Genomic DNA, 288,358 nt, shown 5'->3' with positions numbered 1-288,358 from the left:
ACATTTACACATGAATGTATAAATGTCAGCGAAGACAAGGAGGCGGAAAGGGTTAATGGTGATAGTAAGATCCCACACATGAGTGTGATCCGAGGTCACGTTCATCCAGTTGAGGCCTAACCAAGATGTTGTTTGACAGAACACAAGTCAGAGAAAGAGATCGCAAATATCACGTTGACACAAGTTGACGGACAGTTGACAAGATTTGGAAGTGGGAAACAGGATGAAGCATCCCTGAGAAATTTGTTACATCCCTGAGAACATGGTCATCTTATCTGGTTGAATCCGGTTGAGACCGGCCGAGATGCAGGTGCAGTCTATTCTGGAAGCATTTGGGTCATCTGAGCCCAGTGTATGACGTCATGGAAAAAAACTGGTACGTGACCAAGGTGGCATAGTACCCACGAACTGAACTGGTATAAAAGGTTCATTCAGACAAAGAGCAGCTCTCTCTCTCTTGCGGGCTTCTGCCCGTGGGTCGAGGACGCCAATTAGAAAAAGATAGTTTTCATCCTTTCTGAGATTAACCCAAGGTCTCTTAGGATGAATTTATACTATCTTCAAATTGGACTTAGTCAAATTTTAAGCTCAAAGACAGGCTGGGAGAAGCAGACCTCGGTGCAGAAGAGAGGGGCCATTTTTAGGGCGTCGGCATCTCCATTCTTTAGGCCAGCCTGTTCTTTTAAACAGAATTCGGATTTTGGAACAAGGAGAACTGATCACTCGACTTTTCCACCAAACAGCATTTTAGACCTCTAGCCTCTTACCCTTTTTTCCTATATTTTTGACTTCTCAATCGAGAGAACTTCGAGACTGAATAATTTTTGCTCTATTGAGAAGAGTGAGTGGAAATTATTGTTCGTTGTTCAAACAATTGAAACTTGTAATTCTTTTTCTTGCTTATTCATTAAATTTCTACTTGATTGATTGATTGATTAATTGATTGATTGAATGATTGATAGCACTTTATTCATCCCACAGCGGGGAAATCCATTTGTCACAGCAGCGCATATGAGTGCAAGAATAATACAAGTGCAAGAATAAAACTAGTGCCAAAATTTCAAAAAAGGGTAAATAACAGACAAGGACAAACACAAGTGCCGCTAGTAGAGACGAAACACATTAATTTTATCAGGTGCCACGCATGTTGTAAAGTCTGACAGCAGAGGGACTGAAGGACCTGCGGAACCATTCCTTCCTACACTGAGGGTGCAAAAGTCTGCCGCTAAAGAAGCTGCTCAGGAACCGCACAATCTCATGAAAGGGGTGAGAGGTGTTGTCCATGATGGATTTGAGCTTAATCAACGTCCTCCTCTCATCCACAACCTTAATGGAGTCCAGGGGACAGCCCAGGATAGAGCTCGCTCTTCTGACCATCTTATTCATTCTCCCCCTGTCCCGGTCAGTACTGCCCTCACCCCAGCAGACCACAGCGTAGAGGATGGCTGAGGCCACCACAGTCATAGAAGGTCCGGAGGAGAGCCCTGCACACACCGAAGGACCTCAGTGTCCTCAGCAGGTGGAGGCGACTCTGGCCCTTTTTGTACAGGGCGTGGGTGTGATCAGTCCAGTCCAGTTTGTTGTTAAGGCGAACACCCAGGAATTTGTAGTTCTCCACTACCTCAATGTCCGATCCCTGGATGTTCACCTAAGTGAAGATGGTTGCTATCCTCCCGAAGCTCACAATCAACTCCTTCATCTTGCTGGTGTTCAGCTGAAGCTGGTTGAGCTCATATCAGCTGAAAAAGTCCTTGATGACCACCCTGTTTTCCAGATCGTTCCCCTCCGAGACATATCCAACAATGGTTGTGTTGTCGGAGAACTTCTGGATGTGGCAGTGAGCGGTGTCGTGGGTGTCTGAAGTGAACAGGGTGAAAAGGAAAGGAGAGAGCACCGTACCCTGGGGGACACTTGTGCTGCAGCGCACCACGTTGGACTCACAGCGATGTAACCCCACATACTGTGGCCGGTCAGTGAGGAAGTCCGTTGCCCATGCAGCCAGGCGCAGGCTCACACCCGCCTTCTCCATCTTCCTCCTAAGCAGTGACGGCTGGATGGTTTTAAAAGCGCTGGAGAAATCGAAGAACATGATCCTCCTGTTGTCCTCCAGGTGAAGCAGTCTTCTGTGCAGTAAATAAATCACTGCATCGTCCACCCCAACACCAGGCCGGTAAGCAAACTGCAGGGGGTCCTGCTGCGCTCCCACTAGTTAACGCAGGTGACCCAGGATGATCGTCTCCATAGTCTTCATCAGGTGGGAAGTCAAGGTAATAGGCCTGAAGTGGTTCGGATCCCTAGGGCACGGCACCTTCGGTACGGGGACCACACAGGAGGTCTTCCACAGTCCTGGAACCTTGTTCAGGCTCAGGCTCAGGTTGGACAGGTACATGACCACGCCACTCAGCTGGTCCGCACAGTCCCTGAGCAGTCTCGGCCAGATGCCGTCTGCATCCCTGCCTTGATCTTTCTGAGGTGACTCCTCACCTGAAGATCTATACAGGAGAGTGGGATGTCGGAAGACCAGGGTGATGGAGTGGAGACAGAAGAGTGACTCCGGGGGGCTGAGAGGGGGTTGGTGAGCTGGCGGGGGGCTGGACTGTCGAAGTTGGCAGAATGAAGTGAGGAGTGATGTGAAGGGGCGGTGGGAGGCGGAACCAAAACTGATGAAGAACATATTGAGTTCATCCGCCCAGTCCATGTCCCCATCAGCTGGTTTTCGATCAACCCCTTTACCATGGCCCGAGATGGACTGCAGACCCCTCCAGACGTTTCTGGTGTTGTTAAGCCCCGTTTGGTTCTCCAGCCTCCTCCCTTAGTTCTCCTTCCCCTGCCTGATCTTGAGCCAGAGTTCCTTCTGGAGTCTAACGCAGCTCCACCACATCCCCCGAACCAAAGGCTCTCTTCTTCCCATTAAGCAGAGCCTTTATCTCGGACGACACCCAGGGTTTGTTATTGGGAAAGCACCGGACCAACTTGGGGGGCACAGTGGTCTCCACACAGAAATTTATAATCATTTATATATATCATTTTATAATAATTCATAATTTATAATCATTTAATTTCGATTAATGATTATTTTTTATCTTTTATGCTTTAAATCTCTTTTTTGCTCTATCATAGTCATACTTTATACCGTTCAGTTCTTTTTTACATGAAGACAGCTTTAATCCTTGACATCAGGGAGTGTCAGAATCTGGTTCGAAACCGTTAACTTGAGCTCAGCTAGTGTTAGAGATTTGCTCACTCCAACTTATTTTGCAAGAACCACACGGGAGACAAGTAAGTCCTTTTAGACACCTGCAGGTGGAGAGTCCATTCGTCGCTGTGCGTACAGCGATGTTCGAATAGAGCTCTGAACCCTCCTTCCTGCAAGAGGATATTTATTAAGAGAAACAGAGTGGGGGTTTGAGTGGGCTGAGTAGAAAGCCCTTGTCCTCTAGTCTAAACATCTCAGGGGATGTTTTACGACCTTGTGATAAGGAGGACAAGGTAAGGTATTTATTACCTGTTGCATTCCAACATAATCCTATGATAAAGCTAACCTGGAAAACCCTATCAGCTAGTGTGGGTGCATGCTAGTGTAAATAAACGAGTTCCTGCGGTCTTAATAAAGACAGCGAAATCTATGCCGAGCGGTTAACAAAAGCCCCAATCAGTATTGGAAAGAAGAGCTGCTGAAATGGCCGCGATCAATTTGATCCCGGGTCTCGAAAAGGAATTACTCAACCCCGGGATCCTGTTGCTTTAAAAGGGACTGGCGTCCGGAAATGACGGAATTAATCTAACAATAGATTAGTTACCTGAACAGCGGTTAGACTCGGAACAAATCTTCTTTCTGTACCGGCTTAAATCAATTCTCGTCTCCCCTACATACTGCGATACTGCAGAGGGGCTAAAGTACAGAATTTTATCCTTTAAACGGAAAGACGGTCACTGACATCAGATAAGTGCACGATTGACATTGTGGCGCCCAATGTGACCAATGATCTCCTCATAGCTACGGATTCAAACACCATCGGTACTATTATTACTCGATCTTAGTGCTGCTTTCGACACTGTAGATTTCAATATTTTATTAGAGCGCCTTAAAACATGCGTTGGTATTTCAGGGTCAGCACTTCACTGGTTTAAGTCCTATCTTTCTGACAGGACCCACACAGTCCATGGCAACACGATCTCTGAGCTCACTAATGTTATGTGTGGTGTCCTGCAGGGATCAGTACTCGGACCAATACTATTTAGTATTTAGTGGTTCCGCTTGGGGACATAATACGTAAATACAACATTAGTTTTCAATGTTCTGCGGATGACACCCAATTATATATGCCATTATCGATGACAAATCCACACTTGAGGCGTGCCTTGCGGAGATGGCTGTCTCTCAATTTCCTATGTCTTCCATCCATTTTCTGTACCCCTTTGTCCCCACGGGGGGTCGCACACGTGCTGGAGCCTATCCCAGGCATCATCGGGCAGTAGGCGGGGGACATCCTGAACTGGTTGCCAGCCAATCACACAGAGACAAACAACCATCCGCACTCGCACTCACCCTACGTCTTAACCCAGATAAAACTGAGATAAAGTGAACTGCTCGTTATCACTTGTTTAAGGAAACCACTGTAAATATGGATAAATGTACAATTAATCAAAGTGATACTGTATCTAAACTCGGGGTTATATTTGACCAAACACTCTCCTTTCAAAAACACATTAAGAACATAACTAGAACTGTGCTTTTTCCACCTCTGTAATATTGCTAAGTTTCGTGCCATTCATTCAACTAAAACTATTATACATGCGTTTATTACGTTGCGCCTTGACTACTGTAACGGATTATTCTCTGGTCTTCCTTAGTCCAGTACTAAAAGTCTACAGTTAGTACAAAATGTTGCAGCGAGATTGCTCACACGGATAAAAAAAATTGATCACGTAACCCCAATATTAGCCAACTTACATTGGCTCCTCGTCCATTTAAGATGTGACTTCAAGGTTCTTCTATTAACCTATACTGGAAATCCCTAACATACATCACTGCATGGCTTAACACTTTTGTATCTCGTCGACCTAGTCGTTCCTTACGTTTTGTCCTGTAACCTCCGCTCGCAAAACGCTAGTCTTTTACTGACCCCAAGGGTCAAAAAGAAGTCTGCAGGGTATAGAGCATTTTCCATTCGGGCTCCAGAGCTTTGGAATATCCTACCGATAGATATCAGAACTGCTACCTCAGCAGAAATATTTAAGACACAATCAAAGACACTTTTATGCCCTAGGCTTTAATTAGTTTTGTGGCCGATTCAGCTGGAGTTTGTGTTTTCGCTCCAATGGCTGGGTGACACCCAAACTGATAATGGCTGTCTGGATTTCTCATCGACCAGTCGGGATAAGTGCACTGCGGCGGATTGCCACCCTCGAAGACACTGCCAGGACAATTGAGCGCACCACCTGCAGCTTTTCACTTTGAATTGGACATCCACTTTTTCTTTGGATTGTTTTATATTATGTGGTCTATGTGCCCTCTCTTCATCCATTGCAGCCTGGTCATCCTGAAAGGGGGATCCTCCCATCTGTGGTCTCTTCTCAAGGTTTCTCATTTTTCCCCCAGTAAGGATTTTTTGAATATTTCCTTGCCCTTCTGTGAGGTTAAGATCAGGGGATGTTTGAGAATAATTGTCAGTTTCGGAACATGTGAAGCCCTTGGAGACTTGCTTGTGATTTAGGGCTATATAAAAAAACTTGACTTGACATCAGTGGTAAAAACAACCTGGTTGCTGATGCTCTTTCCAGTGCTCCTCTACCTTAATTTGTTTTTGCTCCTTTTTGCCGTAAGGCCTGTTCCCCTGCTGTTTTTATTTATTTATTTTTATTAACCTTTATTTACCCAGGCAAACAATTAAGAACAAGTTCTTATTTACAACTGCGGCCTGACCCAAAGAACAATGGCACTTTGAGGGGGGTGGGGGATGGAGTACTAAAAAATAAATAAATACATAAAACAAGGTTATATAAATACACAATCAAAAAAAAAAAGAACAACAACCAGGAATAATAAAAGTATACAATATAACAACATATTTAAACTAACAGCTGCAAGAGTCGGTTAAAACTTGTTGCAATTTTTGTTTAAAAACTGTAAATGATGTGATAACAGCTAATTTAAGGGTATTTTGCATAGTATTCCAATCATAAGCTGCAGAGAAATAGAAGGAGTTTTGACCAAAAACTCTACGTACTTTGGGTATGGTGAATTTAATAAGATTACTGGACCTTAGATTGAGGGAACAATGATTACGGTGCAGGAGGGAAGAGAGATAGGGAGGTGACATCCCAAGTGTGGATTTGTAAATGAGGTGAAAACAATGGTGAAGTCGTCGGGTGTGGAACGATATCCAATCAATTAATTGATACAAATCACAGTGGTGAGTGGAAAAGTGCGCACCTGTGGCGAAGCGGATAGCGGAGTAGTGAAGAGGGTCCATCTTATTGAGAGTGGAGTGGGATGCCATCCTATAGATGGTGTCGCCATAATCAAAAATGGGCAGGATGGTCATTTTGACAAGAGAGTGTCTAGCTGCACGGGTGAAGGAGGGCTTATTGCGATAGAGGAAGCTAAGACGAGATTTGACTTTTGACTGTAGGTGTTTTATGTGGGTAGTGAAGGAGAGGGATGAGTCCAACCATAAACCTAGATATTTGTAACAATTTACAAAGTCAAGTTCAGTGCCATCTGCACAAAATGTTTTATATTTGCTTTGTGTTGGAAGCACGAAACCGGTTAAAAATCATGCATTTGGTTTTCTTAGTGTTAAAAAGGAGATGGCGATTATGGAAATATTGTTCAACGGAGGTGAAGCTAAGTTTTAATGAGGATGCTGCAGAATTGAGAAGGACCTTCAGAGTATACGATAGTATCATCAGCATGAAGGTGGATCTTTGAACTGCCGACATACTTGACTACATCATTAATGTAAATGGAGAACAGCACTGGGCCTAGGATCGAGCCTTGAGGAACCCCTTTGGAGATGGTGAGAGGGTCAGAAAGAATATTTTCCAATTTAATTTGCTGAAGTCGATTATTTAGGTAGCTGGCAAACCAATCACATGCTAGTGATGACAGGCCAATAATAGAGAGCCTCTGCAGGAGGATGGAATTGGTGACAGAGTCAAAGGCTTTAGTCAGGTCAATGAAGGCAGCAACACAAATTTGCTTGGAATCCAGGGAAGTAATGATAGGACCTTCGAAGTAGCTGTCGTGCATCCATAGCCAGGCCGGAACCCGGACTGCAGTTCGGACAGGATGTTATTTGAGGCCAAAAAATGACTGAGCTGTTTGCTGACCAGTTTTTCTAAGACCTTAGCCAAGCAGGGCAGGATGGAAATAGGTCTATAACAGTTGGGTTCAGAGCCAGAACCTCCTTTAAAGAGTGGAGTAATCAATGCGAATATCCAGTCTGGAGGAAAGACAGACAACTCCAGGGACATATTAAAAAGATGTGAGATGGGGGCAGCAATAATGAGAGCAGCAATTTTGAAAAATCTTGGGTCCAACTTGTCATAACCTGCCGACTTATTAGTGTCCAACTTAGAGAATTCCTCAAACAACTCTGAGGTCAGGATGGGTCTAAAGGAGAACCTCACTGGGCTAGAACACATAGATGAGTGTAAAATGGCAGCGGTGGGGGGTATGATTGGGAAGTTAATAGCTGAATTAACAAAATGTTGATTTAAAAGAGAGGCCATAAGAAATTTATTGGTAACAACAGTGTCACCAAAAGTCATAACACTGGGAAATAGGGGAGGTGTCAATTTATTTTCCATGGATTTGACTGTTTTCCAAAATGTTTTGGCATCAGAGGAACAGGATGCAAATTTATCCAGAAAATAGGTGATTTGGGTTTTTCTGATTGCCTGTGTACATTTGTTTCTATATTGCCGAAAAGCAAGCCAATCACTTGGAGACTGGGAGAACGGGCTTTCTGACATAAGATGTTCTTTTGACGGATGAATACAGCCAGATCTCGGGAAAACCAGGGACTGCAGCGGTCTTTGATTCGCAGTTTAATGAGCGGAGCATGTTTATTGATGATCGGTCCAAAAGTTGATTTGAAGTAGGACCACTACTACAGTAGAAAAAGTGTTAATATTTTCCCAGCGTACTGCAGCAATGTCCTGGAGAAATGCGTCTCGGTTAAACTTTTTCCGGGAGCGTTTATAGACCATCATGGGTGGGCGTTTAACCGAAGAACCAGAGCGTATGCAAGCAATCGCACAATGATCACTCAAATCTTGGCTAAAAACACCAGACTTATATTTAGAGGGAGCGTTTGTAAGGATAACATCTACCAATGTGGCAGAAGAAGGAGATTTCAGGTTATGTCTAGTAGGTTCAGATATAATTGCTGCACAACCTGCTGCGGTGGGTTAGTCATATCCCAATTTAGATCACCTAAAAGAATGAACTCAGAGGAGATATGTGGGGCCAAGAGTTCACTGAGGGTAGTTAAGATGAGACAGGGGCAGAAGGTGGTCTGTAGCAGGCAGCAACAGAAAAGGAGAAGTTATTAGACAGTTTTATCTTTACCACTAATAATTCCAACTGCTTAGGGACAGACCTTGATAGGGAAATAGTACATTGCAGATGGTCTTTTATATATAAAGCAATACCACCTCCTTTGGTGGCTCTGTCCTGACGGAAAACAGTGTAACCTGGTATAGAAATTACATCAGGAGTAGCAGTCGGAATCCATGAATTCAACAAATCAAATTTGGGTAACAGGCTGCGAATGTTAATATGTAAAAAATCCATAGATGTGCAATCACAAAAATCAGCAAATGACAAAATAGAAACATTCTGATTAAGAATAGCTGGACCTGAGTTTGGATGTATATTGCCTGAGATAAGCAGCATGATAATGATTAAATTGCGCCTGAGCACATAGATAAAAGTTTTTTTAGGAGTATTGCTGTTTTCTTTCAATGAGGTTTTAACATATCATAGAAAGGGAGAGTCAATGAATTGCTGCAATAGAAGAAAGGAATACAGTGGAGATTGTAGCCCAGACAGATTAGAAAGTCCTGTATTTCTAGTGATCCAGAAAGTGAGAACGTCTCTGGGCAATAGCCTGTAATCCATCGTGCCACCACCATAGTAGACTATGGCTGGCCTGTGCGAATGACTGCCAGTGGTCCTTCCGGATTGATCCAGAGCGCTCAGGTAGATAATAGTCAATATAGGCCAAAAGACCATAGGCAATCGTCTGTAATAATACATGTTAAACGGCTCCCCAGGTGCCAGGGTTGCTAGGTTGAGGTAGAGGCCGCTGGTGGAAGGATGCGGAGGGTGTTGTGCGCACGGGTATCATTGAAAAATTTTTATGTAAGTAGCCATGTTTGGATGAGTGTAGTACCCTCATTTTAAGGAGGGTGGTGTCATGGCCCTCCCCAACCTGTTGTGGGAGGTTTCCCATGGAAGGTCTGGGTGGGGTCACCTGATTGGTGGCACGTGGTGTTAAATTGCTTGTGCTGCGCTCATTCTCTCTCTCTGGTCTCTTCTACCACCGATAACTCGTTTGGTTTTGTCTTCAGTTCATCTTGGGTTCCAGTTATCTTTGATTATCTTCACATCCTCTCAATCATTAAAGAAGCCATAACCCACATCCTCTGTAGAATTGCACCCTCGTCAAACAACTATACAAACATGAAACCGTTAAACTTCGACTTTCTGACTCAGTATGTACGTGGGCGTGAGCTTTGTGAGACAGAAGGTAGTCGAGCTCTGCAACCCTTTTCCTGAGCCCAGAGAACAAATACTAACAAATCAGATCAAATTCAACCCACCTTGTGCGAGTAAGATTTTTCGTGTTGTTTTGAGTACCTTCCTTAAATAGAAGAAAAGCAAACACATATTGAGTTAGTGGGGCATAGACAATCGGTATTAGTTTTATGCCGCGGAGCGCGACTGGCGCACTCCCAATAGAGAAATCCAACAGTGGCTTAATTGGACAAACGGCTGCTGTGATGGACTAGTTGTCTTTGTCTGCCCCCTCACCGAGAGCTTCTTTGCCATGGGTGCCCCTGCCAGGGGTATAAAGCCCTAGATAACTTAGCTCCTAGGATAATTGGGACACGCAAACCCGTCACCATAATAAATGAAGAGCTTATGTCAAAATTATTCATACGTTATACAATTGTGATTCTTTAGTTTTTCACATTCACAAATAAATTAGTGATTTTCATCTGTTTTTAAGATCCCAAAATACCTTGTTCTAATGATATTTGGATGCATATCTGGTTTGTGATGTCCATGTATTTTTTTGGATACACAAATACAGTACATGCGCAATGTTCACATTTTGCATTGTGTGCATTTGTTATGACTTATCATCTGTGAATATTTAATGCCTGGTGTTAGTCATCAAATGAGTGTTTATAGATCAGCGGAGGTGTATTTATTTTGGACATAAACCAGATAGTCATGTGTTGTAATTGTCAGGAATGGAATGGAGCCAGGGCGACCAAATGCAGCTTGGGCCAGGGTTTATTGAGGAAAAAGGTGGTTGGAAGGAAGGATGAAGGGGAACAGACAAAGAAACAGGGGGGATAGAGACTCACCGGCCAGCAGAAAGACAGACAGACAGAAGTCCACTCAGACACCGGAACAGATTCTGGCCGTGAGCCTCCAGACAAGACCGGGGGCAAACAGACGAGCAAGACAGGAACACTAGGTGCAGACACTGACGGGAGACAACAGACTAGAACGACGAGAGACGTGAACAGACACGAGAATAATCCGACGGGGAGTGACACGCAGACAGGACTTAAATACATGACAGGTAACAAGAGGCTGTGATTACATAGATTGTGAGTAGACACAGGAGGGGAGGGGCGAGTACACAGAGACGCGGACAGAAACCATGACAACCGATACACAATAAAATATGAGATGAGTCGTGACAGTAATGCCATCCCTCCTTCATCCGTGGGGAGGTAGTGATGCTGTCTCCAACTCTTTTTTAAAAATTGAAAAACAGCCTTTCATCTTCTATTATTTGGTTATTTATGTAACAGAGGAAATAAAATGACATTTTTATTTCCCTCAAGCTTGTTTCCTCTTGAAGCTGGAAGACCTTCTGTTGCTGCTTCTACATTGCTACACCAGCAGGATTTTTTCATATTAAAACACAATTGTATATTTTATAACAACAACAGTACTTGAGCCAAACAGCTCAGTGAGCTCGCGTTGTGTGTCATTGAAACAGACGGCATAGCAAGCTCGTGGTCGGGGACGGGCCAAACAGAGTCCAGAGCAGATGATAAAAACATGCTTTCACTAAATAGCAAATCAGGAAACAGGCATTGTGCTACACATTGGATCAGGGAAATGGGAATCAAGTGGCATAGCAGAATCAGGTAGCAGGCATACGTGAATCGAGGCAGACGAGCCACCGTGTGTTTCAAATATCAGCCGGTAACAAGGGCATTGTTGGCAGCAATCAGCACCGATTCTGTCAGGTGCCTGCATCACCTGCCACTCGGCCCTGCCCCTCCCAATCAGCAGAATCACTTTCACCTGTCGCTGGCTCGTTTGCTGGACTATATTAGCACTGCCAGCGCAACACATCATTGTCAGTCTGTCTTGTGATGCCACCCGTGAGCTCACCAGTCCTTGTACGTATGTCCGACTCCCCTTGCCAACTTGGCACGTTCCTTGTTCCGTCTGCCTCTATCGCCCGCTTACGTGGTCAATCAATCCAATAGGTGGCTTCCAGCCCGCAGCCATCCAGCCCGCTCCGGTGAGGAGCGCAGCTGAACGCTACTCCGCCTGGTAAGTCATCCAGCCACCATCCTGTGATGACAACACCCTCGTCCGATCACCCCTCCAGCGCTCCACCATTTCCTTCCTCCTCCACAATAAAGTCTGTGTCGCTCTGTATTTGGTTGTACTGCCCGTTTCTATACAGTACAGACTGACCATCTCAATGCAGCCAGCGAGCAACCAGACGGCATTGTGCCGACTGGAGCGGACCAAGACCGCAGTCAGCTGTCTGTCGGCGGACATCCGAACTCTGATTGAGGTGGGTCAGCAACAGCAGCGCCAGCTGCAGCAACAGCAGCAGCAAATCGAGCAACACCAACAGGAGCTGGCCCAAGTCCTCTGCGCCCTCCGTGCACTATCGGCGACTAATCCATCCACCCATGCTCCTTCGGTTGCTGCTGCGCCCACTGCAGCACCCACACCCAGCCCGGTCACCAAGGCCGGGGGGCTCGTGGACATCCCGGAACCCTGTCTCGGCAAGCTGGAAAGGTTCGACAGAAATCCCAAGCACGTCAGGGCATTTGTGACCAACGGCTGCATCATGTTCGGCCTCCAACCTGTCACGTTTGCGACCGAACCGGCCAAGGTGGGGTTTGTCTTGACCCACCGCGGCTGTGGGGAATGGCCGAGTATGAGGGGCGGGCTCCGGCCTGTGTTTCATTCAACGCCTTTGCGGGCGAACTGTTGCGCCTGTTCGACTTGGGCTCCGCCGCCGAGGTCACCGCCGAAGAGTTGGCAACGCTACATCAGGGCAGACGATCGGTAGGCCTGAAGTTCCAGACATTGGCCAGCAGCAGCAAGTGGAACACCGCAGCGCTTGAAAGCACCTTCCTCCACAGGCTCGCCGAGTATATAAACGATGAAATGGTGTCCGATGAGGTGATGGACCTGGCGGCCAAAGTGGACCGATGGCTCAGAACCCGTCGGCGCAAGCGTGAACGGAGATCGCTGCAGGACTTGCGTAGTTGCTCTCTTCCACCTGTCCGAGATCCTCCAACCGAACCCATGGAGCTGGGGCAAGCTTGACTTCCCATGGAGGAGCGCATTTGATGCCTCACACAAGGCTTGTGCCTGTTCTGTGGAGAAGGGGGACATCAGGCAGCAAAGTGTCCATTAAAAGACCAGAGCTCACGTGGTGTCGGGGGATCTGCGTGAGCTCGACCGGCACCAGCTCCCCCATTCCCAGCACATTCACGCTGCAGGCTCAAGTTCTACTTGCAGTGGGGACCGGAACATGGCAGCCCTGGTGGACTCCGGGCGGAGGCCAAATTTATGCACATTGGTCTGGCCCGTCAGTGGGGCATCAAGTTCCTGCCTCTGGGCACCTCTATCCCGGCCCGCACCATTGATGGTCGGCTGATCGGCGAGGCGTTATCTATTACAGAGCCGGTCAGCTTACTCCTTTCCGGTAACCACCGTGAGATTATTCAATTTTATTTTTTGTCCCTCCCAGAACGGCAGCTCATCCCTGGGCACCCCTGGCTGCGACAGCAACATCCCGTTCTGGACTGGGAGGTGGAGGCTGTGCGGCGATGGAGCAAACGCTGCCACCGTCAGTGCCTGAAGGCAGCAATCAGCCCGCTCTGGAGATTCGCCCCCAACTCAAACCCAAACATCTCCAATGTTCCAGCACAATATCATTAACTCAAGGAGGTTTTCAGTAAGGCCAAGGCCACTTCTCTTCTTCCACACTGACCCTGCGATTGCGCCATCGACCTGTTATCAGGCATCTCGCCTCCCAAGGGCCACATGTACTCCCTGTCTGCTCCTGAGCGCAAGACCACAGTACATCCAGGACTCTCTTGCTGCCGGTATCATTTGGCCATCTTCCTCGCCCACAGGAGCCGGTTTCATCTTCGTGGGGAAGAAGGATGACACGCTCCACCCGTGCTATGACTACTGGGGAATAACTGAAATCACCGTCAATAGCCGCTACCCCCTGCCTCTCTTTTCTTCCACCTTCGAGAGTCTCCAGGGCGCCACCATCTTTACAAAGCTGGATCTCCGAAACGCCTACCACCTGGTGCGCATTCGGGAGGGGGACGAGTGGAAGACGACTTTCAACACTCCGAGCGAGCACTATGTGTCCCGTTTGGACTCACCAACGCCCCTGCACTTTTACAGGCCCTGGTCAATGACGTACTCCGAGACATGTTGAACAAATTATTGTTCGTTTATTTAGACCAGTGGTCCCCAACCTTTTTTTGCGCCACGGACCGGTTACGTGTTTTTTTTTGGACCGGCCTTTATATAAATAAATAATTCATGTCCATAAATAAATAATACATTTATAATAAATACATAACTACGATGAAATAAAATGATACGACTGGCATAAAAACAAGTATAAGCGACATAAAACTCACCATTACGTTGAATTAGTGGGAGCACTGAGTTTGTCTCTCAGAAACGAGCCGGTCCCAACTCGGCGTAATCGGAGACAATGACACCCGAAGTGGTTAAGGTTTGTCTTTTAATGCAGGATGCTTGGTCTCCATGTGCTGAAGCAGTTTTGAAGGCTTCATTGCCTCGTTGGCTAGCCTGTTGCCAGGCTTAGCGCGTCAGACTCACCTGGGGCGCTAAATCTATATTTTAAGTAGGACTCCAGAAATGTTCTTTTAAATGCAGCTTTCCTTTTCTTAGAAGTCGTAGCCTCTTCTTCTTCCGTCTCCTCATTGGGCTTTTTTCCCTTTCCGAAGAAGCTTTCCAAACATATGTTTCTTGCTCATATTTGCTTGCTTCACGGGCTCAACTGGGGTCGCCAATTTTTTTATAATTTTCAAAATAAATTCTTACTAATTTTTGCTAGCTTTGCGGGCTCGACTGGGGAAACATGTCACGTGACCGGGACAAGCGTCTTGACCTGAATTAATAGATCGTCGATAATTTTTTTTTTTTTTTCTGTGCGGTACCAAGTGACCCACGGACCGGTACCAGTCCGTGGCCCAGTGGTTGGGAACCCCTGATTTAGACGACATCCTCATTTTCTCCCGCTTGCTCCCTGAACACATCAGACACGTCTGGGCGGTGCAACGCCGTCTTCTTAAAAATTCCCTGTATGTGAAGGCAGAGAAATGCGAGTTCTACGCCCCGTCGGTCAAGTTCCTCGGGTGCGTGATACGGGAGGGGTCCGTCGAAATGGATCAAGAAAAGGTGAGGGCGGTTACGTCATGGCCCGTCCCCAAAACGCGTAAGCGGCTGCAACAATTTTGGGCTTTACGAACTTTTATCACCGCTTCATTCGCCAGTACAGTCCCGCCTCCCCGTACAAGTGGACAAAGCAGGCAGAACGAGCATTCCATGAACTAAAGAAGAGATTTACGTCCACTCCTGTCCTCCGAATGCCCGATTCCAAAAGGCATTTTGTGGTCTAGGTGGATGTCTCAAACGTGGGAGTCGCGGCAGTGCTGTCACAGCGAAGCAGCCAGGACAACTGTTAGAGTGTTGCTCACTCTAACTTCTTTGCAAGAACCACACGTGAGACAGTTTGGCTATTTTACGCTTGCAAGCGGAGATGCCATCAGCACTCTGTGTGGTTCAGAGGAGCTTTAAGAGCAGTCTGCCTTTGGTCTTTTGCAAGAGAGTATTTATTGAGAGAAAACAGGGTGGGGGTGAGAGTGGACAGGTTTGGTGAACCCCTGGCATCTGGTCAAGTCAGAGCAGAAGTCATTCTCATTTTTCATCTAAGTTTGCACTTATGTATCGCATTCTTCCCCAAGGTCAATGTGCACAAGCACAATCACAATCACAAGTACAAGTCATCTTCATCCATAAGCACATTCGTCTTTCCTTGTTAAAAAAACAGCAGCCCTTCAAAACAAAACGTGTCTTATTGTCTTGATGGTATTTATATATTGAAACACAATATTCCACTCCTTTCAATGTTACATGTGAATGCACATGCAGTGAAAAAAAAAATTCATTTTGATCAGGCTACAAGAAGCACAATACTGTATTGGCCCGCATATAAAATGGTGTTTTTTGCATTGAAATAAGACTGAAAAAGTGGGGGTCGTCTTACATTCGAGGTTTAGACATAACCATTCACAACGCTACATGGCGCCAGATACCTTTAAAGCGAAGTTATGTCACCGCGCCTTAAGTGTCGCGTGAGTTACCTCAGCTTATCCCGATTGTTGGAGCTTGTGCGCAGCGGTAAGTTAAAGGTTGCTGGTATCGACTGAGTATGTTACTGTGATTGTTCGCATCTTTGACACAAAGTGAGAATATACATTTCATTGTTACTACTGTCTACTGTTGTGCCGTTATTCTGATCGCGGTTTGTTTCATGTGTGCGTCGTTTGATTGATAGCTTCGGCGCACTCCTTTAAGTTTCCCTCGCATCGTACGAGTAGCCGTTAGGCAGCGGCACGGCGACTAACGGCCGCTGGCAAATGTATTTTGTTGTCTTGATGACTTATGTTTGGTGTGTTGCCAAGAGTATTTAATTTATGGTTATTTAGTATGGCGGAACCGTTACGCACAGTTAATTAAGTAATGTGTGCCATCTACTGGTGTTGTGTGACGTCAGAAGTTGAGCGTTGACTTACGTGCTGTATTTCTGTCTGTTGCAGAACCACACACAGAAACCACACACACCCTTCACACGTTTCACACAAGAATCACACACACAAGAATCACATTCACACACCCAAAGACTCACCCATGTACACTACACACACCTGCTCTCACATCCTTACGACCAAACGTGTGCCTATACCAGGGGTCACCAACACGGTGCCCGCGGGCACCAGGTCGCCCGTGAGGACTGCATGAGTCGCCCGCAGGACTGTTCTAATATTAGCTCAAATAGCGGCACTTGTCAGTGAGCTGCATCTATTTATTTTACAGTCAAACCTCAGTTTACAAAAATCCTGGTTCTCGAACAAATCGGAATTCGAACAAAAAATTCGAGGTTTTTTTGCTTCGGTTGTTGAACAAAATTCGGAGGTCGAACCTCGCGAGATGAGCCTCCGTTGTTATTGTATTTTCGTTACTTTGAGGATTGTATTAACCCCTAATCATGCCTCCAAAGAAAGCAAGTGGGAGCAGTAAAGCCATCCAAAAACACAAAGACGCTGTTAAAGCAATGCGACAGTGAGCGCCTGGCTCGCTGCGGTTGCGCGATCGGACCAAATTAAGCTCTCTGCGCACTGAGGTCCACTTAAATTTTGGAAAGTACATCAGGACTTTAGAAATATTTTCTAAATCTCAGCGACGGCTCTGTCACAATAATGCGACCAGCATGGTGCAGTTGCGCGGTGGGCGACGTGCTACGGTTGCGCGTTCGGCGGTGCGCTGCAGTTGCGCGATCGGACAAATATGCGCAAATGAAAAAAGGCGTTTTTTTCTGTCTTGAAACGGATTAATTTTTTTGCATCATTTGTAATGGGAAAAATAGATTCGGAATTTGATCGTTTCGTTTATTGGTGCTTCACACCCCTCCCTGAAGGGCATTTACGCCTCCCATCTCGCTCGCAAGGTGGCCATGATTGTGAGTGATGTGAGTCACCCTGCTCACTCTTTGTTTGATCTTCTGCCCTCTGGGAAGAGGTACAGGAGCCTGCGCTCCCACACCGCCAGACTCACCAACAGCTTCATTCTCCAGGCTGTTAGATCCTGAACTCTCTTCCCCCTTCTGCGTAGCGTCCTGTACTTATTTATTGTGTTATTTGTTTATTTATTATTTATTCATCACTCTTATTTACAGAGGCGTGTCCTTTACACTGATACAGACAGCCTCGTGTACACGGTGAAACCGGGCGAAAGTGTTCTCCCTCTAGGGCAGGGGTCTCAAACTCAATTTACCTGGGGGCCGCTGGAGGTAAAGTCTGGTTGAGGCTGGGCTGCATCAAATCGTAATCCACAAAAGTAATCCATAAAAAAGGTCAACTGATCCAATCTTCTCAATTTGAACAAATTAACAGTCAGAACATGCAGAACATGAAGAACAGGAACAGTTCTTCAGAACATAGGCTTCATTTCTACTTCCTCCTACTCCTTGCTGCCAGAGACTTGGCAGCGCTTCCTCTCACACAGCTGAGCCACATTTGGCTTGAGGGAGGAGGCAACTGAGACCCTCAGTATGGCTGTAAGATGCTCATCTTTAATTCTGGACCTGTACTTTGACTTACTGAAGTTCATTGTGGAGAAGAGCTTTTCACACAGATAGGTGCTGCCAAAAAGGCACATGGTCCGCTTGAACATCCTGGAAAGCTCAGGGAAGCTGGGGGGCAGTTCTCTCAAAAATTGTCCAAGCTCCACTGTTCTTCCACTCACTTCCCTGAACTTGGCTTTGAGTTCAGTATTGCACTGCAGGTCAATTAGCTCCATCTGCAGAACAGGGGGGGCATCCTCAACATCAAAGGAGAAGGGGTCAGCAAAAATGTTAAAAGTGGCTCTGTGTGTCTTGAAGTCTGCAAACCTGTGATCAAATTCTTCTTGTAGCTTCCCAATGGTATCAGCATACTTCTCACCACTGAATGCTGTGCCTGAATCCATGAGTGTCTTGCAAGCTGGGAAATGGCAGAGGTTTTTCTGAGAAAGGTGGGCTTTCCTGGAGAATGCTCTGACATTGTTATATGCAGCACTGACAAGCTGGCCCTGGCCTTGTAACTTCTTATTCAGTACATTCAACTCCTGTGTGACGTCAACAAGAAAAGCTAAGTCCATCAGCTATTTAGGATCACTTAGCATAGGAACAGGCATCCCATCCTTCTCGATGAAGGCTTTCACCTCTTCTCTCAACTCAAAAAACCTCTTCAAGACTTTCCCCCTGCTGAGCCAACATACCTCGGTGAAGCACGTCCTCATATTCCGACTCTATTTCTGCCAAAAAGTCGCGGAACTGTCGATGCTTTAAAGCCCTGGATCTGATATGGTTGATCATTTTCACGACGTCAGACATCACCTTGTTTTGACAAGGATTTTGTTGCAAAGGGCCTGCTGATGGATAATGCAGTGCAAAGCAATGGCATCCTCCACACCCTCCTCTTCCAGTTTTCTTTGAACAAGTGCTACAAGTCCGTTTTTTCTCCCCGTCATTGATGGCGCTCCGTCGGTAGTTATTCCGGCCAAACGTTTCCATTGTAAGCCGGCATCCTCAATGGAATCACACAGCTGTCAGAATATCTCCTGACTGGTGGTCTGGCCATGCATTGGAATCACTGAGAGCAACTCCTCCGTAACTTCAAAATTGTTGTCAACACCACGGAGATATATTGCAAGCTGCGCCGTGTCAGTGACGTCTGTGCTCTCATCAAGAGCCAGCGAGTATGAGTGGAAATGTTTAGCTTTCTCACGCAGTTGATCGTAAATGTTACCCGACAAATCAGAAATACGCTCTGCCACTGTGTTGGCGGAAATACTGATGTTACCAAATAGCTCCTTTTTTTCCGGGCAGACAATACTTGCAGCCTGGATTATGCACTGTTTTACAAACTCGCCGTCTTTGAAGGGCTTTCCAGCTTTTGCTATCATTTCACTCACAACATAGCTAGCTTTCACAGCCGCTTCGTTCTCTTTGCTTGTTTTTTTGAAAAAAACTTGTTGCCTCAGTAGAGATGATTTAAGTTTGGCGACCCGATCCTCTCGCTCATCTCCCAGGTATTTTGCATACTCCTCAGCATGTTTAGTTGAGTAATGACTTCTGATGTTAAACTCTTTGTTAACAGCAACTTTACCCATGCATATTAGACAGGTTGCGACGTTCCTGTGCTCAACAATAAAATATTCCGCCTCCCACTTCTCCTGAAATTGCCTATGCTCATCCGCAACTTTTCTCTTCATGGCAGGTTTTGAAACAGACATGACAGGGGCTGACAAACAATGTACAGCACTAGGTGACAGTGACAAGATATTTCCCTCCATTCGCTCATTCAAACATGTCAAAGTGCTAATTCGCCAATTAGCCAATTGCTAATTCGCCCAGTTGTCACGAGCCTGAGCTACGGGAGCCCATTCGTGTAAAAAAAAGTAAAACGGCCAGATGCATGTGCGAAAAGAAATGCGCGGGCCGCACTAACACACAGCTTAGATGTCACGCAGGGGGCTGCAAAATATTGTCCCGAGGGCCGCAATTGGCACGCGGGCCATGAGTTTGAGACCCCTGCTCCAGGGGATTATCTGGGTGATTTGACAGATGAGCTTTCGAATGACAGCATTTTAGAATTTGTCTCAGTGGGGCCAAAAACATACGCTTACAAAACACGAGGATCATCTCAGACGGTCATGAAAGTGAAGGGGATCACGCAGACTCACGAAAGCGGTCAGAGCATCAATCTCGATAGCATGCTCAGTTTGGTTCAAGGGTACATCGACACAGCAGGTGCAACCTCAGATGTGCTATACGCTCCTCAACATAATATCGTTCGCGATAAGAGAGGGTTTCATCTCAGAAACATGTCATTTTCTAAGCGGCTTCGTGTGGTGTACAATAAAAGAAGGCTGCTAGAGCGAGGCACCACTGAACCGTTTGGCTACTGATATTTCTATCTATCCACATGTGTGTCTGTGTGTGTGTGGAAATGGCTTTTAACCAGATTGAATTTGACCCTTTGAACTTCCTTTTTCATCTCTAGTAGCAGGGCCTTCAGGTTGTGGCAAGACTTTCTTTGTAAAAAATGTATTGGAAAATCCTGAACATGTCATGAGAAAAAAACCTGATAATATTGTCTGGGTTTATACTTCATATCAACCAATGTACGATGAGCTCAAAACCTGAATAAAGACATTCTTTTTATTAAGGGGCTGCCTGAATCTTTTGATGACGAGAAGCTGTTCCCACCACAGCAGCAGCATCTACTGATTTTGGATAACATCATCTTCCAAGCTTCAGATAATCCGGAAGTGGTCCGAATATTCACCCGATATAGACATCATAAAAATTTAAGCGTTATAATGCTAACGCAGAATGTATTCCATCAGGGCAAATTCAGCCGTACTATTAGTTTAAACAGTAATTATTTGATTCTGTTCAAAAAAACCCGCGATAAACTGCAGGTGAATGTCCTGGCGAATCAAATTTCTCCCAACAACCGGAAGTTTTTCCTGGAATGCTTTGAAGATGCTACAAGAGCCGCATGGGTATTTACTGGTAGATTTGACACCTTCATGCCCAGAACAATACAGACTACGTACAGGTGTACTACATAACCAGTGGCCTGTCGTTTATATCCCCAAACAATAAAACGATGACGGAGCTTTTAAAAATGAATGCTCCGTTACTCAAATCTTTGTTTACATCCAAACCAGCCAAATGTAAGCATTTGCTACTCAGAGGGCCGACGAGTTTAGTGAAAGCATTATGTGAGATTGCTCTAAATCTTCTTAAAGGACATGTACCCTTAAAATCAAAACTTTACAAGAGACTTAAAAAGCAAAAGAAAAATATCCGCTTTTTGGCTGATAAGAAAAATACTTTGAAGAAGAAAAGAGCTGTGTTAGTTCAGAAAGGTGGTTTTATATTGCCGTTACTGGCCGCTTTCGCACCTGTTCTCGGAAGTGTCATTCGTGGTTTTATGAACAAATCATAAAATGAGTTTGAAAACAGCTCAGAAAATGTTCCTGATTTCACCTTATCAGCTCGAGAGGCTGAATTGACCTGCTCCGACCATCCGTGATACAGCCGAGTATTCTTTGGATGAAGAGATGAAACAGGTTTTGGATAATAAAAATTTAAATCAATATGAAAAGATCAAAATTTATCAAACCTTAATGCAGCGTTACATGGGGTTGGTCAACCAAAAAGACTCCGAGCAAATTCCTATTACGATTCGTAACGAAGCCAATGAGGGGGGTGAAAGAAAGACGACAGATGAGATGACAGGTGAACATTATGGGGATATTTTGGACGCCATAGGTCCACGTTTCTGACGCAACACCAGCTATGTGCTGAAAAGACTGTCGAGATGTACGCTGGTCGCCGTTAAGTGAATTTATTTTTAGAGGAAAAACTGTCAAAGGTGGCGGCTCGGTGGCGCGCTGGGTAGCACGTCCGCCTCACAGTTAGGTGGGTGCGGGTTCGATTCCACCTCCGGCCCTCCCTGTGTGGAGTTTGCATGTTCTCCCCGGGCCCACGTGGGTTTTCTCCGGGCATTCCGGTTTCCTCCCACACCCCAAAAACATGCTTGGTAGGCCGATTGATCACTCCAAATTGTCCCTAGGTGTGAGTGCGAGTGCGGATGGTTGTTTGTCTCTGTATGCCCTGCGACACCAGTTCAGGGTGTCCCCCGCCTACTGCCCGTTGACGGCTGGGGTAGGCTCCAGCACGCCCGCGACCCCTGTGGGGACTAAGCGGTTCAGAAAATGGATGGATGGAACTGTCCAAGGCTCCCATATGAATGATTTGTTGAGACATTTGTGTGTGAGTGGGAAAAAAAATCAACGACCAACCGGTAGGATGGGGTGAATTTCTCTGAACGCTAGCCCGATTAAACCTACCGGAAACAAGCATCTCCAACCCCTTGGCTCGTGCAGATTTTAAACGTTTAAAATACGCTAGAGGTAAAGATGAGGATGTTTCTTATGTAGAAGATGTAAGCGTGATGAATAAAAGAAAAACAAAGAGGACATCGCCGGTAGTAAAATGGGTTAGTTATTAGATGATAGATACTCTATTGTTGTTAGTGGAAAAAAAAATGCATGACTATGTAACTCTCTTTAACAATGTTTATTGAATAAAAGAGATTTGTATAAAACATTAACACGGTTTCAGACAATGACATTTTTTAAATGTATGCAATGAACATGTTTGCCCGCCGCACATCCGGTCTGGCCTTCGACATTTTTTGACAAACTCACTAACCATGGCGCCGTTATGGAGAGGATCGGGATTGTAATGAGTCGTCACTTCATGATAGGTGAGCCCCCACCCACGTTGGCTTAAATAATACACGCAGTGTTGACCGCAGGTGCCTGTCAGCTCGTGTTGCCGCTGGCCGTTCTGATATTCGACCCGTTTAGAATGCTTCTTCAAAAATCTGTATATACTTGACGGCTAATATGGACTATCTGGTGGCAGACCAAAAGGATCAAAGAATGTGGCCGAACCGTCCGATTCTAAAGTCAAAGCGAGCCAATGCTCCCCGGGTAGATGTCTTGGATGAGTGTTGACAATGAAATATTTTGGAGGCGGGTCTCTGACGTCAGCTAACTCGTCCGATGCGAAAACACCTCCAAATAATGTTCTTTGCATCCGAGTCATAATCAAGTCCAATTCACGACCGTTCATAGCGTTAATAATAGTCCATCAATACTTCCCTCTTGGCGTTAATCTCAATAAGGGAACCGTATGCAGCGTATACAATAAGAGTTGCTGTGTGTGGTAATGCCGCTTGGAAATCTAGGCGTAAAACACCGTTGTTTATGGGTGTCAAGGCCCCAGAATCATCTGCCTAACGTAAATTGAAAACAAAAAGTGAGTAGCCTTGACTAAAATCCTGTTGATCGATACAAAGAGGTAGATATTCCAAAAAACGCCCTGTTGCTGTGTATAAATTAAGAAATTCACGTGTACCAGCTTCGAAATTGGGTTGAAAAGCTTTGGCAGGTATTTGTCGACCTTCGTGACTAAGCGCCAAGTACTCTATGTTATAATGCAAAAAATTAAACGGGTTTAAATCTCATGAAACTGTTGTGATTTACTAGGACTATTACAATTTGTTTAGGGATATGTCCGAGGAATAGGTTATCCTGATGGCAGATTCTTGAGTTTTGAGGAATGGAGAAAGTCTTCATATTGATTCTGGTTAATGCATACAATGCATTACCTTTCTGTAAAGTGGCGGCATGGCCTATTGCTACGGCCGGTGAGACTGTTACTTTTTTCACAAATAGGGATGCTCCTAGTATTTTGAGACACGAGTCGCTGTCTGGAGCGCTCATGAGACAGAAATCCTCAGAAGCTCTAGTTAACTTCAGGCGCAGATCCACATTATTCAATAGATGATGTTCAGAAAAGAAAATATCTCCATGAACCAGTCCTGTTAGGTGAAATTCACGTGAACCTGCAATCTGCTGCGCGCGACGCAAAAACCCAAGATTAATTTCAGCTCCTTTGACTGCGATGGAGTCCATGCGCCCCCTCGTGTCTTTTGCGAACATTCCTGCTGTGAATTGTGACTCCATAGAATCGTTTGAAAAGTTTAACAGTAACTCGATGCTGGACCGGTAGGCGTGTGTGGCGCTAGATTGAAACATCTAATTGACTAAAAATTGTGTTTATAGGGAAATTCACGATGCCAACTTGTTCTTGCGGTGGAATATTTGTCCCATCCCTACGCGTCACCTTTAAACTGAGATGTAGTAAAGTGTCGGATAAATCTAAATATTTTGAGCCGTCCCCGGGTATAAAAAATTCTATGAGGCCCTGGTCCACAATTGCGGACAAAGGTTGAAATTCGACATACGAACTATCTTCTATGGAGAGTTGCGTCAGGGGCGCATTAAAGATGTCCAAACTTGAGAGAACGCACTCTTGACTTTTAAAATGTAGAAGAGTCATTTTTAAGAGAAAATATCTGTCTTGCGTCTCCTTCGTTTTTTCTTGACAGCTGGCCTGAGACCGGTCGGGTGCCTTATTCTTTTAACGCTCCTTTTTCTCCGCCCACCAGGATGGAGTCCCCCACATGAAAATACAGCTAGCCCGGAACCTTGTTGATCGTCTTGTTTCCGGTGGATTTTTTGAATGACGCGCCCTGCTATATCCGTTGCTATGTTTTTAGCAGCGGCTTGAAGGTGCGGCTTCACCAAGTTAAACCCGTTTTTGAACATCGGCATCACGAAGCGGAATAGTTTTGCAAAAATAGACCCCCACACCACGTCCATATTGAACCGGCGCGCCACAAAATCCTTGAAATGACCCTCCGACTTGTGTTTCATAATAATCAACAAAACGATACAGGTCGGGATGTGTTGTTGACGTCATCATTATTTTTTATTGTTTCGATCTAAAATGCAGAATGAGAATGACTTTCCCGTATTCGAAATCTATCGGATTGTTCAGGTCATTTCGCAGGTAAACCGAAATAGTTTCAATATGGCTTCTGCACACATCTAAATAGTAAACAGGATTAAAAGTTTTGTTTATAATGTCGCCGTAACTACCCTCAATAGGTAGGGTCCTAAGCATTGGAGCGTAGGCGTCACCAATTGTCTGATGATGTATGACGTCAATGTAGACGAACATGAAATATGATCCGGCTCATCTGTCGGCAGGATGTTGTGCGTTTACGCCTTCCGGCTTGAGTGAGAGCCAATGTTCAGGGTTCATTCCAACAATGTACGCTAGAGGGCTCTTGAACATAATTCTCAAACCTTTTTTGCCCGAAAACAAGAACCTCTGTTTATGTTGATCAAATTGGACATCAATCTTTTTGTTACTCGCTTTAGTTAATAAAGTTTGAATGTCCAAAGCTAACGATTCATGATCGTCTGTGCTACAAGTACAGCAGGCAGGTTCTGCTTGACATCGGCAGAAGTGGGTTTTGCGGCGTTCTGGTCTTTGAAGCGTCGACATTAAAGGCGCTCGGACTGCTACGTCCTGAAACGTTGCCGACCTCACCCGCTATTCCTCCCCCGGTTGGGAGCCGTCGGAAACGGTGTGCGAGGAGGCAGAAGAGGGGCAAGCGCGGAGGCGTCCGGGCCAGGCTGGCGGCCAACCCAGCGCGACCGGCGGTGCCCTCCATTCTTCTGGCGAATGTTCAACCGCTGGACAACAAAATGGATTACGTTCGCCTGCTGAGGTCTACGAACCGGACGGTGCGGAACTGCTGTGTGCTCGTGTTCACCGAGACCTGGTTGAGTGACAACATTCCGGACTCTGCAGTGCATCTGGAGCGGCTAGCGTGCTATCGGGCGGACCGTGCCATTGTACGAGGGGGAAAGTCGCGAGGAGGTGGAATATGCGTCTACATCCGAGAAGAATGGTGCCGGGACTCTGTGGTGGTATGTAAGCACTGCTCGCCGCTTGTGGAGTTTGTGATCATTAAGTGCCGTCCTTTTTATCTGCCGAGGGAATTTACCGCGATTCTGCTAGTCGCGGTATACATCCCGCCTTCCAACATCGAAGGAGACAGGATCGCGGCGCTTGGTGAACTATACCAGGCTGTCAGTGAACAGCAAACAGCGCACCCTGACGGTTTCACCATCTTCGCTGGAGACTTCAACCATGCCAACCTGAAGTCTGTTTTCCCGAGGCTTCACCAGCATGTTCCTTTTCCGACACGTGGAGACAGCTTCCTGGACCTAGTCTACTCGGCGCAAAAGGGAGCTTTCAAAGCCACCCCCCTCCCCCATCTGGGGCTTTCTGACCATCTCACCGTTTTGCTTTTGCCCGCATACAGACAATTGGTAAAGGCATCCAGGCCGGTTCGGAGGCAGGTTCGAGTGTGGCTTGAGGGTGCCTCCGATGCACTTCGTGACTGCTTCGACATCACTGACTGGGACTTGTTTAAGCAGGCAGCCGCCTACAATGATTGGACGGACATAGAGGAGTATACTGACTCTGTTACCTCTTACATCACGAAGTGCATCGATGATGTGACTTGCTCGAAATCCGTCGTCACTCGCGCGAACTGGAAGCCGTGGCTGACGGGGGCTGTCCTCAGACTGTTGAGGGCCAGGGACAAGGCTTTCAGAGCGGGGGATGAGGCTGGCTTGAGGACAGCGAGGGCCGACCTGTCCCGAGGCATCAAAGAAGCGAAGAAGGCGTTCTCGTGCAAGGTCTCCACCCACTTCAAGGACAGCAAGGACGCACGTAGCCTTTGGCGGGGCATTCAGACCATCACGGACTACAAGCCCGCGCCGAGGAGCTGTGAGGGCGACGTCCGTCTGCTGAACGATCTGAACCGCTTCTTTGCTCGCTTCGACGCCCAGAACAGCACTTGCCCGCTGAAGACCACTCCCCCCCACACGAGCAGCCCCTGCGCCTCTCTGCCGACGGTGTGAGGAGGGCGCTTGCCGCTATTGACACCCGTAAGGCGGCGGGCCCTGACAACATCCCGGGTCGAGCGCTGAAGGACTGCGCTGGGGAGCTGTCGGGTGTCTTCACAGACATCTTTAACGTTTCCCTGCAGCAGGCCATCGTCCCCTCGTGTTTCAAGGCTGCCACCATCGTTCCTGTGCCGAAGAAACCTGCACCATCCTGCTTCAATGACTACCGCCCTGTGGCACTGACGCTCATCATCATGAAGTGCTTTGAGCGGCTGGTCATGGAGCACATCAAGTCCGTTCTCCCCCCCACCATTGACCCTTTCCAGTTTGCGTACCGTGCCAAGCGGTCCTCTGAGGATGCTATCTGCTCTGCCTTCCACTCGGACCTCACCCACCTGGAGAGAAAGGACTCATATGTGAGGTTGCTGTTTGTGGACTTCAGCTCTGCCTTCAACACCATTCTGCCCCAGCGACTCATCTCCAAACTCGACGAGCTGGGCCTCAGTACCTCCCTCTGCAACTGGATACTGGACTTCCTCTGTCAGAGGCCTCAGGTGGTGCGTGTTGGCGACAAAATCTCCGCCAGCATCACGCTGAGCACGGGGGCCCCCCAGGGCTGCGTGCTCAGTCCATTGCTCTTCACCCTGCTGACGCATGACTGCACTGCGACCTACAGCGACAACCGCATTGTGAAGTTTGCTGACGACACGACTCTGGTGGGTCTCATCACGAAGGGCGACGAGACTCGGTACAGGTCGGAAGTTGACCTTCTGACCACGTGGTGCAGGGACAACAACCTCCTGCTGAACGTCAATAAGACCAAGGAAATCATTGTTGACTTCCGGAAGGGTCACACAACACACCTGCCGCTGATCATCGACGGTGCTGTGGTGGAGAGGGTGAGCTGCATCAAGTTCCTGGGGGTGCACATCAGTGAGGACCTCTCCTGGTCCGCAAACACCTCGTCACTGGCAAAGAAAGCTCAGCGCCGCCTGTACTTCCTGCGGAAGCTCAGGCGTGCATGTGCTCCTCAGGCAGTCCTGTCTACATTCTACCGTGGCACCATTGAGAGCGTCCTCACCAGTTGCATCGCTGTCTGGGGTGGTTACTGCACTGAACAGAACTTGAAGGCCCTGCAGCGCATAGTGAATACGGCTGGTAAGATTATTGGTGCTTCGCTCCCCTCCCTGAAGGACATTTACACCTCCCATCTCGCCCGCAAGGCAACCTCGATTGTCAGAGATGTGAGTCACCCGGCTCACTCTTTGTTTGACCTTCTGCCCTCTGGGAAGAGGTACAGGAGCCTGCACTCCCGGACCACCAGACTCGCCAACAGCTTCTTTCTCCAGGCTGTTAGGGCCCTGAACTCGCTACCCCCTTCTGCGTGTGCGGCACTGTTGCGCTATTTTCGAGAATGTCTGCTGTACGCGCACTTGCTCCTTTTTTTTCTGCTCCTCTTATTTATTTGTTTATTTATTTATTTATTTATTTATTTATTTATTTATTTATTTATTGTTGTGTTATTTATTCATTATTTATTCAGCATGCTTTTGTTATACTTGTTTACTTGTTTGTCTGTTGTGAGCCATGTCTTGTCACTGTGGGATAGGGGGGAACGAAATTTCGGTTTCTTTGTGTGTCTTTGGCATGTGGAGAAATTGACAATAAAGCTGACTTTGACTTTGACTTTGACTTTGAGAGCTGAGCCAAAAGGCAAAGGTCTCAATTTACCGGTCGATTTACGCTCCTACCCTCACCTATGGTCACGAGCTATGGGTCGTGAATGAAAGAACGAGATCCCGGATACAAGCGGCCGAAATGAGTTTTCTCCGCAGGATGTCCGGGCTCTCACTTAGAGATAGGGTGAGAAGCTCGGTCATCCAGGAGAGACTCAGAGTAGAGAGGAGCCAGATGAGGTGGCTCGGGCATCTTATCAGGATGCCTCCTGGACACCTCCCTGGGGAGAAGTTCCGGGCATGTCCCACCGGTCGGAGACCCCGGGGACGACCCAAGACGCGCTGGAGAGACTATGTCAGAACGCCTTGGGATCCCCCGGGATGAGCTGGGTGAAGTGGCTGAGGAGAGGGAAGTGTGGGAGTCCCTTCTAAAGCTGCTGCCCACGCGACCCGACCCCGGATAAGCGGAAGAAGTAGGATAGATGGATGAATTAAAAATGCTTATAAAACCTAAACCAAACGTTGCAGGTGGTCATTTCTTCATGTGCCGATGTCAACTCGGCACTCTAAAGCCCCCAAGAGTACTTTTTACTATGCCAACCTAACCACAGTGACGGGAGGGGCACAATTCAGAAAACGTGCTCAGCTTGTCGAGAAAATGCGATTTAAGCAATAAAATTAAAAATGCGCCTAAAACCTAAACCAAATGATGCAGTTGTTGATTTCTTCATGCACAGTGGTCAACTCGGCACTCTAAAGCCCCCTGAAAACTTTTTATTATACCAACCTAACCACAGTAGCGGGACAGGCACAATTCAGAAAACGTGCTCAGCTCGTCGAGAAAATGAGATTTAAGCAATAAAATTAAAAAAAAGCGCAAAAAAGCTAAACCAAACGTTGCAGGTGGTCATTTCTTCATGCGCCGTGATCAACTCGGCACTCAAGCCCCCTGAGAACATTTTACTATGCCAACCTAACCACAGGCACAATTCAGAAAACGTGCTCAGCTCGTCGAGAAAATGCAATTTAAGCAATAAATTTTAAAATACTCATAAAACCTAAACCAAACGTTCCAGGTGGTCATTTCTTTATGTCCCGAGGTCAGATCGGCAGTCTGAAGCTCCCAGGACAACTTTTCACTATGCCAACCTAACCAGAGCGACGGGAGGGGCACAATTTAGAAAATGTGCTCAGGTCGTCGATTTAATGCGATTTAACGAATAAAATTAAAAAAGAGCAAAAAACCTAAACCAAACGCTGCAGATGGTCATTTCTTCATGTGCAGTGGTCAACTAGACACTCGAAAGCCCCCAAGACTAGTTTAAGTTAAAAATAGATATACAACCTAAACCAAACGTTGCAGGTGGTCATTTCTTCATGTGCTGAGTTCAACTCGGCACTCTAAAGCCCCCAAGAGTACTTTTTACTATGCCAACCTAACCAGAGTGAGGGGAGAGGTAAAATTCAGAAAACGTGCTTAGCTCGTCGAGAAAATGTGATTTAAGCATTAAAATTAAAAATGCTTATAAAACCTAAACCAAACGTTGCAGGTGGTCATTTCTTCATGTGCCAAGGTCAACTCGGCACTCTAAAGCCTCCAAGTGTACCTTTTACTATGCCAACCTAACCAGAATGACGGGAGGGGCACAATTCAGAAAACGTGCTCAGCTTGTCGAGAAAATGCGATTTATGCAACAAAATTAAAAATGCGGCAAAAACCTAAACCAAACGTTGCAGGTGGTCATTTCGTCATGTGCCGTGGTCAACTAGGCACTCTAAAGCCCCCAAGAGCACTTTTTACTATGCCAACTTAAACAGAGTGACGGGAGGGGAACATTTCAGAAAACGTGCTCAGCTCATCAAGAAAATGCAATATAAGCAATAAAATAAAAAATGCGCCTACAACCTAAACCAAACGCTGCAGATGGTCATTTTATCATGCGCAGTGGTCCACTTGGCACTCTATAGCCCCCAGACAACCTTTTACTATGCCAACCTACCCAGAGTGACGGGAGAGGCACAATTCAGAAAACGTGGTCAGTTCGTCGAGAGAATGCGATTTAAGCATGAAAATTAAAAATGCTTATAAAACCTAAACCAAACGTTTCAGGTGGTCATTTCTTCATGTGCCAAGGTCAACTCGGCACTCTAAAGCCCTTAATAGTACTTTTTACTATGCCAACCTCACCAGAGTGACAGGGGGGGAACAATTCAGAAAACGTGCTCAATCTCGCCGAGAAAACGCAATTTAAGCAATAAAATTTAAAAAGCGCAAAAAAACTAAACCAAACGTCGCAGGTGGTCATTTCTTCATGTGCCGTGGTCAACTCTGCACTCTAAAGCCCCCAAGAGCACTTTTTACTATGCCAACCTAACCAGAGTGACGGGAGGGGCACAATTCAGAAAACGTGCTTAGCTCGTCGAGAAAATGTGATTTAAACATTAAAATTAAAAATGCTTATAAAACCTAAACAGAACGTTGCAGGTGGTCATTTTTTCATGTGCCAAGGTCAACTCGGCACTGTTAAGCCCCCAAGTGTACTTTTTACGATGCCAACCTAACCAGAATGACGGGAGGGGCACAATTCAGAAAACGTGCACAGCTTGTCGAGAAAATTTGAATGAAGCAATAAAATTAAAAAAGCATAAAAAACCTAAACCAAACGTTGCAGGTGATCATTTCTTCATGCGCCGTGGAAAACTCTGTACTCTAAAGCCCCCAGGAGCAGTTTTTTCAATGCCAACCTAACCAGAGTGACGGGAGGGGCACAATTCAGAAAACGTGCTCAGCTTGTCGAGAAAATGCGATTAAAGCAATATAATTAATAATGCGGCAAAAACCTAAAGCAAACGTTGCAGGTGGTCATTTCGTCATGTGCCGTGGTTAACTGGGCACTCTAAAGCCCCCTAAGTACTTTTTACTATGCCAACCTAACTAGAGTGACGGGAGGGGAACATTTCAGAAAACGTTCTCAGCTCGTCAAGAAAATGCGATTTAAGCAATAAAATTAATAATGCGCCTAAAACCTAAACCAAATGCTGCATATGTCATTTTTTCATGCGAAGTGGTCAACTCGGCACTCTAAAGCGCCCAAGAGGACTTTTTACTATGCCAACCTAAACAGAGTGACGGGAGGGGCACAATTCAGAAAACGTGCTCAGCTCGTCAAGAAAATGCAATATAAGCAATAAAATAAAAAATGCGCCTACAACCTAAACCAAACAATGCAGATGGTCATCTCTTCATGCGCAGTGGTCCACTTGGCACTCTATAGCCCCCACGAGCACTTTATTACTATGCCAACCTAACCAGAGTGATGGGAAGGGGCAAAAATTCAGAAAACGTGCTCAGCATGTCGAGAAAATCGATTTAAGCATTAAAATTAAAAATGCTTATAAAGCCTAAACCAAACGTTGTAGGTGGTCATTTCTTCATGTGCCAAGGTCAACTCGGCACTCTAAAGCCCCCAACAGAACTTTTCACTATGCCAACCTAACCAGGGTGACGGGAGGGGCACAATTAAGAAAACCTGCTCAGCTCGTCGAGAAAATGCTATTTAAGCAATGAAATTAAAAAAGCGCAAAAAAGCTAAACCAAACGTTTCAGGTGGTAATTTTTTCATGCGCCGTGGTAAGCTCGGCACTCTAAAGCCCCCAAGTCCACTTTTTACTATGCCCACCTAACTGGAGTGACGGGAGGGGCACAATTCAGGAAACGTACTCAGTTCGTCGAGAAAATGAGATTTAAGCAATAAAATTAAAAATGCGGGTAAAACCTAAACCAAACGTTGCAGGTGGTCATTTCTTCATGTGCCGTGGTCAACTCGGCACTCTAAAGTCCCCAAGAGCAGTTTTTACTGTGCCAACCTAACCAGAGTGACGGGAGGGGGACAATTCAGAAAACGTGCTCAGCTCGTCAAGAAAATTCAATATAAGCAATAAAAAAAAAATGCGCCTAAAACTTAAACCAAACGCTGCAGATGGTCATTTCTTCATGCGTAGGCCGGAAGTCGAATGAGGCTCCGCGATCCCATCCGCGGTGCTTATAAAGTGCCGATCCGCTCGGCTGGAGCTATTTTCGGCCACCTGGCGCGTGTGCACGGCCTTCCGATGGTCCCGGGCGGCGTGCGTGAGTGCACCGGCCGCCAGAAGTCGAATGAGGCTCCGCGATATCTTCTGCCATGCTTATAAAGTGCCGATCCGATTGGCTAGAGCTATTTTCGACCACCTGGCGCGTGTGCACGGCCTTCCGGTGGTCCCGGGCGGCGTGCGTGAGTGCACGGGCCGCCAGAAGTCGAATGAGGCTCCGCGATCTCATCTGCGGCGCTTATAAAGTGCCGATCCGCTCAACTGGAGCTATTTTCAGCCACCCGGCGCATGCGCACGGCCTCCCGCTGGTGCAGGGTTGGCGTGCGTGAGTGCACCGGCCGCCGGAAGTCGAATGAGGCTCCGCGATCTCATCCGCGGTGCTTATAAATTGCCGATCCGCTTGGCTGGAGCTATTTTCGTTCACCTGGCGTGTGCGCACGGCCTCCCGGTGGTGCCGGGCGGCGCACGTGAGCGCACTGGCTGCTCCAAGTCCCGCGGAGGACCATCAGAGCTCCACAACGCCGGCCGGGTAATCTAATAGTAATCACCCGTGCCTGCTGGAACATTATTCGGCCACATCACTTTTGCGCACGGCCTCCCGGTGTTCCCGGTCACCTCCACGAACCGTTAAAAAAAATGTCAAATGAGCCTACCTTAAGAGAGTTATAGTTACTCCCACTGTTTGGCCGCTTAAAGTGTCATCGGACGCGGAGCAACGCGAGTGTGCGCTAAGTGCGAGAGGTGGTGTAACTTTTCACCGTGTCCGCCAGAGGGAAGTAATTCCCCGCCACAGCTTCACCGGCAGCTTCCGAATGTCTCCCTGAACGCTTGGAAGTCTGTGCGTGGGGAGAAGCGGGCCGTGCAAGGTGACAGTTGGAGCTGGACGGTCACCGGCGCCGGCCGTCGTGCGCGCGCGGCCTGCTGGAAGTCAAATTAGGCTCCGCAATCTCATCCGCGGTGCTTATAAAGTGCCGATCCGCTCGGCTGGAGCTATTTTCGGCCACCTTGCACACATCGTCCCGGTGGTCCCGGGCGGCGCGCGTGAGTGCACCGGCCGCCGGAGGTCGAATGAGGCCCTGCGATCTCATCAGCGGTGCTTATACAGTGCCGATTCGCTCGGCTGGAGCTATTTTCGGCCGCCCAGCGCGTGCGCACGGCCTCCCGGTGGTCCCGGGAGGCGTGCATGAGTGCGCCGGCCGCCGGAAGTCGAATAAGGCTCCGCGATCTCATCTGCGGTGCTTATAAAGTGCCGATCCGCTCGGCTGGAACTATTTCCGGCCACCTGGCACGTGCAAACGGCCTCCCGGTGGTCCCGGGCGCGTGCGTGAGTGCACCGGATGCTCCAAGTCCCGCGGAGGTCCATCAGAGCTCCACGACGCCGACCGGGGAGCCTAATAGTAATCACCCCGGCCTGCTGGAGCATTATTCGGCCACATCGCTTGTGCGCACGGTCTCCCGTGTGGCGCCCATGAGCGCGCCGGCTGCTCCAAGTCCCGCGGATGACCATCAGAGCTCCACGACGCCGGCTGGGTAGCCTAATAGTAATCACCCGGGCCTGCTGGAGCATTATTCGACCACATCGCTCGTGTGCACGGCCTCCCGGTGGTCCCGGTCGCCCCCACGAACCGTTAAAAAAATGTCAAATGAGCCTACCTTAAGAGACTTATAGTTACTCCCGCCGTTTGGCTGCTTAAAGTGTCATCGGACGCGGAGCAATGCGAGTGTGCACTAAGTGCGAAAGGTGGTGTAATTTTTCACCGTGTCCGCCAGAGGGAAGTAATTCCCCGCCAAATCCCCGGTGCTTATAAAGTGCCGATCCGGCTGGAGCTACTTTCGGCTATCTGGTGCGTCCCGGGCGGCGTGCGTGAGTGCGCCGGCCGCTGGTAGTCGAATGAGGTTCCGCGATCTCATCTGCGGTGCTTATAAAGTGCCGATAGGCTCGACTGAAGCTATTTTCGGCCACCCGGCGCGAGCACACGGCCTCCCGGTGCGTGAGTGCTTTGGCCGCCGGAAGTCGAATAAGGCTCCGTGATCTCATCCGCGGTGCTTATACAGTGCCGATCCGCTCGGCTGGAGCTTTTTTCGGCCACCTGGCGTGTGCGCATGGCCTACCGGTGGTCCCGGGCGGCGTGCGTGAGGTCGCCGGCCACCGGAAGTCGGATAAGGCTCCGCGATCTCATCCGCGGTGCTTATAAAGTGCTAAACCGTTCAGCTGGAGCTATTTTCGGCGGAGAAATTACCTCCCTCTGGCGGACACGGCGTCGTGGAGCTCTGATGGTCATCCGCGGGACTTGGAGCAGCCGGCGCGCTCATGGGCGCCGCACGGCACCACCGGGAGGCCGTGCGCACGTGCCAGGTGGCCGAAAATAGCTCCAGCCGAGCGGATTGGCACTTTATAAGCACCGCAGATGAGATTGCGGAGCCTTATTCGACTTCTGGCGGCCGGTGCACTCACGCACGCCGCCCGGGACCACCGGGAGGCCGTGAGCTCGCGCCGGGTGGCCGAAAATAGCTCCAGCCGAGCGGATCGGTACTTTATAAGCACCGCGGATGAGATCGCGGAGCCTCATTTAACTTCCGGCGGCCGGTGCACTCACGCACGCCAAGTTGCGCTTGAGAGACGGTAAAGGCTGCGTTGTGGACATGTTCCTGATGGAGGCGCTCTATGTGCCATAATCATCTTTTCTGTTAAATCGGCTACAGTGCAAGGAGCGACAATCATCTTCAAGGAGGGACAGAATCAGCTCATCTATAAAAATGGTACGGGTTTTGATATTCAAATGAATTTGTTTGCTATGACCAAAACAGTTCAGCATATCTTATTTTCTATCCAGAGACAGAGAAAGTAACCAAAAATAGACTGGTGAAGTTTTTTACAAAAAGTTTTATTGAATGTGACACTCAGACAGATGACCTGTATGAACATTTTGAGTCTAGAAAGAGGGTGGAAACCCCACAACCAAAACCGGATGAGACACAACCAATGCCACCTGATGTAAAAATAGAGTTTTGTGATTCAAACTTAAAATGTGATGGTGAGAGCAGCCAGAGTGGTCGTTATCCAAAGCGAGAGGAGAGCCCCTCAATATTATTCAGATTGTGATTATGAGGTCAAATGTGATGAAGCATTCACAAGTATTGATTATTGTTATCGTGTGACTTGTGATGTCCCACGAACCCCCAAAGAAGCTTTGAGCTCTTCTAAATCAAAGCAGTGGGCCACAGCTATGAAAGAGGAAATGGAGTCTCTAATAGAGAACGATACTTTTACTTTGACAAGCAGGTTACAGTCAAGTGGCAGGATTAGACTATAAGCAGTGGGCCAAAGCTATGAAAGAGGAAATGGACTCTCTAATAGAGAACGATACTTTTACTTTGACGACTTTACCAGATATGTAGCAAAAGGTTGTAGTCAACTGGCAGGATTAGACTATAATGAAACCTTCTCACCAACTGCTGATATGACTTCTGTTCCTATTTTGATGCAGCTATAAAAGCTATAAGAGTTGTGCTATAAAAAGCAAAATGTAAACTTGAAGCTTGTTGCCTATAGTGATGCAGACTGGGCAGCTGACCAGAATGACCGGCGCAGTGTTACTGGTTACTGCTTTAGTTTGTCTGAGGCTGGGGCTATTGTTTCCTTGAAATCTCAGAAACAGCCCACAGTCGCCTTATCTACCTGTGAGGCCGAATACATGGCTCTGCCTGCAACAACTCAAGAAAGCTTATATCTGGTTAACCTATTGAAAGAAATGGACAATACTTTGAACTTTATACCTGTGACTGTTTTTGAGGACAATCAGGGTGCTATTGCTCTCTCCAAAAACGCTGTGTGTCGACAGCGATGCAAACATATTGACATCAGATACCATTTTGTTCGCTCTGTTATTTCAGAAGGCAACATTCTTCTTCTCTATTGCCCTACGGGTGATATAGTGGCCGATGTTTTTACTAAGTCTGTTGATAAAGTCAGGATGGAGAAATGTGTATGTTTTCTATTTGGTAACTGAACTATGGACTATGGATATGTCATGTCCCTAATTGACCCTGTGACCCAGTGAGTGTGGGTGTGGTTACACACCTGTGTGCAATCCATAAATGGCAGGAGCTCATTCATAAAGGTGATCACATGCAGGCCAAACCAAATTCATGTCTATGCCTTATATTTGTCCTCCGTATTTATCCGTCTGCACCGGCTCTTACCGCGATGGCTGCGCCAAAAATAGTTCATGTATTATATGCTTATAAAAAGCATTTAGATTTTTGATGCTCCAGACAGTTATTTCTTTTTTTTGGAGAGGGGGGTCAATATGTCTCTTTGAACATTTTGGGTTGCCGACCCCTGATCAAGGCCGTCAAAGACACGCTCCAGACAGACAGGTCCGCCAGGAAGTTAACCAAGAATGAAGCCAAACAGTATCACATCCATCAAGGTTTTGTGGTTTAATGCAGAATGTGCACAATATCAGAGCAAATCTTTAAAGAAAATGACCGGAGAACAGCGGCAGCAAGACGCCCAGCGTTCGCTCACATCCGGTTCGCTCCAATATATTTACTGTTACAGTCAAACCTCGGTTTTGGAAAGTCCCGGTTCTCGAACAAATCGGAATTCGAACAAAAAATTCGAGATTTCTTTGCTTCGGTTGTCAAACAAAATTCGGCGGTCGAATCTCGCGAGTTGAGCTGAAAGGACCCGAGAAAATCGGACTGCACGGCCCGGATGCAGACTGACTCCGCTCGTTATTGTATTTTCGTTACTTTGAGGATTGCATTAAACCCCCATCATGCCTCTAAAGAAAGCAAGTGGGAGCAGTAAAGCGATCCTGAAACACAAAGATGCTCTTAAAGCAATGCGACAGATAGTGCCCGGCGCACTGCGGTTGCCCGATCAGACCAAATTAAGCTCCCTGCACCCTGAGGTCCACTTAAATTTCTGTTTGTACATCAGAACTTTAAGAATACTTTCTAAATTTCAGCGACAGCTCTGTCACAATTATGCAGTGTTGCCGTTTGGTGGTGCGCTGCAGTTGCGTGATCGGACAAAATAGCGCAACTTAAAAAATGCTTAAAAAAGGTGTTTTGTTTTAGTCTTGGAACGGATTAAATCTTTTTCCATTATTTGTGATGGGAAAAATAGATTCGGAATTTGACCAATTCACTTCTCGAACCGCCTTCTGGAACGGATTGTGCTGCGCTGAGACGGCGCTGCGCCGTGTTGGCCATCTCAGCGCAGCGCCATGTCGGCGGAGCGCGCGGGCCGTTTTGGCGCAGCGCGCGCACCCTCTCGGCACAGGGCCCTCTTGGCACTGCGTCTTCTCGGTGCCGGTAGGGTGCGCGCGCGTGCTGCGCGGAGAGAAGGCGGAGAGCGTGCCGCAAGGGCGCCCCGAGGGTGCTGCAAAGCCTGGAGGGCGCCCCAAATGGGCGACACCCTCATGGTGCAGCACCCTGCCGTAGTCCTCTCGGCGGAGCACCAACTCGGCGCGGCGTATTGTCTGCGGAGTGCGCAGGCCCTTTTGGCACAGCGCGCGCGCCCTCTCGGCGCGGGGCCCTCCTAGCGCCGAGAGGGCACGCGCGTGTGCTGCGCCGAGTCGGCGCTGCGCCGAGTTTAAGTTGCGCAGAGACGGAGATGGTGCCACGAGGCGCCCTGTCGGCGGAGCGTGTGGGCCCTTTTGGCGCATCATCCTCTCGGCGGAGCACGCGAGCTCTCTCGGCGCAGCGCCCACTTGGCGAAGCTCCCTCTCGGCGCTGTGCCAAAAGCTCTACGCCGAGTGGGCAATGAGCCGAGAGGGCGCATGGGCTGACCTGAGAGGATAATGTGCCGGGTCTCGCCGCGGCGTCCTCATGGTGCGGTGTGACGTGGTGCCTTTTTGGCGCGGCGCTTGCAGCTCGTGCTCCCTCTCGCCGCAGTGCCGAGAGGGCCCTGCGTTGAGAGGGTGCACGCGCTGCGAGCGCTGACCTGCAAGCGGTGCGCCGAAACGGCAGTGCGCGGCGGCGAGAGGGCGCAGCAGCGAGAGGGCCCGAGCGATGCGCCGAGGGGGTGCGTGTCGAGAGGGCGCCCTGCCGCACCGAGAATGAGCCGCACCGTGGCGATGGGCCTTGGGGCGAGAGACACCGCACCTAGAGGCCGCGCGCCGTGAGGGCGCCACGCTGAGAGGACGCTGCACCCAGAGGGCCCTGCACCAAGAGGGTGCTGGACCGAGATGGTGCGCGTGCTGTTAGCGCTGCGCCTAGAGGGCGGGCCCAGGGTGCGCCAAGATGGCGCACGCGTGTTGCACCAGGAGTGCACTGCGTCGACAGCACAGGCACTCTGTGCCGAGAGGGCACTGTTCTGACAGGTCAAGCGTGCTGCGCAGAGTGTGCGCTGCACCCAGAGAACGTGCGTGCGTTGCGCCCAGAGCGTACACGGTAATTAACACGCATTGTGTTTAAAGAGATTTACATTTGTGTAGTTTGACTAAAGTTGTCGATGTCGCTAGCGTTCACTGTAATAGCAACGTGTAGCTGAGGCGCTACCCTAGCAGAAGTGTAGCCGCGTTGCGTTGTACGTGTGAATATTGGTCGAGGCAAAATGTTAATGTTTAATTTCATTCCTTTAGGTTCCACGGTGTTTGTTGGCTGTAAATTTTCCACTGTATATTGAGTGTGGGCACTCTCAAGTTAACATATGTGATTATACTGCCTAATCTGTTAAAGAGTAAGTTGTTGCCAAGTAATGTAGAATAGATCCAAAGTAGTAATCCAGAATAGTTTTGAAAAGGCCATAAGAATAATAAACAAATCTAAATAAGCCACTCCTTCTCAAACAAGTAAACTCTGCCCATTTTGCGCAGTAGATGTTCTGTTAATATCTAGTATTTATACAAAGTCATAATTTAAATTGCTTTCAACATTCATTCATCGGTTCAACCAACGTTACTCGAACTTATTACCAACGTCTATCGATTTAACTAAGCGTTTAATACTTCTTATCAAATCTCAAGTCAAGATTTGGCAAAATACAATTTCAGCAAATCGAATTTTGCCAGGGAACAAAAATAGATCAATTAAACTAAATACCGTATTTGCCGGTGTATTGGTCGACCTTTTTCGATCCAAAATCGACCGAAAAAAATCGACCTCGACTTATACACCGAGTCATAAAATTTAACTTCGTATTCATCGCTTCAAATGTGATGGTAACCAAAGCCGTTTCTCATGCATCTCATTGTGCGTTGCACTTAGAAAATTTGAACCGGGCGGCGTGCGCGAGTGCGCGGCCCGCTGGAAGTCGAATGAGGCGCCGCGACCACCTCCGCGGTGCTTATAAACAGCCGATCCGCTCGGCGGGGGCTATTTTCGGCCACTTGGCTCGTGCGCACGGCCTCCCGGATGTGCCGGGCGGGTGCGCGAGCTCGCCGGCCGCTGGAAGTCGAATGAGGCGCCGCAACCACCTCCGCGGTGCTTATAAACAGCCGATCCGCTCGGCGGGGGCTATTTTCGGCCACTTGGCTCGTGCGCACGGCCTCCCGGATGTGCCGGGCGGGTGCGCGAGCTCGCCGGCCGCTGGAAGTCGAATGAGGCGCCGCAACCACCTCCGCGGTGCTTATAAACAGCCGATCCGCTCGGCGGGGGCTATTTTCGGCCACTTGGCTCGTGCGCACGGCCTCCCGGATGTGCCGGGCGGGTGCGCGAGCTCGCCGGCCGCTGGAAGTCCAATGAGGCGCCGCAACCACCTCCGCGGTGCTTATAAACAGCCGATCCGCTCGGCGGGGGCTATTTTCGGCCACTTGGCTCGTGCGCACGGCCTCCCGGATGTGCCGGGCGGGTGCGCGAGCTCGCCGGCCGCTGGAAGTCGAATGAGGCGCCGCGACCACCTCCGCGGTGCTTATAAACAGCCGATCCGCTAGGCGGGGGCTATTTTCGGCCACTTGGCTCGTGCGCACGGCCTCCCGGATGTGCCGGGCGGGTGCGCGAGCTCGCCGGCCGCTGGAAGTCCAATGAGGCACCGCGATCTCCTCCGCGGTGCTTATAAAGTGCCGATCCGCTCGGCTTGGAGCTATTTCCGGCCTCCCGTTGGTGCCGGGCGGCGTGCGCGAGCTCGCCGGCCGCGATCTCCTCCGCGGTGCTTATAAACAGCCGCATGCGCACGGCCTCCCGGAATTTGAACACATTTCGTCAATAAATTTCGCATATTGAATTTTGAAGTTTAATATAATGCAACAATTGAGCTCGACTTATACAAAGGATATATCATAAAATCGTAAATTTCCATCGAATTTTAGGGGGTCGACTTATACACCGAGTCGACCTGTACACCGGCAAATACGGTAAGTATTTTTCCCATTAAATAAATTAAAAAAGTCTGTCTTGTAACCAGTCCTTTTCAAACAAGTAAAGTCTGCCCATTTTGTGCCGTAGATTTTGTGTTTATGCCTAGTATTTATACAAAAATCAAAATTTAAAGGACTTCATTCCTTCATTCACTTTGGAAATTTGGAATTGCAGCACATCAAATTTTGCCTGGGAAGAAAAGTAGATTAAATAAATTTAATAAGTCTTACTACTTCCCATTAAATAAATTAAATGCGTCTTACTTGTTCCCACTCCTTTTCAAAAAAGTAGTTTAAAACAAGGGCCCTTCACTCAACCTTTAACCCTATTTATTCACCTTCTAGGCTAAGTGTTAAAGGCTAAGTGTTAAAGGCTAAGTGTTAGAGGCTAAGTGCCAGAGGCTAGGGGTCAGAGGCTAGTTGTTGTGGGCTGAAGTTTTAGTGGGGTTAGCGTGAATACAATCCAAAAGAATACAACAGAATACAATACAATAGAATAGAATACATAGAATGAATTCAATAGCTCTTACTACTTCCCATTAAATGAATTAAATACGTTTTACTTGTTCCCACTCCTTTTCAAAAAAGTAGTTTAAAACGAGGGCCCTTCACTCAACCTTTAACCTCAACCCCGCACGTCACATTGTATTGTGAGGCATGTTGCCACAATGTTGGTTGTGGCCAAACGATACTAGGTTCCACGGTGTTTGTTGGCTATATGTTTTCCACTGTCAGAAGGATGAAAATACAAAGTACAACGCTTGGACGTGGGCGAAGATGTCACCGGTGAGTCCTTCCTTCCTATTTATTCACCTTCTAGGTGCTAGAGGCTAAGTGTTAGAGGCTAAGTGTTAGAGGCAACACAATACGAACAACACAACACAATACGAACAACTCAACGCAATACGAACAACACAATATGAACAACACAACGCAATACGAACAACACAACACAATATGAACAACACAACACAATACGAACAACACAACACATTACGAACAACACAACACAATACGAACAACACAACGATACCTGACTGAAAAACACGATACCGCACTGAACAACACCATGCCGCACTGACCAACACCATGACACACTGAACAACACCATGCCGCACTGAACAATACCATGCCGCACTGAACAACACCACGCCGCACTGAACAACACGACGCCGCACTGAACAACACGACGCCGTACTGAACAACACGACGCCGCACATAACAACAGGACACCGCACAGAACAACACGACACCGCAAAGAACAACACAATACTGCACAGAACAACACAATACCGCACAGAACAACACAATACCGCACAAACAGTTTTAGATAATATTACGTCACAGTCATGTGACGCGGACATGACGTCAATAGGCGGAACTCAAGGCAAAATTATAATCCTTGGGCGTGGCTTGCCACAGGAAGTAGGAAAGTGGCAATGCTGGCAAACAAGACACAGCGGTTAGTAACACGACGACTAACAAGACAAATATTTTCGTTTTCAGCTTGCAACTTGACTGTCTAGAGCGTACAAGGTAATTACAACTCATTGTTTTGAAAAATACGTTTTTTTTTAGCCCTGAAAAGCGAGGGAGTGTGGCTTTTGGGAGGAACATCGAACTCGGCGTCTGCTTCCAGCCACAGACGCCAAATTTTGACGATTATTTTGACTGGTCAACGGTTGTAAATTATTGCGTTGATTAAAGACTTTATTTAACTCTACTCTTAACTTTGCCGTTTCAGATATGCGGGTATTACATCGCAGGCATGTGCCGCGGAAATGATGTCAATAGGCTGAACTCTCACCAAAATTAAAATATGTAGTCGCAATGGTGTTGAGCGAGACAGCGGATACAAACACGACGATTATCAACAGAAATATCTTTATTTTGTGCTTGCAAGTGGACCGTCTAGAGCGTACACGGTAAGTACAACTCATTGTGTTTAAAAAGATTTACATTTGTGTAGTTTGCGTTGCGTTGTATCTGTGAATGTTGGTTGAGGCTAAATGTTAATGTTTAATTCCATTCCTTTAGGTTCCACGGTGTTTGTTGGCTGTATGTTTTCCACTGCAAGAAGAGGCTCGTATCATTGACCAGGAGCTACAATGGTGAGTACCCCTTTCATCCTCAAATTATTTAAACACTTCCTATTTCATGTCTAACAGTACTCGATTTAACAAATAACCATAAATAAATACAGTGTGGGCACTCAAGTTAACATATGTGATTATACTGCCTAATACGTTTATCACAAATAAGTTACTAATCACTAATATGTTTATTTGTTTATCACAACACCTTTGGACCTTCAGCAATCGATTATTTCCCTTCATCTACATAGAGACAGGACGATGGTGTCTTAAACATCTCATTCATTTCACCAAATAACTTCACGCAGGTGGATAACGGCCGTCTCGGTCACGCTATGTTGCGTGATGCAGTTTTGAAGAACCAAATGCATTTATTCAATTTCAATAAATAAGTCAAGCTAGATCTATGTTTATGATGTTGTAAGTTACGGTACCGATTGAAGTTGAGTCCGAAGCCAGTGGCGCTGTGTTTGTGCTCTCCAGGTACAAATGTTGTGATCTCTGACTGACGACTGAGCGAGACTCGAGTAAGAGATCTCCAAACGAGCTCCAGCAGGGCGGGCCAAGGCGGAGCGAACGGACGCCCTTCAAGCCGCCAATGACGAGCTGAGAGCCAAACTGATGGACGTCCAGTTAGAACTTCAGCAGGAGAAGAACAAGGTGAAAACCTCAACAGACAGACAATGCCTGCCTCCCTGCCTGCCTGCCTCCCTCCCTCCCTCCCAGTTTTCCCGATGTAGATTTGACATGCGTGTGCCATGACTGTGTCAGCCTACATCAACAAATGCACCGAGGACGTCAGCACCACTAAGAATATCATCACCCGGGGCAACCAACGACCCTGGATGACTGAGGAGGTACGTCAAACGCTACGAGGGCGGAACTCTGCCTTCAAGTCTGGCGACAAGGAGACACTGAGGATAGCGAGAGCCAACTTGAACCGTGCCATCAGGGTAGCGAAGCGAGACCACAGTCGAAAAATTCAGGATTGTTTCCACGACGCCAACAACACCAGGAGTATGTGGCAAGGCATACGGGCGATTACAGATTACAACTCACCCTCCCCCCCGATGGGTGAAGTTGATGCTGACTTCCTAAATGGTCTAAATAACTTCTTTGGGAGGTTCGAGGCACTAAACAGCACTCCAGCAGTTAAAACTGTCCCCCATCAGGAATAGGAGGTACTCTGCCTTGACTCCGCCGATGTGTTGTAGACTGTTGGGTCTAAATACGATTAGACATTAAATCACTCGCTGGAATGAAGAGGATAAGACAACCAGAACAGGTTTACTCACGAGGAGAACGATAGAGAAAGCAATCACAGTTACAACCTCCATCAGTTCTGAGTCCTTACTCCATGTGCCCCTCTTTTTAATGTCATGGCTGCCCTGGTTACAGAGGTGTTGCTACACTAAGGGAGGGGAGATTGTGTCTGTAGCAACGCTGATTAGCTAAAGAAGGTAGTGTGGTGTGAATTAGCACGTCATTGTTGGCTTGTGACCCCCCGCAGAGGCCGTTCCCTTTCCTCAACCAGCCGTCTTCTCTCACAGTTGATTGACTCGTCCTCGACTGTGATCAAATACCTTGAAGCACGTTGATTGCTGCTTTGCTGTGGAACAAATGCAACTAAACCTTTGCTAACTTTATCTACTTGGTAAATTAACACACAATAAAAATAAGTAACTTGTCCTAAACACTTCAACACACCTTAAGCAAACGTGAGGTAATTGGTATGCAGTTCCTTAAACAAACATTGAGTAAATATGGGATAGCTTTTATGCAACTACTTCTAACTGTATATAACCCTTAACAAAGAAAAACAGGTCTGATAAACTACAATCTATGAACCAAACCTACAGCTAAATGAAAAGGAATGAAGTTCCTGTGAATCAAACAAAGAACATGTCACCTATGCAAATAAGCCCTGCTCACTGTTAGTGAAGGCCTCTTACGGGAACATAAACACACAGACAACATAAGGACAGGAAGGATACAAATGGCTGACAGGGATCAAAAGACATCCCTATCACATAAAAGGAAGAACCTAGATAAAAGGAAAGATAAACTCGTAAAGGCGAGGTCTGGCAGGCCAAGGCTTCACTTAAAATTAATCCAACAAAGACCCTGAGGAGAGTCAAACCCCGTAAGGCCCCTGGCCCCGATAACATTCCTGGGCGTGTGTTCAGGGAATGTGCAAGTCAGCTGGCTGGGGTCATCACAGACATTTTTAACACCTCGCTGGGCCAAGCCACAGTGCCAGCGTGCTTAAAGACTGCCTCCATCATTCTGGTGCCGAAGAAACCTCAAATCACCTCATTTAATGATTACCGGCCTGTTGCACTGACTCCGATCATGACGAAGTGCTTCGCGCTGCACCGCGCTGCACCGCGCTGCACCGCGCTGCACCGCGCTATGGTGCTGTAATGCGCTGCACCGCGCTGCACCGGGCTGCGATGACAGGGCGCTGCACCGAGAGGGCAACGTGTTGAGAGGGCGCGCACGTGCGCTGTGCGGAAGGGCACTGTTCCGAGAGGGTGCCGCGAGGCAAGAGCAGTGCCCACTCGGCACTGCTGCCTATTGGTGCGGCACCCTCTCGGTGCAACCCCTCGACACTGCGCGCGCGCCCTCTCGGCGCAAGGCCCTCTCGGCGCAGGGCCCTCTCGGCACTACGCCGAAAGGGCGCGCGCCGAATGGTCGCTGCTTTGCATCAAGAGGGAGCTGTGCCGCGGCAAAACGGGCCACACGGCGAGAAGGCACCACACCTAGAGGTTGCGCATCATAAGGGCGCAGAGCCGAGAGGGCGCCGCACCAAGAGTGCCCTGCACCAAGAGGGTGCTGGACCGAGAGGGTGCGCGTGCTGTTAGCGCTGCGCCTGGAGGGCGGGCCCAGGGTGCGCCAAGATGGCGCACGCGTGCTGCACCAGGAGTGCACTGCGTCGACAGCACAGGCACGCTGCGCCGAGAGGGCACTGCATTGACAGGTCAAGCGCGCTGCGCAGAGTGTGCGCTGCGCCCAGAGAACGTGCACTGCGTCGACAGCACAGGCACGCCTTGCCGAGAGGGCACTGTTCTGACAGGTCAAGCGTGCTGCGCAGAGTGTGCGCTGCACCCAGAGAACGTGCGTGCGTTGCGCCGGGAGGGCACGGTGTCTAGGGGGCTCAGTGCCGCACCAGGAAGGCGCCATGCTGCTCCGACAGGGCACCGTGTCACGCCGCGCCGAGAACGCGCCATGTTGCGTCAAGGGTGCGCCGCTCTGATTGGACACTGCGCTGAGAGGACGCCGCACCGAGAGGGTGCCGCACCGACAGGGTGCGAACTGCGGCGAGAAGACACGAGCGTTGCACGCGCTCCGCGCGCTGCGCCGGCAGAGTGGGCCGAGGGCGTGACGCGCCGAGAGGGCGTTGAGCTGAGAGGGCACCGTGCAGAGAGAGCGCTGTGCCGCGCCGAGAGAAAGCTGTGTCGCGCCGAGAGAAAGCTGTGTCGCGCCGATCGATTGACGTGAGGATGCCGAAAGGTTGCCGCGCCGAGAGGGCGCCCTGCTGCGCCGCGGCGAGAGAGAGCCGCGCTAATAGGGCACCGCGCCATGGTGGAAGGGTGTGGCACGGCGCCACGAGGTCGCCGTGGCTAGAGGGCACCGCTGCGAGAAGGCGCCTCGTTGAAAGAGCGCACGGCAAGAGGGTGCCGCACCGAGAGGGTGCATGCGCTGCGCGAGATACGTGCGCTGCGCACACTGTGCTCTGATGGCGGGACGAGGGTGCGTTGCGGCAAGAGGGAGCTGTGCGGCAAGAGCGCTTCGCCGAGAGGGTGTTGCGCCAAGAGGACGCTGCATAAAGAGAGCTCTGCGACGAGTGGGATCCCGCGCTGCGAGCGCTGCTGCGAGAAGCCGCGCCGAGTGTGCGCCAAGAGGACACGCACGCACTGCGCCGAGAGTCCGCTGCGAGACCCTCGGCGAAGCCTGTCGCAGCAGCGCTCGCAGTGCGGGATCCTTCTCGACGCAGCGCTCTCTCGACGCAGCGTTCTCTTGGCGCAACACCCTCTCGGTGCGGCTCCCTCTATCTGCGGCGTCCTCGTGGCGCCGTGCCGCACGCTTTCGCCATGGTGCGGCACCCCATCGACGCGGCTCTCTGTCGGTGTGGCGCAGCACGACACCCTCGGCGTGGCAACCTTTCGGCATCCTCGCGTTACTCTCTTGGCGCGACACAGCTTTATCTCGGCGCGACGCAGCACTCTCTCGGCACGGTGCCTTCTCAGCGCGGCGCCCTCTCGGTGCGTTACACCCTCGGCCCACTCTGCCGGCGCAGCACGCGAAGTGCGCGCAGGGCTCGTGTCTTCTCTGCGCAGTTCGCACACTCTCGGTGCGGCGCCTTCTCGGTGCGGCGTCCTCTCAGCGTGGTGTCCACTCAGAGCTGCGCTCTCTTGACGCAACACGGCGCCTTCTCGGCAAGGCGAGACGCGGCGCGCTGTCATCACAGCGTGGCACCTTCTTGATGCAGTGCGGCGCCCTATAGACACCGTGCCCTCCCAGCGCAGCGCGCGCACGTTCTCTGGGCGCAGCGCACACTCTGCGCAGCGCGCTTGACCTGTCAATGCAGTGCCCTCTCGGCGCAGCGTGCCTGTGCTGTCGACGCAGTGCACTCCTGGTGCAGCACGCGTGCGCCATCTTGGCGCACCCTGGGCCCGCCCTCCAGGCGCAGCGCTAACAGCACGCGCACCCTCTCGGTCCAGCACCCTCTTGGTGCAGGGCACTCTTGGTGCGGCGCCCTCTCGGCTCTGCGCCCTTACGATGCGCAACCTCTAGGTGTGGTGCCTTCTCGCCGTGTGGCCCGTTTTGCCGCGGCACAGCTCCCTCTTGATGCAAAGCAGCGACCACTCGGCGCGCGCCCTTTCGGCGTAGTGCCGAGAGGGCCCTGCGCCGAGAGGGCCTTGCGCCGAGAGGGCGCGCGCGCAGTGTCGAGGGGTTGCACCGAGAGGGTGCCGCACCAATAGGCAGCAGTGCCGAGTGGGCACTGCTTGTTAGAGATTTGTTCACTCAAACAATATCTTGCAAGAACCACACGGGAGACAAGTAAGTCCTTTTTGACACCTGCAGGTGGAGAGTTCACTCACTCCAGAATGAAGTCTGAACCCTTGTTCCTGCGAGGGGATATTTATTAAGAGAAACAGAGTGGGGGTTGAGAGTGGGCAAATGGCCGAAGCCCCTGGCTGATCAAAGCACAGAGTGGGGGACAGAGTAGACAAATGGTCGAAGCCCCTGACTGATCAAAGCACAGCAGGGGGTCCTTCACGATGTTGTGTGAACAAAACACTTTGGTTGCTTCCTCTGCAGCTAGTCAATCAGTTCAAAAGATCTTAGCACTTTGTTCTACTACTTTTGTTAAGACAGGACAAGCGAGTTTAATTATTACAGGTTACATTCCAACATAATCATAGGATCAAACTAACCAGAAAACCCTAACATCTCCCTCCTGATTTATCATGTGATTATGTCACCCCAAACAACAAAGACAAGCAAGAAAACATACATACGTATAATGAAGAAGGCAGAATGGTAAAAATAAAAACAAGAAACAATGATAGCAACACCTTCCAGTGAAGATGAGGCATTACCTCAATACCCCAAATCAAACTTAATGTGTAAGCGAAAAACCTGCTGGCCAGATGTTATTAGCAGGAAAATTCTTACACGGCCCCGTTGCCACAGGCGACCAGAATGCTATCAATAATAAAAAAAAATAAAAAGAAAAACACAGAAACAGTACATCATTGTATCCATCACTTGCGAAGCATTTTCGATGGTCAAATCATCAAGTTCCTGTAAAATATGCTCAACAGAACAGCATCTACGCAATCCATGTTTCATTATCATTATCACATCTGTCACGTCTAAGAAGTTGTATATGTGCTCGCGTTTTCGTCAGCTGATGATGTTCTAGTCTGTAGGTGTGTTCCGTCACACACACTGGCGCACACGCTCGTGTCCAGTTGGCGGGCAGCATCGGATAAACCTTGTGACCACAAAGCCACCAGCCATTCTGTATGAAGTATGTTCCGTTCGATGGTGTAGCCATGTTGGTTGGAGAGCCCTTACACCTTGAAAACGGCTCTCTCATCCTGGCACACAGCGGTGATGTCCAAAGCTCCCATCCAGTTCCCTCCTGGAGAGCAGTCGTCGTCAATGCATTTGTGGGTCCTGCAACCTTGGATGTGTAGTCAGCAAGACTTAGAATGGTCCCTCCTGTCGTGGCTGGCCCAGTTCCTTCTTTTGATGACTTTGATGTAGACCCAGTCTCCTGGATTGATGGGGTTGTCGACCTGTGAGGAGGAAAGATCAAGCGGCAGTAAATTTGTCTTTGACACAGTTTGAGCGTCCTGATCATATAATCTGCCAAGGACTGCTCTTTATCTGTTGCTTGCAACTCTCGTAGTCAATTGTAGTGCCCATTTAACTGGTAAATAGGAGTGTTTGCGGGAAGAGTTTGAACACCTCCTAATGATTCCCTTTAACCAAAAACTATTTATGACAGGGGCGTTCCCATTTATTGCCTCCTGGTTTAAAAGAGATTGTCTTACCCATGCCTTCTTTCTCCTCACATGCTCGCACCCACACAGGGTGTGAACACACACACACACACACACACAGAACACACAGACAAATAGATTCTAATCCATCTCTCATGTAGCTTCTTTTGATAGAATCTCCTATTGGTAACTGTATAGCAGACGTTTGAGCATATAATCCCATACTCTGCTCTCTCGCTTCTACTTTTTCCTGTCGGTGCAGTCGTATGTGGCCCCTATTGCAGTCATTGTCTTGTTAACTGTCGCCGTGTGACTCCTATGCATGATTGTGTGAATGTCAAAAATTGAACGTACCTAACTTTCTGACCATCAGACCTCCACTGTGGTACAAAAAACCTTACTGTTGTATTGAGTAGGTACATTGAGCAACCTAGCTCCCTCCTGACTGCCAAATGTCCTGTTCTAAAATTTATATAACTCGACCTCTACGTCTTAAGCTTGATGAGCCAAAATATCAGATCTTGCTCGTTTCCTACCGTTTTAGCCTATTTGTTTTATCCAAATCCGTTCAATCTCTGATTATAATGCTTTTCTCTGTAGCCCTACGTATTTTTCAAATTTTTATTTATTTATTTATCAAATCTCCTCAGTTCTGTCAAACTCAGTGCACAATGAATTTCCCTTCCACTTTGAACCAAGCTTCACCAAATTTGGTAACGCCGTAGCAAGGAGTGCGATTTGGTTGTCGGACGCTCCAAGTCCATATCTTTTTGCCGCACTTCACCCTCTCAAGTTGGTGTTCTTTTGTTGTTGCTTCAGAGCGACCCCATCCATCACTCTTGAATGAGTCCATTGTTCAAATGAGTCAATTTTCATCATTGTGAGTTCCTCCGCTTTTCACTGTCTTTTCTCGTCCCCGAGGATGTTGTCTGTCCTCCGGAGTGTACTTGCCCCTCTCCAAGCACAACAGTAGTCTTTTCTTGTCCTTCGCCAAAGGTCAAAGGTGCTTCAGAGCCAGGCACCATTTTGTAGTTGTTCACGGCTGCAGGTGAAGTCTCGGATTGGGTTTCAGGGACCCTGACACTGAGAATGACAGGCTGGGACATCAAACTTGTAAGACTATCTCCAAATGTAGCTGCTTCCATCAATTTGCTGGTAACGTTTGTTTACCAAACTTCAAATTCTTCTAATAACAGCGGTCTCGTTATTATATCGTAAATCCTGCAACTCATCCTATTTTTGAGCTACATTTTATCTATAGTTTCAATTTAATCGGACAGTATGTTGTCTTCAGTATCATTATTGAAAATCAACTCATCGATGTCTGCTTTCCACATCAAGCCCTGATCTGTATGTCTTGACCTCTCACATGTTATTGTCATGCTTGCTCAAAAATGTGACTTCGAGTATGGTGCTGTGAATTCTCAATCTCCCCAATGAAATTGGATCCCACCTCGTAGTTCTTATCGTTCTCATGTTCCTGTTAGCCTGCAATTGTCCAAATCAAAAATGTTTTCTTTTAACTGTCTTTCTTTTGAACCTCTAAATCTCCCGTGTTGCTAACCTATCTACACCAGAACAAAAAAAAAATTTTACCACAGTATAACACCAAATGTATTCGAAAATTCATTGTCATAAAGTGTTGTATTCTTACTATCTTCCACTATCTGTCCTACTCACTCCCTCCTTCTGAGGCTTGGCAACGCCCATGCCTCACACCTTGACAAACTTTTTGGGAGAATGCGTTCTGTACTACATATGATTCCATCATCATTTAATTTGACTTTCTTTCCAAAACGCTTCTCAATTTCTCAGTTCACACATCTTCTACATGTGTTACTGGTTCTCCAGTTTTTTCTCTAGTTAATTATCAATCCAAAAGCTACGTGTTTCTTTCTAACATTCAACCTGCTCAAAATCACTCTTTCATCAAAGTCGCTCTACTAATTTTCTATAGTAGTCGCCAACGACTTCAACCATTCAACCTTTCATTCAGGCAATCATTCATCAATGCTCATCATATGCATCTCACACAGTCTCCAAAAAGGAGTCATACTATCACATTGGTCCCAATTCATCCAAGCTCACCACACAACATTCATATATCATTTTCAACTCAGGTTTCCTGGTAGAACAATCCACCAATTCAAAAAAAACTTAACTAAAACAAACAACTGGCAAATTAATCTGAATTTTTCTTTGTTTTTAAATTTGAAGAACTCAATCTCTCAGATTTAGCTTGCATTTAGAATTTTGTATAATCTTATAACACAACCAATCAATTATTCCTATTAAATGTAGCATTGCAAAATCTTAAATTCACAATTTAGCTTCTTCCAATTCCTGAAAGCATGTTCTGTCGTTTTTTTTTTTTTTTCCTTCATCGAATTTCTCATGTGAGCTCGACACTTAACATGCACTAGTGTGGATTAGTTTCTGCTCGCAAACAGATTTCTCTCTTTTCCTCTCATTTTTATTTGTCAAAATTGTTTCTGTTCTGCGGTGTAAATTGAATAGACAACAGTCTAGCAAATTTCTTTATATTAAAAGTTTAGCCAATCTTCATCAATTTGGGACTTTAACTTTAACACATACGCACACACATGCACAGCTCTCGCGTGCAGAAGGTAGGTCTCAGCAACAATGATTCGTCACAGGCTGGCCATTTCCTGTGGTCGATCATGAGCTGGTCCCTCCCATGCACACGAGGACAGCACATTCTAATTTTATTTATTTATCTTCTAGAAGCAAGTTGCATTTCTTTACCACTTGATTTGCATATTTTAACTTTAGTGTAACACAAATTGAGCTCTAGTCATTTGTAATTTGGGCATACAAACAGCATTGTCATACTTCTTGGATGGACAAGACTTCTAATAATCTAAAAAAATTCTAACAATCTGACAATGACATGTTTTGCTGTCATATGGGCATCTATTCTTTCTTTCTCTGTATGAGCATAAGCGGTCAAAGAGGAGGAAGCTTGTCATGCTAAAAATTTGGCTTTTCCTCTGCCCCTTCCTGCACCCTTTGATTGATATTGCTTTGCAGAACGACACTCTCGTGCAAAGTGTCCTCGTCTCCCACAGTTCCAACAGTTGTCTGAATCTGATGGGGGTTTTGATTTGAATGGTGGCTTGCGACGTTGTTGGTATCTAACTCTTCCTCTGCCCCTTTGGGAACTTTGGTAGAAGATTGTTGTATCTTCATTTAGATCATTATCATCATCTAGATGAAATACATCAAAACTTCTGCCTTTCTCAATCCCTTTGTCAGCGTCTCTGGGCCACTGCATGTTTTTTGTAAACCAAGCAGTGTCCGCTTCCACCAAGTGTTTTCTCACCCAACTGCCCAAGTCAGGGGGGAAACCAGTGAGGAGCGGAATTTTAAGATGTTGCTGATAAGCACTCTCATCTGCATCATTGAATGGGATGCCACTATGTACCCAGAATTCTTTTTCAAATCTCAATTGAATGGCGGCTTCATCACTTTTCAACTTTCCATCTTTTGTCTTTTGGATTTGTTCTCTTCTTTCTTGTGAAGCTTTCAACCACATTTTAGCACAATCCAATTCTCTCTCTTTTCTTTTTCAGCCCATTTTTCTTTCTTTCCACACTCTCTTCTAAAACATCAACTACTATCTTCCACACTTCAACTTTCAATTTCCCTTCTACTCCATACTTTTTCTTCCACTTCGGCATATATTGCATACAATTAAGAAATCTCCTTGCCATAAACTTCTCATCTCAAAGAAGAGCAGAGCAAGAGATTTACCATTCTTATTTCCCATCTTAATTTTAGTAGTTTAAGGTTTTACAATTTTTTTTTCAATTTTTTTTTTTTTTTCTTTGAGGATCCTCAATGCAGGTTTAAATTGACCTTTCAAAAGATTACTAGCCTGTATTATTGCCGTGGATCAATGCTAGAACTGCTATTTAGTCAATTTATCCTACCAGTCACACTCTCAATCACACAAACTCCAGCGCTTTTTAGGCCTATCCAGGGATGAGTGTAAAACCCTCCCAAACAGCTTTGGAAAAACGGACAAAAGAAAAAATCTACGCCCTTCTTCAATTAAGAAAAAGAAGCTCTGTTTTCCTTAGCCCGTTTCTTCCACTGGGACTTGAACCCAAGCTATTCTTTGGCTTGGAAAAACATACCAAGAAAAATCTACGCCCTTCTTTGATTAACAAAAAAGAAGCTCCGTGTTTCTTAGCACGTTCCTTCCACTGGGACTCTAACCCAAGCCAGATCCCTCAGCTCGGAAAAACAGACAAAGAAGAGTCTACACACTTCTTCGATGAACGAAAAAGAAGCTCTGCTTTTCTTAGCCTGTTCATTCCACTGGGACTTGAACCCAAGCTGGCTCTCGTGCACCTCTATGTGTTACGCGTTTAACAACACAACACAACTTCAGGCCTTTAACTTACTTGTCACCTGGTTCGTTGCACTGCCGGGTCCCGTCAATCCACCTCTTTCAGACGAAGGCAGACCTAAGATGCTGGCCCAGCGAAGAATTTCCTTCCCAGGTCTTTCTTTACCAGGTCCGGCTAATGGACGCTGGCCCGTCGACGGTGTGCAGCGCGTCGTCCTCCGTCAGCCAGATGATGGGTATGAGGGTCCCGGGTTTCGGCACCAAAATGTTAGAGATTTGTTCACTCAAACAATATCTTGCAAGAACCACACGGGAGACAAGTAAGTCCTTTTTGACACCTGCAGGTGGAGAGTTCACTCACTCCAGAATGAAGTCTGAACCCTTGTTCCTGCGAGGGGATATTTATTAAGAGAAACAGAGTGGGGGTTGAGAGTGGGCAAATGGCCGAAGCCCCTGGCTGATCAAAGCACAGAGTGGGGGACAGAGTAGACAAATGGTCGAAGCCCCTGACTGATCAAAGCACAGCAGGGGTCCTTCACGATGTTGTGTGAACAAAACACTTTGGTTGCTTCCTCTGCAGCTAGTCAATCAGTTCAAAAGATCTTAGCACTTTGTTCTACTACTTTTGTTAAGACAGGACAAGCGAGTTTAATTATTACAGGTTACATTCCAACATAATCATAGGATCAAACTAACCAGAAAACCCTAACACTGCTCTTGCCTCGCGGCACCCTCTCGGAACAGTGCCCTTCCGCACAGCGCACGTGCGCGCCCTCTCGACACGTTGCCCTCTCGGTGCAGCGCCCTGTCATCGCAGCCCGGTGCAGCGCGGTGCAGCGCATTACAGCACCATAGCGCGGTGCAGCGCGGTGCAGCGCGGTGCAGCGCGGTGCAGCGCGAAGCACTTCGTCATGATCGGAGTCAGTGCAACAGGCCGGTAATCATTAAATGAGGTGATTTGAGGTTTCTTCGGCACCAGAATGATGGAGGCAGTCTTTAAGCACGCTGGCACTGTGGCTTGGCCCAGCGAGGTGTTAAAAATGTCTGTGATGACCCCAGCCAGCTGACTTGCACATTCCCTGAACACACGCCCAGGAATGTTGTCGGGGCCAGGGGCCTTACGGGGTTTGACTCTCCTCAGGGTCTTTGTTGGATTAATTTTAAGTGAAGCCTTGGCCTGCCAGACCTCGCCTTTACGAGTTTATCTTTCCTTTTATCTAGGTTCTTCCTTTTATGTGATAGGGATGTCTTTTGATCCCTGTCAGCCATTTGTATCCTTCCTGTCCTTATGTTGTCTGTGTGTTTATGTTCCCGTAAGAGGCCTTCACTAACAGTGAGCAGGGCTTATTTGCATAGGTGACATGTTCTTTGTTTGATTCACAGGAACTTCATTCCTTTTCATTTAGCTGTAGGTTTGGTTCATAGATTGTAGTTTATCAGACCTGTTTTTCTTTGTTAAGGGTTATATACAGTTAGAAGTAGTTGCATAAAAGCTATCCCATATTTACTCAATGTTTGTTTAAGGAACTGCATACCAATTACCTCACGTTTGCTTAAGGTGTGTTGAAGTGTTTAGGACAAGTTACTTATTGTTATTGTGTGTTAATTTACCAAGTAGATAAAGTTAGCAAAGGTTTAGTTGCATTTGTTCCACAGCAAAGCAGCAATCAACGTGCTTCAAGGTATTTGATCACAGTCGAGGACGAGTCAATCAACTGTGAGAGAAGACGGCTGGTTGAGGAAAGGGAACGGCCTCTGCGGGGGGTCACAAGCCAACAATGACGTGCTAATTCACACCACACTACCTTCTTTAGCTAATCAGCGTTGCTACAGACACAATCTCCCCTCCCTTAGTGTAGCAACACCTCTGTAACCAGGGCAGCCATGACATTAAAAAGAGGGGCACATGGAGTAAGGACTCAGAACTGATGGAGGTTGTAACTGTGATTGCTTTCTCTATCGTTCTCCTCTTGAGTAAACCTGTTCTGGTTGTCTTATCCTCTTCATTCCAGCGAGTGATTTAATGTCTAATCGTATTTAGACCCAACAGTCTTCAACACATCGGCGGAGTCAAGGCAGAGTACCTCCTATTCCTGATGGGGGACAGTTTTAACTGCTGGAGTGCTGTTTAGTGCCTCGAACCTCCCAAAGAAGTTATTTAGACCATTTAGGAAGTCAGCATCAACTTCACCCATCGGGGGGGAGGGTGAGTTGTAATCTGTAATCGCCCGTATGCCTTGCCACATACTCCTGGTGTTGTTGGCGTCGTGGAAACAATCCTGAATTTTTCGACTGTGGTCTCGCTTCGCTACCCTGATGGCACGGTTCAAGTTGGCTCTCGCTATCCTCAGTGTCTCCATGTCGCCAGACTTGAAGGCAGAGTTCCGCCCTCGTAGCGTTTGACGTACCTCCTCAGTCATCCAGGGTCGTTGGTTGCCCCGGGTGATGATATTCTTAGTGGTGCTGACGTCCTCGGTGCATTTGTTGATGTAGGCTGACACAGTCATGGCACACGCATGTCAAATCTACATCGGGAAAACTGGGAGGGAGGGAGGGAGGCAGGCAGGCAGGGAGGCAGGCATTGTCTGTCTGTTGAGGTTTTCACCTTGTTCTTCTCCTGCTGAAGTTCTAACTGGACGTCCATCAGTTTGGCTCTCAGCTCGTCATTGGCGGCTTGAAGGGCGTCCGTTCGCTCCGCCTTGGCCCGCCCTGCTGGAGCTCGTTTGGAGATCTCTTACTCGAGTCTCGCTCAGTCGTCAGTCAGAGATCACAACATTTGTACCTGGAGAGCACAAACACAGCGCCACTGGCTTCGGACTCAACTTCAATCGGTACCGTAACTTACAACATCATAAACATAGATCTAGCTTGACTTATTTATTGAAATTGAATAAATGCATTTGGTTCTTCAAAACTGCATCACGCAACATAGCGTGACCGAGACGGCCGTTATCCACCTGCGTGAAGTTATTTGGTGAAATGAATGAGATGTTTAAGACACCATCGTCCTGTCTCTATGTAGATGAAGGGAAATAATCGATTGCTGAAGGTCCAAAGGTGTTGTGATAAACAAATAAACATATTAGTGATTAGTAACTTATTTGTGATAAACGTATTAGGCAGTATAATCACATATGTTAACTTGAGTGCCCACACTGTATTTATTTATGGTTATTTGTTAAATCGAGTACTGTTAGACATGAAATAGGAAGTGTTTAAATAATTTGAGGATGAAAGGGGTACTCACCATTGTAGCTCCTGGTCAATGATACGAGCCTCTTCTTGCAGTGGAAAACATACAGCCAACAAACACCGTGGAACCTAAAGGAATGGAATTAAACATTAACATTTAGCCTCAACCAACATTCACAGATACAACGCAACGCAAACTACACAAATGTAAATCTTTTTAAACACAATGAGTTGTACTTACCGTGTACGCTCTAGACGGTCCACTTGCAAGCACAAAATAAAGATATTTCTGTTGATAATCGTCGTGTTTGTATCCGCTGTCTCGCTCAACGCCATTGCGCCTACATATTTTAATTTTGGTGAGAGTTCAGCCTATTGACATCATTTCCGCGGCACATGCCTGCGATGTAATACCCGCATATCTGAAACGGCAAAGTTAAGAGTAGAGTTAAATAAAGTTTTTAATCAACGCAATAATTTACAACCGTTGACCAGTCAAAATAATCGTCAAAATTTGGCGTCTGTGGCTGGAAGCAGACGCCGAGTTCGATGTTCCTCCCAAAAGCCACACTCCCTCGCTTTTCAGGGCTAAAAAAAAACGTATTTTTCAAAACAATGAGTTGTAATTACCTTGTACGCTCTAGACAGTCAAGTTGCAAGCTGAAAACGAAAATATTTGTCTTGTTAGTCGTCGTGTTACTAACCGCTGTGTCTTGTTTGCCAGCATTGCCACTTTCCTACTTCCTGTGGCAAGCCACGCCCAAGGATTATAATTTTGCCTTGAGTTCCGCCTATTGACGTCATGTCCGCGTCACATGACTGCGACGTAATATTATCTAAAACTGTTTGTGCGGTATTGTGTTGTTCTGTGCGGTATTGTGTTGTTCTGTGCAGTATTGTGTTGTTCTTTGCGGTGTCGTGTTGTTCTGTGCGGTGTCCTGTTGTTATGTGCGGCGTCGTGTTGTTCAGTACGGCGTCGTGTTGTTCAGTGCGGCGTCGTGTTGTTCAGTGCGGCGTGGTGTTGTTCAGTGCGGCATGGTATTGTTCAGTGCGGCATGGTGTTGTTCAGTGTGTCATGGTGTTGTTCAGTGCGGCATGGTGTTGTTCAGTGCGGTATCGTGTTTTTCAGTCAGGTATCGTTGTGTTGTTCGTATTGTGTTGTGTTGTTCGTAATGTGTTGTGTTGTTTGTATTGTGTTGTGTTGTTCATATTGTGTTGTGTTGTTCGTATTGCGTTGTGTTGTTCATATTGTGTTGTTCGTATTGCGTTGAGTTGTTCGTATTGTGTTGTGTTGTTCGTATTGTGTTGCCTCTAACACTTAGCCTCTAACACTTAGCCTCTAGCACCTAGAAGGTGAATAAATAGGAAGGAAGGACTCACCGGTGACATCTTCGCCCACGTCCAAGCGTTGTACTTTGTATTTTCATCCTTCTGACAGTGGAAAACATATAGCCAACAAACACCGTGGAACCTAGTATCGTTTGGCCACAACCAACATTGTGGCAACATGCCTCACAATACAATGTGACGTGCGGGGTTGAGGTTAAAGGTTGAGTGAAGGGCCCTCGTTTTAAACTACTTTTTTGAAAAGGAGTGGGAACAAGTAAAACGTATTTAATTCATTTAATGGGAAGTAGTAAGAGCTATTGAATTCATTCTATGTATTCTATTCTATTGTATTGTATTCTGTTGTATTCTTTTGGATTGTATTCACGCTAACCCCACTAAAACTTCAGCCCACAACAACTAGCCTCTGACCCCTAGCCTCTGGCACTTAGCCTCTAACACTTAGCCTTTAACACTTAGCCTTTAACACTTAGCCTAGAAGGTGAATAAATAGGGTTAAAGGTTGAGTGAAGGGCCCTTGTTTTAAACTACTTTTTTGAAAAGGAGTGGGAACAAGTAAGACGCATTTAATTTATTTAATGGGAAGTAGTAAGACTTATTAAATTTATTTAATCTACTTTTCTTCCCAGGCAAAATTTGATGTGCTGCAATTCCAAATTTCCAAAGTGAATGAAGGAATGAAGTCCTTTAAATTTTGATTTTTGTATAAATACTAGGCATAAACACAAAATCTACGGCACAAAATGGGCAGACTTTACTTGTTTGAAAAGGACTGGTTACAAGACAGACTTTTTTAATTTATTTAATGGGAAAAATACTTACCGTATTTGCCGGTGTACAGGTCGACTCGGTGTATAAGTCGACCCCCTAAAATTCGATGGAAATTTACGATTTTATGATATATCCTTTGTATAAGTCGAGCTCAATTGTTGCATTATATTAAACTTCAAAATTCAATATGCGAAATTTATTGACGAAATGTGTTCAAATTCCGGGAGGCCGTGCGCATGCGGCTGTTTATAAGCACCGCGGAGGAGATCGCGGCCGGCGAGCTCGCGCACGCCGCCCGGCACCAACGGGAGGCCGGAAATAGCTCCAAGCCGAGCGGATCGGCACTTTATAAGCACCGCGGAGGAGATCGCGGTGCCTCATTGGACTTCCAGCGGCCGGCGAGCTCGTGCACCCGCCCGGCACATCCGGGAGGCCGTGCGCACGAGCCAAGTGGCCGAAAATAGCCCCCGCCGAGCGGATCGGCTGTTTATAAGCACCGCGGAGGTGGTCGCGGCGCCTCATTCGACTTCCAGCGGCCGGCGAGCTCGCGCACCCGCCCGGCACATCCGGGAGGCCGTGCGCACGAGCCAAGTGGCCGAAAATAGCCCCCGCCGAGCGGATCGGCTGTTTATAAGCACCGCGGAGGTGGTTGCGGCGCCTCATTGGACTTCCAGCGGCCGGCGAGCTCGCGCACCCGCCCGGCACATCCGGGAGGCCGTGCGCACGAGCCAAGTGGCCGAAAATAGCCCCCGCCGAGCGGATCGGCTGTTTATAAGCACCGCGGAGGTGGTTGCGGCGCCTCATTCGACTTCCAGCGGCCGGCGAGCTCGCGGACCCGCCCGGCACATCCGGGAGGCCGTGTGCACGAGCCAAGTGGCCGAAAATAGCCCCCGCCGAGCGGATCGGCTGTTTATAAGCACCGCGGAGGTGGTTGCGGCGCCTCATTCGACTTCCAGCGGCCGGCGAGCTCGCGCACCCGCCCGGCACATCCGGGAGGCCGTGCGCACGAGCCAAGTGGCCGAAAATAGCCCCCGCCGAGCGGATCGGCTGTTTATAAGCACCGCGGAGGTGGTCGCGGCGCCTCATTCGACTTCCAGCGGGCCGCGCACTCGCGCACGCCGCCCGGTTCAAATTTTCTAAGTGCAACGCACAATGAGATGCATGAGAAACGGCCTTGGTTACCATCACATTTGAAGCGATGAATACGAAGTTAAATTTTATGACTCGGTGTATAAGTCGAGGTCGATTTTTTTCGGTCGATTTTGGATCGAAAAAGGTCGACCAATACACCGGCAAATACGGTATTTAGTTTAATTGATCTATTTTTGTTCCCTGGCAAAATTCGATTTGCTGAAATTGTATTTTGCCAAATCTTGACTTGAGATTTGATAAGAAGTATTAAACGCTTAGTTAAATCGATAGACGTTGGTAATAAGTTCGAGTAACGTTGGTTGAACCGATGAATGAATGTTGAAAGCAATTTAAATTATGACTTTGTATAAATACTAGATATTAACAGAACATCTACTGCGCAAAATGGGCAGAGTTTACTTGTTTGAGAAGGAGTGGCTTATTTAGATTTGTTTATTATTCTTATGGCCTTTTCAAAACTATTCTGGATTACTACTTTGGATCTATTCTACATTACTTGGCAACAACTTACTCTTTAACAGATTAGGCAGTATAATCACATATGTTAACTTGAGAGTGCCCACACTCAATATACAGTGGAAAATTTACAGCCAACAAACACCGTGGAACCTAAAGGAATGAAATTAAACATTAACATTTTGCCTCGACCAATATTCACACGTACAACGCAACGCGGCTACACTTCTGCTAGGGTAGCGCCTCAGCTACACGTTGCTATTACAGTGAACGCTAGCGACATCGACAACTTTAGTCAAACTACACAAATGTAAATCTCTTTAAACACAATGCGTGTTAATTACCGTGTACGCTCTGGGCGGTCCAGTTGCAAGCAGAAAATAAAAATATTTCTCTTGTTAGTCGTCGTGTTACCAGCCAGTGTCTCCATTCTTCAAGGGCTTTTTTGACCGCCAACAATTCCCGATCTCCGACGTCGTAGTTCTGCTCCGCGGGGGTCAGCCGTCGGGACAAAAAGGCGCATGGATAGAGCTTGTTGTCGGCCTGGGATCTCTGCGACAGGACGGCGCCGATTCCCTGACTGGAGGCATCAACCTCCACCACGAACTGACGAGATGGGTCAGGCAAGGTAAGGATTGGGGCGGTGGTGAACCGCCTCTTCAGCTCCTGGAAGGCGGCTTCAGCCTCCGCCGTCCAGCGAAACGGAACCGTCGGGGAGGTGAGAGCGTGCAGGGGAGCCGCGGTGGCGCTGAAGCCTCGTATGAATCGTCTATAAAAGTTAGCAAATCCCAGAAATTGCTGGACTTTTTTGCGGCTATCCGGTACCGGCCATTGGGTCACCGCGCTCACTTTGGCTGGGTCCATCTGGACCTTCCCTGGGGCTATGATGAAGCCAAGGATGTGTCTGCATGGAACTCGCTTTTTTCGGCCTTTACATAAAGTTGATGGTCCAGGAGCCGTTGCAGGACTGACTTAACATGACTTTCATGGGTCCTCAAATCTGGGGAATAAATTAAGATGTCATCCAAGTAAACGAAAACAAAGTGGTCTAAGAAATCACTCAAAACTTCATTGATCATGGCCTGGAAGACGGCGGGGGCATTGGTGAGGCCGAACGGCATTACCCGGTATTCAAAGTGTCCCCTGGGGGTGTTGAAGCCCGTCTTCCACTCATCTCCTTCCCGAATGCGCACGAGGTGATACGCGTTACGCAAATCTAGCTTGGTGAATACCCGAGCCTGCTGCAACTGATCAAACACGGCCGACATGAGTGGGAGGGGGTACCGATTCTTTATAGTGATCTGGTTGAGGGGACTGTAATCTATGCAGGGGCGCAGGGTTCCGTCCTTCTTCCCCACAAAGAAAAACCCGGCCCCTGCAGGCGATGACGACGGCCTGATCAGACCCGCTTTCAGTGACGCGTCAATATAGTCATTCAAGGCCTTCTTTTCGGGGCCCAAAAGGGAATAAAGTCTCCCCTTGGGGATCGAAGCCCCGGGCAATAGGTCTATGGCGCAGTCGTAAGGACGATGGGGTGGTAAGGAGCTTGCCTTGGCTTTGCTAAATACCTCTGCAAGTTGATGGTAGCATTTGGGTACTTGGTTTAGGTCCGGAGATCTGGACTCTGGTTCAGAAGACGCAAGGTCCGAGGGAGAAGTGCAGGTAGACTCGATCGAGGGGTTTGGTTTGACGCACGATACTTGGCACTGGGATGCCCACCCCTTTATCTCCCCTGACTCCCAGTTTATTGCAGGGTTGTGGTGTTTTAGCCGCGGATAACCGAGGATAAGCGGATTCAGGGGGGAGGTGACTACATGCAGTCTTACTAGTTCATGATGAGTGCCAAACGACAATGAGAGGGGTTCGGTTATATAGGATACGTCAAAAAGGGCTTGTCCGTTGAGTGCCTTAGCCTTTATGGTTGTGTTCAAGGGTTCGGTCTTTACGCCTATGCTGCGAGCAAAAGCCCAGTCAATCAAATTCTCGTCGGCCCCTGAGTCAATCAACACCCCGAGCTCGAGTTCCTTGCCTTGGCAGGTGAGCGTCCCGACGGGTAGAACCCTATTCTTCTGCCGGACCACGGAGAAGGTGCTTACCCTCAGCGCACTCCGCTCCGGGCAGGAGAGGAGGAGATGACCAAGCGCCCCGCAGTAGTAGCATCTGCCCTCCTGGCGTCGACACTGTCTTTCCTCTTCGCTCAATTTGGCCCGGCCGAGCTGCATGGGTTCCGTCCCCGCGAGTGGCCCTGCCGGGATCGATCTTGGGTGGTGCGTCTCGTGGAATGACCGCCCGCCCAATGATGCGGAAGGAGTAATGATCGCACCCCGGCTTGCGCGCTGCTTCCTCCACTCCTGTAGTCGGTTGTCCATTCGGACGGCCAACGCGATGAGAGCGTCGAGTTCCACAGGAAGATCAAGGGGAATGAGTTGGTCCTGGATGGTCCCGGAAAGACCCCGGAGAAAAGCATCGTACAGAGCCGTCGAGTTCCATCCGCTCTCCGCGGCCAGAGTGCGGAAGCGGATCGCGTAGTCGCTGACCGTCTCTCGACCCTGGATGATGTGGGACAGCTCTCGTGCCTTCTCTCGGTCCGTGGGAACTGGATCGAACACCATGCGCAGGCCTTCGATGAATCCGGAAAACGTGTGACAGGTAGCGGAATTCCTGGCCCATTCTGCGGTCGCCCACGTCCGGGCTCTTCCCGTCAAATAGGAGATCGTGTACGCCACCCGGGAGCGTTCCGTTGGGAAGTCGCCGGGAGCTCGCTCGAACTGCATCTCACAATTCGTTATAAAGGCTCGACTCAGCCCGGGTTCACCTGCATATCGTTCCGGGGAAGCCAGTCTGATCCCCCTCGCCAGAGGCGCGGGCGCCGGGGGGTCCACAGGGGGCGCCGCTGTGGAGCAGGGCGTCGCAGCTCGCCCCGTGGTCAGCAGAGTGAGGACGTCTTGCATTTGGCGACTCAGCGAGTCCACCTGGGCGGCCACCGCCTCTCTGAAGTCATCCTGGTTCTTCACCAGTTCCTGAACGCCAACATTCAGAGCGTCTACCTGCTTCTGCTGTTGGCCCAGTTGCGTAGTCTGGGAGCGTACTTGGGCGACCAGCTGCGCTGTCTCTGCCGAGTCCATGTCTGGCCAGTGCGTAATGTCAGGCGCAGAGCAGGAAGAGGACTCGAATGCAGAGATTCCAAGGTTCGAAAAGATGTTTATTGTCTCCACGGATGGTCGAACAAAAAACGCCTCACTAGGAGGGAAAAAAGGGGAAACTATGGCGCCTCGAACCGAGGGAGAAAAAGGGGAAATCAAAGCGCCTCGAACCGAGGGAAAAAAGGGGGAAATCAAAGCGCCTCGAACCGAGGGAAATACAAAAACAAGGGAGCGATGTAACCAAATTAACATCGGTGATCAATAACGTTCAGACAAGGCTTCTACGTGGAACTCGAGGGTTTCGTGGTCGCTAGTGTTCTCAACAAGGGAAGACGCACTGGCACTGGATACGAGGAAGGACGCGGGTTATATGGACACAGGAGGGAAACCCAGGTGAAGACAATTGGACATTGACGCAGGTGCACACACTTGGAATCAGGGTTTCACGTGACTGGACGCACAGGGGAAGGACACACCGACTGGAACGAGAGGACAGTTTCACAATAAAACAGGAAGTGATCCGGACGACACATGACAGCATGACACATCGCCGTTTTCCTACTTCCTGTTGCGAGGCCAAGTTCAGCGGCGCTCTGATTGGTCAGACTGAATTTGGGCTGAGGTAGGAGGCCGGCAAAGTGGCACTTAGGTTTTAGTTTTTGAAGGCACGTTTCACTCTTGAGGTGAGCGTGCGTTGCTCTTCTGTCACTGCCATAGTCACGCGTGTTTGGTCGAGTGGTAACATTAGTACCTCTGGTACGATGGAACAAGTGTTCGAGACCTGCCCTTGGGCTATACTGTGTCAATTTTCTCTCACTTCTGCATAAAGTTTGTTGCTTGTTTTTTTGGGGGGGGGGGGTTCAATTTGCTTGTTAAATACTGCTTCATGATTCGCTGACGCATCAGAAAGTGGGTGCGGCAATGAGAATGAAATCCGATTGGTTGGGAAGGGTGCGCGGTTATGGAGCCGAGGGGTCCTGTGATCGATGGGATGTAAAGTAGGCGTCGACGTCACGTCCGCGTCACGTGACCGCGACGTGGCTGACGTCATATAGCAACCGCTGTTTTGTTTAGTAGACTTACGTTGTTATGCATTGACATAATGGCGCACACTCCAAATAGATTTAAATAAATTAAATAATTCTTCTGCCCACTGCCTTTTAAACAAGTTAACTCTCCCCGCAGATTTGAATTCCGGCGGAAGTTCCGCCCATCGACGTCAAGTCTGTCACGTGACCACAACGTGGCAGATGTCATATAGCAGCCGCTGTTTTGTTTAGTAGATTTACAGTTGTTATGCATTGACATAATGGTGTGCACTCAAAATAGATTGAAATAAATTAAATATTTCTTCTGCCCACTCCCTTTTAAACAAGTTAACTCTGTCCACGGATTTGAATTTCGGCAGAAGTTCCGCCCATTGACGTCTTGTCTGCGTCATGTGACCACGACGTAGCGACGTCATATAGTAACCGCTGTTTTGATGAGCAGACTTAGTTATTATGCGTTGACATAATGGCGCACTGGTTAGCATGTCCACCTCTTAAGCATGATGTTGCGGGTTCGACGCCTGATCAATGTGAGCATGGAGTGAGCTGAAGTGCATGGCGCTGAAGATTTGAATCTTTGAAATGCGCTGAGGTCTGACATATCAGGTAGAATGGTTTGCCATCACGTTCAACAAAAAATAGAAACTTTCCCACTCTCATAAAAACGTCCTGTGTTCATCTACATATTTTCGTTTTGCTGTGCATCTTTTCCCTGCCATTTTGAGAGCCCAATTGACACTAATAGTTTACTGGAATGTGTTTGCCCATCCTACTTTGTGGAATTTCACCACATGCGCTTTTGACGAAAATACCAAATTGAACTCAAGTGAAGCCAACACGCACAGACACACACACAAATGTTGATATGAACATAAAAGAGCTGCATGAATCCAAGTAAAGAGCCGCATTTATTTGTATAAAATTTTCACAAAAGCTGTCACACAAACAAAGGGGAAAAAAACTGAAGACGTGTGTGTTCCGCCCACGCTGGATTTATTTGCACCTTTGAAAAGACACAGATGTGTCTTTTTTTCCGCAGATGTGGCAAAGAGTACTTTTGGGCATCTGAGACGGACGGCTTAAAAAGTGAGGAGGAAAGCACCCTGAGAACCGGCCGGAGGTCCTCTGGAAGCTCAGCGGGCCATGGAAAACGCTTAGCCGAGGCTCTGGAAGCCTCCTCGGGCCTCAAAAGTAGGGAGGAATGCACCCCCGAGAACCGGCTAGAAGTCCCCTGGGTCCTCCACGAACCGTTAAAAAGATGTCGAGTGAGCCTACCTTAAGAGAGTCATAGTTACTCCCACCGTTTGGCCGGCCGTGTAATTTCTCGCCGGGTCCGCCAGAGGGAGGCAGTTCCCCGCTACAGCGGCACCGGCAGCCTCCGAATGTCTCCCCGAGCGCTTGGAGAAGCGAGCCGTGCAAGGTATTGGATTGAGCTGGACGGTCACCGGCGCCGCTCGTTGTGCGCGCGCGGCCCGCTGGAAGTCAAATAAGGCTCCGCCATCTCATCCGCGGTGCCTCTAAAGTGACGATCTGCTCGGCTGGAGCTATTTTCGGCCACTTGGCGCATGCGCACGGCCTCCCGGTGGTGCCGGGCGGCCTGCGTGAGTGCGCCGGCCGCTGGAAGTCAAATGAGGCTCCATGATCTCATCCGCTGTGCCAATCAAGTGCCGATCCGCTCGGCTGGAGCTATATCGGGACACGTGGCGCGTGCGCACGGCCTCCCGGTGGTCCCGTGCGGCGTGCGCGAGTGCTGCACTCTAAAGCCCCTAAGAGTGCTTTTACTATGCCACCCTAACCAGAGTGACGGGAGAGGCACAATTCAAAAAACTTGCTCAGCTCGTCAAGAAAATGCGATTTAAGCAATAAAATTAAAAATGCACCTAAAACCTAAACCAAACGCTGCAGATGGCCATTTCTTAATGCGCAGTGATCAACTCGGAACTCCATAGCCCCCACGAAAACTTTATTACTATTCCAACCTAACCAGAGTGACGGGAGGGGCACAATTCAGAAAACGTGCTCAGCTCGTTGAGAAAATGCGATTTAAGCAATAAAATTAAAAATGCACCTAAAACCTAAACCAAACGTTGCAGGTGGTTATTTCTTCATGCGCAGTGGTCAACTCGGCACTCTGAAGCCCCCAAGAGTACTTTTTACTATGCCAACCTAACCAGAGTGACGGGAGGAGCACAATTCAGAAAACGTGCTCAGCTCGTCGAGAAAATGCGATTTAAGCAATAAAATTAAAAATGCACCTAAAACCTAATCCAAACGCTGCAGATGGTCATTTCTTCATGCGCAGTGGTCAACTCGGCACTCTCTAGCCACCAAGAGCACTTTTTACTATGCCAACCCGACCAGAGTGACGGGAGGAGCAAAATTCAGAAAATGTGCTCAGCTCGTCGAGAAAATGCGATTTAAGCAATAAAATTAAAAATGCACCTAAAACCTAAACCAAACGCTGCAGATGGTCATTTCTTCATGCGCAATGGTCAACTTGGCACTCTCTAGCCGCAAAGAGCACTTTTTACTATGCCAACCCAACCAGAGTGACGGGAGGAACGCAATTCAGAAAACGTGCTCAGCTCGTCAAGGAAACGTGCTCAGCTCGTCAAGAAAATGCGATTTAAGCATTAAAATTAAAAATGCACCTAAAACCTAAACCAAACGCTGCAGATGGTCATTTCTTCATGCGCAGTGGTCAAATTGGCACTCTCTAGCCACCAAGAGCACTTTTTACTATGCCAACTGTTGGGTTGACAACATTTATCTGAAATCAATCTCGGAGGCGGTAGGTCTTTTTGGCTTGGCGTTTTCTTCTGCGCAGAAGGACGCATCACAGACACACAGCAAGTGTGGCTGAGACCCGCGCTTTGCTCTGAGTTTTAGCCGTGCTTTTATTGAGAGAGAAACAAAGGGGCAAGTGTACATGGTCGAGTAGGTTTCCAGACAGGAAAAACATTCCATAGCTATATCCCATTACCACAGAACGCAGGGGGTACTCTTATGGACGGGGCAGTATGGACGTCTCATGACCATTAGTTCAACAAAGATGTAGTCTTTTTAGTGCCTCTGGGAATACATTGCTGTGCCGTACTCATGACTTCAACTTAAATAAGACCTTTGTCTGCTTCAGCCGTCCCATGACAATCACATGATCTGCACATGTCTAGCTAACTGTGGGGCTTATTGTATAGCGCGGCTAATGACTGCCATATGCCCCCAAGTCATTTTCACGAGGCCAGATACTGCGGAGAATCTTGCACATAAAAGTAGTTACATAGAATCCAATGATAAAAAGTATATCATTTCCAACACCAACCCAACCAGAGTGACGGGAGGAGCGCAATTCAGAAAAGGTGCTCAGCTCGTCGAGAAAATGCGATTTAAGCAATAAAATTAAAATTGCACCTAAAACCTAAACCAAACGTTGCAGATGGTCATTTCTTCATGGGCAGTAGTCAACTCAGCACTCTCTAGCCGCCAAGAGCACTTTTTACTATGCCAAACCAACCAGAGTGACGGGAGGAGCACAATTCAGAAAACGTGCTCAGCTCGTCGAGAAAATGCGATTTAAGCAATAAAATTAAAAATGCACCTAAAACCTAAACCAAACGCTGCAGATGGTCATTTCTTCATGCGCAGTGGTCAACTCGGCACTCTCTAGCCGCCAAGAGCACTTTTTACTATGCCAACCCAACCAGAGTGACGGGAGGAGCACAATTCAGAAAACGTGCTCAGATCGTCGAGAAAATGCGAGTTAAGCAATAAAATTAAAAATGCACCTAAAACCTAAACCAAACGCTGCAGATGGTCATTTCTTCATGCGCAGTGGTCAACTCGGCACTCTCTAGCCACCAAGAGCACTTTTTACGATGACAACCTAACCAGAGTGACGGGAGGAGCACAATTCAGAAAACGTGCTCAGCTCATCGAGAAAATGCGATTTAAGCAATAAAATTAAAAATGCACCTAAAACCTAATCCAAACGCTGCAGATGGTCATTTCTTCATGCGCAGTGGTCAACTCGGCACTCTCTAGCCACCAAGAGCAGTTTTTACTATGCCAACCCGACCAGAGTGACGGGAGGAGCACAATTCAGAAAACGTGCTCAGCTCGTCGAGAAAATGCGATTTAAGCAATAAAATTAAAAATGCACCTTAAACCTAAACCAAACGCTGCAGATGGTCATTTCTTCATGAGCAGTGGTCAACTCGGCACTCTCTAGCCGCCAAGAGCACTTTTTACTATGCCAACCTAACCAGAGTGACGGGAGGGGCACAATTCAGAAAACATGCTCAGCTCGTCGAGAAAATGTGATTTAAGCAATAAAATTAAAAATGCACCTAAAACCTAAACCAAACGCCTCAGATGGTCATTTCTTCATGCGCAGTGGTCAACTCGGCACTCTAAAGCCCCCAAGAGTACTTTTTACTATGCCAACCTAACCAGAGTGACGGGAGGAGCACAATTCAGAAAACGTGCTCAGCTCGTCGAAAAAATGTGATTTAAGCAATAAAATTAAAAATGCACCTAAAACCTAAACCAAACGCTGCAGATGGTCATTTCTTCATGCGCAGTGGTCAACTCAGCACTCTAAAGCCCCCAAGAGTAATTTTTACAATGCCAACCTAACCAGAGTGACGGGAGGAACACAATTCAGAAAACGTGCTCAGCTCATCGAGAAAATGCGATTTAAGCAATAAAAATAAAAATGCACCTTAAACCTAAACCAAACGCTGCAGATGGTCATTTCTTCATGCGCAGTGGTCAACTCGGCACTCTCGAGCCGCCAAGAGCATTTTATATTATGCCAACCAATCCAGAGTGACGGGAGGGGCACAATTCAGAAAACATGCTCAGCTCGTCGAGAAAATGCGATTTAAGCAATAAAATTAAAAATGCACCTTAAACCTAAACCAAACGCTGCAGATGGTCATTTATTCATGCGCAGTGGTCAACTCGGCACTCTCTAGCCACCAAGAGCACTTTTTAGTATGCCAACCCGACCAGAGTGACGGGAGGAGCACAATTCAGAAAACGTGCTCAGCTCGTCGAGAAAATGCGATTTAAGCAATAAAATTAAAAATGCACCTAAAACATAAATCAAACGCTGCAGATGGTCATTTCTTCATATGCAGTGGTCAGCTCTGCACCCTAAAGCCCCCAAGAGTACTTTTTACTATGCCAACCTAACCAGAGTGACGGGAGGAGCACAATTCAGAAAACATGCTCAGCTCGTCGAGAAAATGCGATTTAATCAATAATAATAAAAATGCACCTACAACATAAACCAAACGCTGCAGATGGTCATTTCTTCATGCGCAGTGGTCAACTCGGCACTCTCTAGCCACCAAGAGGACTTTTTACAATGCCAACCCAACCAGAGTGACGGGAGGAGCACAATTCAGAAAACGTGCTCAGCTCGTCGAAAAAATGAGATTTAAGCAATAAAATTAAAAATGCACCTAAACCCTAAACCAAACGCTGCAGATGGTCATTTCTTCATGCGCAGTGGTCAACTCTGCACTCTAAAGCCCCCAAGAGTACTTTTTACAATGCGCACCCAACCAGAGTGACGGGAGGAGCACATTTCAGAAAACGTGCTCAGCTCGTCAAGAAAATGCGATTTAAGCAATAAAATTAAAAATGCACCTAAAACCTAAACCAAACGTTGCAGGTGGTTATTTCTTCATGCGCAGTGGTCAACGCGGCACTCTCTAGCTGCCAAGAGCAGTTTTTACTATGCGCACCCAACCAGAGTGACGGGAGGAGCGCATTTCAGAAAACGTGCTCAGCTCGTCGAGAAAATGCGATTTAAGCAATAAAATTAAAAATGCACCTAAAACCTAAACCAAACGTTGCAGGTGGTTATTTTTTTCATGCGCAGTGGTCAACGCGGCACTCTCAAGCTGCCAAGAGCACTTTTTACTATGCACACCCAACCAGAGTGACGGGAGGAGCACATTTCAGAAAACGTGCTCAGCTCGTCGAGAAAATGAGATTTAAGCAATAAAATTAAAAATGCACCTAAAACCTAAACCAAACGTTGCAGGTGGTTATTTCCTCATGCGCAGTGGTCAACGCGGCACTCTCTAGCTGCCAAGAGCACTTTTTACTATGCGCACCCAACCAGAGTGACGGGAGGAGCACATTTCAGAAAACGTGCTCAGCTCGTCGAGAAAATGCGATTTAAGCAAGAAAATTAAAAATGCACCTAAAACCTAAACCAAACGTTGCAGGTGGTTATTTCTTCATGCGCAGTGGTCAACGCGGCACTCTCTAGCTGCCAAGAGCACTTTTTACTATGCGCACCCAACCAGAGTGACGGGAGGAGAACATTTCAGAAAACGTGCTCAGCTCGTCGAGAAAATGCGATTTAAGCAATAAAATTAAAAATTGTCTTGTAACATGGGGGTAGAGATGGTGCAAATGGTAGAAAATGGATTGTTCCCAGGAATAAATTGGCAGAGCTAAAATTCCAAATTTGTCCAAAAGATGGCGCCAGACCAAAACGTGAGACCAAAAGAGGGGCCAGAATAAGCTAAACAGGTTAAAATAGAAATAAAAGAGGAACACGGTGTCAGAGTGTGAGTCACGCATGGAAGCACAAATGTGATTTTTATTTTTTGATTTCTTTGCTTGGCTAAAAATGTATTCTGTAACCGCTTTAAGCAATATTATTTGTCAATTCGATCAAGAGACCCGTCACTATGAGAATAGTGGCGTGACATAAATTGTTTAGAGAAGTAGGTCAAGGGTTTGGATTTTTATTTCAGAGCTAATTGAAGCGTAACTTTAAAAAGTTATTTTCATGTAACAGGAAGAGAAGAAAGGGGGAAGTGAAAGGTTTTACCAGGGGCTAGCTGTGCATTTGGTGGAAAGTACTGCGTGGTCAGGGCGGAAACAGCTGCTGAAGGCCCCAGATGTCCAAGCGTGGGAAGAAAACTGGGCACTCCTACCCTTTAGTAGGCGTGGGAAAACTGGCCAGTTCCTTCTATAGGCGTGGGAAAACTGGCCAGTTCCTTCTATAGGCGTGGGAAAACTGGGCAGTCTTACCCTATAGGGAAAGTACAGGAGGAAAGAAAGGGGAGGGGGGGGACAGAGAAGTCTATAAAAAGTCCTGCAGGGGCAGCTTCAGGGCTTTTTCCCCCAAAAGAGCGCTCATACGTGAAGAAGCCCGGAGGAGTTTCAAGATTTTTTCCAAAGTCCCGAAGATCTTTGTGTGAGACGCAGGATCGCTGGACTGAAATTAACTTGGATTTACTCCCAAAAATTGGACTGGACAACTTTACAGGAGAAATAGGTGAGGGTTTACCATTTTCATGTATTTTAGCGAGAGGTGGGAATAGTCATCGGGCCGCCGGCACCCTCGGGGCCAGCCTGTTTCTCTAATTTGGATTTTAGAAGTAAGATCGAATTGATCACTCGACTTTGCTTCCACCAAAAATAGCACGCAGCTGGTATTTACCTCTTCCCTCTTTCATGAACTGTGTTTTGCAATCGAATTGTTCTGGGATTGAATGATTTTATTAACACGAGTATCAGTGAGTGAAATTGTTCGGTTTCTGGAGTAGTTGAGATTTGTAATTCTATTCCATGTTTCTTCAATAAATGTGTTTTGTATATTACTTACTTCGTTGTGCGCGGATTTGTACTGAATATGCAACCGATCGTTCGGGGCCGATTTAAATAAAATAAATTAACGGAAGTGTTTAAATCGGATTATTGGTTTTGTGTAAAACGGAAAGTTATTTAACTATTTGAAAGGCTCAGGCCCGCTTCCCCTTTTTGACGGGCCGCGTAAAAAGTAACTCCGAACAAGTTAGAGACTTGAATAACTTCCGTAGTTATTTGAGCCACGAGTGAATTTCGATCCGTTCGAAAGTTGTTTCGTCTGAAGAAAAAAACGAAACTGTTTAAATCGGATTATTGGTTTTGTGTAGAACGGAAAGTTATTTAACTATTTGAAAGGCTCAGGCCCGCTTCCCCTTTTTGACGGGCCGCGTAAAAAGTAACTCCGAGCAAGTTAGAGAATTAAATAACTTTCGTAAATATTTAACGGAAGAGTGGATTTCGTTAAAAGTGAATTCGGTTGAAAATTTTCTTCTTCTAAATAACATAACGACGACGGTTAAAATAAATCATTGGAGTTGGTGGAGGATAAAAGTATTTCGATTGTCCGTCGGGCGCGGCCCAGTTCCTAAATTTGTCGGGCCGCGTGAAAAGTTAAATGGGACACGATCAAAAAATAGACTTGCCTTCCAAATTAATTATTGGGCAAATCTAGACAGAGCACGACATTTTTATCCGGTTTAAGAAAGTTGTTATTCTTTTTAAAGCAATTAAGTGGGGTGAAGGACTCCAACGGTTAAGTGCTAGATCTACGTATAAGAAGTTGGAATGAATCATATAAAGGGCATTAATTTTCTTCTTAAATGCTATTATTTTATTAATTCGATTCTCTTTCGAATAAAAAAGTTGGTCGGCTCGCTGCATGAGCGACCAAGTGGAACGGACCCATATCAACATTTACTTCGGAAAAACTAGTGCTTGGGTGCGCTATACAAACGAATCCCTGAGGTCTTAACAAAGACATCTAAAAAATATCCGTAACAAAATAAGAACTTCAAACACTACCGGGGAGCCACCAATACAATGCGGTCACTTCGAAGTCTTGCCTCGAATTGAGTTACTCGGCTCGAGCTTCGGGTGACTTGAGAGGGATTGGCGTCGTACAGAAATTGGAGTGATTCCGGTGGAGTTAATTTAACTCGGGTGGTTAGATTACGGACGAATCCCCGAACCCGGCTAAAACAAACCCGTTACCGGGAAGCCGGGGGCACCTTATTGCAGAGGTGCGTTTGACAAGGTGGTTATTTCTTCATGCGCAGTGGTCAACGCGGCACTCTCTAGCTGCCAAGAGCACTTTTTACTATGCGCACCCAACCAGAGTGACGGGAGGAGCACATTTCAGAAAACGTGCTCAGCTCGTCGAGAAAATGCGATTAAAGCAATAAAATTAAAAATGCACCTAAAACCTAAACCAAACGTTGCAGGTGCTTATTTCTTCGTGCGCAGTGGTCAACGCGGCACTCCCTAGCTGCCAGGAGCTCTTTTTACTGTGTGCACCCAACCAGAGCGACGGGAGGAGCACATTTCAGAAAACGTGCTCAGCTTGTCGAGAAAATGCGATTTAAGCAATAAAATTAAAAATGCACCTAAAACCTAAACCAAACGTTGCAGGTGCTTATTTCTTCATGCGCAGTGGTCAACGCGGCACTCCCATGCTGCCAGGAGCACTTTTTACTGTGCGCACCCAACCAGAGTGACGGGAGGAGCACATTTCAGAAAACGTGCTCAGCTCGTCGAGAAAATGCGATTTAAGCAATAAAATTAAAAATGCACCTAAAACCTAAACCAAACGTTGCAGGTGCTTATTTCTTCGTGCGCAGTGGTCAACGCAGCACTCCCTAGCTGCCAGGAGCTCTTTTTACTGTTCGCACCCAACCAGAGCGACAGGAGGATCACATTTCAGAAAACGTGCTCAGCTTGTCGAGAAAATGCGATTTAAGCAATAAAATTAAAAATGCACCTAAAACCTAAACCAAACGTTGCAGGTGCTTATTTCTTCATGCGCAGTGGTCAACGCCGCACTCCCTAGATGCCAGGAGCATTTTTTACTGTGCGCACCCAACCAGAGTGACGGGAGGAGCACATTTCAGAAAACGTGCTCAGCTCATCGAGAAAATGCGATTTAAGCAATAAAATTAAAAATGCACCTAAAACCTAAACCAAACGTTGCAGGTGGTTATTTCTTCATGCGCAGTGGTCAACTCGGCACTCTCTACCTGCCACGAGAACTTTTTACTATGCACACCCAACCAGAGTGACGGGAGGAGCACATTTCAGAAAACGTGCTCAGCTCGTCGAGAAAATGCGATTTAAGCAATAAAATTAAAAATGCACCTAAAACCTAAACCAAACGTTGCAGGTGCTTATTTCTTCATGCGCAGTTGTCAACGCGGCACTCCCTAGCTGCCAAGAGCACTTTTTACTGTGCGCACCCAACCAGAGCGACGGGAGGAGCACATTTCAGAAAACGTGCTCAGCTCGTCGAGAGAATGCGATTTAAGCAATAAAATTAAAAATGCTCCTAAAACCTAAACCAAACGTTGCATGTGCTTATTTCTTCGTGCGCAGTTGTCAACGCGGCACTCCCTAGCTGCCAGGAGGTCTTTTTACTGTGCGCACCCAACCAGAGCGACGGGGGGAGCACATTTCAGAAATCGTGCTCAGCTCGTCGAGAAAATGCGATTTAAGCAAGAAAATTAAAAATGCACCTAAAACCTAAACTAAACGTTGCAGGTGCTTATTTCTTCATGCGCAGTGGTCAACGCGGCACTCCCTAGCTGCCAGGAGCTCTTTTTACTGTGCGCACCTAACCAGAGCGACGGGGGGAGCACATTTCAGAAAACGTGCTCAGCTCGTCGAGAAAATGCGATTTAAGCAATAAAATTAAAAATGCACCTAAAACCTAAACCAAACGTTGCAGGTGCTTATTTCTTCATGCGCAGTGGTCAACGCGGCACTCCCTAGCTGCCAGGAGCACTTTTTACTGTGCGCACCTAACCAGAGTGACGGGAGGAGCACATTTCAGAAAACGTGCTCAGCTCGTCGAGAAAATGCGATTTAAGCAATAAAATTAAAAATGCACCTAAAACCTAAACCAAACGTTGCAGGTGGTTATTTCTTCATGCGCAGTGGTCAACGCGGCACTCTCTAGCTTTCAAGAGCACATTTTACTATGCACACCCAACCAGAGTGACGGGAGGAGCACATTTCAGAAAACGTGCTCAGCTCGTCGAGAAAATGCGATTTAAGCAATAAAATTAAAAATGCACCCAAAACCTAAACCAAACGTTGCAGGTGGTTATTTCTTCATGCGCAGTGGTCAACGCGGCACTCTCTAGCTGTCAAGAGCACTTTTTACTATGCGCACCCAACCAGAGTGACGGGAGGAGCACATTTCAGAAAACGTGCTCAGCTCGTCGAGAAAATGCGATTTAAGCAATAAAATTAAAAATGCACCTAAAACCTGAACCAAACGTTGCAGGTGGTTATTTCTTTATGCGCAGTGGTCAACGCGGCACTCTCTAGCTGCCAAGAGCACTTTTTACTATGCACACCCAACCAGAGTGACGGGAGGAGCACATTTCAGAAAACGTGCTCAGCTCGTCGAGAAAATGCGATTTAAGCAATAAAATTAAAAATGCACCTAAAACCTAAACCAAACGTTGCAGGTGCTTATTTCTTCATGCGCAGTGGTCAACGCGGCACTCCCTAGCTGCCAGGAGCACTTTTTACTGTGCGCACCCAACCAGAGTGACGGGAGGAGCACATTTCAAAAAACGTGCTCAGCTCGTCGAGAAAATGCGATTTAAGCAATAAAATTAAAAATGCACCTAAAACCTAAACCAAACGTTGCAGGTGCTTATTTCTTCGTGCGCAGTGTTCAACGCGGCACTCCCTAGCTGCCAGGAGCTCTTTTTACTGTGCGCACCCAACCAGAGCGACGGGAGGAGCACATTTCAGAAAACGTGCTCAGCTTGTCGAGAAAATGCGATTTAAGCAATAAAATTAAAAATGCACCTAAAACCTAAACCAAACGTTGCAGGTGCTTATTTCTTCATGCGCAGTGGTCAACGCGGCACTCCCTAGCTGCCAGGAGCACTTTTTACTATGCGCACTGCTGGATTCTGTCCACAATTTTGGGAGCGCGTTATCTGCGCCTCACGGCAAAAGCCTTTGCCAATCACCTGTCATCCAATTTACTCACTGCGTGCTCGTTTGATTTCTTCAGATTTAGGAAAATGCAAAGACACTGAAGCAGAAATTAGACTTAGACAGATTGGTTGAGTTCAATCACAATTTTTGTTCAAAAAGCTCTGTTTTCAGGAAAGTGCAATACAGCGCTGGGCCCTTCAAGAGCGGAAAGTCTCCATTCAGAAAAGGCAAAGTCCAAGGTTTTTAGATCAGTTTTATATTCAGTAGCACATTGTGGGCCGGGATTGATGGGCGATGAGTCTTCGGGGTGGGGCAAGTTCGAAGAAGAGTCTGCTTGCATGGGAGTGGTGCTGATTATGGGCGATTCGGTGTGGAGGTGGGGGGCTGTTGGTGTGTGTGTGTGGAGGGGGGCTGTTGTCTTCCATCCCGTCTTTCGGCCTTTGCGATCATCTTTGGCCGAGTCTTTGGGTGGCTCCTTCTGGCACCTGCTGGTTTTATCTCCACGTGACCTTCCTGTGAACATTCTTCTCCAATCTTAGACATACACTGTCGTACTGCTGGATTCTTTTAATTTTGTCATTTTGTACGAAATTATGTTAGCTTTTGGCTGTGACATCATTAATCTATTGCTGTTCTTTTGATACATCATGTCTTTGCTTATTCTTAGTTTAATCATGCTTCCAACCGTATCTTTTCTTTGTTAGGCAAACTATTTCCCTCTGTGCAGTGTGTTCAGTAGTAATCAAAAACTGGCGTCTAGCATTAGTCAAAACATAAGATACAATCAAGTACTGAACGGTCAAGACGACTCTGGTCGTGTCCATGATTCAGAGAAAAAACATCAGGCATGCATTACACAGTTCCTTAAGGGTCATTAAGCTATTCAGGCAATATATCAAAAGTCATTTGTTATTTCAAAGTGCTCAGAAATATATCAGATCATAAAGTTATAAAAACCTTTCTCATCACCACTTATCAAAAATGTCTAGTTATGTCTTCTTTATTGATTTGGTGTGTAGGTATAATTATATGCTTAAAATTTTTCTTTTATTTATTTAAGATGTGAATATACGTGTCTGCTTATGTACTTTATTCAATGAGGTGTGAGCATATCTGTTTTTGTAGCTAGGCAGGACTTTTAGTATTTTGACCCCATTTCCTGCAGCACCCAACCAGAGTGACGGGAGGAGCAAATTTCAGAAAACGTGCTCAGCTCGTCGAGAAAATGCGATTTAAGCAATAAAATTAAAAATGCACCTAAAACCTAAACCAAACGTTGCAGGTGGTTATTTCTTCATGCTAAAGGGAAATATGCTTTCGGCAGTTTGCAAACATATTTTTAAGGTTGTGTTAAATTTATCATATTAATCATATTAATATAATATCTAGTATTGGAGCGCTCGTGTGGATTGGTGGGTGGCGAAGAATGTGCAGGCAAACTGCATGAACTTGTTTTCGTTGAAGTGTTGTGTATAGGCCCAGACAGGGAGTACCGGACGAGAACATCTCAAGGTCGTTGAGGAACGAGAACAACAGCACGTCTATGTGGCCCGGCTTCGCGGGGAAATCCAACCACCTGACCTCAGCGATAGCGCCGACGCGGGGAGGAGATGGCCGTCGACCAATCATCTCACAATATTTTGCATGCTTTAATATTCATATTGTGTTTCTTTAAAACTGGGCAACCCGGAAGAATGTGTTGTCTTTTGGTGGTCACAAAAACGCACGAGTTTTAGTGTGAGGGACCCGGGACCCAGGCCTGTATTAGTGCGCTTTGTCAGGAATAAATAATTGGTAAATTTGGTCTAATTGATCTACTGGTCTTCTCTTTGACAGAACGAACTCGCAAAATTGTTAGGTGCGCCAGTGTGTGGATTAGGACATAGCAATTTATGTGTTAAGTGTTGATCGCAATTTGGAGTCAGATCAATAACTAGAATCCGTAACCTAACAATTTCTTGGTGACCGCGGACGTGATGTCAAAAGAAGGGTAATTGACAACTCGTGGTCTTTAGCCAAGACACCGGACAGTGTCAGGGACACTGTCTCCCGGTCGGCGAACCGTTTGGAATAAGCGCACAACGTTGAGCTAGTACGACGTCTCCTCATCACCGATAAGGTAAGCAGAATACCTGTTACTATAAGTCGAAATGCTGCAAATTGAAAGAGGAAATTTAAGAGGAGACTGTCGTTCAGATCAAATAAGGTGTGCATGAAGTTAAGATACATACGGTGAATAAGTTTGGAACTTACGTGTGTAACGTGTACGGTAAAGTCAGGGACTTACGCGTACTACGGATAGGTCAGGGACCTAGTGCTTCGTCGTGGCGGACAAGGGTGCGGTGACGATCGTATTCAAATAGCTGGGGTTAATAAAGAGATCCCCGAGGGGAAGTGAGGCCTCCTCAAAAAATATCCGGTGGTAACAGTTCCTCCTGTGAGACATCAGACCGCTAAAATATCCAAAATGAACCAAATTGGGGGGAGAGTGTGTGTGCGCGCAGAGGATCCTCATGAGTGGGTGTGTATATCAGTGTGTGTGAGTGAGATGTGTGTTCTATGGAAGAAATCAGTGATGGAGAATGTTTAGGAGGCTTTTGAGCGATAATAGGGAAATTGAGAAGTGTACAATGGTGTGTTTAAGTTGGTTAGAGAAACTAAGATGAGCAAGGTGTGGCAGTAGAGAAAATAAGGCGTGTGACAAAAAGTTACTAGAACGGTGGCTTGATAGGATGAGAATAAGAGACAACAAATGTTGTGTAGAAGACATTGAAAGATGTCGAATGTGAACATGATGAAGGGCGCAACAGCAAAGTTGGCCTGCCCTTTGAGAGGTTGAGACTGATGAGCGTGCCTGCACTCGCGTGTAGTCGCGGGTCTGGGCTGTGCGCGTGGGCCTGTGCTATGCTCGTGCGGGCGGTGGGCCGGCATCATGATTGTTGCAGGAAATGGCCAGCCTGTAACCAGTCAACATTGATGCCGCGACCCCCCCTCGCACGGGGGGTGCTATGGCCCGGGCGGGGCAGGGACAGTGTGAGTTTCTCAGTGAATGTTTGAAGCAGTGAGATTGAAGGAATGTATATGCTGATGTGGAAGCGCAAATTGTGAGTGGTATTGACCGATAGAAAGTGGCAAAGAAGCTACATGAGAGATGGATTCAAATCACTTTGTCTGTGTGTGCGTGCGTGCGTGCGTGCGGATGCGTCCGTGTGTGTGTACGTGCGGTTGTGTGCGCGCTCGGTGTGTGCGTTTATGTGCACACCCTGTGTGGGTGCAGGCGTGTGAGGAGGAAGACGGCATGGATCAGAGAATGTTCAAGAAAGGGGGGCTAACTCGTAAATAATGAGGAGCTATTGGGAGTAATCTGTTTGTCCTTTCTTTCTTTAAGGTTAGGTTAGGTTAGGTTAGGTTAGGTTAGGTTAGGTTAGGTTAGGTTAGGTTAGGTTAGGTTAGGTTAGGTTAGCAACACGAGCGATTTAGAAGTTCAAAAGAAAGACAGTTAAAAGAAAATAACATTTTTGATTTGGACAATTACAGGCTAACAGGAGCATGAGAAAGAAGAGCTGAGAAGCCAATTTGATCGGGGAGATTGGAAATTCCCAGCACCATATTCTAAGGCACATTTTTGAGCAAGCATGACACAGGTAATAACGTTTGAGAGGTCAAGACATAGGTCAGGGACAGATGACACAGGCCGAGGTGCAGAAATATTGAATTGATGTGTCCGCTGGTGACCACATCGGGCGGTCAGCACTACGAGCCCATGGTGCTCCGTGATGTGACCGCGATGATGGAAAAGATGCCCCCACTTCACAGAGGAGGCAAGGTGTGGCTAAACAAATGTTTGGCTCTGATGAGTGGGCAGAGCTGTACACTCGGTGACATGCGCCAGATGTTGGCAGGAGCATGCTCCCTAGTGCAATCTCAGGCGATTGAGGAAGCAGCAGGCACAGCGAGACTGGGGAGGGAGGTGCCCTTGCCACAAGTAGCAGCGCCCCTGTTTGAAAACATTAAATTGACTTTCCCACAACCCACCGATCTGGTCCCCACTATGTTTCCTTATGATGTGAAAATGTCACCTGCACAACATTATGTAACATGTGTTGAGAGTTGGATTGAAACCACAGGTCGCCATCCGGCTCTCACGCACGAGGCAGAGGTGCTCTTCCGAACGGCGCTGCTGGATGGACTTCCGCCAGATGTGAAGAAGCAGCTAATGTCAGATCCTGACATTCTGGTTTGTGCCGAAGAACGATTTAAACGTCATCTTTTGCATCACTGCAGAATGTTCACTGAGTCACAAGCTAAAGTTGAAAACGAGACAGACGCATTATCTAAACAGTTGTTGAAATTACAGTTGGCAAAAATACATGGTGAAGCTAAACAGTCTAAATCACAGAAAAAGGAAATGCAAATGTCACAGGCTCTTCAGGTGGTGGGGCGCGGAAGGGGCCAGTTCCGGGGCGGATACAGAGGCCGGGGAGGGAGTGCACCTGCTTACCCGGGGAGGGCAGCATACAAACCCCATTCGCCCAACGCATGTTTCATCTGCGGCGAAACCGACTACTGGGCAAAAGAATGCCCACAGTATCGACCGCGCGGAGCCACCCGCCCACAAACGCACGGAGGTCAGTACTACCAACATGATGATCTCTGGTGTGGACAATTTGAATAGGGCTGCCCGGGGAGCCAGGAAAGCAGTGGCCCGGCGGAGCCAATGCTTCATGTGACAGTGGAAGGAAAACCTGTGAAGATGCTGGTGGACACAGGAGCAACTTATTCATCAATAAACACTGCCCTTCCTGTATCCTCACTGTCAAAGAAAACAACAACTTTAGTCGGCTTCTCGGGACAACCACGTACTCTGCCTTTTACCAAACCACTTGAAACTGTGATCACCCGGACAAGGTGTAGACTGTGGCACAAATACATCCATTCCACAGAAACTCCGATCAATTTGATGGGAAAGGACTTGCTGTCAGCCGTTCAAGCCAGAATTCTGTGTGGGCCAGAGGGAGTGACTATTCAATTTCCAGATGGCGTCAGCATCCAGTGCTCACAGCAGCTACAACAACATGGTCAGTGGCTGATGGCGCCCCTACCGGCAGAAGCAGAAACTGCAACCATCTACGGGGCCAGGCTGGAGCCAGAGACCCCTGCTGGTGGCGGTGTGTTCTCGACCTACCTACTGTGGAAGCCTTGGATCTGCTCACTGGCGCCATACCACCCACCTGTTGATCCTTTGCATTGCACTCTATATTATGACCGAAAAAGTGATGATTTGTTTGAAGAAATTGAAGGGCACATGTGGGATTTAACTTCATCATCCATTTTGATTGGTAAAGAGGGAGTCGCAGCGGCAACTGAATTGACATATAAACAAATGCAGTGGTTCAAAATGACAGAGAAAGGGGTGCCACACATTTTGCTGGCTCTTGCCCCAGGACACGAGGCCAGACAATTGGGCTCAATGGTCAAGCAGTTGTTGCAACAGACCGATTGGCGGAAAACTCACATTCTTAATTTGTACTGGTCTGAGTCTCAGAATGCATACCAAATTAAACAACCCATGGCAGACACAGGATTGCTGGAGATGATGTTGGTGTCCCGCACACAGGGTAGGGAGTTAACTGATCATGAGGATGCTGAAGTAATGCTGGCGGCCTTGCCCGACACACTGTGGTCCCAGGGTCCATTTGATGTCGGGTTTTGTCATTCGGTGGCCCCTATTGATCTCCAAATGGATGAGACGCAGCCTATCAAACGGCCTCAATATCGTTGGCCGAAAGAGGCGGACCAAGGCATGGAAGACACTCTGTGTGGCCTCTGGGACGCAGGGGTGTTGGAAGTGTCCGACGGCCAAATCGCACTCCTTGCTGTGGCGTTACCAAACTGGGTAGAGCTTGGGTCAAGGTGGACAGGAGCTTCATTGTGCACTGAGTTTGACAGAACTGAGGAGATTTGATAAAAAATTGAATAATGCGTAGAGCTACAGAGAAAAGCATCATAGTCAGAGATTGAACAGATTTGGATAAAACAAATAGGCTAAAACGGTAAGAAACAAGAGCGAGATCTGATATTTTGGCTCGTCAGGCTTAAGAAGTAGAAGTTGAGTTAGATACATTTTAGAATAGGACATTTGGACTAAAGTGGACTCAGTCAAGAGGAACAGGGGCATTTTGGCATTTTAACAGGGATTGACAGCAAGGGAGATTGAGGATAGAAGATCTGGACAGCAATGACGTAAATTACATTAAAAACTGCCCATTCTAGGGAGAGGTGATGGTGTGACAGGCAGGATTTTTAGGAAGAGAAAAAAGGGGGGAGTGAGACTCGCCAAGAGGGGCAATAAAGAGAAGCAGACTGAGAAACATATTTGAGCTAGACAACAGGAAAAAGGGGGAGAGACAAATGATGACGTAAAAATCCAGAGGGAATAGTCGGAGCCAAATGATGACGTAAAAATCCAGAGGGAATAGTCGGACCCATCTTTATTGAATTTAATTAGGATAAGTAATAGAGATCGAGTTTGTAGGAGCAATCTGAGGTTATGGAGGCTCCCCTGACACGCGGGTCCCACAGTCGGCCCCCCCAGATAGACATATATGACAATTTGCGATGAATCTGATGGGCGAGTTTATGGAAAATTGAATTGGAGATTTTACAATAGGTCATGTTGACAAGTATGTCCAAATGTGAAGAGTTACTATTAGGAGTCAATGTTTGCCTGCACACTAACATACTAACTTTGCTTAGTGTGGGAGGAGAGCTGAGTGATAGAGACGGATGTGTGTGTCTGCGAGTGTGTGGATGGGTGCGTGCGCATGTGATCATCTATGACTGTGTGTGCGCAGTATGATTGGCAAGAGAGGTCTGAAGTTGGGGTGATGTGTTTGGAATTGAGGATAAAATTCCTCTCACCTGAAGGGGTGGTACAGACCGGAGGGTCTGGAACTGGTAAGTGATGAGTTCTGACCGGAACCATGGCTCAATGATCAATCAGGGGCACCATCGACAACAAAACGGTGTGATGGAGAAGGCCCATTTCAGTGATATGGTCAGACAAGACAGAACTAGTATCGAACAGCAAGACTTTGGACGATTTGATGTGTGACGACTTTGAGGTCACCCGACGGGGTGACGGACTAGGTGGACAGTGACCAATTGTTTGACGCTTGAACGTGTTTGCGACAATAGCACGCTCTGCTTTGTTTTTCTGTGTGACTTGATTTTTTTTTTTGAAGCATCAGCCACCAGCCAAGGAGCGGATTGCGCGTTGCTTGCGTAACTTGTTTTCCTTCTTGCAGGTTGTCGATTGCATTCGTGGAAAGTTTGTGTTGGATTTACAAGAATATGTTAACCCTTGCCCTTTTGGTTTTTATGATGAACTTGTTGATGACGTGGTTTTCAGGACATGATCCGCGGGCGCCAGGATTCATTTTATGACTGTTTTAATTTTGATACTTGATGTCTGTTTTTGTGTGTACAAATGTCCGCTGTCAGCCGGGCTATAAGCTCACTGACAGGAGTGTGATGATTTTTGTTTGTGTTGCTGAGTGTGTGTGGTGGACAGTCAAGTTTCAAGGACTTGGGGTGATGGTCCCGGGGCCCAGATGGTAACTAGAGGTTCCGTGGGCCTGTCTACAATGAGTGTGGTGATGAGAGGGGACGCTTTGCAGGTTCCTTTTGATACGTAATGACACATTGGGTGAATGTGTCAAAGCGGGGAGTGGTAAAATAGAAATGGGTGAGTAGGTTTCAATTTGTAATTGTGATATACAAAGTTTTTTCCAAATTCACTTGTTTTCAAGCTTTAACAGGACATGCCAAAATTCACCCAGCAGTGATGGAAGGACCAGAGGAAGACCAGTGACATCTGGTTGTGGTGTGGAGATGACAAATTATAGGATCGCTTGCCGAAGAATGCATCAGGTATCTGTGCCCTTGTGTCGTTGATAATGCCTGTGGTGGTTGTCCCCATTGAAATACAGAATCTCAATTGGGACCTGGAGTCCCCACTGGCGGGGCTCCTGAAGCAAGCCAAAAGAGACGTTTTGCCCCCGTGGTTGAGCGACGACGATCCAACATATATTGACACTATAGGAGTGTCCAGTGGTGTGCCAGATAAGTATAAACTCGTTAATCAAGTGTCCTCGGGATTCGAAAGTATCTTCCTATGGATCACTCCCAATAAAAATATAGACCGTACTAATTACTGTCATTACAATGTCCAACGACTGGGTAATTATACAGCTGAATCATTTGCCGCAGTTCATGAACAATTGGCTGCAACGTCGTTAATGGCGTTCCAAAACAGAATTGCGTCGGACATGCTATTGGCTAAGGAACATGGTGTGTGTGGAATGTTTGGTGATGCATGTTGTACTTTCATCCCAAACAACACGGCACCAGGAGGCCGACTGACCAAGGCGTTGGAAGGGCTAAGGACACTGAACAAAAAGATGAAAGATCATTCAGGCCTACACACCGATATTTGGTCTGATTGGATGAAAACGTTCGGAAGCTGGAAAGGCCTCATCATGTCTGTGCTTGTTGCTGTGGCTATTTTTACTACAGTTATGATTTTATGCGATTGTTGTTGCATTCCATGTATTAGGTCACTCACTGTCCGGTTGATCGAGAAAACCGTTGGCCCGTTGCCACCGATGGGCCAATATACCCTGGTGACTCAACATGAGCAGCGGGGGGAAGGAAGGACCGACAGCTCGCTGGTATCTGTTTGCTAGAGTAACGGGTGATGACCTCATAAATGAGGTCATGAGAGGGAATAAAGGAAAATGTGCTTTCGGGAGTTTGCAAACATATTTTTTAAGGTTGTGTTAAACTTTTAATCATATTAATATCTAGTATTGGAGTGCTCGTGTGGATTGGTGGGGGCCGAGGAATGTGCAGGCAAACTGCATGAACTTGTTTTCTTCGAAGTGTTGTGGAATAGGCCCGGATAGGGAGTACCGGAGGAGACCACCTCAAGGTCGGTGAAGGAACGAGAACAACAGCACGTCTATGAGACCGGGCTTCGAGGGAAAAACCCAACCGCCTGACCTCAGCGACACCTGGACGGGGAGGAGATGGCCATCGACCAATCATCTCACAATATTTTGCATGCTTTAATATTCATATTGTGTTTCTTTAAAACTGGGCAACCCGGAAGAATGTGTCGTCTTTTGGTGGTCACAAAAACACACGAGCTTTAGTGTGAGGGACCCGGGACCCAGGCCTGTATTAGTGCGCTTTGTCAGGAATAAATAATTGGTAAATTTGGTCTAATTGATCTACTGGTCTTCTCTTTGACAGAACGAACTCGCAGAATTGTTAGGTGCGCCAGTGTGTGGATTAGGACATAGCAATTTATGTGTTAAGTGTTGATCGCAATTTGGAGTCAGATCAATAACTAGAATCCGTAACCTAACACCTATGATAAAGATAACCTGGAAAACCCTAACATTGGATATAAAAGGAGCCTCCCCAAACATGCTCAGTCATTCACAAGCAAGGATGGGGCGAGGTTCACCACTTTGTCCGCAACTGCGTGAGAAAATAGCAACATATGCTGCCATCCAAGCAACGTCTTTTTCATGGACGCCGCTGCTTATTTCAGCAAGATAATGCCAAGCCACATTCTGCATGTGTTACAACAGCGTGGCTTCGAAGTAAAAGAGTCCAGGTTCTCCCCTGGCCCGCTTGCAGTCCAGACCTGTCTCCCATTGAAAATGTGTGGCGCATTATGAAGCGTAAAATACGACAGGGAAGACCCCGGACTGTTGAACAACTGAAGCGGTTCATCAAGCAAGAATGGGAAAGAATTAGCTTTGCTGTTTGATTTGTTTGGCATAGTTCCTGTGCGTGAGTTTGATGTGGAATAATGAAGGCCAAGTGGATTTAGCAACCATAACATGTAACCCGAGGACTGGAGGAAGCCTTAGGGTGTATTCAGACCTGACTATTTGGTCCACTTTAAAAGGATCAGGGTTCGATTCTACCACTAGTCCGGACCTTTTATGCAAGTGTGAATACGCACAAATGAATCCTGGTGCGGATTAAAGAACTGGACCACTTTTTAAAGTGGTCTCGGTTCGCCTCCAAACGAACTCTGGTGTGGTTCGCTTCAGGTCTGATTAAAAACAGCGTAGATCTGAACCAGTAGCACAAATATGCAGAGCAGGAATGTGGCGCATAGGACTTACATGTTTTCTTCCATCCGGGTCTGTGCTCTGTGTGCCGCCCTGGTCATTGCTGTCCAATGGGAAATCGTCACAAGCGTGGATGTGTTTACAAAATATACTTCACTTGCAAAATGTAATCTGAATAGGAACGGCAGCAAATGAAAACAATTAAGTCCGTTTGTGACCCAGACCATACAAGTGGACTAAAGGACTTTTCTGGTCTGAATACACCGTTTGTGAAAGGTCAGTTGTCAGGCATACAAAGAAGTATAATTCACCCATGTCGGGTTGAAACTTTTCATATTCACATTTGCTTAATATAATATTTTCTTCACAAATGTATAGGATTAGTCAATCCCCACGTCTATGTTATTTTCACAAATTATTGACCAATCTAAAGTACTGAAATGGGCTGGCTATCTTTTGACGATTCAATGGTAATGGTTCACCAACATGCCTTCCACAGCTAGTGTCAACATTGTCACCTAACCTCTATTGATTATAAGCCAACAAACAAAGAACGTGAGTTGGAAGGATGTGTCAGCCTAGCCTCATTAGGCGTGAGGCTTCCACTCCTTCAGACAGTAGTAACAGATAGCAGAGGGCTGGGGCAGAGTTGAGAGTCCACCTCCATTCGAGTCCCATGGGTGAGTAGTTCTTCCACTGTTGTCCAATCATCAAGGAGCTTGCTGTTCCTCAATCGGTTCTGCTTCTTGTGGCTCAACTCCAGAACCATCTGGGATGACAACGAGCTCTGGCCTCCACCTACCGCTGCCTCTTCATTGCGTCGCTCTCTGTGTTGACGTGACAGGACTAGGTGACGTCCCCTTTCAGCTTGATTGCAATACCGGCCAGCCCAGGACCTGTCCACCCGTAGGTGACCCCCCAGTTGGTCCAATTCTCCACACACCTCCTCGTCGGTGGTGACCTCACTGCGTTCCTTTGCCAGCCTATAAGCTCTGGCCCTGAGCAGCTGATTCCTGACAGACTTTTGATTGGACTGGTGACAGTGGGGGTAAAGCGGAGAGCAGGGGTTCCAGTGTGCTCCCAGAGTGTTGTAATATGGACCAGCAGAAGGTTTTTGGATTCTGGTTTGATTTCCCAGAGTTTGAAATGCACGCCAGTCTGTTGGACCGCCACAAGAAACCAAACCATGACTCCTCGAGTCCTCTTCCCTACAGCCCCCTGCACTCTGGCCGGATCTGGTTGTGTTTGCGTGACTGATCAGGCTGGTTCTATCCATGTTGAAGCGAGAATGATAATTGGCCTGGCTGCTCAGGAACAGCGTGCTGTTGGTTGGATGCGGTTGGCTGCTATGGACCTGGTCTGTTACCAGGTTTGATTCAATATTCATAGGGTGACTTGTACTGCAGTGCCGCTGGGCGTCACTCAAATCCATTACAGTCTGACTGCGTCCTGGTACCTCGATGCTATGGCTCCCTCTTGCTTGGCGCTGCTCCAGCCACAGCGCTCTCCACTGGCAGGGCTCTGTTTGGCAACCTGGAGGCAGATAAAATCCATTAGCCTGGTGCGCGAAAGGTGGCACTCTGCTATACAGTAAAGGGATGCAAGATCAAAGCCCTATCATAGCAGTAAGGCTTGGTTTAGTTTGGGTGCTAATTTTTTACAAAACTATCTGACCTCTCCTGTCTGTTTGGGGTTTGTCAAAGAAAAAAACAGTGGGCCATGATTATGGCGCAATGGATTTGAGTCAGTAAATTGGAGCTGATTTCGCCTACATATTCCCTTGTGGAACTACATTTGACTGATTGTGGTTATTACAGATCTTATACTGTGATGTAGTGCCCGGTGGAAATGGGTTTCAGACCAGTTTGTGAATCCTTTCTGGATCTGCTGACATGTTAAATTGACTTGTTTGAGGATTCATCTGCATTTTGTTTTTTGTGATGTCAAACCCATTGGAAGTCTTCTATTTTGCTGGGCTCTGGGGGAAATTCATGAGTAGATTGACAGAGCTGTATACCTTTTGGTCCCACAGACCACAATGACATGTCTCATGTTTGTAATGCACTGATCACCACGCTGTGTATGTGTGTGTCTGCTCTTTTAATTTATTTTCTTTATTTGGCAGTGTGGCTGCTTGTGGAGCCGCTGCGTGTGAAATGGAAATTGTGGTCTCGCTGATTGGCTCATCAACGAGGACTAGACTGGGCCCATGTGGGTCAGGGACAGAAACTCAGGGACGAACAAACAATACACACCTCTGACTGCTACTTACTTTCGGTTTGAACAAAACATCAACGAGGCTTTAAACCGCTAGGATTTTGCCTTTGGCTAAAGATGCCAGTTTACTGTTCAGGTAAGCTGTTTTAAGACAAACTTTTACGAAAACTCTAATGTCATTTGCCTATGTTGTCACGTGCCTGTGGCACATGCCACTCGACCATGGCCCCTAATTTAAAAATCACCCACACCGGTCACTGGCTCGTTAGTCTCCCTACTTAAACCCTGCTATCCAGTCACTCCCTTGTCAGTCTGTTCCGTGATGCCATCCGTTAGCTCACTGTGCTCTGTCCGTCTGACTCCCGTTGCCGACCTTGGCCGTTCTCTGACCTGTCTCGCCTTGCTTGCCGCCCGTCCTGACCACATGCCCCTTACTGACCACGTCTTGCATGCCGCCCGTCCTGACCACCTGCCCGTTACTGACCACATGTTGCTCGCTGCCTGTCCTGACCACCCCCTCGTCCCCGCCCACGCCCTGCCCTGCTGCGCGCTCGCTCTGTTGCCTTTTCCACCAGGTGGTGTCCATCCCTCAGCCAGCCAGCTCCGGCGAAGGACGTGCTCGAACGCTACACCGCCCGTTACATCTGCTAGCCACCACCCAGCAAAGCCAGCGCACCTGCCCGATCACCGCTCCAGCGCTCCACCATCCCCTTCCCCTTCCCCTTTAACAATAAACTCTGTTCCGCTCTGCATTTGGTTGTACTGCCTGATACGAGTCAGATACAGATGTACTTGTACTGCAGTGGATGACTAACCGCTCCCTTCCCTCTGAACATAACTGTTTACTAACTGAGCACATTTAAATAACGTTCTGAGTTACTGAATATGGTGTTCAATTATTCAGAGTGGACAAAAAACAGAGTGCCGGTGCGTGGTGTAGGTGCTCCAAACGGGCACAGTGCATCAGAACACCTTTCAAGTAAGAATGGGTGTGTGAATGGGTGAATGTGAGACTTTCAAGACTGAGCACCTGATAAAAGCAAGTGCACTAAGTGCACTCCATTTGCCGTTCACCATTCCTACGCTGTACAGTAATGAACGTATAAATACATGGCGGTAGGTAGGTAGGTAGGTAGGTAGGTAGGTAGGTAGGTAGGTAGGTAGGTAGGTAGGTAGGTATAAATCGTGGCTGACACCCCCCCAAAAAATTTGCAAAACATCGAGGCCGCAAAAGGTGAACCATATAGCAAGGGAAGACTATTCAAGTTATGCTACTCGTACATCGGAAGACTTTGAGAAGATCTTGAAAAGCCCCTCCCTTCACACCTGCTCACATTTAAAGACAAGATTTAGCCTCGTCTCAGACTGAGATTTTACCAAGACTGTGCATTTTACATGGTTACAATTTACAAGACTACATTCATAGCCCCATTGTGTTCTGACACAGCAGTTTGGAGCAGCCACTTTTCTTGATGCACTCTAAATAACCAAACGGCATTATTGAACAACATTCTGTTTGGAAACACAGAATATTATTCAAATGTTCTGTCGGGTCAGTCAGTCAAGCCGTCTAAGCCAGTTAGAAAAACAGTTGTGTTCAGAGGGAAGGGGGTAAGTCACCCACCGTAGCATATGGACAACAACACACTGGGAAATAACTGGTAGTTTTTGTTACTTTGTCTTTAGACAGTTTACCTTAACTGTTAACCGGCAATTTCAGCCAAAGCTGCAATTCCAGTGGTTGAAAGCGTGCCTTGTTAATGTTATTGTTCAAAGTGAAAGTAAGATGCTGCAAGTACATCTGGGTTACGCTTCGTCTTCGTTATCCTCATAGAAGAGAGACTACACCACGGATTAAGAATGAATCAAAGGAGCAGGTGCAAGAATATCCTTCATGGTCGGCAACTTTTGTGTTGCGCAATAACTAGGGTTTAAAGTCGCATTAAACCACTGGGATTTACAGGGGCCACAGGGGGCTCGTAATATTGCATACATATACAGGACTGTCTCAAAAAAATTGAATATTGTGATGAAGTTCTTTATTTTCTGACATGCAATTAAAAAAACAAAAATGTCATACATTCTGGATTCATTACAACTCAACTGATATATTGCAAGCCTTTTATTATTTTAATATTGCTGATTATGGCATACAGCTTAAGAAAACTCAAATATCCTATCTCAAAATATGAGAATATCATGAAAAAGTATACGAGTAGGGTATTCAACTAATCACTTGAATCATCTAATTAACTCTTGAGCCTTGAAAAACACTCAGCTTGGTTCAGTAAACTAAATCACAAGTATGGGGAAGACTGCTGATCTGACTGCTGTCCAGAGGACCATCATTGACACCCTCCATCAGGAGGGTAAGACACAAAAATACATTTCTATAGCCGTATTCCTATGGTCAAGCCATTTCTGAACTCAAGACAACGGAAGAAGCGTCTGACTTGGGCTATGGAAAAGAAGCACTGGACAGTTGCAGAGTGATCCAAAGTCCTCTTTTCAAACGAAATTAAGTTTTTTATTTCCTTTGGAAGTCAAAGCCCCAGAGTCTGGAGAAAGACTGGAGAGGAGTAAAATCCAAGTTGCTTCAAATCCAGTGTGAAGTTCCCACAGTCAGTGATGGTTTGGGGAGCCATGTCAGCTGCTGGTGGTCTACTGTGTTTCATCAAGTCCAGAGTAAATGTAGATGTGTACCAAGAGATTTTAGAGCACTACCTGCTTCCGTCTGCTGAAAAGCTCGATGGAGATGATGATTTCATTTTCCAGAATGATCTGGCACCTGCCCACAGTGCCAAAACCACCAGTGTATGGTGTACTGACCATGGCATTACTATCCTCGATTGGCCTGCCAATTCCCCTGACCTGAACCCCATAGAGAATTTGTGGAATATTGTTAAGAAGAAGCTGTAAGAGACCAGACCCAACAATGCAAATGAGCTAAAGGCCGCTTTTTAAGCATCCTGGGCATCCATAACACCTCAGCAATGCCACAGGCTGATTGCCTCCATGCCACGCCGCATTGATGCAGTAATCCATGCAAAAGGATTCCCAACCAAGTACTGAGTGCATTAAGGGACATTTTCAAATGTTTGATTTTGTTTTGCTGTTATAAATCTTTTATTTTTACTTGGTCTGAGGAAATATTCTAATATTTTGAGATAGGATTTTTGAGTTTTCTTAAGCTGTAAACCATAATCAGCAATATTAAAATAATAAAAGGCTTGCAATATTTCAGTTGATTTGTAATGAGTCCAATGTGTATGACATTTTTGTTGTTTTAATTGCATTTCAGAAAATAAAGAACTTTATCACAATATTCTAATTTTCTGAGACAGTCCTGCATATATCTATACCATCTTCTCAAATGCTTGTCCGTCATTCATGAGTGAGTGCAGTCAGTCTTGGAACAAAGATGTGTTCCTTACTTCTGCCACATATATAGTAGGTGTAGGTATTAATATAGTAGATATTAATAAGGCTACAGCGTTATGCATAAGTGTACTGGTATTTTGAGGTATTTTGATACTATTCATTGTCACTGAGGAGAATTAGGAGGTTGTGGAATATATCCTTCTAGGGGAGCTGGCGTAACTGAAAAAAGCAAGTCTTGGAGTAATAATGTAAGACCAAAACAAAACAAAGAATCCTAGAAATGTGCTCAGATTTGTTAACCCATCTATGGGGTGGACATTGTACATTTTCACTGTTGGTCTAGGGCCGGACATGACAATACTGTAGTTATTTTGGTACCCTTTACAACCTTTCATAGTAAACAAGACAAAAAGGAAGATAAACGATAACTAGAGTGCAAGGACGGCGGTCCACTAACCGGAAGAAGGTGAAGTTGGTGAGTGGTTGCGATGCAAAGTGGAATTCCTCTCGCCTCGATGGATGTGCACCTTAGAGGTTGGGCTCTTGGCCATTGTGCAACGAGAAGACTGCTGTGCCCCCGAATGACTTAAGGGCATGGTCTCAGGGATAGACTCCAGATCCCAGCGGCCTCTCTGCTCATGAGGGGAGTGACCCAAGCGTAGGTGGTGTGCATATCTATGGATCTTCGGGAGAAACCGGTGCTCGCCAGTGCTAACACTGTGGAAACCTGAGTCGCTGGGTTCCGAAGAAATCAGAGACTCGGAGGAAGATGAGGACCCCTGTGAGGAGGGGGTGTGGCCCGGTAGTGACGACATAGCATCAGTCTCAGCCTCGGAAAGGGGCACCCGGTGATGTGGGCTGTTGGGGCTACAGCCCAGTCTGCTGTCCAGCTCATTGAGAGGAATGTAGCCCAAAGGACGCCAGGCGGGGTGGTAGTTGGACTGCATGTAAGAAATCAGCAACGTTAGTGTATGAGACCAAAATATTTTTGTCCTTGTTTGTCAAACATTGTTCATAGATGAAAATATTTGTTACAGGAAGAAAAACCTGTCTTGAGAAAATCTTATTTCCCATTTTCCCAGTGTTGTAACAGCTAAGCAGACAACTCTCAGATTTGGGCTGACATGCTGCCATTTCAGGAGCCTAGAACAACACAGAAGTAAATTTTTCCATATTTTGATTCATTAAAGGGATACTTGAACATTGACCCTCATACTGTATATACAAGCTATGTATGTAAAAATGTGAGCACTAAAAGTCATCCCCCAAGAACATTCTAGTGATTTAAGGGGCTTTTTATGGTGATTTTTGCCACTTTGGGTATATTTTTCATGTCAACTTTGTCTACATCATAGCAGGGAGGCAAGCACTGTAATACGGATTATTTCCTGGCTTGGTTTGTCACATTCTGTTATACGCCAGAATAATTCATCCATTTTCTAAACCGCTTGTCCCCACGGGGGTCGCGGGGTTGCTGGAGCCTATCCGAGCTGTCATCAGGCACGAGGCGGGGGACACCCTGAACTGGTTGCCAGCCAATCGCAGGGCACACAGAGACGAACCATTCGCACTCGCACTCACACCTCAGGACAATTTGGAGTACTCAATCGACCTACCAAGCATGTTTTGGGGATGTGGGAGGAAACCGGTGTGCCTGGACCTCAGACCTGAATATTATTGAAAATCTGTGGTGTGATTTAAAGCAGGTTCTCTATGCTTGGAAACCATGAAACCTGACTTTACCTTTGGATTGTCCATATTATGTGTACTATGTGTCCTCTCTGCATCCATTGCAGCCTGGTCATCCTGGAAGAGGGACCCTCCCATCTGTGGTCTCTTCTCAAGGTTTCTCATTTCCCCTAGTAGGAGTTTTGACTTTTTCCTTGATCTTCTGGGAGTTTAAGATCAGGGGATGTTTGAGAATAATTGTCAATTTTTGCACGTCGTCCTGAATGTTGTTCGCTACCAAAATGTGGGTACAGAGGCCGAGCTCTACCGGAGTCAAATTCCTTGATTGGCATGCTCAAACTTGGCAAATAAAAAAGATTGAGATTGAGAGACTGTTATTTCCACAAAAGGAGGATCTCCTAAATATTGCTGTCATTAAGTAATGATTGCACACTTTCTATAAATCCTATAAACTTAATTTCAATTCTCAAATATCGCTATGTTTGTCTGCTATGATATATTTAACTGAAATTGCTGATTCGAACAACCAATGATTTCTAAAGGAAAATCTTAAAAATGATTAGGGGTGCCCAAACGTTTGCATACCACCATCTGACCCTGGCTTACTGGTCATTTGCAAAGATTCACAAGTGAATGACACTATATTTCAGTTTCTGCACCCAGCCTGTAGTTGAGCTCAAATGAGCTGAGAAAATAATTGCTTCAAGTTCTGTTCAGACACATTCACTCAAAAGATTTGTTTTTTTTCAACAGAACATACATGAACGACACAACACTAGTGCGAAGGCACTCCAGACACACGACTTTGGATACATGCAAATTTGTATACGAGCTATTAAAAAGTCTTACAAAAAAAGCTTTACATTGCAGTATGTGATCCTTTGAAATAATTGCTCACCTGGTCATCCAGGCGGTCCAGATGGTCCAAGCTATAGGAAACACTTGGCAAGTAGTTGGTGGTGTGATGCTGGGTCCTGGAACCTCTGGACAGGTAACCATTGGTTGGAAAGATGTCAGGTGACATCATCAAGTTGTTATTGCCAGTATACATTTTGTCGTATATGCGTCTGTGAGGAGACAGTTGTCATAAAAAATGAATATTAGTCTTCAACTGTGCTGTCCTGTATCTACATATACGTAATTTCCGGACTATAAGTCGCGTTTTTTTTTCATAGTTTGGGTGGGGGGGCGACTTATACTCAGGAGCGACTTATATATGTTTTTTTCACAAATTTTTACTTGATCATTAAGACATCACTTACAAGTATAGTTGACCACTTCCCATGTTATTTTTAGTATAGTTGATCACTTCACATGCTTTTACATCTTTATCTTGAACATATTCAAAACATAAAAAAGAGAAAACATCAAATAAAGCAATTAACACTTTAAAGCACCATATCCAAGTCCACTGTCTGCTGTATGTACACTTGCTCCATTTTTGCTCCTCTTATATTTATTATTATTATTTATTATTATTTGTTTATTTATCATTTATTTATTCAACACTCTTATTTATTCATTGTTTGTGCCTTCTTGGGTTTTTTGTGTTGCTTGTATGCATGTGTGTACGATCTCACCGAAGGATAGTGGGAACGTAATTTCAATGTCTTTGTGTGTCTTAGTATATGAAAAAAAAATCGACGACAAAGCAGACTTTGACTTTGATAAAACAACCAAAGAAACAAAACAAAAAACTACATCTGAAAAAAATATATATTTTCAGACGAAACTGGATGAGGGCGCTCTAAATTTCACCGTTGGCCGTGACTCATCAACTGGGTGGGCTTAAGAAAAATGGCACCAAAAAGAAACTCATATTTTGTAGGTTACAAACTTCAAGTTGTAAAATATGCAGCTGAAAACAGTAATCGAGCAGCAGAAAGAAAGTTTGGAGAACCGTGATGTACCAATGGATTACTATTTCAAGTGACGTCAGTAGCACGGCGCGGCGGTTGTTTACATAATGGACAAACGTATCCACGTAAGGACAACATCGGCATCATTAGCGGTGATCATTTCTAAGTGACACGGAGGACAAAGAGTTTGAAGGAATTAAGGATTTGGAGTGACATAGAAGGTTTGAAAAACTATTATGGCTTTTACGCACGCCCGGTCCGACTCTACTGAGTCTGGGGCAGGTGTTGTGCTCGATTTGGTTCCCCCGTGAGATTTTGTTCCCCCTGCCGCGGGAACGCGCACGCCTTGTTTGGAAAGCGAAAAACCGATGCCGTACGGCGTCAGCACTATGTTGTTTTTAATAAAAACATGAAGAATTCACGTTTGCGTCAGTCAATTTTAATTTTGGGAACAAAATCTCACGGGGGAACCAAATCGAGCACAACACCGGCGCTCGGCCGAGTGGCTGTCCGCGAACGGTGCATGGGGCTCGGACATGGCCATTACGCACGCCCGGTCCTCTGCCATGGAGCTCTCGTGTGTGGAAGTCCACGCCGCCACACGCTTGGAAGTTTGTTTTGTTTAATAAAGAGCCATTTACCAAACCCACGTCTATCCTTTGTTAGGTTACGGATTCTAGTTATTGATCTGACTCCAAATTGCGATCAACACTTAACACATAAATTGTTATGTCCTAATCCACACACTGGCGCACCTAACAATTTTGCGAGTTCGTTCTGTCAAAGAGAAGACCAGTAGATCAATTAGACCAAATTTACCAATTATTTATTCCTGACAAAGCGCACTAATACAGGCCTGGGTCCCGGGTCCCTCACACTAAAACTCGTGCGTTTTTGTGACCACCAAAAGACGACACATTCTTCCAGGTTGCCCAGTTTTAAAGAAACACAATATGAATATTAAAGCATGCAAAATATTGTGAGATGATTGGTCGACGGCCATCTCCTCCCCGCGTCGGCGCTATCGCTGAGGTCAGGTGGTTGGATTTCCCCGCGAAGCCGGGCCACATAGACGTGCTGTTGTTCTCGTTCCTCAACGACCTTGAGATGTTCTCGTCCGGTACTCCCTGTCTGGGCCTATACACAACACTTCAACGAAAACAAGTTCATGCAGTTTGCCTGCACATTCTTCGCCACCCACCAATCCACACGAGCGCTCCAATACTAGATATTATATTAATATGATTATAAGTTTAACACAACCTTAAAAATATGTTTGCAAACTGCCGAAAGCACATTTCCCTTTACCTTGTACTTTGTTAACGCTACAATATAGTTATATACTAGATCTGTGGAATAAAGACGAGGCTGACGTCATGGCGCACGCGCAGCGATGTTGACAAAGGACGAGGAATTTGATCGATGGATTTAATGGATTTAAAGTGCACGGATGGTTTGATAATATTATTGGCTTATATTATAGTTATTTGAAATATAGTTTATCTATCGTTATATGAGCCTGTGGAATATTTTGAAGTGCAAGCGCCCTCAGCCGCGCGCACCCATTGTTGACAAAGAACGATCGATGGATTTAATGAATTGGAGTGACACTGATGGTTTTATAAACATGTTATTCATGTAATAGTTGTCCTTAATCACTCTATATGTTACGTCAGGCCCGTTCTCAGCTCTTTGTTTGTGTTTGTCACGTTAGCATACCTATCGTTTAGCCTGTTGTTGCTATTTAATGAATTTGAGTGACACCGATGGTTTTATAAACATGTTATTCATGTAATAGTTGTCCTTAATCACTCTATATGTTACGTCAGGCCTGTTCTCAGCTCTTTGTTTGTGTTTGTCACGTTAGCATACCTATCGTTTAGCCTGTTGTTGCTATTTAATGAATTGGAGTGACACCGATGGTTTTATAAACATGTTATTCATGTAATAGTTGTCCTTAATCACTCTATATGTTACGTCAGGCCCGTTCTCAGCTCTTTGTTTGTGTTTGTCACGTTAGCATACCTATCGTTTAGCCTGTTGTTGCTATCGTTTAGCCTGTTGTTGCTCGTTCATGACTGTTTTTGGTGTGGGATTTTGTCGAATAAATTGCCCCCAAAATGCGACTTATACTCCGGAGCGACTTATATATGGGTTTTTTTCACTTTTTGGGGCATTTTATGGCTGGTGCGATTTATACTCCGGAGCGACTTATAGTCCGGAAAATACGGTAGGTTTTAAGATGCTATACACCTTCACTGAGAGCCCACAGCAAAACGAGTGCAGACGCCCCTTTCTTGGTCAAACAGTCAGCGAGTTGCTCCTTAGTCGCTGACCACAGGATCTGCTGAATAGTCCCAGAACTAAGGAGTTCCTTCATACTGCTGATCTCGAGCCTGAGTCTTTTCTCTGTTACAGATTTGGTGTATTTGATGGCGTCAAAAAGAGAGTGGTTGTCGGTTACGCAAACAATAGGCAAATTGTTTCGTTTACAGTCACCTGTGGTGAGCTCTGAAAACAGTGTGGCTAAGAAGACTACACTGTCAATACCATCTCCAAGTGCCAAAGTCTCTCCTGCTAAAGTGCTTTGAACAACTCTCCTGATCCTCTTTGAGTGCCAGCATATAGGTGAGAATCTTCCAGTTTCTCCCATAAGCATGATGAGATGACCCGCTTGAGTGTCTCCATCTGGAAGATTTCCCATGGACGAACCACTGAACACCACCAGCTTTAGGGAGCTGTCTTTTCCCAAGTACTGAAACTTCAAAGTCACGTCCTCTGACTTAAGTTTCCTGATCAGTTTATTTGCACAATGCAGAGTCTGGACTGTGGCATGCTTTGTACTGGATGCTAGGATGGATATGTCACACATTATGTCAGGTCTGCTTTGTCTCACTACCCACAGTATCTGGGCAATCTTTGACTTGAGCATGTCATGTTCAGTGTCTCGCTGTGTGGCTCTGGTAGGGTCAATAGGAATGGGTTGAAGATTTTTTATGTACGTCCATTGTTGCACCTGTATTTCATGCTCCACAGAGAGAACCTCCATTCCAATGTAGCTGTGGCTGTTGTGTTCTTCACGTCCAATTTGAAAGACAGCTTTCAAGTGTGAAATAACTGTCATGGAGAATCTTTCTGAACCCCCCTAGATGAAGTCGTCCACATGACAAGCAAGGACTCCCATCACATTGCCAGAGTCATCTAACCAGTAAAACACTGCAGGGTCCACTTTTGTACGGGGGGGATGTAGACATTTCTGGTTAACTCTTTACCTTGCAAAAAGGCTGCTTTAATGTCCATAGAGCTCAGCTGCCATTTCTTTTGAGATACAACAGCCATAATCACTTTTAAAGACTCTGAGGCACATGTGGGTGAGTCTTTTGGGAGCTCGTCTGTGTTCATTTCCTCAAAGCCTCTTGCAACTAATCTGGCTTTAGGTACGACCCCCTGTGGTTTCACAATCAGTATGTCCTCTACATGGCAGTCTGTACATAAGTCAGCAGGCTCAGTTGGACCCAACTGAAGATTGTCCACTTGTCCTAAGTCCACTGATCCAGTTGTGCCAGCAATTTCCTCAGGTTCTGTATACTATAAGTTGTACCAGTTTTTGTATGTTCCAGTGGACTTTCCTGCCCGGCTGAGGATTTTTCTGGTTTGTGCTTGGCCACTTACACTGTATGTCACTACCTGTCCAGTTTTCAGCTTTAGTCCTTCAATAATAGTATGTGAACGTGCTGATGTGTGAGGGGGCTCATTGTTATCCTCAGCATCTTCATCGTTTGAGGGTGCCTCTTTTTCACTTTCATCTACAGTGCTATTTTCAAAAAGTCCTGTTTCTGGTAAGGTCATCAGCCATCAACCCTTCGAAGTCTGGATTGATGCACACGGACATAAGTGCCCCCGTGGCGAAAAAATATCACCACACCATCTTGGCCGATGACCACACCTGGACCTTTCCACTCTGTCGAATCCACCCGTTTATAGTAAACTTTATCCCTTGTTTCATATAGGTCATCAGTGGGTCACTGTTGTTAACGAAGGGCTCTTCGGATCCGGTCAGAGCATTCTGCTTCTGTGAATGCTTTCCTTGTGGCATGCAATGCTGAGATGTGCTGGGCTATCCAAGTAGACATGCTAGTCCCTTCCAGAGCTGGCGGCTTATCAGTGAGAACTGACGGCAGATTTGGGTTCTGCCCAAACACAAGTCAGTAAGGACTGTAGCCATGCACATTATGCATAGAGTTTTTTGCCATCAGGGCCCAGTCAAGGGCTGTCTTCCAATCACATCCGTTGTCTCTCTTTACTTTCAACAGGATTTCAGTGAGGGTTTGATTATGCCTTTCTAAGAGGCCATTGCTCTATAGCAGGGGTGGGCAATTAATTTTTACAAGGGGCCACATGAAAAACCTGAGTTTTGTCAGAGGGCCACACCTACGATAACTTAAACCTGCTCAATTTTCTTCCATTGTAAAATGCACTAAATTATTTATTTTGAATAGTTGGTACTGGTAATTAGAAGAATACAATTATTATGTTTATATTTATATTAAGCTATGTGAAATTGCGGTGTATAGGTCAAATAAAAAAACAATCATTAATCAGTGTAATTTATTCTTAACTTCTTTAACTTCCATGTTAAAGTTTTCAGCCAAGTCCCTCATTTCTTCATTATTAAATTCACCCCCATTGTCAGTGAACAGTCTGCGTGGAGGGCCATGAACACTTATCCAGCAATGAATAAAGTGCTTCACAATTTCTTTGGGTTTCTTTGTGGTAATAATGCTCCCTGCACTGAATCTTGTGAAGTGCTCAATGGCATGCAAATACCACACCCCTGGCTCTAGCTCATCTAAGTCCATAGTTACAGTTTCATTGTAGGCTGAGGCCATGGCTAGACCTACTGCTGGCCTTTGCTTTGGTTTACTATACCTGATGCATGTCTCACAGTTCTTCACAATTTCATGCAGGATTGTGATGCACTCCTCATCAGTATTACCTGAGCAGGTCAGTAGTTTTTTCAGTCTGTCAACTGAGGCATGTCCAAACTGTTTGTGCAATTTCAATAGCACCTTTTGTTTCTCTTGTTTTGTCATATGTTCTGTCACAATAAGGATGTCGGTTTCATTTAGGATGTCACTTCCATCTGGGGTATTTTTGTCCCTCAAGTTCACACAATAATGTCCTGATGATGTTAATTCAAGTTTCACTGGTTGCTTGAACATTATGGCCTTGTCATTCTCAATGTCCAAAACAGCACCAGCTCTTTTCAGCGAAGTCTTGCTTAAAAGCAAAGGGATGTCGGTTGGGACAACTTCTGTGTCAATTTGGCATATAGTTTGTGCTATCACAGCTGGGATTTTCACTTTCTTTGTAGAATGGACAATTTTCCCGTCACCAAACTTGAATGGTCTTGCACTTTTCACATCTTTCATTTTCAATAACTCATCCTGTGTTAGTTGACTAACATAATGATCAAGCCATTTTTCACCACACACTGTTCTGGTGAAAGCTGTATCAATTACAGCAGATCCTAGAGACTTCACCATGAAAATCTCTGTGTTAGTCAATGCATCTTTAGACAATAAGGTAATGTTGCATTCATCAACCTCCGTTTGTCTTTCTTCTTCTGTTAGTTTAGCATGTTCATTTTTGTGGGGGCAGTCTTTTGCCCAGTGATACACTTACAGTGATACAGGTTGCACTCGTCCTGTGGAATAATTGGAGCCGCAACTGACAACAAGTCTGACGTCTGATGTACTTCCGAGTCAGCAGTGGTGTTTTTTTTTTGTTTTTTTTAAGTGACACAGAGGACAAAGATTTCGATGGATTTAATGATTTGGAGTGACACGAATGGTTCGATAAAATTGTTATTTATGTTCTAGTTCAGGGGGGCAAATGTTTTGACTGATGGGCCGAATTTGGTTCTAAATTTAGACCGGGGGGCCGAACCAGGAGCAGATGGATGTAGTGTTTGTGTGAAGTAATAGAAATGACATGTAAAGGTCATTGCATAAAAGGTTTGTACTTTTAGTAGGTAGTAAAGCATGGATATTCAAAAAAAGCTTTTTGAAAACAAATACATTTATTAACAGCATTAAAAAAAATATTTCACCAAAAAACTACTATCAGTGTTTCTCATTATATACGACACTGTTATTATGAATACCGTATTTTCCGGACTATAAGTCGCTCCGGAGTATAAGTCGCACCAGCCATAAAATGCCCCAAAAAGTGAAAAAAAACATATATAAGTCGCTCCGGAGTATAAGTCGCATTTTGGGGGGCAATTTATTCGACAAAATCCCACACCAAAAACAGTCATGAACGAGCAACAACAGGCTAAACGATAGCAACAACAGGCTAAACGATAGGTATGCTAACGTGACAAACACAAACAAAGAGCTGAGAACGGGCCTGATGTAACATATAGAGTGATTAAGGACAACTATTACATGAATAACATGTTTATAAAACCATCGGTGTCACTCCAATTCATTAAATCCATCGATCATTCGATACCATAGCAACAGGCTAAACGATAGGTATGCTAACGTGACAAACACAAATGAGGAGTTGAGAACGGGCCTGACGTAACATATAGAGTGATTTAGGACAATCATTACATAAATAACATGTTTATAAAACCATCGGTGTCACTCCAATTTATTAAATGCATCGATCGTTCTTTGTCAACAATGGCTGTGCGCGGCTGAGGGCACTTGCACTTCAAAATATTCCACAGGCTCATATAACGATAGATAAACTATATTTCAAATAACTATAATATAAGCAATAATATTATCAAACCGGGCGGCTCGGTGGGGCACTGGGTAGCACGTCCGCCTCACAGTTAGGAGGTTGCGGGTTCGATTCCACCTCCGGCCCTCCCTGTGTGGAGTTTGCATGTTCTCCCCGGGCCCACGTGGGTTTTCTCCGGGCACTCCGGTTTCCTCCCACATTCCAAAAACATGCTTGGTAGGCCGATTGAAGACTCCAAATTGTCCCTAGGTGTGAGTGTGAGTGCGATTGGTTGTCTGTCTCTGTGTGCCCTGCGATTGGCTGGCAACCAGTTCAGGGTGTCCCCCGCCTACTGCCCGATGACGGCTGGGATAGGCTCCAGCATGCCCGCGACCCCCTTGGGGACTAAGCGGTTCAGAAAATGGATGGATGGATGGATATTATCAAACCATCCGTGCACTTTAAATCCATTAAATCCATCGATCAAATTCCTCGTCCTTTGTCAACATCGCCGCACGTGCGCCCTGACGCCAGCCTCGTCTTTATTCCACAGATCTAGTATATAACTATATTGTAGCGTTAACAAAGTACAAGGATAGACGTGGGTTTGGTAAACGGCTCTTTATTCCTCAAAATAAACTTCCAAGCGTGTGGCGGCGTGGACTTCCAGACACGAGAGCTCCATGGCAGAGGACCGGGCGTGCATAATGGCCATGTCCGAGCCCCATGCACCGTTCGCGGACAGCCACTCGGCCGAGCGCCGGCCCCCGACTCAGTAGAATAGGACCGGGCGTGCGTAAAAACCATAATAGTTTTTCAAACCTTCTATGTCACTCCAAATCCTTAACTCCTTTAAACTCTTTGTCCTCCGTGTCACTTAGAAATGATCACCGCTAATGATGCCGGTAGTCCTTACGTGGGTCGCGCAAACGCGGTGCGACTGACGTCACTTGAAATAGTAATCCATTGGTACATCACGGTTCTCCAAACTTTCTTTCTGCTGCTCGATTACTGTTTTCAGCTGCATATTTTACAACTTGAAGTTTGTAACTTGCAAAATATGACTTTCTTTTTGGTGCTATTTTTCTTAAGCCCACCCAGTTGATGAGTCACGGCCAACGGTGAAATTTAAAGCGCCCTCATCCAGTTTCGTCTGAAAATATATATTTTTTCAGATGTAGTTTTTTGTTTTGTTTATTTGGTTGTTTTATCAAAGACAAAGTCTGCTTTATTGTCGATTTTTTTTCGTATACCAAGACACACAAAGAGATTGAAATTATGTTCCCACTATCCCTCGGTGAGATAGTACACATATGCATACAAGCAACACAAAAAAACCCAAGAAGGCATAAACAATGAATGAATAAGAGTGTTGAATAAATGATAAATAAACAAATAATAATAAATAATAATAATAAATATAAGAGGATCAAACAGACAGTGGACTTGGATATGGTGCTTTAAAGTGTTAATTGCTTTATTTGATGTTTTCTCTATTTTTTATGTTTTGAATATGTTCAAGATAAAGATATAAAAGCATGTTACGTGATCAACTATACTAAAAATAACATGGGAAGTGGTGAACTATACTTGTAAGTGATGTCTTAATGATCAAGTAAAAATTTATTAAAAAAAAACATATATATAAGTCGCTCCTGAGTATAAGTCGCCCCCCCACCCAAACTATGAAAAAAAACGCGACTTATAGTCCGGAAATTACGGTAATCGTTTCCATCACTTCAGTGCCTGCAGGTCAGATTTATGAAATATGTTTATCTAATGAGGCGAAATCACATCAAACGGCAAACATTCTGACCAAAAACATCATCTTGAAGAATCTTTGAAAAAATACATCTAAATAAAGTAATAAAGAAATCAATAGTATTGTTGGTCTCCCTTTTTTGCAAGTGCATCATGGTCTGGAATAAAATTTGTTGTGGTAATTTTTGTCCAATCTTTTTTTAAACACTCGGCACTCAGTGTCCACCTTTGTTTTCCTCGGGCCACTCATTTTAATGGAAGGATTCCAGGGGAAGGTTTGTGGGTGGCATTAGCGTAAAACTGTATCTGAAAGCTCAGCGCGCGAATTACGAGAATGCTGACGTCACAGCCCACATTCGAAATTCAGCACTGATGGAAATAGAGCGCGGAGGGTCCGTACTACTTAGAACGTACACGCACTTGTGAGTGTGCACCGAGCTTTCTGACACGGCTTCCGGGAATAAATGCGCGGGTGGGCGCTTCCCCATCTATTGGGGAAACATACTAATTGCTGGGAAAATTACCCTAAAAAAAGTTTAATAATACAATTTATTCAGGTTTGGCGGGCCGGATGAAACGGCCCCGTGGGCCGGATGTGGCCCGCGGGCCGTAGTTTGCCCATATCTGTTCTAGTTATTTGATATATAGTTCATATATAGTTATATGGGCCTGTGGAATAATTAGAACTGCAACTAACGACGAGTCCAACGTCAGCTCCGCATGCACTTTCGGGGTCAGAAGCGGGGTTGTTTACACAAAGAAGGAAGATTTCGATGGATTTAATGATTTGGAGTGACACAGATTGTTTGATAAACGTGTTATTTATATTATAGTTATTTGAATAACTGTTAATGTTACGTCAGGCACGTTCTCAGCTCCACGTTTGTGTTTATGTAACGTTAGCATACCGTATTGTTTAGCCTGTTGTTGTCTGTTCATGCCTGTTCTTGGTGTTGGATTTTGTCAAAAATAGTTCTCCCAAAAATGCGACTTGTACTCCGGTGCGACTTACATAGATATATTTTTTTCTTCTTTATTATGCATTTTATGGCTGGTGCGACTTGCACTCGGAGCGACTTATCGTCCGGAAAATATGGTATTTACAGTATTTTTCCATAATTGTTTGAGCAATACACAGGCCATAATTTGGAACTAGATCCTGCAAGAAACCACAATAGAAACTTGCTGGAACATTAATGATGAGAACGGGGGCGGCAAGAAGGGGAAATCCAATAATTGCCTGAAACAAATCTTAACATACAGTACATTTTGGCTGTGTTGCTAACTTACTGTGTTGCCATAGTTTCTGTTCGCGTCGCCCCTCCCCTCCTGTGTCTGCTCACAATCTATGTAATCGCTGTCACCTGCCTCTCGTTACCTGTCATGTATTTAAGTCCTGTCTGCGTGTCACTCCCCGTCAGATTGTTTCTTGTTTGTCTAGTCTGTTCTCATCTTGTTTCTCGTTTCACCTTTCTTGTGTTTGTCTGTCAGTTCTGTTATCCTCGTCTCCAGTCTAGCCTCTAGTCCATTTCCTCAATAAACCCTGGTCCAAGCTGCATTTGGTCGCTCAGCTCCATTCAATCCATGACAGAACAATCCGACCAATTCAGCAACCAGCACTTGGACCAACATTTACCAGCTCCCGCAACAACGGCATGGTCGCCACAGAGCCCCACCCAGTTCCGACGGCGCGGATGCTGTGGCCGCCACCAGTTTCGGCGGTGCGGATCCAGCGGCCGTCACACAGTCGGCCTTCGGCGGCGTGTGACGTGGGAGCGTCACGTAGAGCACCGCAGCGTCACTAGAGAGACGATCGACATTCCTACAGCTTTTCTAGTTTTTCCTTGCTTTTTACATTTTTACATTTTTTTCTCACTCGTCGCCTCATCAAACCACGTGTCGGGTCAGAAAACTCGGGGTTTTGGTTGAGATGCAGTCACATATCCCATTACCTATCCGTGGTCTAATCTGGTGATGGGGTTTGAGTTTCTCCTTGTTTTTTACATTTTTGACTCCACTTTTGGGAGTTTACTTTTGTTGAAAGTCGCGGATCGTCAATCCTTGCCATTTTGACCACGTCACTGTCCGGCTCTCAGCGGAGGCGTCGTGGTCGTTTGCCGACTGTCCATCATCGGACACATAAAGTATGGCTGTGGATCAAGAGGTTTGTACGGCTTCGTGCACCAACTGCACCCTTCTCTTAGAGAGGTTGTCCCTTCTAGAGGGACGTGTCCGCCAGCTAGAGCAGAATAGTGCGATAACAGTAGATGTGGCGGACACAGACGCGGACTGTAGTCAGCCCACTAGCCCAGTTAGCATTAGCCCCAAGCGGCTTGCTAATCGCGATGAGCCAGGTAAGACACATAGCCGTCCAAAGTCATCTCGGTCTACTGGCCCTCGCACTTTGGTCATAGGTGACTCCATTACCCAAAATATTACGCTTAAAAATCCAGCCACGGTAATGTGTATTCCTGGGGGCAGAGCACCGACATAGAAGCTAATCTTAGGGAGCTGACTCGCAATAGGCCTAGTCAACAACGTAATTCCAACAACACTAGCAACTCGGACATAGTGATACACATCGGCGCCAATGATGTGAGGATGAGGCAATCAGAGATCACAAAGAAAAACATAGCGAGGACTTATGATCTCGCCAGAAAGATGAGTCGGCATCAAGTATTTGTCTCTGTCCCCCTGCCTGGGAGAGGCACTGATGAGAGGTTTAGTAGATTAGTCTCCCTTAATCGATGGATGGCTGGGTTCTGTAAAAAGCAGGGACTGTATTTTATAGATAACTGGTCCTCCTTCTGGTGCCGCCCCGACCTGCTGAGGAAGGACTGGCTGGGGCACAGGTGATTTGACCACCTGTCAGGATGGGTTTGGAGTCTGTTAAGATAAAGTTAACTAGCGCTAGGCTAGATTTCCAGCATGCGCATCGCTCCTTGTGTAGACTAGAGCGTCACAGTTTGAATAGTGCTACAGTACACGTGAACATACTTTCTACTGAGGTAGTAGACAAATCCAATCACTCCATCCCGACCGGTATCGATGAAACGGTGCCTGTTTCAGAAAATATTACATGTGTAACAAATATTTACTATCAAATTCCCACGGTCGTATCGTCCCACCGCGCTAACAAACATTTGAGAGGTGATGTCAGGCCTAGAGAACACAATCTTACTCGCATTTCGTTTAAAAATCCTTCGATAGATACGAACCCTGATCGACCGATTAAACTTAAACTCGGTTTTATGAATATTAGATCGCCTCATACGAAAGCAGTTCTCGTTAATAACCTCATCACGGAACATAATCTAAAGGTTTTTGGTCTTTGCGAGACCTGGTTAAAACCTAATAAACTGCTGCCGCTTAATGAGGCCTGGCCTCCAAATTTTGTGAGCTCGCATGTGGCGCGTCCTCGAAAAAAGGGTGGGGGTGTCGCCCTCATCTCAAATTCCAATCTTAGATTTAGGCCTCGTTCGATTAACGTATTTAAAACATTTGAAGTTCTCACTGTCCGATCCACCACTTTACCATCATTTTATCTTGCTGTTATTTACCGTCCACCCGGGGCTTACTCTGGCTTCCTGGATGAATTTTCAGAATTCATGGCTGATCTAGTGACAAATGCGGATAATATAATAATCATGGGCGATTTCAATATTCACATGAAGTTACCGTCAGAGCCACTTACTTTGGCGTTTCAGACTTGAACTGATACGTTTGGTTTTACGCAAGCCATACAGGCAGCAACGCATGAGAATGGAAATACCTTAGATCTGGTATTATCCCGAGGACTTGCAACCTCAAATATAACAGTACTGCCATACACTACTGTTTTGTCTGATCATTACTTAATAAAATTAGAAATTTTAATTCTTTGTCAAAGACAAGTGAGCAATCTTTATCATAGCAGCCGTAATATTAACTCCATGACTGCAACTGCGCTATCTGAGTTACTGTCGCCGGCAACTGCCATATTTCTCGCATATATCGGCTCTATTGATAATCTTACAAATGAATTCAATGCGACATTGTTAAATGCCATCGACTCTGTGGCGCCGCTACGTCTGAAAACTCGCCGTAGATTGCCTACTCCGTGGTTCACTGATGAAACACGTACGCTTAAGCGATTATGTAGAAAGCATGAGTGCAGATGGCGTTTAACCAAACTTGAGGTTTTCCATCAGGCATGGCATGACAGCCTCCTGAAATATAAAGATGCGCTTATCTTAGCAAAACCTCGTTTTTTCCATCCATCCATCCATCCATCCATCCATCCATCCATCCATCCATCCATCCATCCATCCATCCATCCATCCATCCATCCATCTTCTTCCGCTTATCCGGGGTCGGGTCGCGGGGGCAGCATCTTCAGGAGGGACTCCCAGACTTCCCTCTCCCCAGCCACTTCATCCAGCTCATCCCGGGGGATCCCAAGGCGTTCCCAGGCGTTTTCGCAAGTCATTAATCTCAATAAAACCAATCCTAAATACCGTAATTTACGGACTATAAGCCGCGACTTTTTCCAAAAATTTTGGACTCTGCGGCTTATATAAGATTTTTTTCGTGATTTTTGTGATGACTTGATCACTTTTACTCTTAACACTATTATATACAGTAAAAGCTACAAAACAAACTGACAAATAACTCGTTTTCAAATCAGACCAGTAAAATCTGGTCAAATATTAAAAAAAAAGATATTAAAAGTGAAGACAATTTGCAATTCTAGTAATGACACACAAATTTGATCCACAATTTGTCTTTGTGGGCCACATAGAATGATGTGGCGGGCCGTATCTGGCCCCCGGGCCTTGAGTTTGACACCTGTGCTCTAAACCCTTTCTCTTACTCTGCCATGTGACTCAGAGATTACACAAAGCAGTGGCGCTGTTTGGACCATCTGCATTGTATTAAAACCCAATCAATCAGCATTTAAATTCAATTCTTCTGACATTTTGCTCACCAAAAACAAGTGGTAATGAATGTGAACTTTTAATGCATTTTATTCAGAAGGTTACTTTGAACCTTAAACGGCGGCGCGGCGTACTTATGGATTTTACGGCCTCCGGCCTCCAGGGGACGCTCTAGCAGGAAGCAAGAGCGAGACAGGCGAAGAAGAAATAATGCGCCGAAGAAGACGCGCTAGTTTGTGTTTACATTTTGCGCATCACGCAGAACGCGATCAAGACGGACATTACTGAAAGGAAGCCTTTATACACAAACCGTCATCATGGGGGACAAAAGAAATGCATATGATGCCACTTTTAAGCCAAAGGCAGTCGATGTAGATGACATTATGTTGTGTCTACTCTGGAGCGTACTTATGGATTTTAACGGCCTCCGGTCTCCAGGGGGCGCTCTACAGGAAGCAAGAGCGAGACAGACGAAGAAGAGATAATGCGCCGAAGAAGACGTTCTAGTTTGGGTTTTGATCGTCTCGCGCATCACGTACACGCCCGCACTCACACAAAGAGACAGAACGAGATCAAGACGACGGACATTACTGAAAGGAAGCTTTTATACACAAACCGTCATTATGGGGGACAAAAGAAATGCATATGATGCCGCTTTTAAGCTATACGTGTCGCTCGCTAGTTTAATGTAATTTAGCGCTTCGTGCATGAATAAGATTAGCATCACACTCGAAGAAATGCGTAAAAGCAACGACGAAAGAGAGACTGAGAAAGTGTGAGGCGAAGGATATCTAACGCTATTCCAATCGGACACTAAGGAGGAAGACTTCGATGGTTTCAGTGCACAGGAGGAAGATGAAGACGATGAAGCTCTTTATTTTACTTTTACTAGTATGTTTTTTTAATCAGCCCTGTTAGTGCTGTGCTACCGTGTTGCTGCTGTGTTACCGCCGCGTCTCAGTGACTTTGCTGTGTTACTTCCGTGTTGCTGCGGTATTACTGCCGCGTCACAGGCAGTGTTTGGAAAGAAATGTTAAGGTATGTTATTAAAGCTTTAGAAAAACTTACTGTGTCCAGTCTTTCTTTGCTAATAACTCGCGTGCACACTTCCGCGTTGCTGCGCTACTACTGCTGAGTCACAGGCAATGTTTAGAAAGACATGTTCAAGTATGTTATTAAAACGTTAAAAAGGCTTTCTATGTACTGTCTTTCTTTGTAAAAAAACTCGTGTGCACGTGCGGCTTACAGCCCGGTGCGGCTTATGTAAGAAAAAAACTGAAATATCCCGCTCGAAAGATAGAATCCATTAGGGATGAGATCAAGATGACCATTCCAATCGCTGAGTCGAAACCGCCGATTACCGGCGCTGACGATCATGCAATAACCCTCTCAAATTTTAAAAGCGTGTCCCTTGAAAGGCTTACACAATTGGTTAGTGCGGCTAAACAAAAAACATGTTTACTCGACCCGCTTTCAGCCAAACTATTTAAAAAATTATTTCAAATTTTAGGACCGTTCGTCTTAAATAGAATTAATTGTCTGTCTCCCCTGGGATAGTGCCAACAGCCTTTAAAACCGCTATCATTAACCCGTTACTTAAGCGACCAAATCTTAACCCGGACTGTCTCAGTAATTATAGGCCAGTTTCAAACCTCCCATTTATAGCAAAACTTCTTGAAAAAGTAGTAGCACAGCAGTTTATTGATTACATGGTCACCAATAATCTTTTCAGTCTGGTTTTATAGCTAATCATTCCACTGAGATACCACTTACTAAAGTGATTAATGATCTCCTCATAGCTATGGATTCAAACACTTCATCGGTATTGTTACTACTCCTAGTGCTGCCTTCAACACTATAGACTTCGATATTTTATTAGAGCGTCTTAAAAGTTGTGTTGGTATTTCAGGGTCAGCACTAGGCTGGTTCTATTCCTATCTGTCAGACAGGACGCACCGAGTGGTCCGTGGCAGTACGTCCTCTGAGCTCTATAATGTTACGTGTGGTGTCCCACAGGGATCGGTACTCGGACCAATTCTATTTAATATTTATATGATTCCGCTTGGGGACATAATACGTAAATATAATATTAGTTTTCAATGTTACGCGGATGACACCCAATTACTATATATGCCGTTATCGATGACAGATCCGCAAGACTGTTGTAATCTTGAGGCGTGCCTTGCGGAGATCAAGCAATGGATGTCTCTCAACTTCCTTCGTCTTAACCCAGATAAAACTGAGATGTTGATAATTGGTCCAACTCGTTATCAACACTTATTTAAGGAAACCACGATAACTATAGATAACCGTACTATCACTCAGAGCGATACTGTAACTAATCTCGGGGTAATATTTGACCAAACGCACATTAAGAGTATAACCAGAATTACGTTTTTTCACCTTCGTAATATTGCTAAGATTCGTCCGATCCTCTCGACTGGTGATGCGGAAACTATTATACATGCGTTCATCATATCGCGCCTGGACTACTGTAATGCATTATTCTCTGGTTTTCCTAAGTCCAGCATCAAAAGTTAGTACAAAAAATTAGTACAAAATGCTGCTGCAAGGCTGCTCTCACGGACAAGAGAATTTGATCACATTACCCCAATATTAGCCAACTTACATTGGCTCCCGGTCCATTTAAGATGTGACTTCAAGGTTCTTCTATTAACCTATAAATCATTGCATGGCTTAGCGCCTTCATATCTCGTCGACCTAGTTGTTTCTTATGTTCTGTCTCATAACCTTCGTTTGCAAAACGGTAATCTTTATAGTGACACAGATGGCCAAGAAAATGTCTGCAGGGTCTAGAGCATTTTCTATTCGGGCTCCAGAGCTTTGGAATGCCCTACCAATGGATATTAGAACTACTACCTCACTAGAAACACGTTTAAAGACACATTTCTATGATATGGCGTTTAATTAACCTGTCGTGGCCGATTCGACTGGAATTTGTTTTGGCTCCCTCTCCCCATCGCCCCTCCCCCCCACCCCTCCCAAGCTGTCTGCGTGTCATTTCCTGTTGGATTGTTCTTCTTTCTCTTGTTTCTCTGGTCTGTTCTCGTCTTATTTCTCGTTTTGCCTTTCTTGTGTTTGTCTGTCAGTTCTGTTCAGTTATCCTCGTCTCCAGTCTAGCCTCTAGTCCGTTTCCTCAATAAACCCTGGTCCAAGCTGCATTTGGTCACCCAGCTCCATTCAATCCATGACACTTACTTCCAGAAAAATCTGTCTGAATTTTCATATTTTTCAACCTTTTGTGAAGAACAAGAGGAGCCTAGTACCGCAGTATTATCTGGATTTTTATATTTTCATAAATCGCTCTTACAGAGGGACATTGTGTGTACATTATTTATTGCACTATAATATTAATAGATTTGCAATAATAGTGATTGTGTATGAAATTATTATTTTTTCAACAAAGGCAGCACACTCCAAACATTTTAGTACCAGGTGTGTCTGACTTCATAAGACCACGTCGGGTTGTTGTGATGCGTCTAGTGTGTTGGTGGAGTGCCCAGTGCATGTCACTTCTCACTGTCAACCCTCACCGCTGGTTAGCAGTATGCGAACGGGAGAGCCGAGTGCGTAAGTCTCTCCCTGCCAGTACATAGCCTCTCTAACAGCAAGCCCTATGTACTGCCTCCACGCGGCGACACATGGTAACTAGATACAACACGGACCCAGGCAAAACTACAAGGGACTCGGAGGAGGTCTGGCCCCTTGACGTGCGGCACGCAGGCCCACCGGTGTGTGGACACGCCCTGGTGCCCACGAACCAGCCCCCAACTATGGGTTGAATAGTACCACTACCCAGTGGGCTCCTCGGGAGAGGAATGGGCTAAGGGAGTCAACCCCTACAGAAAATCAATTTCCCCTTGGGTTGGTGTCAGGAAGGGCATCCGACTGTAAAATCTTTTTGCTCCAAAAATATTTTCAGTATGGCTAGACAAACACAGAAGAGGCGGGGTACAGCCTTAAGTACCCCGTGGGCATTTTCAACAGCCTACGACAAAAAGAATAATGGAAAAGGAGGCCAAACCGCAGGTGGATATGACTGCTCTCAGCCCGATGGACTGCGGGGAGGCCTGAACCGGAATAGAGAGGGGCAGGAGGCACGTGTTAGGGTGGCTACATGGAACATCGGCAGCGTGTCGCACCGATCCGGGGAGGTGGTTGAGGCTCTACACAGGAGAAGGGTGGATGTCTGCTGTGTCCAGGAGTCGAGATGGAAGGGTGGAAGTGCAAAGATGCTGGGTGCAATCGGCAGAAGGTACAAGTTCTTCTGGCAAGGCTGCAATGAAGGGACTAGTGGTGTTGGAGTACTTATTGCTGAAAAGTGGATAGATCAAGTGCTAAGCATTAGCAGGGTAAATGAGCGGATCATCTTTGTGAAGTTGATCGTTGGGAAGCGCCTGACAAACGTAATTTCAATCTATGCCCCTCAAGTTGGCAGAAGTCAGGACGAGAAGGATGCGTTCTGGGACAAGGCCATCATGGTGCTGTCAGGGATCCCCCAGAATGAGGTCATAATTCTAGAAGGTGATCTGAATGGACACGTGGGGAGGGAGTCAGATGGCTTTGAGGGGGTACATGGGGGACAGGGGTACGGCATGCGGAACGCAGAAGGAGAGAGGATCATAGAGTTTGGCGACGCACTGGAGCTGGTGCTGTGCAACACGCTTTTCAAGAAGGACGAAGCCAAATTAGTAACATACAGTTCGGGTGGCTACAAGAGCACACTAGATTACACATGGTCAGAAAGGAGGACCGCATCCTGGTCAGGGATGCCAAGGCAATCCCCGGAGAAGAGTCTGTGTCTCAGCATCGCCTAGTCATCGGAGACCTAACTCTGCGAATCAAGAAGGTGGGGGCTAAGAAGCATCCTCCCAAGTTGAAGGTGTGGAAGCTACATAGCGCAGGGAGTAATAACGAGTTTAGGGAGAAGATTGAGCATATAGCAGAAGAAATGGAGGAGATGATGGAGTCGGGTGGTGTGGATGGCAAGTGGCAGGCAATGAAGAAGGCTCTGCTTGAAGCTACAGAGGAGGTGTGCGGATGGTCAAAGGGTAAAGCAAGACAAAGAGAGACATGGTGGTGGAATGACAGCGTCAAAAGAGCGGTGAATGAGAAGAGGAGGTGCCATAAAGTATGGAAGAAATCTAAAAGGGAGGCAGACCGAGCGCGGAATGTAGAGGCAAGGAGGGCGTCACGGACAGCAGTGTGGGAGGCCCAAGAGACCAAGAGGAAAGAATTTGCAAGTGAATTGGAGAGTGAGAGAGGACGAAAGAGCTTCTTCAAGATAGCAAAGCAAATGGTTAAGGAGAGGCGTGATGTGACCGGTGCAAACTGTGTAAAGGATGAGGATGGCAACATCGTGACAGACAACAGAGGAGTGAAGGAAGTATGGCGAAGGTACATGGAGAAGCTGCTGAATGTGGAGAATGACTGGGATGGAGAGGTGGGATGCAACGAAGTGGAGGGTGAATGTGGCCTGATCACGCGAACAGAAGTGGGGAAAGCCATGAAGGCCATGAAGGATGGAAAGGCAGCTGGACCATCTGAAGTGGTGGCAGAGATGCTAAAGGCAGCGGGAGACGTCTGTGTGCAGTGTCTGACTGACCTGTGTAACAGTGTCATCGCTGAGGGGCACATTCCGGAGGACTGGACAAGAACGTCCTGGTGCCGCTATTCAAAGGGAAAGGGGACCCATTTGCATGCGGGTCATACAGGGCCATAAAGCTGCTGGAGCATGGAATGAAGTTGTTAGAGAGGGTGTTGGAAATGAGGGTGAGGTCACGGGTAGAGGTGGACAAGATGCAGTATGGCTTCATGCCTGGTACAACAGACGCAATTTTTGTCATCCGACAGATGCAGGAGAAACACCAGGAGAAGAGGAAGAGGTTGTACTTCGCTTTTGTTGACCTGGAAAAAGCATTCGACAGGGTGCCAAGGGAGGTGGTGAGATGGGCCCTAAGGAAGTCGGGCGTGGAAGAGGGACTGGTTAAGGCTGTGAATACTCTCTACTGCAGAGCATGCACAGCTGTTAGAACAGGAGTTGGCGACAGTAATGGGTTTGAAGTAAGGGTAGGAGTGCACCAGGGATCGGTGCTCAGCCCATTATTGTTTGCTATCGTGATGGATGTGGTATCGAGGTTAGTGAGGGGTGGACTACCATGGGAGCTGCTCTACGCGGATGACCTGGTATTGATGGCTCAGAGTCGAGAAGACCTAGCTAGGAAGCTAGCAGCCTGGAAGACCTGCCTGGAAGTGAAAGGAATGAAGGCGAATGCGGCAAAATCAACGGTCATGGTCGGTGGTGCTGGCCTGGGAGTGGTACCACAGTCAGGAGCATGGCCATGTGGAGTTAGCGGGAAGGGGGTGCAAGCTAACTCTATCCAGTGCAAGGGTTGTCAGAGATGGGTACACCGGAGATGCAGCGGAGTAAAGTGCAAGTGACACCTTCAAATGCAAGCGGTGCAGGGGAGAAGTCGCCCAAGCAGACCCAGCTGAGCAAGAGGGGCTCATCGTAGATGGGGAGATGTACGAGGTGTTGGACAGCTTCTGCTACCTTGGAGACATGCTTAACGCAGATGGGGGGGGGGGGGGGGGGGGTGGACCTAGCAGTGACCACAAGGGTGAGAAGCGGGTGGAAGAAATTCAGGGAACTCATGCCCTTCTTAACATCTAAGGCCCCATCCCTGAAGATGAGAGGCCAAGTGTACTCAGCCTGCGTCAGAAGTAGTATGACGTACAGAAGTGAGGCATGGGCCCTGAAAACAGAACACAAAGAAAAACTAAACAGAGCAGAAATGAGGATGATCAGATGGATGTGTGGTGTGTCAATGAGGGAGAAAAAAAACAGTGCAGAGCTGACAAAGAAGATGGGAGTGGAGGCCATAGTGGATGTGGTGAGGAGAGGCAGACTGCGATGGTACGGACATGTAGTGAGGAAGGACGAGAACGACTGGGTGAAGAAAGTTATGTCGTATAACGTAGAGGGAACAAGACCCAGTGGCCGACCTAAAAAGTCCTGGCAGACGACCGTGTCAGCCGACATGAAGGCACTTGGCATCGAAATGGCCATGGAGATGGTGGAAGAAAGCCATATCAAGAACCCAGTCCAACCCAGCGGCGCCTGGAAAACGGACTTTAAACCAATGATGATGATGAGGAGGAGGAGACCAGGGGTGTCCAAACTCGATCCAAGAAGGCCACTGTGCTGCCTGTTTTCTATGTCATTCTGCTGCAACACACCTCACCTGATTCAAACGATCAAGAGTGTTACATCAAGCTTCTTCAAAGCTTGCTGATAATATTATTACAGCCTTTATAAGAAACATATCACAACAAAGAGTGCCATGTGTTCTACTGAGCATTAACATATTAGTTAACAATTTAGTTGACCTTTGGCTGAAGCTAAGACAGGTTAGTTTTACCCTACTGATAATGTGTCGTCGCAATAGCAATTTATCTGAAGCTAAGTGTACTTCCTAGCTTTGCTGCAGGAATGTGTGCAGGCCATAGATGTAAGATGACAAAACTGGCCAAAAAGTCATTTCAGATTTTTGTGGGAGACTCACGATTTTCAACCCTCTCTTCCGCCTGCCCCCCGATCTGTCATTCCTCCTGCTAATCTCTAGATTTTACAGTGAAGTAGACAGTTTATATTGTGGGAAATGTAATGCAACACAGCTCCCTCCTTGCGTTTCCCTCCGTGCGACCTGCTCGTCACTAAGCCTCCCCTCCCCTGCTCATATGTCCAGGAGTGCAAGCAGGTGGGCTCTCCCCAAACCGCTGATATTGGTCTTCCTCAATGACAGTACTCTAAAAATGTCATAGTAGTGAACAGCGGGGGGGGTTGGGGATTCCCCTACTGCCGGGTGTCGAAACGATCAGGGGCACGCAAAAAGAACATTTAAAAACAAACAAGAGGATGAAAAAAAGAACCAGGAGATGGATGTGAGTGTTTGATGTTACATAAAATTTCTGCTGCCCCATGGTTTCCGCACATTACTAGCTAAAACTAAACAGCACACCAGCTTTAATCTGTTTACAAAGACAGATGTTATGTTCCATTATTAGCCATGCTGCAAGATGACAAGTTCTCCTCTCAGTAGAATAATGTATGTGTTGTAAATTGCTAAAATTGATACCAAACAAAATTTTTATGTCAGCTCCAAACTGTGTGTGAATTTCTTTTAAGAATTTTTCTGTGGCCTGTTACAAGCACAGGGCCTCGGACCAGTGGTTGCAGACCGCTGTCGTAGGGGCTGAAATGGGATGAAAAAAAAATCCCTATTTTTTACAGCCCAAAGTTGGCAAGCATGTAAAGCAAGAAACCGGTTTGACAAATCACCCCTCCACCCCTGTCAGAAAGAAATCACACACAAAAAAATCTCCCTATTTTTCACGCTGATAAGAAAAAATCTCATCTCTCACAGCCCAAATTTGGAAAGTATGCATGTGGCAATAATACATATTGCTTACAAATAAAGCATTTAGGAACCCTAGACAACAATAACGTATCTATACATTCAGACACGGCTAAAGTCAGATCACACTCAGAACACAGCAGCACACCAAACGAGCTTGCAACATTGAATCACTGTCTGTTGCTTATCGGAAACCATGTAATGTCTCGCTAATTACTGAGCCATAGCAAACATAATACTATTGTATGTACATTACATATAGTAATAAAGAAAACAGGGCGGTACAGTGTTGCACTGGTTAGCATGTCCGCCACAATTCAGAGGTGCATGTTTCGATTCCGGCTCCAGCCTTCCTTTGTGGAGTTTGCATATTCTCCTTGTGCCTGCGTGAGTTTCTTACGGGTTCCTCCCAAATTCCCAAAATATGCATAGTAGGCCGATTGACCACTCAAAATTGTCCGAAGGTGTGATTGTGAGCGTGAAGGGTTGTCTATGTCTACGTGTGACCTGCCATTGGGGATCAATAAAGTATCCATCCATCCATCCATCCATCCATCCATCCATCCATCCATCCATCCATCCATCCATCCATCCATCCATCCATCAAACAGGGGAGAGAGAACAGACATGCTTTTTTGCCTTACAAACCAGACAAATTAATTTCTCAATGGTCATTAAATTAGTACAATATGAATTTGACTTTGGTAAATTATATATAGTGTAGGCATGTGTGTGTTCCGCCACTGCAGTTAAAGCATTACTTTTCTATTAGACAGCGCAATGACTTGAGTACAAAACAACCAACATTTGACATTTTCAGCAAATAACACAGGAAAGGTTCTAAACTAAAAATATGCATGCAACTATATGCATATAACATACCCACTGTTGGAACTGCCTCTCCCCTCCTTAACCTCCATCAGTCCTATGTTTCTAAGTGCTTCCCAGTGTTTCTCCGAGTGGCTTGTGTGCGCCATGCGTTTTCTCCGATGACTCCGCCCCATTTTGCCCTCCACCTGCATGTTGGTTAGTTGCAGGTCCACAAAGTGCTGCTGCTCATTTTGATGTCTGTGGTGGGTAGGTTGACGAGCCTGACAAGAAGGACGACACATAAACTCAAAACTACACTGGAAAACACTCTTACAGCCAGACATAGATCAGAAGGAAAAAAAGGCTACACAATAATATGTTTGTCCGTGTCCTGGCACAGTCTCGCCCTCGCCAGTCTATTCTGATTCAGAATATAATCGTCCCTCTGTCCTCATTATTTTAAAAGCAGTTCCGTCACCAGTCCATCACGCTATCCATCGTCAGTCCATGTATAAAAGAAAAAGTCATAGTCCAACAGATCCAATGATTTTCAACACCACTTATCCTGTTCAGGGTCGCAAGGGCTGCTGGAGCCTAACCCAGCTTTACAGCAAGTGAAAAGCAGACTACACCTTACATTGGTCGCCAGCCAACCACAGGGTATATAGAGAGACAAACAGCCAATCATCATTACTGAGCGGGGACTGATCCTCACACAAGTGAGGCGAGTGTACCCCGACACCAGGGGTGGCCAACCAGTCAGAGACTAAGAGCCACATTTTTTACTGTGTTACCGCAAAGAGCCAAATCATACACATGAGCACACATGAACATCACACCCCCCCCCCCCCCCCCACACACACACACCTCTGCTCAGCCAAATTTATTGTGTGACATTATCATGTCACGCTCCAACATGATGACAGAAATGGACTCCTACAGTACTAAGACCAGTCATTTTCAACAATGAACATTGTGTGCACTGTGTCACACACACAAACTCTCAGCTCAACAAAGTCCACAAACAAAAACATAAAAATTTACAATAACGTTTTTTCACTTACTATGCATGTTGCTTAGTGCATTCCGTGCCTTGAACAATCGTCTTCAAATCCGGCTTGTATTCCATTGTTGCTACTCGAGGCAATTCTTTTTGTTGGATGTCTGATACCGTCGTTTTAGTTTGTCGTTTTCAGGAGACAAGACTTCAACACCGTCACTGAGGCATTTTTTAACGAACTCCCCTTCATTGTATGGCTTTTTAGCCCGTGCACTGTTCCAAGTCAGTTGATGCGAAGCAAGTGTGACAGTCTCTGAGTGCTTCGTAATTTTTTGGAAAAACTGTACCTGTTTTTCTGCCTGACTTTTCAAAGTGTCCAACTTCTGCATGCGAAATTCAGTCCCTTTTGGAAAGTCCTTATCGATATTAGCATGAAGTGAGCTGAAGTGGCCCTGAAGATTTGAAGCTTTGAAATGCGCTAATGACGTCGACATATCAGGCCGAATGGCTTGCCATTGTGTTCAACAAAAAAAATATAAACGTTCCTACTCTGTTCAAAACTCTGTTTATGTTCTAGTTCAGGGGGGCAAACGTTTTGACTGATGGGCCGAATTTGGTTCTAAATTTAGACCGGGGGGCCAAACCAGGAGCAGATGGATGTAGTGTTTGTGTGAAGTAATAGAAATGACATGTAAAGGTCATTGCATAAAAGGTTTGTACTTTTAGTAGGTAGTAAAGCATGGATATTCAAAAAAAGCTTTTTGAAAACAAATGCATTTATTAACAGCATTAAAAAAAATATTTCACCCAAAAACTACTCTCAGTGATTCTCATTAAATACGACACTGTTATTATGAATAATCGTTTCCATCACTTCAGCGCCTGCAGGTCAGATTTATGAAATATGTTTATCTAATGAGGCGAAATCACATCAAACGGCAAACATTCTGACCAAATACATCATCTAGAAGAATCAGTGAAAGAATACTTCTAAATAAAGTAATAAAGAAATCAATAGTATTGTTGGTCTCCCTTTTTTGCTAGTGCATCATGGTTTGGAATAAAATGTGTTGTGGTAATTCTTAGGATAGAGCCGAGGTGTCGGTCTGTTAGCCTAGAGCTGTGACGGGCTTTGTTGACGTTCACGTGGCGGAACATCTACTCACACACGTAGGTCGAGCCAAATTGTCCTCTCTCTTTTTTTTTTTTTAAACACTCGACACTCAGTGTCCACCTTTCTTTTCCTCGGGCCACTCATTTTAGTGGAAGGATTCCAGGGGAAGGCTTGAGGGTGGCATTAACGTAAAACTGTATCTGAAAGCTCAGCGCGCGAATGACGAGAATGTGACGTCACGGCCCACACTCGAAATTTGTCACAGATGGAAATCGAGTGCGGAGTGCGCCGGGTCCGCACTACTTAGTACGTACACGCACTTGTGAGTGTGCACCGAGCTTTCTGACACGGCTTCCGGGAGTAAATGCACGGGCGGGCGCGTCCCCATCTATTGGGGAAACATACTAATTGCAGGAAAAATGACCCCCCAAAAAAGTTCAATAATACATTTTATTCAGGTTTGGTGGGCCGGATTAAACGGCACCGTGGGCCAGATGTGGCCCGCGGGCCGTAGTTTGCCTCTCCTCCTTTGTGAGATTTCCGCGCGTTTGACGGAAATACCATATTGAACTCAAGCGAAGCAACACGCCCAAAAAAACACAAATGTTGATATGAACGTAAAAGAGCCGCATGAAACCAGGCAAAGAGCCACATGCGGCTCGCGAGCCACGGGTTGGCCACCCCTGCCCTACACCGTCAGCAACTTTACTCCAATAGTTGACAAATACAATTTGATTAAAATGGTGGAGTGGATATATCAAAAATATTGCTTCAAAATATAGACAAATAGACTGTAAAACAGGACACAAATGACAAAAAAAGCAATACAGTAATCCCTCATTTATCGCGGACAATTGGTTCCAAAAACCACCCGCGATAAGTGAAATCCGCTAAGTACGGTCACCAACAAGAAGTACAGTCAAACCTCAGTTTTCGAACGTCCCGGTTCTCGAACAAATGGGAATTCGAACAAAATATTCGAGATTTTTTTGCTTCGGTTGTCGAAAAAAAATTCGGGGGTCGAACGTTGCAAGATGAGTCGAGAGGACCCGAGAAAATCCAACTGCGCGACCCGGATGCCGACTGACTCCGTTCGTTGTTATTGTATTTTCGTTACTTTGAGAATTGCATGAACTCTAATCATGCCTCCAAAGAAAGCAAGTGGGAGCAGTAAAGCCATCCTAAAACACAAAGACACTCTTCAAGCAATGCGACAGTGAGCGCCCAGCGCGCTGCAGTTGCTCGATCGGACCAAATTAAGCTCCCTTCCCACTGAGGTCGACTAAAATTTTGGAAAGTACATCAGGACTTTAAAAATAATTTCTAAATTACACCGGCCGCTCTTTCACGATAATGCGACCAGCGCGGTGCAGTTGCGCGGTCGGCGGCGCGCTACGGTTGCGCATTCGGCAGTGCGCTGCAGTTGCGCGATTGAACAAAAATTCACAAATGAAAAAATGCTTAAACAAGGCGTTTTTTTTAGTCTTGGAACGGATGAATTTTTTTTTTCCATTATTTGTAATGGGAAAAATAGATTAGGAATTCGAACGATTCACTTCTCGTACCGCCTTCTGGAACGGATTGTGGTCGAAAACCGAGGTTTGACTGTACTGGGCAGGCGAACGAGTTAGCGGAAAGATGCTAATTCGCGATAGTCTTAACACGTGAAAACGGACTTCTAAAGGAATGTAAACTAACAGTTGGAGCAATACTACATTGTCCTGAAGGTTAGACACGTTTCCTCAATTAAGAGGTTTTATTTTGACTTTTAAATGTTCTTTTAATTTAGAAAAAAAATCTGCGATGTAGTGAAGCTGCAATAAATGAAACGCGAAGTACCGAGGGATCACTGTATTATCAATCGATCCAAATATACAGAACCAACAAATCCACTATTTATCAAACGAAATATCATGAAATTCTCTGATCTGGTTGAATTTAAAATAGCACAATTAATGTACAAAAAAAATGGTGCTCTGCCACAATACTCAGAAGCTGTTCGAACTTAGAGAGTAGCTATAACTTAAGCTACAATAATCATAATAATAATAATAATAATAAGACAAAGGAGCTGGTCATCGACTTTGCGAAGTCTGGATCGAAACTCAGCTGGATGGTAAACTGGACTGGTCAGCACACACCAGCCACCTGCACAGGAAAATGCAGAGCAGGATGTACTTCCTGCGGTCGTTCAACATCTGCAAAAAGCTGCTAGAGATGTTCTACCAGTCTGCGGTTGCTAGTGTCCTCTTCTACACCGTGGTGTATTGGGGAAGCAGCCCATCCAAGAAGGATGCTGCTAGATTGCACAAATTTGTCAGGCGAGCCGGCTCTGTGGTCGGCAAGAAGCTGGGGGTGGCAGAGTTGAGGGCACTGAACAAATTGGGGACATTATAAACAATGCCAGCCACCCTCTGCACACCATAATCGTCACTCAGAGGAGCCTGTTCAGTGGGAGGCTGCTCCTCCCCAAATGTAGGACCAACAGATTACTGAACCCCTTTGTTCCTCATTCCATCAAACTGTATAACTCCTCAATTGAGGGAAGGTGCTCATAGGAACGGGGACAAAGGGAGACATCTCATGATTGGCATACACAAGTGTAATTACCTTCAATACTTTATCTATTACTTGATGATTATTATTTTTTATTATTGTCCTTTATTTCTTACTCAACACTTTTTCTTTTTTAAATTATTGCTATTGCTATGCGCTTTATTTATTACTCTCCTCTTTGTTTGTTACTAATGTGCAATGTTCTCTTATGTACTATTTCTGTGTGAGCTACTGAATTTGTTGAGGGAGCAATCCTAAGGGATGAATGAAGTTGATTCAACACAAGAGCCTATGATCCAAAAGAAAAAAGAAAGGTGCATTTCACAGTTAATACCGTATTTTTCGGACTAAAAGTCGCTCCAGAATATACGTCGCATTAGCCATTAGCAGGAAAATGGGGCCATTCAGAACAACTGTAACCAGTGAGGGATTTTACCCTACTGATAATGTGTCGTCGCAATAGACCGTCGTGAGACAGGTTAGTTTTACCCTACTGATAATGTGTCGTCGGAATAAAGTGAAAAAAACAAACATATATAAGTCGCTCCGGAGTATAAGTCGCATTTTGGGGTAAATTGATTCGACAAAATCCAACACCAATAACAGACATGAACGAGCGACAACAGGCTAAACGATTGGTATGCTAACGTAACATAAAAACAAACGAAGAGCTGAGAACGGGCCTGATGTAACATTCAGAGTTATTTAAATAACTATTACATAAATAACACGTTTATAAAACCATCTGTGTCACTCCAATTCATTAAATCCATCAATCGTCCTTTAGGTCAACAATGGCCGGGTGCGAGCCGCTGACGGCGGTTGCACTTCAAAATATTCCACAGGCCCATACAACAATACATAAATTATATATCAAATAACTATTATGTAAGTAATAATATTATCAAACCATCTGTGTCACTCCAAATCATTAAATCCATCAATCAAATTCCTCGTCCTTTGTCAACAACGCCGCATGTGCACCGCTGACGTCAGCCTCGTCGTTATTCCACAAATCTAGTACATACTATATTGTAGCGTTAACAAAGTACCAGGAAAGACGTGGGTTTGGTAAACGGCTCTTTATTTAACAAAACAATAGTTCAACGAGCCAACAACTACTGAACTGTAACGATAAAACCATATACAAGTTGCTACACAAAATAAAATATATCAAATAACTATAACTGGACACTCTGATGAAGGCGGAAGAAACCGCCGAAACATGTCAGGTAAAGAACCTAAAACAATTTGTTTGATATAAAAGAAACCAGTGAAGTGAAATAACTATAACATAAATAGTTCACCGCCACACGGCCCCAAGCACCGGCGTGGACTTCCAGGCGTGTGGCAGCGTGGACTTCCATCCCCGAAGGTGGCATTTCCAGCCACGGAGGTGGCTGGGACCTACGTGGAGGAGGACCGGGCGTGCATAGCAGCAGTGTTCGAGCCCCATCCACCGTCCCCGGGCACCCGGCTGAGCGCTGGCCCCCGACTTCCATCCACAGAGGTGAAAGAGAGCTTCGTAGAGTAGTACCGGGCGTGCGTAAAAGCCATGTCCGAGCCCCGTCCACCGTCCCCAGACAGTCACCCGGCTGAGCGCCGGCCCCCGACTTCCATCCACGGAGGTGAAAGAGAGCTCCGTAGAGTAGGACTGGGCATGCGTAAAAGCCATAATAGTTTTTCAAACCTTCTGTGTCACTCCAAATCATTAAATCCTTCAAACTCTTCGTCCTCCGTGTCACTTCCAAACAAAGCCGCTAATGATGCCAGTAGTACGTGGGGCCCTTCGTCATCTTCGTCATCCCGTGATCGAATCTTTGTCCTTTATGTAAATAACCGCCGCGCCGCTGACGTCACTTAAAATTCAGATTACAGTAATCCCTTGCTACATCGCGGTTCGTTTATCGCGGTTTCACTTTTTTTTTTTTTTTGAATTTTGAAATTTTTTGAAAAAATTCACATATGTCGCTCCTCAGCATAACCTAACCCCCACCAAAACTATGAAAAAAAAGGCGATTTATAGTCCAAAAAATACGGTACTAGAAAACACACTTGAAATATGAATTTACAGCAAGAGTTGAAACTCCAATAAGTCGATGCTTGTTATACCCAATTTATTAGAAATTGATTTTGATTCTTTTTTGGGGGGGTTTAATAAGTCAGAGGAATGTTTAGTAACGCTTTTATCTACCGTATTTTCCGCACCATCAGGCATACTTAAAAGCCTTTAATTTTTTCAAAAAACGAAGGTGCACCTTTTAATAAGGTGCGCCTTTTGTGTGGACCAAATTCCAAAATCTGTAAAGTTGTTTCAAAGCCAGTGTACATCTGTTACTATTACCATATTTTCCGCACCATAAGGCACACTTAAAAGCCTTTAATTTTCTCAAAAAAACAATGGTGCACCTTTTAATGAGGTGCGCCTTTTGTGTGGACCAAATTCCCAAATTTGTAAAGTTGTTTTGTGTGGCTTCTGTAATATACAAGCGCAATATGAAGACCCAATTAACCAATCAGAGGACATTACATTTTACGTAGATCGGAGCAAAAAAACAGAGGACTGGACGTAACACGTAGAGTACGTACCTCCGCCCCCATTGGTAAATAAGTACTATCGTTTGTGCAAATCTGTAAAGTTGTTTTGTGTGGCTTCCGCCACATGATAATATCGGCATCACAGTCTCGAAAGACCATAGATTTCTTGTGTCTGGAGGTTAGGTGTTCTTTGCACAGCGTCTGCTGTGGCTGGTGAGTCCTATCCGTGAGAGACAGACACGGCCGCAGATGTTACAGGTGTGGGCCGGATCCGGTGAAGGTGGGGGCATGGTGGCTTGCTGCTTCCTCAACTTCCTTTTCGTTTCTCGTTGTTGAGCCAGGGTGATTTCGTAGGTCTGCAGCCCGTTTCGGAGAGCCTGTTGCCATTTGTGGCGATCCTGGGCGACGTCTTCCCAGGTGGCTGGGGTGATGTTGAAGGATTTGAGGTCTTGTTTGCAGACATCCTTGTAGCGGAGCAATGGGCGGCCTACTTGCCTTTTGCCTGATTTTAGCTCTGCATATAAGATGTCCTTTGGCATACGACCGTCTTCCATCCGACAGACATGGCCCAGCCAACGGAGACGCCGCTGCTTCAGCAAGGAGAGGATAGTGGGGAGCTGTGCACTCTCCAGGACTGCACTGTCTGTGATCCTGTCCCGCCAGGTGATGCCCAGTATGTGTCTCAGGCAACGCAGATGGAAAGTGTTTAGCCTTCTCTCTTGATGTGCATAAGAGTCCAGAGAGAGAATTATAATGCGGCAGGCTTTGATGTCTATTCATATGCAAATGAGTTAGGGGGTCATAAAATTTTATGATCTATTGATGTTAAGATTTATGACGTATTTTATTGGGGGTCATAAATTCTTTAGCGGGTTGGTGGCATCAAGATGGCGCCAGTCGTGACGGCGCCATCTTTGACTGTCGCCATTTTGGTTTGCTGGCGCCATTTTTAAGATGTGGATATGTATGGGTATGTATTTTTATGAATCAAAACAGGTGCAGCACCTGAGCTAGCTTTGCTCCCAGCCCTCTGAGCTACGTGTGCTTACGTGCGTGTGAGATTGGAGGGGAGCCTTTTTGTTGAGAAGGCGAAGGGGAGGGGGGTGTTTGTGATTGGGGTGGGGTGTTTGTGACAGGGGCCAACATTATAGGTGTCAAAGTTGGTTGGAAGAGAGTCGCATATAATTTGAGAAACAATAGCTCAGCCAAAGTTATCTGAAAGCGAGAGACGCATGTAATTTGGTATGTAATTTGGTAAACATTGCTTTAGAGGATCAAAGGGCTTTTGTTGAGAAAATCACACTGTTACAAGTCACAAGTTATCTCTAATGTAATTTGACAAACAATAGTGGAGTCGGTATTACTGGGGCCAAGGATATGAGAAAGACCTCTTTGGTGCGTCATCAACATACGACCAAAGTTATCCGATTTCGCCCGATACGTGAGCTCATAGGCGTGGTCTTATCCCCGCCGAATTTAAAAGTTTGGGGAGGACGAGCATCATTTTGGAGAAGACAAGCCATCACTCTGACGAACAGAATCGAAGCGTGTCAAAAAGTTGTTTTCGAGAATGGTTAAAGGTAAGTCATTTTACTACATTTTCTCACAATAATAATGACAATAATAATAATAACAAATAATAATAATAATAATAAATAATAATAATAGGTTATTTTATAAAACAAGATGTATTGTTTATATAATATTTGCAGACAACATCGTTTTTGCCGATGTCCACGCATCTTTTGACGACGATTTTAGCGACGTTTACCTAACACAATCAGACTACGGTGAGTCAATAGCGCATCTAAGATAGTTCATATAGAGGGTATTAGTCACTGATTTTATTTTATGTTTGTATCAGATCTCGTGGCCGCGGCCACTAGAAAAAGCGTTCGGCCGACACAAGCTGCTTTCGACCGCCATATTGGAGCAGTCGAAACGACAGAGTCAGCGCGACCAGCTGTATCAGAGTCACGTGTTACTGTTGAAACCAATCCGATTGCACCCCACACCAACCGACAGGAGACAGCGACGGATTCTGAACTACTTGAGGCTCTATCTACTTACGAAGCTTTAAATCATCATCATCAAGAGTCGACAAACAAAGTTGGAGGTATTCCTTATATTTTTTCTCTCTTTATGTGCTATCATACTTGCTATTTTCGGTATTATAAAGGATTAATTTACAGGTGAACATCGTGACACGGAGGCACAGAGAGAGAGGAAGAGGAGGAGGAGGAGGGGGCACCCCTTCTACAACACCCACCACTCAAACAGCAGGGGGCCTCTCAGGTGTCGGGGTAACTGTAGCTACAAAAGACGCTTACAAGTGTGTTTTAAGATTATACGTGCTCTTACAGATTTAGCCGAATCAAAATAGGTTTGTGTTGTTTCTGCTGTGTCTTGTAAAAGAAAATATAATGGATCATACAAACCTTACGTCGACGGAGTCAGATTTCTTAGCAAACATTTCTGAAATAGATTTGCCGTCATCTAGCCATCGAAGCGACACACCAGAGCTAGATTTATCAAACGTTAACAATGCGTGTACGAGTCAAATAACAGATTTGCTCAACAATGTGACCGCTGCTTTGTCAGAGGGGGAGAGACCAGACAGTCCTGCTATTCTCACTCATTTACAGGCTGCCATAGACGAATTGAACAATCGAAGCCCGAATGAAGGTGGACAGAGTCCTACACAGATCCCGTCACAATTGCTAAACATGATAGCAGAATTAAACAACCATGCTAATGACAGCGACGGGCGTATCAGTCCTGACATTCCTATCCAGTTGCTAAACATCATCCAAAATCTAAATACACAGCCTCTGGTTGACCCGTTGACCGCTAACTCTCGCGATTCATCACCACCGGCTGCTATTGACGACGTTCGGCCGATATTTCAGCCTAACAACTGTTCTGTTATAACTGATCATGAAATAGACGTTATTGATGACAACACACCAGCGTTTCAACACACGCCCCAGCAATCTAACAACGGTTCTGTATTAGCTGACCAACGCGGCGGTTCGGTTGTAATCAACAGGCCGCATTTCAATAATGTAGAGGTGGGACGACAGCTAAATATACCATCGCAACAGAACATTAATGATTTTGCAACCTTCTACCTCCAGATTGAAGACAGAATAGATGATGTCTTGCAAGAGGTAGCTAGCAGGGCGCAAACAGGTGATGTAATTCAGATAGAGCTCGCGGCTGGTAACGATAGAGCTCACATCTACCAGCAAACTAGTGATATAAACTCTATCCGAGATAATGTATCAAACTTGCTTGAACGTTTAGCCCAATCAAATACAGAGCTTCTGGCTGATGAGGGCTTAGAGCTCATTGTACAAATAGTCACTCCATTGCGTGGTGGTGGTGGAATGCGTCGAAGGCTGTTGAACACTACCAACAGAGAGATTTTGAGGTTGAAAAAACGACACCTACACATACCTCGTAATAAAGACAATAATTTGTGTTTCGCTCTCTCGCTAACCTATCTGCTAAATGGCACACTGACAACAAAACAAGCCACAAGACATGCACGGCTCTTACATGAGAGTGTAGGATTGGATCGTCAAACACCTGTGAGTCTGGGCGATGTCCATAAATTTGAGAAAGTCCTCAAACGGAAAATAACTGTAATGTATCGAAAAGAGGACTGCCGCCCCATGACCTTTTTCGACACGCGTTACCCCAAAACAGATAACGACACTTTATTTGTCTTAAACCTTGAGGGCCACTATTACGGCGTGAAAGCGATTGAGGCATTTGTCGGCCACGCATTCTTCTGCAGGTATTGTTACAAAGGGCATGAGAATTGGCAACAGCATCACTGTGCAGGACACTGTGGCGTTTGTCTTGATCCATGCTGTAAACAGCAAGGGTTTAAACCTATCATCTGCCCCGACTGTAACAAATCTTGTCGTAATGAGGAATGCCTTATCAAACATAAAGAGTCCCGATCAATGAATCGTGTGAGCAACTGCACTTCATACAAAAAATGCTTGGAGTGTGGTCTCCAGTATTATCTGAAAGCGGATGGTACCGGTGCTAAACATCGCTGCCCCGTTAAAAAATGCGCAGTGTGTGATGAGATCATAAATCAAGATGACGCCTTATTGAACCCCCACATGTGCTACATTCAGCCCATCAAACCTCAACCACCGTGCAAAAATGTAGTCTACTACGATTTCGAAACTTATGTAGACACAGACGGTTTACACAAACCTTTTCTCATCTGCTGCAGATCGAATAGACTGACGAAGCATTGGTATGGCACAGATTGTGTTGATGAATTTCTCAGATTTTTCCGAATGCCACGGTTTAAACAAACTACGTTTGTTGCACATAATGCGAGAGGTTTTGATTCATACATACTGATAAGGAGAATGCTCGAATTAGGTCTCAAACTCGACATTCTGATGCAAGGGAGTAAAGTTCTATCATTTGTCGATTTAGACACAAAATCACGATTCATAGACTCTCTCTCATTCTTGACGATGCCTCTAAGCGCAATGCCTAAGGCCCTAGGGTTTGAAGACAAATCAAAGGGGTACTTCCCACACAAATTCAGCTCTTTAGAGCATCTAAACTACGTCGGGTCTCACCCTGACCCCACGTACTACGGCACCGAGCGAATGTCACCCTCTCAACGATCAAAGTTTGACGAGTGGTATGCCAAAGAAGCTAGCAATGTGTTTGATTTTGCTAAACAGGCAATAGCCTACTGCGAGAATGATGTTGATCTGTTAATGCAAGGGTGTGAAAAATTCAGGAGTGAGTTTTTTGAGGCCACCGGAACAGACCCATTCAATGCGGTAACAATTGCGTCGGCGTGCATGAAAGTTTTCCGAGCTAATTTTCTGACCCCTCAAACACTAGCCATTACACCATCAGACAACTATATGCGTCAGTACAAAGCTTTCTCGCACGATTCTATTCAGTACATGCAATGGATCATGCACAGTCAAAATATCCAAATTAGACACGCATTGAACGGTGGTGAAGTTAGGATAGACAACTACTTTGTAGATGGTTATTGTGAAATCGGGGGCGTAAAAATAGTGTTTGAGTATTTCGGTTGTTATCACCACGGCTGCGCAGAATGCTTCGACCTCTCTAAAATATGCCCGACAACCAAACGCCTTTTTCAGGAGAGGTTTGATAAAACACAAAAGAAAATTCAGGATCTACAGCTTAGACAGGATGTGTACCTTGTAATTATGTGGGAGCATGAATGGTTGCAAATGAAAAAGATGGACATAGAGGTGAAGGAATTCCTTAAAAAATCCAAATTTCCTGCACCGCTCAAACCGAGGCAGGCTCTTTTTGGGGGCCGAACAAACGCATTCGTTTTAAAATACACGGCAGAGCCAGACGAGCGTGTGTTGTATGTTGATGTGACATCATTGTATCCTTTCATCAACAGTACAGCCACCTACCCAATCGATCATCCAACGATTATCCACGGTGATTTTAAAGACCCTAGGTCGTATTTTGGTTTCATCAGCGCCACAGTCAACCCACCCCGTGGTTTATATTTTCCCGTTCTACCGTTCAAAACAGCTAAAGGTAAACTCGTCTTCACACTGTGCCGTACATGCGCCGAGTGTAACAACCAGCAGACGGCGTGTACACATAGTGATGAGCAAAGATCGTTGACAGGTGTTTGGACAACCCCTGAATTTGTTAAGGCACTAGATCTCGGGTACACGGTTGCGGAAATTACAGAAGTGTGGCATTACACAAGAACGAGCGACACAATTTTCCGTGATTACATGCGAACATTTCTAAAAGGTAAACAAGAATCTTCAGGTTATCCAGCTCACGTGGTCAACCAGGCTGACAGAGAAAGATACATAGAAGAGTATGCCATTCATCAAGGTATCCAACTCGATCCTTCCAAAATTGCTGTAAACCCTGGCAAAAGACAAGTGTCAAAACTCTGTCTTAACAATCTGTGGGGAAAACTCGCGCAACGTGACAACATGGCAAACACAAAAATTGTGACAAAATCAGAAGATTTTTTTGAGCTTCTGTTTTCAGGTCTGTACAATGTGAAATTCTTCCATTTTATCAATGAGAAGCTCTCAATTGTGCAGTATTGTATCAACATAAACAATGAGATCCCCGCCTCAAAAACATCAAACGTGGCTGCAGCGTGTTTCACAACAGCCTATGCACGCTTAAAAATGTACAGCTATTTAGAAATTTTACAGAGGCGTGTCCTTTACACCGATACAGACAGCCTCGTGTACACTGTGAAGCCAGGTGAAAGTGTTCTCCCTCTAGGTGATTATCTGGGTGATTTGACAGATGAGCTTTCGAATGACAGCATTTTAGAATTTGTCTCAGCCGGTCCCAAAACATACGCTTACAAAACACGAGGATCATCTCAGACGGTCATGAAGGTGAAGGGTATCACACAAAGTCACGAATCCGGTCGCAGCATCAATCTCGATAGCATGCTCCGTTTGGTTCAAGGGTACATCGATACAGCAGGTGCAACCTCAGATGTGCTATACGCACCGCAACATAATATCGTTCGCGATAAGAGAGGGTTTCATCTCAGAAATATGTCATTTTCCAAGCGGCTTCGTGTGGTGTACGATAAAAGAAGGCTGCTAGAACGAGGCACCACTCAACCGTTTGGCTACTGATATTTCTATCTATCCATACGTGTGTCTGCGTGTGTGGAAATGGCTTTTAATCAGATTGAATTCGACCCCAGATTAGAACTTCCTTTCTCATCTTTAGTCGCAGGGCCTTCAGGTTGTGGGAAGACTTTCTTTGTAAAAAATGTATTGCAAAATCCTGAACATGTTCTAAGAAAAAAACCTGATAATATTGTCTGGGTTTATACATCACATCAACCAATGTACGATGAGCTCAAAAACCTGAATAAAGACATTGTTTTTATCAAGGGGCTGCCTGAATCTTTTGATGACGAGAAGCTGTTCCCGCCACACCAGCACCATCTACTGATTCTGGATGACGTCATCTTCCAAGCTTCGGATAACCCTGAAGTGGTCCGAATATTCACCCAATATAGACATCATAAAAATTTAAGCGTTATAATGCTAACGCAGAATGTATTCCATCAGGGCAAATTTAGCCGTACTATTAGTTTAAACAGTAATTATTTGATTTTGTTCAAAAACCCCTGTGATAAACAGCAGGTGAGTGTCCTGGCGAATCAAATTTCTCCCGGCAACCGGAAGTTTTTCCTGGAATGACACCTTCATGCCCAGAACAATATAGACTACGTACAGGTGTACTACATAACCAGTGGCCTGTCGTTTATATACCCAAACAATAAAACGATGACGAAGCTTTTAAAAACAAACGCACCGTTACTCAAATCTCTGTTTACATCCAAACCGGCCAAACGTAAGCATTTGCTACTCAGAGGCCCTAGTAGTCTGGTGAAAGCGTTATGTGAGATTGCTCTAAATCTTCTTAAAGGACATGTACCCTTAAAATCAAAACTTTACAAGAGACTTAAAAAGCAAAAGAAAAATATCCGCTTTTTGGCTGATAAGAAAAATACTTTGAAGAAGAAAAGAGCTGTGTTAGTTCAGAAAGGTGGTTTTATATTACCGTTGCTGGCCGCTTTCGCACCTGTTCTCGGAAGTGTCATTAGCGGCTTTATGAGCAAATCATAAAAAATGAGTTTGAAAACGGCTCAGAAAATGTTCCTGATTTCACCTTATCAGTTCGAGAGGCTGAATCGACCCGCTCCGACCATCCGTGATACAGCAGAGCATTCTTTGGATGAAGAGATGAAACAGGTTTTGGATAATAAAAATTTAAATCAATATGAAAAGATCAAAATTTATCAGACCTTAATGCAGCGTTACTTGGGGCTGGTCAAACAAAAAGACTCCGAGCAAATTCCTATTACGATTCGCAACGAAGCCAATGAGGAGGGAGAAAGAAAGACCGGAGATGAGACCACAATCGAGGTGACAGGTAGACGCTATGAGGATATCTTGGACGCCATAGGTCCACGTTTACGGCGTAACGCCAACTATGTGCTGAAAAGACTGTCGGCAGAAGATGTAAGCTGGACACCGTTAAGTGAATTTATTTTTAGAGGGAAAACTATCAAAGGCTCCCATATGAGCGATCTGTTGAGACATTTGTGTGCGAGTGGGAAAAAAATCAACGAGAAACCGGTAGGATGGAGTGAATTTCTTCGGACGCTAGCCCGATTAAACTTACCGGAAACAAGCATCTCCAACCCCTTGGCTCGCGCAGATTTTAAACGTTTGAAATACGCTACAGGTGAAGATGAGGATGTTTCTTATGTGGAAGATGTTAACGTGATGAATAAGAGAAAAAGAAAAAGGACGTCGCCGATAGTAAAATGGGTTAGTTATTAGATGATACTCTATTGTTGTTAGTGAAAAAAAACCACATGACTCTGTAACTCTCTTTAACAATGTTTATTGAATAAAAGAGATTTTTATAAAACATTAACACGGTTTCAGACAATGACATTTTTTAAATTTATGCAATGAACATGATGTTTGCCCGCCACACATCCGGTCTGGCCTTCGACATTTTTTGACAAACTCACTAACCATGGCGTCGTTATGGAGAGGATCCGAATTGTAATGAGTCAACACTTCGCGATAGGTGAGGCCCCGCCCACGTTGACTTAGATAATACACGCAATGTTGACCGCAGGTGTCTGTGAGCTCGTGTTGCAACTGCCCGTTCTGATAGTCGACCCGTTTAGGTGGCAGACCAAAAGGATCAAAGAATGTGGCCGAACCGTCCGATTCTAAAGTCAAAGCGAGCCAGTGCTCACCGGGTAAATGTCTTGGATGCGTGTTGACAATGTAATATTTTGGAGGCGGGTCTCTGACGTCAGCTAACTCATCCGATGCGAAAACACCCCCGAATAATGTTCTCTGCATCCGGGTCATAATCATGTCCAGTTCACGACCGTTCATAGCGTTAATAATAGTCCATCAATACTTCCCTCTTAGCATTAATCTCGATAAGCGAATCGTATGCAGCATATACAATAAGAGTCGCAGTATGTGGTAATGGGGTTCTGAAGCGCAAATCGAGTCTCAGGACCCCGTTATTCACAGGTGACAAAGCCCCGGAATCATCTACCTGACTTAAATTGAAAACAAAAAGTGAGTAGCCCTGACTAAAATCCTGTTGATCGATACAAAGAGGTAGGTCTTTCAGAAAACGCCCTGTTGCTGTGTATAAATTATGAAATTCACGTGTACATATCCCAGCTTCGAAATTGGGCTGAAAAGCTTTGGCAGGTATTTGTCGACCTTCGTGGCTGAGAGCTAAATACTCTATGTTATAATGCAAAAAATTAAACGGGTTTAAATCTCTCCGTCCCATGAAACTGTTGTGGTTTACGAGCGCTATTACAATTTGCTTGGGGATGTGGCCGAGGAATAGATTATCCTGATGACAAATTCGTGAGTTTTGTGGTATACTGAAGGTCTTCATATTGATTCTGGTCAACGGATAAAGGGCGTTACCTTTCTGTAAAGCGGCGGCGTGACCTATTGCCACAGCCGGTGAAATTGATACTTTTTTCACAAACAGGGATGCTCCTAGTATTTTGAGACACGAATCACTGTCTGGAGCGCTCATGAGACAGAAATCATCAGAAGCTCTAGTTAACTTTAGACGTAGATCCACATTATTCAATAGATGGCGTTCGGAAAAGAAAATATCTCCATGAAGCGGTCCCGTAAGATGAAATTCACGTGAGCCGGCAATCTGCTGTGCGCGCCGCACAAAACCAGCGTTAGCCACGCCCTCTTCAAAAGAAATAGAGTCCATACGCCCCCTAGCGTCCTTAGCGAACATTCCTGCTGTGAATTGTGACTCCAAAGAATCGTTTGAAAAGTTTAACAGCAGCTCAATGATGGATCTGTATGCGTGTGTAGCACTAGATTGCGAGATTAACCGCCCACCCAACGAAATATCTAATTGACTAAAAATTGTGTTTATAGGGAAATTCACGATGCCGACTTGCTCCTGCGGTGGAATATTTGTCCCATCCCTACGTGTCACCTTTGCACGGAGATGTAGTAAAGTGTCGGATAAATCTAAATATTTTGAGCCGTCCCCGGGGATAAAGAACTCTATGGGCCCCTGGTCCACAATCGCTGACAATGGCTGGAATTCGACATATGAGCTATCTTCTATGGAGAATTGGGTCAAGGGAGCCGTAAAAAGGTCCAGACTTGATAAAGTCGCCTCGTGGCTCTTGAAATGTAGAAGGGCCATTTTTTAAGAGAAAATATCTGTCTTGTGTCTTCTCCGCTTTTTTTTAAGGACTGGTCTGAGACCGGTGGAGCGTCTTTTCCTTTTAACGGTCCTCTTTCTCCGCCCCCCAGGGTGGATCGTCCCACGTGACAATACAGCAAGCCCGGAACCTTCTTGCTCGGGGCCTTGTTTCTGGTGGATTCTTTGAATGACGCGCCCCGCTACATCCGTTGCTATGTTTTTAGCGGCGGCTTGAAGATGTGGCTTCGCCAAGTTAAACCCGTTTTTAAACAAAGGCATCACGAAACGAAATAATTTTGCAAAAATAGATCCAATCCCTCGTCCGTACTGAACCGGTGCGCCCGCGTAGCCTTGAAACGAGCCCCCTACTTGTGTTTCGTAATAATCAACAAAACGGTACAAATCAGGATGCATTGAGTGAGAATAACCTTCCCGTATTCGAAATCTAACGGGTTGTTCTGGTCTGATCGCAGGTAAACCGAAATGGTTTCAATATGGCTTCTGCACACATCTAAATAGTAAACCGGATTAAAAGTTTTGTTTACAACTTCACCAAAGTTACCCTCAAGAGGCAGAGTTCGAAGCATTGGGGCGTACGCGTCACCAACTGTCTGATGGTGGATGATGTCTGTGTAGATGAACATAAAATATGATCCGGCTCTTATATCGGCAGGATGTTGTGCGTTGACGCCTTCCGGTTTAAGTGACAGCCAGTGCTCGGGATTTATTCCGACAATATACGCCAGGGGGCTCTTGAACATAATTCTCAATCCTTCTTCGCCCGAAAACATGAATCTCTGTTTATGCTGATCAAATCGGACGTCAATCTTTTTGTTACTCGCTTTAGTTAATAGAGTTTGAATGTCCAAAGCTAACGAGTCATAATTTTGATAAACACCTCCCCTTGTTTTGAGCATATGTCGAATTTCTGAGTCGTCTTGGAATGTATCACCTCTAGGGGGCGGATTTTTAGGTTGTTTTAGATAAAAGTTCCGTTTTTTCTCAAGGATGATTGGGATTGTGTTTATGTACGAAATCTCGCACAACCCGACCTCCCACGAGCCTTTTAAATCAATATGTTGAGCCAGTTCCGTTTTAAATTCTGTGAGCGTGTTTGCACTAAAAAGATGTACACTTGCGTTTGACGCTAATGTGACGTAGAATTCTCTCTGGTGGTCACCCATCTTGTAATTTCCACAGAATGGCCGTTTTAGAGATCGTCAGATGTTTTTAATACTCTTTGTGGGTACCCAACTGTCGAATTTGGCTGGCCAGCCCACCCAGTGGACGAGAGACTCGCGTTTACCTGACACGGTGCGTAATTTAAGAATTTTCTGTATGCGAAATTTTTTTTTTTTTTTTATTTGCACTTTTTGTAATTCAGCCTCGTAGAAACTCCCTTCTACAGGCATACCATCCAAGTCTGATATTTTATAGACGGGAGGAACGCGGTGGAGATGCTGTCTTATTCTGAAAATTTCATCCGTGTAACTTTGTAAATAACCTTTTTCAAAATTCCCTTTTATTTTGGAAATTCGCACAGTGTCGCCCGGTGTGAACCGGAACTTGTTCTCCCGTCGGAAAGGATTTCTCGCGTAGAGGTTAGTGAAAACGATATTCTTATTCTCCTCGTTTACAGCGTTAGGTGCCATTTTTATACTGCTGTGAAAACTGTCGTTATAACTGACAATAAAATCCTGAATTACATCCACGTATCGCTGTGTGTTCTTAGCAGTGAAATACCTCCACATGCGGGTTTTTAATGTTTTGTTGAATCTTTCGACCGTCTGCGCTTTAGTGTCTGAGACGGTGGAAAAATGTGTAATATTGTGCTTTCTCATTAATTTCTGGAAATGTTTGTTAAAAAACTCCGTCCCTTTATCTGTTTGAAGGCGTAATGGTGAACCGCTAACTGCTAGGATATCTTCAAATGCTTCGCTAACGTGGGTACCTGTTTTTGCTTTCAAAACGCGTACATACGCGCGTTTCGAAAATATATCGATTACGGTTTGTAAATATTTATAACCATCGTTGTAGCGCGCAAGTGATTGCAAATCGCATAAATCTGCCTGGAACTGTCTCATAGGACCTCGAACAAAAACTTTATTTCTAGGAAAAGTTATTCTGGCTGGTCTGTGTAAAGTGTATGCGTCCTGATCGGATAAAAAAGCTTTTACTTTTTTAATGTTGGTGTTTTTACAGCTATCCACCGCCCCTCTATGCAGGCGTCTCTCTCCCCCAAAACTAGCTGGATTCTTAGCACAAAAATAGAGTCTGTGAAGACACCTGTCGCCACCCATTGTTAGATCAGTTCTGGCGGATAACAGATTGTGACGCTGTTAATAAAACAAACAGGTATGATATCTTGCGATTTCGAATTGAATAAACACAGAGAAACAGTCACTTTTCCGGTCACAATAGTTTATTACAGAAAAAATCAAACTAGTTCTTAAAAATTAGCTGCCCCCCTTTGGCCTCACACACACACACACACACACACACACACACACACACACACACACACACACACACACACACACACACACACACACACACACACTGAGCTTTTAGGCCTCGTCGGCGCAGTTATTGGAGATGAGCAATTCGGAGACCACGGCTGGAGCGTTGTCCTCGGTGAAAGTGGACACCAGCACCTCGGTTACGTCCACAAAGTCCTTATCTTGCACCTTGTTTTTCGCCACCTTTATGTTACCGCGACGGTCCACCAGAGCCTTAACAAACCTTTTGAAGTTCTCGTTGGATAGGTCTTCCAGCGCGTCCAACACGAGCCCCTTTTTAGTGGGCATTATTTCAAATTTTAACGGGGAGTTAAGTCGAGAAGTTAGTAAACGTGCGAGATGAGAGGTCCGAACGCACTGCTGCTGCTTTGGGCGGTCTCTCGCTTTCGATTTGGGTTTTTTTTTTTTTTTTTTTTTTCCCCTGTGTAGGCGTGTCTCTCGCCCTAAAACTAACAGGATTCTTAGCAACAATTATAAAGTCTCTGAAGACAACTCATGCCATTGAATAAACACAGAGAGACAGTCACTTTTCCGGTCACAATAGTTTATTACAGAAAAAAATCAAACTAGTTCTTAAAAAACATTACTAGTAAACGGAAACACGTGTAAAACATGGTAAAAAACATCTTTCTATAAATCCTAAGGTTTAACATAACGCAGGAATGAAGATAGCTTAGTTGGTGTTACTTTAAACTTTTTTAGCTGGCCCCCTGTTACATCTAAAAGTACTGTTAGGAAAGCCTTCAACCGGCTCCACATTTTTTTCACAATACCTCCCATTGTGTTTTTCCAAACGTTCTAAATAATAGAGCGACTTCGTTGCTTCTTGTTTTATCGCACGGAGCCGTGTAAAGATCTTGCACTCGTGAGCTAGGTCATGTAGAATGGCAGAAACAGAATTGCGAATGTTTATAAGGGGTGCAGAGGTTTTAAAATAGAAAAACATTGTCGACAACGTGTGGAGGAAGTCAGCATTACACAACTCAGCCGTCACTGTTTCATAATTCGCGTAGAAATAAAAGTCTCGATCCTCAACATACAAGCACGTGTGGTGCATTTGGCTGAGATCATCAAGAGCACATCCGTCACACTTAGATTTAGCATGCTTAATCAATGCATCATACAAAAGATGAACCACCATCAGTTTTAGACGTGTGTAGTCTTCAATCACCAACCAATTAAGTGGTTCAACACACATATTATACTCTGAGCCTTGCTGTGTGTTGATTTTCCCAGGCGTCGAGCTCATCGAAGGAACGACCCCAAACTCAAGGGCCTGCTGAGGGTCATCACCCTCCTCAAAATCAGCGGGCAGGTGCGATTCTGCCTCTTCGAGTAAGACTCTAATGTCAGCAGCAGACAAGCTGGGCAAATCCATGCCGTTTTCAGGATAGCGTGCGCAGGCGTCATCAAACAATTCGATGGCTCGTGACGAGGACCACGGTTCATGCTGTTGCGGTCTCTGCTGCTCCTCCTGCTGTTGCTGCCCCGAGGTTTCAGGGGTTTCAAACACGTCAAAAGTTGATGACAAGGCTCCATAGAGAGAATCGGGTTGCAGATCGTCGAGGCATATGGGTGAGAGGCATTCGCTCGGGTCGGGTGTAGGTAGTGGAAGAATCTCAAACCTTTCCGCCCATGTCTCAGGCCGCGCTGGTGTTGGTTCCGGCGACGCGACGAAAGTTGTATCAGCAGCATCATCTGCTTCGGCCTCAGAGTTTTCAGGGGTGGACCAGAATGTGATGTCAGGCCCATGCTCCATAGGTATAAAACGTGGTAAAAGTCTTCTGGCAAGCATTTTTTGAGCCATTGTCTTTCCTGCGTGTGTGCGTGTGTGAAAGAGAAGTCTGGGGGCCTGGCTTTATACAATTTAGATAGTTATGCTAATGACTATCACCCCCCAACTTTCACTGACTGCAGGTGAGAAAAAGATGGAGGCTAGGAGGGGTTAGGAGGAGGAACAGAGTCTTGTGTGTTGAAGAGGGCCTGGGGTTTAAACTTAATTTTTTAGTAAGGGTTAATCTAAAGCCAGTTTACGTTTCACTCCGACGACATTTGTCCAGACACGGCTTGATAGAAAAAGCCCTGTAATACTCTCACCATAAGCTTGCATCTTTTGATCCCATTCGGATAACGGTATATTCAAAATTGTCTGGAAAAGACCGCATTCGCTGTTGAACACTTCAAGTTTTAGAAACATTAAATCGATTAGCTCTCCGTCTTCTGCCCCATCAACAGTTTGAGGAGAAACTTTCAGCCGGAAAAAACATCTCCCGCTGGCTGTGATTTTTGAAATCCAAGTTGCATTCAGCTCACCTTCTAACCCGTATTCCTTGAGAAATTCAGTCAAAACCTCTGGCAAGAGTTGATTTAAGACAGCCCAGTCATTCGAGTTCAACGAGCCATACGCGCCTGTCTGCTCGCAATTGTTGTTGTTGTTGTTGTTGATGTTTGAACCAGAGCTCTCTTGGCTTCTCATGAAGAAAGACAACTCACCAGTCTCGTAAAAAAAATTAAATCCCCATAGAGTCTCTGGTGTTAGCTGCCAGCTCCGCTCAAGTTTTTCTGTAGGCCTTTGTTGCATACGCCTGAGATACATTTGTTTCTTTCTAGGGGCATCTAGCAGACCATCGGGGCCTCTGCGGCAAAGATGTATACTGACCGGCGTTTCTGCTATCATGATTTGAGCTTCAGGTTTGCAGTTTAACACCACAGCTTTAGCTCTTTTTTCTATGAACTATCAGCACGATACTCTCGCGTAAATATACGAACAACAGGTCCAGCCCCTCTCTCAAACCACACCTCTGTGTATCACGTGTTTTTTTTTAAAAAAATCAGGATATGTTTTAAACTTAGACAGCCTTCATAAAAAACAGAGGCCTTCGTCTGTCTCCCTCCAAAATTAAACGGTTCAAACAGTCTCTACAGCATATCCTTGGCCCCAGTAATACCGACTCCACTATTGTTTGTCAAATTACATTAGAGATAACTTGTGACTTGTAACAGTGTGATTTTCTCAACAAAAGCCCTTTGATCCTCTAAAGCAATGTTTACCAAATTACATACCAAATTACATGCGTCTCTCGCTTTCAGATAACTTTGGCTGAGCTATTGTTTCTCAAATTATATGCGACTCTCTTCCAACCAACTTTGACACCTATAATGTTGGCCCCTGTCACAAACACCCCACCCCAATCACAAACACCCCCCTCCCCTTCGCCTTCTCAACAAAAAGGCTCCCCTCCAATCTCACACACATGTAAGCACACGTAGCTCAGAGGGCTGGGAGCAAAGCTAGCTCAGGTGCTGCACCTGTTTTGATTCATAAAAATACATACCCATACATATCCACATCTTAAAAATGGCGCCAGCAAACCAAAATGGCGACAGTCAAAGATGGCGCCGTCACGACTGGCGCCATCTTGATGCCACCAACCCGCTAAAGAATTTATGACCCCCAATAAAATACGTCATAAATCTTAACATCAATAGATCATAAAATTTTATGACCCCCTAACTCATTTGCATATGAATAGACATCAAAGCCTGCCGCATTATAATTCTCTCTGTCCAGGCTTCGCTGCCATACAAGAGTGTACTGACGACACAGGCCCTGTACACTTGCACCTTTGTATGGATGGTGAGCTTGCTGTTCTGCCATACTCTGGGTGTCAGTTTTCCAAAGGTAGAAGCTGTTCTCCCAATCCGGCTGCTGACCTCGGCATCGAGTGACAAATTGCAGGTGATGGTAGACCCAAGATAGATAAAGCTGCTTACAGCTTCTAGTGTGTAGTTGTTGATGGTGATGGAGTGGTCCCCTGGCCCTTTATCTTGGTTTTGTTTAGGCTGATGGTCATTTCCTGACATGCTTGGCTGAACCGGTCTAGGAGAATCTGCAGGTGTTCCTTAGTGTGTGTTGCCAATGCTGCATCATCAGCAAACAACATGTCCCTAATGGTGAGTGGTCTGATCTTAGTTTTTGCTCTCAGTCGGGATAGGTTGAATCGTTTGCTGTCTGTCCTGGTGTGTAAGTAAACTCCCTCAGTTGATGTTCTGAAGGCTTGGCGCAGGAGGAGAGAGAAGAATATCCCAAACAGAGTGGCTGCCAGCACGCATCCCTGTTTGACACCACAGCGGATGTTAAAGGACTCAGAAGTGCACCCATCGTACTGGACAGTACCTTTCATGTCACTGTGGAAGGACTGGAGGATGCTGAGGAGTTTTGGCGGGCAGCCTATCCGTTCCACTAGTTGGAAAAGGCCGCTCCTGCTCACCAGGTCAAAAGCCTTGGTAAAGTCAACGAAGGCCATGTAGAGAGGTTTGTGTTGTTCTCTGCACTTCTCCTGCAGCTGTCTCAGGGTGAAGATCATATCCAGAGTTGATCTTCCTGCTCTGAACCCTGCCTGTGACTCTGGGTAGAGTTTCTCTGCGAGGACTTGGAGTCTGTTTAGTACAACTCGAGCAAAGAGCTTACCTGTAATGCTGAATAGGGAGATGCCACGGTAGTTGTTACAGTCACTCCTGTCTCCCTTGTTTTTGTACAAGGTGACGATGTTAGCATTTCTCATGTCCTGTGGGACAGAGTCTTCTTTCCAGCACAGGCATAAGAGCTTGTGAAGTCTATGCAGAAGAGCAGGCTTCCCACACTTGAGGACTTCGGCTGTTATCCCATTGGTGCCTGGAGCTTTTCCGCTGGGCAGGCTGTTTATTGCTTTGCTTAGCTCCTCAGTTGTTGGTTCCATGTCAAGCTCTTCCATGACAGGTAGGTGCCCTACATGCCTGAGGGCTGCATCAGAGGCGCTGTTGTCCCTGGCATAGGGCTCTGAGTAGTGTTCCACCCAGCGGTCCAGCTGCTTAGAGCGTTCAACGATGGTTTCTCCCGAAGCTGATTTCAGCGGAACGATTTTGCGGGGTAATGGTCCAAGTGCCATCGAACACTAGTCTGATGTTGCCTGTGTCAGCAGCTGCTTGAATGTTGCTGCAGAGCTTTAGCCAATAGTCATTGGCACAACGTCTAGCGGCTTGTTGGAGTTCCCGTCTAGAAGATCGGCGGGTCTGTAGAGTTTTGGTGTTTGGAGTGTGCTTGTAATTTGTGAGTGCGACGCATTTTTCTTCAAGGATTGGTGCCAATGATGTTAAATTGGCATTGAACCAGTCGTTTGGCTCTCCCTGCTTTTTGCCAAAGACCGACAGGGCCGTGCTGTGTATGGCATCCCTCAAGCCATCCCCGTACCGCTGGGCAGAGCTGGACAGGGGTGGGCTGTGGAGGGAGACCTCTAAGGCACAGAGGAAGGCTGTAGCTTTGGTTGAGTCAGTTGTTTTGCTGCTGTCAATGCGTGGGGCTCCCTTTGGTTTGGATCTGTGTAGGTTTTTTGCCTGTAGCTTGACTCTACAGAGCACAGGGGAGTGGTCTGTGTCGCAGACTGCACTGTGGAGACTGCGTGTTTGAAGGATGCCTCTGAGATCAGAAGTGCGTGTTATGATCAGGTCTAACTGGTGCCAGTGACCTGAGCGTGGATGTCTCCAAGAGACTTTGTGAATGGGTTTGGTCTGGAAGCAGGGCTGTGGACTCGGTCGGATTTTTGCACCGAGTCCGAGTCCGGCCTCTTGACCACCGAGTCCGAGTGCGGCTGTCCATTTTTTCTGTTAATTCATGTGACTGCTTAGTCTTTACTCAAGGCTAATTTAGATAAAAATCTACCAGAACGAACGCAACTGTTTTCACATTGGCTGGTTCAGCTTATATAGGATCCCTTGCTGAGAGCGCGGACGTAAAAGTGAGGCGACGTTCCAATCGGACGTCAGATCGATAACATTTTCCCTGCCCTACTGGAGTTGTGCTAGTTCATAACGTAGATCACTCATGGCGTAGTCATAAATGTACGGTTGACAATTTAACCGATAGAAGTGGATACATTGGAACATAACCTAGACTCTAATATATTATTTGACATGGTATTAAATGCGTGGCTTTACAAAAATAGTCATTGAAGCCCACCCTTCGCCCTGAGTGCCATTGGCATGAGGCAAAACGCTTGAAAACACACACTCTCGCCCAATTAAATAACCATTCTGAAACATAGGACATGTAAGATAATATTTTTTAATCATTAATTACACCATTATAGCTCGGACATTTATCTAAACACAAATAATTAGTGACGACCCCACAACTATCGAAACACATCAATGATATAAGCTGGGTGACATAATCGTCCTTGACATTGGTACATAATGTAAACATTAGTCTAAGTGCAACTCAACGTGGCCGCATTGATCGTAAGCAGGGCTGTGGACAGTATTCCTACGCGCATTCTCAGCAGCATGATGAAAATAAAATTGAACGTATTTTTTTATTGTCGAACTCGGTGGACTCGGTCAAAATCAGCACCGAGTCCGAGTCCGGCAAAAATGACAGAGTCCGACCGAGTCCGAGTCCCCGAGTCCAAGTCCGAGTCCACAGCCCTGTCTGGAAGTATGTGTTGGTGATGCAGAGGTGGTGATATGTGCAGAACTCCAGAAGTCGCTGCCCATTTTAGTTTAGCTTACCGATGCCATGGTGTCCCAAGCAGGATGGCCAGAAGTCACGATCGGCTCCGTCTTTAGCATTAAAGTCACCAAGTAGGTAGAGCTGTTCACGGCTGGGAATGTTTTTAAGAGTCGCTTCGAGTTCATCATAAAACCTGTCTTTTATTTCCTTGGGGGAGCTAAGTGTTGGAGCGTACACACTCACTAGGTGGACAGGTCCCATGGATGTATTGAGGCAGAGAGCCAGGATTCTCTCAGAGCCGCCTGTGGGTGGTACCACTGCTCCCGGGAGTGTGTTCCTGACAGCGAACCCTACTCCGTATTCCCTGGTTTCCTCAGGGGGCTTCCCCCCGCCAAAAGAAGGTATAGTCATTTTCCTTGAGTGAGCCAGATCCATGGAGTCGTGTTTCCTGGAGGGTCGAGATGTCAATTCTGAGCTTCAGGAGTTCGTTGTTTATAACTGCAGTTTTACGGACATCACTAATTTCTTGTAGGTTGTCACTGAGCCCGGGTGTCATAGTCCTGACATTCCAGCACCCCAGGCGTAGTGCTGGAATCTTCGGTAATTTCCTTGTGTTGCTTGATGCATAAATTTACAGCCCACTTGTTAGGATAGATCCCTGAGCTCCAAGCACCCAGTGAAGCAGGCAGGTTGTGGCGGGAAAGCACCTTATTGGCTGGGGGCTGCCCAGCTTGAGGTGGGCGGTAGCTGTCCAATGAGACCGAACATCTCTCCCACCGTCGGAGGTAGACCCTGGCACCCATACTCTACGCCAATAAGAAAGGGCTTATAACCGGTAACTGCTAACCTCCCGTGTTGCGTCTCCACTGGTTAGTGGAGCTGAAGTTTCCTCTCCAGTGCACAAGAAACCTGGGCAAGTTTTTTGGAAGCCTTGAGTTTCCCAGGCATCAGGGCTACCATCTCGGCCTTCCTGTTGTCATCCAAAGGAACGGTGAACCGATACATTTGGCATCAGGTTGGCTGCAAGAGTTGCCAGAACAATGCCTTTTTGAAGCATGAGTCTGCCTAACGGTGTCCGAGCCGGGTTTTCTGTCGGGGTTTGCTCCCTTAGCCTTTTCGTTCCAGACGATACCCACAAGGCAGCGGGGGTGCTATTTCACCCATAGCTGGGACAGTGGTTAGCGGGCGCCAGGACATCCACGCGCCGGTGGGCCTGTATGTCACGCCTAGGGGCCCACTGTTGCTCCCCTGGTCGATCCCCTGCAATTTGGCCTGGAGCCGTGAGGCACCCAGTTACCGTGTGTGGCCACGAGGAGGCATGCAGAAGTCTTGACGGTGGAGAGGCTATGTACCGACTGAGGAGACTTACGCACTCGGCTCCTCTTTTCGCCCCCGGAAACAGGGGGCTGGCCGGCGGCAGTAGCTGAAAGCAGAAGGTAGCAAGCAGGAAGAAGCATGCAACATGCACTAACTACGAGCACTACTACTCCAACACCACTACACTTCGCATCACAGCACCCTGTGTGCAAGCAATCACACACACACACACACACACACACACACACACACACACACACACACACACACACACACACACACACACACATAATAATAATAATAATAATAATAATAATAATAATAATAATAATACATTTTATTTGTAAGGCGCCTTTCAAGGCACTTAAGGTCGACGTACAGACATAAAATAGTATACACAATTAAAAGAAAACAAGAGTATAAAAGCAAAGTGATGAGTTCAGACATGCTTGCCTAAACAGGTGGGTTTTGAGGTAGGATGCAAACAGATTAATGGAGTCAATGGTTCTGATGTCTGGGGGGAGAGAGTTCCAGAGGCAAGGGGCAGAGCAGCTGAAGGCTCTAGCCCCCATAGTGGACAGACGGAATGGGGGGACAGTGAGGGTGATAGTAGAGGCAGACCTGAGAGATCAGGTGGAAATGTTGATGTGGAGGAGGTCTGACAGGTATGAAGGGGCGAGGTTATGGATGGCCTTGAATGTGTGGAGGAGAATTTTATAGTCAATGCGCTGTTTCATAGGAAGCCAGTGGAGTTGGTGTAGAACAGGGGTGATGTGATAGTGGACAGGGGTTCTGGTGACAATGCGAGCAGCATTCTGAACTAGTTGCAGTTTATGGAGGAGTTTGTGGGGGAGACCGACAAGGACGGAGTTGCAGTAATCCAGACGGGAGGTGACGAGAGAGTGGACCAGGATAGCAGAGCTGTTTGGAGTGAGTGATGGACGGAGGCGGTTGATGTTACAGAGGTGGAAATAGGCAGAACTGATGATGTTGATGTGTTTGCTGAATGATAGGGTGCTGTCGAGGATGACACCCAGGCTCTTAAACTGAGGGGAAGGGGAAACCGAGGAGTTGTCAATGGTGAGTGTAAAACTGAGCTGTTTGTTGAGGGAAGCTTTGGAACCAATGAGGACTACCTCAGTTTTGTCACTGTTGAGTTTAAGGAAGTTTGAGGTGAACCAGGATTTGATTTCTTGAAGGCAGGCACAGAGGGAGGAGGGTGGAAGGGGATTTGGAGGAGACGTAGAGCTGGGTGTCGTCCGTGTAACAGTGAAAATTGATGTTATGTTTCCGGAAAATTAGGCCGAGTGGGAGGAGGTCAATGATAAGTCAGATGGATCCAAGGACAGAGCACTGGGGAACACCAGAGGACAAGGGGGAGTGATGAGATGTGAATGATTTTAACTGGATAAATTGATAAATCAGACAGTCCGATAGAGGCAGTCGGTCAAGGAGGATGGAGTGGGAAATGGTGTCAAAAGCTGCGCTTAAATCAAGGAGAATGAGAATGGATATTTAACCAGAGTCAGCTGCAATTAGGTTGTCGTTTGTGATTTTAATGAGGGCTGTTTCTGTACCGTGATGAGGGCGAAAACCAGACTGGAACTGTTCATATATATTATTACTGGAGAGGTGAGTCCAGATCTGTGATGCAACAACTTTTTCGAGAATTTTGGAGAGAAATGGCAGGTTGGAGATGGGGCGGAAGTTACTGAAGATATTGGGGTCTGAGCCGGGTTTTTTCTAAAGTGTTGGTGTAACAGCAGCAGATTTGAAAGATAAAGGGACAGAACCAGAGGTGAGGGAAGAATGGATGATGGCAGTAATCAGGGGCAGCAGAGAGGGGAGAGAGGCTATGACCAGGGAAGAAGGCAGGGGGTCAAGTTAACATGTAGATGGTTTTGAGTTTCGGATGACTTTAAATAGGTCAGCAGCAGAGGGAAGTTGGAAGACGGAGAGAGAGAGGGGGGGATGGGATGGGGGAAGAAAGGAGATGGACAGCTGGACGAGTAAGAGGTCAGTTGCTGTTGGATGGTGGCTATTTTGTTGTCAAAAAAGGAGATCAGGGTGTTACAGTGGTCAATAGAGTTGAAGTGTAGGGGGAGGGAGTCAGGGGGGTGGGTTGAATTGTTAATCATGGAGAACAGGACCCTGGTGTTCCCCGCACCGGCTGTAATTTTCTCCGCAAAATACTGAGATCTGGCGGAGTAAATTGCATCTTTATATCGGAGAATGTGGGTGTGGAACAACTGTTTGTGAATGGTGAGTCCGGTTTTGCTAGAAAGCCGCTCCAGCTGTTGTCCTTTAGCTTTCAGTTGATGTTGATGAGGAGAGAACCAGGGAGGAGAGTGGGGGAAGGAAACAGTCTGGGTTTTGAGGGGGTCAAATGAGTTCAGCAGAGTTTGTAGTCCATTGTCGTAAGTAAAAACCAGCTGATCTGCCATGCATGGGGGAGGTGATAGTGGGAAGACTGCCAATGGCTGTTGTGAAATCTGCTAAATTGATGTTTTTGATGTTGCGGAAGGATATGACACGTGACAGTTTGGTTTTGGACAGGGTGAGACTAAGATTAAATGAAACCAGCAAGTGATCAGACAAGCCTGTTCCCAGATCCACAGCAGAGCAGTTAAAAAAGTGACACCGGAGCAGCAGACTAAATCTAAAATATGGCCTTTGGTGTGGGTAGGGAAATAAATGTGTTGTTTGAGTCCAAAGCTGTCCAGGCAGAAGGTGAAATCCTTAATAGGAGTGGTGTTAGTGTTGTCCATGTGGATATTTAAATCACCTAGCAGAATGATGTTGGATGAAAGTGAGCAGATGTGGGTGAGAAATGTGGTGAATTCATTGATAAAGTCCTTATTTGGTTTGGGTGGGCGGTAAATATTAACTAGAATAATTGGTGTGGGTCCATTCAGCTGCAGAGCCGCAGGTTCAAAAGAACTGGACACTGGCACTGAAAGAGATGAGACCTTCCAAGTTTTGCAGTGAAGTGTCGCAAGACCTCCTCTTCGACCGGTGAGACGTGGTTTGAAAGTGTAAACAAACCCAGGTGGAACTGACTCGTTCAGTTGAGAGAAATCGCCAGGATGTTGCCACATTTCAGTTAAACACAAAATGTCATTCTCGCGGTCGAGGAGGAGGTCCTGTAGTAGTTGTCCCTTGCCAGTGAGGGAGCGGATGTTGAGTAGTCCCAGTTTGACGTCGCAGTGTTGATTGGAGAAGGAAGCGTTAGCTGACCTAGCTAGGCTAGCTAACGCGCTGTGGTCCACCTTCCTGTGGATGTTTCTCGGTGGATGGCGGCGGGTGAAGGACCAGATGGAGTTTATGGCAGTGGAGTCATCAATGCGGTAGCTTCGTCCAGCACCATGGTGGATGTATCTCCGGGGTTAAGGCGAGCGATGTCCGGTAAGTGTTGCAGTACAGGTGGCAGAGCAGACCGGAGGAGCCGGAGTTGGAGAAGCTCCGCATTCGTGTACTGGATCAAAGTTGACGCTGGATAAATCATGATGGACAGGATAGTCCACCAGAGCACAAAGCTCACACCAAGGTTGTACAAACCGGATTCGGTTGAAGTTGGGAAATTGTGTAAAATGTAAATAAAAAACAAAATACGATTTGAAAATCCTTCTCAACCCATATTCAATTGAATACACTACAAAGACATCATATTTAATCTTCAAACTGATAAACTTAATTGTTTTTTGCCAAATAATAATTAACTTAGAATTTCATGGCTGCAACATGTCCAGTAGAAGTTAGGAAAGGCGGCAAAAAGTACTGAGAAATTTGAGAAAAGCTCATCAAACACCTATTTGGAACATCCCACATGTGATCAGGCTAATTGGGAAAAGGTGGGTACCATGATTGGGTATGAAAGGAGCCTCCCTAAACATGCTCAGTCATACACAAGCAAGGATGGGGCGAGGTTCACCACTTTGTCCACATCTGCGTGAGAAAATAGTTGAACAGTTTAAGAACAACATTTCTCAAAGCAAAATTGCAAGGAATTCGGGGATTTCAACATCTACGGTCCATAATATCATCAACAGGTTCAGAGAATCTTGTGAAATCACTGCACGTAAGCTCCACGGCCGTAAACCAAGTGAATGACCGTGACCTTCGATCCCTCAGACTGCCTTAAAAACCAACATGAGTGGGCCCGAGCTCATGTAAAATGGACTGCTGCACAATGGAATAGTGTTTTGTGGTCTGATGAGTCCACTTTTCAAATTTATTTTGGAAACACTGGACGTCGTATCCTCCGGACCAAAGAGGAAGCGGACCATCCGGACTGTTATCAACGCAAAGTTTGAAAGCCAGCATCTGTGATGGTATGGGGGTGCATTAGTTCCCATGGCATGGGTGACTTACATTTCTGTGAAGGCAACATAAATGCTGAAAAGTACATACAGATTTTGGAGCAACATATGCTGCCATCCAAGAAACCTCTTTTTCATGGACGCCGCTGTTTGTTTCAGCAAGATAATGCCAAGCCACGTTCTGCACGTGTTACAACAGCGTGGCTTCGAAGTAAAAGAGTCCAGGTTCTCCCCTGGCCCGCTTGCAGTCCAGACCTGTCTCCCATTGAAAATGTGTGGCGCATTATGAAGCGTAAAATATGACAGGGAAGACCCCGGACTGTTGAACAACTGAAGCGGTTCATCAAGCAAGAATGGGAAAAAATTCCACATGAGAAGCTAAGAGAATTACTCTCCTCTCTTCCAAAACGTTTATTGAGTGTTATTAAAAGGAAAGGTGATGTAACGAAGTGGTAAACATAATAGTTAATTATTATTTGAAAAATCAAATAAAGTTTATGAGTTTGAGCATTAAATATGTTGTCTTTGTAGTGTATTCAATTGAATATAGGTTGAAAAGGATTTTCAAATCATTGTATTTTGTTTTTATTTACATTTTTTTACATTTTACACAGTTTCCCAACTTCAACTGAATCCGGTTTGTAGATTGGCATGATGCACGGGACCGGGGAAGCAGTGACCAGGTAAGTGTAACGCAAAGACACTCGCACACAGATAGCACCTGGGCGGTCAAAGACACGCTAAAGACAGACAGGTCTGCTTGGGAGTTGACCCAGAATGAAAGCCAACAGTACCACATTCATCAAAATTTAGTGGTCTGCTGCAGACTTTGCAGAAAATAGAAGCAAAACGTTAAAAATGACCGGTGAACAGCGGCAGCAAGTCGCGCCAGCGTTCATTCACATCCGGTCAATCCGGGAAATCATAGAGACGCAATAGACAAGCGGAATATGTGACCCGATGAACCAATCAGAGGACATTACGTTTTACGTAGATCGAGGTGGTAAACCAGAGGACTTCACGTAACACGTAGCGTACGTACCTCCGCCGCCACTGATAAATAAATACATACTATTGTTTGTGCAACAAAATCAGCATTAGAACCCTCTAAAATGGCATAGACAAAGAGACATGCTTACGAGGCACATTTAGAGCTTTCTGGAAAGCCAGGATCATTGCAGAAGAGCAACTTGACAACAACGAGACAATGACGAGAGGGAACTTGGCATGTTTAACGGTGAACTTGCCCAACTGTTTAATTTGGATACAGAAAATGAGGACTCAGACGGATTTAGGTATGAATATCAATCAATAATAATCTGAGTACAGTCGAGTACATGGTTAAACAGTAGAATAAAGTACAACTGAACTCACTGTCTTGCTCTCGGGACGTTTTTTTGTTTACCGTAGGTCATGGCATGCATGTGCCCTATAATGTGTGGATTAAATACAAAATAGACCCCACAATTAAACTTGCGCCTTTTAACCCGAAGCGCCTTATGGTGCGGAAAATACGGTAGGTTTTGATGGTGATTTAGAATAAAAGACGCCCCGGAAGAGCACAGGGACAGCAACGAAGGCATATAGTTTTTTTTACCTTGTCCGTATCTGGTGCCTTATGAGATCAATAGTGTATGATCGAGTGAATTTGCTGTTATTTGAACCTTCTTATGCAAACCTGGGCAAATTACGGCCCGTGGGCCACATCCGGCCCTTTGTGCGTCCCTGTCCGGCCCGCGTGAGGCCAATCGTAATTTAAAAAAAATAAAATAAAAATTGTGTCGTGCGTACAATACAACTGTTTCGCTTTTATTTTGAAAGGCGTCGCACTTCCGTGTAGCGTGCGTGCATGTGAGATGTGCGTGTAGGTGAACAGCGCGAAGTAATGCTGCCCTCAAAATGTGTGCTAACGCGAAGAAAAGAAAAGTTGACAAGGAGCGCCGTGTTTTCAACAAGACATGGACTCACCAAGTATTTCTTTACAGAAATGAAAGGTAAAGCCATGTGCCTGATTTGTGGTACACAGATCACTGTGTTTAAAGAATATAATTTGAGTCGCCACTACACGACCAAGCATGAGAAAAAATACATCTGTCTGATAAACAGGGCGCATCAGAGGCTGATGCATTGCTAGCAAAACTGCGAGCCCAACAAGGACTTTTTATCAAACTTCACACCCAGAGATGGAGCGGCTTTGTCATTTGAGGAAAAGTTAAAGAAGTTAAGAATAAATTGTACTGATTAATAATTTCACATAGCTTAATATAAATATAAACAGAATAATTGTATTCTTCTAATTACCAGTACCAACTATTTAAAATGAATAATTTAGTGCATTTTACAATGGAAGAAAATTGAGCAGGTTTAAGTTATCGTAAGTGTGGCACTCTGACACAACTCAGGTTTTTCATGTGGCCCCTTGTAAAAATTAATTGCCCACCCCTGTTCTTATGTGTTGTATCGACATGACACTTATAAAGTAAATTTCAGCGAACGATCCTCTGTCAAACCTTGGCCGAAAAGCAGCCACGTACGCCAACTACGACACGCACACAAGCGCCCATGGTGGGTACGCACACAACGAGCAGCGTGAGGCGATCGTGGACATGAATTAACAAAACCAAGGAACAAACAAACAAAAGGAAACTCAACTGGTCCGTCAGTACACAGAAGTCATGACGGAAATGTATTGAATAAGGATACGAGTCACAAAACCTTAAACTGCCCGCATGACGAAGTGGTTTAATTAATGGAACCCATGAAAGAAATTTTGCCACTACATTAAGTCAAAAAACTGTTTTGTGGGAGTAAGAAGATTCCTAGCAACAGAAACGTTTGGAAAACGAATTTTAATGCAGCTAAGGGACTTGCAGTGTGTTGAGTTTAGCTAATTAAGTTGGTAGGAGGGTACATTTGGCAGGTGTCCTAATTGAAGGGGCTTGTGCAGCTATTTTGTACTGCCATTGGAGGTGAAGAAGCCCGTAAGCTTGCAGTCACTTGTGATAAGCCAAAACCGAAGACTGTTGGGCTCACCTGAAATGAGGCTGTGGAGTGGAGTAACTGAGTAAAACCTTGTGGATAATGGTAGATGAAAACCAAGACGTTCCGAGTGACGCGTGTCATGGCAAACGACAGAGAGCGTTGACAGCTAAAGGACTGGAGGACACGTTACACTGTCCTCTGTAGCCTCCCTCTATCTGCAGCAGTGCAGCTCCCGTACCAGGTGGTGAGGCAGTACGTCAGCAGGCTCTTAATGGAGGAATGGTAGAAGGCGAGCAGAAGCTTCCGATCCATACTACTCTTCCTGAGGACTCTTAAAAAGTGTAGACACTGCTGAGCCTTCTTGATGACAGCTGAGGTGTTGCGTGTCCAGGAGAAGTCATCAGAGATCTGGACTCCCAGGAATCTGATGTTGTGGACCCTCTCCACAATCTCGCTGTTGATGCATAGGGGTGGGGGAGGGAGATAACACTCCACATTGTTGGTGCGACTTCTTCTCCTCATTATGCGAACTACACACTTCGAATAACAGCTGAGGAGAACCGCAGCAAGTCATCACCGGAAGATGTGCACCAATCATGAGGAACTTCTGTCGACGACTGTTTAACATCGGTTGCCAGTGAAGCTCAAGCAGTCAAACTATACAAAGACCTCACAGCTTTGTGTACTAGTGGAGGATTTTGTTTAACAAAGTGGACAAGCAACAGTCGTGCTTTGCACGGTCGGATCGTCTGTTTACGCTGTCTACATTTACTCAGTTTACTCTGAGTTCACATCTGGTTATGCTCCCGTCATCTTGCCCGGTTGCTGTCCGATTGGCTACCCGTCTGTTGCCCGTGTTGGTCCCTGTTATCCTGTTCTCCATTACCCCTTACCCTTCAATAAACCTTTGTCCAAGCATTTGGTCGCCCTGCTCCGTTCCGTGACAGTATATCGCTCCACAGGAGTAAAAAGGTATCTTTGCCTCGGTTGTCGGACAAAGCTTCGGAAACGGACGTGACTTGCCGTCGTTGTTGAGCGGATTTTAAACCATTGTGATACCTGACTGTGGTCGTGTGCGGTGGGGTCCTGAAAGCTGCACCGGCGAGACCACAAACAAGATCACGCTGAAGTGTTGAGTTCAAGCGATAACAACCGTGTAAAAAGAGAGCTACTATATTTTGTATTTAAGAGGCTGGAGGACGGATCCTTTTAAGAGCAAGCTTCAATGAGGGGCCTTTTCAGTAATGAATATCCACGAGATGCAATACACTAGCTCAACATGCGCAATGACACAGTAGGTACGGGTGCCTCTGTGCACTTCCATACATCACTGTATTTGTAAACAATAGTCATCCTTTTGTTCACATTGATTCGCTTTAGGGACATTATTTCCGTGACTTTGGCTCTTATGCCATGAGTAAGTACGTTTTGTGTTTAAATAGTGTTATTTTGTCATGTTTAATTTGAGCTATTTTTTGTTTTTTAAATGTCCAACTTGTGTTAAGTGCCGCATACGAACCGCGTAAGGCTGTGCTCCAAGTTTTTACTGTACTGTATTTTCATTGATTTTTGTGGATATTTACTGTTTTAGACAAAATTAGACAAATTTCTTTGGAACACGACAGCTTGACTTCCTGACGCTCCTTCTGGAATGAATTAGCGTCGAGATCCGGGGTTCTACTGTATGTGTCTTTTTTGCATTAGCTTCTATCTGCTGCACAACCCTAATTCTAAATGAGTCGACTGCATGTCACTTGCTGTACTTGTATTCTCACATTTTCATAATCACATTGCGACAGTAAAATGAACAGAACGTATATATTTGTAGGAATCTACAGAGAATACTTTGACACATCTATCGGAGTCTCTGCGATGCTGCTGTTGCCACAGTAGCACACAAGTGCAGTCAACAAACCCAAAAATACGAAAGTAATGAGACTCACACGATGTAGGTCGGAAGCACATTTTCACCCTGCCTCACTCTTATGCTCACTATGAATGCCTCAGGCACACACAAGCACGTTGACGGTAACAAATTGATTCAAGTGGTGCTTCATTCACGCTTTGGCTTTCATTCATTTGTTTCTGGTTGGCTCTCAAATATCTTGCCCTCTTACTTCTCTCACGATATCGTCACAATATATTACCATACTATCCATGGATCTGTTTTCCACATCGTTTGTCCTCATTGGGATTACAGGTGAACCGGAGCCTATCAGAGCCGATTGCAGTGGGGCAGGACACATAATAGACAGACTGTCACACTCACATCAGCGCACAATTTACTTTTGGTTTTTGGATGTGTTTTTGGAATGTGTGAAGAAGTCTGAATACCTGGAGGAACAGTGAAATCAGTCTAATAACAAATGTAGAACAGATAATTTAAGACGTGTTACTGCCCTGGCCGCTCAGTTGAATTTAGTAAAAGAATAGATTCATTCATTCATTCATTCATTCATTCATTCATTCATTCATTCATTCATTCAATCTTCATCTCCATATGAAGAGACTCAAGTCCGAAGTAGGCAGGGTAAGTCTTTTTCTTTGTTTTATTACACAACTTACTTTTTCACTTTAATGAGAGTCATGTTTAAATGTTAGTTGGTTAGCAGACTATTACCTTGTATATGGAAGATGACAAAAGGGGGCACTGGCAATATTATCCTCATCAACACGAAATGGCTTCTACAAAGGTTTTAAATTAGGTACACAACTTGATGTCTTCAGGTCTGAATTGTACCATGCTTTGATGAACTTATAGTGGATAACAGCCAGAAGATCATCATGTGATAGTGTAAAGAAACAGTGGATAAAAATATTGTATAAGTGAGTGAGAACATTGCCAGTGTGTAGGAAGAAAAATAGGAGGAAGATGGGGATGAGTCACTTTCTTTTCTCCCATTTTATTTATTTATGGTGGTACTGTTTTGTGTAAATAGAAGTAACACTTCACATTTTTCCCCTCCATGAGTCGTCACCTTATCGTGGTGGAGGGGTTTGCGTGCCCTAATGATCCTAGGAGCCATGTTGTCTGGGGCTTCAGGCCCCTGGTAGGGTCACCCATGGCAAAAAGGTCCTAAGTGAGGGGCCAGACAAAGCACGGCTCACAAAACCCCTTATGACGATTAAGAAAATTGGACTTAGTTTTCCCTCGCCTGGACACGGGTCACCGGGGCCCCCCTCTGGAGCCAGGCCTGGAGGTGGGGCTCGAAGGCGAGCGTCTGGTGGCCGTGCCTTCGCCCATGGGGCCCGGCCGGGCACAGCCCGAAAAGGAAACTTGGGTCCCCTTCCCATGGGCTCACCACCTGTGGGAGGGGCCAAAGAGGTCGGGTGCAAAGCGAGCTGGGCGGCGGCCAAAGGCAGGGACCTTGACGGTCCGATCCCCGGCTGCAGAAGCTGGCTCTTGGGACATGGAATGTCACGTCTCTGGCTGGAAAGGAGCCCGAGCTGGTGTGCGAGGCAGAAAAAATCCGACTAGATATAGTCGGACTTGCCTCCAAACACAGTTTGGGTTCTGGTACAAGCCCTCTCAAGAGGGGCTGGACTCTCTTCCACTCTGGAGTTGCCCACGGTGAGAGGCGTCGAGCAGGTGTGGGTATGCTTATTAACCCCCAGCTGGGCACCTCCACATTGGGGTTCATCCCGGTGAACGTGAGGGTAGCCTCCCTCCGCCTTTGGGTGGGGCAACGGGTCCTGACTGTTGTTTGTGTCTATGCACCAAACAGCAGCTCAGAGTACCCACCCTTTTTGGAATCCCTGGAGGAAGTGAAAAGAATTCAATGAGTTAGCTGTTGTAAATGTATCTACAGTATGTCCTCTGTAACTTGTTCTAAATAAAAGGATGCAAGTTAACCCATCCATTGTTTGCCGCGAGGACTATTTATCACTATTTTGTAACACTAACGTGTGCAATAACAGATTCTATTGTTGACCTCAATGCAATTAATGTAAGCCATTTGGAACATAAATACCTCAAACTAATTCCATAGTCAGAACAAAATAGCAGCAATGAGTCCGCTTACAGTTTTTTCAGTCACTAACAAGCACTTACCCATACTTGAGAAACACAAACTCACACCCAGTGAATTATGTTCTACACGATATTTTATCAAACATGTTATAAGTACACACACATCAATCTAGCAAGCCAAATAGCTTTGGACGCGTGAGAGCCGCGCTCGCACCACGCTCATGGTGGATTACCAAACACAACCCACCACTCCCCATTGACCATTACGTTACAGTTTTTCTCAATTACACACTACTACCAGTACTTGAGACACAAAGACCACGACATTTAACATATGCACCGACCTCCTCAACCAATTCTGCTAAAACTACAAACACATTTCCTGCTTTACACTCAATTTGAAGTAAGAAGAGAAGGAAATGATCCATTTGGCCAATTGTGTTTTGTGGGAAGTCACTGATGGTGTAGGGGGTGTGGGCAGTGTGCATATGATTGCTTGTTATGTGTCCTGAGACTGGCTGACAACCAGTTCAGGGTGTAGTCTGCCTTTCACCCCATGTCAGCTGAGACAGGCTCCAGCGCTCCCGTGACCCTCAATGGGATAAGTGGTTTTGAAAATGGATGGATGTTTTGTAGGTGTGAGTCTGTGTTAAGAGTTTACAAAAAGTATGTGTAAGCTCTTGTTAGCATGAAGGAATGGGGTCGAAATACAAAAAGTCCTGCCTAGCTACAAAAACAGATATGCTCTAACCTCATTGAATAAAGTACATAAGCAGAAAAATATATTCACATATTAAATCAATAAAAGAAATACTTTAAGCTTATAATTATACCTACACACGAAATCAATAAAGAAGACATAACTAGACATTTTTGATAGGTGGTAATGACAAAGGTTTTATAACTTCATGATCTGATATGTATTTCTGAGCGCTTTGAAATAACAAATGTCTTTTGATATATTGCCTAAATAGCTTAATGACCCTTCAGGAACTGTGTAATGCATGCCTGATGTTTTTCTCTAAATCATGGACACGGCCAGAGTCGTCTTGACCGTTCAGTACTTGATTGTATCTTATGTTTTGACTAATGCTAGACGCCAGTTTTTGATTACTACTGAACGCTCTGCACAGAGGGAAATATTTTGCCTAACAAAGAAAAGATACGGTTGGAAGCATGATTAAACTAAGAATAAGCAAAGACATGAATTATCAAAAGAACAAATTTTACATAGTCAGGGAACAGCAATAGATTAATGATGTCACAGCCAAAAGCAAACATAATTTCGTACAAAATGACAAAATTGAAAGAATGAGGTACGACAGTGTATGTCCAAGATTGGAGAAGAATGTTCACAGGAAGGTCACGTGGATATAAAACCAGCAGGTGCCAGAGGGAGCCAGCCAAGGACTCGGCCAAAGATGATCGCCAAGGCCGAAAGACGGGATGGAAGACAACAGCCCCCCCACACACACATCGCCCATAACCAGCACCCACTCCCATGGCGAACTTGCCCCACCCCAAAGACTCATCACCCATCAAACTCGGCCCACACTGGCATGTGCAGATGATATAAGCTAACCAAAGAACCTTGAACGTTGCCTTTTCTGAATGGAGACTTTCCGCTCTTGAAAGGCCCAGCGCTGTATTGTACTTTCCTGAAGACAGAGCTTTCTGAACAAGAATTGTGATTGAACTCAACCAACCTGTGTAAGTCAAATTTCTGCTTCAGTGTCTTAGCATTTTCCTAAATCTGAAGAAATCAAACGAGCACGCAGTGAGTAAATTGGATAACAGGTGATTGGCAATGGCTTTTGCCGTGAGGCGCAGATAGCGCGCTCCCTAAATTGTGGACAAAATCCAACAAGCAATAGAAAGATCAGCTGAGATATATTAATTTTGAAGTTATATACACCTAAATCTCATTTTTTTAACGCGGTTTGATCATGGACATTACATTACATTACAAAATACATTTTCAAGTAGTATTTAAATGAATGACATAAAGACTGTATGAAGCTAAATGACGAGCATGTAACCCTTAGCGCAAGGGATTTGATGAATTTCCATGACCAATTTAAAGATTTTAGATTATAAGAAGTTTATTATAAGAAGCTGTTTGATCTTTATGACTGCTTTAGTACAGTGTTACGGATAGCTCGTTTTTGATTCGGAAAGGGGGAAGTTCGCAGAAGCACCCATCCTCACAGTCACTCACAGGTCAAAGAGCGTGGCCGGACACAATAAGTGGCTGATTTATTCTCTCTTCTATCCAATTCACATAGTATCAAAATGACTTACTCAATTTGTCTAATATTGTCATTTGCGTATCGTCCATCTATCCATCCATCCATTTTCCATAGCCCTTGTCCACACGGGGGTCGTGTGCTTGCTGGAGCCTATCGCAGCAGTCATCGGGCAGTCGGCGGGGGACACCCTGAACCGGTTGCCAGGCAATCGCAGGGCACACAGAGACAATTCACCATCCGCACACACATTTACACCTATGGGCAATTTGGAGCTCAATTGGCTTACAAGCATGTTTTTGGGATGTGAGAGGAAAGTCCATCCATCCATCCATCCATCCATCCATCCATCCATCCATCCATCCATCCATCCATCCATCCATCCATCCATCCATCCATCACGACACAGTGTGTTGGATAAATTGTATATATATGTTATCATGCGTTCCCTAATGAGTACTTATTAATAAAGTTATTGCGCAGAATGCTTGCTGTTTCTTCTTGCAGACATCACCCAGTCCACAACAAGTCAAACGATGCTGTCTGGAGCTTCCTGACCTTCTACACATCTGGGAATCCAAGAAAGTTGTTGATGTCTGCACATGTCATTTTGTCTATGCACTCTTTTCACATGACTACTTTGTTTCCCATAACATTCACTTTTCGTTTCTCATGGGATCCTGTCCGCGACTTCTAGTTTCACATAGAATCTCGTTTCTTCACTCATGAGACAAAGCCCACGCTTTCCCCCCCACCTATCAGGGGCTAGTCTCACATTGTAGGTAGGGCATTCCTAAATAAAAAGAGAGGAGTGTAAACAAGACCTTTAGTGTATTTTGGATTGATGTAAGTCTGTTTGCACTCCTCGCGAGAAAAGACTCAACATTCTGTCTCACTGGTTTTGTCTGCTGATCCTTTTGCTGAATCTGAACCTGACAGATTTTTGGGGGCTCGTTCCGGGATCTCAATAGGACTATTTCTGGTTCCGGCCGACTTTTCAACGCAGGACAAGTCCTTGGCCAAGGCATATTGAGGAAACCCTTTTCACGGGGCTGACTCGATCAGTTGGCTGGACGCCGGCGTGGTTGACGAGATCATCCGAAGAGAAGGCCCAGCAGACTGTGAGTACGGATCTTGATTCTGTTGAAGTAATGAAAGTGCAGTGACAAGAGGTCACTTAAAACCTTGACAATTCTAGACCCTATCAAGTGCAATTAGAAACAGTAAATTCCGCTGGGATGTTGGAGTCCCCTGACTGATAAGTCAGTTAAATTCCATGGGAAAGCGGACCCATCTGTTTTCTAGAGAAGTACAGGTAATTTGGAGCAGTTAAATTCCGCTGAGGTGTCGTGGGCCTCCTAATTAACCTTCCTAATGTGTTAGTGTTAGCTTTCTGCTGCCATCTGTGGTGTTTTCTTAACTCTGGTTTAGCTGGTTTGGCTTCTTTATCCGTGAAAAGATAGGTTTTATATCGGCTTTGGGGAAAAAGCAAAAATAGGGTTTTTCTTACACAATAGGAAGGTTGAAGAGTTTAGATTTTGTTAAGTTCCACGGGAGGGCGGACTCCCCTGCTTGTCTGTGGGAAGATAAGAGTGCGCATTGTGTGAGTGTGTGTATGGTTTGACTGAGAGTGATCTCATTTGAGCTCTCCTTTATGTAAACAGTGGTTTTGTGAGAGTAGAGGAAAGGAGACATTTAACCACTGTTCTGTGAATTAAATTGGCTTTAGGACACTGTAGGTGCCATTCGAATTGCCAAGTCCGAAATTTAGAGAAATAAACCATGGGAAAATCAAATAGCAAACAAGAGCCGCTACCCCGACATGAATTAAAATGCAAGGGGTCGACACCGAAAATATAAAATATCTTGACAAATGCATATTTTGGACAGAGGTGGTTGCATTATGCGACGTGGCGGTGGCGAGGCTCTCCGCACTTCAGTTGCTCCCCCCACCCTTGTTATCAGCTGGGAAGATTGTCATGTCTATGTTGTGGGCCCGTGTGTTTGTTTCTGTGTATGTTTGTCTTTGTGTATCAGTTCGTTATAAAGGTTGGAATTGCGTTAAATTGGTGCACGAAAATGGTGTGCTAGACAATGGTTTATCAGATTTGCATTGTTAAATGTAAAAATTAGAAATTATAGAATAATATGACGGTTGTGGGCAGAAACTCATCCGACGAGGGGAGTGCCCAACCCTCATAAAAATGTGGGAGTAAGAGAAAACATACATTGTAGAACTGGATAAAATTAGGTTAATGATTAGAAATCAATGGTGTTATTATTATTCTCTAATCCCCTGCATTGCAAATGTCTTCTTGATGCAGATAGGTTAATAGGCTAGGACTTTAGTGAGGAGATAATTTATCAATTGATGGGGGTTAGTAATTGTCCGAATTCTAGTCACATGTTTTGAGGGACCACAGCAACAACGCTATATGTAATTTGCAGGCCATTATTTAGTATGATATGACAGTGTCTAGCTAAGTAGACTGTTCTATCAAAAAATGTGAGAATGAAGGAGGAGGTTTGATTTGTGATCTGACATTTGGGTCCCATTTTGAAGAGTCTCTGCAGGAGCATAGATTGTTTTTGTTTAAAGATATGTTTAACAGTTTATCTCGGTGCAGTAAGGATATAGCAATTTTGCAAGACGCAAAAAAGCAAATTACATTCTCATTTTCCCAGATGGGAGGAAAATTGAAAGATAAGGAAGACAAAGAAAAGATAAAAAAGAACTTGCTGTTGCACTGACAGGAAGATGATGACACAGTGTCAGCGCGAGCTCGCTTAAGAATCGCAGCTAAGAATGTGATGAATGAAGATGAGAAAAATGATCAAATTACAAAGACAGATGTTGTGACACAGCAAAGCGAACCATCCTTTCCGTCTTTGTACCCCGAATTAAACAACTCATTGCTTCCTATAATTTGAGAGGTGATGAAGTACAACAGGTTGTCATGGCATCCTTAACCAAACATTCGGCAAGCGTTAAAGGCACCTGGTGTCCTTTTGATCTCCAGGGCCGTCCATTGGGATATAACGGGGTGCCATTACAAATACAAATTGACCAACTGTTGGGCAGGATAAAAATAAAATTCCAACGTAGAGCAAATTACACAGACATTGGCCGAACTAAACAAAAACAAGATAAGTTGTTTGAAGACTTTAGACACAGACCAGAAAGAGTGTTCAACTTATGTCTGTGATCAACAACTCAAAAATGCTCTACATGCAAATTTGCGACCAGTATTATGTCGACAACGAATAAATTCGACAAATTTTTTCCCTATAAAATGGTGCCGTTTGGGTTTGAAGTACATGGTCGCTTCAAAGGAGGAAAAGCATGATTTAAGATACGCGATTGATTAATGAGAAGGCTATCCCTTGTGCCAGTGGTGTCAAACTACTTTGTTCGCGGGCCGCGGTGTAGTCATGGCTTCTTTTGGAGGGCTGGTATGACTGGTATACCCGAGTAGGTGTGTGAGCGCCTCATATTGTGGGAGTTGCAAAACGAGCTGACGAGTAACTCGCTTTCAAATCAGACAAATGCGAACTGGTCTAATATTTAAACTTACAACATTATTAAGAGGGAAGATAATTTGCAATTCGAGTAATGACATGAATATGAAGCGCATTTTGACACCTGTGCCTTATACAAAGGTAAAGTAGGATTAGGAATTGCTTGCAATATAATTACAAATTAGTTAACACCTGTGTGATTGATTGGTTGGATGATTGATTAATTGATTGTCAGAGTGAGTGAGTGAGTGAGTGAGTGAGTGAGTGAGTGAGTGAGTGAGTGAGTGAGTGAGTGAGTGAGTGAGTGAGTGAGTGAGTGAGTGAGTGACTTTTCTGTCGCCTGCACGTCATCTTTCTTGCATGGCTACGTTGCTGTCTCAGCCACATCTGACCATTGAAAGATGTGCGACACTCAATCCTGCCACTCTCATTCCCCTTCCTGACGGCGGCGGATTCCATGATTGTGTCGATGCTGCCCAACAGATTGCGAAGGCTCGGCCTGATTTGGAAGATACGCCTCTGCCAGATGGTCATGTGGGTTTTGTTGATGGGTCTTCTAAGAAAAATGAATCTGGTGTGCCCCTTACTGGGTATGCCATTGTTACTGCCGGCGAAGTCTTGGAGGCTGCTGAGCTGCCATCCTATATGTCAGCACAGGCCGCTGAGCTCATTGCTTTGACTGGGGCCTGCAAATTGTTTGCAAACAAGTCCGTCACTAGAGAGAGTAATAGAAGGCGGCAGGCTTTGATGTCTATTCATATGCAAATGAGTTAGGAAGTCATAAAATTTTATGATCTATTGATGTTGATTTATGACGTGTTTTATTGGGGGTCATAAATTCTTTAGCGGGTTGGTGGCATCAAGATGGCGCCAGTCGTGACGGCGCCATCTTTGACTGTCGCCATTTTGGTTTGCCGGCGCCATTTTTAAGATGTGGATATGTATGGGCATGTATTTTTATGAATCAAGACAGGTGGAGCACCTGTGCTAGCTTTGCTAACAGCCCTCTGAGCTACCTTTGCATCCGGCCCGTACGTGTGAGACTGAAGGGGAGCCTTTTTGTTGAGAAGGCGAAGGGGAGGGGGGTGTTTGTGATAGGGTGGGGGGTTTGTGACAGGAGGCAACATTATAGGTGTCAAAGTTGGCTGGAAGAGAGTCGCATATAATTTGAGAATCAATAGCTCAGCCAAAGTTATCTGAAAGCGAGAGACGCATGTAATTTGGTAAACATTGGTTTAGAGGATCAAAGGGCTTTTGTTGAGAAAATCACACTGTTACAAGTCACAAGTTATCTCTAATGTAATTTGACAAACAATAGCGGAGTCGGTATTACTGGGGCCAAGGATATGAGAAAGACCTCTTTGATGCGTCATCAACATACGACCAAAGTTATCCGATTTACCGCGACACGTGAGCTCATAGGCGTGGTCTTATCCCCGCCGAATTTAAAAGTTTGGTGCGGACGAGCATCATTTTGGAGAAGACAAGACAAGGCAAGCCATCACTCTGACGAACAGAATCGAAGCGTGTCAAAAAGTTGTTTTCGAGAATGGTTAAAGGTAAGTCATTTTACTACATTTCTCACAATAATGACAATAATAATAACAAATAATAATAATAAATAATAATAATAAGTTATTTTTATAAAACAAGATGTATTGTTTATATAATATATGCAGACAACATCGTTTTTGCCGATGTCCACGCATCTTTTGACGACGATTTTAGCGACGTTTACCTAACACAATCAGACTACGGTGAGTCAATAGCGCATCTAAGATAGTTCTTATAGAGGGTATTAGTTACTGATTTTATTTTTTATGTCTGTATCAGATCTCGTGGCCGCGGCCACTAGAAAAAGCGTTCGGCCGACACAAGCTGCTTTCGACCGCCATATTGGAGCAGTGGAAACGACAGAGTCAGAGCGACCAGCTGTATCAGAGTCACGTGTTACTGTTGAAACCAATCCGACTGCACCCCACACCAACCGACAGGAGGCAGCGACGGATTCTGAACTACTTGAGGCTCTATCTACTTACGAAGCTTTAAACCATCATCATCAAGAGTCGACAAACAAAGTTGGAGGTATTCCTTATATTTTTTCTATCTTTATGTGTTATCATACTTGCTATTTTCGGTATTATAAAGGATTAACTTACAGGTGAACATCGTGACACCGAGCCACAGAGAGAGAGGAAGAGGAGGAGGAAGAGGAGGGGGCACCCCTTCTACAACATCCACCACTCAAACAGCAGGGGGCCTCTAAGGTGTCGGGGTAACTGTATCTACAAAAGACGGTTACAAGAGTGCTTTAAGATTATACGTGCTCTTACAGATTTAGCCGAATCAAAATAGGTTTGTGTTGTTTCTGCTGTGTTTTGTAAAAGAAAATATAATGGATCATTCAAACCTTACGTCGACGGAGTCGGATTTCTTAGCAAACATTTCTGAAATAGATTTGTCATCATTTAACGGGGGAAGCCAAAGAAGTGACACACCACAGCTAGATTTATCAAACGTTAACAATGTGTGTATGAGTCAAATAACAGATTTGCTCAACAATGTGACCGTTGCTTTGTCAGAGGGGGAGAGACCAGACAGTCCTGTTATTCTCACTCATTTACAGACTGTCATAGATGAATTGAACAACTGAAGCCCGAATGAAGGTGGACAGAGTCCTACACAAATCCCGTCACAATTGCTAAACATGATAGCAGAGTTAAACAACCATGCTAATGACAGCGACGGGCGTATCAGTCCTGACATTCCTATCCAGTTGCTAAACATCATCCAAAATCTAAATACACAGCCTCTGGTTGACCCGTTGACCACTAACTCTCGCGATTCATCACCACCGGCTGCTATTGACGCCGTTCGGCCGATATTTCAGCCTAACAACTGTGCTGTTATAACTGATCATGAAATAGACGTTATTGATGACAACACATCACCGTTTCAACACACGCCCCAACAATCTAACAACGGTTCTGTATTAGCTGACCAACGCGGCGGTTCGGTTGTAATCAACAGGCCGCATTTCAACAATGTAGAGGTGAGACGACGGCTAAATATACCATCGCAACAGAACATTAATGATTTTGCAACCTTCTACCTCCAGATTGAAGACAGAATAGATGATGTCTTGCAAGAGGTAGCTAGCAGGGCGCAAACAGGTGATGTAATTCAGATAGAGCTCGCGGCTGGTAACGATAGAGCTCACATCTGCCCGCAAACTACTGATATAAACTCTATCAGAGATAATGTATCAAACCTGCTTGAACGTTTAGCCCAATCAAATACAGAGCTTCTGGCTGATGAGAGCTTAGAGCTCATTGTACAAATAGTCACTCCATTGCGTGGTGGTGGTGGAATGCGTCGAAGGCTGCTGAACACTACCAACAGAGAGATTTTGAGGTTGAAAAAACGACACCTACACATACCTCGTAATAAAGACAATAATTTGTGTTTCGCTCTCTCGCTAACCTATCTGCTAAATGACACACTGACAACAAAACAAGCCACGAGACACGCACGGCTCTTACAGGAGAGCGTAGGATTGGATTGTCAAACACCTGTGAGTCTGGGCGATGTCCATAAATTTGAGAAAGTCCTCAAACGGAAAATAACTGTAATGTATCGAAAAGAGGACTGCCGCCCCATGACCTTTTTCGACACGCGTTACCCCAAAACAGATAACGACACTCTATTTGTCTTAAACCTCGAGGGCCACTATTACGGCGTGAAAGCTATTGAGGCCTTTGTGGGCCACGCATTCTTCTGCAGGTATGGTTACAAAGGGCATGACAATTGGGAACAACACCATTGTGCAGGACACTGTGGCGTTTGTCTTGATCCACGCTGTAAACAGCGACGGTTTAAACCTATCATCTGCCCCGACTGTAACAAATCTTGTCGTAATGAGGAATGCCTTATCAAACATAAAGAGTCCCGATCAATGAATCGTGCGAGCAACTGCGCTTCATACAAAAAATGCTTGGAATGTGGTCTCCGGTATTATGTGAAAGCTGATGGTACCGGTGCTAAACATCGCTGCCCCGTTAAAAAATGCGCAGTGTGTGATGAGATCATAAATCAAGATGACGCCTTATTGAACCCCCACATGTGCTACATTCAGCCCATCAAACCTCAACCACCGTGCAAAAATGTAGTCTACTACGATTTCGAAACTTATGTAGACACAAACGGTTTACACAAACCTTTTCTCATCTGCTGCAGATCGAATAGACTGACGAAGCATTGGTATGGCACAGATTGTGTTGATGAATTTCTCAGATTTTTCCGAATGCCACGGTTTAAACAAACTACGTTTGTTGCACATAATGCGAGAGGTTTTGATTCATACATACTGATAAGGAGAATGCTCGAATTAGGTCTCAAACTCGACATTCTGATGCAAGGGAGTAAAGTTCTATCATTTGTCGATTTAGACACAAAATCACGATTCATAGACTCTCTCTCATTCTTGACGATGCCTCTAAGCGCAATGCCTAAGGCCCTGGGGTTTGAAGACAAATCAAAGGGGTACTTCCCACACAAATTCAGCTCTTTAGAGCATCTAAACTACGTCGGGTGTCACCCTGACCCCATGTACTACGGCACCGAGCGAATGTCACCCTCCCAACGATCAAAGTTTGACGAGTGGTATGCCAAAGAAGCTAGCAATGTGTTTGATTTTGCTAAACAGGCAATAGCCTACTGCGAGAATGATGTTGATCTGTTAATGCAAGGGTGTGAAAAATTCAGGAGTGAGTTTTTTGAGGCCACCGGAACAGATCCATTCAATGCAGTAACAATTGCGTCGGCGTGCATGAATGTTTTCAGAGCTAATTTTCTGACCCCTCAAACACTAGCCATTACACCATCAGACAACTATATGCGTCAGTACAAAGCTTTCTCACACGATTCTATTCAGTACATGCAATGGATCATGCACAGTCAAAATATCCAAATTAGACACGCATTGAACGGTGGTGAAGTTAGGATAGACAACTACTTTGTAGATGGTTATTGTGAAATCGGGGGCGTAAAAATAGTGTTTGAGTATTTCGGTTGTTATCACCACGGCTGCGCAGAATGCTTCGACCTCTCTAAAATATGCCCGACAACCAAACGCCCTTTTCAGGAGAGGTTTGATAAAACACAAAAGAAAATTCAGGATCTACAGCTTAGACAGGATGTGTACCTTGTAATTATGTGGGAGCATGAATGGTTGCAAATGAAAAAGATGGACATAGAGGTGAAGGAATTCCTTAAAAAATCCAAATTTCCTACACCGCTCAGACCGAGGCAGGCTCTTTTTGGGGGCCGAACAAACGCATTCGTTTTAAAATACACGGCAGAGCCAGACGAGCGTGTGTTGTATGTTGATGTGACATCATTGTATCCTTTCATCAACAGTACAGCCACCTACCCAATCGATCATCCAACGATTATCCACGGTGATTTTAAAGACCCTAGGTCGTATTTTGGTTTCATCAGCGCCACAGTCAACCCACCCCGTGGTTTATATTTTCCCGTCCTACCGTTCAAAACAGCTAAAGGTAAACTCGTCTTCACACTGTGTCGTACATGCGCCGAGTGTAACAACCAGCAGACGGCGTGTACACATAGTGATGAGCAAAGATCGTTGACAGGTGTTTGGACAACCCCTGAATTTGTTAAGGCACTAGATCTCGGGTACACGGTTGCGGAAATTACAGAAGTGTGGCATTACACAAGAACGAGCGACACAATTTTCCGTGATTACATGCGAACATTTCTAAAAGGTAAACAAGAATCTTCAGGTTATCCAGCTCACGTGGTCAACCAGGCTGATAGAGAAAGATACATAGAAGAGTATGCCGTTCATCAAGGTATCCAACTCGATCCTTCCAAAATTGCTGTAAACCCTGGCAAAAGACAAGTGTCAAAACTCTGTCTTAACAATCTGTGGGGAAAACTAGCGCAACGTGACAACATGGTAAACACAAAAATTGTGACAAAATCAGGATTTTTTTGAGCTTCTGTTTTCAGGTCTGTACAATGTGAAATTCTTCCATTTTATCAATGAGAAGCTCTCAATTGTGCAGTATTGTATCAACACAAACAATGAGATCCCCGCCTCAAAAACATCAAACGTGGCTGCAGCGTGTTTCACAACAGCCTATGCACGCTTAAAAATGTACAGCTATTTAGAAATTTTACAGAGGCGTGTCCTTTACACCGATACAGACAGCCTTGTGTACACTGTGAAGCCAGGTGAAAGTGTTCTCCCTCTAGGTGATTATCTGGGTGATTTGACAGATGAGCTTTCGAACGACAGCATTTTAGAATTCGTCTCAGCCGGTCCCAAAACATACGCTTACAAAACACGAGGATCATCTCAGACGGTCATGAAGGTGAAGGGTATCACACAAAGTCACGAAAGCGCTCGCAGCATCAATCTCGATAGCATGCTCAATTTGGTTCGAGGGTACATAGATACAGCATGTGGAAACTCAGATGTGCTATACGCCCCCCAACATAACATCGTTCGCGATAAGAGAGGGTTTCATCTCAGAAACATGTCATTTTCCAAGCGGCTTCGTGTGGTGTACGATAAAAGAAGGCTGCTAGAGCGAGGCACCACTGAACCGTTTGGCTACTGATATTTCTATCTATCCATACGTGTGTCTACGTGTGTGGAAATGGCTTTTAATCAGATTGAATTCGACCCCAGATTAGAACTTCCTTTCTCATCTTTAGTCGCAGGGCCTTCAGGGTGTGGGAAGACTTTCTTTGTAAAAAATGTATTGCAAAATCCTGAACATGTTCTAAGAAAAAAACCTGATAATATTGTCTGGGTTTATACAGCACATCAACCAATGTACGATGAACTCAAAAACCTGAATAAAGACATTGTTTTTATCAAGGGGCTGCCTGAATCTTTTGATGACGAGAAGCTGTTCCCGCCACACCAGCACCATCTACTGATTCTGGATGACATCATCTTCCAAGCTTCGGATAACCCCGAAGTGGTCCGAATATTCACCCAATATAGACATCATAAAAATTTAAGCGTTATAATGCTAACGCAGAATGTATTCCATCAGGGCAAATTTAGCCGTACTATTAGTTTAAACAGTAATTATTTGATTTTGTTCAAAAACCCCCGTGATAAACAGCAGGTGAGTGTCCTGGCGAATCAAATTTCTCCCGGCAACCGGAAGTTTTTCCTGGAATGCTTTGAAGATGCTACAAGAGAGCCGCATGGGTATTTACTGGTAGATTTGACACCTTCATGCCCAGAACAATATAGACTACGTACAGGTGTACTACATAACCAGTGGCCTGTCGTTTATATACCCAAACAATAAAACGATGACGAGGCTTTTAAAAACAAACGCACCGTTACTCAAATCTCTGTTTACATCCAAACCGGCCAAACGTAAGCATTTGCTACTCAGAGGCCCTAGTAGTCTGGTGAAAGCGTTATGTGAGATTGCTCTAAATCTTCTTAAAGGACATGTACCCTTAAAATCAAAACTTTACAAGAGACTTAAAAAGCAAAAGAAAAATATCCGCTTTTTGGCTGATAAGAAAAATACTTTGAAGAAGAAAAGAGCTGTGTTAGTTCAGAAAGGTGGTTTTATATTACCGTTGCTGGCCGCTTTCGCACCTGTTCTCGGGAGTGTCATTAGCGGCTTTATGAGCAAATCATAAAAAATGAGTTTGAAAACGGCTCAGAAAATGTTCCTGATTTCACCTTATCAGTTCGAGAGGCTGAATCGACCCGCTCCGACCATCCGTGATACAGCAGAGCATTCTTTGGATGAAGAGATGAAACAGGTTTTGGATAATAAAAATTTAAATCAATATGAAAAGATCAAAATTTATCAGACCTTAATGCAGCGTTACATGGGGCTGGTCAAACAAAAAGACTCCGAGCAAATTCCTATTACGATTCGCAACGAAGCCAATGAGGAGGGAGAAAGAAAGACCGGAGATGAGACCACGATCGAGGTGACAGGTAGACGCTATGAGGATATCTTGGACGCCATAGGTCCACGTTTTCGGCGTAACGCCAACTATGTGCTGAAAAGACTGTCGGCAGAAGATGTAAGCTGGACACCGTTAAGTGAATTTATTTTTAGAGGGAAAACTATCAAAGGCTCCCATATGAGCGATCTGTTGAGACATTTGTGTGCGAGTGGGAAAAAAATCAACGAGAAACCGATAGGATGGAGTGAATTTCTCCGGACGCTAGCCCGATTAAACCTGCCGGAAACAAGTATCTCCAACCCCTTGGCTCGCGCAGATTTTAAACGTTTGAAATACGCTACAGGTGAAGATGCGGATGTTTCTTATGCAGAAGATGTAAACGTGATGAGTAAGAGAAAAAGAAAAAGAACGTCGCCGATAGTAAAATGGGTTAGTTATTAGATGATACTCTATTGTTGTTAGTGAAAAAAAAAAACACATGACTCTGTAACTCTCTTTAACAATGTTTATTGAATAAAAGAGATTTTTATAAAACATTAACACGGTTTCAGACAATGACATTTTTTAAATTTATGCAATGAACATGATGTTTGCCCGCCGCACATCCGGTCTGGCCTTCGACATTTTTTGACAAACTCACTAACCATGGCGTCGTTATGGAGAGGATCCGAATTGTAATGAGTCAACACTTCGCGATAGGTGAGGCCCCGCCCACGTTGACTTAGATAATACACGCAATGTTGACCGCAGGTGTCTGTGAGCTCGTGTTGCAACTGCCCGTTCTGATAGTCGACCCGTTTAGAATGCTTCTTCAGAAATCTGTATATACTCGACGGGTAGTACGGGCTGTCCGGTGGCAGACCAAAAGGATCAAAGAATGTGGCCGAACCGTCCGATTCTAAAGTCAAAGCGAGCCAGTGCTCACCGGGTAAATGTCTTGGATGCGTGTTGACGATGTAATATTTTGGAGGCGGGTCTCTGACGTCAGCTAACTCATCCGATGCGAAAACACCCCCGAATAATGCTCTCTGCATCCGGGTCATAATCATGTCCAGTTCACGACCGTTCATAGTGTTAATAATAGTCCATCAATACTTCCCTCTTAGCATTAATTTCGATAAGCGAATCGTATGCAGCATATACGACAAGGGTCGCGGTATGTGGTAATGGGGTTCTGAAGCGCAAATCGAGTCTCAGGACCCCGTTATTCACAGGTGACAAAGCCCCGGAATCATCTACCTGACTTAAATTGAAAACAAAAAGTGAGTAGCCTTGACTAAAATCCTGTTGATCGATACAAAGAGGTAGGTCTTTCAGAAAACGTCCTGTTGCTGTGTATAAATTATGAAATTCACGTGTACATATCCCAGCTTCGAAATTGGGCTGAAAAGCTTTGGCAGGTATTTGTCGACCTTCGTGGCTGAGAGCTAAATACTCTATGTTATAATGCAAAAAATTAAACGGGTTTAAATCTCTCCGACCCATGAAACTGTTGTGGTTTACGAGAGCTATTACAATTTGCTTGGGGATGTGGCCGAGGAATAGATTATCCTGATGACAAATTCGTGAGTTTTGTGGTATACTGAAGGTCTTCATATTGATTCTGGTCAACGGATAAAGGGCGTTACCTTTCTGTAAAGCGGCGGCGTGACCTATCGCCACAGCCGGTGAAATTGATACTTTTTTCACAAATAACGATGCTCCTAGTATTTTGAGACACGAATCACTGTCTGGAGCGCTCATGAGACAGAAATCATCAGAAGCTCTAGTTAACTTTAGACGTAGATCCACATTATTCAATAGATGGCGTTCGGAAAAGAAAATATCTCCATGAAGCGGCCCCGTGAGATGGAATTCACGTGAGCCGGCAATCTGCTGTGCGCGCCGCACAAAACCAGCGTTAGCCACGCCCTCTTCGACCGAAATCGCGTCCATACGCCCCCTAGTGTCCATAGCGAACATTCCTGCTGTGAATTGTGACTCCAAAGAATCTTTTGAAAAATTTAACAGCAGCTCGATGATGGATCTGTATGCGTGTGTAGCACTAGATTGTGAGATTAACCGCCCACCCAACGAAATATCTAATTGACTAAAAATTGTGTTTATAGGGAAATTCACGATGCCGACTTGCTCCTGCGGTGGAATATTTGTCCCATCCCTACGCGTCACCTTTGCACGGAGATGTAGTAAAGTGTCAGATAAATCTAAATATTTTGAGCCGTCCCCGGGGATAAAGAACTCTATAGGCCCCTGATCCACAATTGCTGACAATGGCTGGAATTCGACATATGAGCTATCTTCTATGGAGAATTGGGTCAAGGGAGCGCTAAAAAGGTCCAGACTTGATAAAGTCGCCTCGTGGCTCTTGAAATGTAGAAGGGCCATTTTTTAAGAGAAAATATCTGTCTTGCGTCTTCTCCGCTTTTTCCTGACAACTGGTCTGAGACCGGTGGAGCGTCTTTTCCTTTTAACGGTCCTCTTTCTCCGCCCCCCAGGGTGGATCGTCCCACGTGACAATACAGCAAGCCCGGAACCTTCTTGCTCGGGGCCTTGTTTCTGGTGGATTCTTTGAATGACGCGCCCCGCTACATCCGTTGCTATGTTTTTAGCGGCGGCTTGGAGATGTGGCTTCGCCAAGTTAAACCCGTTTTTGAAGAAAGGCATCACGAAACGAAATAATTTTGCAAAAATAGATCCAATTCCACGTCCGTACTGAACCGGTGCGCCCGCGTAACCTTGAAAAGAGCCCCCCACTTGTGTTTCGTAATAATCGACAAAACGGTACAAATCAGGGTGCATTGACGATGACGTCATTTTTTTTTTTATTTCGATCTAAAATGCAGAGTGAGAATAACCTTCCCGTATTCGAAATCTAACGGGTTGTTCTGTTATTTTTTTTTTATTTCGATCTAAAATGTAGAGTGAGAATAACCTTCCCGTATTCGAAATCTAACGGGTTGTTCTGGTCTGATCGCAGGTAAACCGAAATGGTTTCAATATGGCTCCTGCACACATCTAAATAGTAAACCGGATTAAAAGTCCTGTTCACAACTTCTCCGTAATTCCCTTCTATCGGTAGAGTTCGAAGCATGGGGGCGTACGCGTCGCCAACTGTCTGATGGTGGATGATGTCTGTGTAGATGAACATAAAATATGATCCGGCTCTTATATCGGCAGGATGTTGTGCGTTGACGCCTTCCGGTTTAAGTGACAGCCAATTCTCGGGATTTATCCCGACAATATACGCCAGGGGGCTCTTGAACATAATTCTCAATCCTTCTTCGCCCGAAAACATGAATCTTTGTTTATGCTGATCAAATCGGACGTCAATCTTTTTGCAACTCGCTTTAGTTAATAGAGTTTGAATGTCCAAAGCTAACGAGTCATAATTTTGATAAACACCTCCCCTTGTTTTGAGCATATGTCGAGTTTCTGAGTCGTCTTGGAATGTATCACCTCTAGGGAGCGGATTTTTAGGTTGTTTTAGATAAAAGTTCCGTTTTTTCTCAGGGATGGTTGGTATTGTGTTGACGTACGATATTTCGCACAGGCCAACCTCCCACGAGCCTTTTAAATCAATATGTTGAGCCAGCTCCGTTTTAAATTCTGTGAGCGTGTTTGCACTAAAAAGATGTACACTTGCGTTTGACGCTAATGTGACGTAGAATTCTCTCTGGTGGTCACCCATCTTGTAATTTCCACAGAATGGCCGTTTTAGAGATCGTCAGATGTTTTTAATACTCTTTGTGGGTACCCAACTGTCGAATTTGGATGGCCAGCCCACCCAGTGGACGAGGGACTCGCGTTTACCTGACACGGTGCGTGATTTAAGAATTTTCTGTATGCGAAAAATTTTATTTTTTTTTATTTGCACTTTTTGTAATTCCGCCTCGTAGAAACTCCCTTCTACAGGCATACCATCCAAATCTGATATTTTATAGACGGGAGGAACGCGGTGGAGACGCTGTCTTATTGTGAACATTTCATCCGTGTAACTTTGTAAATAACCTTTTTCAAAATTCCCTTTTATTTTGGAAATTCGCACAGTGTCGCCCGGTGCGAACCGGAACTTGTTCTCCCGTCGGAAAGGATTTCGTGCGTAGAGGTTAGTGAAAACGACATTCTTATTCTCCTCGTTTACAGCGTTAGGTGCCATTTTTATACTGCTGTGAAAACTGTCGTTATAACTGACAATAAAATCCTGAATTACATCCACGTATCTGTGTGTGTTCTTAGCTGTGAAATACCTCCACATGCGGGATTTTAATGTTTTGTTGAATCTCTCGACCGTCTGGGCTTTAGTGTCTGAGACGGTGGAAAAATGTGTAATATTGTGCTTTCTCATTAATTTCTGGAAATGTTTGTTAAAAAACTCCGTCCCTTTATCTGTTTGAAGGCGTAATGGTGAACCGCTAACTGCTAGGATATCTTCAAATGCTTCGCTAACGTGGGTACCTGTTTTTGCTTTCAAAACGCGTACATACGCGCGTTTCGAAAATATATCGATTACGGTTAGTAAATATTTATAGCCATCGTTGTAACGCGCAAGTGATTGCAAATCGCATAAATCTGCCTGGAACTGTCTCATAGGCCCTCGAACAAAAACTTTATTTCTAGGAAAAGTTATTCTGGCTGGTCTGTGTAAAGTGTATGCGTCCTGATCGGATAAAAAAGCTTTTACTTTTTTAATGTTGGTGTTTTTACAGCTATCCACCGCCCCTCTATGCAGGCGTCTCTCTCCCCCAAAACTAGCTGGATTCTCAGCAGAAAAATAGAGTTTGTGAAGACACCTGTCGCCACCCATTGTTAGATCAGTTCTGGCGGATAACAGATTGTGACGCTGTTAATAAAACAAACAGGTATGATATCTTACGATTTCGAATTGAATAAACACAGAGAAACGGTCACTTTTCCGATCACAATAGTTTATTACAGAAAAATCAAACTAGTTCTTAAAAATTAGCTGCCCCCCTCTGGCCTCACACACACACACACACACACACTGAGCTTTTAGGCCTCGTCGGCGCAGTTAATGGAGATGAGCAATTCGGAGACCACGGCTGGAGCGTTGTCCTCGGTGAAAGTGGACACCAGCACCTCGGTTACGTCCACAAAGTCCTTATCTTGCACCTTGTTTTTCGCCACCTTTATGTTACCGCGACGGTTCACCAGCGCCTTAACAAACCTTTTGAAGTTCTCGTTGGATAGGTTTTCCAGCGCGTCCAACACGAGCCCCTTTTTAGTGGGCATTATTTCAAATTTTAGCGGGGAGTTAAGTCGAGAAGTTAGTAAACGTGCGAGATGAGAGGTCCGAACGCACTGCTGCTGCTTTGAGCGGTCTCTCGCTTTCGATTTGGTTTTTTTTTTTTTTTTTTTTTTTTTTTTTTCCCCCCTGTGTAGGCGTGTCTCTCGCCCTAAAACTAACAGGATTCTTAGCAACAATTATAAAGTCTCTGAAGACAACTCATGCCATTGAATAAACACAGAGAGACAGTCACTTTTCCGGTCACAATAGTTTATTACATAAAAAAAAAATCAAACTAGTTCTTAAAAAAACATTACTAGTAAACGGAAACACGTGTAAAACATGGTAAAAACATCTTTCTATAAATCCTAAGGTTTAACATAACGCAGGAATGAAGATAGCATAGTTGGTGTTACTTTAAACTTTTTTAGCTGGCCCCCTGTTACATCTAAAAGTACTGTTAGGAAAGCCTTCAACCGGCTCCACATTTTTTTCACAATACCTCCCATTCTGTTTTTCCAAACGTTCTGAATAATAGAGCGACTTCGCTGCTGCTCAACACAGTGTCACGCGCTTCTTGTTTTATCGCACGGAGCCGTGTAAAGATCTTGCACTCGTGAGCTAGGTCATGTAGAATGGCAGAAACAGAATTGCGAATGTTTATAAGGGGTGCAGAGGTTTTAAAATAGAAAAACATTGTCGACAACGTGTGGAGGAAGTCAGCATTACACAACTCAGCCATCACTGTTTCATAATTCGCGTAGAAATAAAAGTCTCGATCCTCAACATACAAGCACGTGTGCGCCATTTGGCTGAGATCATCAAGAGCACATCCGTCACAGTTAGATTTAGCATGCTTAATCAATGCATCATACAAAAGATGAACAACCATCAGTTTTAGACGTGTGTAATCTTCAATAACCAACCAATTAAGTGGTTCGACACACATATTATACTCTGAGCCTTGCTGTGTGTTGATTTTCCCAGGCGTCGAGCTCATCGAAGGAACGACCCCAAACTCAAGGGCCTGCTGAGGGTCATCACCCTCCTCAAAATCAGCGGGCAGGTGCGATTCTGCCTCTTCGAGTAAGACTCTAATGTCAGCAGCAGTCAAGTTGGGCAAATCCATCCCGTTTTCAGGATAGCGTGCGCAGGCGTCATCAAACAATTCGATGGCTCGTGACGAGGACCACGGTTCATGCTGTTGCGGTCTCTGCTGCTCCTCCTCCTGCTGTTGCTCCCCCGAGGTTTCAGGGGTTTCAAACACGTCAAAAGTTGATGACAAGGCTCCATAGAGAGAATCGGGTTGCAGATCGTCGAGGCATATGGGTGAGAGGCATTCGCTCGGGTCGGGTGTAGGTAGTGGAAGAATCTCAAACCTTTCCGCCCATGTCTCAGGCCGCGCTGGTGTTGGTTCCGGCGATGCGATGAAAGTTGTGTCAGCATCGTCGGCTTCGGCCTCAGAGTTTTCAGGGGTGGACCAGAATGTGATGTCAGGCCCATGCTCCATAGGTATAAAACGTGGTAAAAGTCTTCTGGCAAGCATTTTTTGGGCCATTGTCTTTCCACCGTCTGTGCGTGTGTGAAAGAGAAGTCTGGGGACCTGGCTTTATAGAGTTATGCTAATGACTATCACCCCCTCAACTTTCATTGACTGCAGGTGAGAAAAAGATGGAGACTAGGAGGGGTTAGGAGGAGGAACAGAGTCTTGTGTGTTGAAGAGGGCCTGGGGTTTAAACTTAATTTTTTAGTAAGGGTTAATCTAAAGCCAGTTTACGTTTCACTCCGACGACATTTGTCCAGACACGGCTTGATAGAAAAAGCCCTGTAATACTCTCACCATAAGCTTGCATCTTCTGATCCCATTCGGATAACGGTATATTCAAAATTGTCTGGAAAACACCGCATTCGCTGTTGAACACTTCAAGTTTTAGAAACATTAAATCGATTAGCTCTCCGTCTTCTACCCCATCAACAGTTTGAGGAGAAACTTTCAGCCGGAAAAAACATCTCCCGCTGGCTGTGATTTTTGAAATCCAAGTTGCATTCAGCTCACCTTCTAACCCGTATTCCTTGAGAAATTCAGTCAAAACCTCTGGCAAGAGTTGATTTAAGACAGCCCAGTCATTCGAGTTCAACGAGCCAAACGCACCTGTCTGCTCACAAGTGTTGTTGTTGTTGTTGTTGATGATTGAACCGGAGCTCTCTTGGTTTCTCATGAAGAAAGACAACTCACCAGTCTCGTAAAAAAAACTAAATCCCCATAGAGTCTCTGGTGTTAGCTGCCAGCTCCGTTCAAGTTTTTCTGTAGGCCTTTGTTGCATGCGCCTGAGATACATTTGCTTCTTTCTAGGGTCATCTAGCAGGCCATCGGGGCCTCTGCGGCAAAGATGGATACTGACCGGCGTTTCTGCTATCATGATTCGAGCTTCAGGTTTGCAGTTTAACACCACAGCTTTAGCTCTTTTTTCTATGAACTATCAGCACGATACTCTCGCGTAAATATACGAACAACAGGTCCAGCCCCTCTCTCAAACCACACCTCTGTGTATCACGTGTTTTTTTTTTAAAAAATCAGGATATGTTTTAAACTTAGACAGCCTTCATAAAAAACAGAGGCCTTCGTCTGTCTCCCTCCAAAATTAAACGGTTCAAACAGTCTCTACAGCATATCCTTGGCCCCAGTAATACCGACTCCGCTATTGTTTGTCAAATTACATTAGAGATAACTTGTGACTTGTAACAGTGTGATTTTCTCAACAAAAGCCCTTTGATCCTCTAAACCAATGTTTACCAAATTACATGCGTCTCTCGCTTTCAGATAACTTTGGCTGAGCTATTGATTCTCAAATTATATGCGACTCTCTTCCAGCCAACTTTGACACCTATAATGTTGCCTCCTGTCACAAACCCCCCACCCTATCACAAACACCCCCCTCCCCTTCGCCTTCTCAACAAAAAGGCTCCCCTTCAGTCTCACACGTACGGGCCGGATGCAAAGGTAGCTCAGAGGGCTGTTAGCAAAGCTAGCACAGGTGCTCCACCTGTCTTGATTCATAAAAATACATGCCCATACATATCCACATCTTAAAAATGGCGCCGGCAAACCAAAATGGCGACAGTCAAAGATGGCGCCGTCACGACTGGCGCCATCTTGATGCCACCAACCCGCTAAAGAATTTATGACCCCCAATAAAACACGTCATAAATCAACATCAATAGATCATAAAATTTTATGACTTCCTAACTCATTTGCATATGAATAGACATCAAAGCCTGCCGCCTTCTATTACTCTCTCTGTCACTATCTGGACTGATAGTCAGTATGCTTTTGCTACGGTGCACGTTTTTGCTCAGCAGTGGAGCAACCGTGGCATGACAACTGGGGTGCAGCTAAAACACTGATGGTCTTTTTGTGTGACTTTTGGGCAAACCTGTCTTGCCTCGTGACTTGTTCAAATGGGCTGCTATTTCGAGTCATGGGGTCACCCATGTCTCGCCGGGGGGGTATGGTGAAACAAGTTGAAGCTGTTTATACGACATACGGTTTTGCAGCTTTTTCACGAGGCAATTTAGGACCTCAGAGAGGAAAGTTCCCGACTCTATTGTATTCGTTTCAGACAATACATATGGTTTATATCCAATTACATAAATGTGAAGGGAAAGAATATTGTTTTTTCTGCATTTATTTGTTTTCTGCATTTATCTTATTGTAAAAAAGTGATCTCCGCAGACCCAACCTAAGTACGGAAGGTGAGCAAAGTCTGGTAATAGTGCCTGATCCTGGTGCCAAGATCCAGGGTTGACACGAAAGCTAGCAGAAGCCAATTTCCAAGACACCAACCCGAAGCTCAGGGTGTTGACTCTGAGGAGATCCAAAAACATGAGCATTAGAGAGTCATTTGGTGAGTACTTTAATCGGGCTGTGGCCTGCGCAAAGTCCCCTTTTGATCATGTTGTTTGTACACCAGACCGCGTTCCAACTTGCGTACCATGGCTTTTGTCTTGGACTTACAATAACTCATTAATGTTTACTGTGGCTCCTAATACATCTTCTTCTATTATTTTACCTATGAAAAGTTTGAAAGGTTTCGAAATGGTCACCCCGCTCTCTGGTTCCAGTGAAGAGGCTGTGTTCTTTGCTAAACGAGTGACTTTGAAGAATCAGGGCACAAGCCTCCTTTTGACTCTTACACTCCCTGATGGTCAAATTCGTCCTCCAAATGCCACCTTGTTTAACACTTCTTGTTGGGGTTTTCAACTGGGGGCTTGGTCCTCACTTTCCTATTGCTATTTGCATTAACAAAACAATGTAGATCGCAGACTGTCCCGTTACAAATAATTACACCCTGTCAGCAGGAGCAAAAATCACAAGTATGCTCCTCACTGATGTAGACGGCTATTTTGTGGCCTCCACAGGGATAAGCGGTCATACTAACAACTGGCTTCTTGTGGCTGAGCAGGCCGCAAAGATGGCTGGCGCCAGTTGCGTTGCATGCATGGGTCCAAGACCTCTTTTGAAAATCATACCTGCGAATATAGGTCCTAAGTGTGCTGTTACTTTAATGTTAAGCCTGTCCATTTCACCCACTCATGATTGTTTTAAATGGGATAAGGTTTACCCTGTTGCCTCTATGACAAAATATAAACCCCTTTTTTCGTCCGATGTGGCTAAGGGTAATTTTACATGTATTAGATTACCTGGTACCGGTGAGAGGCTCGGCGCCCTACCTCCTCTATGGTGTGGGTCCATGACCAATGTCACTGCCCCTTTTTTGCCCATTGCTCGTAGTGATGTTTGGTTTTGGTGTAATAGTAACAAACTTTATGATAGGTTGCCTTTCGACGGCTCCGGAATTTGCGCTTTGGTAACCCTATTGCTACCTGTTCATTTGTTACCGATGTCCTCTTATGATCTAACATCTTTTGCTAAGTCCGTGGTTCCCGTATTCTGGCCGAGAACGAAACGAAGCGCCGAATGGCGGGGCGCGGCTAATCCACCTTACATTGACGCCATTGGTGTTCCTAGAGGAGTACCGGATGAGTATAAGCTGGTGAATCAGATAGCAGCTGGTTTTGAATCCGCCCTGTGTTGGTGGTGTACTATTAACAAAAAAGGAGGGCGGTGTCTGCGCCATGTTCGGTGAGCAATGTTGCACGTTTATTCCGAATAATACTGCAGCCGGCGGAAGCCTGTCCCAGGCCCTTGAGGGCCTGCGGACCTTGAACGGGAAGATGAAGGAGCACAGTGGGGTGAACACAGACGTTTGGACCGACTGGTTGACCGTGTTCGGAAAGTACCGCACCCTGGTTTCCTCTGCCCTGGTCTCCATAGCCGTTTTCTCTGCCATTTTGACCTTGTGTGGATGTTGTTGCATCCCTTGTCTCCGATCCCGAATTAGCAGACTAATTACAACTGCTATCTCTCCACCAGCTGAGACTTTCACGTTGCTCCAAAGGGATGACCTTTCGATCGACGCAGGTTCCTTCTCTAGTGACGACCCGGTCGGCGACTCTATTGTGGTAAACCTGTCCGGTTTGTTTCTTGACCCTAGCCTTGCCGATTATGACTCAGTTTCCTCCTGTGTGTAAGTTAGTTCTTGCGAAATGTGATCCCTCGGCTGAAAATCTTTTTGAAGTGGCCATGTGGGTGATGAGTTGTTCTCCGGGAACTTATGATAAAACAGGGGGGAATTGTTGGATAAATTGTATATATATGTTATCATGCGTTCCCTAATGAGTACTTATTAATAAAGTTATTGCGCAGAATGCTTGCTGTTTCTTCTTGCAGACATCACCCAGTCCACAACAAGTCAAACGATGCTGTCTGGAGCTTCCTGACCTTCTACACATCTGGGAATCCAAGAAAGTTGTTGATGTCTGCACATGTCATTTTGTCTATGCACTCTTTTCACATGACTACTTTGTTTCCCATAACATTCACTTTTCGTTTCTCATGGGATCCTGTCCGCGACTTCTAGTTTCACATAGAATCTCGTTTCTTCACTCATGAGACAAAGCCCACGCTTCCCCCCCCACCTATCAGGGGCTAGTCTCACATTGTAGGTAGGGCATTCCTAAATAAAAAGAGAGGAGTGTAAACAAGACCTTTAGTGTATTTTGGATTGATGTAAGTCTGTTTGCACTCCTCGCGAGAAAAGACTCAACATTCTGTCTCACTGGTTTTGTCTGCTGATCCTTTTGCTGAATCTGAACCTGACACAGTGTTAACAGTGCACTGCCTCCCCCTCCTGAGACATTGGATGGTGGACAAAAATTTCCTCTAAGGCATCTGGAGGTCGCCATGGCTCTATAATACAAAGCCTCTCCATGGTTTTTATCTCAGCAACCGCTGAAGCCGTGTTCCGCCTGGCCAGAGTCCGGAGTCCCAGAGGCTAAAACAGCCCAATAGGACTCCTTCTTCAGCTTGACGGGATACCTTACTGCCGGTGTCCACCAGTGGGTTCGGGGGTTGCCGCCACAACAAGAACCAACCACTTTATGGCCACAGCTCCAATCGGCTGCCTCAATAATGGAGGCACGGAACATGGTCCACTCAGAATCAATGTCACCCGCCTCCCATGGGATGTGGGCAAAGCTCTGCCAGAGGTGGGAGTTGAAGCTCTTTCTGACAGGGGATTCTGCCAAACGTTCGCAGCAAACCCTCAAAATACGTTTGGGTCTGCCAGTGTGAACCGGCATCTTGCCCCACCATCAGATCCAACACACAATCAGTTGACAGCTCTGCCCCTCCCTTCACCTGAGTGTCCAAAACATGCGGCCTCAAATCCGATGACACGACAATAAAGTCGATCATCGAACCGCGGCGAGGGTGTCCTGGTGCCAAGTGTCCTAGTGTCAAGTACACACATGGACACCCTCATTCTTGAACATGATGTTCATTATTGACAATCCATGTTGCGCAATAATAGAACACTACTCAAGTTCTGATCAGTGGGGCTGTTCCTCCCATTCACACCTTTCCAAGTCTCACTGTCATTGCCCATGTGGGCATTGAAGTCACCCAGCAGAATGACGGAGTCCCCAGAAGGAGTGCTCTCCAGCACTTCTTCCTAGGACTCCAAAAGCAGTGGGTACTCTGAACTGCTGTTTAGTGCATAGACACAAACAACAGTCAGGACCCATCCCCCCACACAGAGGCACAGGGAGGCTACCCTCTCGCTTACGGGCTGAACCCCAATGTACAGGCACTTTGCAGAGGGGGGCGGGGGGTATTAAGTATGCCCACATCTGCTCGGCGCCACTCATCGTGGGCAACTCGAGTCAGAGAAAGTCTAACCCCTCTGGAAAGGACTGGTACTAGAACCCAAGCTGTGTGTGGAGGCAAGTCTGACTATGTCTTGTCTGAACCTTTCTGCCTCACACACCAGCTCGGGTTCCTTTCCTGCCAGAGAAGTGACATTCCACGATCCTTGAGCCAGCTTCTGTAGCCGGGCATCAGACAGCCAAGGCCATAAATTGGTTACCAGCTAATCACGGGGCTTAGACCCACAGGCAATTTTGAGTGCTCAATCGAAAAGCATGTTTTTTGGAATGTGGGAGCCAGGGGAAACCCATGCAGGCACGGGGAGAACATGCAAACTCCACACAGGAAGACTGGAGCCAGAATTGAATTTGCAACCTCTGAACTGGGAGGTGCACATGCAAACCAGTGCTCCGCCAAATACAAATACTGTACAGTCAAATAAAATAAAAAGTTGACTCAATACAGCAATTCAAAATTTAAGGATCTCCTGCATTAGTTTCACTTCAGCTTCACACAATCTGTTATAAAAGATTAATTGATTATAAAAAAAATTTCAACACCATTGTGCCGCAGCGACTCATCTGCAAACTCGACGAGCTGGGCCTCAGTACCTCCCACTGCAACTGGCTACTGGACTTCCTCTGTCAGAGGCCTCAGGTGGTGCGTGTTGGCGACAAAATCTACGCCAGCATCACGCTGAGCACGGGGGGCCCCCAGCGCTGCGTGCTCAGTCCATTGCTCTTCACCCTGCTGACGCATGACGCACTGCGACCTACAGTGACAACCGCATAGTGAAGTTTGCTGACGACACGACTCTGGTGGGTCTCATCACGAAGGGCGACGCGACTCAGTACAGGTCGGAAGTTGACCTTCTGACCACGTGGTGCAGGGACAACAACCTCCTGCTGAACGTCAACAAGACCAAGGAAATCGTTGTTGACTTCCGGAAGGGTCACACAAAACACCTGCCGCTGATCATCGACGGTGCTGTGGTGGAGAGGGTGAGCTGCACCAAGTTCCTGGGGGTGCACATCAGTGAGGACCTCTCCTGGTCCGCAAACACCTCGTCACTGTCAAAGAAAGCTCAGAGCCGCCTGTACTTCCTGCGGAAGCTCAGGCGTGCATGTGGTCCTCAGGCAGTCCAGTCTACATTCTACCGTGGCACCATTGAGAGCGTCCTCACCAGTTGCATCGCTGTCTGGGGTGGTAACTGCACTGAACAGAACTTGAAGGCCCTGCAGCGCATAGTGAATACGGCTGGTAAGATTATTGGTGCTTCGCTCCCCTCCCTGAAGGACATTTACACCTCCCATCTCGCCCGCAAGGCAACCTCGATTGCGAGAGATGTGAGTCACCCGGCTCACTCTTTGTTTGACCGTCTGCCCTCTGGGAAGAGGTACAGGAGCCTGCGCTCCCGCACCACCAGACTCGCCAACAGCTTCTTTCTCCAGGCTGTTAGGGCCCTGAACTCGCTACCCCCTTCTGCGTAGCGTGCGGCACTGTTGCGCTGTTTTCTGGAATGTCTGCTGTACGCGCACTTGCTCCTTTTTTTGCTCCTCTTTTTTATTTATTTATTTATTGTGTTATTTATTCATTATTTATTCAGCACGCTGTTGTTATACTTGTTTACTTGTTTGTCTGTTGTGGGCCATGTCTTGTCACCGTGGGATAGGGGGGAACGAAATTTCGGTTTCTTTGTGTGTCTTTGGCATGTGGAGAAATTGACAATAAAGCTGACTTTGACTTTGACTTTGAAAAATTTGTAGTTCTAAAATTGGAAATTTTACACCAAAGCCACGTTGTCACGACTCATCCCCGGTCATTTTATTAAGTGTATATGTTTGCCATGGTTTCTGTTCGCGTCGCCCCTCCCCTCCTGCGTCACCTCACAATCTATGTAATTACAGTCACCTGCCTCTCGTTACCTGTCGTGTATTTACAAACCGGATTCGGTTGAAGTTGGGAAATTGTGTAAAATGTCAATTAAAACAAAATACAACGATTTGAAAATCCTTATTCCATATTCAATTGAATACACTACAAAGACAACATATTTAATGTTCAAACTGATAAACTTAATTATTTTTTGCCAAATAATAATTAAATTAGAATTTCATGCCTGCAACACGTCCAGTAGAAGTTGGGAAAAGTGGCAAAAAATACTGAGAGAGCTGAGAAAAGCTCATCAAACACCTATTTGGAATACCCCACATGTGATCAGGCTAATTGGGAACAGGTGGGTACCATGATTGGGTATAAAAGGAGCCTCCCCAAACATGCTCAGTCATTCACAAGCAAGGATGGGGCGAGGTTCACCACTTTGTCCACAACTGCGTGAGAAAATAGTTGAACAGTTTAAGAACAACATTTCTCAGAGCAAAATTGCAAGGAATTTAGGGATTTCAACATCTACGGTCCATAATATCATCAAAAGGTTCAGAGAATCTGGTGAAATCACTGCACGTAAGCGCCAGGGCCGGAAACCAAGACTGGATGACCGTGACCTTCGATCCCTTAGACTGCCTTAAAAACCGACATGAATGTGTAAAGGATATCACCAAAAGGGCTCGGGAGAACTTCAGAAAAACACTGTCAGTAAATATAGTTCGTCACTACATCAGTAAGTGCAGGTTAAAACTCCACCATGCAAAGCAAAAGCCGTTTATGAACAAAATCGAGAAACGTCGCCGGGTTCTCTGGGCTCGAGCGCATGTAAAATGGACTGATGCACAATGGAAAAGCGTTTTGTGGTCTGATGAGTCTTTCAATGAACTTTCTTGAACTTTTCAATTTTCTTTTGGAAACACTGGCAGCCAGGTAATGCCAAGCCGCATTCTGCACGTGTTACAACAGCGTGGCTTCGAAGAAAAAGAGTCCAGGTTCTCCCGTGGCCCGCTTGCAGTCCAGACCTCTCTCCCATTGAAAATGTGTGGCGCATTGTGAAGCGTAAAGTACGACAAGGAAGACCCCGGACTGTTGAACAACGGAAGCGGTTCATCAAGCAAGAATGGGAAAGAATTCTGCATGAGAAGCTAAGAGAATTAGTCTCCTCTCTTCCAAAATGTTTATTGAGTGTTATTAAAAGGAAAGGTGATGTAACGTAGTGGTAAACATGCCCTTTCCCAACTTCTACTGCACGTGTTGCAGCCATGAAATTCTAAGTTAATTATTATTTGAAAAATAAAATAAAGTTTATGAGTTAGAGCATTAGATATGTTGTCTTTGTAGTGTATTCAATTGAATATGGGTTGAGAAGGATTTTCAAATCATTGTATTTTTTATTTACATTTTACACAATTTCCCAACTTCAACCGAATCCAGCTTGTAAGTCCTGTCTGCCTCTCACTCCCCTGTTGGATTGTTCTCATCTGTAGTCTCTTCTGTCGTCTTGTTTCTCGTCATTTTGTCTCGTCTTTCTGTTCGGTTAGTTTCTCTGCAAGTTGGTCTGTTCGTCTGTCGGTTACCCCTGTCATGCTGCCTCCGTTAAGTTATGTTAGTTTGCCGGTTCTGTTGGTTTGTTCCCCTCACCCTCCCTTCCAACTACCTTTTCCCTCAACAAACCCTGGTCCAAGCTGCATTTGGTCGGCCTGGCTCCATCGGATCCGTGACACACGTGATCAGTATTGGCTCAGTTTCGGACAATCACACTCATGAACGATTGGTATCAGTAGCACAAAATACTGATTGAATATCCCCATTTTTAATTTTTTGCATTTTCACCCATCCATCCATCTTCTTCCGCTTATCCGGGGTCGGGTCGCGGGGGCAGCAGCTTTAGGAGGGACTCCCAGACTTCCCTCTCCCCAGCCACTTCATCCAGCTCATCCCCGGGGATCCCAAGGCGTTCCCAGGCCAGTTGAGAGACATAGTCTCTCCAGCGCGTCCTGGGTCATCCCCGGGGTCTCCCACCGGTGGGACATGCCCAGAACACCTCCCCAGGGAGGCGTCCAGGAGGCATCCTGATAAGATGCCCGAGCCACCTCATTTGGCTCCTCTCAACGTGGAGGAGTAGCGACTCTACTCCGAGTCTCTCCCGGATGACCGAGCTTCTCACCCTATCTCTAAGGGAAAGCCCGGACATCCTGCGGAGAAAAGTAATTTCGGCCGCTTGTATCCGGGATCTCGTTCTTTCGGTCACGACCCATAGCTCGTGACCATAGGTGAGGGTAGGAGCGTAAATCGACCGGTAAATTGAGAGCTTTGCCTTTTGGCTCAGCTCTCTCTTCACCACAACGAACCGGTACAGGGTCCGCATTACTGCCGACACTACACTGATCCGCCTGTCGATCTCGCGCTCCATCCTCCCCTCACTTGTGAACAAGACTCCAAGATACTTGAACTCCTCCACTTGGGGCAGGATCTCATCCCCGATCCGGAGAGGGCATTCCACCCTTTTCCGATCGAAGACCATGGACTCGGATTTGGAGGTGCTGACCCTCAACCCGACCGCTTCACACTCGGCTGCGAACCGTTCCAGTGAGAGCTGGAGATCATGGCCTGAAGAAGCCAACAGCACTACGTCATCTGCAAAAAGCAGAGACGCGATGCTGAGGTCCCCAAACAGGACCCCCTCAACCCCTCGGCTGCGCCTAGAAATTCTGTCCATAAAAATTATGAACAGAATCGGTGACAAAGGGCAGCCTTGGCGGAGTCCAACCCTCACTGGGAACGAATGCGACTTACTGCCGGAAATGCGGACCAGACTCTGGCATTGGCGATACAGGGACGAACCGCCCTTATCAGTTGGCTCGGCACCCCGTACTCTCGAAGCACCCTCCACAGAACCTCCCGAGGGACACGGTCGAACGCCTTCTCCAAGTCCACAAAACACATGTGGACTGGTTGGGCGCACTCCTATGCACCCTCGAGGATCCTGCCGAGGGTGTAGAGCTGGTCTACTGTTCCACGGCCAGGACGAAAGCCACACTGCTCCTCCTGAATCCGAGGTTCGACCTCCCGACGAACCCTCCTCTCCAGCACCCCTGAATAGACCTTACCGGGGAGGCTGAGGAGTGTGATTCCCCTGTAATTGGAACCCCCCCATCCGGTCCCCCTTCTTAAAGAGGGGAACCACCACCCCAGTCTGCCACTCCAGAGGCACTGTCCCCGATGCCCACGCAATGTTGTAGAGGCGTGTCAGCCATGACAGCCCCACAACATCCAGAGCCTTTAGGATCTCCGGGCGGATCTCATCCACCCTGCCACCGAGGAGTTTTTTAACTGCCTCAGTGACTTCGACCCCTGAGATTTGGGAATCCGCCTCAGAGTCTCCAGGCCCTGCTTCCTCAATGGAAGGCGTGTAGGTGGAATTGAGGAGGTCTTCAAAGTATTCTCCCCACCGACTCACGACGTCCCGAATCGAGGTCAGCAGCACACCATCCCCACTGCAAACAGTGTTGACGTTGCACTGCTTCCCCCTCCTGAGACGCCGGATGGTGGACCAGAATTTCCTCGAAGCCGTTCGGAAGTCATTCTCCATGGCCTCACCAAACTCCTCCCACGCCCGGGTTTTTGCCTCAGCAACCGCCAAAGCCGCGTTCCGCTTGGCCATCCGGTACCTGTCAGCTGCCTCCGGAGTCCCGCAGGCCAAAACGGCCCGATAGGACTCCTTCTTCAGCTTGACGGCATCCCTTACTGCCGGTGTCCACCAGCGGGTTCGGGGACTGCCGCCACGACAGGCACCAACGACTTTACGGCCACAGCTTCGGTCGGCCGCGTCAACATTCGAAGTGCTACATGGTCCACTCAGACTCAATGTCCCCCGCCTCCCCCGGGACGTGGGAAAAGCTCTGCCAGAGGTGGGAGTTGAAGCTCTTCCTGACAGGAGATTCTGCCAGACGTTCCCAGCAGACCCTCACAGAGCGTTTGGGTCTGTCAGGTCGGACCGGAATCTTCCCCCACCATCAGAGCCAACCCACCACCAGGTGGTGATCAGTTGACGGCTCCGCCCCTCTCTTCACCCGAGTGTCCAAAACATGCAGCCGCAAATCCGATGACACGACTACAAAGTCGATCATCAAATTGCGGCCTAGGGTGTCCTGGTGCCAAGTGTACACATGGACACCCTTATATTTGAACATGGTGTTCATTATTGATATAGAATAATAGAACACCGCTCGGGTTCAGATCGGGGGGGCTGTTCCTCCCAATCACGCCCTTCCAGTTCTCACTGTCATTGCCGCAGAGTCACCCAGTAGAACGATGGAGTCCCCAAAAGGAGCGCTCTCCAGCACTTCCTCCAGGGACTCCAAGAAGGGTGGGTACTCTGAGCTGCCGTTTGGTGCATAGACACAACAGTCAGGACCCGTCCCCCCACCCGAAGGCGGAGGGAGGCTACCCTCTCGTTCACCGGGGTGAACCCCAATGTGCAGGCGCCCAGCCGGGGGGCAATAAGTATACCCACACCTGCTCGAAGCCTCTCACCGTGGGCAACTCCAGAGTGGAAGAAAGTCCAGCCCCTCTCGAGAGGGCTTGTACTGGAACCCAAACTGTGCGTGCAGGCAAGTCCGACTATGTCTAGTCGGAATTTTTCTGCCTCGCACACCAGCTCGGGCTCCTTTCCAGCCAGAGAGGTGACATTCCATGTCCCAAGAGCCAGCTTCTGCAGCCGGGGATCAGACCGCCAAGGTCCCTGCCTTTGGCTGCCGCCCAGCTCACATTGCACCCAACCCCTTCGGCCCCTCCCACAGGTGGTGAGCCCATGGGAAGACCCACGTTTCCATTTTGGGCTATGCCCGGCCGGGCCCCATGGGCGAAGGCCTGGCCACCAGACGCTCGCCTTCGAGCCCCGCCTCCAGGCCTGGCTCTAGAGGGGGGCCCCGGTGACCCGCGTCCGGGCAAGGGAAAACAAAGTCCATTTATTTTACTCATCATAAGGGGCTTCTGTGAGCCGTGCTTTGTCTGGCCCATCACCTAGGACCCGTTTGCCATGGGTGACCCTACCAGGGGCATGAAGCCCCCGACAACATGGCTCCTAGGATCATAGGGGCACGCAAACCCCTCCACCATGATAAGGTGATGACTCACGGAGCATTTTATTTTGTATTTTATTTCGTCTAATTTTTTTATTTTTCCCCACTCAGAGTTTGGCTGCCCATCCCTGTTTCTGCCCATAGTCTATATTTATCATATATTTTTATATTAATAAATATAAATATTTATATATTTATAATATATATTTATAATATTTATATATATAAATATATATATTTATCATCTCATCTCTTGATGAGATGATTCAAGAGACCAATTATGCTACTGAACATTTTGATCAACATGACGAATAATAATGTACTAAACAGGTGAGGATTGTACATGATCATTTGTATAGACATACCAAGCAAATTGTATTAAAAAAATGATAAACATTTTTTGATATGCAAAATTGACACAATGATGTGAAAATTGAACAATTAATTTTGAGATTTTAAATGCTGATCTGAGAAAGATACCAAAGCGACTTAGAAAAAGGTTTCCTCAGATGTTGTCATAGCAGATAACCACAACCAGTTTCAGCACAATATTTTGAACCTTGTTTCCATAGTAAGCACAAATAAACAAGTATCCAAAGAAAAATGTCTTTGACTTGATTTTCTCCCTGGAAAAGGTCACTCACCTTGGTCCTAGTGAAGTGACACCCCATGTTTGCTGCAGGCCAGGTTTTACGTGCTGTCAGGAAGGCGAGGATGGCAAGGTGGGGGAGAAAGTGGACAGCGGAGAATGACAGGAAGAATCCACAACGTCGGCTCCTCAGTCTTGCTCCTCCTGGTGGGAAAAGGCAGGCGCCATGATGGATCCGCGTGTAAGGCATTCCATCGTAGGGAAAATAGATGAAATGGTGAAGAGTTTCTTCTTCCTCTTCCTCTCTCCATTTCTCTCGCTCTCTGCCTTTGACCAGCATCCAATCACAAAGCATAGATGGTTGCCACACAATGTGATTGGCCAAGACCTTCACCGCTGAATACATCCATTCTGGCTTTTCTCTTTCTTCCTAGTCGCTCTTCTCTTATCCGGCTCCTATCTCATATTTTACAAGACCATAGTTCTTTTGGTCATGATTTGAAAGATAACAATGGTCATCATTTTTTTTACATAATTTTTAAATCAGAGATGGAAGTAAAATTTCAACATATATTTCATGTAGATTCAGAAGCTGCTCTTAATTTTTTGCTACCACATCACGTTTTTTTTTATCATAGTAATACTATAATAATACTGTAATAATATAATGTGTAATATTAAATACCTTGTAATGTATATGAATTAAGAGTTGGGTTCAGCAACAGGTGGAATCTTTTCTGCAAATTACAAGGCACCGTAAACCATACTGTGTAAGCTTTTATAGGTCAAACAGACATTTAAAATCAGCGTCAGCATTTTGTTTCGGGACACTCAGACACTCTGATTAGAATTAAACTATCATGCGAAGTCTTTTGAGGAATATCTGTGAGTAAGGGTTATATAGATAAATCTGACTTGTCTTAACTAACCAGTTTCTCTCTCAATGTTAGTTTCACATTCAGAAGTACTTAACGAAAGGAAAGGAGGACATGAAGTGACGTCACTTGACATTTACACCTTAGCTGATTGGATTATGCCTGCAAAAATAATGAGTGTCAACCAATCACAGAAACGATTACTCCACGGTTGTGCAACAACGACGACGTCCGCTCTCCATTCTCGAAAACTGCTTAGCTTTTATATTTTGTTTATTTAATAACTAAGAATTTTGAAATAACATTTATCGCTATATGTGTACAGTATGGAAGAGGATTAGGGCCAGTGAAGAAAAAAGCAAAACGAGAGCTGACAGGATTCTGACTTTTTTTCTCAAAATTCTGACTTTATTCCCAGAATTCTGACTTTAAAGTCAGAATTCCCACTTTAAAGTCAAAATTATGAGAATAAAGTCAGAATTCTGACTTTAAAGTCAGAATTACCAATTTCTGACTTCAAACTCAGAATTCTGAGTTTTTTCTGACTTTAAAGTCATAATTCCGACTTTAAAGTCAGAATTCTGAGAATAAAGTCAGAATTCTGACTTTATGGCGTGGGGGGCGGAGGGAAAGTCAGCGTGGTGTGGTATTGACCAGAGAGGTCATACCAGCTCAGTGGCCTAGTAGTTGAGTGTCCACCCTGAGACTGGAAGGTTGTGGGTTCAAACCCCGGCCGGGTCATACCAAAGACTATAAAAATGGGACCCATTGCCTCCCTGCTTGGCACTCAGCATTAAAGGTTGGAATTGGGGGGTTAGATCACCAAATGATTCCCGAGCGCGGCACCGCTGCTGCTCGCTGCTCCCCTCTCCCCCAGGGGATGGATCAAAATCACATGGGGATGGGTTAAATGCAGAGGACAAATTTCACCACACCCAGATGTGTGTGTGACGATGATCATTGGGACTTTAACTTTATTATGTCGTCAACGAGTGACTTTTTGCGTGCCAGAGGATTGCCGGAGGACATCATTTCACTCTTGGAGGAGCAGGGGGTGAGTAAATAACGCATTGTGTTCATTTTGGTGACTGTTGCGTATATAACTGTCTCCGCGTAGCATGTAGCTCCTTTGCTAATTGATAGCTCTTGACTGGATGCGCCGCATTTACACGTAAAGAAGCATAATGCGTATTTTTGTACATTCAGTAGTCAGTTTCATTAAACCGATGACGTAATGTATATATATATATATATATATATATGTATGTATATATATATATATATATATATATACATATATATATATATATGTATATAAATATATATGTATGTATATATATATATATATATATATATATATATATATATATATATATATGTATGTATATATATATATATATATATATATATATATATATATATATATATATATATATATATATATATATATATATATATATATATATGTATGTATGTATATATATATATATATATATATATATATATATATATATATATATATATACATTACGTCATCGGTTTAATGAAACTGACTACTGAATGTACAAAAATACGCATTATGCTTCTTTACGTGTATGCCTTGCTGACTCCATACCACAATCCAACGCTAGCTCATTTTAAGTATGTACACACTCACATTAAGTCAACTGATGATTGAAATAGTGTATAAAATGAAATAAAAAAAACACATAGACTTCAGGTATAAATGTGGCTTAATAAATTCTTAAAGATTAAACAGTTGCAACATGTTTGTCGAGTGTGGATTTGATTTACAATAAGTATTATATTTGTGCTTCATTCTTTCAAATTAAGTGATTCTGTGTGACGAATTTTTCTTTTCTATCATCGTGCAGATTGACAGTGATGTCATCGCACTGATGGACGATGCCACTCTTGCCAATTACATCCCTCGCTATGGAGACCGCATTGCACTCTTTAATTTTTGCAAGACGAAACAGCCTACATCCAAAAGAAAAAACGGACTTTTAGAAAAACTACGTCAAAAAATGAAACTCAGGAAAGACAGTGACAAAGAGGACACCACCTCAAAGACACAACCACAAGAGACAAAGAAGCAGATAACAACAAGAAATATTGTGATCGGATGGATACACAGTGATGGAAAGATGACCAAACAGGTGAGGGAGAAGCAGGGAGCGGGTACCAGAAAACTTCAAATGTCCACAGAAGCTGGGTTGAAAGACATTCTCAAGGAAGGAAAAATACTATTTTTCCCAGATGGAATTTCTCCCAAAGGATCACAATTGGAGTTTGAGTTTGAGGTTTGGGATTTCAAACAAAACTGCCTCATTGATGACACCTGCCATTCCATCGGCTATATGTACGAGGCTGCAAACCTAACATTGTTGCGTTTTTACATTGCAACAAGACCAAAAGACAACCAAGATGATGTCCACACACACGAGGAAGTTACGTCAGACAATGGCAGTGAATACAATGCCGCGGAAAGTGACACGGTCTCTGTTTATTCAAATGAAGTCTACCACCCATTCAACATTTCTGTTGATTCAGAAATTACCTTTGGTCCCACATGACACAGAGGAAGATACAGAAGTCACAATGATCTACGATGGTCCTGCTATGCCCCTCAATCTACCTGATCCACAGGATGTGTTGACTATAACTGTCCACTCCACTGACACATTGAATGATATAAGAGCATTTTGTAAAGAAGAAATATTGAACAAACCACTCAGTGTGAAACGCATACTCCCAGATGATAGATAAGAAGCAGGTGTTGGGTCTGGAGTACTGAGAGATGTTCTCACCTGTTTCTGGCAGGAATTCTATGACCAATGCACCCTTGGTACATCAATTAAAGTGCCATTTGTCCGTCATGATTTTTCTGCAGCAAAGTGGAAAGCAGTTGGGGGAATACTTATAAAAGGTTACCAAGATTGTTGCTATTTCCCAAACAAACTTGCATTTCCTTTCCTCGAGCAAGTGCTTTTCAACTGTGTCTACAGTGATCCAAGGGCCCACTTTCTGCAGTTTGTGAGCAGCCAGGAGCGTGATGTTTTGATGGACGCAATGAAGGACTGTGGACCAAGACGATCTTGTGGAAGTTCTTGACAGCTATGGGTGTAGAAAGAGAATCACACCTGAAACCTTTCCCACAATACTGCAGAAAATAGCGCACAAAGAGCTTGTCCAAAAGCCCATGTTTGTTATTGACTGCTGGAGGGAGGTTACTTTTAGGCATTACTTCATAAGTCCTGACGCACTTAACAAGTTGTGCTCTGACTTGCAACCTACTTCCAAAAAGGTCTGCCAACTGCTGAAATTTCCAAATGATTTAACCTCAAAGCAGAAGGAAGTGGTAAATCATCTGAAAAGGTTCATCAGAGAGTTGGATGAACTCAAGCTTCAGAAATTTCTCCGGTTTTGCACAGGATCTGATCTTATTGTCACCGACACCATCCTTGTAGAGTTTCAACAAATGACAGAGTTTAGTAGAAGACCATTGGGGCTCACGTGTGGAAATGTTTTGTACATTGCTGACAGCTATGAAAATTTCCCAGACTTCCGATCAGAATTCAATGCCGTTCTCAAAAGCAATATCTGGGTCATGGATATTGTTTAATTCTGTCAATAACCATAACATAATTATCCGTTGTAAGTTGCATCAACACAACATATTTTGTTAACTGTTCTTATTGGTCAAATAGAAACAAACTTTGTATTCGTTCCTTCACTGTTTTTAGAATTTTATAGAAACAGCTTGCATTTGGTATTATGTTCCAGTTATATAAAAATCCTAGGGCTTTATTAAAACGACCCAAGATGTTATGCATAACCATCGGATGGTTGTTTTCAGCAGCTACATAGTATTAAGTGAATGCTTCTGTAAAAAACAGTAGTAATATTTTATTGCATTCAATAAACTCACTCTTCATCCACTATGTATTTCCTGACTGCACCTGAATGTTGGTATATAAAAATAAAGTATTATAATGTTGTACAGATGCCTTCTATGAAAAGACAACATTTTTAATATACAAGTAATACATTAATACATGTTTAAGCAGTCAATTTCAGGACATTTCAAGCAAAATGTAACATCTTTGTTTTTGTTAGTCACAAATGGAAACCGGTTTTGGCTGGCAACCGGTTCAAGGTGTCCCCCGCCTACTGCCCGATGACGGCTGGGATAGGCTCCAGCACGCCCGCGACCCCCGTGGGGACTAAGCGGTTCAGAAAATGAATGGATGGATGGACAAATGGAAAAGAATAACCATAGATCAGGTAAGCATAGTTTAAAAAAAATTCAATTCTGCAAAGAATTATTCTGGAAAATTTGGGTCATTAAGGAATATTTAAAGGTCAAGAAGGCATTGTAAGACTAAAAAAACTTAGTAACTGAGTATACAGACTACTGATTAAAAAAAATCTAAAAAATTATTTTCTGAGGAGTTTATATGTTCATTACATCAATACGCTTGTCAAACAATCTTCAGTAATTCCTCTCTCAACATAAGATACAAGTCACTTGCATGCAATGGATCTGATGGAGCGTGCCATTCATTTTCCTCCATTAGCAGACAACAGTTCAAATACAGTTTCATCGCAAGGAAACTGGAATTTTGGAGTGTACTCTTCCATACATGCATTCCAGTGGGTTTCAGTCGATCCTCGGCACTGTGCATGGCAGGGAATGAATACATGACGACTGGCCGGCCTGAAGGTGTATCACCATTCGACCTTGGTCTTATTTTGTGTGAGTTCCATGTGTTCACAACTTCATCCAGCTCATCCTGCACAAGAGCAGCATAGTTAAGTATTTAAGTACTTGTTATTTTTTACTACTCATTTATTCATTTCAAATTCAAAAACATGATGGGGAGATAAAATATTTTACCTGCACAAGATTAAGAAAGCAGAACTGGATAAGATGTTTATCCAGAAAATCTCCTGTGTAGTGACCATCCTCCTGAAAAGTTTGAAATAAATTAATCCAGAACTGTGCGCTCTGTTTGCGAAGGATGGACCACCACCTTTCAATGCGCTGATCGGCAGTACTTCTCCCGAAAAGAAAACTTTTCTCCCCAGCAAAATTGTCAGAGTGGTTTTGTCGCAAAAACACTTGCATCTGTTCAACACAACCATTTTCTGTGCCCCTGTCTGGACGGATCCTTTCTGGACATCCACCAATGCGTGAAACTGTTTTGATGAAATAACTTGCAATCACCTTGGGATCATTGTTTGTGGCATAGGCCTCTGCCCATAACACATACCGGGTAAACCCATCAATACAACCATTGATGCAAATCCCATAGGGTTTTAATTTATCATAGCCATCCATGTGCCAAAGAGCATTTGGGCCTCGACAGCTGTACTGGCATCTTCTAAGGCGTCGTGCTCTTCTTAATTCCACGCCGACTGGGTCAACCAATTTTATAATTTGTCTTATTGTATCTTGTGAGACAACAAATCCTTTTTGAATCGCACGTAGATGAAGCCAGCGATAACCTGGCATCTGGCCACAAGTCAGGATTTCATGCTGGACAAAAGCCAACACATCTCCCAGGTCCGACTGATTATTTCTTCGGAACAGACCAAGTCTTTTACAAGTTCTCTTCAGAGTCCGAATACTTATAATAGTCTGAGCATTATGTGCTACAACAGCAAGTATTTCCTTGTTGCTGAATGGAAGTCTAAAGCATAGCTTGATTAAGTCATCCAAATCCGGCTTTTCAGGCACTGGTTGAGTTGCACCCTCCATCAGTCACTTTATCTGCACAACAAAGTAAAAACAATTACAATTTGTCAAACACAACAGTGGGCATTTTGAAAAAATGACTTTATGACAGTATGCTTATTGTAGAAAGTTGTTTTTAATAATAATGTTCTCACTCCTGTTACAATGTCAGGTGTAACTTCACTAAACAAGTCTCATCCAGTGAGTAAATAAAGACGTGCGTGTGTGTATGATTATACTTCAAATGATGTAACCTTGAATTGTGGCACGTAGAATCACTACTATTAAACAACAGTGTGATCAGTGCATTGAGTTAAATTTAAGGTTCAATGCAGAAATTGGGAATTCTGACTTTAAACTCAGAATTCTGACTTTATTCTCAGAATTCCGACTTTAAAGTCAGAATTCCGACTTTAAAGTCAGAACTCTTATTGTAGACTTTAAAGTCAGAATTCTGAGAATAAAGTCAGAATTCTGAGAAAAAAAGTCAGAATCCTGTCACCCCTCTTTTTTTTTTTTCTTCACTGGCCCTAATCCTCTTCCGTAGTACGGGGAAGGTTCATCATCAACTAAGTAAGAATTTGAGAAAATTCTCAAATATCGTGGCATACATAATCTTTAATCGAGGGGTGGCTCCAACATTATATATATATATATATATATATATATATATATATATATATATATATATATATATATATATATATATATATATATATAATGTTGGAGCCACCCCTCGATATATATATATATATATATATATATATATATATATATATATATATATATATATATATATATATATATATATATATATATACATATACATATATACATATACATATATACATAGTACATATACATATATATACATATATATACGTATATATTGAAGGAATGAGGTCGAAATACAAAAAGTTCTGCCTAGCTACAAAAACAGATATGCTCAAACCTCATTGAATAAAGTACATAAGCAGAAAAGTATATTCACATATTAAATCAATAAAAGAAACACTTTAAGCTTATAATTATACCTACACACCAAATCAATAAAGAAGACATAACTAGACATTTTTGATAGGTGGTAATGACAAAGGTTTTTATAACTTCATGATCTGAAATGTATTTCTGAGCACTTTGAAATAACAAATGTCTTTTGATATATTGCCTAAATAGCTTAATGGCCCTTAAGGAACTGTGTAATGCATGCGTGATGTTTTTCCTCTAAATCATGGACACGGCCAGAGTCGTCTTGACCGTTCAGTACTTGATTATATCTTGTGTTTTGACTAAACATCATATGTCGCCTAATGCGAGACGCCAGCTTTTCGATTACTACTGAGACGCCAGCTTTTCGATTACTACTAAACGCTCTGCACAGAGGGAAATATTTTTCCTAACAAAGAAAAGATACGGTTGGAAGCATGATTAAACTGAGAATATAATGACGTAAGCAAAGACATGGAGTATCAAAAGAACAAACTTTGCATAGTCAGGGAACAGTAATAGATTAATGATGTCACAGCCAAAAGCTCACACAATTTCGTACAAAATGACAAAATTGAAAGAATGATGAAAGAATGAGGTGCGACAGTGTATGTGCAAGAATGGAGGAGAATGTTCACAGGAAGGTCACGTGGAGATAAAAACGAGCAGGTACCAGAGGGAGCCAGCCAAGGACTCGGCCAAAGATGATCGCCAAGGCCGAAAGACGGGATGGAAGACAACAGCCCCCACACACACCGCCCATAACCAGCACCACTCCCATGGAATCAGAATCTCCTGCGAACTTGCCACACCCCCTGACTCATCACCCATCAAACTCGGCCCACACTGGCATGTGCAAATGAATATAAGCTGACCAAAGAACCTTGAATGTTGCCTTTTCTGAATGGAGACTTTCTGCTCTTGAAGGGCCCAGCGCTGTATTGTACTTTCCTGAAAACAGAGCTTTCTGAACAAGAATTGTGATTGAACTCAACCAACCTGTGTAAGTCTAATTTCTGCTTCAGTGTCTTAGCATTTTCCTAAATCTGAAGAAATCAAACGAGCACGCAGTGAGTAAATTGGATAACAGGTGATTGGCAATGGCTTTTGCCGTGAGGCAGATGCAGATGCTAGCGCTCCTTAAATTGTGGACAAAATCCATCTCTCTCTCTCTCTCTCATCTCCTCTCTCTCTCTCTCTCTCTCTCTCTCTCTCACTCTCTCTCTCTCTCTCTCTCTCTCTCTCCTCTCTCTCTCTCTCTCTCTCTCTCTCTCCTCTCTCTCTCTCTCTCTCTCTCTCTCTCTCTCTCTCTCTCTCTCTCTCTCTCTCTCTCTCTCTCTCTCTCTCTCTCTCTCTCTCTCTCTCTCTCTCTCTCTCTCCTCCTCTCCTCTCCTCTCTCTCTCTCTCTCTCTCTCTCTCTCTCTCTCTCTCTCTCTACATACACACTACATATATATACATATACATACACACACACACACGCACACATACACAAGCAGGACAGGAACACATGGCACGGACACAGACGGGAGACAACAGTAGACATCGACAGGGAGAAACACACAGGCAGGGCTTAAATACGCAAGGTAACAGAGGGAGCAGGTGACAGACATAACGGTAATGAAGGGGTGTGGCTGAGGGAAGTTGACGGCCGAGCGTGCTCTGGTACGGGCGTGACAACACATTTTATGAAAAAAAGAAACTTTATTTTGTTTATATACAACTATTGTTCTTAGCTGTGCTGGTAGCTACAGTATGATAGCTATGAGGTGTTTATACTACCTGTTTGCAACTTTAAACCTCAAAGAAGGCTCGTCAAACTCAAAACAAATACATACAATTTTCAAAAATGTCCTCGTGTCACTTGAGTTCATTAAAGGGACACCTTGAAGGATTTACATTTAGCAGCAGACTAAAGAAAACTAACAATCGTCACTCTCGCCTAGTTATCTCATCAGGTTTGTTTGCATCCATTGCTCAATATCATCGAGTTAGTCATAAAAGCTAAAAACTCACAGCAGAGTATGAGTTGATTTTTGAAACCAGAACCTCTCAAAGGAGGTGGTGACCATGCTGTGTGTAAATATTGTACTTAATATACTGAAATATATTTCCGATACTGTAAATGTACACACATCCCCACATCCACAGCATTTTCATGATTAGTGTTTTTTTACAAACTGATAGAGATGTGTGTTTGTACATGTGAGCTGGTGTGCGTGTGTGTTGTCCTGTTTCTCACAATGGTAGCATGAGGATGAAGTTAAAGAAGAGTAAAGAGGCAAGCATGACCGTAGGTGAAGATAGTGAGGATGCCTCACTCGTAATCTCTTTTTGAGGTATTGTTATGATTGGCAGGCCCTCAAGTCTTGTTTCACGTTGTCCTGTCCTGTCTTTGAATCCTCCTCCTTCTTTATAGCTGCTTTCCCCTGGGCTGCTACTGATGTCCGCTTGGTGGTATGACTCTGTTGTTGCAAGGGAAAGAACAAGCACACCCTCCTTCTCCTCTTCTTCCTCACCTGAGAACAATTTGGGCATGGGTGTCACAAGAGGAAAAGTTGGGGTCATTGACAAATGGGTGGTCCTGCTAGTTCTGGTGGTAATATCCCTGTCGTGGTGAGACTCTGTTGTTGCGAGAGGTTGAACAAGTACACCCTTTTCCTCATCCTCTTTATCACCAGGGGTGAAGTTGGGCTTGAATGTCAGAAGAGGAGGAAGAAGAGTGGGAATTATGGACTGAGGCATATGTCTGCCTGTTGTGCTGGTTTTGGTGATCTGGTAGAATGACTCTGTTGTTGCAGCATCTTCCTCCTCTTCCTCCTCTCCACCGTCACTGTCATCCATGTCAGGAACTACAAACCACACCCAAAGATAATATCTTAATAGCTTTTACCATTATTTTTTGTGCCTTGAACAGACTTTAGCTGACATATTGTGACATATTTCATTGAGCAAGGATCTCATCAAAGAACACAACAGGTCCCCCCCCCTTCCCCTAACATTTTGTTCTTCCCTTTTTTTATGTTTATATGTATGAATCTTAGTTTCATGCAATATAAGACTTTTATAGTAAAGTTTTATTTTAAGGTGCATATTACAACAGGTGATAAGTTATTAAATATATATAGCCTAAAGACATTTATAACCAATGTCTAATAACATGTAACAGCAGCACCATCCAGTGCTCAATACATTCTCTGTAGTGGAAATATACAATTATGAGAACTCAACAACAGTTTGTACTGTATGTAACAACATAATCAATCAATCTTTATTTATGTATTTATTCATAAATAAATAAGTTACTAATTGGATACTACGCCTGATCTGACTTACTGCATATATAGTAGTGAAAAAGGTTTTAAGACGCCCCTTATAATTGTTCACAATCTCAAACATTATCAAAGCATTTGTGGTGACTGCACAGCATTACATATGAAATAAATAAAACAAAAACAAATTAATGTAACGTGGTTAAATATTGGCATGTTTATGTACTATAATGTAAAAAATCTGTATAATGTAGGCAATTGTAGTGTCTGGTCCTGTCAGACAATGTAATGTCAATGTATTATACAAATTCAAATAATGAAGTGTGTAATGTTGCATCATAGTGTATGTAATATGTAATGTAACTCAATCAAGTCGTTTTAAATTTGGTCAAATAATGTCTCTTGCAAAACAGGAAAACAGTGTAATAAGTAATGCAGCCCAAAACTGTATAGCATAGTCAAATTACATATGTAGTATGTAATGTAATAAAAATAAACTGTATTTAAAAATTGTGCGTGTGCGTGCGTGTGCGTACGTGCGTAGGGGAATGTGTATTAGCAGTAAAGTAATTAGAAAAATGTCATACCACAAAGGTTGTTTTCACATGTTTGTAGTTCTTCCGGACATCGGGAGCAAGAGTCTCCTTCCACATAAGGACGCTCAGATTCGTAGTTTCCACTGCGCACGCACGCGCGCGCGCACACACGCACACGCACGCACGCACACACACACACACACACACACACACACACACACACACACACACACACACACACACACACTTCAGTGGAAGCACATTGCAAACACTGATCTCACTACTCTTAACATTAGCATTAGGTGTGGTAAGAAAAAGAAAGTACCACTAATGGTGAACAACTGTACTGTTAGCAATATTAATAGTAATAGTAATGATGAAAAAGCAGCGCTAGCACCGTCATTAGGTAGCAGTGCTGTTACTATTATCATTAACTCTATTAATCTAGAGAAATTTGCACTGACGCTGGGTAGTAGTTGCACACCAGGAAAGAGATCTTTTCCCACGCCAGACCCTCCATTTTGTTACACAGGTGGGCGGCACAGCCCACCCTGTGAGTATCCGACCACACCATCTGCAAAGTCACAGCAAAGTCTCTCATGCTTTGTTACACCGACAGCTGTGTTGTGAAAGTGCTTTACACGTAAATGAAGATGTATTGTATTGTATGTCACTTAGATCCACACGACTGTAGATTAATGCAGCAACCTTGTCCACTGTGCTGAACATGACACACTGAGCTGGACCAGCTGTTTACGGACGTACTGTACAAGACAGGGGTCACCAACCTTTCTTAAACCGAGAGCTACTTCCTGGGTACTGATTAAGGCAAAGGGCTACCAGTTTGAAACACACTTCTCGAATAGCCAATTTGCTCAATTTGGCTTTCACTGTGTTATTATTGTCATTTTCAGTTCACATGTAAGTGTGATTTCACAAGAATAGCAAAAATACAGTCAAACCTTGGTTTTTGACCACAATCTGTTCCAGAAGGCGGTTCAAGAAGCAAATTGGTCGAATTCCGAATCTATTTTTCCCATTATAAATAATGGGAAATGTTTTAATCCGTTTAAAGACAAAAAAAAAAACCTGCCTTTTTTAAGCATATTTTCATTTGCGCAAATGCAGCGCACCGCCGAACGGGCAACCGTAGCGCGTCGCCCACCGCGCAACTGTACCGCGCTGGTTGCATTATTGTGACAGAGCCGTCGCTGAAATTTAGAAAATATCTTTAAAGTCCTGATGTACTTTCCAAAATTTAAGTGGACCTAAGTGCGCAGGGTACTTAATTTTGTTCGATCGCGCAACTGCAGCGCACCGCCGAACGCGCAACAGTAGCGCGTCGCCGACCGCATAACTGCACCGCGCTGGTCGCATTATTAACGTTAAAGTAAGCCAGAAAATAAATAAAAAAGAAAGATCAACTTACAACAAAGAATAACTTTATTAATAACATTGTTTTTACGTCTGTAACAGATCAGATTCCAAGTGCATCACTTTTCCTAAAGTTAAAAAATAAACTATATTTACTTAAACTATAAACAGTCTTGACCAACTGCCTTTTTATGCTAAAAAATACAATAAAATAGTAATAAACATAAATAATATTAAATAACAGCAATAAATAATATTCAATTCAAAGTAATCAACAACATTAACTCAGAACCACAATATATAAAACATTTTAACCTACAAAACAAAAATGAATACAATTATTTGTGCTCCCCTCCGTGAGTCATCGCCTTTTCATGGTGGAGGGGTTTGCATGTCCTAATGATCCTAGGAGCCAAGTTGTCTGGGGCTTTTTGCCCCTGGCTGGGTCACCCATCGAAAATAGGTGCTAGGTGAAGGGCCAGACAAAGCAAGGAAGAAGTGCTGGAGAGAGCTCCTTCTAGGGACTCCATTGTTCTGCTGGGTGACTTCAATGCTCACGTGGGCAATGACAGTGAGACTTGGAAGGGCGTGATTGGGAGGAACGGCCTCCCTGATCGGAACCCGAGCGGTGTTCTATTATTGGACTTCTGTCGAGACATGGATTGTCCTTAATGAACACCATGTTCAAGCATAAGGGTGTCCATATGTGCACTTGGCACCAGGACACCCTAGGCCGCAGTTCGATGATCGACTTTGTAGTCGTGTCATCGGATTTGCGGCCGCATGTTTTGGACACTCGGGTGAAGAGAGGGGCGGAGCTGGTGGTGGGTTGTCTCCGATGGTGGGGGAAGATGCCGGTCTGACCTGAAAGACCCAAACGCACTGTGAGGGTCTGCTGGGAACGTGTTGGCAGAATCCGCTGTCAGGAAAAGCTTAAAATCCCACCTCCGGCAGAGCTTCTCCCACATCCCGGAGGAGGCGGGGGACATTGAGTCCGAGTGGACCATGTTCCGTGCCTCCATTGTTGAGGCAGCTGACCGAAGCTGTGGCCGTAAGGTGGTCGGTGCCTGTCGTGGCGGCAACCCCCGAACACGCTGGTGGACACCGGCAGTAAGGGATGCCGTCGAGCTGAAGAAGGAGTCCTATCGGGTAGATTTGGCCTGTGGGACTCCAGAGGCAGCCGACAGGTTCCGGATGGCCAAACGGAATGCGGCTTCGGCAGTTGCTCGGGCAAAAACCTGGGTGTGGGAGGAGTTTGGCGAGGCCATGGAGAATGACTTCTGGACGGCTTTGGGGAAATTCTGGTCCACCATCCAGCGTCTCAGGAGGGGGAAGCAGTACGCTGTCAACACTGTTTACAGTGAAGATGGCGTGCTCCTAACCTCGACTCGGGACGTCGTGCTTCAGTAGGGAGAATACTTCGAAGACCTCCTCAATTCCACCGACACGCCTTCCATTGTGGAAGCAGGGCCTGGAGACTCTGAGGTGGACTCTCCAATCTCTGGGGTCAAAGTCACTGAGGTAAAGGCTCTGGATGTTGTGCAGCTGACACGCCTCTACAACATTGCGTGGACATCGGGAACGGTGCCTCTTGATTGGCAGACTGGGGTGGTGGTTTCCCTCTTTAAGAAGGGGGACCTTAGGGTGTGTTCCAACTCCAGAGGAATCAAACGCCTCAGCCTCCCTGGTAAGGTCTATTCAGGGGTGCTGGAGAGGAGTGTCCATGGGGCGGTCGAACCTCAGATTCAGGAGGAGCGGTGTGGCTTTCGTCCTGGCCGTGGAACAGTGGACCAGCTGTACACCCTCGGCAGGATCCTCGAGGGGGCATGGGAGTTCGCTCAACCAGTCCACATGTGTTTTGTGGACTTGGAGAAGGCATTCGACCGTGTCCCTTCTGTGGAGGGTGCTTCGGGAATACGGGGTGCTGAGCCAAGTGATAAGGGCAGTTCGGTCCCTGTACCATCGATGCCAGAGTTTGGTCCGCATTTCCGGCAGTAAGTCGGATTCGTACAGTGAGAATTGGACAAGCGGATACAACCGGCCGAAATGTGTTTCCTCCGCAGGGTGTCCGGGCTCTCCCTTAGATACAGGGTAAGAAGCTCGGTCATCTGGGAGAGACTCGGAGTAGAGCCGCTGCTCCTCCACGTTGAGAGCCAGATGAGGTGGCTCGGGCATCTCATCAGAATGCTTCCTGGACGCCTCCCTGGAGAGGTGTTCCGGGCATGTCCCACCGGCAAGAGACCCCGTGGATGACCCAGGACGCACTGGAGGGTTCATGAATGTGCATATAAAACTGGTAGTGTTCGGTACCTCCAACAAGGTTAAGAACCACTTCTATAGAGCGAATACTCCCTACGCACACCCTTACAATAATACCGCCACTCCCACCTACTGCCGTGGATGTCTAATTATCCTTCAATTTAGTACAGCCAAAAAAAAAGCATGTTCCCGGGGTCACACGCCCACCCTGGCATCGCACCCACTGCCGGGGTTCATCCTTTCATAATCTGCAGCTCAGTATTCTTCATTTTGCATTTTAAAACTTTAATTTAGTAATTGTTACAAGTACTTAGAATAAAGGGAACCTTGCGTTTATGGCAGGGTGGATGGATGTGTCGTAACGGCATAATCGAGGTATATAATCCCCCCAAATAAATAAGATAAAGTAAAAACGAAAATAATTAATCCATCCATCCATCCATCCATCCATCCATCCATCCATCCATCCATCCATCCATCCATCTTCCGCTTATCCCAGGGATGAGAACGGCAAATAAAAAAAACACTGAAAAGTAGCAGGGGTCTAGGGGCTACATGCCTGTGCCCGCCCCCACTTGCCTAAGGGGGGCCAGGGGCCGCAGGCCCCCCAATGGGGGCCGCAGTGGGCCAGGGGCCACAGGCCCCCTTTGGGGGCTGCAGGGGCGACAGGCCCCTATTGGGGGCCACAGGGCCCACAGGCCCCCATTGGGGGCCGCAGGCGGCCAAGGGCAACGCCCCGGAGGGGGCTCAGGGGGAAAAGCTCCCTGGAAACTCCTGGATTTTGGCAGTATAGCAACCCCAAAACCATTAATTTAATCACTCAATTTCAACAATTTTGTTAAAAAAATATTCCTGCTTGGTAGGCTACCAAGGTGAATATAATACAGTCAAGCCTCGGTTTTCGACCACAATCCGTTCCAAAAGGCGGTTCGAGAAGCGAATCAGTTGAATTCCGAATCTATTTTTCCCATTACAAATAATGTAAAAAAACGTATTCCGATCCAAGACATATATAAGCATTTTTTCATTTGCGCATTTTTGTCAGATTGCGCAACTGCAGCTCACCGCAGAACGCGCAAACGTAGCGCGTCGCCGACCGCGCAACTACACCGCGCTTGTTGCATTATTGTGACAGAGCCGTCGCTGGAATTTAGAAAATAATTTAATACTCCTGATGTACTTTCCAAAATTCAAGCGGACCAAAGTGCGAAGGGAGCTAAATTTTGTCCGATCGCGCAACTGCAGCGCACCGCCGACCGCGCAACTGCACCGCACTGATCGCATTATTGTGACAGAGCCGTAACTGAAATTTAGAAAATATTTTTAAAGTCCTGATTCTCTTTCCAAAATTTAAGTGGACCTCAGTGCGCACGGAGCTTAATTTAGTCCGATTGCGCAACCGCAGCGCGCCGTGCACTCAATGTCGCATTGCTTTAAGAGCATCTTTGTGTTTCGAGTTGTAAGATAACGCTGCTCTCGAGCCATGCCCATCTGAAGCAGATCCCGTTCGACTTGTCTATTTCCCTGGCACGATCCTTGTCTTTTTTCTCTAAAACTTTCACCATACTGGCTAAAACTTTTGTTAATTAGGCAAATGAGTAGGCAAATTATGTGACGAAAGTAGTGCCAAAATGCTGCCGAAAATAAGGCGGCTCTTGTCGCAATACTGCTGCCAGCCGCCCCCCCATATAAAAACAATTTTGTTAACGGCTCTACACGATTCACGAAAATGATACTCCTGACGGGAAAAAACACGGAAATCCGTGTTATCCGGGGTCAGGTCGCGGGGGCAGCAGCTTTAGGAGGGACTCCCTGACTTCCCTCTCCCCAACCACATCATCCAGCTCATCCTCGGGGATCCCAAGACGTTCCCAGGCCAGCCAAGAGACATAGTCTCCCCAGCGCGTCCTGGGTCATCCACGGGGTCTCCTACCTGTGGGACATGTCCGAAACACCTCCCCAGGGAGGCGTCCAGGAGGCATCCTGATGAGATGCCCGAGCCACCCCATCTGGCTCCTCTCAACGTGGAGGAGAAGCTGCTCTACTCCGAGTCACTCCTCAGATGACTGAGCTTCTCACCCTATCTCTAAGGGAGAGCCCGGACACCCTGTGGAGGAAACTCATTCTGTTCCGCTTGGCCATCCGGAACCTGTCGGCTGCCTCCGGAGTCCCACAGGCCGAAACGGCCCGATAGGACTCCTTCTTCAGCTTGACGGCACCCCTTACCTCCGGTGTCCACCAGTGGGTTCGGGGATTTCCGCCACGACAGGCACCGACGACCTTACGGCCACAGCTTCGGTCGGCCACCTCAACAATGGAGGCACGGAACATGGTCCACTCAGAGTCAATGTCCCCCGCCTCCCCCGGGACGTGGGAATAGCTCTGCCGGAGGTGGAAGTTGAAGCTCTTCCTGACATGGGATTCCGCTAGACGTTCCCAGCAGACCCTCACAGAGCGTTTGGGTCTGCCAGGTCGGACCGGCATCTTTCACCACCATCGGAGCCAACCCACCACCAGGTGGTGATCAGTTGACAGCTCCGCCCCTCTCTTCACCCAAGTGTTCAAACCATGCGGCCACAAATCCGATGACACAACTACAAAGTCGATCATCGTACTGCGGCCTAGGGTGTCCTGGTGCCAAGTGCACACATGGACACCCTTATGTTTGAACATGGTGTTCATTATTGATATAGAATAATAGAACACCGCTCGGGTTCAGATCGGGGGGGCTGTTCCTCCCAATCACCTCCTTTCAGGTCTCACTGTCATTGCCCACGTGAGCATTGAAGTCACCCAGTAGACCAATAGAGTCCCCAGAAGGAGTGCTCTCCAGCACTTCTTCTAAGGACCCCAAAAGGGTGGGTACTCAGAGTTGCTGTTCGATGCAAAGGCACAAACAACAGTCAGGACCTGTCCCCCCACCCGAAGGCGGAGGGAGGTTACCCTCTCGTTCACCGGAGTGAACCCCAATGTGCAGGCGCCCAGCCGGGGGATAATAAGTGTGACCACACCTGCTCGACACCTCTCACCGTGGGCAAATCCAGAGTGGAGGAGAGTTCAGCCCCTCTCGAGAGGGCTTGCAACAGAGCCCAAACTATGTGTGGAGGCAAGTCCCACTATATCTAATCAGAACTTTTCTGCCTCACACACCAGCTCAGGCTCGTTTCCAGCCAGAGAGGTGACATTCCTTGTCCCAAGAGCCAGCTTCTGCAGCCGGGGATTGGACCGCCAAGGTCCCTGCCTTTGGCCGCCGCCCAGCTCGGTTTGACCCGACCCCTTTGGCCCCTCCTACAGGTGGTGAGCGAATGGGAAGGACGTTTTCTTTTCGGGCTGTGCCCGGCCGGGCCCCATGGGCGAAGGCCCGGCCACCAACCGCTCGCCTTCGAGCCCCATCTCCAGGCCTGGCTTCAGAGGGGGGCCCCGGTGACCCACGTCCGGGCAAGGGAAAACTAGCTCCATATATTTTATTCATCATAAGGGGTCTTCTGAGCCGTGCTTTGTGTGGCCCCTCACCTAGGACCCTTTTGCCATGTGTGACCCTACCAGGGGCATGAAGCCCCAGACAACATGGCTTCTAGAATCATAGGGGCACGCAAGCCCCTCCACCACGATGAGGTGATGACTGACGGAGGGGAAATAACTAATTCATTCTTCCAAACCACTTAACCTCATGAGAGTCAGAGGTGTGGTGGAGGGTATCCCAGCAGTCTATGAGCCGTCAGCGCAGTGCACCCCATAATGGTGGCCAGGCAATTTGGTGTAGTCTATCGGCGCACTATACATGTTTTTGAATTGTGTGAGGAAGCCAGAGCACCCGCGGGAAATCCACGCAGTCATAGGGAGAACATGCAAACTCCACTCAGGACAGCTGGAGCTGGAATTGAACCCTGCACCTCTGAACTGTGAGGCCAACGTGCTAACCAGTGCACCACCATGCCGGCAACTGAACTAAAAATAATTTATACAAAGTCAACCTTTACTTCACGGATTTCAGATGTAACCCTCTCAATAAACAAGGGAACACTGTGTTTGGACAAGGAAGATCAGTTCAGTTTCAAGGTCAAATAACAGGCATACCCAGTTTGAGTATCTGGAAGGGGACGAGGGCTTGAATTGAATGCCTCTTACCCGGGGAGACTCCGTGTGTGTGTGTGTGTGTGTGTGTGTGTGTGTGTGTGTGTGTGTGTGTGTGCGTGTGTGCATGTGTGCGTGTGCGTGCGTGCGTGTATGCGTGCGCGTGTGCGTGTGTGTATATCACTAACCTGTGTGTAGTGTCCACACATCTTGTCGTCATCACAACTGTTGTTATGAAAGTCATAGAAGAGATTTTCTACACAAACGCACACACGCACGCGCGCACACACACACACACACACACACACACACACACACACACACACACAAACACTTTTTTAGTGATTGAATTTGGAACTACTAACAAGTGTAGCACTCCATATAATTATAATCCAGAGAGTTTATATGGCATTAGGCTGCTTTTAATTTCCACTTGAAGAAATGAATGAGATGAACAAAACAATTGGTGTATTGGAGGTGAGATTTCAACAGACCACTCCTCTTATGCAGTATGCAATGTGACCAATATACATTATCGGTCACATTGCATAACCCAGGTCCATCCATCCATTTTCTATACCGCTTGTCCCCCACGGGTGTCACAGGCGTGCTGGAGCCTATCCCAGCAGTCTCGGACAGTAGGCGGGGACACCCTCAACCGGTTGCCAGGCAATCGCAGGGCACACAAAAACAAACAACCATCCGCACTCATACTCACAAGGCAATTTGGAGTGCTCAATCTGCCTACCAAGCATATTTTTGGGATGTGGGAGGAAACCGGAGTGCCCGGAGAAAATCCACACACACAGGCATGGGGAAAACATGCAAACTCCACACAGGGAGGGCCGGAGGTAGAATTGAACCTGCACCCTCCTAACTGTGAGGCAGACGAGCTAACCAGTGCCCCATTGAGCCGTGAATAATGCAGGTGTTAGGCAGAATTTTTGTACCTTCAAAATCATCACTTTTCAGGAGACCCAAAAGCTGGCATGGTCATTTAAATATTATCATTGCATCAAAAAAGAGCATGCCAATTTAAACACTGTAGATGTGTGGATTGACCCATAGTATACATTTGTAAAGGAGGTTTGGGACTAGCGTGACTAACATGATGGGGATTAAATTATGTAGTATGCAATACAGTATTGTTAGTTTATGTGGTCATGTGGTTCAAATTAACAACAATAATAATAATAATTGTCACGTGTGGAGCAGGATAAGTAGACATGACACGAATCATGAAAAGAGAGTTGAAAAGTCTTGAGGAGGTAGATTAAAATTCCCTGTTAACGAAACACATATATACACACATCAATTACTTTAAAATGCATGTGTTTAAATGTAATCATATATTTTACCTGTATGAGCATGTTTTAATAATTTTGCGCGCATACACTCTGCACTTTAGACTACATTAGCAGCCTGCATGTTTTTGAAGGCCAGCATGACCTAGAAGCTCAGACCCAATAAAGCATTCTGAGATTTGATCACAGATGATCAGGTCTGAAACTATTTTGAACATTTGATAATGTTATCAGTAAACAGTCTGTTCACAGTCAGCATAACCTTTGAGATGTGATCACAGATGATGAGTTATGAAACTGTTTCGAACATTTTATAATATTACCAGTAAACAGTCCGTTCACAGTCAGCATAATCTTTTGGAAGTACAGTGGAGCCTCGGTTTTTGACCAAAATCCGTTCCAGAAAGCTGTTCGAGAAGTGAATTGTTCGAATTCCGAATCACGTTTTCCTATTACAAATAATGGAATCAAATTTAATCCGTTCCCAGCAAAAAAAAAAAAAAAACGCCTTTAGTAAGCATTTTTTTATTTGCGCATTTTTGTCCAATTGCGCAACTGCAGCGCACCGCCGAACGCGCAACCGTAGCGCCTCGCCGACCGCGCAATTGCACCGCGCTGGTCGCATTATTGTGACAGAGCCGTCGCTGAAATTTAGGAAATATTTTTAAAGTCCTGATGTACTTTCCAAAATTTAAGTGGACCTCAGTGCGCAGGGAGCTTAATTTTGCCCGATCACGCAACTGCAGCGCTCCGCCGAACGCGCAACCGTGGTGCGTCGCCAAACGCGCAACCGTAGCGCGTAGCCGACCACGCAATGACATTACTATTGTGACAGAGCCGTCGCTGAAATTTAGAAAATATTTTTAATGTCCTTATGTACCTTCCAAAATTTAAGTGGACCTCAGTGCGCAGGGAGCTTAATTTGGTCCGATCGCGAAACCGCATCGTGCCGGGCGCTCACTGTCGCATTACTTTAAGAGCGTCTTTGTGTTTTAAGATAGCTTTACTGCTCCCACTTGCTTCCTTTGGAGGCATGATTACAGTTGATGCAATTCTCAGAGTAATGAGAATGTAATAACGAACTGAGTCAGTTGGCATGCGGGTCCTCTCGGCTCATCTCGCGAGGTTTGACAACCGAAATTTCGTCTGACAACCGAAGCAAAACAATCTCGAATTTTTTGTTCGAATACCGATCTGTTTGAGAACCGGGACGTTCGAAAACCGAGGCTCCACTGTATATTGAACATTTGATAATGTTATCAGCAGTGTTGAGACTAATGGCACGGGAGGTGACGGCGTTACAGACGCCGTTCTAGATTTCAAGTACAGTAATCCCTCGTTTATTGCGGATAATTGGATCCAAAAACCACCTGCGATAAGTGAAATCCGCGAAGTACGGTCACCAACATGAAGTACTGGGCAGGCTAACGAGTTAGCGGAAAGATGCTAATTCGCGATCGTGCTAATACGCGAAAACGGACTTCTAAAGCAACATAAACGTACATTTGGAGCAATACTACGTTGTCCTAAAGGTTAGACACGTTTCCTCAATATAGAAGTTTTATTTTGACTTTTAAATGTTTTTTTTTAACTTGGAAAAAAATCCACGATGTAGTGAAGCCGCGATAAATGAAACGCGAAGTAGCAAGGAATCACTGTAATGGATAATTACTATTACTATGCCAATTGTTATAACACCGTAACAGTTACTAACAGTAGGAAATCATATCTTAATCTCTGACACCTCCAGCTCTACTTACTGCCTTTTTGTTAGTGCCATCATCTCTAAGCCCCCTCCGCGAGTCGTCACCTTATCGTGGTGGAGGGGTTTGCGTGCCCCTATGATCCTAGGAGCCATGTTGTCGGGGGCTTCATGCCATGGCAAACGGGTCCTAGGTGAGGGGCCAGACAAAGCACGGCTCACAGAAGCCCCTTATGATGAGAAAAATAAATAGACTTCGTTTTCCCTTGCCCGGACGCGGGTCACCGGGGCCCCTCTCTGGAGCCAGGCCTGGAGGCGGGGCTCGAAGGCGAGCATCTGGTGGCCGGGCCTTCGCCCATGGGGCCCAGCTGGGCACAGCCCGAAAAGGAAACGTGGGTCCCCCTTCCCATGGGCTCACCACCTGTGGGAGGGGCCAAAGGGGTCGGGTGCAGTGTGAGCTGGGCGGCGGCCATAGGCAGGGACCTTGGCGGTCTGATCCCCGGCTGCAGAAGCTGGCTCTTGGGACATGGAATGTAACCTCTCTGGCTGGAAAGGAGCCCAAGCTGGTGTGCGAGGCAGAAAAATTCCGACTAGATATCGTCGGACTAGCCTCCACGCACAGTTTGGGTTCCGGTACAAGCCCTCTCGAGAGGGGCTGGACTCTCTTCCACTCTGGAGTTGCCCACGGTGAGAGGCGTCGAGCAGGTGTGGTTATACTTATTATGCCCCGGCTGGGCGCCTGCACATTGGGGTTCACTCCGGTGAACGAGAGGGTAACCTCCCGCCGCCTTCGGGTGGGGGGACGGGTCCTGACTGTTGTTTGTGTCTATGCACCAAATCGGCAGCTCAGAGTACCCACCCTTCTTGGAGTCCCTGGAGGAAGTGCTGGAGAGCGCTCCTTCTGGGGACTCCATCGTTCTACTGGGTGACTTCGATGCTCACGTGGGCAATGACAGTGAGACCTGGAGAGGCGTGATTGGGATTAACGCCCCCCCCCGATCTGAACCCGAGCGGTGTTCTATTATTGGACTTCTGTGCTCGACACGGATTATCAATAATGAACACCATGTTAAAACATAAGGGTGTCCATGTGTGCGCTTGGCACCAGGACACCCTAGGCCGCAGTTCGATGATCGACTTTGTAGTCGTGTCATCGGATTTGCGGCCACATGTTCTGGACACTCGGGTGAAGAGAGGGGCAGAGCTGTCAACTGATCACCACCTGGTGGTGGGTTGGCTCCGATGGTGGGGGAAGATGCCGGTCCAACCTGGCAGACCCAAACGCTCTGTGAGGGTCTGCTGGGAACGTCTGGCAGAATCTCCTGTCAGGAAGAGCTTCAACTCCCACCTCCGGCAGAGCTTTTCCCACGTCCCGGGGGAGGCGGGGGACATTGAGTCTGAGTGGACCATGTAGCACTTCGAATGTTGACGCGGCCGACCGAAGCTGTTGCCGTAAGGTCGTTGGTGCCTGTTGTGGCAGCAATCCCTGAAACCCGCTGGTGGACACCGGCGGTAAGGGATGCCGTCAAGCTGAAGAAGGAGTCCTATCGGGCCGTTTTAGCCTGTGGGACTCCGGAGGCAGCTGGCAGGTACCGGATGGCCAAGCCGAACGCGGCTTCGGCGAATGCTGAGGCAAAAACCCAGGTATGGGAGGAGTTTGGTGAGGCCATAGAGATTGACTTCCGAACGGCTTCGAGAAAATTCTGGTCCACCATCCGGCGTCTTAGGAGGGGGAAGCAGTGCAACGTCAACACTGTTTACAGTGGGGATGGTGTGCTGCTGACCTCGATTCGGGACTTCGTGAGTCAGTGGGGAGAATACTTTGAAGACCTCCTCAATTCCACCTACACGCCTTCCATTGAGGAAGCAGGGCCTGGAGACTCTGAGGCGGATTCTCCAATCTCAGGGGTCGAAGTCACTGAGGTAGTTAAAAAACTCCTCGGTGGCAGGGTGGATCCGCCCGGAGTTCTTAAAGGCTCTGGATGTTGTGGGGCTGTCATGGCTGACACGCCTCTACAACATTGCGTGGACATCGGGGACAGTGCCTCTGGATTGGCAGACTGGGGTGGTGGTTCCCCTCTTTAAGAAGGGGGACCGGAGGGTGTGTTCCAATTCCAGGGGAATCACACTCCTCAGCCCCCCCGGTAAGGTCTATTCAGGGGTGCTGGAGAGGAGGGTTCATCGGGAGGTCGAACCTCGGATTCAGGAGGAGCAGTGTGGCTTTCGTCCTGGCCGTGGAACAGTGGACCAGCTCTACACCCTCGGCAGGATCCTCGAGGGTGCATGGGAGTTCGCCCAACCAGTCCACATGTGTTTTGTGGACTTGGAGAAGGCGTTCGACCGTGTCCCTCGGGAGGTTCTGTGGAGGGTGCTTCGGGAGTACGGGGTGCCGAGCCAACTGATAAGGGTGGTTCGGTTCCTGTATCACCGATGCCAGAGTCTGGTCCGGATTTCCAGCTGTAAGTCGGATTCATTCCCAGTGAGGGTTGGACTCCGCCAAGGCTGCCCTTTGTCATCGATTCTGTTCATAATTTTTATGGACAGAATTTGTAGGCGCAGCCGAGGCGTTGAGGGGGTCGTGTTTGGGGACCTCAGCATCGCGTCTCTGCTTTTTGCAGATGACGTGGTGCTGTTGGCTTCTTCAGGCCGTGATCTCCAGCTCTCACTGGAACGGTTCGCAGCCGAGTGTGAAGCGGTCGGGATGAGGGTCAGCACCTCCAAATCCGAATCCATGGTCCTCGATCGGAAAAAGGTGGAATGCCCTCTCCGGATCGGGGATGAGATCCTGCCCCAAGTGGAGGAGTTCAAGTATCTTGGAGTCTTGTTCACGAGTGAGGGGAGGATGGAGCGCGAGATCGACAGGCGGATCGGTGCAGCGTCAGCAGTAATGCGGACCCTGTACCGCTCCGTTGTGGTGAAGAGAGAGCTGACCCAAAAGGCAAAGCTCTCAATTTACCGGTCGATTTACGCTCCTACCCTCACCTATGGTCACGAGCTATGGGTCGTGACCGAAAGAACGAAATCCCGGATACAAGCGGCCGAAATGAGTTTTCTCCGCAGGATGTCCGGGCTCTCCCTTAGAGATAGGGTGAGAAGCTCGGTCATCCGGGAGAGACTCGTAGTAGAGTCGCTACTCCTCCACGTTGAGAGGAGCCAGATGAGGTGGCTCGGGCATCTTATCAGGATGCCTCCTGGACACCTCCCTCGGGAGGTGTTCCGGGCATGTCCCGCCGGTAGGAGACCCCGGGGACGACCCAGGACGCGCTGGAGAGACTATGTCTCTCAGCTGGCCTGGGAACGCCTTGGGATCCCCCGGGATGAGCTGGATGAAGTGGCTGGGGAGAGGGAAGTCTGGGAGTCCCTCCTAAAGCTGCTGCCCCCGCGACCCGACTCCGGATAAGCGGAAGAAGATTGATGGATGGATCATCTCTAAGCAGTGCAACATAGGTTGTTGCACCTACTGCTTGTAAATTTTCTCCTTCACTAATAGTAATATTGATAATCATACTTTTAAAGAAAAATGATAATAAATAAAATGTTACAAATGAAAAAATTAAAATTGAATAAGACTTTTTGTATTCACCAAGGTCGCTTTGACCCCTGCTCTGCCCCTCTGTTTTAAGATGTTCCACAGGGGGTCTATTTTGGGGCCTTCACTGTTTTCATTAAATTTGTTGCTCCGAGGCTCCATCCAATGAAAACATGATATATCATTCCACGGTGACAGTCAATCTATGTCCCACTAAAAGGATGCGTTCTCCTTAAGGATGCATTCCCCTTAAGATCTTTTTCCTCTACACCCAGCGAGCTCTACACCCTTTATAGGGTTCTCGAGGGAGCATGGCGATTTTGCCCAACCGGTTTGCATCTGTTTTTGTGCACTTGGAGAAGGCATTCAACCGTGTCCCTCGGGAAGTTCTGTGAGGGGTGCTTTGCGATCTAATTGATAAAGGTGGTTTAGTGCCTGTATCGCAGATGTCAGAGTTTGATTGGCATTGGCAAAAAGAAGTTGGATTCCATCCCGGTGATGTTTTGACTCTGCTAAGGTTGCCCTTTCTCACTAATTCTGTTCGTAACTTTTATGGACAGAATTCTAGGCGTAGCCGAGGTGTTGAGGGGGTTTAGTGAGCTCAGTATTGCATCTCTGCTATTTACAGGTGATGTGGTGCTGTTGGCTTCTTCAAGCCATGATCTCCAACTCTCACTGGAGCAGTTTGCAGTCGTTTGTGAAGCGGTTAGGATGAAAATCAGTACCTCCAACTTTGAGACCATGGTCCTCAGTCAGAAAGGGGTAGAATGCCTTCTACAGGTCAGGAATGAGATTCCAAGAGAATTAGTTCAAGTATCTTGGGATCTTGTTCACAAGTGAGGCCAGGATGGAGCATGACATAGACAGGCTGATCGGTGCAGCCTCTACTTTGATGCAGACTGTAATGTCGATCTATTATGGTGAAGAAAGAGCTGGGTTGAAAGGCAATGCTCTCGATTTACCGGTTGTTCTACGTTCCTATCCTCCCCTATGGTCTCAAGCTGTGGGTCGTGACAGAAAGAACAAGATCTCGGATCAAAGTGGCCAAAATGAGTTTCCTCCACCGAGTGTCCGGCTCTCCCTTGGTCATTCGGTTGAAAAGAGCCAGATGAGCTGGCTTGGGCACCTGATTAGACTCCCTCCTGAATGCTTCCATGGTGAGGTGTTACGGGCATGTACTGCCAGAAGAAGGCCTATGGGACAACCCAGGACATGCTGGAGAGACTGTCTCTTGGCTGGCCAGGGAATGCCTTGGGATTTCCCAGGATGAGCTGGACGAATCTCCAGTTGTTGAATCCAATTAATTTCATTTTAGACAGCCGGCTTTAGTAAAGCCCTTCTTTCTCAACAGTAATCCGTGCCTGGGCTTCTCGGCTCGATTTTTCGAATGGTGACGCGTTACAGGACAAGTTAAAAGGAACAGGATAATGTAGTCAAATAACGTAGTATGACAAATTAATACTACTAATACTACTACTACTACTACTAATAATAATAATAACAATAAAAGTTTGAGTTTGATATAGTCATGAGTTGAAAACAAATGAGCAAAAGATGGCATGAAAATAAACAAAGATAACAATTTTACAAAACAGTTAAAATACGTAATGCTAAGAATAATGAAAGTATAACAAGCTTGTAAAGCATACAAAATTTGTAAAGCAAAGTTATTTGCAATGAATGAGTTAAACAAGTTAAACAGTGATAGAAAGATAAATAATAGTCATGTTAGTGTTTATCTTTGTGCAGTTATTTTTCAAAAACAGAATGCATTTGAACCCAAATGAACAGTTTAAAATAAATGTCAGTTGGAGGAGGATGTGAACAGAACAAAAGTGAAGAGAATTATTGGGATGAAATTAATTACTTGAATGTACCCAACACAGTATGTACTGGGCACTACATTTTGGCCACAGGGTTTTTACTCCTTCACCGACAGGCAATGTGCTCTGGTTTGAATCCCTGTACTGATGTCTGAGAGGGAGGATGGGGCATCATCCATTACTGCCTGGCACCAACTTATTACATAAATGACATACATTTTAAGCATGCTGTGAATTGTGCAGCTTCACCATTATTGCAATATGTTTTATATGCTGTGTGGCTCAGGGTTAGGAGTTAGGGCAGTGGTTCTTAACTTGGGTTTGATCGAACCCTAGGGGTTCGGTGAGTCGGTCTCAGGGGTTCGACAGAGCCCCCATTGAGGAGGTCCGAACACACCTGTTTTATCGTGTAGCTTCTGATTTGCCAGTATGTAATTTGTTGTTCATGCATTGTGTTGGTTTTTTTCTTTGAACAAGGTGATGTTCATTTTGTGCATTAGTAAAGAACATCTATGTTTTAAATTTAAAAAAAAAAAATTTTTCACTAACGAGGGGTTCGGTGAATGCGCATATAAAACTAGTGGGGTTCGGTACCTCCAACAAGGTTAAGAACCACTGGGTTAGGGTTAGGGTTAGGGCGGCTACAAATGTGGTTCTCTCACTCACTTAAAACCTGCAAATGAAGCTCTTATTAGCATTTGTGATGTGTGAGTGTGGTAAACCATTTTACTGGCTCTGCTCTGATGTGATGCGTTCAAGTTTGCCATAGAAAATTTCAAATTCTTCCACCCCCAGATGTATAAAATTATGTAATGTAAAATGTATTTAAATATTATAGCATGTAATGTGGTTCAATTATGTAATTAGCGATGGGGTCAGATATTGTAGTATGTAATACCTGTGAATATTCCCAGTGGTATTGATTCAATTGGCACTATACTGTTCTCGTGGGCTTCGAACGCGTTTCAATTCTCATCCAAGCAGACTTAATTAGTTCATCTACAAGGCTAAATAGGATAACATTAACACATACGTAATAAAGTCAAATGATCCACCGAATTCATTTTATGCTTGCTGTAAAATGACAGTCAAGGCATTCTATTCAATTTAGTTCTAATTTATTCTATTTCATGTTGCGTGGTCAGTCAAATAAGGTAGTTTGCAATGTGGTCAATAGTGTATAATGTGGCAAAAAATGAAACATGTAATGTTGTCAAATGATATAGTCCATAATGCGGTAAAAATAGGGTAGCATTAAACGTCAAATAATGTAGTGTAGTGTGTAATATTTTCAAGTAATGTATATAATATATTATATGGAATGGAGGCAAGATGGCGGCGCGTGCACACACAGCTGCCACTCTTTGTCCGGTACGGTGTTTTGTGAGTGTTTAATGAGTGTTTGTCCGACACTTTTATGTGTTCGTCTCGTCGTAATACGTCGTGCTACAAGTGCAGCAGGCAGGTTCTGCTCGACATCGGCGAAAGTGGGTTTTGTGGCGTTCTGGACTTTGGTGAGGAGACATTAAAGGCGCTCGGACTGCTCCGTCCTGGAGCGTCGCCTGACTTGCCTTCTATTCCTCCCCCGGTTGGACTGCGTCGAAAGCTCGGACTGCTCCGTCCTGGAGCATCGCCGGACTCGCCTGCTATTCCTCCCCCGGTTGGAATGCGTCGAAAGCGGTGTGCGAGGAGGCAGAAGAGGGGCCAGCGCGGAGGCGTCCGGGCCAGGCTGGCGGCCAACCCAGCTCGCCCGGCCGTGCCTTCCATTCTCCTGGCGTATGTTCGTTCGCTGGACGACAAGATGGGTTTCGTTCGCCTGCTAGGATCCACGAACTGGACAGTGCGTGCCTGCTGTGTGCTCGTGTTTACTGTAGCCTGGTTGACTGTCATCATTCCGGACTCTGCTGTGCATCTGGAGCGGCTGGCGTGCTATCACTCTTATTTATTCATTGATGTTGCCTTCTTGTTTTATTTTTCTTGTGTTGTTTACTTGTATGTGCATTGTGAACTCTGTCTTGTCACCGTGGGATAGTGGGAAACGTAATTTCGATCTCTTTGTGTGTCTTGACGTGTGAAGGAATTGACAATAAAGCAGACTTTGACTTTTTTAATGTGGCCCCATAATGTAAAATTAGCTGTTTCACGAGTTTTCATTGACATCATCATGTTTGTCCTTTGCAGTCTCACTCACCCAGAAACCACTTCTCCAGCGCCACCCGCAAATCCAAGGGTCCAGTGCCAGCATACAGGTTTTCTCCGGTGTCCTCGTTGTCTGGGTTATGGTTCCAGATGCACTTGGCGGCATAGCCCTCAGCCAGTAGCTTCAGCCTTGGGTCCCATTTCTGAAGAAGCAGTGAGTGAGTTGAATGAGGCCTCACAGGTCATTATCATATCTTGTCAGACACATACCTTTAACTTGAAGATTGAAAAGCATTGACATTTACTCAACTGCAGCTGGAGGGAGACCTTTATTTGTGTAACAAAATAAGAGACTATGTTTGCGCTATGACAGTTGAAATACAGTTCCAGTCATCCATCCATCTTCTAAGGCTTATGCGGAATCAGGTCACTGCGGCAGCAGCCAAAGTAGAGAAGCTAGAATTTTAGGCCCTGCCCAACCACTTCGATAAGCTATTTCGTGGTATCACAAGGCGGCCAGTCAGAAGAAAAATATAGGGCCCCAAGTGGGCCCCAACCTTGCATCGACAAGAAAATAGAGTTAAGCCCATTTTTATCCAGAGCGCACAGGCAGTCGTCTATCAAAATAGAGCACATAGTCTTTCCAAAGCACCCAGAGTCAACCCTGTGCACTGAACAATGCACCAGGGAGATGTCAAGGAGGCATCCTAACCAGATGCCCAAGCCACCTCCTTTGCATCGTCTCAATGCAAAGATCAGTGGCTTTGCTCTGAGCTGGATGACAAAATTTCTCACCTATTTCTAAGGCTACGTTTACGCTGCAGCTAAGTTCAAGTTGTCTTGCCCATATGCAATACATGTCCGTATTTTTTTTATGCAGTGTGAACCGACAATTGTGATATATTCAAACGTGACCATTGCTTCTTTGATATGTGGATCATCTGAATCAAGATGGCGGCGCGTGCACACGCAGCGGCCACTCTCTGTCCCGTTCGGTGTTTTGTGAGTGTTTACTGAGTGTTTGTCCGGCAGTTTTGTGTGTGTTCGTTTCGTGTGATACGTCGTGCTACTAGTGCGGCGGGCATGTTCTGCTCAACATCGGCGGAAGTGGGTTTTATGGCGTTCTGGACTTTGGTGCGGAGAGATTAAGGGCGCTCGGACTGCTTCGTCATGGAGCGACGCCGGACTGGCCTGCTCTTCCTCCCCCGGTTGGACTGCGTCGTGAGCTCGGACTGCTCCGTCCTGGAGCATTGTTGGGATGCGTCGGCAGCGAGTCTGCGAGGCAGCGGAAGAGGGGCCAGCGCGAAGACGTCGGGCCAGGCTTGCGGCCAACCCAGCTCGCCCAGCCGTGCCTTCCATTCTCCTGGCGTACGTTCGTTCGCGGGACGACAAGATGGGTTGCGTTCGCCTGATAGGATCCACGAACCGGACAGTGCGTGCCTGCTGTGTGCTCGTGTTCGCAGTGGCCTGGTTGACTGTCATCTTTCCGGACTCTGCTGTGCATCGGGAGCGGCTAGCGTGCTATCACTCTTATATGTTCATCTTCTTGTTTTATTTTTCCTGTGTTGTTTACTTGTATGTGCGTTGTGAACTCTGTCTTGTCACCCTGGGATAGTGAGAAACGTAATTTCGATCTCTTTGTGTGTCTTGACATGCGGAGGAATTGACAATAAAGGAGACTTTGACTTTGACTTTGGATATGAATCAAATATGTATGCGATGATTCTGCAGGATGAGCGCTCATCTGATGGAAACAGATGGTTCGCTGTGGCGACCCCTGAGGGGAAAAGCCGAAAGGAAAAGAAAAAGAAGAAGGTTGTTCGGATCAGCAATTTCAGTTAAATGTATCATATAGCAGACAAACACAATGATATTTGAGAAGTGAAATGACGTTTATAGAATTTACAGAAAGAGTGCAATCATTACTTAAACAAAAGTAGGCAGGTGCATGCATTTGGGCACCCCAACAGAAGAATGACATCAATATTTAATAGATCGTCCTTTTGCAGAAATAACAGCCTCTAAACACTTCCTATAGCTTCCAATGAGAGTCTGGATTCTGGTTGAAGGTATTTCGACCATTCTTCTTTACAAAAGATCTCCAGTTCAGGGTATTTAAGTTGGCCAGTTGCAAGTTGTTCTCCTCTTTGCATCTTCTCTGAAGACTGGTAACATGGGAGCCTCTAAACAACTGACAAAGGACCTGAAAACAAAGATTGTTCAACATCATCCATCCATCCATCCATCCATCCATCCATCCATCCATCCATCCATCCATCCATCCATCCATCCATCCATCCATCCATCCATCCATCCAACTTCTTCCGCTTATCCGGGGTCGGGTCGTGGGGGCAGCAGCTTTAGGAGGGATTCCCATACTTCCCTCTCCCCACCCACTTCATCCAACTCATCCCGGGGGATCCCAAGGCGTTCCCAGGCCAGCTGAGAGACATAGTCTCTCCAGCGTGTCTTGGGTTGTCCACAGGGTCTCCTACCGGTGGGACATGCCCGGAACACCTCTCCAGGGAGGCGTCCAGGAAGCATTCTGATGAGATGCCCGAGCCACCTCATCTGGCTCTTCTCAACGTGGAGGAGCAGCAGCTCTACTCCGAGTCTCTCCCGGATGACCGAGCTTCTCACCTTATCCCTGAGGGAGAGCCCGGACACCCTGCGGAGGAAACTCATTTCGGCCGCTTGTATCCTGGATCTCGTTCTTTCGGTCACGACCCATAGCTCGTGACCATAGTTGAGGGTAGGAGCATAGATCGACCGGTAAATTGAGAGCTTTGCCTTTTGGCTCAGCTCTCTCTTCACCACACTGTCACGTCTCGTCCCCGGTTGTTTTATTATGTGCATATTGTCATAGTTTCTGTCCGTGTACCTATGTGCTCGCCCCTCCCCTCCTGTGTGCCCATGATCAGTGTGATCATTCTCACCTGCCTCTTGTTACCTGTCGTGTATTTAAGTCCTCTCTGCCCCTCACTCCCCGTCGGATCATTGATGTCGTCACGTTTGACGTCTTCACGTTGATGTCGTTCTTGTTTCTTTTGGTTCCTGTCTTTGTCAGTTCTGTTTCGGTTAGCCAGTCTGTCATTCGGTCCGTTAAGTTATGTCAGTTTGCCGGTTCTGTTAGTTTGTTCCCCTTATCCTCTCTTCCAACTACCTTTTCCCTTCAATAAACCCTGGTCCAAGCTGCATTTGGTCGCCTTGCTCCATTCCGATCCATGAGAGACGACAGACCGGTACAGAGTCCACATCAGTGCCGATGCTGCACCGTTCCGCCTGTCAATCTCGCGCTCCAGCATCATGGATACAAAAAGCTAGATTTCAGCTAGAAAAGATTTCAGCTGTCAGTTTGCACTGTGAGGAACATAGTGAGGAAATGGAAGACCACAGCCACGGTTCTAGTTAAGGCCCGGAGTGGCAGGCCAAGAGAAATCTCAGGTAAGCAGAGGCGAAGGATGGTGCGAACAGTCAAAGTCAACCCACAGAGCAGCTCCAAAGACCTACAACATGATCTTGCTGCAGATGGAGACACTGTGCATCGTTCAACTATTTAGCGTACTTTGCACAAGGAGATGCTGTATGGGAGAGTAATGCGGCAGAAGCCTTTTCTGCGCACATGCCACAAACAACGTTGCTTGAAGTATGCTGAAGCACATTTGGATGAGCCAGTTTCATTTTGGAATAAGGTGTTGTAGACTAATGAAACTAAAATAGAGTTATTTGGACATAACAAGGGGCGGTATACATGACGGAAGAAGAACACAGCATTCCAGGACAAACACTTGCTACCCACAGTCAAATTTGGTGGTGGTTCCATCATGCTGTGGGGCTGTGTGGCCAGTGCAGGGACTGGCAATCTCTTTAAAGTTGAAGGTTGCATGGATTCAGCAGATTCTTGCAAACAATGTTAAAGAATCAGTGACAAAGTTGAAGTTGCGCAGGGGCTGTATACCTCTACAAGACAGCGACCCCAAACACTGCTTGTTGGAATAATTTTAAGTGAAGCTTTGGCCTGCCAGACCTGGAGGCCTCGCCTTTACGAGTTTATCTTTCCTTTTATCTAGGTTCTTCCTTTTTAGTGATAGGGATGTCTTTTGATCCCTGTCAGCCATTTGTATCCTTCCTGTCCTTATGTTGTCTGTGTGTTTTGGTTCCCGTAAGAGGCCTTCACTAACAATGAGCAGGGCTTATTTGCATAGGTGACATGTTCTTTGTTTGATTCACAGGAACTTCATTCCTTTTCATTTAGATGTAGGTTTGGTTCATAGATTGTAGTTTATCAGACCTGTTTTTCTTTGTTAAAGGTTACATACAGTTAGAAGTAGTTGCTCTCATTGAGTAAACAAATATTTACTCAATGTTTGTTTAAGGAACTGCATACCGGTTACCTCACGTTTGCTTAATGTGTGTTGAAGTGTTTAGGACAAGTTACTTATTATTATTATGTGTTAATTTACCAAGTAGATAAAGTTAGCAAAGGTCTAGTTGCATTTGTTCCACAGCAAAGCGGCAATCAACGTGCTTCAAGGTATTTGATCACAGTCGACGACGAGTCAGCCAACTGTGAGGGAAGACGGCTGGGGACGGCCTCTGCGGGGGGTCACGAGCCAACAGCGAAGTGCTAATTCACACCACACTACATTCTTTTGCTAATCAGCGTTGCTACAGACACAATTCCCCCTCCCTTTAGTGTAGCAACGCCTCTGTAACCAGGGCAACCATAACATTAAAAAGAGGGGCACGTGGAGTAAGGACTCAGAACTGATGGAGGTTGTAACTGAGATTGCTTTCTCTATCGTTCTCCTCGCGAGTAAACCTGTTCTGGTTGTCTTCTCCTCTTCATTCCAGCGAGTGATTTAATGTCTAATCGTATTTAGACCCAACATTTAATGCTCAAATTCTAATAAGGCATTCATCCAGAGGAACAAGTACAATGTTCTGGAATGGCCATCTCAGTCCCCAGACCTGAATATTATTGAAAATCTGTGGTGTGATTTAAAGCAGGCTGTCCATGCTCGGAAACCATCAAATCTGACTGAACTGAAGATATTTTGTCAAGAAGAAAAGTCAAAAATACCTTCAACCAGAATCCAGACTCTCATTGGAAGCTTTGGGAAGTGTTTAGAGGCTGTTATTTCTGCAAAACGAGGATCTACTAAATATTTATGTCATTTTTCTGTTGGGGTGCCCAAATGTATGCACCCACCTACTTTTGTTTAAGTAATGACTGCACACTGTCTGTAAATCCTATAAATGTCATTTCACTTCTCAAATATCACTGTTTGTCTGCTATATGATATATTTACCTGAAATTGTTGATCTAAACAACCAATGATTTATAAAGAAAAATCTTGAAAATGATCAGGGGTGCCCAAACTTTTGCATACGACTGTATATCTGACAGACGTCTCTGAGTGGGCAGGGGAGAGATTGCTTGGAAGATTACTGACATCGTCCGTGAATCTTAAAAATGGTTTTGTCAGTTGTGGTTCTACCATGTTACTTTAATTTAATCCCACTTGATACATGAGTCCTAAAGTTGTGAGACCACTGAAATTGCTGCACACAACACTTGTGATTATCTATACACTGGCCTCTTAATTGCTCACAAAACATTCCAGTGCACTGCAGAGCAGCAGTTGGTATCGCACCTGGGTGATTTGCACCATTCTGTTTACCCCATATTTGGTAAATGGACTACACTTATACAGCACTTTATCTACACCATTCGGTGCCCTTCGGGGGAGGGGGGGGGGGGGGGGCTGGGGGTAGGTAGGTGGGGGCGTGCGTGCGTGCTCGTAATTATTCGTAATACGCAACAAATGCGACAAGTGTAAATAATTAGGGCTGCACATTCTCCTTTTTCTTTCAATGCTCTCCGCACCTGTACTTACTTAGAGTTTGGGCACACACACACACATACACTCATACGCAAACACGCACTCACTAAAAGAACAATTTTTACCGTTTTTCTCAGTTGCTTTGGTTTTCTCAGATCAGAACTGAAATTCACAAAACTACTTGTTCAATCTTCACTTTATGGTGTCACTCGTCTATGTAGTATGTATGTGCGTGTGTGTGCGTATGTGTGTGTGCGTGTACATGTGTGTGCGTGCGCGCATGTGTGTGTGTTCACACCACAAATCTTAGTGGTCGATTCGGATTTTTTTTGTGAAATCCGAAAACATTTTTGTGTTTGTGATGGTGTTCACCTCCATATTAAATGACCTCACTCAGTCTGTTGTGTGACCATATGCGTCCCCAAAGTGACCCGGCAAAAGAAAGAGATGATGTAGCTGCCAACGTAGCATTTGCAGAAATAGCGGTCCAAATATGCAGGTTCTCGGACAATCAAAATAGTCGCTCTCCGTTCCAAGTAGTCTAACACTCCTCGCTTGCACGAAGTGCATGATGATGCCCTCGGATATACGCGACCTGGTCGTTGATACCCTGGTTGCATTGCAAAAGATCTGATATCTGTCCAATCTAGGACTACATATATGAAACTGCCCCAGGTTGGGCTTGAAAGAATGGAATTGAGACATTCAGATGGTCTTAAAAAAATCAGATGCAGGTCTCATATCGACCAAAAAAAGTATTGCAAGCCTCGTTTTGAACTGGGGTCGAGCCACAGTGGAGAGCGGACTTTTTAGACCTGCCATTTGGCTTGCCAGGCTAATAAAATGATGAAAGTTTCTTGTAAATCTAAGTAAAAAATGATGGCGTTAGGCGTTATGATTTGAAGTACCTCCTTATTTAGTGCTTAACTCTTTGTTTATTCTTTATTCTTTTGTTCTGTTTTTCTGTGTTACAAAATTTTTCGAGGGAGTGATCCCCAGGTATAAATAAAGTTGAGTCTAAGTACCAAGAGAACATTTCAAATTAAAACCCCTTCGTTATTGTACCTTTTACCCATAGTAATCTATAGCCTGGCAAGTCAAACCCAATGCTGAACCGTGTGGGAGGGCCATTCAGCGCGGCTCGACTCATTAACTTGCTGTGCACAATTTCACATAATGGTGCAATAGTTTTACATATCTAGAAACATATAGAGGCATTAAAATCCCAGGTGGTGGCTCGGTGGCGCACTGGGTAGCACGTCCGCCTCACAGTTAGGAGGGTGCGGGTTCGATTCCACCTCCGGCCCTCCCTGTGCGGAGTTTGCATGTTCTCCCCGAGCCCGCGTGGGTTTTCTCCGGGCACTCCGGTTTCCTCCCACATCCCAAAAAACATGCTTGGTAGGCCAATTGGAGACTCCAAATTGTCCCTAGGTGTGAGTGCGAGTGCAAATGGTTGTTTGTCTCTGTGTGCCCTGCGATTGGCTGGCAACCGCTTCAGGGTGTCCCCCGCCTACTGCCCGATGACGGCTGGGATAGGCTCCAGCACGCCCGCGACCCCCGTGGGGACTAAGCGGTTCAGAAAATGGATGGATGGATGGAAAATCCCAGGTTTGCTCCTCTGAGAAATGCGTATCAATTGGTCGGGCGTATCAATTGGTCAGGCTTGCCATCGATCGATCCATCTATTGATCGATTGATCTATCCAAAAAAAGAAAATTTGGTATGTGCCTGCTTTAAAAGTATTCAATCATCCATTTCTTTATACTGTCTATCCTCGCGAGGTTAATAGGTGGAATCTATCCCAGCTGACTTTATGTGAGTGCCGGGTACGTATACCCTGAAATTATCACCATATATAGAGAAACAGCCATTCACAGACATTCAAAACTAAGAACAGATTTCGAGTATGCAATTAATGTATGAAGCTGTTTTTTCTTTGCAATGTGAGTGGAAGCTTAAGTTCCTGGAGAAAACCAATGTAAGTACAGGAAGCACACATTCAAGCCCAAACTCATTATTGTGAAGCAGATGTGCTCACTCCGTGACCATCATGCCTTCCTTGATGAAGATAATTTATAGGTATTCAATACATAACTATTGTGTGCAGTTTTCTTTAGCTTACCAGGGGCAACATGGCAGAGGAACTCGGGGACACCTGTCCTCTGTAGTAGTTGTGGAGCTCAACCAGCAGCTCTTCCTCCTCCTCACCGAGGAGGCTCCAGGCTCCAGGAGCCAGTAGCATGCCCAGGAGCAGCCAAGTCCACAGAGGTACACTTGAGGCTGTGGAGAAATTGCACATGCACCCCCTTTTCACTGGCAAGTTGCTGACCTTCTGTAGCTCTAACGTGTTCCGTAGTTGCATGTTGGGAAACAAAGTCCTGGGAGTGTTGGAGGAGGGTCGGTCCAGAATTGTCATTGTGTGTGTGCTGTCGTAACCAAGGTGCAGATGTGTGCCTTGATCGCCCCTACAGCAGCTTTAAGTGCGCACGGGTCCTTCCCCCATACACAGGCACACACATATTGCATCCTCCTCTTCCTCCTCCATCATCCCTCCCTCCTCCTCGTTTCATCAAGTGAACGTCAGAGTCACAACATAACATCCAGACTTTAGCCACTATCTACACACAGCCCAACTCAGCAGGATATTTCTTTCTGTGCTTTTTTCAGAAATGCTGCATCCTCCATTCCAACTATTAGCATCTGCAGCGATGTATCGTATGACATGAAATGTTGCTTTTAACACAAGAAAGAATGAAATGTGTCAGGTGTCTTTGCTATAACAGTAATCCAGGATGGCACCTTACATTCAGCTGCTCTGTAACTAGTGGGAAAATTTGCTGGTCGATTTGAAAACCTCATTGATGACATACTCATGACCTGGTAAAAATTTGTATTTTCTTTGTTTTTGAATCATGATCTGATTCCTGGCTTCTTTGTTGAGTTGTTTTTGGCTTGATTTTTGACGTAGTTCTTGGTCCCTGACTTAATTCTTTCGGCTTTCTTCTTCTTGTTGACTTGTTCTTTGGTTCTTGACTTGGTTATTTCCTTTTTGACCCTGACTTGGTTAGCTTGGTAGTTTCTGGACCTGGGTCTTGACTTAGTTCATTGGTTATTAACTTGGTTCTTGACTTTGTTCTGTGGTATTTCCTGGATTGCCTCGGACTTGGTCTTTTCATTCTTGACTTTGTCAAGGCACTTTCATTCCTTCATAGGTTAATTCATTCCGTTTTGGATTTTAATTTGGTACGTGACTTAGTTTTTGACCTGGGTCTTGACATATTTGTTGACCTAAGTTAATTATTTCCTGCCTTGTAACTTAGGCTATATTCACACTTCAGGTCAATTCCGATTTGTGCTTTCTGGTCGTCATAGACGTCACAACAGACTCATTCCATTTACATTAGAAGTCACATTTGTTTTTGAGTAAAAAAAAATCTGACTGTTAATCAAATAAACCAGATGAGGCATCATGCCCTGCGGAATGAAATGTAGCATTTGTTTTTGTGAGTAATCAATATGGTTAAAGTTCAGGCAAAAAATTCAATATAGTTGAGAAATTATACAAATACATATGCAGGTCTGTGAGTGTTGTGATACAGGACAACAAGATGTAAAAAGAGAAGAATAAACTACAACAAATGTGTTTGAATCACATCCTGGATGTTCTACATGTTCCTAAGTGACAGGGTGGAGTCATAGGCAGTCATTTATTCTGTTCACACATTGCTACATTGCATCGTGCGTGTGTGTGCGTGTTTGGTGAGCAGCAAGCATGCTAACCTTGGATGGAATTCCCCTTTAGTCACAATGTGAATATGATGAAAACACACACACATCATGAGAAGACTATGCAGTGATGTGAGCCTCGCCCTTGTGGTATTCTTGCCATTGACTAGTTTGCTAATGGATAACAGATGATTGTTCGTACATTAATGGCTATCTACGGGTAGATCACACATGCTTTGACGTGTTGTGTGTCTGTATGGTATATGTTGGTATGTTCTGCAGCCAGGTAAAACAAACTCCATAAATTTAACAATAGACACACATTTTATCCATGCTTGAAGACGTATGCACACTGTTGTGATGTGAATGTTTGTGTCGCTTTTCCTTGATGCCTCCTCCGTTGAGAACTAACCTCTCATCAAGGAATAAACTAGGCGTTCACATCAAGTACTCAAGAGAGCGTGATGATGATGTCATAGCTGTGGAAGCTGATGCCTCCTTAGAGACCATGTCAAACATTTCAGCAAACATCTGGACTAGTAGATCCCAACCCAAGAACTGCATTCACTGGAGGCTTGCTCTGCCCACATATCCAAGAACAAAATATGTTGTGGTCTATTATCTTTACTTTATGCTTGTGCTGGTTTGAGGAAGCTAGTTTGCTTCTTGACTACTGTTGAGCTGCCCTTGAGACTAGCATCAACGCTCAACTTAGCTGTTGAGCAGTTCTTTCTTGTGTTCTGCGTCACTCCAACATCTCTCCTTGAATGCCTGTATGTGTGATTTAGAGCTGCAACTAATGATTATTTTAATTATCGATTAAGCTGTTGATTATTTTGATAGTAAATTGATTAATTGGATGAAAACGTGTTAATTACAAACCTTTTCTTCAAAAACATACACCACTACAAATTACCATTAGCTCGGGCCAAACAGAGTCCAGGCATCTCGCGACACACCGGATCAGGCAAACGGGAATCAGGTGGCAGGCATGCGTGTGTCAAGGCAGATGAACCAGCCAGGCGTACGGCTACAGAGCGTATCAGGTAAACGGGAATCAGGTGGCAGGCGTACGCGTGTCAAAACAGACGAACCGGCGAGGACTGATCAGCGCACATTATCCCTTTATCTATTAACCCTTATCAGCACCGAATAGCGCGCGTTGGCAACGTGCACCCCCAAGGTCTAACGCAGAGGAGAAGTCAGCCGGCCAGCAGGGCGAAAGCCGAGCGGAGACGTGTTATGCTTCTCTTCGGGAAATCTTAATTTTATAATACTCACAGTAGTTTTTAAACAACATGTGTACGCATATATACGCCTAAATATTGTTATCCAATATATATACTGCAATTTCACATTAGATTGCTGGTTTGAAACTTAATTTTATTAAATTGAAGGACATCACGGGCCCCCTGCAGTTTGCCTACCGGGCAAAGAGGTCGGTGGACGATGCGGTAAACATGGGACTGCACTACATCCTGCACCACCTAGACACCCCAGGGACGTACGCCAGGATCCTGTTTGTGGACTTCAGCTCAGCGTTCAATACCATCGCTCCCGACATCCTCCACCAGAAGCTCATCCACCTTGCGGTGCCTGCCTCCACCTGTCAGTGAATCACCAGCTTCCTGACCAACAGGAGACAGTATGTGAGGCTGGGGACCATCACATCCGACACCCGGACCACCAGCACTGCCGCCCCCCAGGGGTGCGTCCTCTCCCCACTGCTCTTCTCTCTCTACACCAGTGATTGTTCCACAGGCAACTCTTCTGTGACGCTCCTAAAGTATGCAGACGACACCACTCTCAACGAACTGATCCGGGACGATGACGAGACTGCGTACAGACAGGAGGTGGAGCAGCATGTCCACTGGTGCAGCCAAAACCACCTGGAGCTGAACCCGCTCAAATCCGTGGAGATGACAGTGGACTTCAGGAGAGACCCTTCACCACTTCCACCCCTCACTATCCTCGGTAATGCTATTTCCTCCACAGACACCTTCAAGTTCCTGGGATCCACAATCTCTCGGGACCTGAAATGGACCGGCCACATAGACTGTCCGGAAGAAGGCCTAGCAGAGGCTGTACTTTCTGAGACAGCTCAGGAAGTTCAACCTACCACAAGAGCTGCTGAGGACCTTCTACACTGCCATCATCCAGTCTATCCTCTGCACCTCCATCACTGTCTGGTTTGGATCGGCCACCAAACAAGGCGAGCACAGACTGCAAAGGACAATCAGGACTGCGGAAAAGATAATCGGGACCAACCTCCTATCTATCCAAGACTTGTACCTGTCCAGGACCAGGAAACGTGCAAGTAACATCTCTACAGACCCTTCTCACCCAGGTCACAGTCTGTTTGAACTACTCCCCTCCGGACGGTGTTACAGAGCGCTGTACGCCAAAACCAGCAGACACAGCATCTTTCCCCAGGCTGTCGCGCTGATGAACTCACACCACTCATGGAGTCTCAGAGACATCACTGGGCAATAATATCCTGTTCTTGCCACTTAAATGTTGTTAGTCACCTGAATGTTGTTAGTCACTTAAATGTTGTACAGAGGCTGAGATCAACCGGAGTCAAATTCCTTGTTTGGCATGCACAAACTTGGCCAATAAAGCTGATTCTGATTCTAATAAACTTTTGTTTTAAAACTTGTCTGGTGTTTGAGTGTTTTATTCATTGTTTTTATTTTTGCGCATGAAAACACATTCAGACATTTAGTGATTTGCTTTATATGACAATATGTATATGTATTTTACGTTATGTGTCATACGTGTTGGTGTCCCCCAAAATAAAATGTCAGCATATTGTGTAACGAGTTCACCTAATGGCTCAATGTCTTTGTTTCAGTATCTTTTTATTAATTTCCATATTTTATTATTGTTTTTGTGTCATCATCGGCGGTCACTCGGGACGAGTATGACTGTCTTTTTCTCAGGGTCGTCTACTTGTGGGTCCGCAGGTGGGCATAGAGGCCGATCCGGGATCCACATATTTTTGTGCAGTGTGGGCAGGGGAAAGTGCTGGTGGGTTGTGGTCGTGCTAGAGCCTGTTTTTGTATTTCCTTACGGAGTTGTCGTTTGGTTTATGCGACACGGCGGAGTTCCTTTTCGTGATGTGCTGCACCTTCTTGCACCGCTGCCCTCCAGCAGTTCCTGTTCAAGGCGATGCGCTCCCAGTCCTGAGATGTTATTTGGAATTTCTTGAGATTGGTCTTGAGGTTGTCCTTAAAACGTTTCTTTGGCCTGCCCGGGGCTCGCGGACCTCTCTCCAGCTGGGACTATAACATCTGTTTGTGGAGGCGGGTGTCAGCCATGCGGATGAGATGTCCTGTCCATCGGAGTTGGTGCTGCATTATTAAAGTGGTGATGCTCGGTATCCTGGCTTCCTCCAGAACGCTGATGTTTGAGCGTCTGTACTCCCATTTGATCCTGAGTATTTTCCTCAAGGTTCTCTGGTGGTGTTGTTCAAGAGCTCTTAGGTGCCTGCTGTAGGTTGTCCATGATTCTGCCCCATAAAGTAAGGTGGGGAGAACCACAGCTTTGTAAACCAGGAGCTTGGTGTCAGCCCGGAGGTATCTGTCTTCAAAGACTCTTTTCCAGTGTCTGGCATACGCTCCACTGGCACAGTTCAGGCGATGGTTGACGTCAGAGTCAATGTCCGCTTTGGAGGAGAGAAGGCAGCCGAGGTAGGGGAAATGGTGAACATATTCAAGTGCAGTGTTGTCCACATTTATGATGGGCGGAGTAGATGGCTGGTTGGGTAGCACCTGGGTCTTCTTGATGTTCACGGTCAGACCCAGGGCTCTGTATGCCTTAGCGAAGGAGTTCAGGATGCCCTGGAGGTTTTCTGCAAAGTGTGCTGCAATGGCATTATCGTCTGCATACTGGAGCTCCACAACCGTGGTGGTTCTGATTTTGTTTTTGTGTGCATTGTGTAATAAACCTTCAATTGAAAATCAATTCTAAGACCTTATTCGAATCAAAAAGGGTAAATGGGTGAATAATAAATGATCGCATCAACTTTAATGTTCACACAGTTCTGCACACATTGATGTCATTATTATAAATGTCATGTTTTCTTGTGAATAGAGCAAAAAACTTCACATGCCTCATGTAGGGAGCAGTGCTACTCATTTGATACCCCCAAGGGGCTTTGTCTGATGGGCAATCATTTACAGGTATGTTAACAGTCAAGTGTGTGTGTGTGTGTGTGTGTGTGTGTGCGTGCGTGCGTGCGTGCGTGCGTGCGTGCGTGCGTGCGTGTGTGTGTGTGTATATATATGATACGTGGGATGGTAAAGCAGATGAGAAGACATGGGAAGCAGTGAAACAAAAGGCAAGACCCATGTACAACCATTAGATATTTTAGTGACCATGTTGGGGATTTAATTTCAACAAATTTGGTCAAAAGGCTTCCAATCAGCCAACAGACATTTTCCTGTTGAACCCTGCCCCCTCATGGTGATGTTAAATAAATAAAGGTGATGTCACACAAGATCATAAATAAAAATGTCTTCATTTCATACAACACAGACACAGCAAGTAGGTCACATGCCATAAAAGATCAAGTGTTATTGGTGAAAACTTGACCCAGCACGGCGAGTCGACCACTGAAAGGCTGGACAGGACAGGACAGGGGAAGCATCTTCTTCTCACCCGGTTTCAGTGCTATGCTCTCTGAGTGGCTGGGTGGAGGAGGCTCTTCCGAGTGGCTGCCATGTTCTTTAGCTTTTTTAGCAGACTGTGATTGGCCGAGGAGAATGTCGTGGAGCTCCTCTCGCTCGCGGCTGTGTTGGCTGCAACAGTAGAGCGCAGCCGGGTCCAGTGGATGGGCCTCTGTGTTGAAGATATAGCCCCCTGAGCTCAGGATGCACTGGCCTTCCTCTCCTCCCTCAACCCATGACTCTGTCCCACTACTGTGCAGAAAGTGGGTGGGGTCGAAAAGTAAGTAGAGGTACTTGATGGTCTCAGCCAGAAAGAAGGATTCCATTCTGTTGTCTAGCTGGTGGTCTCGCAGGTCTTTCACCTGAAAACACAAGCGCCGTCAGCCTGGACCGATGCCCTCACCCCACCTCTGCCAAAGAGGCACTGACGCTGGCATAGCCGCATGGCGTCTTGGCAATCCGTTCAACAGACTCGACAGCGTCCAGGCCAAGTTGCAGGTAAGTGTGATCGGCTGTTGCCTTGAACAGGTACATGGCGCTCTCCACCAATTCTGCATTACACAAAACAAGGAAATCAAAGATGATGACTTAAGAGATAAGGATAGATAATAGGGGAGCGGGTTGGTGCAGTGCAGTGTTGGAGGGGGGGTTGCATGTGACTCCACGGAACATGTTAATTAGGATACAATGTTGTGTATGCACAAAGAAATGCACAACACGAAGAATGATGTAGATATGCCTTTTTAGACACCAATTTGCTGGGAAAGAAAAATCCCATGTACGAATAATATATTTTAACTAACGTGTTGGGGATTGAATTTCAACAAAGTTTATTTAAAGGTCATACAAGGGTCAAATGACAATCCTAGAAGGAATGATATATTTAAAATAGCTGTTGAATTCCATTTCAATCTATACATTTCTTTTGAAAAGTGGCATAATTTCCAAGAGATTGGGGTGCTCAGGTCGTCTTCCATGCCCATTTTTTCACAAGTCTAAAGTTTAGGCAGGCCGAATCTTCCATATTGTGGGCATGGTATCTGTAAAGATATCAGGTATCCGATTTGGTGTTATAAGGCCAGAATGAACAAAATCAAGGTTTGGCAACTTCTGAAATGGAATGTTAGCTCCATCGGGTGAATTGAGCGAGAACGATCACAATGTAAACTAGAAAATGCAATTTCTGGAGAAATAAGTTCTTAGGGAATGCTGCCGAATGATGTTGAAACGAGTTGAATCGGTTGAATTACTTAAGAAATGTAGAAAATTTGGAGAATTTGTGGTGAATTTCAAAATTGGAAACTTGTCATTTTTGGTAAGTGGGAAGTTGTGGAATAGGTAGGAAATGATGAAGAGTTGAAAGTTGGAACGGGTTTAATCGGTTGAAAAATGTAGAAATTAGAGTTGAAAAATGAAATTTTGGAGAATTTGGTGAATTTCATATTTGAAAGTTTGGAGTTTTTGGTAAGTGGGAAGTTGTGGAATAGGTAGGCAAAGATGAACAGTTGAAAGTTGGAATGGTTGAAACGGTTGAAAAATGTGGAAATTAGAGTAGAAAAACAAAATAGTAGAGAGTTTGATTGAATTTCAAAGTTGAAAATTTGGAATTTTTGGTAAGTGGGAAGTTGTGGAATAAGTAGGAAAAAGATGAACAGTTGAAAGTTGGAACGGGTAGAATTGGTTGAAAAATGTAGAAATTAGAGTAGAAAAACGAAATTTTGAAAAATTTGGTTGAATTTCAAATTTGGAATTTTTGGTAAACGGGAAGTTGTGGAATAGGTAGGCAAAAGATGAACAGTTGAAAGTTGGAATGGGTAGAATCGGTTGAAAAATGTAGAAATTAGAGTAGAAAAACGAAATTTAGAAAAATTTGGTTGAATTTCAAATTTGGAATTTTTGGCAAATGGGAAGTTGTGGGATAGGTTGGCAAAAGATGAACAGTTGAAAGTTGGAATGAGCTGAATCGGTTGAAAAATGTAGAAGTTAGAGTAGAAAAACTAAATTTTGGAGAATTTGGTTGAATTTCAAATTTAAAAGTTTGGAGTTTTTGGTAGGTGAGAAGTTGTGGAATAGGCAGGCAAAAGATGAACACTTGAAAGTTGGAATGGGTTGAATCGGTTGAAAAACGTAGAGGTTAGAGTAAAAAAACAAAATTTTGTAGAATTTGGTTGAATTTCAAATTTGAAAATTTTGAATATTTGGTATGTGAGAAGTTGTGGAATAGGCAGGCAAAAGATGAACAGTTGAAAGTTGGAATGGGTTGAATCGGTTGAAAAATGTAGAAATTAGAGTAGAAAAACGAAATTACGAAGAATTTGGTTGAATTTCAAATTTGAAAATTTGGAATATTTTTGTAAGTGGGAAGTTGTGGAATAGGTAGGCAAAAGATGAACAGTTGGAAGTTGGAACGGGTTGAATCGGTCGAAAAATGTAGAAATTAGAGGTGAAAAACGAAATTTCGTGAAATTTTGTCGGAATTTTTAACGTGAAAACGTGAAATTTTTGAATTTGGGAATTTTGGGAATGTCGAGAATCATTCCGAATGTGGTTTGAATGTGCTGAATGAGGTGAATTTAAAAGGGGAATGACGTAAATGTGAAATGTCGAATCTGCCATTGAGAATGAATGGGGAAAAATTTGTCGTAAATTCGCGAATTTTGCGAAATCGGAAAATTTTCGGAACGAGAAAAATGGAAGCCCTCATCTCGTGAATATTTGGAATACGTCAAAAGTGGAACGGAGTGAATCGGATGAATTATGTGGAAGAAGAAGCGGGACAAAAAAGTGGCGGGAATAAAATAGAAGAATAATAATAATAACTAGAAAATGCAATTTCTGGAGAAATTGCGTGTGAAGGCGAAGACTTTGAATCACTTCTTGGGGAATGATGCCGAATGATGTTGAAATTAGTTGAATTTCTTGAGAAATGTGGAAAATAGAAGTGTAATACTAAATTTTGGAGAATTTGGTTGAATTTCAAATTTGAAAGTTTGGAATTTTTGGTAAGTGGAAAGTTGTGGAATAGGTAGAAAAAAGATGAACAGTTGAAAGTTGGAATGGGTAGAATCGGTTGAAAAATGTAGAAATTAGAGTAGAAAAACGAAATTTAGAAAAATTTGGTTGAACTTCAAATTAGGAATTTTTGGCAAATGGGAAGTTGTGGAATAGGTTGGCAAAAGATGAACAGTTGAAAGTTGGAATGAGTTGAATAAGTTGAAAAATGTAGAAATTAGAGTAGAAAAACGAAAATTTGGAGAATTTGGTTGAATTTCAAATTTGGAATTTTTGATCAGTGGGACGTTGGGGAATAGGTAGGCAAAAGATGAACAGTTGAAAGTTGGAATGGATAGAATTGGTTGGAAAATGTAGAAATTAGAGTAGAAAAACGAAATTTTGAAAACTTTGGTTGAATTTCAAATTTGGAATTTTTGGTAAACGGGAAGTTGTGGAATAGGTAGGCAAAAGATGAACAGTTGAAAGTTGGAATGGGTTGAATCGGTTGAACAATGTAGAAATTAGAGTAGAAGAATGAAATTTTGGAGAATTTGGTTGAATTTCAAATTTGGAATTTTTGGTAAGTGGGACGTTGTGGAATAGGTAGGCAAAAGATGAACAGTTGAAAGTTGGAATGAGTTGAATCGGTTGAAAAATGTAGAAGTTAGAGTAGAAAAACGAAATTTTGGAGAATTTGGTTGAATTTCAAATTTAAAAATTTGGAGTTTTTGGTAGGTGAGAAGTTGTGGAATAGGCAGGCAAAAGATGAACAGTTGAAAGTTGGAATGGGTTGAATCGGTTGAAAAACGTAGAAGTTAGAGTAAAAAAACAAAATTTTGTAGAATTTGGTTGAATTTCAAATTTGAAAATTTTGAATATTTGGTATGTGAGAAGTTGTGGAATAGGCAGGCAAAAGATGAACAGTTGAAAGTTGGAATGGGTTGAATCGGTTGAAAAATGTAGAAATTAGAGTAGAAAAACGAAATTACGAAGAATTTGGTTGAATTTCAAATTTGAAAATTTGGAATTTTTTTGTAAGTGGGAAGTTGTGGAATAGGTAGGCAAAAGATGAATAGTTGGAAGTTGGAATGGGTTGAATCGGTCGAAAAATGTAGAAATTAGAGGTGAAAAACGAAATTTCGTGAAGTTTTGTCGGAATTTTTAACGTGAAAACGTGAAATTTTTGAATTTGGGAATTTTGGGAATGTCGAGAATCATTCCAAATGTGGTTTGAATGTGCTGAATGAGGTGAATTTAAAAGGGGAATGACGTAAATGTTAAATGTCGAATCTGCCATTGAGAATGAATGGGGAAAAATTTGTCGTAAATTCGCGAATTTTGCGAAATCGGAAAATTTTCGGAACGAGAAAAATGGAAGCGCTCATCTCGTGAATATTTGGAATACGTCAAAAGTGGAACGGAGTGAATCGGATGAACTATGTGGAAGAAGAAGCGGGACAAAAAAGTGTGGAGAATAAAATATAATAACTAGAAAATGCAATTTCTGGAGAAATTGCGTGTGAAGGCGAATACTTTGAATCACTTCTTGGGGAATGATGCCGAATGATGTTGAAATTAGTTGAATTTCTTGAGAAATGTGGAAAATAGAAGTGTAATACAAAATTTTGGTGAATTTGGTTGAATTTCAAATTTGAAAGTTTGGAATTTTTGGTAAGTGGGAGATTGTGGAATAGGTAGGCAAAAGATGAACAGTTGAAAGTTGGAACGGGTTGAAACGGTTAAATAATGTAGAAGTTAGAGCAAATCTTGAATCCCCATAGAGAATGAGTGGGAATTAAAAGAAAAAACAATTGCGCCAAAATTTTTTGAAATTTGGAACAAAACGATAAAAAACGGCTTCAGGAGGTTCACTTTTGGGGTTAAAATGTTGAAACGGGTTCAATCGGACAATAAATGCAAAAGTTAGCGCCTAATGTAGCTATTTAGGGCAGTTAATGTTGAAATAAGGTCACTTCCGGTTTGATTTGGGTCACTTCCGGTTTGATAAGAGGCACTTCCGGTCTAGCTGAGGTCACTTCCGGTTTATTTGGGGTCACTTCCGGTTTAAAAAGGTCACTTCCGGTTTAAAAAGGTCACTTCCGGTTTGATTTGGGGTCACTTCCGGTTTAAAAAGGTCACTTCCGGTTTGATTTGGGTCACTTCCGGTCTATTTGTGTCACTTCCGGTTTGATAAGAGGCACTTCCGGTGTAGCTGAGGTCACTTCCGGTTTATTTGGGGTCACTTCCGGTCTAAAAAGGTCACTTCTGGTTTGATTTGGGGTCACTTCCGGTTTACCTGTGGTCGCTTCCGGTTCATTTGGGGTCACTTCCGGTTTGATTTGGGTCACTTCCGGTCTATTTGGGTCACTTCCGGTTTGATTAGAGGCACTTCCGGTCTAGCTGAGGTCACTTCCGGTTTATTTGGGGTCACTTCCGGTTTAAAAAGGTCACTTCCGGTTTAAAAAGGTCACTTCCGGTTTGATTTGGGGTCACTTCCGGTTTACCTGAGGTCACTTCCTGTTTACCTAAGGTCACTTCCGGTTCGATTTGGGGCACTTCCGGTTCATTCTAGGTTCATTGGGAGCACTTCAGGGTCAATCCAAGATGGCCGCCACACTGGAAGTGGGGGTCAAGGGTTGAATTTTGTAAGCATAGTGGAAGTGGGGGTGAAGGGGGTGAATATGGTAAGGATGAGGTGACCAAAGTGAATAAAGTTGGAATGGGTTGAATCGGTTGAAAAATGTAGAAATTAGAGTAGAAAAACCAAATTTTGTAGAATTTGGTTGAATTTCAAAATTGAAAATTTGGAAATTTTGGTAAGTGGGAAGGTGTGGAATAGGTAGGCAAAAGATGAACAGTTGAAAGTTGGAATGGGTTGAATCGGTTGAAAAACGTAGAAGTTAGAGTAGAAAAACGAAATTTTGGAGAATTTGGTTGAATTTCAAATTTGAAATTTTGGAATTTTTGGTAGGTGAGAAGTTGTGGAATAGGCAGGCAAAAGATGAACAGTTGAAAGTTGGAATGGGTTGAATCGGTTGAAAAATGTAGAAATTAGAGTAGAAAAACGAAATTACGAAGAATTTGGTTGAATTTCAAATTTGAAAATTTGGAATTTTTTTGTAAGTGGGAAGGTGTGGAATAGGTAGGCAAAAGATGAACAGTTGGAAGTTGGAACGGGTTGAATCGGTCGAAAAATGTAGAAATTAGAGGTGAAAAACGAAATTTCGTGAAATTTTGTCGGAATTTTTAACGTGAAAACGTTAAATTTTTGAATTTGGGAATTTTGGGAATGTCGAGAATCATTCCGAATGTGGTTTGAATGTGCTGAATGAGGTGAATTTAAAAGGGGAATGACGTAAATGTGAAATGTCGAATCTGCCATTGAAAATGAATGGGGAAAAATTTGTCGTAAATTCGCGAATTTTGCGAAATCGGAAAATTTTCGGAACGAGAAAAATGGAAGCGCTCATCTCGTGAATATTTGGAATACGTCAAAAGTGGAACGGAGTGAATCGGATGAATTATGTGGAAGAAGAAGCGGGACAAAAAAGTGTGGAGAATAAAATATAATAATAATAATAACTAGAAAATGCAATTTCTGGAGAAATTGCGTGTGAAGGCGAATACTTTGAATCACTTCTTGGGGAATGATGCCGAATGATGTTGAAATTAGTTGAATTTCTTGAGAAATGTGGAAAATAGAAGTGTACTACAGAATTTTGGTGAATTTGGTTGAATTTCAAATTTGAAAGTTTGGAATTTTTGGTAAGTGGGAGATTGTGGAATAGGTAGGCAAAAGATGAACAGTTGAAAGTTGGAACGGGTTGAAACGGTTAAATAATGTAGAAGTTAGAGCAAATCTTGAATCCCCATAGAGAATGAGTGGGAATTAAAAGAAAAAACAATTGCGCCAAAATTTTTTGAAATTTGGAACAAAACGATAAAAAACGGCTTCAGGAGGTTCACTTTTGGGGTTAAAATGTTGAAACGGGTTCAATCGGACAATAAATGCAAAAGTTAGCGCCTAATGTAGCTATTTAGGGCAGTTAATGTTGAAATAAGGTCACTTCCGGTTTGATTTGGGTCACTTCCGGTCTATTTGGGTCACTTCCGGTTTGATTAGAGGCACTTCCGGTCTAGCTGAGGTCACTTCCGGTTTATTTGGGGTCACTTCCGGTTTAAAAAGGTCACTTCCGGTTTAAAAAGGTCACTTCCGGTTTGATTTGGGGTCACTTCCGGTTTACCTGTGGTCACTTCCGGTTCATTTGGGGTCACTTCCGGTTTGATTTGGGTCACTTCCGGTCTATTTGGGTCACTTCCGGTTTGATAAGAGGCACTTCTGGTCTAGCTGAGGTCACTTCCGGTTTATTTGGGGTCACTTCCGGTTTAAAAAGGTCACTTCCGGTTTAAAAAAGTCACTTCCGGTTTGATTTGGGGTCACTTCCGGTTTACTTGAGGTCACTTCCGGTTCATTTGGGGTCACTTCCGGTTTGATTTGGGTCACTTCCGGTCTATTTGTGTCACTTCCGGTTTGATAAGAGGCACTTCCGGTCTAGCTGAGGTCACTTCCGGTTTATTTGGGGTCACTTCCGGTTTAAAAAGGTCACTTCCGGTTTATTTGGGGTCACTTCCGGTTTGATTTTGGGTCACTTCCGGTTTACCTGGGGTCACTTCCGGTTCATTTGGGGTCACTTCCGGTTTGATTTGGGTCACTTCCGGTTTGATTTGGGGTCACTTCCGGTTTACCTGAGGTCACTTCCTGTTTACCTAAGGTCACTTCCGGTTCGAATTGGGGCACTTCCGGTTCATTCTAGGTTCATTGGGAGCACTTCAGGGTCAATCCAAGATGGCCGCCACACTGGAAGTGGGGGTCAAGGGTTGAATTGTGTAAGCATAGTGGAAGTGGGGGTGAAGGGGTGAATATGGTAAGGATGAAGTGACCAAAGTGAATAAAGTTGGAATGGGTTGAATCGGTTGAAAAATGTAGAATTTAGAGTGAAAAAACTAAATTTTGTAGAATTTGGTGTGAATTTCAAAATAAAATTTTGGGAAATTTTGGTAAGTGGGAAGGTGTGGAATAGGTAGGCAAAAGATGAACAGTTGAAAGTTGGAATGGGTTGAATCGGTCAAAGAATGTAGAAATTAGAGGTGAAAAACCAAATTTTGTGAATTTTTGTCGAAATTTTTAACGTGAAAACGTGAAATTTTTGAATTTGGGAATTTTGGGAATGTCGAGAATCATTCCGAATGTGGTTTGAATGTGCTGAATGAGGTGAATTTAAAAGGGGAATGACGTAAATGTGAAATGTCGAATCTGCCATTGAGAATGAATGGGGAAAAATTTGTCGTAAATTCGCGAATTTTGCGAAATCGGAAAATTTTCGGAACGAGAAAAATGGAAGCGCTCATCTCGTGAATATTTGGAATACGTCAAAAGTGGAACGGAGTGAATCGGATGAATTATGTGGAAGAAGAAGCGGGACAAAAAAGTGGCGGGAATAAAATAGAAGAATAATAATAATAATAACTAGAATTTGCAATTTCTGGAGAAATTGCGTGTGAAGGCGAATACTTTGAATCACTTCTTTGGGAATGATGCCGAATGATGTTGAAATTAGTTGAATTTCTTGAGAAATGTGGAAAATAGAAGTGTACTACAGAATTTTGGTGAATTTGGTTGAATTTCAAATTTGAAAGTTTGGAATTTTTGGTAAGTGGGAGATTGTGGAATAGGTAGGCAAAAGATGAACAGTTGAAAGTTGGAACGGGTTGAAACGGTTAAATAATGTAGAAGTTAGAGCAAATCTTGAATCCCCATAGAGAATGAGTGGGAATTAAAAGAAAAAACAATTGCGCCAAAATTTTTTGAAATTTGGAACAAAACGATAAAAAACGGCTTCAGGAGGTTCACTTTTGGGGTTAAAATGTTGAAACAGGTTCAATCGGACAATAAATGCAAAAGTTAGCGCCTAATGTAGCTATTTAGGGCAGTTAATGTTGAAATAAGGTCACTTCCGGTTTGATTTGGGTCACTTCCGGTCTATTTGGGTCACTTCCGGTTTGATAAGAGGCACTTCCGGTCTAGCTGAGGTCACTTCCGGTTTATTTGGGGTCACTTCCGGTTTAAAAAGGTCACTTCCGGTTTGATTTGGGGTCACTTCCGGTTTACTTGAGGTCACTTCCGGTTCATTTGGGGTCACTTCCGGTTTGATTTGGGTCACTTCCGGTTTGATAAGAGGCACTTCCGGTCTAGCTGAGGTCACTTCCGGTTTATTTGGGGTCACTTCCGGTATAAAAAGGTCACTTCCGGTTTAAAAAGGTCACTTCCGGTTTGATTTTGGGTCACTTCCGGTTTACCTGGGGTCACTTCCGGTTTGATTTGGGGTCACTTCCGGTTTACCTGAGGTCACTTCCTGTTTACCTAAGGTCACTTCCGGTTCGAATTGGGGCACTTCCGGTTCATTCTAGGTTCATTGGGAGCACTTCAGGGTCAATCCAAGATGGCCGCCACACTGGAAGTGGGGGTCAGGGGTTGAATTGTGTAAGCATAGTGGAAGTGGGGGTGAAGGGGTGAATATGGTAAGGATGAAGTGACCAAAGTGAATAAAGTTGGAATGGGTTGAATCGGTTGAAAAATGTAGAATTTAGAGTGAAAAAACGAAATTTTGTAGAATTTGGTGTGAATTTCAAAATAAAATTTTGGGAAATTTTGGTAAGTGGGAAGGTGTGGAATAGGTAGGCAAAAGATGAACAGTTGAAAGTTGGAATGGGTTGAATCGGTCAAAGAATGTAGAAATTAGAGGTGAAAAACCAAATTTTGTGAAATTTTGTCGAAATTTTTAACGTGAAAACGTGAAATTTTTGAATTTGGGAATTTTGGGAATGTCGAGAATCATTCCGAATGTGGTTTGAATGTGCTGAATGAGGTGAATTTAAAAGGGGAATGACGTAAATGTGAAATGTCGAATCTGCCATTGAGAATGAATGGGGAAAAATTTGTCGTAAATTCGCGAATTTTGCGAAATCGGAAAATTTTCGGAACGAGAAAAATGGAAGCGCTCATCTCGTGAATATTTGGAATACGTCAAAAGTGGAACGGAGTGAATCGGATGAATTATGTGGAAGAAGAAGCGGGACAAAAAAGTGTGGAGAATAAAATATAATAATAATAATAATAATAATAATAGAGAATGGTGTAGAATAACATATGTGTGAAGGCCATCGCCTTCACACAATAATAGAGAATGGTGTAGAATAACATATGTGTGAAGGCCATCGCCTTCACACAATAATAGAGAATGGTGTAGAATAACATGTGTGAAGGCCATCGCCTTCACACAATAATAATAGAGAATGGTGTAGAATAACATATGTGTGAAGGCCATCGCCTTCACACAATAATAGAGAATGGTGTAGAATAACATATGTGTGAAGGCCATCGCCTTCACACAACTAGAATTTGCAATTCCTGAAGAAATTGCGTGTGAAGGTGAAGAGGTTGAATAAATACTTGGGGAATGCTGCAGAATGATGTTGAAAAGAGTTGAATCGGTTGAAAAATGTAGAAATTACAAGGGAAAAAGGAAATTTGGGAAAATTGGGTGTGAATTTCAAAATTGAAAATTTGGAATTTTGGGTAAGTGGGAAGTTGTGGAATAGGTAGGAAAATGATGAACAGTTGAAAGGTGGAATGGCTTGAATAAGTTGAAAAATGTAGAAATTGGAGTAGAAAAACAAAATTGCAGAGAATTTTTGGTAAGTGGGAAGTTGTGGAATAGGAAGGCAAAAGATGAACAGTTGGAAGTTGGAACGAATTGAATCGGTTAAAAAATGTAGAAGTTAGAGCAAATCTTGAATCCTAATAGAGAATGAATGGGAATTAAAAGAAAAAAAATTGCACCAAATTTTTTTGAAATTTGGAACAAAAGGAAAAAAAATGGCTTCAGGAAGTTCAATTTTGGGGTTAAAATGTTGAAACGGGTTTAATCGGGCAAAATTTGCAAAAGTTAGTGCAAATGTATGTATTTAGGGCACTTAGTGTTGAAATATGGTCACTTCCGGTTTGATTTGGGTCACTTCCGGTCTATTTGGGTCACTTCCGGTTTGATAAGAGAAACTTCCGGTCTAACTGAGGTCACTTCCGGTTTATTTGGGGTCACTTCCGGTTTAAATAGGTCACTTCCGGTTTAAAAAGCTAACTTCCGGTTTGATTTGGGGTCACTTCCGGTTTACCTGAGGTCACTTCCGGTTCATTTGGGGTCACTTCTGGTTTGATTTGGGTCACTTCCGGTCTATTTGGGTCACTTCCGGTTTGATTAGAGGCACTTCCGGTCTAGCTGAGGTCACTTCCGGTTTATTTGGGGTCACTTCCGGTTTAAAAAGGTCACTTCCGGTTTAAAAAGGTCACTTCCGGTTTGATTTGGGGTCACTTCCGGTTTGATTTGGGGTCACTTCCGGTTTACCTGAGGTCACTTCCGGTTCATTTGGGGTCAATTCCGGTTCGATTTGGGGCACTTCCGGTTCATTCCGAGTTCATTAGGGCACTTCAGGGTCAATCCAAGATGGCCGCCACTCTGGAAGTGGGGGTCAAGGGTTGAATTGTGGAAGTGGGGGTGAAGGGGGTGAATATGGTAAGCATAAGGTGAACAAAGTGAATAAAGTTGGAATGGGTTGAATCGGTTGAAAAATGTAGAAATTAGAAGGGAAAAACAAAACTTTTGGAAAATTTGGTGTGAATTTCAAAATTGAAAATTTGGAAATTTTGGTAAGTGGGAAGGTGTGGAATAGGTAGGCAAAAGATGAACACTTGAAAGTTGGAACGAGTTGGATCGGTGGAAAAATGTAGAAATTAGAAGTGAAAAACTAAATTTTGTGAAATTTTGCAAAATTTTGTGCAAATTTTAAAAGTGAAAACGTGAAATTTTTGAATTTGGCAAGTTTGGGAATGTCCCCAATGTGATTTGAATGTGTTGAAATAAGTGAATTTCAAACTGGAACAACAAAAATGTGAAATGTTGAATCTGCCATTAAGAATGAATGGGGAAGAATTTGCCGGAATTTTGTGAATTTTGCGAAAACGGAAAATTTTTTGAACGAAAAAAATGTAAGCAGCCGTGTCATGAATATTTGGAATCAGTGAAAAGTGGAACGGAGTGAATCGGTTGAACTATGTGGAAGTAGTTAAGCGTCAAAAAAGTGAGCGGAATAAGTAGAATAATAATAATAATAATAATAATAATAATAATAATAATAAAGGACAGCAATAACAATAGTGTGAAGGTCTTCACCTTCACACTAACTAGAATTGCAATTCCTGGAGAAATTGCGTGTGAAGGCGAAGACCTTCGCACTATTGTTATTCTACTTTTTTCGAAATGAAAGACAGGAAAAATGAAAAAGGGCAATTAATGAATATAAATGATGATGAATAAAGTAAATGGTTAAAATGATGTGTTAAAATGATAAGCAGGAAAAATAAAAAGGGAAATAAATGATGATAAATGATGATGAATGAAATAAATGGGAAAAATAAGTGGGAAAAATAAAAAGGGAAATAAATAATGATAAATGATGATAAATAAAATAAATAGGAAAAATGATGAGTGGGAAAAATAAAAAGGGAAATAAATGATAAATTATGAATAAAATAAATGGGAAAATGACGAGAGTTACAAATGAAAAGGGGGAATAATGATAAGCGGGAAGAATAAAAAGGAAATTAAATTATTATAAAATAAATGGGAAAATGACAAAAGTTACAAATGATAAACGATATAAATGATAAGCGGGAAGAATATAAAGGAAATCAAATTATTATTCAATAAATGGGAAAATGACGAGAGTTACAAATGATAAGCATTAAAAATGATAAGCGGGAAGAATAAAAAGGAAAATAAATTATTATTAAAATAAATGGTGAATGACAAGTTACAAATCATAAGCGTTAAAAATATTAAGCAGTGAATAAAAAGGAATAAAAACAGTACCCACAGTTGGAATCGAACTCATGCGGGGAAGCGGCTCGAGTTAACAAGCGCCCGTGTTACCACCTGAGCTAATTTATTTGCTTTTCTGAAGTGGTGTAATTTGCTTAATGTCATGAATGTTCATGTTGAATGCGCCATTAAGAATAAATGCGTAATTTATAGCACAAATGTACTAATTATGCAAAGACCATAAATGTTTATTACGAAAAAAATTGCAGCCAGTGTCGTGTGAGTTTGTGTAATGGTGAGACGCCCAATGTGTCATGTGTAAAATTCGAACCCACGCGGGAAAATGGCTCGTGTTGAAATCGCCATTAAGAATGAATGGGGATTTAAAAGTCACAAATTTGCTAATTACACAAAAACGGTTAATGTTATGAACAAAAAAAATGGTAGCAAGCATGCCATGAATTTTTGGAATGTGTGAAAGTTTGAATGGGGTGAATCGGTTGAAGCATGTAGGACTAGTTAGGTGTCAAAAAAGTGGGAGGAATAAGTTGAATAATAATAATAATAACTAGAATTTGCAATTCCTGAAGAAATTGCGTGTGAAGGTGAAGAGGTTGAATAAATACTCGGGGAATGCTGCAGAATGATGTTGAAAAGAGTTGAATCGGTTGAAAAATGTAGAAATTACAAGGGAAAAAGGAAATTTGGGAAAATTGGGTGTGAATTTCAAAATTGAAAATTTGGAATTTTGGGTAAGTGGGAAGTTGTGGAATAGGTAGAAAAATGATGAACAGTTGAAAGGTGGAATGGGTTGAATAAGTTGAAAAATGTAGAAATTAGAGTAGAAAAACAAAATTGTAGAGAATTTTTGGTAAGTGGGAAGAAAGATGAACAGTTGAAAGTTGGAACGAGTTGAATCGGTTAAAAAATGTAGAAGTTAGAGCAAATCTTGAATCCTAATAGAGAATGAATGGGAATTAAAAGAAAAAAAAATTGCGGCAAAATTTTTTGAAATTTAGAACAAATGGAAAAAAAACGGCTTCAGGAGGTTGACTTTTGGGGTTAAAATGTTGAAACGGGTTTAATCGGGCAACATTTGCAAAAGTTAGCTTAAATGTAGGTATTTAGGGCACTTAACGTTGAAATATGGTCACTTTCGGTTTGATTTGGGTCACTTCCGGTCTATTTAGGTCACTTCCGGTTTGATTAGAGGCACTTCCGGTCGAGCTGAGGTCACTTCCGGTTTATTTGGGGTCACTTCCGGTTTAAATAGGTCACTTCCGGTTTAAAAAGATGACTTCCGGTTTGATTTGGGGTCACTTCCGGTTTACCTGAGGTCACTTCCGGTTCATTTGGGGTCACTTCCGGTTTGATTTGGGTCACTTCCGGTCTATTTGAGTCACTTCCGGTTTGAATAGAGGCACTTCCGGTCTAGCTGAGGTCACTTCCGGTTTATTTGGGGTCACTTCCGGTTAAAAAAGGTCACTTCCGGTTTAAAAAGGTCACTTCCGGTTTGATTTGGGGTCACTTCCGGTTCACCTGAGGTCACTTCCGGTTCATTTGGGGTCACTTCCGGTTTGATTTGGGTCACTTCCGGTCTATTTAGGTCACTTCCGGTTTGATTAGAGGCACTTCCGGTCTAGCTGAGGTCACTTCCGGTTTATTTGGGGTCACTTCCGGTTTAAAAAGGTCACTTCCGGTTTGATTTGGGGTCACTTCCGGTTTGATTTGGGGTCACTTCCGGTTTACCTGAGGTCACTTCCGGTTCATTTGGGGTCAATTCCGGTTTGATTTGGGGCACTTCCAGTTCATTCCGGGTTCATTGGGGCACTCCAGGGTCAATCCAAGATGGCCGCCACTCTGGAAGTGGGGGTCAAGGGTTGAATTGTGGAAGTGGGGGTGAAGGGGGTGAATATGGTAAGCATAAGGTGAACAAAGTGAATAAAGTTGGAATGGGTTGAATCGGTTGAAAAATGTAGAAATTAGAAGGGAAAAACTAAATTTTGGGAAAATTTGGTGTGAATTTCAAAATTGAAAATTCGGAAATTTTGGTAAGTGGGAAGGTGTGGAATAGGTAGGCAAAAGATGAACAGTTGAAAGTTGGAACGAGTTGAATCGGTGGAAAAATGTAGAAACTAGAAGTGAAAAACTAAATTTTGTGAAATTTTGCAAAATTTTGTGCAAATTTTAAAAGTGAAAACGTGAAATTTTTGAATTTGGCAAGTTTGGGAATGTCCCCAATGTGATTTGAATGTGTTGAAATAAGTGAATTTCAAACTGGAACAACAAAAATGTGAAATGTTGAATCTGCCATTAAGAATGAATGGGGAAAAAAATGCCACAAAATCGTGAATTTTGTGAAAACGGAAAATTTTTCGAACAAAAAAAATGTAAGCAGCCGTGTCATGAATATTTGGAATAAGTGAAAAGTGGAACGGAGTGAATCGGTTGAAGTATGTGGAAGTAGTTAAGCGTCAAAAAAGTGAGCGGAATAAGTAGAATAATAATAATAATAACTAGAAAATGCAATTTCTGGAGAAATTGCGTGTGAAGGCGAATACTTTGAATCACTTCTTGGGGAATGATGCCGAATGATGTTGAAATTAGTTGAATTTCTTGAGAAATGTGGAAAATAGAAATGTACGACAGAATTTTGGTGAATATGGTTGAATTTCAAATTTGAAAGTTTGGAATTTTTGGTAAGTGGGAGATTGTGGAATAGGTAGGCAAAAGATGAACAGTTGAAAGTTGGAACGGGTTGAAACGGTTAAAAAATGTAGAAGTTAGAGCAAATCTTGAATCCCCATAGAGAATGAGTGGGAATTAAAAGAAAAAACAATTGCGCCAAAATTTTTTGAAATTTGGAACAAAACGATAAAAAACGGCTTCAGGAGGTTCACTTTTGGGGTTAAAATGTTGAAACGGGTTCAATCGGACAATAAATGCAAAAGTTAGCGCCTAATGTAGCTATTTAGGGCAGTTAATGTTGAAATAAGGTCACTTCCGGTTTGATTTGGGTCACTTCCGGTCTATTTAGGTCACTTCCGGTTTGATTAGAGGCACTTCCGGTCGAGCTGAGGTCACTTCCGGTTTATTTGGGGTCACTTCCGGTTTAAATAGGTCACTTCCGGTTTAAAAAGATGACTTCCGGTTTGATTTGGGGTCACTTCCGGTTTACCTGAGGTCACTTCCGGTTCATTTGGGGTCACTTCCGGTTTGATTTTGGTCACTTCCGGTCTATTTGAGTCACTTCCGGTTTGAATAGAGGCACTTCCGGTCTAGCTGAGGTCACTTCCGGTTTATTTGGGGTCACTTCCGGTTAAAAAAGGTCACTTCCGGTTTAAAAAGGTCACTTCCGGTTTGATTTGGGGTCACTTCCGGTTTACCTGAGGTCACTTCCGGTTCATTTGGGGTCACTTCCGGTTTGATTTGGGTCAGTTCCGGTCTATTTAGGTCACTTCCGGTTTGATTAGAGGCACTTCCGGTCTAGCTGAGGTCACTTCCGGTTTATTTGGGGTCACTTCCGGTTTAAAAAGGTCACTTCCGGTTTGATTTGGGGTCACTTCCGGTTTGATTTGGGGTCACTTCCGGTTTACCTGAGGTCACTTCCGGTTCATTTGGGGTCAATTCCGGTTTGATTTGGGGCACTTCCAGTTCATTCCGGGTTCATTGGGGCACTTCAGGGTCAATCCAAGATGGCCGCCACTCTGGAAGTGGGGGTCAAGGGTTGAATTGTGGAAGTGGGGGTGAAGGGGGTGAATATGGTAAGCATAAGGTGAACAAAGTGAATAAAGTTGGAATGGGTTGAATCGGTTGAAAAATGTAGAAATTAGAAGGGAAAAACTAAATTTTGGGAAAATTTGGTGTGAATTTCAAAATTGAAAATTTGGAAATTTTGGTAAGTGGGAAGGTGTGGAATAGGTAGGCAAAAGATGAACAGTTGAAAGTTGGAACGAGTTGAATCGGTGGAGAAATGTAGAAACTAGAAGTGAAAAACTAAATTTTGTGAAATTTTGCAAAATTTTGTGCAAATTTTAAAAGTGAAAACGTGAAATTTTTGAATTTGGCAAGTTTGGGAATGTCCCCAATGTGATTTGAATGTGTTGAAATAAGTGAATTTCAAACTGGAACAACAAAAATGTGAAATGTTGAATCTGCCATTAAGAATGAATGGGGAAAAAAATGCCACAAAATCGTGAATTTTGTGAAAACGGAAAATTTTTCGAACAAAAAAAATGTAAGCAGCCGTGTCATGAATATTTGGAATAAGTGAAAAGTGGAACGGAGTGAATCGGTTGAAGTATGTGGAAGTAGTTAAGCGTCAAAAAAGTGAGCGGAATAAGTAGAATAATAATAATAATAATAATAATAATAATAAAGGACAGCAATAACAATAGTGTGAAGGTCTTCACCTTCACACTAATAATAATAATAATAATAATAATAATAATAAAGGACAGCAATAACAATAGTGTGAAGGTCTTCACCTTCACACTAATAATAATAATAATAATAATAATAATAATAAAGGACAGCAATAACAATAGTGTGAAGGTCTTCACCTTCACACTAATAAAGTAGAATAACAATGTGTGAAGGCCTTCGCCTTCACACAATAATAATAAAGGACAGCAATAACAATAGTGTGAAGGTCTTCACCTTCACACTAATAATAATAATAATAATAAAGGACAGCAATAACAATAGTGTGAAGGTCTTCACCTTCACACTAATAATAATAAAGGACAGCAATAACAATAGTGTGAAGGTCTTCACCTTCACACTAATAATAATAAAGGACAGCAATAACAATAGTGTGAAGGTCTTCACCTTCACACTAATAAAGGACAGCAATAACAATAGTGTGAAGGTCTTCACCTTCACACTAATAATAAAGGACAGCAATAACAATAGTGTGAAGGTCTTCACCTTCACACTAATAATAAAGGACAGCAATAACAATAGTGTGAAGGTCTTCACCTTCACACTAATAATAATAATAAAGGACAGCAATAACAATAGTGTGAAGGTCTTCACCTTCACACTAATAATAATAATAATAATAAAGGACAGCAATAACAATAGTGTGAAGGTCTTCACCTTCACACTAATAATAATAATGAAGGACAGCAATAACAATAGTGTGAAGGTCTTCACCTTCACACTAATAAAGGACAGCAATAACAATAGTGTGAAGGTCTTCACCTTCACACTAATAATAATAATAATAAAGGACAGCAATAACAATAGTGTGAAGGTCTTCACCTTCACACTAATAATAATAATAAAGGACAGCAATAACAATAGTGTGAAGGTCTTCACCTTCACACTAATAATAATAATAATAAAGGACAGCAATAACAATAGTGTGAAGGTCTTCACCTTCACACTAATAAAGGACAGCAATAACAATAGTGTGAAGGTCTTCACCTTCACACTAATAAAGGACAGCAATAACAATAGTGTGAATGTCTTCACCTTCACACTAATAAAGGACAGCAATAACAATAGTGTGAAGGTCTTCACCTTCACACTAATAAAGGACAGCAATAACAATAGTGTGAAGATCTTCACCTTCACACTAATAAAGGACAGCAATAACAATAGTGTGAAGGTCTTCACCTTCACACTAATAAAGGACAGCAATAACAATAGTGTGAAGGTCTTTACCTTCACACTAATAAAGGACAGCAATAACAATAGTGTGAAGGTCTTCACCTTCACACTAATAATAATAAAGGACAGCAATAACAATAGTGTGAAGGTCTTCACCTTCACACTAATAATAATAATAATAATAATAATAATAATAAAGGACAGCAATAACAATAGTGTGAAGGTCTTCACCTTCACACTAATAATAAAGGACAGCAATAACAATAGTGTGAAGGTCTTCACCTTCACACTAATAAAGGACAGCAATAACAATAGTGTGAAGGTCTTCACCTTCACACTAATAATAATAATAATAAAGGACAGCAATAACAATAGTGTGAAGGTCTTCACCTTCACACTAATAATAATAAAGGACAGCAATAACAATAGTGTGAAGGTCTTCACCTTCACACTAATAAAGGACAGCAATAACAATAGTGTGAAGGTCTTCACCTTCACACTAATAATAAAGGACAGCAATAACAATAGTGTGAAGGTCTTCACCTTCACACTAATAAAGGACAGCAATAACAATAGTGTGAAGGTCTTCACCTTCACGCTAATAAAGGACAGCAATAACAATAGTGTGAAGGTCTTCACCTTCACACTAATAAAGGACAGCAATAACAATAGTGTGAAGGTCTTCACCTTCACACTAATAATAATAATAATAATAAAGGACAGCAATAACAACAGTGTGAAGGTCTTCACCTTCACACTAATAAAGGACAGCAATAACAATAGTGTGAAGGTCTTCACCTTCACACTAATAATAATAATAAAGGACAGCAATAACAATAGTGTGAAGGTCTTCACCTTCACACTAATAAAGGACAGCAATAACAATAGTGTGAATGTCTTCACCTTCACACTAATAAAGGACAGCAATAACAATAGTGTGAAGGTCTTCACCTTCACACTAATAATAATAATAATAATAAAGGACAGCAATAACAATAGTGTGAAGGTCTTCGCCTTCACACTAATAATAATAATAATAATAATAACAATAATAAAGTAGAATAACAATAGTGTGAAGGCCTTCGCCTTCACACTAATAAAGGACAGCAATAACAATAGTGTGAAGGTCTTCACTTTCACACTAATAATAATAATAATAATAATAATAAAGGACAGCAATAACAATAGTGTGAAGGTCTTCACCTTCACACTAATAATAATAATAATAATAATAATAATAAAGTAGAATAACAATGTGTGAAGGCCTTCGCCTTCACACAATAATAAAGGACAGCAATAACAATAGTGTGAAGGTATTCACCTTCACACTAATAATAATAAAGGACAGCAATAACAATAGTGTGAAGGTCTTCACCTTCACACTAATAATAATAATAAAGGACAGCAATAACAATAGTGTGAAGGTCTTCACCTTCACACTAATAATAATAATAATAATAATAAAGGACAGCAATAACAATCGTGTGAAGGTCTTCACCTTCACACTAATAATAATAATAAAGGACAGCAATAACAATAGTGTGAAGGTCTTCACCTTCACACTAATAATAAAGGACAGCAATAACAATAGTGTGAAGGTCTTCACCTTCACACTAATAATAAAGGACAGCAATAACAATAGTGTGAAGGTCTTCACCTTCACACTAATAATAATAATAATAAAGGACAGCAATAACATTAGTGTGAAGGTCTTCACCTTCACACTAATAATAATAATAAACGAATGGGTTGAATCAGTTGAAAAATGTAGAAATTAGAGTAGAAAAACAAATTTTGGGAGAATTTGGTTGAATTTCAAATTTGAAAATTTGGAATTTTTTTTTAAGGGGAAGTTGTGGAATAGGTAGGCAAAAGATGACTACTTGAAAGTTGGAATGGGTTGAATCGGTAGAGAAATGTAGAAATGAGAGTAGAAAAACGAAATTTTGGAGCATTTGGTTGAATTTCAAATTTGGAATTTTTGGTAAGTGGGAAGTTGTAGAATAGGTAGGCAAGAGATGAACAGTTGAAAGTTGGAATGGGTTGAATCGGTTGAAAAATGTAGAACTTAGAAAAACGAAATTTTGGAGAATTTGGTTGAATTTCAAATTTGGACTTTTTGTAAGTGAAGTTGTGTAATAGGTAGGGAAAAGATGAACAGTTCAAAGTTGGAATGAGTTGAATCGGTTGAAAAATGTAGAAATTAGAGAAGAAAAACGAAATTTTGGAGAATTTGGTTGAATTTCAATATTGGAATATTTGGTAAGTGGCCTTCACACAATAATAGAGAATGGAGTAGAATAACATATGTGTGAAGGCCATCGCCTTCACACAATAATAATAATAATAGAGAATGGAGTAGAATAACGTATAACCCCAAAGGGAGTACAGTGTATCAAACTCCCTTGTTGCACATAAAGTTCCAGTGTTGCGATCATACATTTTCCATCACTGAACAACCAAACAGGACAGGTTTATATAGAGAAATCGTACAACTTGAAGCACATGATGTGATATCAGTACAGGTAAGAAAACAGGTGTTGCCAACCTATAGCACAGATGAAGACACGTAAAGAGAATGTTTCAATATTCAAACCGGGTCTGAGTGGGTATCCCTCCCTCTTGTCCACGGTGTAGCCCTGAGAGATGCTGTAGAATTCAGGCAGACCTCCAAACTGCCTCCACACCGAGTAATAGTTCTGGAAGGTTCTGACAGCACTGTCCACGTTTCCTAACAGAGTCTGATACAAAGAGAAATCACTTTAAAAGCACTGCTTGCTCCTCACAGAGTGGGAGCATTTGGGAGGTATAGCTACCTGCAGGCCGGGCCAGAATGCCTCCAGCGACTGGAACACGGGCATGGACACAGTCCCTTTGTGCATCTGCACCCACAAGTACCAGTCATCAAAGCGTGTGTAGTTTTCAAGGGCCCGGTAATAGGCTGCCGTACCAGAGTGACGACTCATCACATATTGTTCATATCTCTGCAGGTGATATAGCAGGTGGGTCATGTGACTTACCGTCAAACATGTGCAGCAGCTCCTCATCTTGCAGCAAGATGGCACCCTTCACCAAGTACTCAAAATAAGAGTCCACGCCCGCACCAATGCCTGCATCCTGAGCCATCCACTTTTGGGAGACCACATCAATGTGGTTGCCCACCTACAAGCACAAAATGACAATGATTTGTCTTTCAAATAAATGTCAGCACGTGATTTGGTTTTCCTTCAGCTTTTTAGCTTGACATTTATTTCAAGGATGGAACAGCAACAAGGGCCTTTATCATACTTTTTTAAGCTTTCTAGTTATCTCCAGGCATATAGAGTAAATGATTATATGCCGTTGGAAGAATGATGACCTAATTTGTGATAAAATGGCTAATAAGCTAACAAGTAATAAAACGCCTAAAAAAAGGCAGTCAAATGGCAATCTTTATACAGCAGTGATGTACTATTCATCCGTATTCCTTTGTTATTGTCTTGTTACTTTGATGACCTGTATCTTGTCGCACTTATTGATTTCTTTTGTTGGCGCAGTTGTGAGTGGCAGCCTTTTTCCCAGGGCCTTGGTAAAGAAACAGCAACAGCTTGTTGAGGTGTAGCTATGATGAGTGATACTGTATTTTTAAATATGTGTTTTTATTTTGTTTCTAGATGTCTTCACATGAAACTGACTATTTAAAAATGTGTGTGAGTGCATGTGCATTGTTGAAATACTACTACTACTACGTAAATAATTTTGTGTGATATATTTTTGGGAAAGTTCCAATTTTGGAATTTGTGGAACACTCCCACACAAAGTCCCAGTGTAATGTTTCAGGTAGAATTTTAAAAATGGAAAAATTCTGATAAATTGTTCAAGAAGTGCATTTCTATAGGTTGTCAGCTTTATGTATGTGATGCAGTCAAAAATGTTGGTGCAACTTAAGCGCTAGAGCAGCCAAGAAAAAAAGGTGGGCGCATCAGTGCAACCTATGGATAGGATAGGATGAAAGAGAGAGAGAGAGAGAGAGAGAGAGAGAGAGAGAGAGAGAGGCTAGGATGAGAGAGAGGGAGAGACAGACAGACAAACAGACAGACAGACAGACAGAGACAGACAGAGAGACACAGAGAGGAGAGAGAGAGAAAGAGAAAGAGAAAAAAAGTGAGAGCGAGAGAGAGAGAGAGACCCCTTCCCTCTCATTCTCTCTCACCCAGAGAGATAGATGATACTTTATAATTTCCCTGGGGAGAAATTGAGGTTTCCAGCAGCATTCATAAAAGACATGCTGATGAAATGAGCGCAACTCAATAGGCTTCTAGAAAAGGCTGACACAACGGCGCCATAAAGAAATCCAGAAGGTGCGAAAGTTAAGTCATCAAAGCAAAGCAACAAAGACAATAACAAAGGGGGGAAAAAGTAACAGCAGCCCAACTGGTGAGGCCTAAATATTGTAAATTATCCCGAGGTCTGCAACACAGCCCCCCTCAATACCTAGAACACCCCAAAACACACAAAAAACCTCCACCGGGTCCACAAATCGGGCGTAAGAACAAAAGTTTATCACAATATAGTATTTTATATTTGTTGCTTGATATAGATATTGATTTTTTTTCAACTATTCAAAAGAGGGACCTGGGGGAAAAAAGGCAGAATTTAGGTTATTTTATTTACCGTAATTTCCGGAGTATAAGCCGCGACTTTTTTCCAAAATTTTGAACCCTGCGGCTTATAGTCAGGTGCGGTTTATATAAGATTTTTTTTTGTGATTTTTGTGATGATTTGATCACTTTTATACACTCGTAAAAAGGCTGTGGACCACTGTTGTGCGGTATCTTGAAGAAAAAAACAACAACAAAAATATTATTTTGAAACACTACTATGGCTGCTGCTTATTCTAGCTGTGTTGCTTGTGATTATTATGAGCTTTAATAGGAATGGACGCTAGGTGACCTGCGTCAAAGGGCTCTAAACCCTTTCTGTTACTCTGCCATGTGACTCGGAGATTACACAAAGCAGTGGTGCTGTTTGGACCATCTGCATTGTATTAAAACCCAATCAATCAGCATTCAAATTCAATTCTTCTGACATTTTGCTCACCAAAAACAAGTTGTAATGAATGTGAACTTTTAATGCATTTTATTCAGAAGGTTACTTTGAACCCTGAGGCTTAAATGGCGGTGCGGCGTTTTTATGGATTTTTACGGTTTTCTGTGTACTGTTTTTCTTTGTAAAAAACTCATGTGCATGTGCGGCTTATAGTCCGGTGCGGCTTATGTAAGAAAAAAACTAAAATATCCCTTAATTTTAGCTGGTGCGGCTTATAGTCCGGTGCGTCTTATAGTCCGGAAATTACGGTAATTATACATATTATGTGATTTGGTGTATTACATAAAAAAAATACAAGCCAAATAAAGTGGCCGCTAATACAAAGATTAAATAAATGCCTTTTTAAAGACAATGTGCTTCACAGGGCTGGGCGATATGACTGAAAGATGTTTCTCAATATAAATATACTATTTCATATCATACAATCCAATACATATTCATTTGCCTACAACATGCATAATGCTGGGATGGGATTTGCATTCTAGTGTTGTTCCCCCTTTTTTTTTTATATAAAATATTTTAATCGAATGTCATTTCTATTGATATCAATTCCGACACTGACATCAAATTATCGCTCAGCACTAGCTGCAAGTGTCATTGTTCTTGGATTTTATGCCAATTTTGTCTTAATCTTAGTTTTATAATAACCCAAATTTAACAGAATCACTAATGACAGATTCAAACCTCAGATTGTGGCAGCAAGCACAGTGGTTGGAATGGGTACTGTACCTCGGGGTAGAAAGTAAATACAGTAGAACCCCTCAACTTGACCGCCTCAGTAATCGACATATTCGGAGTTCAATGTGCAAACTGTCGGAAAATCACACCTCTGATTTCGGGATCCGACCCATCTTACTCGATTTTTACGTAACTACAAACTCTACAGTTCATACTATGGTCACATGTTGCTTGTTGGCGTTGTTTATGGGTTTGAAACCATTGTTGTTAGGGTTTTTCAGATTATCCTTATCGTATGATTATGTTGGAATGCAACCGGTAATGAATAAGATAACTTGTCCCATCCTACACAAGGTCGTAAAACACCCCCTGATATGTTTTGACTAGAGCACAAGGGCTTTCTATTCAGCCTACTCTTACCCCCACTCTGTTTCTCTTAATAAATATGCCCTTGCAGGAGGGAGAGTTTTAGACTTCACTCCTTCAACGTGTGAGCTCTCCACCTGCAGGTGTCTAAAAGGACTTGCTTGTCTCTCGTGTGGTTCTTGCAAAACAAGTTGGAGTGAGCAAATCTCTAACAATTGTAACGCCCAACTACAGGCGTGTGCGCTCTGTGTTCGGAAAGCTGCACAGGTGAGATCACAAGATCATGGGGGTTCATGCTGAAGAGTAGAATTCAAGCAATAACAACCATGTAAAAAGAAATCTACCCTAATTTCCGGACTATAAGCCGCACCGGACTATAAGCCGCACCAGCTAAAATTCAGGGATATTTCAGTTTTTTTCTTACATAAGCCGCACCGGACTATAAGCCGCACGTGCACATGAGTTTTTTACAAAGAAAGACAGTACACAGAAAGTCGTAAAAATCCATAAATACGCCGCGCCGCCATTTAAGCCTCAGGGTTCAAAGTAACCTTCGGAATAAAATGCATTAAAAGTTCACATTCATTACAACTTGTTTTTGGTGAGCAAAATGTCAGAAGAATTTAATTTAAATGCTGACTGATTGGGTTTTAATACAATGCAGATGGTCCAAACAGCGCCACTGCTTTGTGTAATCTCTGCGTCACATGGCAGAGTAAGAGAAAGGGTTTAGAGCCCTTTGACGCAGGTCACCTAGCGTGCATTCCTACTAAATCTCATAATAGTCACAAGCAACACAGCCAGAATAAGCAGCAGCCATAGTAGTGTTTCAAAATAGTTGGTGTTTTAGATACCGCACAACAGTGGTCCACAGCCTTTTTACGTGTGTAAAAGTGATCAAGTCATCACAAAAATCACGAAAAAAATCTTGTATAAGCCGCACCCGACTATAAACCGCAGGGTTCAAAATTTTGGAAAAAAGTCGCAGCTTATAGTCCGGAAATTACAGTATTTTATTCGTAACCAATAGCCATCCTTTTGTTCACATTTATTCCCTTCAGGGACATTGTTTACAGGACTTTAGCTCTTCTACCATGGGTAAGTATGTTTTGTGTATAGTAAACTGTGTTATTTTGTAACGTTTAATTTAATTCAAGCTCATTTTTTTGTCTTCTGAATGTCCAACTTGTGTCAAGGGCCTCATACGGACCACTTAAAGCTGTGCTCCAAGCTTTTGCTGTATTGTATTTTCATTGCTTTTTGTGGTTTTGTGTTCTGTTTTAGACAAAATTAGACAAATTGCTTCAAAACTCGACTGCATCGCCTCTCGACGCTCCTTTTGGAGCACATTAGCGCCGAGTTCCGGGGTTCAACTAATTGCAGCCAGTGATGATTGCTACGGGGAGAGATGAAATGGTTTGTTGTTGTTTATGTCCACTTTTTTGCCATCTCACACTACTTTATCACTGCATTTACGTCACTAATTCTGCCTACACGTTTCACATTTACCAGTCCGATGTCCGACCTGGTCTTCCATAGAGCCCTCAGCGCCCGGCGTGCAGTGTCCTCAAATGTAACATTGCCCGTAAGTCGGCTCAGTGTGGCGAATTCCAGGATGAAGGTTCCTACGCCAGCAGTGCAGGTGACTGGTGTCTCGGTGGGACTGACACCTCGCAGCAGGTTGACTGTGCCATATGGCATTCCAGTGGGAGTCTCGAAAGCTGGAATATATGAATACAATGTGGCTTTATGGGGAGTTATTTTTTTTAGCTTCAAAAGTTTTGAACATAACTGTGTGCATGTTTAGTACCAGGTAGCAGTTTTCTGGCAGCGTCCTCTGCCATCCTCAGGAGTGGTCCTGAACAAGGCCAGCCAGGTTCCAGCTGCACTCCAGCCCGGCCTGAGAGGAGGTGGGCAGACAGGAGACCTCCCACCACTGAAGGACAGAAATAAGCATTATATTCACAGGCTTTGATGCCTCTGCAGCTTTCTTAGTCAAACTACCTAGTTGCAACTCTGGGAGCAAACTGCACCCCTGCTCTAAACCTTCTGCTTAAATAAAGAGGGCACTGATCGGAGATGCAACAAAGATTGTACTGGACATTCTGGATGAATAGCAGAGATCCACAGCTAAATTGGGGTAATCTGTCTATAGGACAACTACGTATTTAGTCACACATTACACAAATCCGGCCTTTATGGAAGAAAGCCATTTCGCAAAGCAAACTATAAAAAGTCAATTTTAAAGTTTTCCACAGGTCACATGAGAGACACAACAAACGCAGATCAGGGCGCCAGACAATAGTTTTGGATTGGTGGCACTGCGGTGCCCAATGCTTTTTTTTTTTTTTTTTTTTGCACCAGCACAGAATCGAGGTGTACCTAGATTGTACATGGCGTTGCCTTGAAGGGCTTCTTAATTATTTTCAAACAAGAATAAGGTGTAGAAAATGCTCATTTATTTGAAGCATAAATATATACAAAAAGAACAAAGTGTTTAAAGCGCTTCACTGAACTAAGACCTAAAACAGATATCGGCAAAGTATGGCCCGCGGGCCACATCCGGCCCACGGGGCCGTTTAATCTGACCCACGGTGCCGTTTAATCCGGCCCGCCAAACCTGAATAGATTGTACTGTTGAAAATGTTTTGGGTAATTTTCCCTGCAAAGACTATGTTTCCCCAGTAGATGGGGAAGCACCCGCCCACGCATTAACTCCCGGAATTCGTGTCAGAAAGCTCCGTGCACATTCACAACTGCGTGTACATACTCAGTAGTACGGACCCAGCACACTCGGTGCTCTATTTCCATCAGTGCCGAATTTCGAGTCTGGGCTGTGTGTCAGCAAACAAACCTTCCCCTGGAATCCTTCCATTAAAATGAGTGGCCCAAGGAAAAGAAAGGTGGACACTGAGTGCCGAGTGTTAAAGAAAGAGTGGGCAATTTGACTCGACCTACGTGTGCGAGCAGACGTTCTGCCACATGGACGTCAACAAAGCCCGTCACAGATCTAGGTTAACGGACCCACACCTCGGCTTGATCCTAAGAATTACCACAACAAATTTTACTCCAGACGATGATGCACTAACAAAAAAGGGAGACCAGCAATACCATTCCCACTGAAAATGAAGGGGAGTTTCTCTAGTTTGTTGTAAAAAAAAAAAAAAGCATTTTGAAAATAATTTGTACAAATAGCAGGGATTGAAATTTGCGACCATTCTCATTTTCAAACAATGCAGGATGCTCAAGGACATTGATGCACCATCTGTTTGCGACTAATCTTAACTTTTAAAGTTCTTAGGGCCGACTTTAAGGAAGTGTTTCCCGTTTCCTCACCTCTGTCACCAGGTGTTTGTGAGTTAAATCTCTGCTCTGATTTTCAGACATCTGTCACCGTGTTGCCGTCTTGATTCCTTTATTACCGTATTTTTCGCACCATAAGGCGCACCCTCATTGAATTTTTTATTTTAGAAATTATTTCATATATAAGACCACCTCCTGAGGTGGTCTCAGTACGGTTCGTTTTAAAGGGGTCTGAGTACGGTTGCCGGGTTCACATATGCACAAAAAATGCTGAGTCATCGATCTGAGTTCGTTTAGAGGGCTGAAAGGGACCAAGTGTGAAAACACCCTGATTCGTCAAGATGATGTATTTCAGGGGTGTCAAACTCATTTTTTTCGCGGGCCCTATTGTAATCATAGCTTTTTTCTGAGGGCCATTATGACTATCAACCCAAATAAATATATGAGCACCTCATATTATATACAGTAAAAGCTACAAAACAAACTGACAAATAACTCGTTTTCAAATCAGAAGAGTACAAACTGGTCAAATATTTAAAAATATATTTATATCAAAAGTGAAGACAATTTGCAATTCTAGTAATGACACACGAATTTGATGCACAATTTGTCTTCGCGGGCCACACAAAATGATGTGGCGGGCCGTATCTGGTCCCCGAGCCTTGAGTTTGACACCTGTGATGTATTTGGTCAGAATGTTTGCCGTTTGATGTGATTTCGCCTCATTAGATAAACATCTTTCATAAATCTGACCTGCAGGCGCTGAAGTGATGGAAACTGTTTTTCATAATAACAGTGTCGTATTTAATGAGAATCACTGATAGTAGTTTTTTTGTGAAATATTTTTGTAATGCTGTTAACAAATGCATTTGTTTACAAAAGCTTTTTTTGAATATCCATGCTTTACTACCTACCAAAGGCCAAAACCTTTTATGCAATGACCTTTACATGTCGTTTATATTACTTCACACAAACACTACATCCATCTGCTCCTGCTTCGGCCCCCCGGTCAAAATTTAGAACCCAATTTGGCCCGGCCCGCAAGCCAAAAACTTTGCCCACGCCTGACCTAAATTCAGATCTCAAAGTATTGACTTAAATTTGGTAAACAGCAACTCCTCCTTAGCAATGTTGTATGTAGTATTACATTTGATAACCATTTCTGATTCCTCAGGGGACCTATTTTTTGCTGTCTACCGCTGAAATAACACGTTTTTTTAACATTTCAATAGGAAACGTTGTTTACCCGCTTATAAATGGACTATTACCAGCCACACTTTGTTCACACTCCTGACACTAAATAAAGTGCATTGCGTTCCGGCCTTTGTCATACAGCTTACTGATTGAGTGCTCTGTCTTTTGACTAGATGGACTCTCAGTAGTAGGGCTGGTTGTAACTTTTTCTTGGTGAAAAAAAACTGCCCATGTCTTCATTTTCCCTCGATTTGTCGCATTTATTGTGTTTTTCATTTCGTCTAAGAGCGGTGAACAGAACCATAGCCAGTCAGAAGAAAAAAAATAGCCAAGCCCTGTCTCTTATTGGTTTAGACCACAATACTGTCCTGCCACGAGTGTGAGTCCCGTCACAGAACTAAGAGAGCTTATGCGCTTGCAAAGAAATTTATTTTTTCACCTGGGCATCATCAGGTGCACCGGTGCAACCTAGAAAAAAACTTTGCACTTTTAAGAAAATGGTCGCACTTTCGAGCCCTGCAGATGAAGGTGCTCTGGTCAGATGAGACCAAAATTGAACTTGTTGGGCTAAATGCGCATTATTTATGTTTGGCGTAAAAGTAACACTGCATATCAACCTGAAAACACCATCCCATAGTCTCGGGGTGTTTTTTCAGCAAGGAGAGGGAAGATGGAGTTGATGGAAAGATGGATAGAGCCAAATTCAGGGCAATTGTGGAAGATAACTTCTTGGGAGTCTGTAATTAGTGATTACTAGTTGATTGCTGTGTAACTTTCTCGTGTCAGCATCACTGATACTTTGCTTCTATGGTATGTTTGTGTTGTATTTGTTTGTGCTCACAACTACTTTTATAACGATTTTTTTTTTCTTTCATTTTTAAACATGTTTGAGAAAAAAATGTTTGACATCAAATGCAGTCAAGAATGTGGCATGCAGGGTCGCTGATGGTGTCGGGCACAGGTGTCAAACTCAAGGCCCGGGGGCCAGATACGGCCCGCCACATCATTTTATGTGGCCCGCGAAGACAAATTGTGCATCAAATTCGTGTGTCATTACTAGAATTGCAAGTTGTCTTCACTTTAAATATACCGTATTTGCCGGTGGATAAGTCGACTCGGTGTATAAGTCGACCCTCTAAAATTCGACGGAAATTTACGATTTCATGATATATCCTTTGTATAAGTCGAGCTCAATTGTTGCATTATATTAAACTTCAAAATTCAATCAGAAATATGCGAAATTTATTGACGAAATGTGTTCAAATTCGCGAGTTTGTAGCGAGCGATCTATACGCCATTTTAAATATTATTTACTTCATGACCCTGTGATATTACGCGCCGAGAGAGACTAACAACAATGAACACTCTTAGAAACGGGTTTATTTTTAGTTAAGAAACAACAAATTATAATTATAAAGTGATTGCATAGAGTTCAAAATTCGTCTTCATCGTCGCTATTTCCGAAAAGCGTTTGGCGAATATTTTCTAAATGCCAACGGCTCTTGCGCCATAAAGAGTCCGCCTCGGCTGGTTCCCCATGTCGGCCAGAACAAGTAAAAATTCGGCCTCTTACCCTGGAAGTCTGGCCAAGTTTGGCGAATATTTTCTAAGTGTCAACGACTCAACCGCCGTAAAGTGTCCGCCTCGGCTGGTTCCCCGTGTCGGCCACCACAAGTGAAAATTCGGCCTCTTCCCCTGGAAGTCCGGCCAAGTTTGGCGAATATTTTCTAAGTGCCAACGACTCAACCGTCGTAAAGTGTCCGCCTCGGCTGGTTCCCCATGTCGGCCACCACAAGTGAAAATTCGGCCTCTTCCCCTGGAAGTCTGGCCAAGTTTGGCGAATATTTTCTAAGTGCCAACGACTCAACCGCCGTAAAGTGTCCGCCTCGGCTGGTTCCTTCGGTCGGCCAGAACAAGTGAAAATTCGGCCTCTTCCCCTGGAAGTCTGGCCAAGTTTGGCGAATATTTTCTAAGTGCCAACGACATTCATTTAGACATGGCGATTGAATGTTTACGTACCAGTAGTTATTGTCGTTGCTTGACGCGCGATGACTCGCACATTCGCTCAATACCCAGTACTTCCCCCTAGCAGTCATCGTCGCTGCCTGGCTTTCGATGTCCGTTATTGAGGTGAGAATATTTGAAATTGTTGCTGAGGATGCGTGTTAATGCGACAAACGCTTTATAATGATTCAGTTTCTCGCTGTTTGATGAGCCTGACGGACGCACACCCACGCACAATGAGATGCATGAGAAACGGCCTTGGTTACCATCACATTTGAAGTACGAAGTTAAATTTTATGACTCGGTGTATAAGTCGAGGTCGATTTTTTTCGGTCGATTTTGGATCGAAAAAGGTCGACTAATACACCGGCAAATACGGTATATATTTTTTTAATATTTGACCAGTTTTTACTCGTCTGATTTGAAAACGAGATATTTGTCAGTTTGTTTAGTATCTTCAACTGTATATAATATGAGGTGCTCATACATTTATTTGGGTTGACAGTCATAATGGCCCTCCGAAAGAAGCTATGACTACAATGCGGCCCGCGAAAAAAATTAGTTTGACACCCCTGGTGTAGGGCATATGTGTCAAACTCAAGGTCCGGGGGCCAGATACGGCCCGCCACATAATTTTATGTGGCCCGCAAAGACAAATTTTGCATCAACTTTGTGTCATCATTAAAATTATGAATTGTCTGCACTTTTAAAAAAAATATATATTAAAATTATATATTCAAAGATATTGCTTGCAATTTTCATTATCATTCGTCGTTTTAAAATATTTTGATCTTTGATTTAAAAAATATTCATTCATCAGTTTGTTTTGTAGCCTATACTGTATATAGAAGACGTTGACAATCATAATGGCCCTCCGAGGGAAAAAATGACTACGATGCAGCCCGCGACAAAAATGAGTTTGACACCACTGAACTGTCGGGTATTGGTGTCAAACTCAAGGCCCAGCGCCAGATACAACTTGCCACAGCGTTTTATGTGGCCTGCAAAGACAAATTGTGCATCGACTTGTGTCAATACAAGTCAATACTAAAATTACAAAAATTGTCTTCACATATAAAATATAGATATATTGCTAGCAATTTTGATTACAATTCAGCTTCAGATATTTGACCAGTTTTTACTAGTCTCAGATTTGAAAACTAGTGGCTGCCGAAGGAACTATAACAGCAATGTGGCCCGCGACAAAACCACTGTTGTAGGGGTATACTCGCCTGACTTGCGTAGGATAAATTCCCGCTCAGTCTGCTTGATGAAGATATTTTCATCCTAATTCATATAGAACTACAAGGCCAGGGGTGGGCAATTCCGGTTCTGGAGGGACCTGCATGTTTTATAGGTCTCCCTGCTGCAACACACCTGATTCAAATGATCAGGATTGTTATCCAGCTTCTGCAGACCTTGATAATTATCTGACCATTAAAATCAGGTGTGTTGCAACAGAGTGACATAGAAAATATGCAGGACACCGGCCGTAAAGGACCGGAATTGCTCACCCCTGCACTAGGCAAACCTGTCATCGGAGGGATTATTTTCTAAATTTCCAAGTGGTGCTAATTAGTGAGTCTTGGGGACTGGAGAGGCAAAATTGTCAATTAAATGAACAATCAATTATTAAATTAATTTATCATTTTTTTTATTAATTGATAAATTTACCCTTCTTATTTTTTGTACAAACCTCTGATGTTGGTCTCAAAGACAGAGGCATTGATGTCAATGTCAAAGTCAACTGTTTCTTGTAGAAGCGATGCCACGCGCTGAAACTCAGTGTGGTTTCCCAGTACCTTGACAAATGCACATGTATACCTGTATCAAGTGTCAATGAACAAAAGAACAAGATTCAGCAATGCAGGATAGCCATTTCCAATCTCACCAGCAAGGTATCAAGTGCGTCGATGAGCGTCAGTGAGAAACTGGAGGAAAAAAAAAAAAAGAGAGGCAACAGTGACTATGGTGATTTAAAATAACAGCCACTTGGAAGGAAACCTTGATTTCACCTGCCCCAAGTGTCCTGACCATCACAGGTGAGGGGGCGAAGCTCATCATAAGGGAAAGCGTTGTCCAGGTAACTGTTGTAGGCGTGATAGAACATACCTTTGATTCGTTGTCTGAAAGAGATTCAGGTGCACATTATCACAGATACTGTTCGAGACACCTCAAATGTAACATATTTTTGTTATATTTACCGTATTTTTTCATACTTTGGGTGGGGGGGCGACTTGTACTCAGGAGCGACTTATGTGAATTTTTTCACAAATCTTTACTTGATCATTAACACTTTACTTACATACTAGTATAGTTGATCCAGTGGTTCTTCACCTGGGTTTGATCGAACCCTAGGGGTTCGGTGAGTCGGTCTCAGGGGTTCGACAGTGCCCCCACTGAGGAGGTCCGAACAAACCTGTTTTATCGTGTAGCTTCTGATTTGCCAGTATGTAATTTATTGCGAGTTCATGCATTGTGTTGGGTTTGTTCTTTGAACAAGGTGATGTTCATGCACAGTTCATTTTGTGCATTAGTAAAAAACATCTATGTCTTGAATTTAAAAAAAATAATTTTTCACTAACGAGGGGTTCGGTGAAGGCGCATATGAAACTAGTGGGGTTCGGTACCTCCAACAACGTTAAGAACCACTGAGTTGATCACTTCACATGTTATTTTCACTTTAAACCGCATGAGGGCGCACGATGGCTGTGGAATAATTGGAGCCTCACTGACAATGAGTTCCATTCACTGACTTCCGAAATCGGGAGATTTAATGATTTGGAGTGACACAGATTATTCGCTAAACCTGTTATTTATGTTATAGTTATTTGATATATACCATATTTTCCGGACTATAAATCGCTCCGGAGTATAAGTCGCACCAGCCATAAAATGCCCCAAAAAGTGAAAAAAAACGTATATAAGTCGCTCCGGAGTATAAATCGCATTTTGGGGGCAATTTATTCGACAAAATCCCACACCAAAAACAGTCATGAACGGGCAACAACAGGCTAAACTATAGCAACAACAGGCTAAACGATAGGTATGCGAACGTGACAAACACAAACAAAGAGCTGAGAACGGGCCTGACGTAACATATAGAGTGATTAAGGACAACTATTACATGAATAACATGTTTATAAAACCATCAGTGTCACTCCAATTCATTAAATAGCAACAACAGTCTAAACGATAGGTATGCTAACGTGACAAACTCAAACAAAGAGCTGAGAACGGGCCTGACGTAACATATAGAGTGATTAAGGACAACTATTACATGAATAACATGTTTGTAAAACCATCGGTGTCACTCCAATTCATTAAATAGCAACAACAGGCTAAACGATAGGTATGCTAACGTGACAAACTCAAACAAAGAGCTGAGAACGGGCCTGACGTAACATATAAAGTGATTAAGGACAACTATTACATGAATAACATGTTTATAAAACCATCGGTGTCACTCCAATTCATTAAATAGCAACAACAGGCTAAACGATAGGTATGCTAACGTGACAAACACAAACAAAGAGCTGAGAACGGGCCTGACGTAACATATAGAGTGATTAAGGACAACTATTACATGAATAACATGTTTATAAAACCATCGGTGTCACTCCAATTCATTAAATCCATCGATCGTTCTTTGTCAACAATGGGTGCGCACGGCTGAGGGCGCTTGCACTTCAAAATATTCCACAGGCTCATATAACAATAGATAAACTATATTTCAAATAACTATAATACAAGCCAATAATATTATCAAACCATCCGTGCACTTTAATTCCATTAAATCCATCGATCAAATTCCTCGTCCTTTGTCAACATCGCCGCGCGTGCGCCCTGACGTCAGCCTCGTCTTAATCCACAGATCTACTATATAACTATATTGTAGCGTTAACAAAGTACAAGGATAGACGTGGGTTTGGTAAACGGCTCTTTATTAAACAAAACAAACTTCCAAGCGTGTGGCGGCGTGGACTTCCAGACAGACCGGGCGTGCGTAATGGCCATGTCCGAGCCCCGCGCACCGTTCGCGGACAGCCACTCGGCCGAGCGCCGGCCCCCGACTCAGTAGAGTAGGACCGGGCGTGCGTAAAAGCCATAATAGTTTTTCAAACCTTCTATGTCACTCCAAATCCTTAATTCCTTCAAACTCTTTGTCCTCCGTGTCATTTAGAAATGATCACCGCTAATGATGCCGGTAGTCCTTATGTGGGCACGTTTGTATGTAAACAACCGCCGCGCCGCGCTACTGACGTCACTTGAAATAGTAATCCATTGGTACATCACGGTTCTCCAAACTTTCTTTCTGCTGTTCGATTACTGTTTTCAGCTGCATATTTTACAACTTGAAGTTTGTAACCTGCAAAATATGAGTTTCTTTTTGGTGCCATTTTTAAGCCCACCCAGTTGATGAGTCACGGCCAACGGTGAAATTTAGAGCGCCCTCATCCAGTTTCGTCTGAAAATAAATTTTTTGGGGTTGTTTTATCAAAGTTAAAGTCTGCTTTATCGTCAATTTTTTTTTATATACTAAGACACACAAAGAGATTGAAATTACGTTTCCACTATCCCTCGGTGAGATAGTACACATATGCATACAAGCAACACAAAAAAAAAACAAGAAGGCACAAACAATGAATAAATAAGAGTGTTGAATAAATGATAAATAAACAAATAATAATAAATAATAATAATAAATATAAGAGGAGCAAAAATGGAGCAAGTGTACATACAGCAGACAGTGGACTTGGATATGGTGCTTTAAAGTGTTAATTGCTTTATTTGATGTTTTCTCTATTTTTTATGTCTTGAATATGTTCAAGATAAAGATATAAAAGCATGTGAAGTGATCAACTATACTAAAAATAACATGGGAAGTGGTCAACTATACTTGTAAGTGATGTCTTAATGATCAAGTAAAAATTTGTGAAAAAAAAACATATATAAGTCGTTCCTGAGTATAAGTCGCCCCCCCACCCAAACTATGAAAAAAACCGCGACTTATAGTCCGGAAATTACGGTAGTTTATTTAGAGGAGCAACGTGTATGTTGTTAGACTTCAGTAGTTTCCGATTTTCAAGGGAGGCCGTGAAGACAGCAGGGGGGCGGGAAGCGGAAAGAGCAATCGAGGGCGCTTGCGTGTGTTGGCTCACATGTTGAGCTCTTGATTTGTGAAATAAAGAGCCGGTTATCAAACCTATGTCTTGCCTGGTACTTTGGTAATGGTATAATATAGTTATATACGTAGATCTGTGGAATAATTGGAGCCGCCAACTGACAACGAGGCTGACGTCAGCGCGCACGTAGGTCCGGAATCGATAGCTGGGTTTTTTTTTGTTTTTGTTTTTTTTTGGACACAGAGGATTCCAGGATTCCAGTGGATTTAATGATTTGGAGTGACACGGATGGTTCGTTAAAATTGTTGTTTATATTACATTTATTTGATATGTCTAGTCTGACGTCACCAGGCACATAGTTCCAGTGTCAACAGCTGTGGGTTTTTTTAAGTAACACGGAAGACGAAGATTCTGATGAATTTACAGATTTGCAGTGACACGGATGGTTCGATAAAATTGTTGTTTATATTACATTTATTTGATATATCTAGTCTGACATCCGCAGCGCACGTAGTCTTTCCGGCGTCAACAACTGTTTTTTTGTTTTGTTTTTTTCCAAGTGACACGGAAGACGAAGATTCTGATGGATTTATTCATTTGGAGTGACACGGATGGTTCGATAAAATTGTTGTTTATATTATTGTTATTTCATACATAGTTTATACACTGATCAAAAAAACTTAAAGGAACACTTTGAAAATACATCAGATTTGAATGATGACAACAAAAATGTTGGATATCTATGCTGAAATGGACAGTTTAATGTCTCAGGAACAAAAAGAGGCCACATCTCTTGATGGAAATAAAAGTTTCCAGCCTACAGAGGGCTCAGTATATAGACACCCCAAAAATCAAAGTGAAAAAATTATGTGGCAGGCTCATCCATTTTGCCTAAATTCAATTTCTGCAACTCAAAATTATTTTCAATATCTTGTGTGGCCCCCACGTGCTTGTATGTATGCTTGACAACGTCGCGGCATGCTCCTAATGAGACGACGGATGGTGTTTTGTGGGATGTCCTCCCAGATCTGTCTAAGGGCATCAGTGAGCTCCTGTAAAGTCTGAGGAGCAACCTGGCGGCGTCTGATAGACTGAAACATTATGTCCCAGAGGTGTTCTATCGGGTTTAGATCAGATGATCGTGAGGGCCATTCAATTGTGTCAATTCCTTCATCCTCCAGATGAACTGTCTGCATACTCCTGCCACATGAGGCCGGGCATTGTTGTGGATCAGGAGGAAACCAGGACCTACTGCCCCAGCGTAGGGTCTGACCATGGGTGCAAGGATTTCATCCCGATACCTAATGGCAGTCAGACTGTCGTTCTCTAGCCTGTAGAGGTCTGTTCGTCCCTCCATGGAAATGCCTCCTAGACCATCACTGACCCACCACCAAACCGGTCATGCTGAATGATGTTGCAGGCAGTATAGTGCTCTCCTTGGCTTCTCCAGACCCTTTCACGTCTATCACAGGAGCTCAGGGTAAACCCGCTCTCATCTGTGAAAAGCACAGGGCGCCAGTGGCGGACTTGCCAATTCTGGTGTTCTATGGCAAATGCCAATCGAGCTCCACAGTGATGAGCAGTGAGCACAGGGTACACTACAGGACGTCGTGCCCTGAGGCCACCCTCGTGAAGTATGTTTCTGACTGTTTAGACAGAGACATTCACACCAGTAGCCTGCTGGAGGTCATTCTGTAGAGCTCGGGCAGTGCTCAACCTGTTTCTCCTTGCACAAAGCAGCAGATATCGGTCGTGCTGATGGGATGAGGACCGTCTACGGCCCTGTCCAGCTCTCCTAGAGTAACTGCCTGCCTCCTGGAATCTCCGCCATGCTTTGGAGATTGTACTGGGAGACATCAAATCTTCTTGCATGGATGTGCCATCCTGGAGGAGTTGGACAATCTGCTCAACTTCAGGAGGGTTAAGAAATCGCCTCATGCTCCCAGTTGTGATAATGACTCTAGCTAAAGCCAACACTTGTGGAAAACCAGTTAAAAAAGATCAAGAGGAAGAAACTTGAAATGGCCTCCACCTGCAAAACCAATCCTGTTTTGGGGACTCTCGTTGTTGCCCCTCTAGTGCACCTGTTAATTCCATCAACACCAATGCAGCTGAAACTGATTAACAACCCCCTCTGCCGCGTACCTGACCAAAACCTTATCAGAAAAGTGTAATTGAATTCATGCCATACCCTGATAAAAAAACTGTTCCTTTAATTTTTTTGAGCAGTGTATATTGTTATATGGGCCTGTAGAAAAATTTGAACTGCAACGCGCCGCTGACGTCGGACTTGTTTACATAAAGGAGGACCAACTCAATCGATGGCTTTAATGATTTGGAGTGACACAGATGGTTTGATAAAGGTGTTATTTATGTTATAGTTATTTGAATAACTGTTATTGTTACATCAGGCCCGTTCAAAGCTTGTCGTTTGTGTTTATGTCACGTTAGCATACCGTATCGTTTAGACTGTCGTTGCTTGTTCATGTCTGTTCTTGGTGTTGGATTTTGTCGAATAAATTTCCCCCAAAATGCGACTTATATTCCGGAATGACTTATATATGTTTTTTTTCACTTTATTGTACATTTTATGGCTGATGCGATGTATATTTCGGAGCGACTTTTAGTCCGAAAAATACAGCATGTAGAACAGCCCTCTACTATAGAATTCCATGCCGACGCAACACGGCTCAGTCACGTACGGTTTTGAAAAAATTGGGTTATTCTACAAACCACTACAGGACCTGGGCAAATTGCCGTATTTTCCGCACCATAAGGCGCTTTGGGTTAAAAGGCGCAGACTCAATTGCGGAGCATATTTTGTATTTAATCCACACACAGTACCCACTACATTATAGGGCGCATGTATGCCATGACTTACGGTAAACAAAAAAAACGTCACGGAGCAAGACCGCAAGTTTGGTTGTACTCTATTCTACTGTATACCCATGTACTCTACTGTACTTGCATTATTGTTAATTGATATTCATACACAAATCCGTCCAAGTCCTCATCTTCTGGATCCAAATTAAACAGTTGGGTCAAATTTGCCATTAAACATGCCAAGTTCCCTCTCGTCATTGTCTCGTCGTTGTCACGTTGCTCTTCACCCTGGCTTTCCAGAAAGCTCTGATTGATCCTCGTAAGCATGTCTCTTTGTTCATGCCATTTTAGAGGGTCCTAATGCTGTTTTCTTTGCACAAACGATGGCGTGTACGGAGGTACGTGCTCTACGTTACGTACAGTCTTTTTTTGCCCCGAGCTACGTAAAACGTAATGTCCTCTGATTGGTTCATCTGGTCTACATATTACGCCTGTTTATTGTGTCACTGTGTGGCGGAAGCCACACAAAACAACTTTACAGATTTGCACAAACGTATTTATTTATTTATTAACCAATGGTGGCGGAGGTACGTACTCCTCTACATGTTACGTTGCCCCGATCTACGTAAAACATAATTGGTTGATTGGTTCAACGGGTCGTCATATTTCGCCATGCAAAACAACTTTACAGATTTTGGAATTTGGTCCACACAAAAGGCACACCTTATTTAAAAGACGCCCCTTCCTTTTTTGAGAAAATTAAAGGCTTGGAAGTGCGCCTTATGGTGCGGAAAATACAGTCACAGTAACAGACGTACACTGGCTTTGTAGGTCCTCATTCAAAGAACCAGAGACCAAGTTGGAAAAGGGGATTTAAGATGTACATATGTATCATCTTACATCCATGAATATAAAGGTATTGTATTCTTCCTAACATTGTGACTACATTGTTGTAGTTTAGCAACATACTAAAAACAATCGTGCAAGGTACTGAACCCCCAGTTACTCATGGGGCTATATCATCAGTAGGTGAATGAGGACTTCAGTGTAAAGCACTACGAGTGCGTTAACAAGCGGAAAAGTGCAATACAAGTGAAAGAGCATTTACCATATATTTAGAAAGGATATGCCAAGAGCAATATTGTATTGTTACATTGTAAAAGTCCTGCTTCTGTGATGTTTTCTTATTGTGTTTGTCTATTTTTATGTTCAAACTAAGCATCAAATCATTAAGCATTTAGTCATAAATTTCATTAGGTATAAGGATAAATAGTTGTAGAAGGGAAATAAGAAGAGTGTAACATTTAGGATTAGTAACTATTCATCCAGTTTTTAACTGTAGTTTCTCTGTCTAAATATTATGGCAACCTTGGAGAAAAATATGTGATGAGATGTCATGTTATCTCATCATCATCATCATCAGCTACACCGTAAATATGTGAATAAATCAAGAAAAGACTGATTATGGAGAATCAAACTTGAACAATACAATTCCAGACAGCTACCGCAGCCCATACGGAAAGTGAAAGTTTCCAACTGATGAATTGATGATCAGAAGTGTGTGAGATAGTGTTATCACAGGTCATTTCTTCCTGCAGCTGTAAGACTTTACAAAAAAAAAAAAAAAAAACAGTGTGCAATAAATTATTTGTATATGTATTGAACTGTTCAAACATAACAACAACCACCAAAACATAACCTTATAGAAGATTCATGACTCTATTTTTAAAACTTTAAATTGTTTTTAATTCCTGTTTTTGTTTTCTTTTGTTAATGGCGGCTGTGAACTGGAATTTCCCCATGAAGGAATATATATAGAACTATCGTTTACCGTAAACTATCTGAGTTGCAACGCAGCTAAATGCTAATGCTAGTTTAGCTAATGTGGACGATGGTAAAGGCTGCGCAACCAAAGTGCCCAGTAAATTTTGAATCATATCCGTTGTTTTGGGGCGAGGTGTGGATCCGAATGGGACTACGTATGGTTCTTTTGGGTCCTGACCCGAAATGGTCAACTAGTAACTTATAAATGAAAATGTAGTACAGTAGTAGTTCTGAAGGTTCATTAAGTCGCCCATGGAAATAAATGGTCAGTCACCATATATTAGTGATTGGTGACTGTCAAATTATAATCTAAATATGAAAATGAGTTTTGTTTTCATAATAACGACATTGAATGGTTCATTTTTCCACATTTCGACGCAGAGCAGTGTTTGTTTGCGTTCAAGTTGAGTATTGGATTTTAACGTACGGGAATGGAGTTTTAAAATTCTCCAAACTTCGGTGCAGATGTGTGCGCTTACCTGACATCCCGCATTTCTTCCTCGGTAAACTGATGACCCCCCGCCGTGCTGATCCACAAACAAACCAGAAATATGCGCACGAGAGCCCGCATGGCAGCCGACGTTACAAACAATAACTAGTTCAAAAACAAGGCGGGAGCACTGCTAAAACACACTCCCCTGCGAAGTTATCAATATCAACCGACCACCGAAATCTAATACACAAAGTGCAACTCATTTTTCCACATTGCAATGTTGCTAGCGCTCGATGCTTCAAACAAAACCGGAAGTACTTCTAATGCCGTCAAAGGAATGTGTCTAAACCAGGGGTGGGCAAACTTTTTGACTGGCGGGCCGAATTTGGTTCTAAATTTTGATCGGGGGGCCGAACCAGGAGCAGATGGATGTAGTGTTTGTGTGATGTAATAGAAATGACATGTAAAGGTCTCGCATAAAAGGTTTGTGCTTTTAGTAGGTAGTAAAGCATGGATATTCAAAAAAAGCTTTTTGAAAACAAATGCACTTATTAACAGCATTAAAAATATATTTCACCCAAAAACTACTATCAGTGATTCTCATTAAATACAACACTGTTATTATGAATAATAGTTTCCATCACTTCAGTGCCCGCAGGTCAGATTAATGAAAGGTGTTTATTTTATGAGATCACATCAAACGGCAAACATTCCGACCAAATATATCATCTTGAATAATCGGTGAAAGCATACATCCAAATGAAGTAATCAAAACGGCAACACGGTGAGGGGTATCTGAAAATCAGAGCAGAGTTTTAAGTCACAAACACCTGGTAACAGAGGTGAGGAAACGGGAAACACTTCCTTAAAGTAAGCCTTAAGAACTTTACAGGTTAAGATTAGTCGCAAACAGGTGGTGCATCAATGTCCTTGAGCATCCTGCATTGTTTGAAAATGAGAATGGTCGCTAGTTTCAATCCCTGCTATTTGTACAAATCATATTCCAAATGCATTTTTTTACAACAAACTTGAGAGCCTCCCCTACATTTTCAGTGGGAACAGTGTTGTTGGTCTCCCTTTTTTTGCTAGTGCGTCATAGTCTAGAGTAAAATTTGTTGTGGCAATTCTCAGGAGATATCCGAGGTGTTGGTCCGTTTACCTAGATCTGTGACTGGTTGATGTTGATGTTCATGTGGCTGAACGTCATGTCGCATACGTCGAGCCAAATTGTCCACTCTTTTTTAAACACTCGGCAGTCAGTGTCCACCTTGCCCTTCCTTGGGCGACTAATTTTAATGGAAGGATTCCAGGGGAAGGTTTGTGGGTGCCCATTTCTGGTCTAAGCCAACCATGTGCAAACTACGGCCCGCGGGCCACATCCGGCCCACGGGGCCGCTTAATCCGGCCCGCCAAACCTGAATAAATTGTATTATTGAACTTTTTTGGGGGTCATTTTCCCTGCAATTAGTATGTTTCCCCAATAGATGGGGAAGCGCCCGCCCGCGCATTTACTCCCGGAAGCCGTGTCAGAGAGCTTGTTGCACACTCACAAGTGCGTGTACGTACTAAGTAGTACGGACCCGGCGCACTCCGCGCTCTATTTCCATCAGTGCCGAATTTCGAGTGTGGGCTGTGACGTCGGCATTCTCGTAATTCGCGCGCTGAGCTTTCAGATACAGTTTTACGTTCATGCCACCCACAAGCCTTCCCCTGGAATCCTTCCACTAAAATGAGTGGCCCGAGGAAAAGAAAGGTGGACGCTGAGTGGCGAGTGTTTAAAAAAAAAAAGTGAGGACAATTTGGCTCGACCTACGTGTGTGAGTAGACGTTCCGCCACATGAACGTCAACAAAGCCAGTCACAGCTCTAGGTTAACAGACCGACACCTCGAATCTAGCCTAAGAATTACCATAACAAATTTTATTCCAGACCATGATGCACGAGCAAAAAAGGGAGACCAACAATACTATTGATTTCTTTATTACTTTATTTAGATATATTCTTTCACTGATTCTTCAAGATGATGTATTTGGTCAGAATGTTTGCCGTTTGATGTGATTTCGCCTCATGAGATAAACATATTTCATGAATCTGACCTGCAGGCGCTGAAGTGATGGAAACTATTATTCATAATAACAGTGTCGTATTTAATGAGATTCACTGATAGTAGTTTTTGGGTGAAATATTTGTTTAATGCTGTTAATAAATGCATTAGTTTTCAGAAAGCTTTTTTTGAATATCCATGCTTTACTACCTACTAAAAGTACAAACATTTTATGCAATGACCTTTACATGTCATTTCTATTACTTCACACAAACACTACATCCATCTGCTCCTGGTTCGGCCCCCCAATCAAAATTTAGAACCAAATTCGGCCCGCCATTCAAAAAGTTTGTCCACCCCTGGTCTAAACTCACACTGTATTCTCCGAAGGCTGTTTTTTCGACTACATTACGGGACAGCACGTCATGTGATGCATGAACGCAGGTTGCCTACGTTTCCATGGCGAGGAGCTTGTTTCTCATTACTTTTTAAAATATTAATTTAGAAACTCAGAACATGTAGACACAACTGCCAGTAGATGTCAAACACTAATCTGAAGAAATAAAGCAATAAAATGTAAGGTTTTTGTGCTTTGGAATTTGTGGATTGACCGTGTGTGTGTGTGTGTGTGTGTGTGTGTGTGTGTGTGTGTGCGTGTGCGTGTGGGGGGGGGGAGGCTGGTACCGATGTGTTTGGCCATTGGCTGACGGTGGGGAGGGGGGTGCTACCGGTGTGTTCGGACATCCGCGGACGGGGGGGATAGGGGTGCTACCGGTGTGTTCGGCCATCCGCGAACAGGGGGCGGCTCAGGGGTGGGGCGGGGGCGTGGCAATGACATACCAGCTCTGCCGAACCCCTGAAGCCGACTCACCGAACCCCCTAGGGTTCGATCGAACCCAGGTTAAGAACCACTTAACTTAACCACTTAAACACTCGTGCACTCATTACCAGGGGCGGTAAAGGGCTCAACATGGTTTCCTCAGCTGTCACCATAAGTTGTTAAAAAATGAATAATATAATAAAACATAATGTAATATCTGTCCTGTGGTCTATGCTTTTAATGCAATTTTGGTGTGTTTCCTATACATTTGGATCATTTTCATAGTCAAAATAGCTGTATTTCTTGTTCAAATAACAACGGGAGACAAGAATCATGGAGGCTGAGGCAGTGACAGGTAGTGCCTCTCAGGGCGTTTGTGTGAGAGTGTGCACCACTCACACACTGTACTGAGCGCGTGCAAACGGCGCGTGCTTGCAGTCAGCGGGAAAATACGGGCCTTGAGGCAGCCAGTACTTTTGCCTCAAAGATGGGGCGATAGTGAGCCTGCGGCTAATAGTTCACGACACGAGTAAATGCGAGAGTAAATTAAGAAGAAAAAAAAGAAAAGAAAAACAACCAACAACATTCGGTGCTAACGCGTTGCTATTTGGCTTTATTTTCCCTGAAAATGGAGGATATAATCTCGAAGATAAGACATTTTTCCAAACTTGACTTTCAGTTAAAGCAAGAAATCATAAGTAAGGGAAGACCAATGCCAGATTTGCAAGGATTAATTCAAACTACGGGCCTCCCGGGTTGGACTACAACACGTTCGTTTCAAAAGGATTGGTACTCTAAAAAAGACTTCATTTACAAGTAAAGGTAAGAATACTGCAGTGGTGTGTTTAAATGTACAGTGGTGTGTTTAAAATGTTATTAAACTTAATCAAGAATGAGATAACAACCATGTATGCTTGTAAATCTGACTCTGAGTCAGTGCCTCACCAACCCCAACCCTCACCGCACGTCGCTGATATATATGTGAAAGTGAATGTAACACACTTGGCGTTTTTAATTGTTTTTTTTTTTAATTTTTTTTTTTTTTATGTTTTTTATATATATATATATATATATATATATATATATATGTATTGTTGGATTTTGTCCACAATTTAGGGAGCGCGTTATCTGCGCCTCACGGCAAAAAACATTGCCAATCACCTGTTATCCAATTTACTCACTGCATGCTCGTTTGATTTCTTCAGATTTAGGAAAATGCTAAGACACTGAAGCACAAATTAGACTTACACAGGTTGGTTGAGTTCAATCACAATTCTTGTTCAGACAGCTCTGTTTTCAGGAAAGTACAATACAGCGCTGGGCCCTTCAAGAGCGGAAAGTCTCCATTCAGAAAAGGCAACGTTCAACGTTTTTTGGTCAGCTTATATTCAGTTGCACATGCCAGTGTGGGCCAAGTTTGATGGGTGATGAGTCTTGGGGCCGGGGCAAGTTCGCAGGAGACTCTGATTCCATGGGAGTGGGTGCTGGTTCGGTGAGAGCTGGTTCCGTGGGGTTGGGTGCTGACTATGGGCGATTCGATGTGTGGGGGCTGTTGTTTTCCTTTCCGTCTTTCACCCTTGACGATCATCTTTGGCTGGGCTGTTTCCCTCTGGCACCTGCTGGTTTTATCTCCAAGTGACCTTCCTGTAAACATTCTCCTCCATTCTTGCACATACACTGTCTCACCTAATTCTTTCATCATTCTTTCAATTTTGTCATTTTGTACGCAATTATGTGAGCTTTTGGCTGTGACATCATTAATCTATTACTGTTCCCTGACTATGCAAAGTTTGTTCTTTTGATTTCCATGTACTTGCTTACGTCATCATATTCTTAGTTTAATCATGCTTTCAACCATATCTTTTCTTTGTTAGGCAAAATATTTCCCTCTGTCCAGAACGTTCAGTAGTAATCAAACTGGCGTCTAGCATTAGTCAAAACATAAGCTACAATCAAGTACTGAACATTTTTAGACGACTTTGGCAGTGTCCGTGATTTAGAAAATCATCAGGCATGGATTAAACAGTTCCTTAAGGAACTATTCAGGCAATATATCAAAAAACATTTGTTATTTCAAAGTGCTCAGAAATATATATATCAGATCATAAAGTTATAAAAACCTTTCTCATTACCACTTATCAAAAATGTCTAGTTATGTCTTCTTTATTGATTTGGTGTGTAGGTATAATTATATGCTTAAAATGTTTCTTTTATTTATTTAATATGTGAATATGCTTGTCTGCTTATGTACTTTATTCAATGAGGTTTGAGCATATCTGTTTTTGTAGCTAGGCAGGACTTTTTGTATTTCGACCCCATTCTTTCAGTACACAGCTGCATTTACTCTGGACTTGATGAAACACAGTGGACCAACACATGCAGCTGACATGGCTCCCCAGACCATCGCTGACTGTGGGAACTTCACACTGGATTTCAAGCAACTTGGATTTTGCTCTTCTCCAGCCTTTCTCCAGACTCTGGCGCCTTGACTTCCAAATGAAATACAAAACTTGCTTTCATCTGAAAAGAGGACTTTGGACCACTCTGCAACTGTCCAGTGCTTCTTTTCCATAGCCCAAGTCAGAGGCTTCTTCCATTGTCTTGAGTTCAGAAGTGGCTTGACCATGGGAATACGGCTATTGTAGCCCATTTACCGGGCACGTCTGTGAACAGTGGCTTTTGATACCTGGACTCCAGCTCCAGTCCACTGTCTTTGAAGCTCCACCAAATTCTGAAAGTGACTCTTCTTCACAATGCTGTTAAGGCTGCGATCATCTCTCTTGGTTGTGCAGCGTTTCCTACCACATTTCCCCCTTCCAACAGACTTTTTGTGTATGTGTTTTGAAACTGCACTCTGTGAACAGCTTGCTCTTTGAGAAATGTATTTTTGTGTCTTACCCTCCTAATGGAGGGTGTCAATGATGGTCCTCAGGACAGCAGTTAGATCAGCAGTCTTCCCCATACTTGTGATTTAGTTTACTGAACAAAGCTGAGTGTTTTTCAAGGCTCAGGAGTTAATTAAATGATTCAAGTGATTAATTGAATACCCTACTAGTATACTTTTTCATGATATTCTAATATTTTAAGATAGGATATTTGAGCTTTCTTAAGCTGTATGCCATAATATTTGTCATTTTTCACATGTCCTGAGTGTTGTTAGTCACCTAAATGTTGAACAGAGGCTGTGATGTACCGAAGTCAAATTCCTTGTTTGGCACGCTCAAACATGGCGAATAAAAACTCTTGAATTTTGAATAATCAGCAACATTAATAAAAGTTTTGCAATATTTCAGTTGATTTGTAATGAATCCAGAATGTATGACATTTTTGTTTTTTTAATTCGCTTCAAAACTAAGAAAGTACAATTTAAAATGACACTTTTGAAGTACCCAAAGTTAAACTTACAATAGAAAAAACATAACAAATAAAACTTACACAAGAAGCGCCATTAACGTGGCACTTGACAGCTGTCAATGACAAATGCAAAATGTAAACAAGGACCATGTGAAAATTAGGTCAATGCAATCTCCGGTTAGAATATCTTATTTTTTTCCATTTTGCTCGTAGGTATTAACAAGTAGAATAGTTTAAATTATTCACAATTATTTAGGCAGTTAATTATGGGATATTTTGTTACGAACCAGTCAGTATTTCCAAGCCGATCCGCATTTTACTGACCATGGCCCTGCCCACGACCACGATGATCGCCATTTTCAGTTTGATTTTCTCCCGGTGGGGTACTTCTCACCGGTTCAATTTGGTACCCTTGTACCCCAGGAAAGAAATCATATTCTTCTTCATTTTCATCTGAAGGTGAAGAATCATCTGAGGGAGATTCGTTAGACGACATCGCTTCCGCTGCTGTATCTGCCATTAGGTTTACATGGGCTAAGTAACTCGTCAAAGCGCAGCGTCCCATAATCTACGTCACAGTCACTTCGGCAATTAACGGGGTGAACTTCAACGATCACATACAAACCGTTGATTTTTCATCGATTACTCCTCAAATCGCAATTTTATTCAAAAATTAACAACAGTTTCCTAAAATACAAGTCCATCTTTATCAAATACATTTAGGGACCCCGTTGTGTCTTTACATGCCCTTTAAACACAAAGAGTCTTCCCTTCTTTCCTGACATGGTGTCAGAAGTGGTCCCGATAGAGAACAGTGATCATGCTGAACTTCAAACCGCCGGAGAGTGTCTGCTTCGATACACCCGGAGAGTGGCCATGCTGGAGACAAAGGTTCCTGCGTTATCGTACGGCGACCAAGCTAGGTGAGGAAGCCGGCAATGTCCAAGTGTTCACTCTGATATATTCCATGGGGTATGAGGCGAAGAACGTTATGAAATCGTTCGCGTTCCCAACGCGAGTAAGTGATAGTGACTTTGATGCCGTGCTGAAAATGTTTGACGGGTATTTTGTACCGCAAAAGAACGTCATCCATGAGAGGGCGCAATTTCACGAACGCATACAGAAACCCGATGAGAAGGCAGAGATACATATTAGAGCCTTATACTAACTCGCAGAGACCTGTGAATTCAGAGGAAACAAGAATGAAAATATCAGCCCCTGGGGGGGTGCGACACCAGGGAACATGCTTTTCTTTTGGCTGTACTAGACTAAAGGGTAATTAGACATCCATTGCAGTAGGTGGCGGTATCACTGGAAGAGTGCGCACAAGGAATATTCGCTCTACAGCAGTGGTTCTTAACCTGGGTTCGATCGAACCCTAGGGGTTCGGTGAGTCGGTCTCAGGTTCGACAGAGCCCCCACTGAGAGGTCCGAACAAACCTGTTTTATCCTGTAGCTTCTGATTTGCTAGTATGTAATTTGTTGCGAGTTCATGCATTGTGTTGGTTTTGTTCTTTGAACAAGGTGATGTTCATGCACAGCTCATTTTGTGTCATTAGTAAAAAACATCTATGTCTTGAATTTAAAAAAAATAAATTTTCACTAACGAGGGGTTCGGTGAAGGCGCATATGAAACTAGTGGGGTTCGGTACCTCCAACATATTCTGTCAGTGTAGAGCGCACGGAATATATGCACACACAGCACAGAGCAGGCGATAAAAAGTGCAGTGGGACACCATGGAAAAATATTTAACAGGGTTGAAAAGAACGGCGGAGAGAGACAGAGATAAGAGAGTCACACGAAAGCTAAGACAAGGAAATATGACAAAGCGTACGTAGCGCTCCACTTCAGTGTGACTACGATGGGAGATGAGGAAAGACTGGTGTGTTTACTGTGCCTTACAATGTTGGCAGCGGACTGTATGAAGCCAAATAAATTAAGGCGGCACTTATGAAGTCATTGCACCCCAATCACGCTGATAAGATGCTTGAGGCTTTTCAGCGAAAACGGGCTGAATATTGCCAACAATCATCCCACTTTGTGAATGCTACGTCAGTCAATCAGCAAGCACAGTAAGCATCATATAAAGCAGCGTACCATTTTGCTCAGTGCAAAAAAAAAAACCCACACCATTGCAGAAGAGCTGATACTACCTGTAGCTGTGGAATGCTGCCTCATTTTGATTAAAAAACAGCACAAATTGTTTTATTCTTTTTTTTAGGTTAAAATGTTTTATATATTGTGCTCCTGAGTTAATTTTGCTGATTACTTTGAATTGAATATTATTATTGCTGTTATTTAATTTAATATTATGTATGTTTGTTTTTATTTTATTGTATATTTTCAGCATAAAATGGCAGTTGGGCAAGAATGTGTTCTGTTACAGACTAAATAAACAATGTTATTAATAAAGTCATTCTTTATTGTAAGTTGATCTTTCTTTTATTTATTTTCTGGTTTTCTTTAATGTTAATAACATGGGGGCGCGGAATGTTTTCTTCTCTAGGGGGGCATCACAGAAAACAATTGAGAAGCACTGGTATATGTGTAGACATGAAGGTCAACGAGCAAGTGAGAAGAGATAGATACATTCTACCTACCGTTGAGGAGGTGCTGGCAAAGCTCTCAGGGGTAAAGATCTTCTCTTAACCACCTTCATCACACTGTTTGGCAGATATTGCGTCACACGTCTGCCATTTGGCATCAGCATTGCGCCGGAAATCTTCCAACGAAAAATGCATGAAGTCCTGGCTGACCTAGACGGTGAGGAAGTGTATATGGATGACATCGTCTATGCAGCGTCTCGTCAGGAACATGACGCCCGCCTGAAAAACGTTCTGGAGAGGACGGAATGGGTGGGACTGAAATTAAACAGGGACAAGTGTCAGTTCAGACAACAACAACTGCACTTCTTGGGGCATGTGGTGAACGAGGGAGGAGTTCAGCCAGACCCAGAAAAGGTTAGGGCTATAGCAGACCTTGCAGCCTCAACAGACATGAATGGACTAAAACATGCCCTTGGTATGATTAATTATGTGGGGAAATGGTCGCCACTCTACGACCTGCTGAAGACGAGCAGGGTATGGACCTGGGACAAAGCGCAGGAGAAAGCCTTCCAGAGCTTAAAAAGGCACTGATCAGAGCACCAGTGTTGGCGTATGTCAGGTATTTTCTCTGACTGAATATCTGTATAAAAGAAAAGGATCAGCTACAAAACAAGTGAGGCAGAATATTGAGTTTTTTCTCGCGAGGAGTACATCCAGATTTACAGCAATCTGACTACACTAAAAATCAGTTTGCACTCTTCGCTCTTTTTATTTGGAATGCCCTACCCACAATGTGAGAGGAGGTGGGGAGAAGGCGTGGACTTTGTCTCATTAGAGAAGAAACGAGATTCTATGTGAAACAAGGAGTCGCAGACAAGACGTCATGAGAGCTAGGACAAAATACTATGTGAAACAAGAAGTCGCAGACAAGATGTCATGAGAGACTAAAAAGAGTGCAAGGACAAAATGCTATGTGAAACAAGAAGTCACAGACAAGACGCCATGAGAGAAGAATGCAAGGACAAAATGCCATGTGTAGACATCAACAAAATAGAGTGAGCTATCAACAACTTTCTTGGATTCCCAGAGGTGTAGAAGGTCAGGAAGCTCCAGACAGCATCGTTTGACTTGTTGTTGACTGGTGGACGTCTGCAAGTCGAAACAGCAAGCATTCTGTGCAGTAATCTTATTAATAAGTACTCATTAGGGAACGCATGATAACATATATATACAATTTATCTAACAATTCCCCCCTGTTTTATCATAAGTTCCCGGAGACCAACTCATCACCCATATGGCCACTTCAAAAAGATTTTCAGCCAAGGGATCACATTTCGCAAGAACTAACTTACACTCGGGAGGAAATTGAGTCTTAATCGTCAAAGCCGGGGTCAGGAAATAAATCGGACAGGTTTACCACAATAGATTTGCTGACTGGGTCGTCACTAGAGAAGGAACCCCCGTCGATCGAAAGGTCATCCCTTTGGAGCAACGGGAAAGTCTCAGCTGGTGGAGAGATAGCAGTTGTAATTAGCCTGTTAATTAGGGATCGGAGACAAGGGATGCAACAACATCCACACAAGGTCAAAATGGTAGAGAAAATGGCAATGGAGACCAGGGCAGAGAAAACCAGGGTGCGGTACTTTCCGAACACGTTCAACCAGTCGGTCCAAACCTCTGTGTTCACCCCACTGTGGTCCTTCATCTTCCCGTTCAAGGTCCGCAGGCCCTCAAGGGCCTGGGACAGGCTTCCGCCGGCTGCAGTGTTATTTGGAATAAATGTGCAACATTGCTCACCGAACATGGCGCAGACACCGCCCTCTTTTGAGAGTAGCATGTCAAGGGCCATTCGATTCTGGAAAGCCATGAGGGAAGTAGCGGCCAGTTGGGAGTGGACCGCCTTGAAACCCGCCTTGGTCCAGTTTCCAAGCCTCTGCACGTTGTAATGGATGTAGTTAATCCTGTCAACATTTTTGTTAAGAGTACACCACCAACACAGGGCGGATTCAAAACCAGCTGCTATCTGATTCACCAGCTTATACTCATCCGGTACTCCTCTAGGAACACCAATGCCGTCTATGTAAGTTTGATCAGCCACGCCCTGCCATTCGGCGCTTCGCTTCGTTCTCGGCCAGGACTCGGGCACTACGGAGTTAGCAAAAGATGTTAGATCATAAGAAGACATTGGTATCAAACGAACAGGAAGCAATAGGGTTACCAAAGCGCAAATTCCAAAGCTGTTTAAAGACAACCTATCATAAAGTTTGTTACTATTACACCAAAACCAAATATTACTACGAGCAATAGGCAAAAAAGGGGTAGTGACATTTATCATGGACCCACACCATGCAGTAGCTAGGGCGCCGAGCTTCTCACCGGTACCAGGTAATCTAATGCTCATGTTTAAGATCTCCTCAGAGTCAACACCCTGAGCTTCGGGTTGGTGTCTTGGAATACTCTTCTGCTAGCTTTCGTGTCAACCCTGGATCTTGGCACCAGGATCAGGCACTATTACCAGACTTTGCTCACCTTCCTTACTTAGGTTGGGTCTGCAGAGATCACCTTTTTGCAATGAGATAAATGAATCCACGTGTTGCGTTCGTCTATTTTCAAAGCCTTAGGTGTCGTGAGTAGTACCAAAAAGGGACCTTCCCACTTGGGTGGGATTTCCAATTCTTCCTCTTGATACTCTTGATCAAAACCCAGTCTCCCGGTACCACTTTGGGGTCTTCCTGTGGAGACATGGGGCCATCATCAGTGTTATTGGTTTGATTCTTCTGACGTTCCAACA

General features: G+C 44.6%; 6 protein-coding genes, 3 long non-coding RNA genes and 2 pseudogenes across 9 annotated transcripts; 7 read left to right on the top strand and 4 right to left on the bottom strand.

Annotated features, from left to right (window-relative positions):
• Positions 1–11,629: 11,629 nt before the first annotated feature.
• Positions 11,630–14,140, top strand: LOC148401277 (uncharacterized). Its single transcript, XR_015857154.1, has 3 exons — positions 11,630–11,664; positions 11,755–11,821; positions 13,266–14,140. It is a non-coding gene; the product is annotated as an uncharacterized LOC148401277 (long non-coding RNA).
• A 10,888-nt stretch (positions 14,141–25,028) lies between these two features.
• On the top strand, positions 25,029–26,951 carry LOC148401276 (uncharacterized). Its single transcript, XM_088369029.1, has 3 exons — positions 25,029–25,057; positions 25,476–25,570; positions 25,638–26,951. The coding sequence occupies exons 1-3, from the start codon at positions 25,029–25,031 to the stop codon at positions 26,756–26,758; spliced, it is 1,245 nt and encodes a 414-aa protein (XP_088225155.1). The 3' UTR covers positions 26,759–26,951.
• Positions 26,952–76,834: 49,883 nt separating this feature from the next.
• On the bottom strand, positions 76,835–191,868 carry LOC148401273 (uncharacterized). Its single transcript, XM_088368856.1, has 6 exons — positions 191,619–191,868; positions 118,733–118,941; positions 95,037–95,205; positions 93,497–93,592; positions 92,907–93,390; positions 76,835–88,384 (listed from the first exon to the last, which is right to left on the bottom strand). Exons 1-6 carry the CDS (start codon positions 191,811–191,813, stop codon positions 87,462–87,464), a joined length of 2,076 nt encoding a protein of 691 aa, XP_088224982.1. The 5' UTR covers positions 191,814–191,868; the 3' UTR covers positions 76,835–87,461.
• LOC148401275 (uncharacterized) lies at positions 127,384–127,804 on the top strand. The gene is made up of 3 exons (XR_015853485.1): positions 127,384–127,448; positions 127,581–127,658; positions 127,733–127,804. It is a non-coding gene; the product is annotated as an uncharacterized LOC148401275 (long non-coding RNA).
• Positions 164,632–165,999, top strand: LOC148401274 (uncharacterized). Its single transcript, XR_015857084.1, has 4 exons — positions 164,632–165,070; positions 165,191–165,268; positions 165,345–165,596; positions 165,673–165,999. It is a non-coding gene; the product is annotated as an uncharacterized LOC148401274 (long non-coding RNA).
• Positions 191,869–193,110: 1,242 nt separating the features above from the next.
• On the top strand, positions 193,111–195,253 carry LOC148401272 (uncharacterized). The gene is made up of 2 exons (XM_088369219.1): positions 193,111–193,492; positions 194,313–195,253. Exons 1-2 carry the CDS (start codon positions 193,349–193,351, stop codon positions 195,012–195,014), a joined length of 846 nt encoding a protein of 281 aa, XP_088225345.1. The 5' UTR covers positions 193,111–193,348; the 3' UTR covers positions 195,015–195,253.
• LOC148401271 (uncharacterized) lies at positions 195,040–196,063 on the top strand (annotated as a pseudogene).
• Positions 196,064–196,287: 224 nt separating this feature from the next.
• Positions 196,288–198,799, bottom strand: LOC148401270 (uncharacterized). Its single transcript, XM_088368737.1, has 2 exons — positions 197,339–198,799; positions 196,288–197,234 (listed from the first exon to the last, which is right to left on the bottom strand). The coding sequence occupies exons 1-2, from the start codon at positions 198,200–198,202 to the stop codon at positions 196,923–196,925; spliced, it is 1,176 nt and encodes a 391-aa protein (XP_088224863.1). The 5' UTR covers positions 198,203–198,799; the 3' UTR covers positions 196,288–196,922.
• A 1,842-nt stretch (positions 198,800–200,641) lies between these two features.
• Positions 200,642–229,885, bottom strand: LOC148401268 (uncharacterized). The gene is made up of 6 exons (XM_088362969.1): positions 229,146–229,885; positions 221,230–221,380; positions 210,869–210,936; positions 203,438–203,547; positions 203,025–203,116; positions 200,642–202,017 (listed from the first exon to the last, which is right to left on the bottom strand). The coding sequence occupies exons 1-6, from the start codon at positions 229,437–229,439 to the stop codon at positions 201,404–201,406; spliced, it is 1,329 nt and encodes a 442-aa protein (XP_088219095.1). The 5' UTR covers positions 229,440–229,885; the 3' UTR covers positions 200,642–201,403.
• Positions 213,645–217,610, top strand: LOC148401269 (uncharacterized; annotated as a pseudogene).
• Positions 229,886–235,111: 5,226 nt separating the features above from the next.
• Positions 235,112–277,144, bottom strand: edem2 (ER degradation enhancer, mannosidase alpha-like 2). The gene is made up of 11 exons (XM_088362957.1): positions 276,850–277,144; positions 268,613–268,723; positions 268,489–268,528; positions 268,294–268,399; positions 261,907–262,032; positions 261,606–261,817; positions 256,985–257,126; positions 256,781–256,905; positions 256,561–256,705; positions 235,849–235,970; positions 235,112–235,781 (listed from the first exon to the last, which is right to left on the bottom strand). Exons 1-11 carry the CDS (start codon positions 276,939–276,941, stop codon positions 235,320–235,322), a joined length of 1,683 nt encoding a protein of 560 aa, XP_088219083.1. The 5' UTR covers positions 276,942–277,144; the 3' UTR covers positions 235,112–235,319.
• Positions 277,145–288,358: the final 11,214 nt, after the last annotated feature.

Source organism: Syngnathus floridae, chromosome 2 (genome assembly GCF_059516105.1).
Source record: "Syngnathus floridae isolate MCC-2025c chromosome 2, RoL_Sflo_1.0, whole genome shotgun sequence".
Lineage (NCBI taxonomy): Eukaryota > Metazoa > Chordata > Actinopteri > Syngnathiformes > Syngnathidae > Syngnathus > Syngnathus floridae.
Note: the sequence above shows the minus strand (reverse complement) of the source record. Positions and strands in the feature narration are given on the sequence as shown.

Coding starts and splice junctions, on each gene's coding strand:
- LOC148401276 (XM_088369029.1), top strand. CDS start 25,029: ATGTTGTGCGTTTACGCCTTCCGGCTTGA. Junction 25,058..25,475: donor GTTTACGCCTTCCGGCTTGA/GTGAGAGCCAAT, acceptor CGGCCAACCCAG/CGCGACCGGCGGTGCCCTCC. Junction 25,571..25,637: donor TGAGGTCTACGAACCGGACG/GTGCGGAACTGC, acceptor CGGACTCTGCAG/TGCATCTGGAGCGGCTAGCG.
- LOC148401273 (XM_088368856.1), bottom strand. CDS start 191,813: ATGCCTTACACGCGGATCCATCATGGCGCCTGCCTTTTCCCACCAGGA. Junction 95,206..118,732: donor AGAGGCAGTTCCAACAGTGG/GTATGTTATATG, acceptor GTCTCCTCACAG/ACGCATATACGACAAAATGT. Junction 93,593..95,036: donor TGGACCGCCTGGATGACCAG/GTGAGCAATTAT, acceptor GTGTTGTTCTAG/GCTCCTGAAATGGCAGCATG.
- LOC148401272 (XM_088369219.1), top strand. CDS start 193,349: ATGCAGAGGACAAATTTCACCACACCCAGATGTGTGTGTGACGATGAT. Junction 193,493..194,312: donor CACTCTTGGAGGAGCAGGGG/GTGAGTAAATAA, acceptor ATCATCGTGCAG/ATTGACAGTGATGTCATCGC.
- LOC148401270 (XM_088368737.1), bottom strand. CDS start 198,202: ATGGAGGGTGCAACTCAACCAGTGCCTGAAAAGCCGGATTTGGATGAC. Junction 197,235..197,338: donor GCTTTCTTAATCTTGTGCAG/GTAAAATATTTT, acceptor GCTCTTGTGCAG/GATGAGCTGGATGAAGTTGT.
- LOC148401268 (XM_088362969.1), bottom strand. CDS start 229,439: ATGACAATTCTGGACCGACCCTCCTCCAACACTCCCAGGACTTTGTTT. Junction 203,117..203,437: donor GTGTGCAACTACTACCCAGC/GTCAGTGCAAAT, acceptor GTGCGTGCGCAG/TGGAAACTACGAATCTGAGC. Junction 202,018..203,024: donor ATGTGAAAACAACCTTTGTG/GTATGACATTTT, acceptor TGTGGTTTGTAG/TTCCTGACATGGATGACAGT.
- edem2 (XM_088362957.1), bottom strand. CDS start 276,941: ATGCGGGCTCTCGTGCGCATATTTCTGGTTTGTTTGTGGATCAGCACG. Junction 268,529..268,612: donor GGTCAGGACACTTGGGGCAG/GTGAAATCAAGG, acceptor TTTTTCCTCCAG/TTTCTCACTGACGCTCATCG. Junction 256,706..256,780: donor CATTCTGGCCCGGCCTGCAG/GTAGCTATACCT, acceptor TCTTTGTATCAG/ACTCTGTTAGGAAACGTGGA.